We start from the raw sequence: 288,358 nt of genomic DNA on the forward strand, positions 1-288,358 counted from the left end.
GAAAGAACTGCGGTCATTTGTTCCGATAATCAACCTTCTTTTCTGTCAAATGAACGAAAACTGAGTTTTGGAATAATGTTTTATTGGCCTGAACTGATTCAGGTGCTCGTAATTGTCCCCTCAAAGACTGTGTGGAGGCATGGTTAGCCAGAAGTTCAGAAGACACTCTTGGGCTAGCTTGTTCGACACAGATTGGTCCATGTCCGTCCTTTCTGTGTCCGTCACTCAAGCACTGTGGTACAGTGGCGAGTGAAAGCGTGGAAATCACAGAATACGCGGATTTTTATTTCATTTTTTTTTTTTGCAGCCTTGACGTATTCCCACCGAAATCGAGTACTATACATATTCAACGCGTTCATGCGCGACCAATGCGATGCCCTGTCACGATTTCACATTTAACGGCTGTGTCGGCAACAACCTAATTTTTACCGCGCTCTATAAGCTTTTCCCCCCGAAAGTATACATATACTTATCGCAGAAAGGTCCCGCATACAGGTCGCAAAACAGGCCCGTCGCGCGCCGATTGGAATGTTTGAATAAAACCAGCGTTCGCGATGAAAACCTGATCATAAAATCCAAAGCCACGCCGATGCAGGGTCTATTGTTCTAATTCGGTCTGGGTGCTGGCGTGCCGGAGATTGACTCGATTTTTAGATTGGTGGCTCGCTGTTGCCAGTTGCTGAAGGATCAACCTTGCGAAGGCGGGCACTTGCTTCTCCTGAGAAAAAAAAAAAAAATACCACACCAGAGGTCGAGTTCAGAACGTGGAAGCATTCCGCCGACATCACCACATGCAAGCGCACCCGGCGCCCATTGAGTGACCACGGAAACGGAACGAGTGTCCCGCCTCTGGGTTTCCCTGTTGTATTTTGACTGAAGGTTACAATGTAACCCGATAATGGAAAAATAATTGTCCATTGTATCTCCCCCCTTTTCATTTGCATGTGTACCTAAACCGAAAGGAACCCTCCTGTACAGAGTTTGTGTAACTTTGCTATCATGTGGTGACCGCTGTGCTAGTGATTTCCGGATAGTTATAGGTTACCTTGATTTTCCTAGCTTAATGCATATTCTTTCCAAGACGCTTAACGTTTGCTATTTTAAAACAGTTAAACTGCTAGAAATGTTTAGTAAGGAAGTCCAGGATTGGCGGGGCTCGCAACTCCTGTTCGCGGTAATTAGCTGAAGGATGTACTGCTACAACGCTTCCGACCCGTTATTTGGTTGCATTAAATGAAATATTAAAGCCTTTAATAAACACCACAGGAAATTCTATAATTCATCCGAGCGCAGTAATATAATACTCGTTCCTATAGAGAGAGAGAGAGAGAAGGGAAGGAAAGGCAGGGAGGTTCGCCAGTTTGCTACCCTACACGTGGGGAGGGGAATGGGGAGTGAAAGAGAAAGAAAAGGTATCTATACCGCACTTTCACATGCATTAAGTTAGGTGTAGACAAGCTACGGTACCTACGATGCGCATGCGCCGTGACTTCATTATACACCGGCACGCTCCGTTCGTGTGGTCACCTGCGGCATAGCCTCCTAATTATTTTTTTTTTACCCGCCGTGGTTGCTCAGTGGCTATGGTGTTGGGCTGCTGAGCACGAGGTCGCGGGATCGAATCCCGGCCACGGCGGCCGCATTTCGATGGGGGCGAAATGCGAAAACACCCGTGTGCTTAGATTTAGGTGCACGTTAAAGAACCCCAGGTGGTCAAAATTTCCGGAGTCCTCCACTACGGCGTGCCTCATAATCAGAAAGTGGTTTTGGCACGTAAAACCCCAAATATTATTATTATTAATTATTTTTTTGTAATGCTTGCGAAGTCGCTCCGCAATGCACGAGCCAGCGGTGCACTGCAGTGGCCCCACATTCCCAGTCATTTTAACCTTGTTGCTCAGCGTCTCCAGCATGACGTGCGATGAAAGATGGTTGACGTGACCTTAACAGTGCCACCATAAACTGTGACAGAGTATACTTAAAGCCCCTTAAACTTCGTATAGTGACTCTCCTCCTCCGCCTTCACCCCTCCTCGTTTCTCGTCTTTTTCACGCTCTCCTCGACCGTGGCGCCGCCTACACTGCTCGAGCGTAGCAACGGCGCCAACATGCGCTCCTCGCCACTCCGTAGACGCTTCTCGAGCAAAAATGGCGCTGATGCACGCCGCGAGGGTCCATGTAATGCTATTAGGCCAATAGTGACGCGGCGTCAGCCTCGGCCAGAGCGCGAGGAGGAGGCGGCATTCTTCAAAGCGTGGCAGTACTTTACGAAGTTTATGGGGCTTTTAAGTATACTGGGAAAGTGGCGCCCTCTCAGTGAACTCCGGGCTTGGCGTCACTGGACTGGCATTAGAAAAAAAAAAAGGATGCTGTGGCTGTGGCTGCAACACGCGAGCTGTCAAAAGAAACGCGAGCGGCACTCTTGCCGATTTTTTTTTTTTTATGAGCAACACCTTTACAGCTATAGCATTATTGCCACATGAAGTCAGTGAATTTTGCTGTGCGTCTTATGAGTTTACGATGATGTCGTTGACACCAGCTCCGGAATTTCGAAACTAAGTTTAGTTGGAAATTAAGATATATCTGGCGTTTCCAAATCTTCACACTTGCTAAGTGTCATTTTTGTTTTTTCACGTGCGAAAAAGGTGTGGCATAGTTTCTGCAACTCAGAAAACGTGTGTCGGTAGTACTTTAAGGAAATCTTAACTCACTGGAGTCTGGAAGCTTTATAATTTGTTATTTTTTTCCCCAGAATTTTGTTATCACATGTACGGGTGAAGTGACGCAAAAGGTAATAGACTTACCGTAAGCACGTATCGTACGTCGTCGCCGCAGGCCACCCCTGCGAGAAGACACGGATGTACGTAAATGCGAGATAAGGCACGCACACTCGGGAACAAAAGTATACGGACCGCAGGTTTTCCGAAATAAGAAAAAGAGAGAAAAAGAAGCTGCATTTATTCGTAATTGATAAGCACAAAACGAGGGCACGGGAGAGCTCGAAATGTCAGGTTTGGAAGGCAGTCATCAACTTTAAGGTATATAGGGTCATCCATGCCACATTCGCAACTTTTGTGCTCGAGCGCTTGCGATTTATTGTAAAGAAAAATTGGAAGTACTTCAATATAAAACATGAGGTCATTTAACGAAATATTTCTCGCGAAGATTTTTTTCTCCGGCGTAAGCACCACGTGAACTTTGTCGCAAGGCACTAAACCGTAACTCATAAATAGCACTAAAAAAAATTCGGTTTCTTAATCAGAGAGCAAGACAAACTTTTATCGGAAGAATAAAGAGGCGCCTCACACCGACAACTGAATTAGCCAATTATTAGCCATTCTATGCGTTTTTATGCACCTTCAAGTATGGGCAGATTGGTCTAGCTATTTCTGGAATTTCCTTTATACAAAATATGCGCTTACAGCAGAATCTCGAAATTGACACCAGCCAAGCGCTTAGGGCCTGTACTGCACGCAAGAATGGTTTTTCACATATACAGGGTGTCCCAGCTAACTTTAGCCAGAGTTTAAAGATGTGCGAATGCCACGCAGCTGGACAGAACAAACGTAATGCTTTTTGTCGTCGCTTGGAGATACTCAAACTATTTTTTTTATTCCGCCTAATTAGATAATTAGTCTTGATCAATTAAGCAACTTCTCAAATATTATGACTACATGAAGTGTCAACGAGAAAATTGTAGAGCGACATGAAAAACTCCCGTTACAGCTTTCTGTTCCTCAATATGTGCTACATCAAAGTGATTTCCGAGCGTGAAAGAAGCCCGCGAATACACGAAAAGTGCCTCGAGCGGCCAGTTACGCGGCAATTTCGCGAGCCTTTGCGGGCTCCTTTCACGCTCGGAAAAACACTTTTATGTAGCACGTATTGAGCAACACAAAGCTATATCGGAAGTTTTTCACGTCGCTCTACAATTTTCTTATCTTTTCATCCAATTATAATATGTGATAAGTTGGCTAATTAATTAAGACCAATTATCCAATTAGGTGGGAGGAAAAAAATCGACTATCTCCAAGCGACGGCAAACGACGTTACCTTTGTTCAGTCCAGCTGCGTGGCATTCCCATATTTTTTAAACTGGATAAAGTTAGCTGGGACACCCTGTACAAATAGAAATATGCATATACGGACGAACGCCTTTATAACGATGTGTTTGGGGCCTCCGAAATCATCATTCGTTATACGGGTCACTTCGTTGTTACGAGGTCGCGCCCCATAGAACCGGGACTGAATCGTTTCTTCGCTATGCGGGTCATTTTCGCAGCCATTTCGTACCCCCGCACATAAACACAGAGCGACGACATTGCGTTCGTGCGACGCGGGGCCTTACTTTCCACGCCGTTCACCGCAGCTTCGGCGAGGAGATCGGTCTTCATGTTGGCGTCCTCTTCAGTGGCCTCGCTCGCACCACCTCGCTGATCGCTGTCAGACGCGGCGGATTCGCCCAGCAGTGCACTCAGTTCGTCGTCGTCGATCCTGTGGCAGAAGTCGACACGAACGTGTGTCGCATCAACCCGAACGCAAGCAAGTCGACAACGACAAATAAAGAAAAGCGCGTTGTAGAGGTTTCAGCGTTCGCTTGCACCCGACTACAGTAAACCCTCATCATGAAGAAGTCATCGGGACAAGAACTGCTCGTATTTCGTTATAATGAATATTTCGTTAAAAGCGGAGATGCTTAGGGAACCACGGTATAGTTGCACTGGAACAGCGTGGGAGCTCGTCAAACGTTTGCTGAAACATGTACAGTCGTCATAAATATGTAAGGGAGCACCCAATTTTCTTTTTTCGAACGCCCGTAGGGGGCTAAACACCCATTCCCTCCGTAAAACTGTTCAATAAGTCTAAATGCCCAACAGGTAAACCTATTTGTTGTTTATTAAGTTCCTAGATTTCAACCCGTGCATCACGAGTTATCGTCGTTTAAAAAAGAAATCGCTCTTTCCTTTCGTACTGACGATGACTGTGAATCAGCGCTTGATAGTGAACATTTGGCAGCGGCGAGCAATTACGCCATCTCCGGCCGATCCTGGGCACAGAGCAATGAAACTGGCCCGATCACGGCGAGTGATGTGTAATCAAAAGGTGCCAACTTGGTGGGCCGATCCTGACACCAGTGCACGACATGTACAACGTCTTCGCAAGGGTCTTTACTGTGCTTTGTAACGCGAACCGATCCCGGAGGCAGTGCAGTCCCCGTAATGCTGACATTGCAATCGCATTGCAATCGCTCAGGTGTACGCAGTCATGCGGACAGCTTCTTTGCACCTTTCTCCGTTATTTGGCGTCTGTGTCCCGCCAAGGGATACAGACGAGGCGAAGAGGCGAAGCCTCCCCACACCGGCTGTGGCGCGGGTAACTAATTAGGAAAGCGCTGTATATGGTCGCTGGGCTGTGATCGCAGCGGCCGAAGCAACGACACGGATCGAATGCTATCAGAACAATGAACGCTTTATTCTGTGGCGGTTATCTATTTACGGCCACCAAGCCAAACGGAAGAACAAGTGCAATCGCACCACGTGACTGCACAAAGCCACACGCGTGCACTGATAACTCATCGACATTGTAGCAGGAACAAGATATATTTGAACCCGCAATACGTGTATCATTGCATAGCATTTTATTAGTACGTTATACTTGTACTTTGTCCCGCAATTTCTTTTCCTGTTTGCGTTTAAATTTATACACTCGGTACCAATGTGGAAGGAAACAGCGGGTTTGCGTTCAGCGCCTCGAATTTTCGTCGCTCTTTAGCTGACGCCGGAAATGTGTTGTGCGGTAGATTCTTCGTCATAACGAACGCATGTTTCGACTAATTCTTTTAAGCAATCATTCCTTCCACTTGCCACTGATAAGTGGAATAAACTGCTTAATACAAGAATAAAAGAACATAACCCTTCAGGTTTCTGTGAATTATTGTCAAAGCATATATGCAGTCAACCACACAGACGTTCCTTTTACTTGAGGTACTAATTGCTAGACAATTACGATGTGTGATAGTACAGTTATTCTCTCCATTACGCCACTGACATTATTTTTTTTTACTTTTCCATGCACACTGCTACATAGTTTCTTTCTCTTTGGCTATATTTTTTCGGAACTCGCCGTGGTTGCTTATTAGTGGCGATGGTGTTGGGCTGCTCGGCACGAGGTCGCGGGATCTAATCCTGGTCGCGGCCACGGCATTCCGAATGGGGCAAAATGCGAAAACACCCGTGTACTTAGATTTATAGACCTGTGCACGTTCGAGAATCCCAGGTGGTCAAAATTTCTGGAGTCCCCCTCAACGGCGTCTCATAACCGGAACGGGGTCTTGGCAGGTAAAACACCACAATTTAATTTTTAATTACATATATTTTTTTTTTCAGTTTGTATAACGAACACTGTTCAATACTGCTGACTGCTATTTATTGCTGAAGAGCGACACCTACACGCGAGGTAACGGCCCAAGTATTCAGACTGCACTGTATACCTTCGAGATCGACCCACACTTTCATACTCCACATATACCCGCGGGAACAGCCTACGTTTTTGTACTGCACTAACTTCGGGATCGGCTCACGAGAACGGCCAGATAGTCGTTACAGAAAGCTGGGTCGGACTCGCCAATAACGCTTCGCATTAAAGGAAAAAAAAAAAGAAGAGAGCCAAACGGTCCTGCGCGGAATACGCAACTCACGTTTCGTGCAGAAATAGTTCATCCTCGTTCGTAAGCTGTTCACTGCCGCCCAGTCTGTCCAGCATCTCCTCGGCGCTCATCCGAGACACCCGGAGAGGCTTTCTTCCCTGCCAGGCGAGGTCGCAGTGAACGATGTCGCCGCCTTCCTTCCTGGTTCCCACCATGAAGTCCAGCGTCACCGCGTCGCCTTTGCCGAGCGTTTGCCAGAGGTTACCCGAAGCGGGCTCGCCGTTCCTGTAGAAGCAGCGAGCTCCGAACCGCACCGTCCTCGTCGAGCCCGACTGCTCGACGTAGCAGGTCGCCGTGCTCGCCGTGACGCTTGCCACAACGGCCGAGACGTTCTCGTAGATGGAAACAGACGGAGTTTTTTCCTCAATCACGTGGGACGGTAGCGCGGGAAAGTCGTCGTCGTTGACAAGGTACGGCGATCGCCTGCATTCGTCGGCGACGTTTCGTCTGCTGCGGGTATCCGTGACGTCGGTGCGGACGCTTGTGACGTCACAACGATCCTCCTCCTCCTCACTCGAGCCTAGGCGAGATCGTGGTTCCAGGGGCAACTCGTAGAGCTCGTCGGCGTCGACTGTGCCCGATAGTCCGTCCGCGAACAGCCGAGACATTGCGAGCGCCTCGAGGCTGACGGCAGACGACGGCACCGAGAAAACACTCGCGCACGAGCTTGAGTCGTCGAGAAGTTCCACGTACGTCACGTGCCACTTTCCGCGGCCATATTGGAAGCCGTTGGCGTCGGCGTCGAAGCGCACCCTGCTGCCTTCCTCCAGAACATCCCGCAGGTCTTCGATGTCGACTCCGAGGGACTTCTCGACCACACTCGCGTGCATGTAGGCAGTGTTCGAACGATGCGCGCCGTACCTGACCATGGCGTGGTCTGAGGAGACTTCTAGAACGCGACCGCGGCGTCCGACAAGCCTTCCTTCAGCTGAAGTGTTGGGTTTGGAGTCGGGTGGAGTGACCGCACCCCCAGCAGTAGCAGGCGACACGCCATCGACCAAACGCAGTTTCTCGACGATCCACTTGGTCTTCGACCGCTCGTCCGGGTTGCGCATTGCGTCGAAGCGAAGCTTGAGGCCTAGCTCGAGCACGTCCGTCAATGTGACGACGCGCCGCCCCATGTACGCTTCGAGGTCGCTTTTCTGAAAGCTCGCCGTGACACCGCGGAACCTGGGCACCCTCACGTAGGCGTGCGACTCCCTGAGCACGCATATGACGCCTTCTTCGTTACTTAAGTACGAAGGAAGCTTCTCCTCGGCTGTCTGTTGCCGCTGAGGAGCGTAGCCCTCGCGCCGAACGCTCAACGCGCGGTAGCGGTCAGTGCCGGGCCTCTGGGCGAAGTCCACGATGACGCGGTCGCCTGCCTTTAGCCCCGAGGCGAGCAGGTCGGCGTACCGACCGTCTTCAAACGAATCGCGATTAAAGTAGACACGGTCATTTAGAGAAAGATCCACGTCTATGAAGCCGTAGATGCGGAACGTGCTGTAGACACGGCCTTTGACATTCTGATAGTTGTTCGTCGCACCGTTCGCCTTGCTGGTGGCCATCGTGTGTCAATTCTTGCGTCTTTGTTCAGGGAGCTCGGCGTTGACGCTTGTCGCCGTCGGGTCCTGGGGAAGTGAATGAGCGCCCGAGGTTAGCATCATAGTTCTGAAAAGGTGCGGACGAGGCATGCGTCTGGCAATTTTGACCGGTTCCTGGCAGTTAAGGAGAAAGATATTGGCTTAAATGCCCCGAACACTCTTATCGCAGATTTATAACGCTTCAGGAGGATAATAAGAACAAGCGGACGCAGCAAACACGCCTATACAATTGTATAAGGAGCAGCGGAGGAGGGGTCATTAAGCAACCAGGGGCGCTATAACGTAAATTTATTCCAAAATTTTCTATTCCAATTTTGCAATATAAGCCTGTCACGATGGGTCCAAAAATTTTCGAGCCATCCCCCCTGTGCCTGTCTGCCACGCGACGTCACCAAAACAGCATAAACGCCCCATCTGATATGATGCGTGAACACTGATTATGCATGATTAGACCGAAGGAAAGAAAAATAGCGTCGTCCGACCATTTGCTATTGGTTAAAAGTTTTTGGGCTGCGCCCACTTCACCTGTATGTCACGCGACGTCACAAAGCCGCGAAAACTCACAGCGTGAAAGTGTTGTGTACTCATTGAACCTGAAGCGTTAGACGCATTAAATATGCCGAACAAAACTGATTTTTTTTTAAAGCCGGAGACTGCCCCGCCGATCGCTGTGGCACTGGCTACTCGAAGCTGTCGGGGGGCATGCATGGATTTATTTGTGTATAATAAAATATATTGCGAGGTAGTATAGCGTTGCAGACCTTTTGGGCACGTACACGACATCGCTCTTTCAAGTCTCCTTTGCTGTGGATCCGCTTTAGCGGCATTTTCAACCTTTCGTTGCACGCCGCCGCGATTTTTGACCAGCCACGGCAAGCTAAGTAAGGGGAAGCGGACCAATCGCAGACGCCGGCACCACCCTCCTCATCCGGTTATTTACTTTCACTGTGCTATAGCTCGACCCCGTCGAAACTCTCTCCACTTGTGCGTGCGTGCTCCTCTCCTCTTCTCTCCCAATTAGACAAGAAAAACTACTGAATGTAGGCAATGCTATTTGCTTTGAAAGCGAAAGGAAGTGACATCCTATAAACTAGAAGCGCGTTTGATAGGGCTTTTCGAACAACGCTGCGGGTTTACAGCCCGGTGCTTGCGTCGGCGGTTACGTAAATTTGACGTCAGGAGACTGGAATAAAAACAGATTGGAATAGTTAGGCGTTACAGGGCCCCAGAAGTACAATCGAATGAATGACATTCTATAGTAGCAAAAACAGACGGCGAACTTCACCAGTTCATTTCATTTCGACCGAACTTGCACATTGTATTGACACGTGTACTTGTTTATCGGGTGACCACGTTTCACCGCCTAACAAATGTTATCGCACAGCGCAGGACGCGCTTGCATGTATCGGGAGTTTCTCGAGAGTTATCGATGGTTCTATCCGCTGTCTGTTGTCACCGAACCTTGCGTTATCTGGTTTCATCGCGCGACGCGAATGGTGTAAAACTTTCTGGAAGACACGAGGGCACCAGCGATTACTCCGGAACGTTCGATGACTGATATACAAAAGCCAACGCGCTTGACCCGCTGATCAGATTTTCGGCGATTGCTGACTGTGTTCGCCACTACCGTTGTGCTTTGAGTGTAGCCTGTATTTTGAGGGCACAGGTTCGCCCAATAAAACACTAGTTTCGCCATTCAGAGTTTTGCTGCTTTCTTCACCTTCACTACTATACGCGGCAGTATACACATACAGCGGCTGACTAAAACCGACGATCGATGTTCGTCGGCCTCTCGATGATATAGTGAGTGACAAATGTCCGTACATTCTTTTAACGGTAACACGAACGAGCGCCACTACCCTAAAATAAGCTACACCCTTTTAATAGTGAATGCGGGTGTACACTATTTTGCTGCGTACACCAACTTTGCGGCGTCTGTTCTCGCGCCGTCGAATGTATGTACAGTAAACCGCGCCAAGTACAGCAACATAATATACAGTCACGTGCAATGTGACCTGAAACACCGGCACCCGTGGTCAAAGGGGCTCCAAAACTGTGCGCCTGCGCAGACACAGGGTAAGTTCCAGACACAAACACAGCTTCAATTAGTCGTATTTATTAAACTGCTATTTTGCATGTCAGAGCCGCCGCGCAGCCCTGGAGCCCCTTCAACCACGAACAAGGGTGTTGCAAGTCGTATTGCACGTTACTGTACATGTTTACTTCTGGCCGCTCTTACATGGAAAGGCTTGTATTGTTTGTTTTGTTTAGAACATACTGCGGCCAAGTAGACGAAGCAGGTGGGAGGAGGAGGAGATTTCAATGAAGAGAAAGGAGGAGAGGTCGGCCTGGAGAGGGTGTCTCCAGCCTGCTACTCCTCACTGGGGAAAGGGGAAGTGGGAAATACAGGGAAAGGTAGGCGGCGGGTGATTACGTTACGGTACAATGAGATACTCTGTACACGTTGTCCAATATGCGGATGCGCACTGTAGACGCAATACACGTAAGAGTAATCTTGTCCATACAAAAAGTAATCTTGTCACAAAAAGTTTTTGCGCAAACACATTTCGCATTGACTGCACGTCTCACAGCTTCTAGAGGCGATCGTCTAAACCAATCTCACTTAAAAAGTTCAAAAGTGATTTTATGGCACGTTGGGCACAGGTGGGGGTTTACATGAAAAATACGTTGCGACATCGTTCATACGTCAACACAGTGGCAGTACGAATCTAAACACAAGTAACCAGTCATCTACAGGATCAATCAAGATATAGATGCACAACGCTAACAGCGAAAACAATTGACAGGACGAGAAATTGCATGCGCCGGGATTCGATCCCGCGACCTTGTGCCCAGCAGCCTAACACCATAGCCACTGAGCAACCACGGCGCGTATCTCAACCACATAAACACAGATCAAATTACTATATTCTTCTTAGCTCCTGGTGTAAATTTTCTACAGCGGCAATTACGCCGCTGCCGAAAATTTGCACCAGCACCAAAGCAGAATATATAGTAGGTTACTGCAATTTTAGCTTTGCGTTTGTCTAGTTGAGCTCTACGCCACCAGGTGGCTGCACCGCTGCGGCCGCTCACGTTTACGCCCCCTACCATCCGGTAATCCGCCCAAACCACCCCCGTTTGCCGGAATAGCGGACACGCTAAAAGTCTATATTGTAGCGGATCTGGCTTCACAACAGTATACTGTGTGTCCCAACTAAGTTAGCCGAGCTGCTTAAAGGGACTAAAAATGTAGTAAAAACCTCGTACAAGGTGCGATTATACACCCTTTTCGAGGCGATACCGTGAAGGTCGCCACGTTTGATCACGTGGTGACGCGTCCATTGCCTGCGACTCAGCTGCACCGATGGCATTGGCTGCACATGTGCGCGAGCACCGTTAAAAACTCCGCTTACGTGCGTCTGATGCGTCTACACAAGTGTGGCGCTTACGCCTCAGACGCCGATCACACCTGCAGTTCGAGACCGTCAAACTGACGCAACGGATGCACATTATTCGGCCAAAATGGAAACGCCTCCACCACGTCGGCATCTAGGCATTCGTTTCGAGTGTCGCGTTGTGTACCTGCACCATTTCCGAAATTCTCGCGCACCGCCGTGCATGAACTGGCTCAGAGTGGTGCGGGCGAATCGAGGGGGACCTTTCGTCGCTGCCCGACGTCTGCACTGACAATCAGAGCGGTCCAAAATGTTCAGGAACATGGGCCTGAAATTTTCCTGCCCTTCTTGAAAGGAACGGTGTCGCGCAGAGGTGCCACGCTTGCACCGCCGAAACGAACGGTGAAGTGCAGCACTGCCTGTACCTAATTCACAAAGTGCCAGGCCAATCGAACGCACCTTTTTGTTTACTATACGATTCATCTTCCTGTATTGGCCTGAATTCCAGTTTTTTGTAAACACAGAATGCCACGACGCTCGGCGCACATTCATAATCGTTGCCAACTGTTGCATATATAACGCAATATCTCGTTAAAGAAATGATCAGCTTGCGAGGTAAGAAAGCCATTCGAAGCCAGCTGGAAGGACGAAGTTTAAGCAAGTAAATGCATACTGACCATCATTGCCATGCTGGCTGAGCTGCCGTGTGTGCAGCTTCCACAGACACTAGCGACAACGTTCCCGCTAGTAAGTTTTGCAAAAAGCTCTATGCCAGACACCATCCATGCGGTAGTAACAACAGACGACGCGCGAGCGAGATTAGCGAGTACGTCCGCTAAGACTATGCAAACTGAAGGAGTGCGCCAGCCGCTCGCCAGAGTGCTCTGATTGTACCGAACGGCACGCGCTACCATGTTCACCGTCATAAAGCCTGTGACGGGTTCCTATACCACTTTCAAGAACTGATGCTGCGCGACAACTTCAATCACTTGCCCGCCACATCACACTTCTACGATGGAATTCACCGGGTTTCACGAACTTGCGCTTGCACTCTCGACCCTATAGCTTGCGACTTCACCCGCCACCTGGCCTCTCCAGTCGCGAAACAACTCTACTGTGTCGCGTGCGGTTGGGCGTCGCATTTACAAATTCCTATTCATTCCCGACAGCAATGGCCAACAGTGCGGCGTGCAATTGGTGCGGGGGCGACGCGACTCTAGAGCACCTTCTGTGTCACTACCCATCCTTCGACACTCAACGACGTACTTTACAAGCGAAACTCGACCTGCTAGACAATAGAGCGCTCTCACAAGAACAGATCCTTGGACCATGGCCTGCGCGTTCTTGCATGCAAAGGGCCACAGAAGCCCTTCTGCGTTTCTTGAAGGACACTGGATTGTATGAACGCTTGTGACAGTGGATACTCCTCTGCGACTGACTGTGAATGACTGAATAGTATTTTTATTTTCTCTCCTTATCTGTTCTTCCCATTTCCCCCTCCCCAAGTGTAGGACAGCCAACCGGGCACGTCCTTGGTTAACCTCCCTACCTTTCCCTCTTCGTTTCACTCTCTCTGCGACTGTACTTGCTTCGCACAGGCGATCCTTCCCAGGTCGTCTGCTGGCGCTACAGACGTGGTCGATTACTCGCAGTCGTCGTGGAAGACGAAGATGCGCGTAATTAAAAAACTCGGCAACGATGGTAACACCAACACTCGCTTTCGTACAGCAATGTCGTGACGCACATGCTGCTGCAATTGTGTCGCGGTATATTGATAAACTCGGTGGTATTTAATCATGCAATCCACTCGGCGTTGCTCACCTGTTCCGAGTACCCTTTGCCAGCACGCACCAGAAGCCGTCCTCGCTTGTGTGTTCGCAGTTCCAATTGCGACGTACACAGTCGCACATAGCCGAGCAACAGAAGGCGTTTGCGGAAAGCGGCAAGAGTCGACGATCGATATGTGATATCTGTCGGCGCGCCTATGCAGGCGCTCGTTGTTTCTTTTTTCTTGCAAAATGGCTTGTATCGAGCATATATTCTACCTAGCGTATACACTTATCGCCACCTCACTGTGAAGCCGCAAGGGTCAAAGGCTTGCCGGTGCTATGTTCGCCGTGGCCGCAGCGTCCCACGTCTATTCCTACAGCGAGAACGCGCGGCCGGGTTCCGTGCGTGTGCCCGGCGCGGGCAGGGTTGCACCGAAGCAGGCCATAGATGACGTAATCGTTCGAGAAGTCAAAAATAAGATACGCTCTTTTTCTGCCAACGTCTGTACACGAGATAAAACGCTTTTTTTTCGGTTCGCGCGGTGCTCCCAAAGACGGGGACGAAGCGAAGAAAAAGTGCTGGCGTGCGCTGTCTCGCAACTATCTTTTCATCGCACCGGACAGCGCATGTCCTCCGCTTTTCTTCGTCTTGTTCTCGTCTTTGTGAGCATTGCACGAACAGAACGGTGAATTCGTAACAACTTGCTCAGTTTACGACTTTAATGAGATGACGCCTATTAAAGAGCCCTTATGATAACATTTTCTTCGAAACTGAGAATACAGTTGAACAAGTGCGATACCTTTTAACGAATATGGTCCGTTGTAGCGACTATGAACACGTTGCAAAGAAAAAAAAAATAACAGAAACTTCGCACATGCATATGCCATTTTGACAACTGAAGAATCAAAGACAGCGAAGCTGTCTAAGCGAGTTCTCATATCCTCCGGAATCACCTCGCTCGACTGCAGCGCTGTCGTGACCATAGTTCATTCAATCATTCATTCTTTATTTACAACATATTTTACAAAATACGAAAGCATTACTGGACCCATAGCCATTGGCTAGTCCCGGGTCCATAGTGAACTTAGGCTAAAAAACGCAACACGCGAGCACACAAAAGCAGCAGACATAATACATAATACTAATATAAACATAGATAACTCAGACACGAAGGTAAATATAACTCGGTGTTTTTTTATCCTCAACGCGCGTTGAGTTCGCGTAAGGTTGCGTTGCAGCACCACATGCAGCGTCACCTTTCACTACCGCAGCCGTAAAGACTCCTATCTGACCTCCAACGTGAAGCTGCAGGTATAATGCGACGTGTAAAAACGGGGAAGAGAGGGCGAGAAAGAGAGGGGACAGATCACTGGTTAAAAATCGCGTAGGTTGTATCAGAGATGCAGCCGTAGTGGAGTGCATGAACCGTCTTGTGCGTGTCGCTGAGTGCGTGTGGGCACTGGAGTACAGAAATGACGTAACGAAATTACGTTTTTTCCAGGCATTTAGTGAGGGCCTTACGGTCTAATTCGGAAATCACGCTCGCGTCCTATTCTTATAGCGGGCCCGCTTTTGCTTTCACAGTGTGCTTCGGCACTATAGGGTACGGAATCGAGGCCCCTGGTACGTGGCACGCCCGAGACTGCCCTGCGCTAACGCCCCTAAATGATACCCTGCACCCGCCGAACCCACCACACTCGTAGATGGCTTTGGCTCCATGCGCTTGCGCTCCATATGGAGACGGACACGTTCGGCCATGGTCAAAGGTGTCCCTCGGTCTATCATGCCCGAGTGTCTTCACGCCATTTTTGAGACCATATGCGTGTCTAACGCAGGGGGCACCACAGCCGAGCAAGACGTGAAATGTCTGCGACGAGTTGCGCACTTGTCCCTTACAAAAATGTTGTCGGAAATTCATTGATTTTCCATCGATATTTCGTTGTGCCAACAGAATTGTGGAAATTCCATTGGGATTTCATGGAGGATTTGTTGAGAAGTCATGGAAAAGTAGCTAATGTGAATCCATTGTATATCCATTGGAGTATTATTATGTTGTTTTTCCATGGGGTCTTCATTGTATTTTCCCTGCGTTGTTTTTTCATTGGATATTCATTCGATTTTCATTGTATTGCGCTGTATCTTCATAATGTTGTTATCCCATTTAGTCCTCAATGCAATGACTTCATGTAAGATAATGCTTACTGAGGCTGAATATGAGGTGCAGCCAACAGAAACAAGCAAGAAGGCATATGAAAAGGCATGGTCTTCATTTCATTTATCGCGAAAGAAGGATAGGCTGTTCTTGATGTACATTGCCACCCGCCCCTTTCTGTGCGAAACTGAAAGACGTTTCACGTAAAAAAGAACGCACATATAAGTTTAAGTTGTTTTCTGTTCGCTTTACGCAGTCTTAACATACGCAAGGTAACCTTTATTTTATAATCATTTGCCATTATGCGTTTCAAAGGAAATTTCGGGCTCCGACACCTGTTGCGTTGTGTGGCACGTTTTAATCGACCACGGACAATGTCGTCAAGGAGATAGTAATAACAGAGATATGAAGAGCGCGGTGTTTACTTTCCCCCTCACTGCAACTTTTCCTCAGGTAAAGGCAACGCCGACAGCAGTGCCCTTTCTATTGGTCGGTTACCCTACTTTCGCGGCGCAGTTGCGGTGGACCTTCAAAGTTCGCATCTGACAGAGGTGCCCAAGCGGCTACAAAACGGGCGGGGGGACGCGTTAGAGGCCAACTGCAACAAAATTTCACTTTGACTAAAGTGGTAAAAACGAGTGGTGTGCAGTCAAACCTCGTTATAGCGATACGTGCTAACGAGGTTTGACTGTGCTAACGAAATAATGGGTATCACGCAGTGAAATTCACCAGCAAATTCGCACAAAGGTACGTACTAGAGTACGCGCAATAATTGTTATAACGAAGAAACCGATATACTGAAGTAGTTCTGGATCCACTTTCAAATTCGTAATAACGAGGTCTTACTGGTCAAACCTCGTTATAACGAAACTGCAAATAATTAAATAACGGATATTATGAAGCAAGTGTAATGCCCCTTGATATCACCATAGAGATTCATAGTGCAGTACATGCCATAATGGATATAATGCAGTAAAAAAGTATAATTCAAGCTCGCACTACAACTTCGTTATACAGAGGTTTTACTGCATGCCTTACCGAAACAACCTTGGTAAAGCTGCAGGGCTGGTAACAGCAATTTTCTCTTTAACAGTATGGTGACAGCGGTTAAGACTGAACGATTACGAGCAGAGACAAACCCGGCGCCGTGTCCGTCTCCTCGTCATCGTCCTGTCTTTAGCGCTGTAACAATCAAGTTCAGATCTGCAACAACCATCCGAGTTGAACACGTTCTTTAAAGCCTTTTGTTACCGCCTCAGCAATGATTTCGCCTGTGCCTAGTGGTTAGCGGCTGTGCCGTAAGCCCCAGCACGTCGCCTCCGAGACTCCTCAGCACGCCGCGGGAACCTGCAGGTGGTGCCTAATGGTTTCGGAGGTCATGCCTTGGAGCCGCTAGTTTTAAAACATGCGTCACCTTTTTGATGCGTTCTTTTTTTTTTCAGTTTAGGTATCAAAAACAGATATTTCTGCGAGCTTTTCGTGGTGCACCTACTCATGTATTAAACGTAATATTCTGCACGGTAGCTTCTCTATACCTAGGCTGCCCAAAATTAAGTTTTGCGGGGTCCACAATTTTCTTGCAGCTGGCCTTTAAAGGAGCTGTCTACCGTTTTTCAAGGACCTTCTATATAGTAGCGCAATAGAAAGCTTATCTGTCAATCGAAGTGCCTAAACGTGCAGTGGCTTTTCTGGAAAAAGAAATAGCGATTTTTTAAAACGGAATTTTTTTATCTGCGTGCACTCTTCTTAAACGAAAAAAAGGCACCCCACAAGAACACATAATGCAAGAGCGCCGGGCTATTCAGGACAAATGCAAAGATCACACAGAATCTTACACAGATGGTTCTAAAACACAGGACTGCGTGGGTGTCAGAACCATAACGGAAAATTGGGAGATTAGTATTCGGATACATCATTTTGCCCCTGTCTTTACCGCCGAAGTTTTTACCGTCAAAGTTTTTACCACCAAAGCGATATGGACAGCATAGAAAATAAAAAGAAATAAGGAGGTTATCCCCGACAAACAGAAGAAAGCTATCATTTATATAGATTCATTAAGTGCACTCAAAGCTTTAAATTTAAACAGCGAATGTGGACCTCTGCTTGGCGATACCTTAAACATGGTGGTTGATAACAAATACGGAAGAACCATACGATTATGCTATAGGTCCCAAGCCATGTTGGGATACCAGGGAATGAAGCAGCAGATAAATGTGCGTCCATGGCAGCGCACAAAGGTATAACTCGCGCAACACTTCCATACAGAGACAGTATCCCAGCAATTCGTAAAGCACTGGAGTCAAAATGGCAACAAGAATGGGACTCTTGCATAAATAACAAGTTACACGTAACTAAACCCCTGCTTGGCAAGTGGAACTTGTGCTGTCAGTTCCATGAGGTAATCGTATGCCGACTTCGAATTGGGCACACAAACCTGACACACACTTTTTTACTAGTTAACGAAAAGAAAACTCGCCAACTTGCGTGAAGTGCCATGAGCCCTCATTACAGTCATGCACGTTGTTATGACATGTCCACATATTGAAACACAGAGACGGAAACTTTTGAACAAGCTACATAACTTGCACGTATGTACCTTTACACCCAGCCTCAATAACGGGAGATGATTCGCTAGTGCCATTCACTGACTTGTTCAACCTTTTAGATTAAAGCGATTATTTGCATAGGCTATAAAGTAACACAGCTTTTGCTGCCTTCACATTTGATTTTGCAATGTCTCGTGGCTGGCGCAGCATGGCCTTATAACGCTTTTGCGCCACTGAACCCGGATCAACTAACCAGCATGGTACTGGTGTGTCCAATAACTGACTAAACCTTTTTGAAACAGGGAGCGGACGCTTATGATTTTCGTACCGCATCGTGGGCCTTGCTTAGTCAACAGCCCTGAAATCACCGGCGACTGCGTTTTCAGTGCTCGTAATGGGATCGCCGGACGTTTGCGTCATCCGCCGGGGCAGGCTCCTATTGCTTGAGCATCCGGTTAAGGTATGCGCCTAGGAGGTGCCGTTCACATGGAGCGGCGGTGTCTGGTTAACCGGACCGATTCACTCTTGATTTTTAACTCGAGACGAGTTAATTCCATTCATACTTTTCAATTACGTTTGGTTAGCGTGGTGCCTGTCACCGACACCTGACAGCGCTGCGATGGATGGATGGATGCAAAACTTTAATAAGGTCCTGAGGTACGCGACTCAGCGCGCTGCGGGCCGCTCCCACGTTGGGACAGTCAGGCCTTGCCCGACCGCCGCATCGTGGGCCCTCTGGACAGCTCATAGTTGCGCCCCGGCATCGGGGCTCTTGATGGCGGAGAGCCACTTGTCCTCATTGATTTGTTCTGTGCAATGCATAAAAATAATAATGGTATAGCTTTAGTAGCTTTTGTTGGCTATTTCACAAGCTGCTAGCAAGCGCCCCCGACCTTGTGCACCACCATCTGCGGCCGAGACGCGTCAAGTGGCGGCGGGATCACATGGCGGGAATTTGTTCGGAGGAAGTGCGCATTGGATCGTGCGACGGCGAGGCTGTGCGAGTGTGAGCGCGAGAGACCGCGTGCGTGTTCGACGGGCGCTATTGTGCGAGTTCCTGTGCGGCAAACTTGAGTGCTTGCGTTGCTCCCTGTGAGCATTCTTCCTTTCTTTTTTTGTTCCCTTAAATCAAGTTGCATTCAATCAAACCACTGTGACCTGTGGATTGCTACTGTCTTCAACACTTTGCACCTGCAAGCGGCAGCCGCGCCGCGCGAGCATGCTCGAATATGGCACGTGACTTTATGGAAACTGTGCAGCGGAGCCCTAAAACTCCCTCTAGTAATCCAGGGGCGTGCTCCAGAGGCCGACGCGGCCTATAGGCCCAATTGCGCGTGAGGCGAAACTGAAGGCACGCTCAACGCGCGTTTCGAACAACGATCTCCGATCGCGCCTCAGTGTGCCAATAGCAGTAATTACGCAATATTATAATAGTGTACTGCTTGAACAGACCCCGGTCACCTTCCCGCATTCCTACAGGTATTTCAAACATCTTTGCATATGAGTGGATCTTGACAGTGGCTCAAACCGGTCGACGCAAACGTTTATAGAGAAAAAAGAAACACGTCGCGTGCCGCCGGCAACGACTGACTGCGCGAAGCTTTTAGCCGTATAGAACACTCCAAGACAATATCGTCACATGTACAGTCTCCCTGGAAATTCGAGGAAATGGTAAAACATATATTTTCGCGTATTAAAACGTAATAGATCTACGAAATACTTTTGAACGTGTACCGTGTACGTGCCTCGAATCCCGCGTAAATTGTTGTATGCGCCATGCCTTTAGTGTTTGTAATGCTGTCAATCAAATGACAATTGAGCAGAATGACTTTGCGTTAGAACTGCACAATTATTGTCGCAATCGAACAAAACTCTTTGTCAATAATTGTGCATCATACTGCTCAAACTGCATGGCTACGCTTCCGATTGTTTGGTTTCTTATTACTTTTATTGTCTTGTTATTCCTACGAGCTTCCGCAAAACAAGTCAACGCTTCCCCTTACGTAATGCTTTCACCACTCCGTTCCGTCGGGCAGAGCGCGCCATTGCCTGCCTTCCTGCAGACGCGGTTTGGTCACCAAATACCAATAGCAGTGAACATAGATATACTGACCGTCAGTTTGACGCAACGCATGTAGAACGTCTCGCTTTCATTGAGTGACTGAGACGTTATCGAAGTCCAACTCGTATAACGTCTGCTCTAGTCTAACATGCCACAGGACAACAGTTAGTTTTTACGATTTGCACAACTTCGGGCTGAGTGCCACTGTGCACCGTGTTTTGTTCCCGACACGATACGATACGAAACGCACTGCGTGCACTTAATGCCTCCAGCTTTCTTTTCTCCGTGCCTCCGAGATAAAAGGTCACCGAACTGCACTCACCGCACCGGTTGGCTCGCTTACCTCGCGCACGGCCTCGGCGGAGTTGGCGGCGGCAAAGTTTCGTTTCCGCGAGCGGGTTTCCTGCGTGTCCGGTGTAACTACGGTGGACTACTGCAAGACAGCAAACACTTCATTTCTTCGAGCACCAAACGCGACACGGTTCAGCAGCGATCGAACTGCACCAATTGACTACACATCAAACAGCAAGCTCGCGGTGTTCGTTTTATCTGGCGTTGGTGTCATCGAAGCGCCAACGAGCCGTTCTTCGCGCGTGCACTCGCCCGCTCATAGAGGTAAGTACAGTAACTCTATGCACCCGCTGATACGAGGCCTCGTTACCTCCGAGATAGCACTGGTGCAACGAGCCAATCTCGGAGGCCACTTGACGTATTCAGTGTGTTTTCTAATTGTGTGCAGATGGCGCTACGTATAATGGTCGCTAGCGTCGTTTGCCTTGTGGCGCTACGTTTGAATGTAATGTGGCGCAGAACGTAATTATGGCGCGGAACACGCCACGCTTGCTTTCCTGCAGTGCCACCGTTGCGCGTTTATGGGACCCGTTCGTCTTTAAAACAGTAGACTGCGTTTATGCAGTGGTCTTTATAACCGGCGCATTGACGTCGCCAGGAATTTGCTTTCAGGGCACGTACGTGATCGGGAGAAGGCGGTGAGAGCAGACGAGTGCTGTCGCACATCGCGTTTGACGGGTGCCCTGGCATGCAGACATTTCGAAGGTTGGGGCACGGCCGCTCGATGCAAAAGCACAGGGTGCGGCCCGCTGCGTCGCGTCTGAACGGCGTCTCGGCCCTAGTTCTCCGCGCTCCCGCTGCGGCGCCACTGCTCGGGGACGGCTGCTGATGGAGAGCGCCTTCACAGCTGCGTCGGCACGCACGAGCTCCACTCCAATCAAGGCGTAAATAATGCGTTTTACATTTGGAAATTGCAGATAAAATATTTAACTCGTCGTTAGAAGTGCTGATTATGCCACAAACACCAAACAGGTTGTCACAGGGGTGGAAACCTATTCTATATATAATACGCGTGAACGCTATCCGTGACGGTTGCCCGTACGATGCACGACCGGGTAACGCACTTCCATCGAGAGGTTCTGCTTGGAGCAATCTATCAGTAATTTAATTCACTTCTCGTGAACACGTATATACGCAAAGTAAAAAGTTTACATAGGGAAAACCTGTACCGAGTTTCCCAAGTAATGCAAACTAACGTAGATGAAATAAAAACGCTTATCATTGCAAATGATCATTAGTAGATGTTTCCCATCAAGACGAAGCATATTGAGTGATCCTGGAGCTTATCTAAGGAGTGCGCCCCTTTTAACGCCTCCCCCATCCCCATCCTGCTTGGCATCAAAATCGCCTCAGGCCCTGTTAAAAAAAATAAAAAATCTGGCTATATGCCGGGTGTCCACATTTAAGTCATCAATAGAAACAAACAATTCAATACAGGTGAAGTTGTCGGAAGTTTACAAGTGCAGCTGCAGCCAAGAAAAGTGCAAAATATGCTTCAGCCAGCAGCATGATACTTTTATTGCATTGTTACAAGCAAGGAAGAATATATTCACTGGTATTCACAAACGGAGAACCTTCCGGAGAGTTTATGCGACAACCTCAAAAGTCGCTCCACTGTTGAATTAATATTCTCAGCCCAGTTGGCTAAGAGGGGCCGCAGCAACTTCCTCAAGAATATCTTGCAAAGCTTCTCAGTGTGAGCATGGTCCTTCCTCACACACATTAAAATTAACTGCCGATACTGTGTGAAATGGGGAAGAAATGCTGATATAAACAGGTGGCACAGATTGCTGCTCTTTCGAATCTCATCTCTCTTCATGACCCACTGAACAAAAATGCAAGTCAACTGGCAAAGCTTAACAAGTTCCATTTTAGGGTATGTTAAGCCTCCATTGTCCATATTTGCTATTAGCCTGTGGAGTGGCTCGACACTCCTTGGCGAGAGATATTTTTCAGCCACGCTTCTCGACGCTCCAAGTCGCAGGGGAACTCGTGATATTTCACAGTCGGGTCGTTTTTGACATTTGTGTCGCAGAGTGGCGCGCAACAGTTGCGCGGCATCGCGCCACATGAACGAGGCTGGCTAAAGCACACACTCACACCGAAGAGCATTAACAAAGCACAGCAAGCACAGGCAAACTTGGTCACACACACGCACGCAAAAAACCACGAGATGAATGCATATCGCACTAGGCAAACACGTTCTGACGCGAGAAACAACGCCCGCTTAGCCCCTGCACGAAGTCGCGAAAGCATCCCCGAGCAGTGGCGCCCTCACCAAGAAAAGAGGTCGTAACTGTAAACTCGTCCGAGACGCGCCCGCCTATTGTCCGCGGCGCGACGTAGCTGGCCGCACCTTGCTTTGCATCGAGCGGCCATGGTAGGGGTTGGGGTGGAGGTGGGAGGGCTGCACGCGCCCGGTGTGCTGGTGCTCGGCCCAAGCTGCTCTAGAGTCTGCAAGACAGAACTAGCTAGCTCTCGCAGAGTGGCGTGAAAAGGCAAGAAAGATTCGCTTTAAAATTATTTCTTGCTTGCTTCTGTTTTGATGTTGCTCAAATTGGGCTGAGAAAACACGCTTTACGGTCCGGGTCGTTCAGTTTGAACACTTGGCGCTGTTATTTGCCCGCTTTGTAAAAAAAATTGGGCGGCCCGCCATACTTCCGGGGGCTACGGCGAAAGCAACAAAGGTAGCACATTGGGGGACTACACTGGGAAACTATTATGATTCACTCTTGTTTTGTAATGTAGTCTACAATGTGTCTACAGAGATCGGCGTCCTCTTGCCGCTTTGCGCACTGAGCCCTCCTTCGTCTCGCCGATAACACAAGCTGGTGTGGAGTTGAGGGAACACCTCTGGCTCTCATGGCGAAGCTTCCTCGGGGTGGCGTGGACACCCGAAAACGCCTATGGGCAAACGCATTCCGAATTTTCTTCTCGTGGTCCGACCACAGAAACTCTACTGCTGGGGTATGAGCCATTGTTTAGGGGGGTATGACCCATTGCATTCGTCTTACGTTACGTGACGGACGGTCAAATTTCTCGTTGGGTAGGGATAGAACTGCTTACGCATTTAAAACTCATACAACCATCTACGTATTATCACAGGGAAGGGACACATAGGGGGACGGGGTTAAGACAATATCATGATGACATAAATATCTCGCAGCAAAGTTGTGGCGTGCCATTGGCTACGCCGACAGTGATGTCGTTTCTCTCTCGCAGCAGAGTGCGCGAGCAGCAGTGTCTCTCTCCGATTTCGCAATAGGTTCGGAAATGTGTCCCTGTATTTAATTAAATGAAATGTGCGGTCCCGGTGTGTCACTTGGTAACTGCAGTGCATAACCGAGCCATGAGCACCATGATTAACGCATTACGAAACACAAACGCGTAACATAATTGAGAAAGACTTTCATAAAGCCGCTGGATTAACACAATTAACCGCTCATTGCACCCCTCCATGATAATGATCGTGCGAAGCCCAATGTGTGGCATTTCAAATAAACAATGTGATAAACCCAAGCCAAAGAAAGAGTTTAACAAACCGTCGGAATTAACCCAGCGATAAACACTGAGGCCGCACATTTCAGTTTCGCTGGATTACCATGTGTACGGAGTGTATGGGCGGTAATTTTTTGTTTTTCATAGAGCCTGAACTTCCTTGCGTAATTTTTTCAATGAACTCTGTGGAGTCCAGCCGTAGAGGAACCACTGAAGTCGACTTCTTTTTTTTTTTTTCCTCTTCTGAGGATTGCCGTCGCCTATAGCAACACCGCGCGACATTACCACATTAGGATTGAAGTCGCGAGTGTCATTTTGGAGGACAAAGCATGTCATCTCGGCTCGGCTGGCCAGGCGTCACTTATCGACATCAGCGATAGTGCACTCTCGCTGCGTGCGCTGCTTACGAGCGAGTACAGTACTGAAGGGAGCCCCCCCCCCCACACGAGTACTGTACTCGCTCGAGGGGTAGGGGAGGGGAGGCGTAGCCGCCTCGATGGCGTGGCAAACAATTAAGCGAGCGTGTAGCAGCGCTGAAGCGATAACTGTAGCTCAGGGACGAGTGATTGGAAGTAACAAGCTTATCTGTTGTGCAAATGTCATAAAACACCATCGAGTCGCGGGGCTCGGTTATCTCCTTAATGAATAGCGTATACACTTTGTGCGATCTGCGTATTCTGGCGCGGAGATTTGGGGTTTATCGCGATGAGTAACGCTGTAGAAATCACCTTTGTAGATCGATAGCCTTGTCTAGGTACTATTACCTCCTTCTGTAACTAATTAGGACGGAGTGTTGTCAGGGATTCCATATATATATATATATATATATATATATATATATATATATATATATATATATATTTCTGGAAAACTGTGCTAATGTCTCAGAAAATAAAAAGACTCTAGCATGAATATTTAGGACACATCGGGGCAGTAGTCATTAGCGGCTACTAAAATCATAATATACAATTTTTACAAGATTGTCTCCACTAAGCCAGTTCTGAGCTTAGCTGTACACTGGAGGCGCATGAACCCCGGAGGCAGCCTAGAACGCGGAAAAAAACCTACGAGATTTGGATGTTAAAATACCAATTACATGTGCTGTTCAATAATTAACAGCTCCGCATATAATACACTTACTTGCTTTATGTGCTCTTCTGTAATAATCCTAGCTACTGTGTCTTTCTTTCTTTGCTTTTTTTTTCTTAAAGTTAATTGTATTGCGATACGATGTGCATTTGAATGTGTTGTTCGCGTACTCATGCAAGTTTGTTTCCATGTATAAGCGTTTACTGCACACAGACTTAATTATATGTACATTTTTTGTCTCGCATTCCAGGCATTATATGCTGAATATAATCTTTTCAATTAGGATACCTGGCTTTTGTATGCCCTTCAACAAATGTACTGTTTTATCGTACGCGTTTGCCAATGTTCGGGGCAACGTTACTAGAGAGCTAGTCTAGTAACGTTGGTTCGGGGTGCGGACCCTGTCAAGCCTGATTATGTTTTTTTCTTCTTTTCTGCACCCGCCAAGTGTCCCTGGTACTGAAATGGATAATTTATTGGCTGGCTGATTACAAAAAAATACTTGATTACTGGTGTTGAACACATTTAGATGATGCGTCCAAAAGAAGTAGTCGACGATTTAACGGAATACCGTTTGGTCGGGTAAATTCACTAGACAAAGAAGCAACTGACTGACCATAGTCAAAACAAGATGATGTTCCTGGATCCGTACGATTGCTTTGTTCACATCATCAAATATCATGAAAAGAACTGAAATATTCGTTACAAGTTAATTCGCTGCGTATCATTGAGTTGAAGATCTTCCGATGCAAGAAAAAAAAAACACGAAATAAACAGCAATGATAACATGAAAGAGAACATGGAAACATTGACCGCTTTTTCTAGAATGCCGCCGATTTAGAAATCAGAGGAAGAAATTCAAATTTTCATTCCGAACATTGGGTATTTCGTGTTTAGAAAAAGTTTATTTCGACAAGAGACGATACGAACACTGAGTCATAATCACGACACAATTCCACCGGGACGATAACATGTAAGAAACGAAACACAGCACGTTTTCAACGTAAGTAATGTCCGAGTCCTCACGCACTAACATATAAACACATATACCCACGGAAAGGAACAGTTACACATAAGCTAAATGCCACATGTACAAATGATTTTCAATATATACAGTGTACACAATGGTTATGTACAGTGATGATGTGATAGAACACTTTACACAATTTTGATGTGATGTGCACGAGATGTATACATGATCATTTTTGTATATACACGAGAGGACACACACACAGAAATCACACCTACTCAACACGTCCTCTTTCGGCGCTTCTTCATTGAGCTTTAGCCACAGGGACATTTGCGTGGCCATTTGTGACCACCTCTATGACACAAGAAGGCTGCCATGTTAATTCTCGAAGCCAATAATTGATAGCTCATTAGAACGCTCACTGTTCTTTCGAAATTATTCTAATAACGCAACAAAATTGCTGTTCATATGTAATTACAATTATCTTTATTTCTGTATCTGTCAGGTAAATCTATTTCCTAACTATAAGCGTTATACCTCACCCTGATTTACTTTCTCGTTTAAGTTTCTCTCGCTCCCCCTTCTCTTCAACCTTTAACCGCCGGCTTCTTGGCCAATCCTCCGTAGTGGGTAAGCGTCACAAATGAGGAACAAGCAAGCAAGGAGCGTTAAGCTACAAAGAATTGAACATGCTGGTAACGGAAAATTGAAGAACTCGGCTACACAGAATTGAAGAATTTGGCAATACGGTGTGTCGCTCCATTGGTTCAACACTATAATCGCCTTAACGTCGGCATTCATCGGGGGATGGTGTACTGCCGGAATTCTTTCCTTTAAATGAGAACAAAAAAAGAGCGCGACTTCGAAACCCTAGAAAACATACTAACAAGCTCTACAGTGCTCCAAATAATTTATCATAATTCCTTTTCTACAACCTATCTCGGTTTCGTTTCTTAGAAGGCGTCTGCGCCGTGGAGTCCTGACACAGAAGGTGGTCACGCGGGCGCGCAAAAGATCGCCACGTTTTGGCACTCTCTTCTGCTCGCTTATGCCGTCTGCTATGGCGACATCCATTGCGCAACACCATGTGACAGCCTGCTAGACGACCGCTCAAGCCGGAGGCAGGTCAGCGGTCACGGCTAAGAACCGCACCCGCGTCCTCTAGCTCTATCTGAGGCATAATGCCGCCACTGAACCGTCGTGGTGAATGCGTTGAATTTCTGAACGAGGGCGTTTGAAATTGCTTTCAAATAACTTTATTGCCATTCTAAAAGCAGCCTCTTGAGTGACTTCGCCGCGCTTGGCCCTGTGTACAACTGAACTTTTATACAATAATTGCAACAGGGAACTCTGCCACTTTTGTGTACAGGTGAACTGGAGGCGACGCGCGACGAGCAGAAGTGCATCACACCCCTATGGAGATACCAAGGCACGGGTCTTAAGATGAAAAATGTCCTTCACTGGTAGCAGCTACCATTGGCTGTGGCCGAAACTTCGAAGCTGGCATGCAAGGCCTCCGAGATGACCGCCGGCGGCGTCTCGGCAATACGCGCGCAATTTCTCGAGAGCGCGTGGCATGAAGATTCGAAGGTCGTGTGCCTGGTGCTGCCGCGACCTTTGTCCTACTGTCGTTTTTCTACGCTACAAGCGTCGCAGCGTCAACCCGCACCCGCCTCGCTGCGACGACCTCGGACGAAGAGCCCCGTCACTGGACAATGGACGCGGTGGGCATCCCCATGGACGACGTCATGCTCCGTTTCCGGATGCACACCATCGTGTACCTGTCCTTCGGCCTCCGCTTCTTCGGCCTCCTGCTGAGCTTTGCCGCGCCCATTCTGCTCTGGGGCGCCACAGCGAGCACGAACTCTTGCGTAGTAAGCGTTCCGATATTCTTGTCGCATCCGCGTGCGATTGATTTCTAGATTGCCTCCCCCCCCCCCCCCCCCCTAATTCAACTCTCCAAGACCTGTCATCGCTTTGGGTAGCGTAGCCCTATCGACCAGACTTTACTGACATTGATCCATGACGTTCATTGATGAGACATTGATTGATGAGACGTTAGAGGAAACGGTTATGGTCAACGTGGTTGAACATCCCAAACTCTGGGTTGTTGCCGTACGGGGGCGCTCTACGACACCTCTCCCAGACCCTAGCGTTTGGCACCTTGATCCCATATCGCTTAGACATCAACTGATTGATTCACCAATCGCCCGATTGATTGATTGATTGATTGATTGATTGATTGATTGATTGATTGATTGGTTGATTGATTGATTGATTGATTGGCACTGGCTGACTACGATTTTCCGCCGGGAATTTCTCGCGCACTGTGTTGTTTTGGGACGCTCTGACCCAATCGCTCCTCACCGATTTATTTGTCGTGGCATTTCTTTATTGATTCCCAAAGTATGCTTGAACGGGACCCAGCTACATCCACCCTAACGGTCGCGCCCGTTCCCCGGGGCGCAGGTCTACGACCTGCTGCCCTCGGTGGACCTGGTGACGGGCGTGGCGCCGCAGCGCCACGTGTGGAGCCTGGCGCTGCTGCTGGACCTGAACCCGCGGCTCGTGCTCGCCTTCCTGCACTGGCACTACCTGGGCCGGCGCTCCGTGCTAGTGGCGGCCCCGGAGCGCTCGCTCTTCGCGCTGGTGACCCACGCGGGACTGGCGCTGCACGTGGCCGAGACGCTGTCGCTGAGCCTCGTCTCCGGACTGCGCAACTACCAGGAGTACCCAGCGCACGAGCGCATCTACACCCACTTCGTTGTCTCCTCGCTGATGTTCATGCTGAGCGCGTGCCTGTCGCTGCGCATGTGCCAGCATGAGCAGGGGCACAAGGTGAGCACTGATTGGACAGCCATTCAGGTATGTCGTACAGGATAGACAAGAGTAGAATAGAATGGAGTAGAATAGAGTAGAGTAGAATAGAATAGAGTGGAATAGAATAGACTGGAGTAGAATAGAATAGAGTAGAATGGAGTAGAATAGAATGGAATGGAGTATAATAGAATAGAATAGTATAGAATAGACTGGAGTAGAATGAAATGATAGAGTAGTATAGAATAGACTGGAGTAGAATGAAATAGAGTAGAATGGAGTAGAAAAGAATAGAGTGGAGTAGAAAAGAGTAGAGCAGAATAGATTCGAGTAGAATTGAATAGTAGTTTATTCGCGACTGAACCACGGCTGCTCCAAGTTGTATATGTACTAAATTTCACGTACTTTTTGCATAAATGCTTCAAAAAATGATCGCGAATTTAAGTGAAAGCAAGCTCGAAATTCTTAAGCCGCACTAAATGTTGAAAAGGAAGTGTCTTCGATCGAATGAAACGTGACATGGAATGTTCATATTTGCCCAAGCGATATAGAGAAACCTATCGCGCGATTCTGTAGTATGGGAAGGGCGGAAATATTTGGCTGCGTTGGGAAAAAATATTGAGGGCAATATTGCAGTCGGAATTCTACAGGGCTGTGATATAGAAGTATCTTAAGCTGCACGTGCCCGCAGAAAGCAAGGGCTTATATTCACGTAAAATGTCTAAATTTTCATCCGATAAGCTATAGCCTGTAAGGTCAGTCCCCCTTTCCCCCCTCGCCAGTAACGTCACACTTACTCATTCACACTGGCTTCTGGTGACGCTCTTTCCTGTCCTTGTCGTATTTCCTTTTGGTTCGCGTCTCACGTAATAATGAGGCTTAGGTACATCAGTCAGTTCGATCTGTCCATGCGCAACTGGCACGTACAGCACATTTCATGCAGTTCTTCCCAAGTTATCCTGTACTGTGTTTTGAAAGTGCCTTCTCTGGCGTCCTCAAGCACTGCACAGAGTTTTTAAGGCAACAATAACACGCCGGCAATAAGGATATCGACCTTAGCAGACAGAATCGCTTGCCGACAAAATTGTATGCCGACTGAAGCGCGTCTGGCAACCTGCGCAGGCACGTCGGTCGCTACGCCTCAAGCTGTGCCTGGTCACCTTGGCAGGGGCGGTGGCCGCGGCCATGCTCGTGTACGTCAACGAGCACCGTGCCAACTGCTCCGGAAAAAGTGAGCCCGCACTAAAATGGCGTGTCCGTCACGCACGTTTGAAAGCTGAAGTTCTTTCCTTTTCAATGAAAAGATGGTGCCGAGAAAAAGGCCGAGAGAGAGAGAGAGAGAGAGAGAGAAAGAGAGAGATAGAGAAATAATACAGAGAAAGGCAGGGAGGTTAACCAGAGGTAGTTCCGGTTGGCTACCTTGCACGGGGGGAAGGGTTAAGGGGGATAAAAAGAGAAAGAGAGTGGAAGGGCGAGATAGAGAGAAAGAGAGACGAGCACTAACAAAGCGCGTACACTATACAGCGCCGTAGACCACACGAACCTTAATAACGCGAGTAAGGCCTTCAACGCGGATGTTCTTTCGGAGCACTGACCTAAAGCTTTGAGTAGAGAAAGGCTGAAAGCAAAACGTGACTTCTGGACCCTCTGGTCTGGTGATGCCGACAAACGTCTAAAGCTGTATCCGGCAGTCTCGATGTTGATAGCTATCACACTTAAAGGGAACGACAACCAAATTTTTTTAAGGCAGCCATTCTTTTTTTTTCTGAGGTGGCAGGCTTACTGGTCAGTATCCAATTCTGCAGTGGTAACGAGGAAAACGTCGTGTAACATTTTCTGGATCAGAATTTTTTCGATCTGCACTCACGATCGTGTTTACGAAGTCATACACTGGAAACAGGCTGGCAACAACGATAGGTGGGCGCTGTAGCTATTCTACGCCGGCATTGGTGGGAAGCAGGGAAGTGCGGTCCCGTAGCTGTAAGAAATTAATATTTTGTTCATCAAGACGATGTTCACGCGGTGACATTTTATGTCTCACAGAGAGCCCACAGCACTCGAAGCGAAGAACTCGCAAACTCGCGCACTTACGGAAGAACTCATGTGCACCACCACACACTGAGGAGGGATATGTCACGTGGCTCGCCACGTTTATGTAGTTCCATTCGTATACGCTGTCACGAAGACAACTCCGCTTGTTAGCCAGAATGCTTTTCAGATAGTAGTAAGGACAGAATAAAGCGCAAACGCCTATATTATATGAAAGGTACAATTTTAAACAGTACATATGGCGCACTTAATAACATCCGACCTGCGTACAGCATAATCTGCGGTCACGTGGTCAGCATTCAACTATCGAATGCCAAGCTTTCGCCGCAAAGTGGTCTGACGTACCGTTTCTCGCGACTTTCAGTGACGATGGGAAATTACAATTCCTGCTTTTGAAACCGCGAGCAGCGTGCTGTCACGGCAAATCGTGATCTTTTCATTTCCGTCAAAATTTCGTGACACGTTCTGGACGGTTGTCGGTACCTTTAAAATAAGCTCAGTGAAAAAAAAAATTAAATTAAATTACGGAGTTTTACGTGCCAAAACCACTTTCTGATTATGAGGCACGCCGTAGTGGGGGACTCCGGAAATTTCGACCACCTGGGGTTCTTTAACGTGCACCTAAATCTAAGTACACGGGTGTTTTCGCATTTCGCCCCCATCGAAATGCGGCCGCCGTAGCCGGGATTCGATCCCGCGACCTCGTGCTCAGCAGCCTAACACATAGCCACTGAGCAACCACGGCGGGTTAAGCTCAGTGAAGCCAGAAGCGAAAGGAAAAACCTCCGGAACCCATTACGTTGGGCCTTGAGGATATGTACAGTTCGTTAAAAAAATTTGGTGAACGTGTGGCAGTTATGTAATAAATAAATAAAAGAAACGAATATTTCATAGTGCCTTTGGAAAACTGACTTGAAAACTGGCTCCGCTAGCGTTCTATCGTTAGGGGGTGTGTGCGAATATTCGAAACTTTCAAATAACGAATCAAACATACAGAATTCGTAAATGCGCATATTTTTTAATGCTTTTTGAATATTTCGGAACGTCGACTGCACTCTAATTGAGCATAAAGTTGGAGCAAAAGTATGGTAAAATTTCACCCGCGCTGGCATAGTATAGATGTAAAGCACGTACGAGAACTTATGTAGTAGCGCAGGCTACTTCACCTAGGTAGCCATACTTTACAGGCTATACAGCCATAATTCGCGCTGTCTGAAAAGTCTGGTGCTTGGGAAGAAACTACTTGTTTGCTCCTAATGCTCCATTTGTGCTTTTAATAAAAAAACGCTTCGTAATGTGTTATGTAATGAGAGAAACTTGCTAGTTTTAAGAATACTAGGATGTGAACATTGTTTTATATTAATTGTGATAACGGCTGTTCAGTATTCGAGAAAAAAAAAAAACTCCATTCGAGAACTATTCGTATTGGATTCTGTTTCAAAAACCACTATTCGCACGCCCAAAATTGTTCGTACCGAAAACTGATGTCTGTGTTATGTACAGCGAAAAAAATGAAACCGATTACGGTGTGGTGCTTGGTTTTACCTATGAAACTTTAACATAGGGGGCCGATCAGCACTCCTCCCCTGGTGAGTCTGGGTAGCTTTTTACCCATACACACTAGGGGAGGAGTGTTTAAAGGGTGTAAAGGGTGTAAAGCACCAGTGCTGCCGCTTTTCTTATACTGCTTTCCTACACTGTAAACCGATTTGCACCATTTTGGCTCTTCAAGGGTGCAAATCGGCCTATAACTCACACATTTACACCCGTAAAGACAGCAGAGGGACTGCGTATTATGCAAGCCCGTCTGTCATTGCTCGATTGGGGTTTTGGCGCTATGAGGGGTCACTCATTTACGCAGGAGCGGCTGAAAGTCAGAAGTCGATACGAGCCGAATCCTATACCGCCTTCCGGTGATTCTTACGCTGCTTACAATATAATTCAGTATAAATTCCTTTAGCTGCAAGAACAATTTTGTCGACGTATACATCACTCTTTGGAACCCTATAGCCGTATGCTGGACAAGTTTGTTAGTTTGAATGCTTTTATCAGATGGGGTTTGACCCATTTGGGAACGTCGCATTTCTTTAAAAAAATTCATAGTATCCATTTTGATGCACGGTGCCAGTGATGTCCGCCTCTTCAAGTATAATCAAGCTCGAGGATTTCAGATGCGCTCAATGCCACAGGCAATCTTTTTCCGGAAATATCGTTAATTGTAGAACAAAACTTCTGATACGTGTGCAGCGTAACCTCGTCGAAAAAGCCGGTGAAGGGCGGTTGCGTAAGCATGTTATTCACTGGAAAATCGTCTGTTCACTATTAAGAGCACTCACTATTCCAGACGTGAAATGATACTTTAATTGGAATATTACGTTACACTCGTAGTAGTAAAATACCTTTTCTAGAATAGAAGCAAGCGGCCACGCTTACCGTTAGCGGAAAGGGAGGGTGGGAGGGCTTTATAGACTTTAAGTAACGGAAACACGAAATACGGATAGCGCCGCCACCGTGAACTTCTCGCGTCATCTCGTCGCGTGACGTCCCGGATTCTGTTTGTCTACACGCGCCATACGCACGCTGCGGATGCAAGCCTCTGTTTTATCGCACTCATTCGCTGGCCAGGCATATATATATATATATATATATATATATATATATATATATATATATATATATATATATATATATATATATATATATATATATATATCTGTTCTCGTGCAGTAAGCACTCAGTTGTTAGCGCTGTCCCGTCTTTTTCTTTTGTCGTGCATGCGCTTCTGCGCTGCTGTGTAACTAATGCCATAACAACCAACCCACCAGTCTGTCCTTTTGAATTAGTTAATGGTGTGTCGGTAAAACACTGCACACGTTGTAAAATATATTAAAAACTGAACAAAGAAACATAGACTGCAACTAGAAAGTTTCTAGAACCCTTCGTGCTTCAGAACGGCCCAAATACAAAACAAAAAGAAAAGAAAGAAGAAAATTTTGATATTTGTGACGTCAAACCGATCAAATGGCACTGAGGCTACGGGGCTGAATTTAAAAACAAAAATAAGAATATAGGTATGGCTTTGCATTTTTTCCGCAGTAATCGACAATATTCTGTCAAGCCAATAAACATAGGGTTTAGAAAAAAAATTGCTCTTTTGGGAGAGAGAGAGAGAAATAGAGAGATATTTATTATGACAGAAAAGCTAAGAGGTCGGCCTGGATCAAAGTTCTCACCTGCTATATGCTCACAATTGGGGAATAGAAGTAAAACGAGGAGAGGGAAAGAATAGCGTTGGTGATGGTGAAGAATGCCGTGGTGAATAAACTTGAACAGAATTGCGCTTTTAGCGTTTCCTTAAAGTATACTGGCATGACATTTACCACATGACGTATTTTTCTTTTTTTTCGCTAAGTGAAGGTTCAAGCCTTCGAAATTGTAGAAGAAATGCTGGAGAGCTTAGGTTGTTCGTAAAGGTATTGCCATTTGTGGATTATGCGCTCACCTGAGACATGTGCGGAAGTAGCAACGGTGGTCGCGACATTTTGGGATGCTTTGTTCAACCATTACGCGTTGGAAGTGTTATTTTGTTACGTAGGTATATTCGTCGAAAAATAAAAGAAAGCCTCCATGGGGAAGATTAAGTCGCCGCAGACGCTTTACAATAGCAGTTTAATATGGTAATCTCTGAAATAAAGCTACTTTTTGCGTGATTGTACTCCGATTAACAAGATGGCGTCACCGACTTAGCCGCTCATGCTTACGGCTGCGGTAGCCCGGTATTCCGTAAAATGCAATAGGTTTCAGCGTCTCCGGTATTCCGGTATACAAAGTAGCGTTTCTGTTATACGGGGCTACCGGACTCTGACAGCGACATCTTGTGACACTTCGTCTGACCACAATGCCTTATAAGACACGTTTTCGTGTTCCGCGAGTGTTCTTGTCGAAAAAGAACACATTTAAAAAAGGCAGTGCGTTCACGATTAAGTCGCTGCCGAACATTTACACCAGCAGCGAAGTAGAATGCACTTGGTTAGTGCAATAATAAGCTGTCTGTCTGTCTAGTTGCGATCTCTGACACCAGGTGCCGCCACCAAACCCGCCGCTCACGTTCACGCCTCCGGCAACCGGGTGATCCGCAAATGGCTAACTTTCTACTCCATGCTGACAGGCGTCAGAACGCCTTAGATAATTTGATATAATGTTTGTTTCTACGCACCGCTTTCGGTGCTGAGGAGGGAGACTCGTCGTGACGTCATGATGCACTGCCTCGTTCTATTCCTGCGGACGCTGCAGCTGCCCCACCCGAGCGCAGCTAGGAGACACGTACGCAACCCTTTTGTCGAATTTTTTTTTGGAGTAGTGTCTTCAGCCGCACGCTAACTGCTGCTCGACGTCAGCAACTATTGCTCCGTGTCATGACGTCAGGCCACGTTCGGCATTTCAAGACTAAATTTAGGATCATATCAAAATATGTAAAGCGCGCCCAACCTTCATACTTGTTTAATCTTTTGCACCTGAGAAGCGTGTGGTATAGTTTTTACAACTTAGGACATATGTGTCGGTGCTCCTCTAAACGGGGTAGAGGTAGGGAGCGGGGCGCATGGCACTCGCTTTAGCGCTGGTTAACCACGTAAATGACGTCCGTTTCGAAATTTACACACAGCAGCAGAATCGTGGTTCCCGGTGTGCCAGTGGGTGTACGCCATGTGCCACGTGGCCTTCCACTTGACGTTCGTCTACGACATTCCGAACCGAGAGGTCATCGTGGGCACGACCCGGCGGAGGGCACTGCGCAGGGACAGCCGACACGGCTGACGAAACACGCCTCTCTTCGCCCACCGACTTCGCCGTTTACTGTTTATTTACAGACTTTACCAATACATGCTTTCTGTTTGTCTGTTTGTTTACTATCCCGACAGCGATCATGTGGAGACTCTACAGGCGAACTATCGCCGTTGCTGTCGCCGTGATGTTTCGTGTTAGGCGCATGCGCGTAAGAATTATGAAGTGCCCGTGCGCCATGTGCTGCGGCTGCGAGGTAAATCACGTGGGAGTGAGACGAGGAGGATGACGGCTCGATGCGCGCCGTCTTCCCGCACGTCCACTGCTGGAGGTCACGTGATCAAGCGCACGCATAGGTTACGATAACGCACGCGCGTCTCCTCCTCTAGCCCGGCCCGCGCGCCCTATCTTGGAGTTTATCTGCGGCGGGTGCAACTGTTGGGCGAGACGCGAGATGGCTGGTGGCTTCATGCGCGTTGTCTTCGGTGCGCCTAGTGTTTGAGGTTGCGTAATCTAATTTTCGAAGATACGGTGAAGTGAGCGGCTGCACGAAGCGTTTGTCCCTGCTGCCGGCGCTCTTCATCACGGAAGCGTCGTGACAGCTAGCGCTGGCGGTCATTCGGCGAGATCTTTTCGTTTGTGCGCGTGTTACATAGTGCTTGTTATTTTAATTAGTACGCGAATGTTTACTGCAATTTACATCGCCGATGAAACTGAGAACCTTCGCGTAGTTGCCTAACGCTTTGTTATCGCTATTGGCGCCTTTCGGGCGAAACTGAGATTATCTTATTCTTTCTTTCCCTTTTCCTTTCTTTCATTTTTCATTTCTTGATTCACCGCGGTGGTTTAGTCGCTGCAGGTTCCCTGAGCTGCCGAGTACGAGGTCGCAGTTTCGAGCCCTAACCGCGGACGGCTTGCATGCACATTTAGTAACGAAAATATTAACGTGTTGTTAAATGTTCCATATACAACGCTATAGTCCGCACAATGACGCGTTCTTAAATTCGTTATTATTTTCGTTACTAAGTGTTCATGCAAGCCACCCCGAGTTCCTTGTGCCACTGAAGTTGTGTTTGGGAGGTTCACTTTTTGTTTAGTTTATTGGTGCTCAAAAAGCCAACTTCAAGCAGTGTAATATGAAGCTAACTTTCTCTAGAATTAACATTTCAGTGGGTGTTCTGTAAATAAATATATTATTGTGAATGTGTATTTCGGTTCTTTTAGTTAAGTGCTGATTCCAAACACTTAGAATAAATTTGCCCTTTGGAAACGTTTTTTTTTTTTTCAGAAGTAACTCGGCAGGTAAAGGGTTAAGTATATGTGAACTCAAAGCAAATAAGTCTACCTGCAATGAAGAAATAGCGGCCTTGCTTCATTGACAAACTCAGACATTGCAACAATATAATTGATGGTATCGCACCTACTTACCTACAAAAGTTCACAACTTACATGCGTCTTTAGTACACCACAGCACTCACAATGCACAACTAATCGAATGAAAAATAACTGGTAACCGGAAAAACCAAAGGTGAACTTTCACTAATTCACGAGCAGGTATCTTCACGCTCAGGTGCCTCATGAACCAGTAGACTATTCCGAGAGAGAGATAGAGAGAGAGAGAAATAGAAGACTGTGCCAAGAATATTAATCGAACAAGGGAGGTGACCGTCATGTACAGTGCCTCGGAGAAATGCACGCAGCAGTATGACAATACCTGCTTTCCTGTTTTTGTTCGTGCCACGCCAACTGATTAATTGCTTTTGAATCATTATTCGAAAAACTGGGGTGTTAGAATTGCCCAGCACAAGGCACTACTGGTAATAAAATCGCCTCCAGCGCTTGTCGAATTGGTGCTGCAGTGCTACAGTTGACCAGCCGAGGAGGGGAGAGCCCCTCATTAAAAAAATGAAGGCCAGGAGGGACTGCGAATTCCCCCGGGCCCCCCTGTGGCTTTGGCAATGACGATGCCATCGCCCGCTCCACTGTTAACACGGAACTGTTTTATGCGGAGCTCCACCGAAAATATGTCCCATATGCGTACGTCACACAATCATCATCACGCAAATCCGTGACTCGGACCCACTCCCACCAATGGTCGTGGGTCCGAGAGCCTTAACTCCCTTAATTAACTTCGCATTAATTAACACCACTGGTCCTCGGTTTGATTCCCACGAAAGGTCTAGGGTTCGATGGCTTTTTGGCCCATCGGTGGTCACGCCAACGCCGACAACTACGCCGGATTTTGCACCTCATGAGCCTTATAATGCTTTCGCATACGGATACGAAGAACTTTATTAAAACGATCCTGAAAAGCGCCGCCCCTTACGGCGACATCGCGGGCCGCTCCCGCGTGGAGACAGTTAGGCCTAACCTAACGGCCGCATCGCAGGCACTCTGGACAGCCGAAAGCTGACGATGGTATTCCGAGCTCTTGACGGTTGTGTGGAGCGGATAATTAGCCGCACGGCGAACTAGCCCTGGTCGTGATTGCTGTCACATTAAAGAAAAAAACATTAAGATTTATGAAGTGCTGGGCGGAACCGAACCCACGTCCTATCTACTAAGACAATCATTTCTCAATATACACATTCACATACGCGCCATGCGCGGACTTCGTGGCAGCGCCGTTAGATGGCGCAGCGTTTCTAGCAGGAAGCACGAGAGAGGAGCCTGGCACATTGCTTCGATGCTAATCGCATTGATGAGATGCGTTCAGCCTGAATTTTTTATTAATGCGAAAGCAATAATTGGCTCATTAGGCGGAAAATCCGGCGTTGGCGGCGTGACAACACTATGGTACAAGAAGGCTATCAACCCTCGACCTTTGATGGGAGTCGAACACACGACCTTTGGTGTTAATTAAAGGGACGCTAAAGGCAAATACTAAGTCAAGTAAAGTGATAGATTAGCGTTCGAGAACCTCTAAGGCGTCAATATTATCGAGAACAGAGCCTTAATCATCGAGAAATCGAGGTAAATACAGGACATGATTGGAGACTCCCCCGGGGCATTCAAGCACTTGCCCGATGACGAAAGCACTCCTCAGTTAAATTTTGTCACTAGTACTGAACTACGCGTTGCAAAAGCATCCTCGTATTGTATTATAAGATGAAATAAAATGCCACCTGTCCCGTTCCATTCCATGTTTAGAAAAAAAGAACTAATTGAAATTACCGTTGGTAACGACGCGGGCGGTCGAAAGGTTTCATTTTCGCTCAACTTTACGCCACTCACGCTTTCGCGTTTCAGTACTTTCGTGATGGCGTAGCGCTGCACTGGTTTTGCAGGCTCGCTAAAACTGAAACAGAAAATTCAACTTCGATGTGATGTCGCGGGATATACGGATGGTCTGCGCCACCTGACCTAACAGCAGCTGCAGCAGCGAATCCGCCGGTCTGTCTTGGCTCGGTGCCGCCGCCTGTCGGTCGCAGTTTTACTCACCGACGGCAGCAAAGGGTGACGGGCGATGGCGTATGTAACGTCACCACTCCCCCGGTTGTGTGGCGGGAGATTTGAATTTCGAAAACGGTGTTCGGACCCTTGAGATAAAATTTTCTTGTAAACGAAGTCTTTTCTTGGCACGAAACAAGCGTTGCGAGGTTTCTGGAAAGGTATTTGAACAGTCCACGTCAACTTATTTGCCTTTAGTGTCCCTTTAAGGCTACGAACCCTCGAGCTTTGGTGGGAGTCCTGCCCACGACATGTCATGTTAATTAAGATAAAGTTAATTAAGGCACAGTTAATTAAGACCGCATTACGTAAGGCACTGGAGCCCACGACCATTAGAGGGAGTCGAAGCCTCGCCCTTTGGTGGGAGTCGAACCCACTACCGTTGGTGTTAATTAAGTCACAGTTAATTAACGCAAGGTTAATTAATATAGAGTTAAGGCACTCGAACCAACGACCTTTGGTGGGAGTCGAACCCGTAGCTAGAGATGCAAAATTCAAAGAACACTCGGTGCCACCTAGCGCCGCCGCCGCGAAGCCCGCACGTGTCCTCCGAAATGCACGGCGAGCCAGTGCGCGCGAACGCTGAGAGAAGGGTCACGCAGCCAACCCGGAGCTGCTCTCTCGCGCTTCTTTCTGGACACGCTGCGCCACCTAGCCGCACTGCCGAGAAGTCCACACGTGACCTCCGAGAGGAGAAGCGTGGCCCGCCGGTGACCTGCGAACGCTGAGAATTGTTCACTCGTTTGCCGCACACTCAGTGGTGCATGCTCAACAAGCCAAAATTGGCGAGATGTTCATTGAAGAGTGTCAGATACCCGGTGCATTTATGGCGCGGCCCGCTAAAGAGTTGACGCGAAAGGCGCGTTCCTTGAAATGCGGCACATATACCCCGTTCATTTGTGCTGGAGCCTGATAACGCGTCGGGTTGCCGTCGTTGAGGAACCGTTGTGACGTGGGCTCGATTCCGCTCGGCATCGCAGAAAGTTGAGGGAGCTTTCCCGCCATTGTAGAGCCGCACATTCCCGGAGCCACATACACAGCGAACCAGGTTGGCGTCAAAGAGGTTCATTTAAGACTGGCACAGACCGAGCGGCACGTACACAATGTTAGAAGTAAGCGTCACAGAGTTTCCTCGAACAGCGGTAGTTGCCCAGTCCCGCGTCTACAGTGACCCATGTCGGCATGAAATAGGCTCGTTGAAGAGCGCCACGTACGTACACGTTGCCACATACTCGGTTGGTTTCGAGCCCTGTTACCTCAGCGCAGTAGTCCGATACCATGAACCATGAACTGGCCAGTGACCCTGTATAGCGTGAAAATGGTTAGATACAAACATAGATAGGCAAGTACATAGATAGATAACCCCCGGAAAGTGCGTGATATACCTTAAGCGCGTTGACGCATCAAAAGTGGCGTGGCCTGCGGGCGGCTTAGCTTCTTGGTCGCGCTGTGCTCACGCGGCTGCATCCGGAGTTTAAAAAAAATTACGGTTGCACTGGCTCCCTTTGATAATTGGGGAATTTGTAGGTAATTCCGTTTTCTTGGGAGACTTGGCAGCGTTGCACCGTTGATGGAGCGAACTTTTTTTATTTCCGGAAAGACGAACTTGTAAACGTACCTGCCGAAATTTGAACGTAACTTTCTTGTTTTTGAGGTCTTTCGAGAGATCTATAGAGATTGCGGACAGAACTCGCTTGACGGAAGACCCGCGAGTTAACCGAAGAAGTGCACACTTTGAATCGCCAAGAATACCCACATATTGCGCTCCGAACTCCGCCATACTGTAGCCGCCAGTGTCAACGGGAAAAATTACAGAGTCAAAATAGAAAAAAGGCAATTAGTTGTTCCTTCAGCGCGCAAGAAAGCCTGTAGCATGTGCACATATTTCAAACCTAGGGCATTCCCCATATGAGTGCTTGTGTTTACCGCACATTAGTAAAATGGTTCAAATGTTTTTAAGCGCGTATTACTTCCTTGAACTTAGTATTCACTATAGTATTCACATTAAAAAGACAAGAAGATACTACGCAGTTCGGGCATTCTTCTGTTACACATGAAGCCGGTACTTCCAATTTCAGTATCATAGTCATTGGAATGGAGTTACTTCACTATGTCTTTTCAAAAAAGAAAACAATGGAGGAATCTAATTATTACTGAAGAATATATCCTCCAAAGAATCGCACATGTAATTACATAAAATAGAAAATATATACTTTTTTGGAAATAATCGTTATTCCAACTTCGCTTTATACCTTTCTTCATTCGTCAGTTTTCTTTCAGTATATATATATATATATATATATATATATATATATATATATATATATATTGCTAAGAGATTTATTAGCAACGGGCGCGAACGGGTAGCTGTCACAAGCGTTCGGCGAAAGACAGCAACCACGAGCTCATGCCGGTGGCGATGGTGCTGTGGCGCAGGCGGCTACTCTTCTTCGTTACAATCGCCCTCCGCAGAAAAAGGCGCCATCCTGGCGGCTTAAGGCGAAGAGACTACTATTGGGTCGTAGTACGGCTTAATGCGAGAGACGTGGACAAGTTCGCGGCCGCGGTGGCGTAGGTCCGTCGATGGCGTGAGGGGCTCTACGATGTAATTGACGGAGGACGTTTGCTCGAGAACGCGGTAGGGTCCTAGGTACTTTGCGACAAGTTTTGAGGAGAGGCCGGGTGTAGTAGCGGGTACCCGAAGCCATACGAGAGAGCCAGGCAAAAAAGTTGGTGCAGAACGGCCGGCAGGTTGACGGGATTGCTGCTGCCACTGGTCCTCGGTGGAAAAAGAGCGGGCAAGCTGGCGGCATTCCTCGGCATGACGAGCAGCTTCAGATAGCGGAGTACTTTCGGAGGCGTCAGGTGTATATGACAGAATGGTATCGAGAGTAGTAGAAGGTTCTCGTCCGTATAGGAGAAAGTAAGGGGAAAAACCAGTAGTTGCTTGGGTCGCAGTATTGTACGCATACGTCACGAAAGGGAGAACTTGGTCCCAGTTTGAATGATCAGAGGCGACGTACATGGAGAGCATATCGCCAAGAGTACGGTTGAAGCGCTCGGTCATGCCGTTAGTTTGCGGATGGTACGCTGTACTGGTGCGGTGAACGATTCGGCATTCGTCGAGTAGTGCCTTCAAAGCCTCGGAAAGGAAGGCGCGGCCTCTATCGCTCAGAAGTTCGCGAGGGGCACCGTGGCGAAGAACGAAATGTCGTAACAGAAACGATGCAACGTCGCGGGCGGTGGCAGTCGGCAGAGCAGCTGTTTCAGCATAGCGGGTCAAGTGATCCACTGCAACAATAATCCAGCGGTTGCCTGCTGGAGTGGAGGGTAGCGGTCCGTAGATGTCTATACCAACACGATCAAAGGGCCGACGAGGGCAGGGAAGGGGTTGTGACAGGTAGACTTGTCCGGGAGGTAATTTTCGGCGTTGGCACTGAGCACAGGAGCGAATGAACTTTCTGACGTAGTTATACATGCCGCGCCAATAAAATCGGATGCGTAGCCGAGCATAGGTCTTGAAGAGGCCGGCATGTGCGCACTGAGGGTCTGCGTGGAAAGCGTCGCAGATAAGGTCACGGAGATGGCGGGGTATCACGAGAAGCCACTTGCGACCGTCAGAGAGGTAATTACGACGATAAAGAAGGCCGTCACAAATGCAGAAATGGGTAGCCTGGCGGCGAAGAGCGCGAGATGGTGAAGAGGTGGATGGATCAGAAAGGACACTGATGAGAGCACTGATCCAGGGATCCTTGCGCTGCTCCGACGGCATGTTGCGCAGTGCATGAGATGGAACTGTGGGCTCAAGGGCGGATAGGCAAGCGCAGTCAGCGGAGACCGGTGAGCGAGAAAGGGCGTCAGCGTCCGTGTGTTTGCGGCCGGAACGGTAGAGGACGCGGATGTCGTACTCCTGTAGCTTAAGGGCCCAGCGAGCAAGTCGGCCAGATGGGTCTTTAAGGGTAGACAGCCAACAAAGGGCGTGATGGTCAGTGACGACATCGAAAGCGTGGCCATACAAATAAGGACGGAATTTGCCAAGTGCCCAAACAATATATATATATATATATATATATATATATATATATATATATATATATATATATATATATATATATATATATATATATATATATATATATATATATATATATATATATATATATATATATATATATATATATATATATATATATATATATTTGCTTTTGTATAGGCTCTCCCCAATTTGCTTTTTTTCTTTACGATATGCTGGCACTGCTGATGAAGATTTTATAAGTAGAAATGGCGCAAACACAGAGAGGCCGAGACTCGTGCTTTATATACAAGAACAAAAAGATAAATCAAAGTAAATTAAATGAAAGCGCTCCGAGTCCGAATAAATGATGTGATGCGAAGTGATGAATTGTTTCTTCATTGCAAAACGAGCAGAGAGGTGAGGGCGCCGTGCCTTCAAAAGACATCAAGTCGCGCGGCTAACTTCTTCCTCCTCGTCCGGCGTTCATGCCCTTTTAGCCATTTTAGGCCAGAAATTTAGCCAGAGACTTCGCGTTCGATATAAAAACTCAGCGAAAAGACATTTATTTCCTTATATGCTGCGTGAAGGCGACGACACTCGTCAATAAAGAGCCTTTTTTTCTAATTTGTCGGTTTGTGATTCGTACTTTATTAATTTATGAAGAAAAAAAGAAGTATAATCGTCGAGAAGCGGTGTGAGTGAAGCAACTTTGTTATGAATGCTTGCAGAACGGTTAGCCTTCACCTGTTACGGAGGCGTCACCGTGACGCGGCCATGACGTCATCCCGGCGTGTGGCGCCTCTACTCCGGCCGCGGCCGCACTGCTCCGTTTGGTCGACCGCGCCTGCCCCTCTTTTGGGGTGGCAGCCTCCCTCCGGTTTCGCTCGGTCGTTGCCTTTCGAGGGCCGCCGAGATCTGCTGGACGGCCTGGGCTTGGACCTCGTGATCGTAGCACCTCGTTGCGGCCTCGAGCCGCGGCGGGATCGTTGTCATCGTTGCAGCTTCGTGCGGATTCTTAGCACAGTCCCAAAGGATGTGAGCTGCAGTGGCTCTTTCCTTTCGGCACACACAACACATGTCACTTACATAAACACTTGGACACACGTGCCTCATCAGCACCGGGGTGAATAACGACCCCGTTTGAAGTTGTCGATATAAAACCGCTTCCTTACGGGTCAAGCCCGGATGAGGTGGCGGCATAGTCCTTCTCTCTAGTTTGTACCACTTCACAATTTCGTTGTAGGAGGTAATTTTGTCCTTGGTTCCCCACCACCACGACGGGTCGACCGCAGTAGCAGCGGCATGGTTGGTTAGTCCTCGCGCCGCCGCGTTCGCCGTCTCGTTGTGGTTTGCGTTGCCGCGATCCGACACATCACTGCCCACGTGGGCCGGAAGCCACGTTATCACGACACACCGATTTTCACTGCGAGGTTGACCGCACGCAACACACGCGCTGCTTCACCACACACCCTTGCTCTGGCGTAATTCCTCACTGCCGTCCTAGAATCACAGAGCACAGTCGTGCACTCGGGGTCGGCGATGGCCAGGGCAATGGCCACCTCCTCGGCTGGATGCGTCCCTCGAGTCCGCACACTCGCCGCAGTTCTCGTTGCACCGGTCGGTGCCCCGACGACAGCAGCGGCGAATGCCTTTCTGTCATGTGGATACTCTGCCGCGTCCACAAACACGGCACCCCTGGGTTTGGCATGGAGATCGATGAGTGCCTTGGCCCTCGCCGCCGGCCGCTCTTTGTGGAACTCAGGGTTCATGTTTTTTGGCACCGGACATACCCGTAGCCGTCTACTAATTGCGTCTGGTACAGGCACTTCTGTATTTTCGGGTCCCCTTTCCCTTGGCCCCAGGCCTAAGTCACGCAGCACTTGTCTGCCCGTTCTTCTTTCCGGTAGCCGCGCGAGCTGAGCGGTCCTCTCCGCCTCGGCGATTTCCTCCAGGGTGTTATGCACTCCCAGGGCCAGGAACTTGTCGGTGCTTGTGCAGTCGAGAAGGCCGAGTGCTGCCTTGTACGCTTTGCGTATGAGCGCATTGATCTTATTTCGCTCGCACTTCCTCCAGTTGTGGAAAGCAGCAACGTATGTAATGTACACTGGCTTATAGCGAAGGATTCCACTAGCCGGGTGAGGCTTTCTTCCTTCATGCCTGCTGTTCTGTGTGACATCCTCTTTATGAGGCGAATGGCCGTGGTGACTTTGACCGCGAGACGGTTGACCGTCTCCCCGTTCACTCGTTTGCGCTCAATCAGCATCCCCAACACTCGGATCTTCTCGACATCCGGGATCGTGTGACCGCCGCTCGTCTTGATCTTTGTTGTCTCTTGCTCTCTCGCAGGTTCGTTGCATTTCGTCTTCCTTGCTGCTCTTTTCGGAGATATCACCAACAGCTCAGACTTGCTTGGGGAGCAGACGAGCCCAGACCCGTCCAGCTGCTCCTCGATAGCGTCAACCGCCTCTTGCAAAGTACTCTCGATGTGTCCGTCGCTTCCTCATGGGACCCAGAGTGTTATGTCATCGGTATAGATGGTGCGTCGGACCCGCGCGACTCGCAAGAGGCGCTCGGCCACCCCTATTATTACAAGCTTGAAAAGTAATGGCGAGATGACCGAGCCCTGGGGGGTCTCGACACTGCCGAACTTCTTTTGGAGCCGCAGGTCACCGGCGATGATTTCGGTAGTCCACTCCGTCAAGAAATCCTTGATGTACGCATATGCTCTCTTACACATGTTTAACCGTGACACCTGGGCCAGGATCGCAGAGTGTCTCACTTTGTCAAAAGCACACTGCAGGTCAAAACCCAAGATGGCTCGCTTGTCTTTCGTGTTGGTAGTGTCATCGAGGATTTCATTTTTCAGTTGTATCATGGCGTCCTGAGTTCCGAGCTTCGTTTCGGAACCCGATGACGGTGTTTGGGTAAAGCCCCGAATCTTCCAGGTACCTCTGCCACCTGTTCATGAGTACATGCTCCAACGCTTTGCCCACACAGGACTTAAGCGAGATCGGCCGGAGGTTCTCAATGTTGGGTGGCTTGCCCGGCTTGGGAATCAAGATGGTCTTGGCTGCTTTCCGCTGCCGGGGTAGTGACCTGGCTCGCCAGCAAATGTTGAACTATGCCGTGATGTTCTCGATGGCCGCTTCGTTAAGATTTTTTAGCGCTCTGTTCGTAACGCGGTCGGGACCAGCGGCGAACTGTCTGTTGAGATCGTGCAGGGCAACCCTTACTTCCCATACTTCAATGTCTCGATCTAGCAACTCGATCGTTTGCTTCGCCGAGGTAGTCCGGGTGCGTTTCTGTGGGAGTGACCGGCAGGTGCTTGTCGTCGAGGCGTTTCTTCACTTCGTCTTCCCCGTGCTCGGTCAGCGCCCTGTGGGTGATCTTGGCCAGGTTGTAGTGCTGGTGAGACTAGGTCGTGGTCGGATCCAAAAGATGCCTCAGCATACTCCACGTCTTGCCGCTGTGCATCTGCCATAGCCAACATCACTTCCTAGTCACCGTCATTATTTTAGTACCTATATATTCTACGTCGTTTACAGCTACATGTTTTAGGCCCTTTTACAGCCATGTCACATCTACCATGAGGAATTCATTGTGCATGCCATCCATAATACATCGTCAACATTACCATTTGTCATGGCGCTCTTTCGCCATACCTGGCCCTTGCGCCATAAAACACCACACATCATCATCATCATCATCATCATCATCATCATTGCATCTGGCCGTCCGCTGCGTTACAAAACTCATTCCATTGCTGAGTGCATATCGCTCTGCTGTGGAACTCGATCTCGCGGTTGAGTTCGGCGACCATCTTGCGTAGCTTTCTGTTTGTCTGCGGCGTCTTCCACCTCGACAAGATGGACTTCTTGGCTGCGATGAGGTGGCCAGGCGGATGTCGACCCTGTGGACACGCTCGCCCGTCTCTACTTCCTTGGTGGCCTTTTCTACCTTGTTTACAATCTCGGTGGACCACTCCTCAATGTCTGTCATTTCGGTCGGCTCCTCGGGTAACAACCCTCGAAACGCGTCCCAATTAGTAAATCTATGTTTCCGAAAGCGTCTGCCGACTTCGTCGTTACCACCGAGAAGCGGTAGAGACGTTTTTATAACTACCAATCCAATGTCGGCGTCGGACGTCGCTTAGCGTAAAATCATTCCGAACTATAACCACGTAGGGCGTACACGTGGCGCAGGGGCGTTACCGAATTGAATTCCTCAAAGTAAAATACGTCAGAGCAATCGTAACATACGACCCAAACACAACTTACAGGCGTGATAGCGTCGGAGTTTAATTTGAATATACCAGAAAACATAATTCTGTTGCGCAGAAACTCAAACACAAACCTCTTTTCTGAGTGGCGAGGGCCGCTCGGTTCCTTGCAAAAACCCCATCGCGCTCGGCTCCGCGCATCCGCAAGGAAGCAGCGGTCGCCAGGAAGCGTTGCAAGCGGTGAGGGATCTGTTAAATCAATCGCATTCAGAGGAAGCTTTAGCTCGGGTGCTCCTATCTAAATACATGTAAAAGGAGAATTCGTTTGCCTTAATTGGCAACCACTACACCAAATTTGACGAGGTTCTAGTGAATTTTGGTTTGAAATTTTCGATTTATGTCGTCAATGCTTCATTAACAATTGGCAAAAAATGTTTACAGTTCTGTAACTCAGCAAACAAAAATGACATCACAATTCTGTGAATTGCTTCTGATAGTACTGTACATCTAAAGCGGACGAAATTGATATGTTACAAATAAATCCAAAAAGTTCAGTAATATGCAAATACAGCTTTCGCGGAACCCTTGTACACAACGTAACAATTTCACGCAAGATATAATTTGACATATCAAATTTGTCCGCCTTCAATGGTCTTATGGATGCAGTTTATAGAACCGCGATATCTGTTCTTGATGCAGAGCTATTAATTTATAAACTTCGTGCATCTATTTTTTTTCAAACATGCGAATTTTCTCAAATTCTTTCAACAGAATTGTGGCCCTAAATCAAAATCCCGCTTCCAAAAGTCACTAGAAGTTAACTTTCCCTTTCAAATGCAACAAATTTCATTAAAATCGGTCCAGGGGTTATCTGATCGGAATAGCGTTTTTGTGTTCTACATGTATTTGAATAGGCCGCGTCGGAGTTGGGCACGAGCTAAAGCTTCCTCTTAAAGGCGGAAGCTTAAGCATCCTCCAAATCTCTTGTTTTTATTGCACACCAACATGCAATGTCGTCCAGCCCACATCACTTCCAGGCACGCGCCGGTTGTGCTCACCGCTCTCTCTGCATCTTCTGGCGACACACTGGCTACGGTTGCAGATAAGCGTCTCCATCTCCACCGACCATGGAACACGAAACCGTAGATAGATAACACCGAGGAGACGTCGCCAACAGCGCATTTTGGACAAGCGGGCACCGATAAACAAACTTCACGTCTCTCAGAGTCGACTGTGGTGCCTTTGCGGTCCTAGCAGCCGTTGGAGACAACGCGCTCACAACGGTGAACAGTTACGAGCATGCGGATGCCAGTCGCAGTCGGTGAAATTCGGCTCTTGTGGCTGTGCCTCGTCTTTGCGGCGCCGACGTGAGTATTCCGAAATCGTCGTTACGCTTTCTTGTTAAGAAATTTTACTGGAAAGCTAATCTTTCTCTTTTGCTTACCTTCCCGCGGTAGTGTAGGCGTGTCGTGTGTGTCGCCGAGAAACGTCGCGTGACCACGTGGAAGATATAGGGAAAACTAATCCGATCTCGGAGGCCATGTAATCAATTATGGCGCCACGGCCTGCCGATCTTGGAGGCTATGTAATCAATGATGGCGACATTGGGGGCGCGATCCTGCACAGCAGTGTGTACGGCACGCGGCATTGCCAGAGCATTCATCACGCAAAGCTTTCTTTGCAGACGCTCCCGCGTTTACCGACCGCGGTGGCTGCTGCACGTGATCACATCTTGTCGAATCGCTGAGCGAGTCGCATCGCGTGGCAAACTTGAAGGCATGTGCTCGTGGGGCAGTTTTCATTAGCTTGCGGACGCGACAGTGAAACAGACGGAAAATAGTCAACCTTACCACCGTATTTCGCACTGCGCTTCTCCCTGCATGCACTTCGGCCCTTACCGTTCTTCTGTCAATAGAGACTTTTAGCTTGTACGCTATTCCGGTAAACGGGAGCGGTTTGGGCGGATTACCGGATGGTCGGGGCGTAAACGTGAGCGGTGAAGCCGCCTGGTGCTGTAGAGCTCAACCAGACAAACGCATGGCTAAAACTGCAGTAACTCACCATATCCTGCTTCGCCACTCGTGCAAATTTTTGGCAGCGGCGTAATTGTGAACACGATTACGCCACTGTCGAAAATTTACGCCAGCAGCTAAGCAGAATATAGTAATTAGCTCTGTGTTTGTGTGGTTGAGCTTTGCGCCACCAGCTGGCGCCACGAAACTGGCCGCTCACGTTGACGCCCCCGCTAAACCGGAAAACCGCCCGCGCTTGCCCGAATACCGGACACGCTAAAAGTCTCTATTGTCAAAGTGTCCCTTCGTCCTCGTGACATAACTGCACCGACGCCCCACAGTGTGCATTCGCACTAACTGCCGTTGGCATTTCGTCATAGCTTATGGACAGCGAAGTACATAAAGGTAAATATTGCTATACATTGGATATTTGACCGGTGCAGGCCATAAACACGTTGCAATGGGGTGGCAAATGAATACAATTACGAGCATCGCGTTTCATTTTAAAGCGAAGCTTTATTTGTTTGTGCGCATGGACAAGAGCTCCAACGCACACACGCCGCCATGATTCCATCGTCATTTCATCGCCTCCATTCCCTTTTTATCATTAATTTGTCGACACGGAATCGCCATCGTTGCGTCATCATTCCGTCATCGCCATTGCCTCGTTGTCGTCGTGGAGTCACCGTTCGATCCATTGTCACCAACATGGTCAACATGCTTTCGTCATTATCTCATCGTCATGATGTCATCGCGTTGTTGACACGCCATCGTCCTCAACGTTGCCAGCTTTGCGCTGTCACGCCATGGATGCCCCTCTGTCATCGTGCATGCCGTTGTTGTCATGTTCATGCCGTCGTTGTCTTACACCAGCTTCATTCCTTCGCATCATGCGCATAATATCCGGATGTTGTAGAGCCAGAAGTATGCGTTAACCGAGGTGTCTCCCAGTGAAAATGTGTCCAACTCTGTCATGTGATGGTTTGCATTTACGTCATCGTGGCCGCCATTTTGAGCTGTGCAAAAAAAAAAAATGTGGCAGCACGACAGGCACGTCCTGCGCCGAGCGACGACAAATCAATAATCGCGATAATCCTCCGGGAAACGGGACCGTGAAAAAAAAAACTGTGTAACGTGTGCTAATATGGTGCACTGAAGTTATTGTGCCTACCGTGTTCAAGTACCAGCACAGTGAGAACCTGCCTTCGTGGGGTTGCGCGACAACTATAAATACGTTTAATCGTCATTAAACAAGAACATCGTGCATCGCAAGCACCTATGAAAGATTAGCTTGAACCGATTCCAACAAATCGTGGGATCCATATACTTTTTTTGGAAGAGAACATTCTTTGCCTCCTTTCAACACTTGGACTGTTGGTGGGTGCTGCCTGTAATGTTGCACGATGGGCCACAAAGGGTCACGGGTGGATACATCTTTGTTAATCCGTTAGCATTATTGGGGTACTTCACGCACTTTCTGGGGTTGTCTGTGTGCATGTGCGTGTGCGTGCGTGTGTGTGTGTGTGTGTGTGTGCGTGCGTGTGTGTGCGTGTGCGTGTGTGTGTGTGTGTGTGTGTGTGAGAGAGAGAGAGAGAGAGACCAGCTTTCCCGCCTAGCTGGGTCACTACTCACTTTGTCGAATGGGTATCCCATCGGGCTGCTGGGCTGAGGTAACATGCTTTGAAACCAACCATTGGACAAACTTGGGTCACTGCTTATCTGGCAACGTTGTGCATACGTGCCGGTCTTCAACGAACGTGTCTTGCGCGGATACTGGTCACTGTAGATGCGAAACTAGGTAGGTACCACTGTTCGAAGAAATTATTTGACGCCGACTTGGAGTACTGGGTATGTGCCGCTCGGCCTGTGCCCAGTGAAACTCTTTGATGCCAGCTCGGTTCGCTGGGTATGTGCCAGTAGGCGTGTGCCGCTCTTCAATGAACGTTTTTTTTTAGTTCCTGAGTAATAGGGAAGAGGAAACGCTGAAGCAGTTTTTTTTTCGGTATCGCCTTCACCGCGGTAGCAGGCGTTTTGAGATGGCTCTTGGAAGTAAGTATAGAAAGACTAAGTTCTAGACTTGCACATTTACTTGACGCTAACGATTGTGACTGAATTTAAGTAGGTTGTAAGTACGGGTAAATGTACTGTTTAAATGCGAGTGCGGAACCAAACCTGCAATAGCGAAACGTTGTCGCCGTTGGAATTAGGATTACTGTAATCCTGTCCAATTTATACCTCTCGCTGAGTAAGTACTATTCTGAACTCTTTCCAACTTGGCCATTGTCGAATTCGCCACCGTGTCATTTCTGATTGGCTCAGAGCGAGGCTGCGCTTCCCCCGATTGGCTAAAACGTGCCTGCATGACGGAATACAACGCATGTGGAGTTAGACGGAGCCAGAAGTAGCAACCCAGCTGGAGGAACTTCGTTAGCTTTGTGCCCGCTCCACACGTTGGACTGCTGTGGTCAGCAAGGCGTTTAAAGCACGCCAGCTGTGACCAAAATGTCATAGACGGCCGTGAAGGTGATGTTGTGTGGCACCGTTGATAGTGGCAACGAGACATGGTACAAGAACGATGAGTTATGTCCGGCATACACTGGCTCGGATGTAAATAGATATTCTTTTTTTTACAGCCAGAGAAGATTGCACTTACTCTCTCTATCTTTCTGTCAAGACGAGAAAATGGAACAAATTCTAGGTGCTAACAGCCTCGATCTGATTACGAATATAGGAGGACTCCAGATTAATTTTTGACCACCCGGAGTCCTCTAACCTGCATCCAATGTCATGGTGCACGAGCGTTTTTGCTTTCGGCCCCCAACGGAATGCGGCTGTTGGGATGGGGATCGAACCCGTGACCTTGCACTCGGCAGCGCAACGCTATAGCCACTTACCTACCGCGGCGGGTTCTCGTTCAAGTTATGTAAAGTTCATAGATGTCTTTGTGAACATTGTAGAACGTTCATAGACGACGTGAGGACTTAAGATCGTGCACTATCGCTCGAGAAACATACATACATATATAAGTTTTATACATTCATTATGGACTCCAAATATCCTGAAGAAAATAGAGTTGACACCGTGTTTTATTTGTACACTCTTTGAGTACTTCCTGTAGACAAATAAGCTAGTCTATAAAAACTCGACAGATTCTATTTGTAGTCTGTAAGTACAGACTGGCTGAATTACATTTTGAAGCATAAAACAAGGTTATCGCTAAACATAATCACTAACCTCTTGGCAAGCGTGGTTACTACGCAAGGCACACTTCAGAAACACCAGAAACGTGCAATGCCCAAGAATCGAACTCGATGCCGTGGGTTCTGAGAAATTCTGCTAAACTCGAACTACCGAAATTTGCGAACGTACTTTAAGTTAATTGAGGTAATATTAACGCGATACCAAACTAGAAAAAGGAAACCAAGTGGGCCGATTTTTGGTCTTCACAACCTTATAAGACCAACAGATAAAGAAGCCAAGAAATAATAACGTTCTCGCCCGAAATAACAAAAAAAAGGTAATGGCGGGAGGAGGGGTATTGTGCCCTTCACTTTCCATGCCAACAAGTAACCTTTCGCTAGAAAGATGAAAATGAAGTTGTCAAGAATATATTTCACGGGACTGAACTTGAAGCTGCCTTTTAAGTATCCACTAAACAGTTACACTCTAAGAACAGTTTGCACTCTTGGCAGCTTATCTTGTCCTCAAGCAATAATCATCATCTCTCTTGCATGCCTTCCATTTTTTTAATGCTGCGGGCCTAGTACCTCCAGATCATGGACGGCATGCAGGTTATCAGTGGGACAAAGCATTCTTGATAAAAATATAAGTGAAGCGTTTTCGAGAAAGGAAACGCAAAAAAGGCAGGTGACGTTGTTTGGGTACAAGACACGTCCCAAAGGGTGTAAAGTTCTTTAGTGTAGTTGCTGGAGAAAAGCAAAGAAAAAAAAGAACAAAGAACAAAAACAAAATAAAATAAAATATCAAACTCGCAGGCAAAGCTGCATGGTCATAGCTCCCAGAGAAGTAAGACCTGGAGTGGAGGAGACGTTTGTGGTCTTCAACCGGGTGTCATCAGAGGACGTCACCCTAACCCTACGGGATTTCCCGAAGAGACAGCACACGATCTTCCGAGACACCATCAGCATCGGTGAAGGTAAGCCCAATAGCGAAACATGAATTAAAAAATTGTGTGGCAATTTAGCGGTAAATTTCACAATATGCGTTAGAATTACATCGGACATCTTTGAGGTTTCGTATCCCAAAGATTTAAACTGCGTTCACAGTGCACATTGCAAAGTTTTGTTCAGGAGCTCACTCGACACACGCACTGCCTCTTCGAGGAGCGAAGTGTAAATGACGGTGTGCCGGAATATATATATATATATATATATATATATATATATATATATATATATATATATATATATATATATATATATATATATATATATATATATATATATATATATATATACACACAACAAATAATGACCACCTAGAACAACACAGGGGAAATAATCTTCAGTTCCTAATTCAGTTAAAGAAACGATAAATAAATGAAAATGAAAGCGGATGAAGAAACAAATGGTCGCCGGTGGGATATGAACTCATGTCTGCGCATTACGCGTGCGATGTTCTTACCAACTGAGGAACATGTAAAAGCATTGGTAATTGGTAATTTCACCCAGCTTCATGTAGAACCTCGGCACGTACTGTAAGCAAAGCGAAATAAGCAGTACTTTCAATCAACAGAATTTTCGGGTGTGCCGTTTCAAGCCCCTATTATTTCGCGATGGGTGACGAAGAGTTCGATGTTTGCGGAAGCTGGCGACAGGTGGTGTGCCAGTCGATGTAGTTTCGATGGTTTGTTAACGCTAACCTTCCATCTTAGCAGATGGTAACACTTTTAGAAGAAAGGTATTATTAAGAAGCATGCTGGCATCAGCAACGCGTTTCTGTTTTATGAAGGGAGTGTCCATAATATTCATCTGTCCATCCATTCTTCCATCCATTCGTCCGTCCATCATTCTTATTCCTGAAGTTGTAGGCAGTGGTATAGTGCCTTCTAGAACACCATAGCAGTGGGCACACGATTTCAAGCCCATGTTTCGTTTGCTTTCCGGTTGCATGTTCGTTTTATTATTACGTATGTAAATAAACAAACAAGCAACAAACTCAGCAGCTGCTATTGCCGACGCCTCGTTAGGTGGTTCATTCTCTGGGGGTCTGTGTCTCGCCAAATGTACTTTTCTCCCGATAGACAATGTACAAAGCAACGCACGTAAACACTATCCTGTAGGCACCCGAGCATGTCGGGTACGTGAATCGGAGCTTCGGAACTGGCACATGTTTACGTTAACACGTGCTCGTATTTACATTAACACGTGCTCGTATTTACGTTAACACGCGTTCGTATTATGCAGGAGAGCACCGAGTTGTGCGCATTCGGATTGACCCTGACAAGCTGGACGCTGACCAGCTTCGTAGTGGCCTTCGTCATCACGTGTCCTTAATGGTCGAGTGCGGCCAGGTGTACACCAAGGAGGCCCGTCTACCTGTGAGCCACAGGAGCGGATACCTGCTTCTGCAGAGCGACAAGCCTATCTACACTCCTAGGCAGACAGGTGAGCGTATACACCACATTATAGAAACAACAATTATGTGTGTTTGTATGCAAGCAACTGCAAAGCGAGGAAAATTGAAGTTGTTGGTGCGCGATGTGGCGATGTATGTATGTATGTATGTATGTATGTATGTATGTATGTATGTATGTATGTATGTATGTATGTATGTATGTATGTATGTATGTATGTATGTATGTATGTATGTATGTATGTATGTATGTTTTATGTGTGTCTGTTTCCCCTGTTTGCTGACTGTGCATATTTTGTTGTAATTGCATTGGACCGGCCACTGGCCACTTTAGGCCTTCGGTGCAAATAATTTTTCTGTACATTTTTTATTATTCTTGAAAATAACGTTCCATTGATTGATCGATTGATCTGATCATCTGATGTAATGGAGAGGCGTGTGTAATATATCAATTTTGTCCGATTTAGATGTATTATCAGCTGCACCTTACAGAATAGCGGTATCCTTTCTATTGCTGAGCTGCTGAGTACTAAACTTGATAACTTAGTTTTTTGAAAACTTGAGATATCCAGTGATCAAAACGCATTGATATCGACTTCTTACGGTTGCTACATTGTAACATTTGCTTTTAGATGCAGTGAACCTCACCAAAATCGGTGCACTGCTCGCCGAAAAAAAAGAACAATTTCTTCATTCTCATGCATTTAAATTGGAGCTCTCTGGCTAAAGCAATTTCCCGGTAACTCAGCAATAAAATATTATGTAAACTGCCCATAATAATGCGCCTAAATCGTATGCAAATGATATACACCGCTCTAAATAATGCCGCTAATTTATGAGTAGAACTTTTGAAAAACCTTCATAAACACAGTAAACAACGGCACTGCGAAGGTATAACAAACAAACAAACAAATAAATAAATAAATAAATAAATAAATAAATAAATAAATAAATAAATAAATAAATAAATAATCTTAAGTAAGCTGTAAAATAATATATCAAGTTTGTCTGCTTTATATGCTCTCAAAAATTCAGTGTGCAAAACTGCGATATCTACTTTTGTTGCAGAGTTACGAGTGGATAAACTTCATTCCTCATTTATTAATGACTCATGAAAATTCAGAAATCTTTCTAAAACGTTCCACGCCATAAATCGAAATTCCACTTGTCACCGTTACCGGGATTTAATTTTGAATTTAATTGTGGGTTTTTATGCGAGAAAAACCACGATTTGATTATGAGACACGCCGTAGTGGGTGGAGGACTACGGAGCAACTCTGACCACCAGGGGACACTTCACGTACCCCCATCCTTGAGGAAAAACGAAATCAGGAACGAAACAATTTACGATAACTCAAAGGGAAGCTCATTATTTTCGAAGCGAGATCAGGATGCCTTAAAACACGCACCTATAAAGCGAGATATAAGAAGGAAGAAGCATGTGCTTGCGGCAGTAAAGCTAGCGATACGATGGAGCATGTTTTAGTAGAATGTGAAGACATCTGCCCAGCAGTCGATTTAGGCACCACTGGCCTCATCGAAAGCACTGGAAAAGTAAACATGTCTGCAATAGAGATTAGTAAGAGGCGATTGGAGGATTGGTGGAAGAAAAGTAGGAAAACGAAAAAAAAAACGGAGACGTACAAAATCACAGTTCGAAATAGGGGATCAGAAAATTTGGGTGGGGTAGTTTCTAGTGTTTTTTCCCTCTTTTTTATTGTTTAACCTAGTATAATAATGTTGTTAGTGTTTAACCCAGTACAATAGGAAGAGGGTGGTGGCGCAACCCACCGCCCCGTTCCAAAAGGGACGCTCATAACATCCATCCACCCATCCAAGCACGGGACATGGACGTTCCTTCACTTCGCCCCCATCGAAATGCTGTCGCCGCGGCCGGGATTCGATCCCGCAACTTCGTGATCCGCGATCGCGCGATCCCGCAACACCATAGCCGCTAAACCAAATCGGCGGTTGCCACTTAATGTTCTCTCTCGAATGCAACTAATTTCATTCGAATCGGTCTAGGCGTCGTGTCATCAAAACATTTGTGTATTGTACACGTATTAAAAATAGGCGGCATCGTAGTTGTACATCGAGGCAAAGAGGGTCCTCTTAAACTCGTGTCCTTGAGCACGTTGAGCAAAGTGTTTGTAATGATGTTCTAATCTGAAGCAATTTTGAAACTGTCTATTTTTTTCAGCCCATTTCCGAGTGATCGCCGTCGGAGAGGACCTGGTCCCTACTGCAGGAGAACTCAATCTGCAGATCCTGGTAAGGAACTTATTTGGTTTGGTTTAGTTGATGTCGGGAAAAAGTTGGCAGATATCGTCGCTGGTTTCGCGGCAATATTTCATTGTCTTGACTCTAGCGAACATACAGAGGTGAAACGAAGATATAAGCAAACAACATACGCACACGCGTAGGCAGGAGAGAGAGAGAGAGATGAAAGGCAGGGAGGTTAACTAGAGGCGGGTTTCCGGTTTGCTACCCTGCACTGGGGGGGGTTATATGGGTTGTAAAGACAAGCTTCCTGACCCTAAGGGCACGAGGAGCCCTTATTCAGGGTGATTGATTCGATGAACAACATAGCCTATGCGACAAGACATTTGGAACAATTTTCACATAAGTGTTCCGGCGAAGCCAACAAGCAATTAAAAAAAAAGCCATTGAATATACGAGGTGATAATCAGCCACGAATTTAGGGGACACTTGCAAAAAAAAAACACAATGAGCAAGTACATAAAAGTTGTACATGCTCAAAAACTACCCTTATGTGAATAAATGATCTATAGACCAATTGAAAAAACACCGTATGCTCCACATATCCAGTATCTATATCCTATATGGTACTGTAGGATTCCGTTCGAAAACCTATGTTCCCGCGTATGCCTACGTGACCATGCACGACTGTTGTACGGGGGCGTGTGAGTCCACAACCGCAGTAATTTGGACCTGTTGGTTTACCATGGTAAAGGATTTCGAATAACGCAAGCGCGTGAGAAGAACACAAGGTAAGACGGAGCGCTCCGTCTTTTTGCATCTAGCTCATAATACCTCGATGTAGGTCGTCTTTTGGCGTCACAGACACGTTCGGGCGGTGATTCATATGCTTCTCCAGACGAACTCGGGCATGTCGCGCCCAGTGCGTGGGGTTTCTAGACTTGCGTGGAGGGTGCCTTTATTGTGATTGGACGAATTGGCCGGGGCAGCACGCAGGGTCACCAAAACTTATCTCGCGTAAGAGTGTTCCTGCACTGGCCGCCGTTCCAGCACCCGGCCACTCGCGAAAGATGTTCGAGACTGGAAACTCGACAACAGCTGAGGCGGCTTTAGCGAGTACAGACGTAAGTCACTCGAGCGTTAATTTTGAAAGCTGATCGGTGTTTAAGACCAGTTGCATGCGTCGAGTTATGGACAGACAGCAAACGGCAGCGGCGTGCTTCGGAGCCCGGAAGCAGCGCCGCATGCGTGACCTCGCCCTCGATGAGAACGCGCCACCGTCGAATTCGATGCAGTTCGGCGCATCGTAAGTCGACTCGCTCACTCGTTTCTATAAACGCCAACGGTTGGTCTTTCAGAGTGGGTTCGCCTTGTTTCCGCGTACACCTCCCACACGCCTGTATACTCCGACCGCCATTTGTTGCCGTGGGTGGTCGTCAGTCTCTCGGGAGAGCTGACAGGCGCGACACCAGGTGACAAGCACTCGCCAGAAGACGTGGGCGTCATGTCACCTTCGAGGAACGCGCGAAACGTGCGACGACGGCCTTTCGGTGTGCACGAAAACTCGAAAAGGGCGAACTAAAAAAAAAAAAAAAAAAAATACAACGACGCATAAGTACCTGGCGTGTGAGTGCCACTTATCGTTTCAAATTACGTTCAAATTTCAAATCAATTGTGTTCTCTATTCTTCTTCGCGCAATAAAATGTGAACAAAATTTCGAGTCTACTACCGGCGACGGCGCCGCCACAGGTGCGCTTCGGTTTCGTAGCCTTTGCTTCACAGCCAGGCGAAGCTGTCCGCGAGTGTTTAACTTTACCTAAGATGCGAAGGGCTCGCTGAAGCAACTCCGCTGTCTCTGTTGCATCAATTGTAAGATTGGCATGTATTCGTGAAGGACATTTAGGTTCCATTTAAATTAGAATAGAGGATACAACCTGCGAGCACGTGTGACGTTGCGCGTGAAAGACACGGACAGAAGCGAGGAACGAAGATACACACACAGCGCAAGCTGCCAACAGTTTTATTGTAAAACCATCGCGACCTTTTTATACCTTGCTGTACATCTGTACGCATGTCCGGAGAATACTCATTCCGTGTGCGCAGCCACTCAAAAATGCTATACTTCTTTCTCCGCCAATGCAATCAATGCCAGACTGACACACCTGTCTTCCAAATTTGAAGTAGTGTGTGCTTCTATAATCGAACGGGCCAATTCATTTATGTTTTTTTGCAATTGTCGTGAACTCGTCGAGCAAAGGTTTGCATTCGCACTCTTCACGATGAACATTTAACACTCTTATGGGTGCGACAAAGGGTGTTTTCTGCATTTACACCTATGCACATACCCTTTTCACCTAAAACACCCTATCATAAGGGTGAATTACGGCCGATTAAGGTAGAATAGTGAAGGACACGTGACAATTGTATGACCTCACGTATCACGGTCACTTGATAATTGGAAGTGTACATCCATGAAGTCAGCATTCGTAAGTGACTGTCGATTTTTTCCAGGATTCTGATGTTACTGGCTTGAAGGTCACTCCAAAACGTGTCATCCAGAAAAAGTACCCACTTTCACTTACAATTTAAGTGATTATCATTATATTTTGTGCTCACAGTAATATTATAATGCAATTGAACACTTCTACAAACTGCAGTAGCAGAATAAAAACACGCAAGCAACTTGCACAATTCTGCACGAATATTTCGGTAGCCTTGTTGGGCTATTAAGCCGAACCAAAAGTGGCGAAATTAAAGAAGCTTTCTTGATACATTGCTGAACAAACAGGAACGTGCTGTTAGACGAGCCTCTGCTCTACAATGGCATCGACATACACTTTGCTTGGTGAAGCCATAAAGAAGACGTTTAAAGCGGCGAGGTCACGCTGGAAGTTATCAAACTCGAATCTCCACATACCCTGCCTAAGTTTTGCAGAGCTTTACTCAGCTACTGATGTGCTTTCTAAGCGCTTCCTCGGACACAGTTTGTAAGGCTCAACCTATATTAGGGGCTGGTGTCGTCAAAGCTGTAATTGCTTATCCACAGCATAGGCTCTTACAAACGCAGCGTTCAGTCTCCTCACGTATGCTTACGCTACGCCTCCTCACGACCAAGATGTCAGCGTCTTTATCGGGCCGCGATCTCGCTGAAACTTCGCTGTGACCTCGCAAGGTTGCTTCGTTCGGACGCAGCGAGTAATCTAATCGCAACAGCAGAAGAGCGCCGATCGTCTCGCTCATGGTCACGATTTGTGCGCTGTACCCACAGTGATGCGGCAAAGACTGCGCCCCCCCCCCCCCACCCCACACACACAAAAAAAGTGCTCGCCACGAAACGTAGTAGCAGCTAGCTACCAGCTCACCGCTTTAGTTAGAGGCCACAACGAAACAGCCGCAAAAAGGCGGCCGTGCGAGCAAGCAAACTTGTCAGGCCAAACTACTCTAGAATAAACGGGTAGCAGCGGATGCTTTTTTTATCTTTCGACGGAGTTCGGCGCAGCGCAATGTACCAAAGCCACCTAGTACGCGGCCGCTCCCTGCCCAATGAAAAGCGACCGGAAGTGACGCGACGACGCTGCTGCAGAATTGCCGTATACAACTAGGCGTGCGGCAGGACGGGAAGGCGGAAGCTGCTCCATCCTTGCATATGCTTGCACAGGAGGCATTGGCTTGCATCAATTTCTTTCTCTATGTTTGCATTCTCTGCTCTTGCTGCATGAAATGCATTGTATCGTTTTGGCCTGTGTTCGCGTCTCGCGCGCGAAGTAATCTTAAATTAACGTGTCCTCGGATTTGTGGGCGGTGTATAAAAAGATGGGGCCCGTGCTCGTGCCCCACTTCAAAGCAAAGCGTTCGTACGTGCTGGAAGATGGATCCACGGACGACGCTGCAACGAGCATTTGCAACGTGACCGGTGTCAGCGGTCGGTGGTACTGTCATCATGGAAGTTTTCAGGCAAGTGCCCGTTTATTTGTTTGATGGGTTACGTGTTATTGTTGGCTCTAGAATCATCTCATTGTGATCTCGTAGCATAATTCACTAATGTAAGCGCAAGAGCAGCTGTGCAAGTAGTAGGGCAAGTTACCTCCTCGATCGCGCCCCGTGTGACTAATGTTTCTGTCAAACCTACATCGGGCGTGGTGCGCCTGCATAGTTCCGCATTGTTTCTCAGCGCTTGAACGTTCAGAAATGGTTCTCTTGTGAGTTCAGCGCGGTTTGTTGTAATACGGTCGTTAGCACTTAAGTGAAGTGTGGTCGACCACTTTTTGCGTTGCGTAGAAAAAGGACGACTGGTTTCGCCACCTTTCGAAAAAACCGGCGCGGTATTGGTTCTCCCTGGCGTGGTCGCGTGCTGATGTTGCTGCTTGCCGGAGTCCGGACGCTTTCAGCGTGTTTTCGACTTGTGTGTGTGCGCGCGCTCGGTTCGCTTCGTGTGAGTATGCGTGTGTGTGTGCGCGCGCGCGCGTGCGGGCGTGCGCGTACATGCCGGATTGTATATGTCGGCGTGTTTTGCGTGTGTCTAGTGCGTAAGTACGTGTTTTGCGAGCGTGTTTATGTATACGTGCGCGCGCGCATGTTTCTGTGTGGGTCGCTGTGTGTGCGTGCACGTGTTAGCGTGTTTGTGTGCATGTATGTGTGCTTGTTTGTGTTTATCAATGTGCGCGTGCGTGCTTTTGTGTCTGCGCTTTGTGAGTGCGTATATTTATGTTTGCGTGCGAGTGGGTTTTCTGTGCGTGCGCATGTATTTCACAAGGTCGGTAGAGTTTTACTCGCAATAAAACTGTTTCAAATTTGGTGCAGCGAGTGTCCCCGCCGTGAAAGCCGAGTTTGGTTTCGAGCTATTCAGGACAAATGCAGCATGAGGCACTGTTTCTCGGGAGGACCAGTGGGAAGGCGTCAGGTATTACTCCTTTTTCCCTCCTCTGCCCTGATGAATTCCATATCCTCGATTTTTATTGCGAAGTGAACTTTACATCCAGAGCAGAAATAAATGAATAAGAAATCTGGTAGCGTGTTTCGCGATTACACAAATTCTGATCTTAAAGGCGTGGATTTCCCATTACATCACATTTCCGTTCAAGTAGACATCCTAACCCGCCGGGGTGGCTCAGTGGCTGTGGTGTTAGAAGCGTTTCCCCGCAGGCTGGCTGTACCCGGTTTGGAGGCAAACCGGATGTGACGTGTGCCAGTGGCGTACTCCCTGCCCCCAGATAGGTACTTGTACGCCTAGGGAAAGACGCTGCTAGGTGCTGCTGCTAAATCCCTGTGGTTTCTGCCAGCCACATGCGGCCATTGCCGGCTCACATAATTTCGTTCGCGTGGTCTTGTTACGCCTCGCTGGATCGTGTTCAGTCATGCCGTCCTTGCGCGGCGTGATTGTCGGTGAGTCACGTTAAATTCTTAAATAGGTCGCGCCTGCGCCTAATTGAGTCTATAAAAGCCTGCACATTCAGTTTTGCTAGCTACAATGCAGTGCGGCTGGCGTGAGCTGTCTCCACGATGCGCTTCGAGCCTGTCGATTTCGCCGTTCTTTATGCTGGCGTTAACGAACTTGAAAGCAACATGGATCCACAAGAAATGTGCGACAACATCAAGGTAAGTCTACTGAAATCACAAAATTTGAAACAATAAGCGCTAATAGTTGTTTTCTTTTAAATTTTAGGCCTTGATTGTTCAACGAGACGGCCCCCGTCGTGCTGGTTTTCGAGGTGCTCCCTCGCTGCCTAGAAGATGCTGATGCGGAATAGAAAATGCAAAAACGTCGCTTGCTCAACCGCAAATTGACGGCTACGCTGAAGCGCATGCCGTGTCTGCGGAATTTGAACCCCTAGGTATGGACCCCTTTTTCCAGCGGCATGCCGTTACATACCGTCAGGAACACGCTTGGCTTATTTCTGACTCGGTAAAAAACTTTTCACTTTTTCTCGCTTCTCGCTGCGGAAGAAATGCGGACCGTTTGTCGTAGTTGTGTCTCCATTACAGGGTGGCATTACTGCGGTGAATAAAGCAAGTGTTGCCGTACATACTGTGCGCATTTCACCCTTTGTTGGGCGGTCGGAAAATATTGGTCCCACTTTTCAGGGCTACTTCGCTATTATGTAGCGGCGAAGTGTAATTTCTACCATTGAACATTTCTGTGTAGATATGTTTCTGAATCACGTTAAGCACATTTTTTCGTCCATTTCTTTGTAAAACAACGCGATGGAGCGATTGCGCAGATTGTTTACTTCCCTTTCTACAATGTTTAGTTTATTCTATCGCCTTCCTTCGAACCACCACAGCGGCAAATGGACTTTCTTTATCGAAATTCCGCGTTTTCATAATAGCTGAATTTTGGTGCGGTTAGGTGTCTAAATTTCTCGTACCCACAGCTACCAAAACAGTTGATCAAATTATTAGCATCGCGAACAAATCGCATTCCTACATATGCGAGCTGCTACATATGAGCCCTCAAGAATTTTCAAGAAGCATCTTTTTTCTAAGAACCCTTGCGATATTGGAAAGCCCCGATTGAGGATTCTCATACAAAGCATGCTCAGTAAGTATAATGAAAACATGCACAAACAATGTATAATGTACTGGGTACTCTGGCTGCTTCTAATCACATTACAGGTGACCACGAGTAGGTAGAAACGGGCCTTGAGGCTGTATAGTGGGACGTAATATTCCCACTTTTCGCTATTACTGAATCGTAGTCGGCTTTGAGATTTTACGTTATGTAAAAAATGCTTCATAAAAAGCACTTGTAATGTCTCGGACACAAAGCGGCCTGTTCTCTGCTTGCGTCTATGAAAGGGTTAAGATGCACACGCTATTCAAAGGTCGCATTGAGAACTGAGTTACAGGCGCTACTATGCTCCGCAAGCAGCAGGATACTAAAAGGAGAAATGAGCAACACCGTACTGCCTTCATTTTTTCAAACCCTTCAACAAAGCTTGAACAAGAAATGCACGCGAGGGTGTCACTACAGACAGCTGCGGCAACACTGACGCATGCGCGAGAATATAAAATGAGGTGCAGCTGTGCGGTGCACGCTGCCATGAAGTTCGAATTACAGTTTCCCCCTTGCGAAACTACCGGAAAGGACATATTGCATCCATCGGTGTTAATATATTTTCTAGCATATTTTCTTGGTTTCAGCCAACATACACATCCCCGTTAAATCAAATAGATCACTGTAGATGGCGGCCACAAGCATATTACAAGGACTGTGAATTGGAAGCTGTTAGCTACCTGTGGCACAAAGTCATGCAAGGGTACACGTAGTCTTTGTGTGCACATTGACTTCATGTTTTACCAATTTGACTGGCTCCTATTGCACTCCGGCTGAATAGCAATAACACACAGGCCACTTTACGTTCGAGCTACTCGAAAGCTTGCATTAGTGAAAAACATCTAAACTTTTTCTGGTACAGCCGTGCGTTGTTCGAAGTGTCTCAATGCATTGCAGTGATTGAACAGGCACATATTGGCTGTACCACTTGGATTTCAGCGTGCATGCGTTGGCTGGACAAAAAATTCTACCATATTTTACCTCCAAACTTTTGCTCACGATTGGAAAGTGCTGTTTCTGTTGTAAATAGATGTGGCTTGCACACAAGGTATGTGCATGCTAAGTGTCTTGGTAAAGAAAAGTAAAGGTATGCTGCATGAACAGAAGGTGCTGCAGCCACATAACCTGACCTTTGATCTTCATTATGCTCATAGATTGAAGGGATGGAACTAAGTGCGTGTCTTTTAGATGCTTGATTTCAGCCAGTTAAATTTGCCAACATGGGGATTCAAACCACTGGTGTCCATCTGCTGTTGGGCTGAACTCTCAATTTAGTGAGACTACTAACTACTGCGTTCATTGGTGCTGACAGATATCAAGTCCGTTGTAGCTCGGCATTACTGTATTCTGTCACCAAAATGCTAGAGAACCACTTGAGATCCTTCAATGTCAGCATCCTCATAATCAGTGGGCACCCCATAAGAAAAATAGGTCAACTTTGGCTGGTATCCTTGCAAGTGTGAGAAGGCTAGGCCACAGAAACTCGTCTTTCTGATTTGTGTACTATTCAGCCACGTTAAAATGTGGGGAGCCTAGACATCTAAAAGACGAGGAGCAAGCAAATTGAATGCAGCTACCAAGCAAAAAATGTGGAAGCGTAAGCTGTTAATTTTTTACTCTAAAGGCACGTTCACACCAAAGACGGAGCGGCTAAACCGGGCAAAGCTCTTGGCCAGGGGATAAAAGTAGGCATTAAACGAGGCGGCAAGCCCGATTGCTCGCGGACCACTTTTCTCGCCCGCCAGAGCTGTCCGATTTGCCGCGGCCAATCGGAACACCAGACGACGCTGGCGTGTGCTGCGCGATAAGGATGGACGACCGGTGCCACGAGACGGCGACAAGTGCGCCACGAAAATGTTAGATGCTCCGCCTCGGTGGTGCGGGCAGCCAGGCAAGCCGTCCAGTATACAGGGTGTTTCAGCTAACTTGTGCCGAGGCACAAAGAAACAACTAGGCCTGCAGTACTCAAATACAATCAATTCAGTAGACTACCCTGTTGAGCAACTTTAATACTTACGGCTCATTGAGAAACATCTAACTGCTTTATTTTTATGAAGATAGCTGCTGTGGTTATTTTTTCAGGACAAAAGAAAGTGCACAAAATCGAAAAAAGTACCATGCAACTATGCACTTTTTAGCAGTGACGAATAAATGAACAATGCGGCATGCAGACAGGATGTAAAAAATATGCAGATCCGACACACTGTGAAAATTATGCAAGCAGCTTTCTTTGCTGCTCGTGTTCATTGATGGCATTTGGCAGTGATATGTTGAATGTTACCTTGCATCCACCACTTGTGTTCGTAGTACACAGAGCTCATAGGCAGACGTGCGCTCCGATGCTCAAGGTGGTGTTGTGCACCATCCATATCCTGTGAGAGTAGTGGCACTGTCATTCCCTCACACGGCGCATTGCATGGCGGGTGACGTAGAGAAATCCGTTTATTGAATCCTTAGGAGAAATAGTTGCTGCCACGTCCTGTGCCCGACAGAGCAGCGCATGCTGGCCACATAGGCTTCTGTCATGCAGCATGGCCTCCCAGTGTTGTAGTGCAGGGACATTGAAGTTTTGATGCTGGACCACCACTTGCATACTGTCCTTTTGACGCTGTGGTGCTGTATTGCAGCTTTGCATCTGCACATCCTGTCTCAATTGTTGGCATGGACACACTTGCCGTGTTTATTTTTTCAGAAATAGCATAAACATGCCATACCACACCTTGAACTATCATTATAATATTTTTAGTTTGCCACCACAACTGTCACCATGTCTAGATGTAGTAGTTTTCTTTTAAAGAGACTCTATACGAAGGATGCTTTCTGATGGCATTTTTACCTTCTCGTATGATCATTCAGCGAGCACAAAGTGTTGCAGCTTCTGCAATGCTTTTGTCTATTCCTTCCAGGCACACTACTGTCAATGTATCATAAGCGCTGAAATAGAATACCGCCCGTTGCTCAAAGCAGCTTCAATATAGATTCCAATCGGAAGAATAGGCAGACTTGTGGCAGTATACAACTTTCTATAGCCATAAAAGGCAAGCTAGCATAGTGGGGCATCTCAGTGCTTGTAAAAGCATTCAACTGCATGTATCTCCAAATAGCTCAAGTAGACACTGCCAAAATTCGTGCTTCTCATGGTGAGTCGGTGTGGGAACTTGAAGGTGTCGCTTTTCCTTCATTTTTGTGTCTCTTATGGTTTTGCTAAGGCTCTTGCCACAGCAAAATTCCTCTTGTGGAATTTTAGAAGGGTAATTTACTAATCACCTAGGCGATATCATTTCCTTCATTTGGTTGCACTGTGTGCATCAGTGCAATAAATGGATCAAACGGCTTAATACGAAATGTCGCCAGGCCATTTTGGCACGACACTTGTGGATAACATTTTGGTGTGGCTTGGGCGAGACTGAAAGAGAGAAATTGACACATACAAGCACAAAGGCCAGGCACTGTTCCCTTGTGGCCTGCACAACCACTAGAATAGCAGCTAGTCTTATCAATTCATACCGAGTATCACAAAGCGTAACATTGCAAGAACGTAGCTGAAACATGTGGTGTGATCAACATGTACAAGGTTACAATACTCTACACCCTTTTTGTATTTAAGTTTTTAACTTTGCCCACAATCTGATTACAGCTTTCCAGAGTTCCTTGGAAAATCCTCCCATGCACCTGCCATGTACATTGCCCTCCTCCTCGATGTGGCGTGCAAGATGGCAGCAGCAGCTGTGGGAACAGTTGAAGAGGCGAAGAAAGGTCCACTTTATAATAGGTTGTATGTAAATAAAACTGATCGACCTCAACCGATTCGGCTTCCACTTTTGTCAAGACAATTGTCAGCAAAGCAATGGAGCAATTTCAGTAGGGCGATAGTAATAAATAGTGCATAGAAATTCTTGGAAGCCCCGTCAGCTGTCTTGGTGAGGTGAATTGGCAGGGAATGCCAATTCATGAGGGATGGTCATGGCCACCATGTTCAATGTATGTGCAGCATTAATCAGTACTCTAGACCGGGTGCACTAATGTCACATGATACATTTTCAAACCTCGCATGCTTTCTTTGGGGCTGAGAAAATTAATGAAGCATGAAACTCGGCATGTTGCAGTTTTCAATTAACCATCACTGCATTTGTCCATTCTTGAAACAAATTTTATTGTACCAAATGCATACAGAATGAATATGTGGAATATCCAAAGTACATTTTGCTTGTGTTGGTCAAGCAGCTGGCAGAACAAAACCACAAAGTTCCAAAGCAGAAAGGTAACACTTCATTTGAAGTACACAACTGGCGAAACAGTGTTGCTAACACATGAGTGCAAAACTTGCCGCCGATTAAAAAAAAGGGAGCTGCTACACACCACTTCGTTCCTTGACCATTTATTTTTTCTTTTGTGGCTGATTTTTAAAAATCCTTGCTATAGCAAATGCAAGGACATCAGAAAGTCAACGACAACAGATATTGGTGCAATGGTGTAAAGTAATGAAGATATAATTTTGCATGCACATTATTTAGTCTGAAATAGAGGGATACAGCACAAACGTTACTCTTCAATCCCAATAAAAAATATGGAACTCGTGGGCTACACGAGGGCTACGGATAAATCTTGAGGGCCTCGGATTCTGTAATGTGCAGCTATACTTAAGTACACAAGCATTTTTGGATTCTGCCTCTACCTGGGTGCAGCTTTGTGACCTGGAATGAAAAGCCACAGCCATCGAGCTGCTGCAGTGGCGACATCACAGTAAAAGGTAATAGCGAAAAATTAAAACAATAATATGGCCATGCAACTTGCACATCAGATAGGTCACCTGAAGCTTCTATTTCCAATTTTTCTCGTGTTGCATAGGACAAAAATTTTGAAAAGTGATAGTGCACGATTTTCATACATTAACAATTATGCATATCTAGTTTTTTTTTTAACCATGCAGATATTTAGCAAAAAGTTTTGAGCACAGAGAGCCCGTCGTTCTTGCAAAGGAGTTTCTAGGTGAGGAGGACACACTTTGCTGCTAATGCGAGTTTCAGAAAATTAATTTTGAAAAATTCAGTCACTTTTTTATTAGTAACTTGGCGGCAGCCTTCTAAATGGCATATTTGGAGGCAGTCACATGTGAACGCACACCCTTTCTTTTTCGAAATCTCGAAAATTGCACTTATTTTGAAATATTCATTATCGCGCTCAATTGAGTACAATCAAAACTTGGTGCATCCTGCTCCACATCAGGCGGCAGTGCCCTGTCAAGAAGTGTGGGACAAAGCTTAAATGATAGCCTGACACGGCACACTGATGCACATGCTTGTCAGGCAAAGTGTGTCGTATCAGCTGCTACAATGACTGGCCAAGATGTTTCAGACTTTCTCGAGCCTGTTGTCGGGGGTGTTTCCATCTGATGAGGTAGCGGGACCTTCTTTTCTGCGCTCCCAGTACACTCGGTTCCAATATTGCCTCAATTTACCAGTGAAATTCAATGATGAATATCTTGAATTAGGTGCAACTTTCAAGATTTGTAAGAAATGAGAGTGCTATAAAATGTGACTGCCTCCAAATTTGTGGAGTTCCAAAATAGAGGAATTCCTCTGCAAGAATGCCACATTTGCCGCGCTCATAACTTTAAAACAAGAAAATCTTTATGGTAATAAGACACCCTGTACATATACAGTGTGCATTGGAGCATTTCATGCGACCAATATTCAAGCACCTTCTGTCTACAAAGAATTCATAAAGCAAATTTATGCTTGGAATCAGTTACGAGCACTGGAAATGCAAACACTGTGACGAACCCTGGTCACATGCCAGGCATTGTGTTGCTGCTCTCTGCGTAGGGCCTATGAATAAAAACCACCTTCAACATTACACAGTAAGCTACCAATTGCTATGTGTAGGAAGACTTAGTTCTTCAAATGCAATTATGACCTAGACATTCTAAAGCTTTTCTGATAATGTACTTTTAGTGAACAAGTACCCCAAACTTGAACAACTCTGAAGCTATAATGCCGTTATTATCTGAAAGATGCACTACACATTTTTTTAACGCAGTAAGGAAACATTCATAATCGACAATGCCACCATAGACCTGAGAGTCATATAATATTGCACTGCGTGCAGCAAGGATAGCGCAATCTCGCACAAAAGATTAGTCTCTCCCGCAGCCTTTGAGGGCTTCTTTATTATGTCTCACTTATGATGCCGTGACATGGTACGAAACCATGATGACGTAATTTATGATCATGAGTTACTCTTGAATGAAAGCTTATGCACACATGCATATTCCTGCATTGTAACTCTGGAGTGCACTTACAGTAAGGACACTGTGAAAAGAAGAAAAGGCCAACAGCAAGAACCAGGCAGCGCAGTGCTGTTTGCACCTTCTCGGCTGTTGTCGGTTTAAGTCACCTTCACTGCAGCAGAGTCGTGTTATGCGGCGAAGCATATTTAGCATCATGCAGTGAAGCATATCTGAAGATAAAGGGGACACTGTTACGGGGCCCCTGCTGGTGCTTATGGTTACCCGACACTATCAGCTTAAGTACTCGTACTGTGACCTCTTCATGCATTTGGACAACACCAATCGCCATGTGAAAACCTCTGTTCACTACTAATCTTGCTAAGAGCCTAAATTGTTTCCAAACTACAAATTTCACCAAGTGGCAAACTTGGCAATGCTTCTGGAACCTCTTTCTAAAGTACTTTAATACTACCAGGATGCTTCAATGTCAAACTGGATTAAAAACCTGGGATGAGATTGCGCAAGCTTCTAGCTTTCTGACTGTTTGCTTCACCTTCTACATCAGTGAGTAGGCAGTGTTCAATAGGCGCTCCTGCTTCACCAAGCAGACGACCGCTGACGAAAGCACGGTGAAGGCGAATAATGAGAGCACAAGCAAACATTCAGAATGGAAGATCTCGCCCTTGGATTTAGAGAAAGGAAGGATAATTTCAACACCAAGGAACACCAACACTGGGCAACATTCATGCACCAGCTTTGTCAGTTTTTTGATGCTCCCACTAGTGCTGAGGTCGCGAGAAAAGCCCAGAGAGAGTATACAATTCGAGAATCATGTACCTCTTACATTGTGTATGTCCTTGCACTGTGCTAATGCATGAACACCACCACGTCTCAAAATGATCGAATGAGACATATTAAAGGCACAAACACTGTTACCTTATACGTCCTTGGTATGCAGAACCCCAGCACCTCCACCACTTCTAAGGAACCGCTTTATTCTTGCCGAGCTAGAGCTATGGCGAGGAAGAAGCGACACACACTACGTAGGGATGAGGAAGATGAAGGAAAGTCACATTGCGCTCACAATATCACTAACGTGGTAGTTTCCCAAAGGAAGCGGTCACACCACTGCGTATAAAGTGTATGCACAGGGATTCTCATATGTCTTCCCTGTCCAAGGGACTAGTGGCAAGCACCACAAAGCAGCACTGGTCAGGTGCATTCCAATTAAATTCTTAAGAATTGAGAAAAGGCCGATTCAACACAAAGCAACGACCTGACACCCTTGCCAACAAACCTGTTGAACTGGCATTAAGTTTCAGACATTTGCGGCCACACATGTAAACCAATGGGCAAGGTTCTGACTGGTGTTGTAGAAGTCGCGGGGCGCCTTTTTCGTTGCGACGGTAGATCGGATTCATTTACAAGTAGTGCTCCAGGAGGGCACATGTAACCGGCAAACAGAGGCCTCAGGAGATCATTAGATTATAATCAAGGAGGCGGCAGGGTACCCAAGGGGCAGCGGAGCGATCAAAACTGGAAGCAGGGGGGTCCCAAACTGGAAGCAGGTTATGTTGCCCCAACTCACGGACCACCCTGACTCCAGCCTTGTCCGCGAAAGCGGACAGCTGATCTTAAAATGCGTCAGAAAATTCGGAAAGTACGACTTACACACAGCCTACAGACATCAAGATATACAACCCATGGACCAGTCCGCGTTCTAGCTCTGGTGTCCCCGTTACCGATTTGGTGTCCTGGAGACGCCGCCAATAATATGAAATAATGACACGTTGTTACTAGTAAAAAAACGATTTTAGCCGCTAACGCTACGTTCAGCACTGCCGCGCCCAACAACTTCTACAACGCCTGTGAGAACTTCACCAAGCAATGGTTGTTCTTGGCAATACTAAGAACTTGTGAATTTTGTGTACCGCTCATGCTTAACTTTGTAGTGCACTGTGGCTTAGTGAAGCACTACGATTGCGTGTAGCATACGTACACATCTTACCTGATAGACGGTGAACGGGGTCTTGTACAAATATCCGCTGAAGAAGAAAAGACTACACCTTCACATGTGTTAAAACACATGCCAAACTTGAAAAAACAGACGTACAATGAACCTCCACACGTTAAAATAGCAAAAGCATCACTTAATAGTCGAAAACTATTGAAAACTTTGCAAGCGCCATGGCAAGCGCAAATCCGCCATTGCTGCTGATATTGATGTTGATCAGGCTGTCCCCTTGCGATCGAGTCGGCCAGCGCGTGAAAGCGCGTTTCTTTATTCTATGGAAGCGCAATTGGCGCAATGTAGCCAAAATAAACAAATAAAACTGTGAATCAACTCCAAATACACACACGCAAAAGAAAAATCGTCGGGATTCTCTATAACGACGTTTCCAACCCCTTGACCGAAAGCTCGTTGCATTAATTAAAATACCTGCAGTGCATTGTTTTCACAACGCGCAAAAAAAAATTCTGCACTTAAGCTTACCCGCACAAACACGCGGCGCAAATTCTTAGAACGCCACCAGTGCAGCCCCCCACCCGCCAAGAAAATATATGACTAGTCAATAATAATAGCATATAATTATAACGTGAGCGTCGGCGCAATCAATGGAGAATTCAATTTTATTTGTTATAGAAAATCAAATGCAATGCAGTAAACAATGGATAGAATTAGGCATATAGCTTCCTGGAGTCTAAAAAAAATCTGCCTTGAAACTTGACGTGGTGACACGGCAAATTGTGGGTATACGATTGAAAATAATTGCTACAGTGTGTTCGTGTATGAGTAAGCTTCTCAAAAGGAGTTTCAAGTGTTTCCATGGTATGGCAAGCTTATATCTTGATTCATCAAGTTTTTTTTATTCATGTTCAATTATGTTTAAAAAGCGAATTGTAAATCCCAATGGTTTTGTTTTTTACCGGGGGAACACAGAGTTGAGCCACTGTTTTGAAACAAACTTTTATTTAAAGGTAGTTACAAGTAACACCGACACCCTCGCTCATGAAAATCCTAATGGTTGTGTTTTTTACCGGGGGAAACACAGAGTTGAGCCACTGTTTTGAAACAAACCTTTATTTAAAGGTAGTTACAAGTAACACCGACACCCTCGCTCATGACAAAACAACTTTCACTCGCTGTGTCCAGACACTTGGCTCAAGGTGCATGTAATGCTTCATCTCCAAGCTTTGCGTGGTTTCTTAAAGGCATTGTGAAATCTACACGGTGTTTTTATTTTACACCTCCTCATCTCATAGCACAAGATCTGAAATGCGTGAACAAGAAGAATCAGGCCAGCACATATTCACAGAAATGAACTCTTCACAGTGCAGTTGACAAGTGCAAAAATTACAGCAGAAACTGCCAGTCACATGATATGAGCACAACATAACTGTTCTTTTTGCGGGAAAGCCTCAGTCCCATGCCGACATTAACCTATATGGTGGTCATCACTGGTAATGTTTGAAAGATTTTCATAAAATAGAGACTGAATGTCTGGAGGATTTATCATAAGGGAAGTAGAAACTCGCACATCTTCTAAACAGCCCTTTGCAGTGCTAAATGTATGCTGGCTATTGATAGTAATAAATAGTATGACTGTTACAACTGTTAAACAAGACAAAAGCTCACAGGAATATGAAGGCTTGAAGTGATAAACAGTGTTTGGAGGGGGAATGTAGCTGGAGTGAACCTTTTGACAAAGATTTGTTTTCATCAGTGCCGCAATTAAGTTCGGCACAGCAATTTTTATGCACGCTTAGCTCACTTTCCCACACCCTCAATGTAGGATGAAGAGGAGAATAAGAAAGTGCGTAGAATGAAGTTGAAGTGTAGAAAAGAAATGGGGAGACAGTGAAAGAGAAGGTAGGAGCACTGTTGTAGATTATTCTTCGAAGGCTACTCTTCCAAAAGAAAAAAAGAAAAATATTAAATGTGTAAGGAAGCATTGCCAATTGTTACTATGCCTACTCAAGTAAGAGATGCACCATAAGGGATGCAATATAAAACTGATCTGATATGTAGAGTGGCCTAAAGCTTTCTGCATAGTCTTTACAATCGTTATGACACTGTCTGCTGCAGCCAAATATGCAGAAGTTTTAATTGAGTGCTCATGACCAGAGCAACTTATCCAGACTGCACACAATACCACTGCATATGCCCTCTATTTTGGTAATCTGAAAAATAAAAGTTTATTCAAATGGGCAATAAGAACATCACATGGAACACAAAATCCAGATCGAATTATGAGGCATGCCACAGTGCGGGACTCAGTAATATTTTTGACCACCTTGGGTTTTATGATGTGCACTTAAATTCAACTACACACTTTTTTTTTTCATTTCACCACCACTGAAATGCAGCCACCTTTGCTGGGATTGAACCCGCAAGCTCGTGCTCAGCAGTGCAATATCATAACTACTGAGCTACTGAGTGTTTACACAAATTTATAAGTAGCAAAACACATTGGAGGCTTTCGCACACTGAAACACTACACACCATCCAATGCACTTCCTTACATCTATGTACAGACATACTTACCAGCGGCTCATATGACAAGCATGGAGGCGTGCTCTAACACACTACCATCCAACAGCTGCCACATACCAGAGATGACCACTGGGTCTGTACCTATCTTCACAGAACACTTACCAGCAGCTCATACAACAAGCATGGAGGCATCTCTCGTGCTCTAACACACATACCATCCAGCTGTGACATATGGCTGCACACCACAGACAAAAACAGACGGGCTAATTATCAGAGACCACATGTCATGATTTGTTAACAAGCGAGCCCTCAACCTGCTTCAATAAGGCATGACAGCACACCACTACTGCACCACTTCTCTCTTCCTAACTGCACTGGAGGCTTGTTACCAGTAATCGTGCCCTGCTGACATGGTTATCTCTTGTTTCTATGTTGCTGTCCCTAAGCTGTTATTTAAGGACTTCCTTTTGAGCTTCAGTGGGCCTTGAAAGGCTAGATGATGGCTGCGACAATCTAGGGTTTTTTGTAGAGTGAAATCTTAACAGCTGCACAACTTTTTTGTTGGCTGGTTCATTTGAATGGTCTGGCATCTTTCTTTTTGGGTCACTTTCACTTTCAACAAGCATGAAAACTGGCTCAAACAAATTGTTTGCCTTCTCAGCCACACCCTCAGAGACTTCACCATCTGATATTGCCTGTCTGACCGAGTCCATTTTTGCTCTTAAGAGTGCTGAGCTTTACACTGCTTTGGCTGCTTCCAGCTTTGTTATACTCTGTACAATGTGCAATGCCCGACTTGCCTCACATGCTTCTTCGGGTGAGCTCTCATGGGCCTTGTTGCTGCTAGTTGGATTAGCAATGACCACACAGTGAATGTGCTTGCACACTGTAAAGTGTATAAGATGGTCATAGCAAGTGCACATGTAAGTATGCACACACACTGCACATTTCTTACACCTCAAAGGACAGCAAGCACCATCTCCCACTTTTGACACTTTATATGAGAGCCCTTTAAAAGACTGAGATGGCACAGTCTATATGCCATCTTCATTTAATTTGGCACAGCCATCTTCATTTAATTTGGCACAAGCTGCCATTTCACTGCCAGACCTGTGGTTCTTCTGAATTCTGCTCAGCTTCTTACCCTTTGCCCCTTTCATCATCTGGATAGCCCTTTTCATTAAAAAATGATTTGTCAAGTCCATGAGGGCAGAAATAAGTTTGTCACCATGCTTATTCTGTTTTCTCTCCAGCATAGTATGCTTTAACGTCCTGCGCTTGCTCTCAAGGTGCATGTTAGTGTTGACAGCTGCTCTAGTCCTAAAGCAATAGGCCCACTCTTGCGGCCTAACTGCATAGTGGTCATTGAAGTACTTCAGGAAGTCCCTCAGTTTTTCTTCCTCACTAGAAAGGAATTGCTTAAAATAATCTTCAAATGCCTTTTCCACGAGGAACTCTAAGAGTAGCCACACACTACGGTAAACATGTGGCCTTAGCTGTTTCTCTACACACTCGAGTATCTTCTTACGCCAATTCTTATCCACATGCCAGGCACTGAGAAGTTTCTGTTTTGCGGCACCCATGACCATGGACCATGCTTTGTAGAATTGCGACGCATCATCAGATATCAATGTCTTAGCAGCCACTTTTTTGGCCATGGCCGACTCCAGATATTTGAAGAATGCTGTCAAAGTTTGCTCGTTCATCCGGTTGCAGATGAAATAAGCTATAGCTACACCTGATCCTATTTTATCTAGCACCAGAAGAGTGGTCAGCTCAAACTGGTACTCTGTAGTTCCATGTGTGGAGTCAAGACATACAGTACCTGCAGGGCCCAATTTTTCTAGTAGCTCCTTCTGAGGCTCTGTCATCAGAACAAGAGCAAAGTCTGCTGAAGGAAATGTACCACTTGGGTCCACTGCACCTTGTGCCTTGTACAGGCAGACAAGTGTTTCACCTTTTTCTTTCATCACAAACACCCACATGTCTACACTGATAGCGTCATTAGTGTGACAATGTTGAGGAGCAGCAATGTTAAACTGCTGTTTGATGTTATGCAGGGTTGAGCACTCTGCCAAGTGCACGGGCCTCAGCTTGGATGCCACAGATGTTCTTACTCGCTTTAGAATGGTTTTCATGAGCGCACCCCTTTCTAGGTTCTCTGCTACACTGGCCTTTTCCTCGTCACTCATTCTCAAGTGTTGAATTTCTGGTTTATGACCGTAATGGTTTCTTTGATACCTGACTTTTATGGTGGTGCCTTCAGATGTCGGACAACAATTGTGACAGTAATAAATGAAAGACATATCTTACCAGACCTACAGCTCCCCTGACTTTTCTCCCGACGGTCACTATGACCTTCCTTTTTCCTTGCCTCGCCTGATCTATTACAGTAATAGTGGATCCTTGTTTCTCCACTGGCCAGCTTTTTGGGGTCCCTGGGCAAAATGAACCAGCAGTTCTGGCTACCCTCTTCTTCTGCTTTCCATTCATGAAATTCTGTAATAAAAGCACAAAATAGCATTAGATAGTGACAAGTACTATTGGGAGAGAGATGCAAACAAAAATAATCACTCTGAAGGCTTTGGACACGGGCTAATGTAGCATTTATTTTACTCCCTCACCTTCAACTCGACTGTGTCATGAGGTCACCCTTGATATTGCTCAAATTTATGTTAAAATTGAATTTCAAATGTAATGCGCCATAACTTCAAAAAATTTATCATATTAGTTTTGTTTTAATAAGAAACAAATATGAAACTTAAGCATGATCTATGCTCACTCCTTCCTCAATATTGAATCAGACTGTACATTCATAGCAATGCTGTACGTTACGATAAGACAAAGACGAACTGAGAGCACATGTTGCAAGCTACGCCCGAGAACAGTGTGAATCCCTTCTCTCAGTTTCTTCTTGAAAAGCTCCTTTTTTTCAAGAAGAGCTTGATTTTTTACTGCAGATAGGGGCTTGGCGAGGGAGCGTTCCATCGTCACGCGGTTATGATCTGGCTTGGGCATGCGCCTGGTTCGAAGAGGCAGCATTATGTGTGATTTCAATAAACCAGTTGCTAGTCTGCGTTCGTCCTGTCTTCTTCTACGTTGGTGTCTTTTCTCAAGCGCAGTTTAAGTTCACAAAAAGATGTCTTACCAAGTAGCCTCCTAACACACTCTTCTTAAAGAAAAAAGGATTGCGCGTGCGTCAAATTTCGCTCTACTTTATGAAATCTACAACCAGAGTCCTTCTATTGAGGGACTGTGGTACTACTAAAGAATGTTCCCAAAGTACGCCGGGAGACCAAGCCGCTGACAGCCGCAATTGCAAGTGTGGTCGTGGACCTACGTTGGCCTGCATTCGGACCTACTGCGGCCTGCACTGAGGCGAAGACTACACCACGCACGCAAGTAGCGCAGAGCAACGTCAGAACGCAGAGCAGATCCCTCCTCTCGTTTAAGTAAAAAAAAGGGGGGGGGGGTTGCGCGAGCGTCACATTTCGCTCTATTCTATGACATGTACTGCTAAAGAGTTTGCCCACAATACGCTGTGAAACCATCCCGGCGACATCCGCAAATTCATGTATGGTACCGGTTCTGCGTCTCTGCCGCATTGCAACGTGCACTGAGGCGAAGACTAGGCCACGCACGTATGTGGCACAGAGCAACGTCAGAACGCAGAACAGCTTACTCCTGTCGCTTAAAAAAATAAGATGTACAAACGTCAAATTTCACTCCACTTGCTGTGCAGGAAAGCAGACAATGCCAAACGTATGTCATGTAGCGCATCGCTGGGAGCGCGCACACATGACTATACTATATATGGATAAACAAACAAATTATATTTAACGAGGATACAAACTTCAAAATACCCCAAGGAAATAAATTAGGCCCCTGCGCAAAAGCTGCTCTTTGCGAAACAGATAGAGAAAGAGAAAACAAAGGCCCGCAAAGCATAAACAACTGCCTTTTTGGAGGCACACTGCGCAACAAGAAATTAAAAAAAGTCCAAGATATAATATTGCGTTTAAACATCATTTGCTCACGATGACTGAGAATAAACTTAATAAAACTGTTCCTCACCCTTATTGTTCCGGAACACCAGCAGGTGCACGTAATCAGCCTTGAAGTTGTGCGCAGCGATCTGGTGCATCGAATACTTCTCCATTGTAGGCAGGGAAGTGCCACATACGTCGCATTTCATCAATTTCTTGACATCCACGGCCATTTTGTGAACGTTCCTGATGTGTTGCAGCATGTTCTTCCTCTGTATGAAGAGTTTGCTGCAAAATTCGCAGCGACGATCGTCATCGCCTCACAGACGTGCGCCATTCCGACATTGCACGCACTAGGGTTGTCGTATAATCCGGCAGCAATACAGGGAAGAAACCTCCCCAATCACGTGACACACTAGGTATTCAGTGGCCCCATAGAGACAGTTGGAAACCAACTTAGGGAACCAACATCCGGGAACGCAGGGTCACGTGGATGCTGCCTTCTATTGTTCACCGGCCTCAGCCGGCCTGCAGGGAAACGCATGTGTGGTGTTGGGCTGTTGAGCACGAGGTTGCCGGATTGAATCCCGGCCACGGCGGCCGCATTTCGATGGGGGCGAAATGCGAAAACACCCGTGTACTTAGATTTAGGTGCACGTAAACCGCAGGTGGTCGAAATTTCCAGAGTCCTCCACTACGGCATGCCTCATAATCACAAAGTGGTCTTGGCACGTTAAACCCCATAATTTTTTAAAGTAGTCAACTGCATAAATTGTGAATGGTAGGTTATTCAAGACGTTCTGCATATATATCAGTTGGCTTCAGGAGCTTTAATGAATTTTCAGATTTTAAGTGCTGTGCTTTAGAGGTATCATATACAAGCTTTAGGTCTCTCTGGGTAGTTTGCATGCCCTTCGAGAGTTGTCACCTATAGCCTTATTGGAATACTTAACTATATTTAGGAGCACTGTGGAAGCTGGAAAGCATGTCCTGGCTCTCGAGAAAGCGTTTAAGCTGGAAGTGTAGGTTGCGAAGTCTGCGGTTGGTCACACAAAGGCTTTTTTATGCTATAGCAGTAGGAGTGTCAAAGTATAAAAAAACGTGCATGCGTGATAAGCGTGGGAAGCTGGTCATGTGGTAGAGGCACGCGCGCGCGCGTGCGTTTGTGTGTGTGTGTGTGTGTGTGTGTGTGTGTGTGTGTGTGTGTGTGTGTGTGTGTGTGTGTGTGTGTGTGTGTGTGTGTGAATTCGCTCCTTGAAAGGGAGTACGTGTGTAAGTGAGCTGGCTTCGTTGCTGGTGCTGTTTGCCAAGAATTGGCAAGAAAACACAATAATCAGTTAAACTTCAAATAATAAATTATGCAAAGCATGCTGGCACAGTGATGACAGCATGTAAGCACACAAACATGTAGCTGTGTGACAATTTCAATGCATGACTGCAACATCAGGATGGAGACTTGCTTCTTTTTCAGTAAGCAGCAAAAGTCCATATTTTTGGCTTTTCTTGTGCAAACCAAAACGAGGCTCATTGCCATTGACCTTGTCTTTTGTTCTAATAGCGTATGTTTATCTTGCTTATGTTATGTTTATGTTTATGTTATGATTATCTTGCTTGCTGTATGTTTGTTGTTCCTTGCAGGTCATGCGGATGATAGCAGCAGCTTCACAATGCCCAGCCTTGGTGCCCTCCATCAAGAGCAAGCCACTTCCGTTCACCTTCAGACAGATGGCTAATGTCTTGTTCGATGCAGGTGTGAAGACAACATTAGTAGATATAGGGATGTAGTTTAATATAATGAGTCAAATCTTAATTTAAAACTCTGAGGCTCCTCGGTGGACTAAGCTTGATATCGTGTGCAGTTGTGTGTGGTTTTAAATATTGCAGATGGTATTGTGCACAGTGCAGGTATGACTGCTGATCCGAAGTATACACTTGCAGTTTCTTGATGGCCTTTCATAATGAGGATTTTCCTTTGTGCAAGAATATTCACAGACTGGGGCATTGCATCATCATATTCGGTATTGTGCGTTCAGTGCTAATTTCATATGACCTTCCCGCTACCAATTTATTTGCAGGAAAGGAATATTTGTTTACTCTCTGCAATGAACTTTTTATTTGCTCATTGCAGTAAACTCCTCAACCTATAATTTATTTCCATATAATTCTCACAACCTTAAAATTTGAGCTGGTTTTATTTTGAGTAGAGTATCAAATTGCGCCGGATTGCAATCTAGACTGCAAGGGAATTCAAGAAATTACAAAAAACCAGGACCTCTCGTTGGCGTTAAAACACCGTTTCAACAGGCAATGTGCCTATTTCTTGTACTGAGCTAGCTGCTTATGAAAATTGCAAGTATATTTCATTTCACAGTTTTGCAGCCAATAGCAGGCCTACCATTGTCTCTAAGCACAACCTTTCCTCGTTTGCATTGTGAAAATCTGTCGTGCTTAATTTGGGACAAGTCTTAAACGAATGTTTCATAATTTTGAAACTATACAAAGGATTGGTTGGGGCTAGACAGTTTTTGGGCAACTTGACTGTGTTGAACCTAGCCATTGCAAGACGAGAAAAAAAAAAAAAACGTGCACAGAGCACTCATTGAGTCAAATGCAATGCTTGTAATCATTTTCCGTGTGGCAAAATGTACTTTTAAGTGATAGAGGACGGGTAGCCAATTTACAACTATTGTGACTCATGCGATTAATCGCAACACAGGATGAGAAATGGTTGTGGCTCTGCGATGCATCGAATATGTGAATACTTATATACAACCCTCCCCCCCTTAAATGAGGGGGAAACGTGCAATATGTGTTGGGCGGTAAAGATTATTGTTTTAGGAGGCAAGAAATTTCAGGCTCTAGCTGAGAGGCTACAGCAAGGACCATGTATGTAATCGATGATGAGCATAAACTGGGTAGGAGGGACATTACTGTTTAGAGCATAAAGTAGCAATTTAGAGCATGAGGACGGATCATAAGTTTAATTAAGGAACTACTACTTGTCACTGTATTGCCAAGCTAACCGATCGGGAGGAGGAGGTCCTGCTCGAAGGAAAATAGTTAAGACATGCGAAATTTTCCAGAAAAGTGTGCCAAAATGCAAATTCTTACTAAATTAGTAAATAAATGCACAATAATAAATTTTAGGATACAGAAAGTGCCTGATATCTGCATTGGAGAGCTGGAGATCATGTGCCTGGATGCATGTATTGCAGGGCAGGTGAGAATGCCAATGGGGGCTTCCTCATTAACAGTTGGTGTGCATTCTCTTTGTAAAACAGTACTCTTTGTCTCCTAGTGTAATATAGTTGTGTTTTTTCATGTCTTATGCATCTCAGTATTGATGTGCCATGTCCCGTAAGGCTGTCAGCTGCAGTGCTTATGAAGTTTAATGCACAGATATAGGAGATTTCATAATGTCAGTTTTATAGTAAGGTCACACACACGCTCCTGGATAAATGTCTGCTGTTCAGAGATGTCATTGGTAGTGTGTCTAAATTTTATTCACTCTTACTTTCTATGGTGAAAAGGCTACTGTAAATTGATTTGATTTTGCTGCTGTATGTGCCATTTTGTATTCACAATGACATAGTGGTTTGTGTTCACGGTAACATGCAATTCCTAAATTTACAAAGTAGAAATTTCTCCTGCCTTTCATTTGTCTTGCCCAGTTACCTAAGCTGTGCATTGTGCCCCGTCATATTAATTAGGATAGTTGTTTTCAGGGGCTTGTTGCCTTATCAAATTTTCTGCAGTGTACATGTGTAATTGCACAGACGGAACTCTCATGATTCTGTTCTTATTTTGCTAATACAGGATTGCAAGATTCCAGTATAGCCATGCGCTGCATTTATTGGTCAAGATGCTCAGAGAATGGAGAGTCCCTGTACCTTGCCGTAAACTTTGAACAGGATTTTCTTTTCTTTTTGAAAGCTAAATGCCATTTGTTGCTCAAATGCGTACCATATTTTTTTCTAATCTTGAATCAATTAGTATACACTGTTCATTATATTTATACTGTTTGATGCAACCATTTCTTACTGGCAAATGTCAAGTGTGATACTGAACTTGAACTTATGCATGACTGCCTGTGCCTATGTTCTTTTAGTAACCAGAGCATCGCTGACTTAATAAACCATATTTGCTCATTTCCATACTCACATGCTACAGCAAGCCCTAAGCTTGGATTACCGCATCTTAAGTGCAAGTACAGTAGACTCTCGTTAATTCAAACTCGAAGGGGCCCCAGGATTTTGTTTGAATTATCAGGAAGTTTGAATTATAGGAACTTCTCGCGTATATGACTGAGCAAGATTACAGTGCACATTACAATTAATTATCCACTTAAATCATATTTTAAACATTTCACTCTTTAATTACACCGTAAAAACAGAGCAGAGGTGAAGAATCCAGAACAAGTTTAATGGAAATCTATGGCTGACTAGACCGTTTGAAGAAATCATGAATTGTTGATTGTTTTTTCTTTACATGTGCATTAAGAACAACGATCTCTATTCCATTAAGAGCAGCCAGTTGTTCTTGAGAATTTTCTTCTACAGTCAGAAATTTGCGGACCTCGGCAATGTAGTGGAAGGCCTGTGCTGCTGTCACAGAGGATTGCTCTTCTGTTTCCTCTTCACTTTCGCTGCTGTACTGTGCTGGCAGCACCTCATCCACCAAGTCGTCCAGGGTGTCTTCCCTGCACACGCAGAGGTTATCATCGGCTGCCTTCTCAAGCTCCGGATGCGCCGCCTCCCTAAGCCTTTTTCTGTCGGGAGCGAAATGGCCTGCGTTGTTTCGCAGCTTGTCTTTCGCTTTCACAATCGTTGTCAGCATACTTTTTGTGATTCCATACTTCAATGCCACAGAAGTCTTCTTCGCTCCAGCCTCAACTTCTATGGCTGCCAATTTTTCTTTCACAGAAAGGGTTCGGTACTTCCCCCGCGGAGACATGATGCTACCAACGCGGGCGACTGACCAGGGAAAGAAAAGCGCGAGCAGTCACGTAATTCGGAATCGGCCGATGCTACTCGCGTCACTTTCGCACCTTTTTTTTTTCCTTTTCTCGTGCTCTTTGTTTTTACGTCAGGTTTTTACGTCAGTTTTGAGCGTTTTGACAAACGCAGGTGGACAGTCGTCATTTCCACAAGTTTTGAGAGTTATGTGTTTTAATTTCGAACTTCCTGCTTTGAACTGGCTAGCAAGCATGCTAGCAAGCCACGGAAAGTTGAGCAACAATGTGCCCTTCGGGAGGCTTTTGTTTCAAATGTTTGTTTGTTAGGCTCTTGTTCGCTTTCTTTTATTTTTTTAGGCCATAGTGCGCCTATTTTAACATTTTCCGCTGTTGTGGTGATATAAGAAGTCAGATTTTTCACCAGTGGTGGCAACGATAGCCGATAATTTTCCGGTATGGACAAGCAAAAAGTACGAATTAACCGAATTGTGTTGTTTGAATTAAGCGGCCTTAAAATACATTGAAAACATGGCAAACCAACCAAAAATTTGATTTTTGTTTGAATTAACCGAAAGTACAAATTATCAGAGTTTGAATTACCGCGAGTCTACTGTAATTTAGGAGTTTACCATGTATTTTGAAACACTTCACCTTTTGTGCTCAGCAAAATACTTTAATCAACAGTGGTTTGTTTCTATAAGGCCTTCACTGATAGTGCACTTTGCACCCAAACAGTAGTAAATGGGGAATATTCAGTCTTTTGTTTTATAGTAAGAAAAGTGCCCATTTTCAAGCTACTTATTGTTTAGTTGACCAGTGCCTTTGGGTTAGGAAACAAAAATTTAAATAAACTGGAATTGTAATTAGAGAATCTTCTACACAGCACTTACAGCCCCGAGAACTCTCGTTTCACGAAAGAAAAAAAATAAGATTTAGGCATTAAAAAAATCCACATGATTTTCGTGCTCAAGTAATATAATTGAAAAAGGAAAACTTGGAATAATGCTTCTGGCTTAAACCTTATTTAAGGCATGTTTATGGCTTGGAAAATATTTTCTAAAAAATATTGGCCAGGTATGCCTTACATCAACTTTCCAAACTTTTCGTAATGCTTTGTCATGAAATTGGTGTACAAAACAACAGGTGTGTTTCTTGTGTGTTCTGCATTTCATTTACTTCCTTAATTGACCTTTGCGATATCCCATTTCTTTTCAAGGCATCAAAACTTCAATTTTCGTTAATTGGAACTTAATACTGAAAATTTATTCCTTTAGTGGCCCAAAACACTGCGAGGTCCACCCAGGCTCTTTCAGTGCCGCTATACGTAGTTTCTCCTCTAATAAGGGCAGACTTGATCAATTCATATATTTTTAAATATGCTTGTGGGAAATGTACATGTTCTTGTACTTACCAATTTGTTTAGTGATTATGCATGTTAAGATTTCATGTGGTTTACGTATATATTGTACTCTGTATTGCAGCATGCAATATATATATTGATATTTTTGTTGAAGATGCAGCGTATGTCTTGCCAGTGTGCGTTGCATGTTATACGGATCTGAAAATCGAGATAACCGTTGCTGTTGATGTACATGCTCAAATGTGTCCAATCTGCTAGGGTGTATTTGTGCAGCGAAGACAGGTTTTATACACCCTGAGTTACTAATATTTAATGTGATACGCACAAATAGGTATTGTGTATGCCCACATCGAAGTTTCAAGGCCGACTATTGGACGGTGGGTTTTGTAGCCGAGGTTGAACCTTCTGGCACACACGGTACATATGCTTGGATCGCTGTACATAGTAATAATTGAAAGCATGCACTGCCGAACCTGGATTCCATGCACACCAGAGATAAAAGTGTGTACACCCTTCCAACAGCCACGTAAATGTGTGTTAATGCAGACTTGCTCTCTTACACCCTAAATTTATTTTGCTGGACACACTTCTTCTGGGGTGCTATAATTGCACTGCAACCGTAGGGTGTAGGCAACAGCGCCGTTTGGGTGTCCATCTGGTGATACTCATTTACACCCTTAAGGGGGGTAAAACTTTTAGTGTGTATATATTTGCAATGAATGCCTAACCATCCACCTGTCTTGTTTTTAACATGAAAGTTTTATGCTGGGGTCCACCATCAACTTTCTGTAACAAATGTGACTTCAGCGTGAACGCACAAAACATGCTCTCTTGACAGGGTGGCGCCACCATCTAGGAGCGGTGAAGTACTGCATCATGACACTAAGGAGCGTCGACAGTGAGCGCCTCTGTAGTCTTAGCGCAGTGGAGGCTTCAACGCGGTGTAGTCTGGTGTAGCAGTGTAGGCCTTCTGCAGAAGTGACAATGCAGTTTCTGCACACATGGTTTGTCTTTCGCGTCTGGTTAGCCTGTAACACCTCGTTGACTGCGGAGTGCAGCTTCAACGTGCATCAGCAGTGCTTACATGCCGCCTACTGCGATGGCACCGACTAAGAAAACTGCTGCGCTTAGTGGCGCAAGAAGGCAACGTCGTTGACGGCAAATCTCACTTCGGCCCCACGAGAGTCATGTCAGCGTGAAGCACAACGCCTTCGCGGCGCACGCAGCGTACTGTGCCACTCGCATTCCTGAAGCTCAGTGCGTCGCAACTCAACAGCCTGCCCAAGACACTACGAAGCCCAAACAAAATGCTCGTACCTTCGCCGAACCGACTTAGCAGCAGCTGGACGCCGCTCACCTAGGATACCTGCAACACGGTTGCCGACCCGCAAGTGGTGCACCTTTCGCTGCAGCGGACCATGAGTTCATGAAGCAAACATGCAACGGTTTCTGCGAAGACATGTTTCACTTTCTTGTTCTACCGATTCCTATGAGAGGGATCAACCACATCTTTTTTACATTAATATTATGGTCGCGCGGCCTGTCGTTCATGCAACTACCCGACTGTCCCACGTAGAAATGGTTACATGTCAGAGGTATATATGCGTGTGCATTTGTGTGCCTTAATGAGGGCTTCGTTGTCATGTTTGCAGTTCTAATGATCTGCGTGTGAACATTGTGATGGCATGTCGTCCACGGGATTGGCAGGTGACAGTGTGACAAGCCTTCCTTTTAAATGAAAAGCGAAGCTTTTATTTGTGAACCTCGCTGGATTTTCGTGACCATGAATGCTGTGTGGCTGTTCTTCTGCTGAATAGGCCAACCAATCACAGCGGAGGAGGCGCGCGACGTCACCACAGCTGGGTTGCTTGCACCACCATCTCGTGCCTGCGCATCCGCATCCACGGCGGCGGCCGTCGTGCGAAAAAAAAAAGAGATCCCGGAAAACAAACTCGTGTTTCGACTCTCTATGTACCAACACAAACCTTCGCTGTATGTAGAATCCAAATCATAAGATTTGCTGCTTTATTTTCGTTTTCATTCTTGATTTACTAACACAACCTATGTATTTCTGCTACGCTGCCATTCGTATGACTTGAATATGTATAGGATGGCTGCGTGGTGAATGCTACAGCTTTGCACAATGCTTTGCAGAACCCGCAAGGAGTGGTGACGTACGAGACGTCGCTGAGTGGCAGAAACAACACCACAGCGACAGGCATGTTTAGTCACTCCTACCCTTTCCCCGCCTCACCGATGCTTGGTATGTGGACAGCCGTCGTCGCTTACGGATTCCATGTAAGCTTTTTTCTTCAGTTATCGGCGTACTCTGTTTTACATTTTTCTTTTGCTCAAGGACATTTATCTGTCAAATGTTTTGTTTGGTGCTTGGACCCATTATTTAGACGAAAAAACAGATAAATAGCTAGGATGTTATTTTGCCACGCCTGAACAATGGTAATGCGGTAGAATTGCAGTATTGCGACCCGCTAATCATTTGACGATTATTCATCGACGTCTACATCAACCTCGTTCTCAGCCCACCATCTTTCGCAGATTTACGACGTTATAATCTGCTGATGCTGCCTCTCAGCCACTTATAGGCGTTATCAACTAACGCTGCCGAGATACTCCTCGCAAGATTATTATCCACTGAGTCACCCCCGATTTTTTGTGTCTGCCATTGTATCTGTTAGGTGTTGCCTGCTTTGAGTAGTCTAACAGTGACACAATCGTACAACAACGGACGCTTGTCAAGCAAATCGTGTGAATAAGCACTACACTTCTATCATTTTTAATCAGTGTATCGTGGTAGAATGACAATAAGCCCAATTGCGCCTTTAGTTACAACTTCGTTGGCCGCCGTGGTGGGTCGTTGTACTGCTCGTGACCACCGCAAAATTCTTTCGTTTCACCGACCGTCCGCAATATTTCCTTCCTAACATTTTACTTTTTTTTTTGCAGCTCAGCCAAAAGACCAACATCACTTTTGAGCTTCAAGAGTATGGTGCGTTTTCTTTCAGTGTTTCATTAGCTGCCACTGTGACATTTGCAAAGGCATTGGCCTGAATCATAAAAAAAAGTTTGCTCTCATCCAAATGAACTGACAGCTCGAGACATTCGCACTAGGAATTTTCAAAGTGCACTCAGACAAATATGTTGACTGTAGTCAACGTACATATGTGCCGCTTCTGTAGCATGTTCGTCAGCATGACCACTTCTAGCTTTTTAAGGTGAAAGCCTTAAGTGGCTTGTTGCAAATTCCCGAAAAAAAAATCAGCCCTTCCACTCGCAGAAGGACAAGCAGCAAAGCTGTTGTGTGTTTTACCTCAATCGGTGCAATTATGTATATATAGCTATTATTATTGAAGGACCCAGACAGCGAACACATCTTTTGACTGTGGAGTGATTTATTCTTATGCTATTATGTAGTTGTGACATGCACAAGTACCACCGCATGGCAGACAGGAATTCCACAGTATTTACAACTTCAGTGTGAACTACGCAATTATGAAAATTAGATGAAACTCGGCGAAGCCTTAGTGTCGTCGTAGTGGCTAATTTTTTTTTATAATTTGTTTCTGGATAGTTTCGATAAAACGAGTGTTACAGGCGTTTTTTGTAACCATAGTACCTCCGTGGACGGCCATGTATTGATAGCGGACGGGAATTATGTAACGTTTACAACTTTGCTGCGAACTAACTAAATATAACAAGTAAATGAAACTTGGCGTAAGAGAGTCGTCTTATCGGCCAATTTCAGTATAATTTTTTCCCCAGGATACCTACATTAGCTTGAAGAGCTACAGAGCATTCGTGAGAAACTGGAGACGAAAATTTTTTTCGTGTCAATGCGACGTGCAGACGGATGGACATCGATCACCGCCAGAGGGTATCTATATACAACTTCGCTGTAAAAAGCGGCATCTAGCCCATTGATGTAAAAAAATATTGACACGTGTACTTGTCTTTATCAGGCGATGCGTTTCACCGCCTGACAACTCTTGTTGCACAGCGCAGGACGCGCCTGCATGTATCGGAAGTTTCTGGAATGTTATCGATGGTTCCATCCGCTGTCTGTGTAATCTGATTGCATGTGTGCGCAATGCGAATAATGTAGAACTTTGTGGAAGGCACGCAGGTCCCAGCGATTTCTCTGGAACATTCGACGACTGATGTATAAGAGCCTGCGCGCTTGACCCGCTGATCAGATTTTCGACGATCGCCGAGTGTATTCGCCACTGTCATTCTTTGATTGTAGCCTGCTTTTGAGGGCACAAGTTCGCCCAATAAAACGCTAGTTTCGTTAATCACAGTTTTGCTGCCTTCACCGTCACTACCACGTGACAGTATCGTCAGGAATGGCTGATACACCCATAAGCAAGCAAATGTGCAATGGCTAAATATGAATGAAGAAACGAAAGAAAGAACAAAAGAAAGAAAACAAAAGAACCTTTTCGTAGTGCCTTAGGTGCTTGCGTGTACCGTTGAGGAAGTCGACCTACAGTGTCGTACGTTTACTTCAGAATGCGGCTCGTTACGTATCGCAAGAAGTCTGATCCTGTTCGATCGTATGACTTACTGCATTACCGCGTGCGCAGCAGGCTTTCACCTTCACCTGTTACAGGAGCTTAGCATGTTCCTGAATTTCCGGCTCCTTAAAAGGACACCGAGGAGAAACAATAGATCATCTGAGGCCTATAGTTTATTCTTTCAAAAGTCAGTTTTTCTTAATTTCTTGTTAAGAATCTGATTGCGAGATGAAGGCCAAGCCTTCATTTTCCCAAAGCTGCGGAGGCTTCGAATCGATCCTTCGACCTCCTTGTCTGCACCAGAACGCCATATCCTTTGAGCCCATAGTAGCGGGTCACTTAAGCGATCCGTCTGAAGAGTCGTGCGTCAGTTGAAGATTGTATCTTCAAGTCTTTGTTCGGGTCATTAATGGTCCGGTCGTAGGTGTTGCTTAGGTTCTATGTATATTCTAGTAACCGTTCGCATAGTCTTATGTAAGGTGTTTATCTATTCTTTCATTAGTCCTGCCAACATTCTCAGCACGGATATCAGCACCCAGCGTCATTCTACCGCACTCGCATTCTCCGACAGTCACAGTTGAAGCCAAGTAAGCTGAGCAGTGCATGTATTCACAGCTATATTTTTTTACAGAGCATTCATTCATTCATTCATTCATTCATTCATTCATTCATTCATTCATTTGTGCACAATGGCCATGAACAGGTGGAGGCCTTGGTGATGGCATACTTCAAAATGTAGACACGTAATAGTACACAGACAGCACTGAACAAGCAAACTAACAAAAAAAAAAAACAAGAAAACTGTGTACAATTACGCTTGTTGTGTTGTCTTATTGTGTCATTGTTCAAGCCACAGTGATCATCATCATGATATAGACTTGCCAAAGATTAAAAAGAAATGAAAGGAACAAAACGTGCCTCGTATGTTCGATTCCAAAAAACTGATGCTCCAACCACAATCGGCTAAAATTTTTTTTCATTGTATATTAGGACAGCATATAGTAAGATAACATGAACACGTAAGCAAGCTGCTGAGTTGTGCCTACCAGCAAGACCGCAAAAGAAGAAGTGAAAAGAGGAAAGGTCATATACAACGTGCACAATCAGATTAACTGCTCAGCACTTTAGAAATTGTGATTATCATTAATACATGCTGTACTTACAAGGGCAAGCGCCTCAAGAAGAGTGACTACCATGTCAGGTGAACGTCACATCGATGATGCGCGTCCTCCAGGTGGAGGAACAGTTTACTAAAAACGTGTTGACGAAATGCGACTGCGAGATGAAGCGTTGCACCACGAGGTAGTTGTTGCCGCGAGGTAAGGCCGCACGATACGTATTCACTATATGTATATATATATATATATATATATATATATATATATATATATATATATATATATATATATATATATATATATATATAGTGAGCATGGGATAGGTATTAGGAATAATTATGGTTAATAAATGACCGATAGGATTAACTACAATGACATTATTTAGGTCTAAGTAAGGGTCCTTGAGACTAATGAATGGTAAGAAAGCCTAATGGTGAATAATTAACGAATGCATTAAACATATAAATAATTGCACATCATTTAAGGATAATTCATTAAGCGTAATCAATAATAATTGAAGTGGCCCTGAAACACTTTGTATCAAAGCGAATAAAGGCACTTGAAGTGAAAATAGGCTATTTCATAAATAGCTTGCCGCAAAAAGTACTTCAATGCATTTCGCAGAAGCGGAGTTATTGACATCAAACACGGCATCCGCTGTGCTCCCATTCCTTCTTCAATGCCTTGCACTGCGAAGGCTACGGTGCTACACCTTCTGAATGTCGCTGTGGTGTGCAGTTCAAATTTCATTTTGGATGTTAACGTAGATGCCACGACTGCCGCCTTTGGTGCCTACGACTCGCTAAACATGAGCCAAACGTGGTATAGTCCTCAGCGACCCGCAGTGAGCTTAGCCAGTGGACTCGTGGCGGCACCCCGTGGTGGCCACTGTATCTACGCCATGTAGCCGACCGCAGCGTGACGTCAGCTATCGGCCAATAGCAGCCGTCTAAGGCAATGACGAAGTAAAGCGTTCTATGACAAAATAAAGCGTTCAGGAGAGAGTGAGGACTGGGCCTTCTGTGGAAGGGAGAGCGTTTGAGAGAAAGGTGACTTCACAACCAGCTTGTGAGCTCCACGCGCCGCGTACAACAGGAAAACATCGCTGAGATGTTCACAGCAGCGTGCTACCTGCGGGCTACGGGAGTTCACCAAGCCCGAGGGGTGGTTCAAGGCTCCTTTAGGAAGACTTACTTTTAACCTTCCTGATTGACCAACTATAAATTGAATATGGCCAATCAGAATTAAGTATAACTAACATCACCTATGTCTAATCAAAATATTCACGATTAAGTTACTTCAGCCCAATAAATGTTAATAAGGGTGATGAAAATTGATTCATAATGCTTCCTTAAGCGCAGTTCAAGTTACAAGTGCACTACGATTGCAATTACAATTACGATTACATTAAGTTTGCCCAGTAAGATTAATTACAAATAATGACTTTCACCAATTAGGTCATTGCAGTCGGGCATTGCAATACTTGCATCGCATTGCGTCATCCTTGAATCACTGAGCCGCAGGGTGCGTAACATGGCGTCTCAGTCCATCGTTCGTTGCATGAGTGCAAGAGCAGCACCTGAAAATAATGCTTACCCATTATCTGAGAAGTTCCACTAGGGAGTTTCTGCAGTCACCTTTCTGGCTCTATTCTGTTTTCTGTAGGTACCCCTACGGAAAGCCAGTGCAGGGTTCGGTGACCTGTCGATTTAAAATCAGAGATCGAACCACCAGGGCAGAACGAGAACTTGGAACAGCATCAACAATGGAGGTAAGACCTTGTTACCATTTCCTCGTTATGAAACGACTTGTATTTCTCTGCTTGGTGCAATTAACATTTTAGTCGGTACTGCTGATAGCTATGGTAATGCCCACTTAGGTCACACCTACATGAACTAAAAAAATAATCGACTAAATAATTGCAGACTTTGTTATTGCACACTTCGCGCGCAGTCACTTTGTCCTCCCCCTGAATGCTGCTGCTGCCTGCTTTGGCTTCGCGCTTCACGCCGTAAAGGCAACAAAGGCAGCTTGGTGTTCGCGGTGTGACGAACGCCAGTACCGATGCTTCGCCCCCTTTCACGTGACGGCCGACTCAGGCATTGGTCCATGGCCTCCGAGATCGCCCCCACGCGTGATGGTGATGTCGGAGGCCATGGTTGGCCTCCGACATCACTTGAATATTATGAGTAACACCTGGGACAGCTGGTGTCGTGGCGCTCGGGCGCGTATACTCATGCGGCTGTTTCTTTATTTCGCACGTTTTCTTCTTAACGCAGAAAAAAATAATTACGCAAGGCAGCACATTGACAGCAACTGATCGAATCAATTTTAAAACACAATTACTACTTTTCTATCAAAATTTGCATCATAAATTTAGTAGTTAAGAAGTTCAGTTATCTTGTCTAATTAAATATAGTTCAATTATGGAACAAAATCGTGGTGGTGCGATGCGTCACTGCTAACAAAATACCACTAGTTGCATCCTTGATGTTCTATACTTTATTTTTAAGAGTTTGGCTAACGTTAGCTGGGATACCCTGTATACCTGGTGCTCCTAGGAAGACGTTAAGCCATATTTAAAGATAGCCATGTTCAAAGGAAGGAACGGTTCCTTTGGAGAGATGCCGTGACAGGTGGCGACCATCATGTGACACGTGATACGTAGTAATAAGTCACTAATTAACTTTTAAACATTTTTTATCAGTGGGGTCATCGTAAATGAAAATAGAAGTGAGCTCTCTGTACAAGCCGTATAAGCTTTTAGATCTGGAAAAATGTGATTACCCGCGGATCTGTGGATCGACGAATTTTGGCTATGAGAGCGCCCGAACCGAAACTGGGAGGCTGCAGCGAGCGCAAAAACCACGCCCCTCGATACGACGTTCTGCTTACGTCACGCAGTCGACGTGCTGTGGCTCTGCGCTCCTCGCCATCGCAGCGCGCAAGCTGCCCGCTGCTGGGGAACGCTGCTGGGTTACTCGACGTACTTCTGTCGTGTTCAGAAAAGAAAGTCACAGTTTCGCCCAAAAGGCGCAGCATCGATTACGATAGCAAATTAATAGACAGCTATGCGAAGTTAGGATAGTATATTTATCGGCTGCATAAACTTTTAAACATTCGCTTACTAACTAAATTAACAAGCGCGGTGTCAGGCGCACACAAGTCGACATGAACACATTTCACTCAATGCCCGCAGAAACTCGCCGCCAAAACGCTGGAGTTAAGAAGTGCATCAATTCAGTGCGCGAATTGACCTTCGTGCTGCGTCTCACTTCACCGCTAACTAAGCGTCTAAAGCACAGCGCATATGAAACTACCAGCAGTCGGTACACATCGTACACATGGCAGGTCGGGTTGGAGATGATGCCTGCGCGACCGCACACTTTGTCCACATCACAGATCGCTTTCAAGATATCGAGATTCCCACATCGCAGATCGCTTTCTAGGCGCCGTACGCAGCAGCCGCCAGCAGAGTAGAAGGCCGCACCACCTCACCCCCCCCCCCCCCCCCCCCCCCGGCCTTGCCATCCACCCGGTGCCTCGTGCGCGATGGAAGACGGCGCGCTTCCTCCCCGCTTTCATCTTATGCCCATGCGAGATTGAGCCACGATCATTGGCTGACACTCGCTAGTTTTAACTCGCACATACATACTTTCGTCGCGCTGGACCAACAATGGCAGCCGGAGTGCACTGGAAAGAAAAAAATATACAAAAGCGCGGTGCCTGCTTCCACGTGACACAGATTGGCCAATGGGGGAGTGGAGGAGACTGGGGTGACAGTAGCCGTGGAGGAGGAGACATTGGGGAGAGCGGGGTGGCGGAAAAACCTAAGAATGGCGCTACTTTAGGAAAATTGAGGGGTTTTATAGGAATTTAGGTGCCGTTTCACTGCTACAGGCGCCGACTTTTTCGTTCAGTGCGCCATTTGACGCTTTCGCATCGAAGCGCCCGTGTGCCGTGCATTGAGTGCACATTCAAGAACCCCACGCGGCCAAAAAATTAATCCGGAGCCCACCACTACGCCGTCCCCCATTACCCACCGTGCAGTTTTGCAGCGTCAAATCCTACAGTTCAATATACCGTGTGTCCCAGCTAACGTTAACCAAGCTGTTCTACGAAAAGAAAAATCATGATGCAAGATACGATCTTGCAACCTACGGTGTTCGATTATCATACTCCTCATGACTAAATACCGCAGCTCCTAATATCGTACCTTGTAACGTCTTCTTTCTTTATCAACATCTTTTCGTTCTTTGAACAGCTTGCCTAACGTTAGCTGGGACACCCTATAAATATATTTCTCTCTTGCTCGTGCTCATCGTTGTCTGCTCTTTAAATAAAGTTGATTCCTCCTCCATCCTGTGTTACAACGCAGCTTGTGCAAGGCGAGGTGACCTTCGCAGTGCCGAACTACCAACTGTGGGGCTGGAGCCCATATCCCTTATTTCACGGTTCCAGGCTCGTAGTGGAAGCCGAAGTGCTTGACAAGGCGACTAGCGAGCTCGTGACAGCCGTGGATGACTCGGCCGTGTACGCGACGTCGCCTTACCGCATCAGCTTTCACCACACTGACCTGCACTTCAAGCCTGGCGGTCCAAAAACTGTCATGGTAAGGTAATCCGCGCGTATATACCAGCATTGATTTTTTTTAGAGGGAAGCTGTATAACACTACTAATCCACGCGTATATACCAGCATTGATTTTTTTTTAGAGGGAAGCTGTATACCTCTACCTCCGAATGCATTTTTCGCGTCCTTGGACAAAAGCTCAGCCAATCATAGCGAGAGGTGCGCTCTGCATGCGCCGCTGGGTTCCTTGCAGCAGCACCAGATGGCGCTCGCCTCCGTGCCTCTGCCTTCGCGGAACCGGAGGAAATAAGCGCAAGTAGACAAGACATTTTTTTTTGCTTCAACATACACATGCCTCAACTAGTTGCGAATATTTGCTCCGGTCGTTCGGATGCGTGGAAGCGAGCGCCATCTGGTGGCTCTGCAAGGAACCCAGCGGCGCATGCAAAGCGCGCTTCTCGCTGTGATTGGTTGAGTTTTTGTCCATGGACGCGACAAATGCATTCGGGGATAAAGGTGCGCAGCTTGGCTGTAAAATCCGGTGACCAATCAGCACATCCTAATAGAATACTAAGGGGTTTACCCTGTGAGACCCGTACGTAATGTACACCTTCTAGGAGCCCTCGAAGTTAAAGTGGACGGAGGCATCAACTGGTGAGCAGTTGAGATATGCAATAGACATTTTGAGTATTGGTAAAGAAAGTGCAGGGTAGAGACCGATACGACATGATCCGTTACAAGCATAGGTAGTGATACAAGGCAGCTAGGAAAGTTTTGACAAAGAAAAAAGGTTAGGGATGTATGCAAAAGTGTTAGAACGAAAAGCAAGTATAGCATACCTGAGTAACTCAAGCAGGCTAGGTCTATATTTGTCACCGTCCCATTTCAATAGGGTTACCAATAAATCATCATCACTGCAGCAGCGGCGGTGCCGGCCGTGGGAGGTCAATAATAGCAAAGAACGCGGAAGCCTAGGAACCCGCCTAGGAACTGATTTCAGTTGTGTTCTGATAGCGTTATGGAAAGGCCATGCATAGTTAAGACTACAGACGACCTGTGCGAATACGATGAGCGACAAAAGGAACAGCAGCATCAGTATGCACAATGGCATCGTGCTCAGGCTCGGCAGGACTCAATTGGAGGCTACGTCACATTGGTCTATCTGATCAGGTCACAGCACAGCTTCACTGGCCTATTACCTTAACAGCGTGGATGGGAGCCCATTCTTTTGTTGCGATAACAATTGTATGGGCACTCCAGGCGCATTTCTGCTGCCGGCATCGGCGTCGTTGTCGGTTCCGTATAAAATCCAAGGATGATAAAATCGTCGCTCGCCATATGCAGTATGTGCGAGTGAAAGCGTGCGAGCGCAAGCCGGCGATCAGGGCTCAATATTGCGCACGCAGTGGAGGAAAGCGGTGAAGAAGTGCGCCGACTTCCGTCGCGTGAAAGGCTCTGGGGGGTAGGGCAGGGAAGGGGGCGCGCATTCTACTCCGGGCGGCTGTGTCGTGAAAGCAATCTGCGACAGATGGCTTTCAATGCCTCCATACGGCACACATTTCAGTGAATTGAGTGATTTCACTTGGACTAAGCGATGCTTGCACGGGGCAATAAGGGCTCAAAGCAGCTTCAGCGGTGCCCACAAGAAGGGAGAATTAGTCGCAGAGTAAGTAAAATTAACGGTACGGCTGTAATTCGCACCGAGCCGAAAATTAACCACATTACGCTATATCCCTGTAAGGAGTGTACCGCCGTAGTTCAAGCTGCATTGAGGCAAAGCCACCGTACGGTATCTTTAGATGTGTGCTTTTCTTGCGATATCAATTACATGGACACCCCAAGCGAATTTCTGCCGTTGCTGTGAGGTTCTGTATAAAGTCGAAGGGGGATAATATCATTGCCGCGAGCCGTATGCTGTGCTGTATGTGGGACATAAAGCGCACGAGAGCGAACCGGGAAAGGTAGGAAGCGGGGGGGGGGGGGGGGGGGGGGGCTTTCTACTTTGGGGTTGCCCGGGCCGCTGTTTCTTGAAAGCCATCTGCGACATGGATATAGCCCGTCGTGCGCTGGCTTAGTTTGTGTTGCTTGAGAGGCAGCACGAAAGTCAATTTGCTCGCTGCTGCTAGCACACTTTCTTACTCCAGCGTTTTGATGGCGAGGTTTCACGGTCATCGAGTGAGATATGTTCATGCTTGCTTGTGCGTGCATGATGCCTTGCTTGTTAATTTAGTTGGTATGCCTATGTTTACAAGTTTATATGGGCGATAAAACTACCATCCTTATTTTGTATAGCTTTTTGCTAATTTGCTATCGATCGCAATTGCTGCTTCGCCTGTCGGGCGAGCTTCGCCTTTAGGGCGAAACCGCGACTTTTTTTCTAAAACAAACACCACATCATGTTGCGTTAGTCGCGCTGATGATGGTTAAAGTCCCACCGGATGGCGCCTTTAGCAAGCTGTTTAAATGGTATCAAAATTTGACTTTATCGGTGGTTATACAAATGAATACTATACATTTCAGTCAGTCAAGTCAGTCAAAACAATCCAGTCCAGTCCAATCTAGTCTAGTCTAGTCTATTCAGGACGGAGGGAGAAGAAAAAAAAAGATATTCGGCTTAGGTATTCTCGTGATTAGCATTATTCCATGCGGGTTCAATGTGCATATTTCACGAGAGTTTGTGGGTCAGATGTTTTTGAGGGGTCTATACAAACTCATAGGGTTGATAATAAATTTCGCATTTTAGACGACCAATTTCTTAGTAGAAACACAAGAAAAACAAAGGCACAATTATGTCACTCTTTGCTCATCGTCTAAGCGTTCATCGTCCCCGAAACCTGACGTATGATGCACTAACCGGTCCAGGTTCCTACTTCATTGAAGTCATTGTAAAGTGTCAAATGTAAAGGCTAAGCTTACACTCGTATCATTCAGATGCTTTACACTCGTAATCTTGCATTTCGTAGCGTGTATATTCACTAGCCATTTACGACACCAGCCGTACATTGTCATGCGAACATTCATAAAAAAAATTCCGGAGACCCTTTCTTCAGTAAATTATCACTGTTATCAATTATCACAGGCGCAAGAAGCACCACACCCATCCTAGTTTCTATAATGTTGTCGCCGATTCTATGGTGAACGTGTCTTGTCAAAATAGGTAGTGCGCTACACGAATACTTTTGTACATTCTTGTATGTAGGCAAGCACGAATGATTACTTTGAAATCTTCTCAGATATACGTATGTGTATGCAGCAGATGGATTTGACGAATCAGTTTTTTTATTAGATGACCAATGACTTTGCTGTCTGCGGTCATTGTTATGAGTGTCGTTTTTTTTGTCTGGGCACAATTTCACCGCCTATGGCATTGTGTGTCTGAGCACGTGGTTTTGTGTATGAGTCAACGCCGCCGCGGCTGCATTCGATGGCTTACGTAACAATATAATGTTCATGTCTGCCTTGCTGTGGGAATTTGTTTAGGAAACCAAGAAATTAAGAATTAACTGTGTCATTTCCACATACTGTTCTACATCAACGAAAATTAGGACTCGTTCACCTTTTGTTTCTTGTGATGTGGAGTGCATTTGGGCACTAACAATGAGATGTCAGTTACTTGAGCAAAAGCCTTATTGTTATAGTAATTATGTAGTAATTGGCTTACTAAACTATCCACAACTGAAACCTCACTCCGGAGCAACAATAACACTACTCCAGGCTATGCTGTGAATTTTACCTTGCGCAAACCAAAATTTCGTGATATGAACCTTAGCATAAATGATAAGTTGGGTATCACAGGGTCAACCCGGAGTCCTTCACTACGCCGTCCCTCGCAATTCACTGCGCAGCTTTTGAAGGTTAAATCGCATGACATGAAAAATAATATGTCGCAGTTATGCCTGAAAGGCGATGTATGGATTGCAATAGCAAATTATTAGCTCTACTAAAACAGTATGGTTGCTTTATCGGCTGTGTAAACTTGTAGACGCTCGCTCACTACCGAAAATAAAAAAAGCATGAGGTAAAAATTAATATTGATCACCACGCATATCTGAGTTATGGGTGATGCATAAATGTAGCTTAAAACTTCGTTCCTTTGGCTATGGATGGCTTTTTGACTTTAAACAGAGATGATTTCCGACAAAATATGTCGTTATACACGTAGTAATTCTGAATGATAATGTCAGTGGTCTCAAATCATCTTCATTGGCTTTGAAAATCACCATTTATGCAGGAGCGCAAATGGTAATAAATCACGTCATAACAAGGCCTGAAGCTTCAAGCACGAAGAATCGACAAATACATGTACTACTGATTATTGTCGCAACAGGTGAACAGTGGCAGTTCTCTCTAGGCGTTTGTGTGAGAAGCTCTGCGGTTATGGTAGGGTGGAATGGTGCGTCAAGACGCTTTATCGTCGTTGCCTCTCGGTTTCTCGCAGGCGGATATCAAGCACGCCAATGGCCGGCCAGCTGCGCTGGTTCCTTGCGCCATCATAGCCGAGAACGACGAGGGATTGAACATACCCGTTGATCGCGATGTGGCCGTCACGGACACCCGAGGACGTATTGCATTCAGTGTGCTCACAGAGCGTACACACAACCACATTGTGGTACAGGTAAGAAATATTCTGCACCGTGGCCTATGTACAACATCAAAAAACAAAAACAAATGCAGTTGTATTACAATCCGAGAAACTCGTACATCAAAGACAGCAGCTGTGTAAGGCGGTTCCCGCAACCTTTGGATGTCCTCCTATTCTGCTACTGCCAGAAACCAACCCAAAACATTCCAAATGATCCATTACATCCGGTGCAAATCATTTCGCTATATCTCAACCTTTCGCACGACCACCAATGACCCAGCGCACACCGGTGGCCAAAAAACAAAGAAAAATTGCCAGCCACTATGCGTGCCGATTATCGCGTTTCATTCGCTCAGCGTTGTACTTTGTTTACTTCTACGCTCTTAATTACATCAGACGACGGAGTGTACGTGATGCATGTTTCCGCATTCTGTGCCGACTTTAGCGGTGCCGGCATCTGGCGCGCGTTCCAACGGCCTCCTATATATGAGGTCGTGGACAACCTAACAATCATAGACGAGCTCCACCCACACAAACGCAATGCACCTTGCCTTCACCTCTGAAAGAGTGCCGAGTCAGCTGGGCCATTGCCTCCTTTACTAGATGCCTGCCACACGAGCGGAAAACCAGCTGCCCAGCTGACCTTTCCCCCCTTTTCCAGTCTCAAATAGTGGAGAGCTTTAGATCAGCGGACGCAAGCGGCTTGCGTACGCATGAACTGAGGGTCACAGTGTTTCGCATGCCCAGACGCCTACGTCTGGTTCGGCACATGTGCAGTACCGTTGCTCCTCGTTCTTGCGTACGCAAGCCTCTTGCATCTCCTAACCAAAACTCTTCATTCAAAACACTTCGCGTGGCTTCCGAAATCGCCATCACGCGTGCACGCTGATCTCGAACGACATTAACCTCGATCATAGGTCAGCATACGTTTGCAGGCATCACGGGCGACAGCTATTTCTAGAGCCAGAAGACCAAGCTTTAAAAGGCGCATATAAACGATCGTGCCGATCATGTCTCCACTTGCAGGAGCGCAATCTCGACAACAAACCACAAGGTCTCCGATGCATCAGAAAAGGCCTCCAACCGCTGTTCACTCGCTTTTTTAATAATGGGAAGCTTTATTTCCATCAACGTGATGGGGGAAGTAGAGGAAAAAGAAAAGCTGAACAGACAGTTTGACTAGTTCCCTCCCCGCCCAAAGAAAAATGCACATATACATTCCATGAAGGCAGACAGTTAAGCGAGCAACAAGAAGTGAAAACATATTTTATTGAAGAGTTTTCAAACTAGACAAGAACCTATGCCTACCAATGTAATGGGAAATTCCTGGCAAGAGGCAAAAAATGCTTCGCCAGGGTATTACCTACTTGAATAATGATAAGGACATTTTGATTTTTTGCACACTAACCGAGCAATAGATAACATATATAATTTGCACTATAGCTATGGATGTGTTATCATAATGGCGGAGTTTATTAGGCTTTTGCGGCAATGGAATCCATCAGTCAATCATGATCAACTAAATATAAAGTGTATCAGTCATTAGCACACCCTTGCTCTAGATTTACGCTGCCATGCTGTCGCAGGTGCGAACTTTGCTGCCAACCGAAACCCATCTGCAAGCCATAGGACATATTCACATAAGGGCCTTCAGATCTGAAATCAACGCGCTCATATTCCTGGAATCTGTGGACCCAGGTAGACCTGCAAAGGTACGTCATATAGGACAATGCTTCACGCCTGCGCCGTAACTTTGATATCTGCATTCTTGCATACCAGAAAATGCGAAGATCCTATAAGCCGCTGGTTAAAGGCGATTGGATTGATTGAATGCGAAATCTGTGATTGTTTCACTACCCACGTCGCACGGAGTTGCTTGCTTCAATTTGCTTTTACATTAATTGTTTTTTTCCTTGCTGTGTTACGCCTTCTCGCTAGTCTTCCTAATTAAAAAAAGGGGGCATTATTCTGCTGGGCAACTATTCCACCTATCTTTTAGTGAAATTTGTTGCTTCAAGGGCAGAGGTCAGGGCATGTTGGCCATTTATCGCTGAGGAGACGGGGAGAAAAAAAAACGAAAGAAATAGGACGCATATGGTACTAGGTTTGTGTTCTTCATGGGGGCCGTTCTCTCTTTGTTCCCCGTTTCTTGAGCAGTGCTTGTTTTGTTACTTAGAAAGAAAGTGTGCTCCTACAGGCCTTTAAAAGCAGAATTATAATTTGGAAATCCTGGAGTGTTTTACTCGGATACACTGAAAAGCTCCGTCAAAGGAAACAAAAATGAAACAGGAACAAAGTGCGATGATTCCCTGCGGTCATTTGAAGCATTTACTGCGATAGGAAGTAAGCGCGAAATTCATATTTCGCAGCTCCCTCCTGTATTTATTGTACCAATGTTGTTTGTATAATAATAATAATAATAATAATAATAATAATAATAATATTATTATTATAACAATGAATATGATAAAATTATAATTATCATACCGAGCTGAATACATTTCTATATAGCTTCAATTTTGTCTCTTCCGCTTTTCAGAGCAAGTGCATATTAAGCTACCTTACTTTCAACTTCTCGCCTCTGGGTGGCTAGTGGCATTTCAAGAAATATGCTGAATTTAGAGGGGCAGTATGCATTGATAGTTTACAGAACAGCAGTCGAAGAGAGCTTCACAAGCAGTTGCCCAAAACGTCGTGCTCACTCCTGCTCTGTCAACCTTGTTTTACAGTGGAGCTGTTAGACGCTCGCCGAGTTTCTCTTGAGGTGCGCAGCGTCACCGAGCTGGGGGAGAGAAAGCTGAGAGACAGTGAAAACAGTATAAAAATAGCATAACGACACGGCGAGGGCAGGTGGAGCCTAGCAGGGGTGTAGGAACTGCGAGCATGTGAGCGAGGAACGCAGCCCAGATGTGTGCCCTCTCCTGTGGCGCGTCAGGCGGCGGGGTCAGGCGAGGGACGAGGGGCATTCTTCTTCGGCAGCAGCTGGGGTGCCTCGATGTCCTCCTCGCCCGCTGCTCTGTACAGTGGAGACAACTGCGGCGTCTGCTACAGCATTGGCCACGCGAATCACGGACGCCATTGTAGACGCCTTGGCGGACGCCGTAGGGACGCATTGCCGGCATTCGTGTGTCTTGTGTGCGGTTTGGCACTACTCTACTGGCCTTCCTCCAGTTCCACTGGTCTCTGGTGCTTGCAATAGCAGAGCCAAGCATAATTTTTTTTTTCTGCTCACGTCGTCGGCTTCGTCACTTTGCAGCTTCCGAGATCAGCTAACACGTTGTGTGCGCCCTGCCTTATGGTGGAGGCCGTGTTTGAGACAGTAATCTCAGAGGCTGTTTCAGTATTTCGGTCACTGTAGAATCACGGGTGGTACATGGACTTCGATACACAATGCAAAACGCAAAGACGGATCCTTCACAGTAACAAAACTAATTTCGAAACCTATGCTTTGGCTCATCGGTAGCGCAGGTAGCAACTGCAGGCGCTGGAAGTATGTAATGGGCGCCATGTTTTCGCCACTATACCTCTCTTATTTTTGAGTGGCAGAATACTGAAACTTCTTGGACTGTTTTATATATTACAACTTCCCTTTGTGCTAAGCTCATTACTTTTCTTTGGAGCTGTACATTTTTTCTCGTTTTCAACAAATTTTGTTTATGACATTAAATTTGAGCGCATATGTAAATTACGTTCTTTTCCAGTATACCTATCACTAAGAATAGCCTTGTGTGTGGTAAGCAACGGTCAGCACGCACCTAGTTAGTCTTTTTGATAGTCATAGATAACAAACATAATTAAAAACCATAACTTACATGGGAAGTAAGACTATGTACATTCATGAAAGAAATTTGCGCTTAAAAGGGAGCTTTGTGGATTTGAATACACGCTGTCCTGCTAAAGTACAAGGAAAGAGTGTAGTCAAATCGATATTGGGGCGATCATTCGTGTTCTGGCTTTTCTGAAAAGCCAAGTGGTAGCGCTGTCTGTCGCTAACGAGGGAGTTTTCTCTATCCTTTATGCCTCGCACCATCTTGTGAGACGTGGCATTGACTTCACCTACTTTTTGAGCTTCTTTGCATTTCCTGAAGTTGAGTTTGGGCTCTCATCTTCGAACTCGCTCTCTGCGTACAAAGTCTCCCCTTGCTTGATTTGGGTGATCCTCGGTGGCGACATGTTACCTACCGGTGCATTGCATACAGTACACGCTTTCCTACTGGTCTTTTACGGCATTATGCCTGTAGCAATTTTAACCGCTTTTGTCCTGTTAAGGTGACTATACATGATTCTGCCCATATGAATCGCGAATCCATCTTACCAGTTCTTTTTGCTGCTTGCAGGTTGGAGGCGACATTTTAATGCGCGTCGGGATCTACCCACCAACATCTTCACCTGCCTATTACCTTGTGAGTCCTGCTTGAAAAACAAAAAAAAGTTGATAAGAGTCGAACGCTGGTAAAACGAACCGACTCATTCGCTAATAATAGTCCGTCATATCAAGTAATTTGACGGGCTCAAACTTGCCTATAACGAAATTCAACTAACTTTTTTAAGGCAGTCGTGATTTTTTTATTTATTTACAAATACTGCAATCCCGTTATGGGATTTTTGCAGGATGGGGATACATCATTATGACATGATTAGCAGGGCAAACAAAAGAAAAATTACACGGACTAGTAAAAAGACAATACAGATATCATAAAATAAAAGATACGCTTCGAGTACAACTGAATCAATGCATCTACTCCAAGTGCAAATGTAACAGAGCGAAAATAAGAAAATTACACAATATGGGACATAAACAAATTCAGGGATGGCTGCAACACCACATCGTTGGACAGCTGATTCCATTCAGTTACGACCCTAGGAAAAAATGAGTATATAAAGCAGTTTTTGCAAAAAATGAAGGGGGTAATCGTTAGTGCATGCCGTTGCCTTGTAGTATAACCTGTTGAAAAGGAAATAATCTCAGAAATATCTGTGCTGTAGTATCCTTTAATGAGCTGAAACAAAAATTTTAATCTGAGAACACGATTCCTTTGGGTTAGAGTTGGCAGATTGGCTCTGCTTAGCAATGCTGTCATCAACGTGCGCCCAAAGCTGTTATATATATATAACGAACGGCCCGCTTTTGAATACCTTCTACTTTATTAATATCTTTTTTAGTGAAAGGATACCATATTATGGATCCGTAATCTAAAAGTGGCAGCACAATTCCGTTAAATGCAAGAAGGCGAACTTCTGGTGTTGTCAGTCTCAAGGCCCTCCTGAGAAATAAAAGCCTTTGATTGGCGGAATTGCGTACAGTGTTGATATGTTTGTTCCATCTAAGATCTTTAGAAATCCAAATACCAAGATATTTTATGTGCTCAACCTCAGATAGCAAGACATTACACGCCGAGTACTGGAAGTGCAGATTTCCAAGTTTGTGCGAAATTTTCATAAATACCGTTTTGTCAAAATTGATAGCCATTTGCCAGTCACTACACCATTTTACAACTTTTTCAAAGGCTTCATTTAGTCGTAGTTGGTCACTGACGCTATCTATTTCTGAATACATTACACAATCATCCGCATATAATCTAATTTTACGGGAATGTCATGAACGATATCATTAATGAAAACTAGAAACAATAGTGGTCCGAGCACCGAACCCTGTGGAACACCAGACTCAACGGGAAGCCTCTGAGAGGCATGGTTTTTGAATGAAACATATTGATATCGCTTTGAAAGATATGCAGAAAGCCAAGTAGCAATTTTGGCATTACCCAGAGTAACATCAAGTTTGTGGAGTAGCTTTTTGTGGGAAACCTTGTCAAAGGCTTTCGCAAAGTCCATGAAGATTGCATCGACCTGCTTACCTGAATTTCTTGCCTTAGCGAAATCGTGTACCGTAGTTACTAATTGTGTGCATGTAGAGAAACCCTTTCTGAAGCCATGCTGATGGCATGATAATATTTTATTCTTTGAAAGGAACTCAGTAAGATGTTTATGTATTATATGCTTCAGAAGTTTGCATGATGTTGAAATCAAAGAAATAGGACGATAGTTCAAGACGTGCTGCTTATTACCATTGTTGAAGATAGGTTTCACTGCTGCCGTTCTCCAGTTGATTGGAATCTCGCCTTCATGTAGTGATTTAGAAAAGAGCACACTCAGATATTTAGAGACCCATAGCGCATAAAGCTTTAAGAATTCATTTGGCAAACCATCAGGACCAGGGGATTTCTTAATGTGAAGGTTAAGGAGCATGTTAAGTATTCCATTCTCATTAATAGTAACGTCAGACATAGGGGGGGTATGAAGCATGAAAGTATGGCAGTGAACCATTGTCTTGTGTAAACACAGATCTAAAATGTGATCTGTGATAGACGGATATGTTCTCCTCATATGTATGTAAGATGCAAGCAAGGAACCCATTTCTTGAAAAGGAAATTACGCGCAGTAGGCAGTAGCTTCGCATGTACCTTGAACTGTTTCTCACTGTTAATACAGAGGCCTTCTCGATGCGCAAAATTATGAAGACCTGCCTTTTCACTTCCCTTGATAACATCACAGCATACCGGTTCGGCACATTCACTACCAAAAATACTTCCACCGCAGAAAATGGACCCCACTTAATTGTTTTTTTGCAGCATGCGAATGGCCTTCTCGTGCTGGCAGCGAAGACCCATGTTTGACATAGCCAATGTCTATTTCGTTGTGAGGGAGTTCTTTTACATTTGTATCGGTCAGTATGCTTAATGTGTTCGACAGAGAGAATAATTTTCAATATCCAGGTTCCCTATATTTTGCTTGAATACTATACAGTCAATTTTCATTACAACAAAGTCGTCGTGAGAGAATCCTTACGACCGTTATAAGGGGTATTTTGTTAAACATGGATATGCTCTAAAAGAGTCACAGCAGTCCGAGACGTGTATTCAAGCAGCATGGAAGCACGTAAAACTAAACTGGAACTGGAACCCCTCCCCCGCCCAACAGTGGGGTAGTGGGGACATGTGAGGGGGAGCAATTCTGCTGACACCGGTAAGCAGCTGTTTTATCCGTCCGCTGTCGTCACGCGATATAGTTACACTGCCGCCACTCACAGCATTATTTGCCTCCGCAAGCTAATAGAGGGTAACACAAATGGCCACCGCGTATGCTGCACAGTTCAGTTTCCGCTTCGCACTTTGTACTAAGCGGAGTCCGGTGCCATGGGACTTCGAATTATCCGGTACACAATGTGCGATTTCAAGAACTGTGGTTGGAACCTTAAAAATCTTTGAATAAAGGGTAATTTCGGATAAAGGAATTCCTTTATAACGAAGGTTTACTGTATATGACCAAGAAGAATGTTTATAAGGAAGGGAAACGAAACCGACAGTATGAGGCACCTCATTTTGTGTGGATGTGTGTACTTTACATTCATGCGGTCTTTTCCTTGCTGTACTGTTTTACTCCGAGCTCCTATCTTTAGCCAGATTGTGTGTGTAAACTGTAGCCCAAACCACTAGACTGTTAAAAGCTTAGTATTCCCAGCAGTTTACGTTTCGCATGTTTCCATTGCCCACGTTTGTTTTGCAGCATACGTAGGGCATTTTGGCTAAATACAGCGGTGTCAATTATATATATAGTGTACTCATCATCATCCGCACCATAATGCCTCTCCCAGCGATTTCCTCTGTCTTGCGCCTCAACTGACTATCCTATGCCTGTGAAATTCCTGATTTGTTTACACCATCTGATTACCGGCCGCCCTCGATCACTTGGCATTGATTTTGTTACCTTCACAAGCACGTAGTGTGGACACGTATTTGCGCACTGTTTGTCTGTATTACAACAATGCATGTCCTGCTCAACTCGAGTTCTCCATCTGGAATAGTGACTGGCTTCAGTGACGCAAAGGGATGGAAATGTCAGCGGGAATAGTTTGCTTGAGGCACTCGGGTCACGTGCGCGCACCAAAAGCCACCGCTTCACGCAGCACAGTTTTCCAGCTAATACTTTCTTTTTTTTCCGCAGTTGGCATGCGGGTCTTTCGACATGTGCCGTAGAACCAATTATTTATAGTGGTTATTTCTACACAGTGTGTCTGCCTCTTGTGACTCCAAGGTCCATAGCAATTCAGCGTAGTAAAATCGTGTGAAGTTGTTCTTAACGCTTTAATGCACAAACACAGTTTCAAACCAAGAAAATTAGACGAATTCACTCACATTTGCTCCTAGCCTTGAAGAGTCATTTGAAAAAAAAAAAGAAAAGATGAAAAGGAAGAAAATATGAAGTGGTAATTTAGTTAGATTAATAATAATAATAATAATAATAATAATATAAAATTTGTAAGTAATTCATCAGTTTTCTGAACGGTCCTCAGCAGAAAATTCACTCCGGCATAACAGAAACGCTAGTACACGTTATGCGTAATCTTTCCCGTGCCTAAATCACAGTTTTGAGATATCAAACTCACCGTAGCTTAAGTAATACAGTAGGAGTGACAGGGTAAAAGAAATTGTGTAGAATTCTCATTGGCCACTCTACGTGTATTCAAGCGTCGAGTTTCCTGCAGCAGCAAAATGGCTCCATGGTGTAAGCATTATGTTTTGTTTCTATTTGTTTCATGAGAGGGTCTTATAATACAATAATTAATGGAGCTTTATGGCGCAAAGGCTACAACGGTCAAAGAGCACCAATGAGGTGCATCTTGCGGCACACGTATCTTTTGAATTTGTCTCAGCTGAACACATCTTACGGAACTGTGACGATTGCCGCACGATCCTGTCTCCGGCGTGCTCCTTTTCCACCCTCACCACTGATGTCACGAAAGGCAACATTCTCCGAAGGACTTTCTCCGGGCTAGCTGGGTCAGTTTCAGTTTCGACCTCTTTAAAATTGATCCTGTGGTTATATAGAAGTCGAAGTACCTTGGGCATGACGTTAGGTGCAGAGAAGTACATTACAACTTTCCTGACGTGAAATAAGAAAGAAGATTCATAGTGTCCCTTAGAAAGGTGCGGGCAAAGCTGGGGGCAGCTGATTTTTAGATCAACGAGGTTAATGACATGCCGTCTGCTTTGCTTTTCTTTTGCAGGTCACACACAACGGCCAGGTGAAACGTACGGGCGTGCTACGGCAAGCTGACCAGCCTCCTTCGTTATATCGTTTTGCGCGCTTCGCAGTGACTTCGGACATGTCCCCGTCTGTGCGCGTGCTCGCATACATGTTCCACGAGGGACACCTGCTCGCCGACTCGATCGTCATCGAGGTTGAGAAAGCCTGTTCGCACCCGGCAGCCGTGAGCACACTCTGTCGCTTCCTCTTCGATTTGCGGGCCCTATAGCGTGTAAATGTTACCGTCGAATCACTAGGCGTTACGGGTCTCCTTTTCAGTTAACGAGGTGGCCCTGAAACGTATTATCGCGACAGCGTTAAGGCCCCCCTCCCCCCTTTGTGTCACAAAATGTCCGGCTTCAGCGCGCGGCAACGTACGTTGTCCGCGTGAGAAAAAGTCATCCCCAACCATGCAGACCCTCCGAGTGGCTCAGAGGCATTATTGAACTAACTGGATTCTTGAAAGTAAAATGTGTCGAAAAATGAGTAAAATTACGACTTGCACACGACTTCCAGATATGGTAGTGTCGGACTGTAATGTCAATATACAGAAAAACGTAATTCTGTTACATCGAAACAAACACAAACCCCTTTTCCAGCTGCCGTTTTAGTCTTTTATGAGGAGCGGCACATCCTAGAAAGCTCGCCTTCGCGCCTAGCATTCGCCGCCACCGTTTTCGGGAAAGCATTGCAGTTACATATGAACTGCAGTTGCTACTAAGCATGAAAAGCAGTCGGTGATCTTTGAATGCTATCGCGTCCCACTCTTAATGGCGAAGCTTAAGCGTTCTCCAAAGTTTTTTTTTTCCGGACGTGCTTAATTGCTAGGGAATGTAATCACCATGGTGGCCGCTGTCTCGCCCATAGAGCGCCTGCAATATTTTTCGCCATCTCCCAAGCCCCCTCTGCTTTCTCGTGCTTATTGTTAGGCACTGATAAAATGCGATGGCTGTTCGTAATATTTCTGAACACGTGCAGATTATGCAGTAACTCCTTGGGTGTCAAAACAACAGCAACAAAAAGTACTTTCGATTATACTGATAAGGCGGTGGCCCCAATAAATGACCCAGTGTTCAGGTTCCGTGGCCTCCGATAGGATAGGATAGGGATAACTTTAATAAAGTGCCGGCAAACGAGGGTTTAACGCGTCGTGACGCTGGCCAAGCGTTGACCCGGGGTTATATCCTACTCTGCACTAGCCCAGTTGGGCCCGTTTGTAGTGGGTCATGAGGCTTGTGCTTTTCGAGCGCACCCTGGGCCTGCTGGATGGCCCATAGTTGTGAGTCCTTGTCTGCAGACTGCAGTGCACCTTGAAGTTCGGGCGGGTAAGTCCTGGAGGTAGCTGCCGTTGAGAACCTGGCACATTCCCACATGATGTGCCATTGGTCAGCCGGACCCGCTGCACAAGTACCGCACAGCCCACTTGGATAGAGCTCTGGGTGAAGCACGGGCAGCATTATGTGGCGGTATACGATGAACACACCTCGGAGGCCATGTTGAAACCAAAAGCTCAGTCGCAGTGACGGGCGGAGCGCGAGGCTGACATTTTGGCACAGCGGCATAGCTTCCAGCGCTGTGTGAAGGGCAAAACGGAAAGGTAGGGCCATGGCGGCGGGGCAGGGGTAGCGGAGTGGCATAGGGGAATTTCGTGAAAAAATTTCTAAAAAGAAATTTTTTTCACGAAGATCTTGAAAACATTATGCGCGTTAACCCACAAAAATTCTGGAATCTGGTCACCCCGTACAAACGCCGTACTCAAAACATTTCTTTGGTTAACCATGATGGCTTACATGTCCCTGATATTGAGCGCGCAGATGTCATGAATTCATATTTTTCCTCCGTGTTCACCCACAAACCTGCACTTCGTATTCTCCCAATACCTGCCACTAGTTTTTCCCAAATGCCACCAGTTTTTATAACTCATGAAGGTATCACTAAACTCATCGACAACCCTAAGTTGTCAAGCGCTCCTGGGCCAGACAACATAACTGCCAAAATATTGAAGGGCACCGTGAGCATTTCTAGCCGTATTTTGCAAATTATTTTTCAGCAGTCTGTTTCAAACGGCGAAATACCAAATGATTGGAAAACTAGTAAAGTAACCCCAGTATTTAAGGCAGGCAATCGATCCGATCCTTCTAATTACCGCCCAATTTCATTAACATCTATTCCATGCAAGCTACTGGAGCACATTTTATATTCGCAGATCGCATCACACCTCGACAATAACGCTTTCTTTTATGAGAAACAGCACAGTTTTAGATCAGGCCATTCTTGCGAGTCGCAGCTTTTCGAATTCACCACAGACCTTCACTTAAACTTAGATTCTTCTTTTCAAACTGACGTCATTTACCTAGACTTCTCCAAAGCCTTCGATCGCGTTCCACATCGGCGTTTAATGGCAAAACTGTCCTGCCTCCACATTAGCCCTTTAATCTTGTCATGGATTGACTGCTTTCTCCGCGAACGCTCACAATATACAGTAATAGGGAACCACAGATCGCAAAATACTACAGTCATCTCTGGTGTCCCCCAGGGATTGGTGCTGGGACCACTCCTTTTTCTGATATTTATAAATGATCTTCCTAATGCCATATCCCAAGTAACCACGGATATCCGGGCGACGTCCGACGGACGTCCTTTCTGGATATTCGGGATGTCCGTGGGATATCCATGAATGTCCGACGTACGTCCGAGGGACGTCCCTGGGAAATCCAAAGGTAATCGCTTTGGCATCCGTAGTACGTCCGACGCGGACATCCAGCATGGACATTCAGGGGACGTTCAGGATATATATATGTGTGTGTGTGTCTTCCCGGGGATATTCCAAATATACACATGCCTTGAAGCAACAATAGTGGCCGGGACACATTCAAGCACCCGACCATTATATATATTACATTGGTCTAATGCTTGAATGCATTCTTGTTTTAAATAAACAAGAAATGAACCTACACCAACTTCTAAATACAATTAAACTTTTATTGTCACCTTATACATATACATAAAAAGACCAATAAGCACATATATGTATACTGTTCAAATAACAAATAAATACACTGATAAAAAAGAAGACTTGCAATTCCAATAGCACAACAGAATGTAGAGAACAGCAGAACAAAAATTCTTATTGCCCACCCTGCTTTGACATTTGAGTTTGCAGCATGGAATAAAAAAAAGAGAGCAACAAGACATCAATTAGCATTATTAAGCTGCGAAAGCGACAGAAATGACTTGAAGGAATTAATCTTGACTACATCACTTCACTAGCACTCTGCCACACGGGCACAAAAAATGACTAACTGGCTAATGTCTTAAACTTTAACGTCATTCGCGGGGTGCCACACGGACATGCTTAATGATATTGCAGCTTAAATGCCATTCGCGACGTAGTAGGTTCTCGTAAGTCACTTTGCCGTCAAATGCGTACTCTCGTTCCCAATGTCTCCACATTCTGACGTGACTAAACGAACTATTAGTGAAGAACAATTAATATATTCTTTACTTTCTTTAAAAAATAGCTCTTTCTCGTGGCGTAGTGCGTTCTTACAATTATTAAAACTCACTTGGCCATCGAATGCATACTCTCGTTTACAATGTCTCCGCCGTGGCCATAGTGACCATATTCTCACGATATTGAAGAAACTTGTAGATAAAAACAACTAATATATTCTTCACTTTTTTAAAAGGAGCTTTTTATTTTCGTAGAGATCAGCAGGCGATCTTGCCGCTACTCAAGGCTACAGCTCTAATCATGAGCGCATTAGCCAGGAGAAGCTGTTTGATTGCATGGCGGCGGCTCCTTGCGTTGTTGGCCTTCGAATTTCTCGACGATGCTTGGCTCGAAGAAGCACATATGCCAGAACAAACTGTAGCACATGGTCAAATTCTTCAGGATCGCTGCTTGGGAGCTTTGAAGCTGTGAGCGCTATTTTTACAATTTCAATGCTTTGGCTACGCTATGGATTGGCCGTCGAGCTAGCATTGACTTCAAACAGTTTACGGCTGGGTGCAACAATGACATTCCTGAAATAAACTACACACAATACGCCGATAAATGTTTCTCATGCCATTTCTCAAACATCTGCTCCCTAGATGACTGTTTCTTTATTGTATTACGATTGGCAAACAAACTTGACCGTTTCACTGCATCTATCGTCATCGCAACACTTAATGTCATTAAGTATGCATGTGTAGGAGCTATCGAAATATAATGGCATTAAGAAACTTTAAGGTCTTAAACTGTTAATGCCATTAACCTCGCCCGTGTGGAACACCTGCGATTGAGACATATGCAGCAATGGAACTGTAACAAATTTCCCATACCAGGGTAACCTGACAAGCTTGCGCACATTCCTTAATGGTCAACATTTAGCATCAGAAAGGTGTGAAACCACATAAACATCAATGGTACAAGAAGAAAATGGCTTATCATAGAAGTTTTCCTTCACCATGAATTCGCGACCAATGATGCAGGGTGCTTGTGTAGCTCTAAAGTGTGCAAAACTATCTATAATCACGACAGAGCCTGCTATTATGCAGCAGTTATCAGGAACATCTACAATGAGGATGAAGCTAGCAAGCATGGCCTGTTTGTACTGGGGTGGTGCACAGGTACCTAAGAGAGGCCCATCTGAATGTTATTTTGTTAATTTAATCGTGTTCAGTGATGGAAAGGTTGCCACTACCTTTCCCTCTCACTCCTTTAAGCGATTGTACAGCTGGGCAAATGGAGTCCTGTGACTTTTAGAAGCCGCTTGAGGAACTGCATATTATTTTCGGAAGGTAATGCACTGAACAGGTCCAGTGGTCCATGCCTGCGTACATAATTTGCAAGATGTAATACACAGTGAACATTGTCGGAAACCTGGTTATTTCTATACAATTTTGCAAAAGCTTTAACAAAGTATGAAGAAGAGACTTGGCATAATCAGTATGCTGCCGGCACAGACTAGGACTTGCCAGAATGTAGACTGCACAGTGCAGCAAGAGAAAGTTCATGTGAAGATCTGGAGGCAGAACGGGCATGAGTACTACAGGTCCAGTGTAGAGAAGAAGTAATCTGAATTCTGTTGCCTTCCAACGCTCCGCCTCTGCTACACTTCTAGGTTTGTGGGAAAATTCTTTAGGAACATACGAAGCTAAAGAAAGAAGTCAGGCAACCGCCCACGCTCTGTAGGTCCGAGACGGACCTGTAAACAACCACCTAACCAAGCACTAAGCAACTTTTTTATAATGCCCAGTCATAAAAGGTGCATGTAGTCAAGGAGTGCAGAGGCAATGCAGTCTATGGGAAGCAGCGTCAAGACTGAGGTGCCTAGGTGATGGTCAGGGTCAATCTGATGCCTGAATGAATCATCAGTGCGCAAAGTGTAGGATCTTGTTGGAAAGCAGAGTCCGCTGCTGCTGTATGTGCCCTCTACTGTGCATTTGGACACGCAGAATACCCAGTGTGTCCTTTAGTTCGAAAGACAAACGACTGTGCTGGTGCATGTAAAACAAACCATGCTGACGAAACCTCAATTACTCACTGCTCAAAAACCATTCCATGCGAAAGAAGCTGTTGTAGCTCACTGACAAGAGGGCTCAGAAAATCATTTGCTGAAACGGGCTTTGATGGGCCAGCAAAAATGCTGACTACAAGGGGGGAACTCTGCCATGCGCACCATAACTGCATGGTAGAACTCTTTGAAACTGGCAGTCCGTTAATGTTAAATAACGAAGAAACATGGCTGCCCTTAAAACATGCTTCCGACAAGGCATTTTCTAGTTAGTACTGCAAGCAAAAGTGTTTTTTGCTCATGAGCCATTGCAGTTAAAGCAGGTGCACATTGTGTACCCCTTGGCATGGAGAGCAAAGTGCGAGCGTCACTTGGGAGAGACGAGGGGTCAAAGTTACTTGTCTTGAGCATCTTTAGCAGATATGTGACCGCTGTACGCCCAACATTTTCCTTAATGGCCCAAATGCACAGTTTTTCTGCAAAATCAAAGGGCGCCGATGAAGAGTCCGCGGTAGCTAAAGCAAATGTAGACTCCGGGGTCCTGCTTACCAGAGAACCCGCATTGACTTGTGCGTACACCTCTCCTAAGGGATCCTGTTCCGTTCTCACAGCGAAGTGAACCATCCGAAGAGTCACGTAGAGTCTATCCATCAGGGAAGCAAGGCACATTGTCCTTAGTGCGCGTAGTGTCACAACCACCGTCCTGAACTTCCGATGTCGCCTCGGTGCATCGACCAGCATCACAAGGCGTACAAATGTTTGCAGGGACAGCCCGACCACACATGTTAATGCATGTGTGCGGCGTATACACGCCACTGCACAGTTCTAGACTTGCGAATTCTCGAGCTGTTGACTGCTGACTGCCGGTGCGAGATCCGAAGTCCTCGAATATCGTCTTTGTTTCCAGCGACGCTCTCTTTCGCGTGTGCGGCTTCTCCCGCAGTCTAGGCATCCTGGTACCTGTGAAGAAAACACATTTCAATACCCAAACGAATTAAAAAAGAAATCGATGTAGCTGTCATACCTTGGTAGCTGAGTAGGAGACTTCGGCAGGCACGGAAGGTGACAAACGCTGCTCCGCTGCCCTTAAAACGATGGCAAAATGAAAAACGGTGTGGCGACGATGGCTAGGGCTTGAATTGGATTGGATCGCTGCAGCATTCTGCTTTGCATCTACGCAAACATCTAGACAAACATAAATAGGTTTTTTAAATATTGTATTATTACACAGTGAAATATTTACTTATTCTGGGAGTATTCGGTATCTGATTTTCGAGTTTTTAGTTTCTGCTAATGCTGTCGGCGCCAGAAAAACATAGCCTTTGAGATTACTCTCAATGCATGGCGGCTCTGACGCATTATAGCTTTCGTAATCGCTTTCAACGCACGCAGCCACTAAAAGCGTAGCCTTCGAGATTTGTTTTTGTTACCTATAATGATATAATTGTATGCACAATTGAACACTGTAGACTACTTCCTGTTTTAAGAAACCAGCCAAAAACAGGCGCACACAGGAAACATACGAGAAGACAGGAAAGAGGCTGGAAGAGGCCTGTCTTGTGTATGTTTCCTGTGTCCATCTTTTTTTTTTTGCTTGTTTTTTCTTAATACAATGCACCAACTAGCCCAACAACGTGTTTTACTTCCTGTTTCAATGATAAACCTGAACCTACATAGCTTAAGTCCCAGTTACATGTTCGGAGGTCAGGACCAAAACTCTATGATCAGGAACTTTTCATAATGAGGGATAACTTGAGTGCTTGGCTCTAGGTCGAATAAGTGGCTTCAAATGGGCGCTTATATGTTCTGCTAGTCATCCACAAGCATTCTTTTTAAAGCAAGCTACAAATTGTTTGTATGACCCACCGATAGAAAAAAAAATCGTATTTTAATACTACGATCGATGTTAAAGTGGGCAGAATTTATATCAAGTTGAAAATATATTTATTTTGCTTTGAAAAAAGAATGGACTGAGTCCGATAGAGAACAAAAATAAACAAATATAATATGAACGGACTAAAATTTCTGGCAATATATTTATGCTAGTTTATAAATAACTCACTACTGTATATCCTGGACATGCCTATTTATGGACAGCCAGCGGACGTTCAAAACGGGATGTCCCATGGATATCCCGGTGGGATGTCCTTCGGACATCCAAACAGGATATGGACTTCTCCTGTACGTCCCACGGACGTCCGTGTTGGATATCCGGATGGATGGACGTTGGGGCTTATGGTGGACGTCCCACGGATATCCGTGGTTACTTGTGATCATGTATCCGCCTCTTCACAAACGATTGTGTCCTTTACCGCCGCATATCTACTCCAGATGATCAGACTCTGCTTCAACGCGACTTAAATCTCATAGAAACCTGGTGTACGTCATGGCTTATGCAACTGAACATTTCCAAATGTAAGTTCATGCATGTATCAAGAAAGCAAATTAACCTCAGCTATCCGTATTCATTATATTCTACACCACTCTCTGAAACAGAATCGTACAGGTATCTTGGAATCATCATGAACAACAAACTAGCATGGTCTGAGCACATTGCAAAACTTTGTACAAATGCTTCCAAGTTGCTTGGGTTTATAGACGATCCCTCGCTTTTTCACCCCGTTCTGTCCGTCAACTCCTATGTAACATTGATCCGTTTGAAACTCGAATATGCCTCGGCGATCTGGAATCCCCATCAGAACTATCTAACCGGTCAGCTTGAAGCCATCCAAAATCGCGCGGCCCATTTTATAACATCGCAGTATGACAAACGAAACAGTATAACTCTTATCAAGGCATCCCTTTATCTTCAACCCCTGGCACTTCGGCGTAAAATTTCACAGCTTTGCCTATTTCACAAATTGTACTATACCTTCCCACAGCTAAGAAATTCTGTATTACACCCGCCGCTTCGCACCTCCCGCCGTCTTTTCAACGCTTTAAGTTTGCAGCGCATACATGGCTCCACAAACTCATTTAATAAATCTTTTTTACCTAGCTCCATTACATTGTGGAATGACTTACCCGATTCCGTAGTTACTGAAATAGAACCTAATAAATTCAGGCACTTATTAACAACACATTTCAAGGGCTGAGTTATTTTGCAGTGTTTTTGAATATGTATGCGTGTTTTGTTTTGTTTCCAAGTTGTTCTTGAGCCGCTGTGTCTATCTTAGTGTTGATGCTTCTGATGATGTTAATGTTGAACATGAACCCTGCACTTTGTATTGCTTTTTTGTTGTTACCGACCATTGTATACGTAACGACTGCGCCCCCCTTTATGTAATGCCCTAAGCCAAGGGCCTTTAAGGGTAAATAAATGATGATGATGATGATGTGACTGCTGTCAACTCTGCCTACACAAGGCACATTAACAAATTTTAAGGAGATTAGCCAAGGAGATGCCCATTTAATCCAGACACGTTCCACAACTATTGTAGAAAAGTGTTGCACTGCCTTTTTAATGCAAGAGTGTCATGCAAATTAGTATAATGATTGCTTTGATAACCTTTCTTATTGATTCGTGCTGATAACATGGTTTCCTTGAATGCATGCAGGTAACAGTCCAGCCTGATTTCCAGAGCAACAGACCTGGGAGCAACGGTTCCTTGAAAATTTTGGGAAGTTCCGGTACGCGTGTGGGCATTTTGGGCGTTGACAAGCAAGTTTACTCGCTGACTGGCAAGGAAGGTCTACTTACCTCAGATAAGGTATCGGGATCGACATCTAACTTCAAGCTGTTTATTATTAAAAAAAAAAAAACTTGAGAGTTTGCATTTGGTAAGCGCTCTCCAATTACACCTCTCCTGCTTCAACCCAACTCATTTTACACTTGCGGATCCTGTATTTTTGGGAATGTGCAAATATCGGAAATTGCTAACATGAATTGAATGGGTCTTGGCTATTATGTTTGTATTCAATTAGTAAAGAAAAACGGCTATTCGAAGTTGTTGAATATTTATTCTGTTCGACTACTGTAGGGTACAAAAACGATTGTGGCAGTCTGCAGGGAGAAGGTGGTACCAAAAGGGGACCCTTTGTGGTAACACTGTGCCATGAGACCCGCGGCTCTTGCATAGACGATTCAGTAACTGAAACGCATGGCAGAGTTCGCTCACACACAGTAGCTACCAGCCGTCGCCTAAGCATGCGTATTATGAATAGGCTGTTTCAATTTAGACGAAGTAATTTATTATTTGGCTATTTTAGGCACATTTGGAATCGTTTGAAACTGTGTGCAGTGCTTTAGCATTGTCAGGCCTTTCAACTGCAGCACTATGTGCATCTGTTGATGTGCCGTAGGTGTCATTATTGTTACGGTGGCCCAGGTAGGATCACTTTTTGTTTCTCATTACAAGCTTCTCATTTACCTTACATCCAGTTGCCGGTATTAGATGTATCCAATAGTATAAATAGGCGTTTTATTGCCAAACAAGCTGCGCAGAATCTCTGAGGAAAATTTTCAGTACGTGACTTCATATTGAATGGTAGTCTTCCTGAAATATTTGTCCGTGTTGACGACGATGTGCGACATTTTTGTTTGGCGCAGAGGTAACAATATGCGACTCGAGCGGAGAATTTCTCTACTCAAACAGCCCTAAAATTTTCACTACTCCGTGTAATCAACCACTGTTCTCGGCAAGCTTCACTTTGCTTCCACTGATGCCGATTCTCTAACTGTCGTAAACCAATGAGCTATTAGTTCTGCGCAATGTCACCTTCACGAATACATCTCTTTCAGTATCTAAACTAGTGTGCTAGTGTGCTATAATCTACTGTCATTGGCTCCATTACTTCTGCTGAAGTATTTCCAGCTCTTAAAAAGGCACTAAATAGAAAAAATATTCTTGGCAATATCAGTCAAACTTCTGCAACACACAAACCAAAAAGAAGCAACTCGTACTGCGAGTTACGGCTTGGCAAGCCAGAAACTCTACTAAGGTGGCAGACAGATGGCGCCTCCTCCTATTATATAGCTGCACAGTGAAGTCATGCACTGTCAAGGCGTGTGGTCGGGCCTAGTTAGTTGTTTATAGCTTAACATGGCGTATGTTGTATTCTAAAGGAGCTAAAGGTTTATTCAACTTAGCAAGTTTCGAGAACATTTCCTGAGTCACCATAAGCCTAGCATGAAAAAAAAAAACACATTGAAAATGCTAACGTGTCACTGACGTACGGGCACTCGGGTTCTGGCGCCAAATTAAAGAAGAAAAAATGCAAACAAACAAAACTTCACCTTAAAACTTTCATCTGATAATGAACATATTACCGTAAAATCTCCTAAAATAGAATTTGGGAAGAATGTCTAATTCGTCGAAACTGATTTTTTTTTCTCTTTAGCGTCCGTTTAATGTAGCCATAGTAATCTGCTGCTTCGTTGTTTGGTCAGCAGTGATTAGCTCCCTTACATGTTTGTCCACGACAATCGTTCTTATAGCGCCATTTTTCTGCTTCCGGGGCGATAATTTTACTAACTCGTCGCGGTGGCTGAGGGGCTATGACGACATGCCGCTAAGCGCGAGGTCGCAGGTGCGACACTTGGCCACGGTGGCCACACTTGGATGCGGGCCAAATGCAAAAAACGTTCACGCAAGACGTGATACGGGAACATGAGAGGTATCTGTAAGTGGCCAAATTATCCCGTCGCTTTCGTACTGTGTGGCATTCCCCACAACCCACTGTGAAAATGGTGGGATCTCAAAAACGACAGTTTGAGTTTTGTGGTTTTTCAATACTTCGTACTGTTTGCTTGTGTTTAGGTGAGCATCTTTTTGTTTTTTCTTCCCAACAGCTGTTTGCGATGTTGAAGTCTCACGACATGGGCCATGGCCCTGGGGGTGGTCACACGACTGCGGATGTATTGTCCAACTTCGGTGCTGTCATCATCAGCAAGGATTCGCCTGATGTTGTTCACGTAAATGGTATGAACCTTATTTTCATTCGAAAGGAAGGAGATAACACAGAACATAGTATCTGAAGCTTTGACCTGCACCGGATAGGAAGCCTTCAAATAGCTTTCGAGGGCTTCTCTTATTTTATTTGTGTAAACTGCCTCATACTTAAGCAAACACAATCAATACTCTTGAATGAATTAACGAATGCATTTGCAATTTATTGCGCACGTTAGAAAGCGTTGCCCTTAGCTGGTGTATGTCTATCAAGTTTCTCAGTATGTTGGTGAGATGTTTCCTTTTATCATTGGTGAAGCCAATATAGGCGATGCCATTGGAGGATCGTGATGTTATACTATACGTTCTTAACGAAATAAAAAAAGATATATTTAACGTGTTAGCACCAAATGCGGATAGATAAAAACTTAAAACAGTTCAAAGACATTCACGTCATGTACCGGTCCATGCACAGCAGCTGTACCATGGGACATTAGAGATTTTTAGCTTGTCCGGTATGCTGGTATACTCAATGGCGATTGCTTGATACTGGATTAAACTGGACGCTGGTAGCGACATATTGTGACGCTTCGTCTAACCACAGTGCCTTATAAACATATTTTTTTTGCTCCACGAGCCTTGTCGTAAAAAAAAAAAATGCATCTTAAAAGGCCACTTGTTCCCTAACACACCGCCACTGCAAATATACACTGGCAGCAAAGTAGAACACGATTGGTCACTGCAGTAATAGCTTTGTGCTTGTCTGGTTGAACCTGCCATGGTTTCTTAGTGGCTTTAATGTTTCGCTGCTATGCACGGGGTCGCGGGATCGAATCCAGGCTACGGCGGCCGCATCTTTATGGGGGCGAAATGCCAAAACACCCGTGTACATACCTTTGGGTGCACTTTAAAGAAACACAAGGGGTCAAAATGAATCCCAAATCCTCCACTACGACGTGCCTCATAATCGGATCGTGGTTTCGGCACATGAAAACCCCGTAACCTAATTGAAAAATTTGTCTGGTTGAGCTCTACGCCACCAGGTGGCAACACTAACGCAGCCGCTAGCGTTTACTCATCCAGTAACCCGGCGATCAACAAACGCCGTTACGCATACCGTAGTACCCAGTGCGCTAAAACTCTCTATTTTAATCAACTACACCTGGCACGAGTAGGCGTGGAAGAGCGCTGACTCATGTTGGCCCGTGCACTTCGCTGCCGTGTCTTTGACACATGTAGCATTGGTGAGGATTGTTTGACGTCGCTCTCTTCGAAGGGATTTAGGTGATGTGTGTTGCGCCCCGCTTTTGCTTGTGTAGAGAGCGTGGAAGTGGCGCAGCAAGAAAGAAAAGAAATGCAGTGCACGTGTAATATCACTTAGAAACTTGCAACTGAGGATGCTTTCATCTAGTGTCTTTGCATGACAGTGGACGCGTAATGTTGTATACATGTGCGCATGCGTCCACCGGTTCGGCCGACACAAGCCGTTCAAGAAAAGTTTGAAGGCAAGCGTAGTTATAGATTAATTTGGCCCCCTGGAATGCCAAAGCGAATGTGAAAATGCATTGAAGGATCATGCACGTAGTAATGCTAACGAATTCACGGGTGTTTTATTTATTTTTTTACTGGTGTTTCACACTTTCAGAAACTAGCCGCCGACGCCGGTCCCGCCATCGGAGGAGTCTTGAGCTAGTGGAGCACAGTATACGTAAGTCATTGAAAGTTAACACATTCGTGATCGTTTCAAAAAGTTATTCGGAAGTATGCGGAGTGCTTGCCGATGCTTTTCTCTGAAATTTGTCGATACCTAAGGAGGCACAAGGCGGTATACTTACTTTTTACCGACAAAAGTCCCCTTCAAACGTCCTGTTCGAAGGTCTTTCTATAGACTGCGTGAATTAATTTTTATGTAAAGGGTCGCACGAAGTTCAAGATTGACAGACACATCTAAGCGAGGCATGCCACAAGAATGCTTCAGTACTTGTGTCCTGTTCGAAGTTCGTGCTTAAAATGGCAGAACGGACACAGCTTTGAATTTTGTTCTTTAAGTGGAAAAGAAAAGTGAGTGTTAAAGGGTGTTAAACGCCGCGCATACAATGTGGTGTAATTATCACGTCTGCTAAGTATTACATCGCAGTGCGCCTCAGAAAGAGCTCAAATTTCAAACCAAACGCTATATGCCCTTCTCCACATGGGCGCCGCGTTCCCAGCCGGAGAGTCTATGTATATCCCACAAGTGCGCCTACTACATCGCACTGTTGTGACATCGGTCGTAGTGACACGTGACTTCGAGAATTATTGAAGGCAACATGTGTTAGGTTGTGTAATCTGTTGCTTTAACAGGCGAATTGAAGCTTAGAGAAGTAATAAAACACACAAACTGAATATCTGCTTGTTCTTGTTTTACTTCGCACTGCAGCAAGAGAGATGACCTTCCGTTTTGTCTGCTCGTTCTCATGTCATGCAGTTGCGCGCGCTAACAACGAAAGTTTGTCATCATTTTCTACCGTTTCCTAGTGCGCAATCACGCTCTATGAACCACATATGTCTGCCTCAGTATTCGCGTAGCGCTGACTTATACCGCTAGTCAGATACTCTCGTTCACTTCGCATAAAATCGTGTGCTGCATGAAACAAGACAAACGCAACAGCTCGCGTGCGACGCCGTCAGTGAAAGTGCGTCGCGCAGCAAAAAAGTGAGGAAGAAAAAAAAGAAATGAAGGCGGGGCCTTTGAGGAATGCGTCACGCGATCTTCGAGCTCCGGTATGGGAGACCGCAGGGAAGGAATTTCGCTTACGGAGGCTAGACGGAGAGAGTGGAGAGCGTGTCTCTCTTTGCAGTGGCCCTCACCTCTTGTAATCATGGGTTCGCGGCACTGAAATATTTCTATCTCGGCTATTAATGAACCATTTGGAAAAATTCTTGTGGCAGAACGCTCCCTAGAGGGCACGTAACAAGTTCCAGCGTATAACCGAAATTTGCTATATCGCGAGGTAAGGGGCCCTTTAAGAAGTAATAGGTCTTGCGCGGATAATCATTTGGTTTTCGAAGTGTTACTCCCAGTTCATGGAAAGGGGCCGAGACAGGGGAAGTGATCGTGATGAAAAGAAAAAAAAAAAGGAAATGGCAGACCTCCCACCATCGTTATCTCAATTCTTCAGTCCATCCAAAGGATGTATGTTGGGGCAATCAGTCGCAGTGCAAAGTGCTTTACGTCATGCCAAGCGAAAGTATTCCTGAAAATGACCAATCCGGAGCTCTTGATAGGGACGCCAAGGCTAAAATGTTAATTAGGTACATAATCTTGCAGAAGTATCTCGACATTTTTTTCTGGTTTAAACTGTTGCATATTAACCGGGGTAATGTTGAACATCTTGAATTCCTCCCTCAAACTACGGACAGTGTCATAATTCTGACGTCACGAAGTAAGCGCTTCGGCAATAGTTTCTGCTTATTTTCTCGTATTTAACCTAAATGGAGTAAGCTCACTTCGCATATAGATTGAACGCAGTTCATCAAGTTCTCGGAGCCATCAAAAGCATGGTTAACTATAGAACGAGCACTTACGTAAGATGGAGAAGCTTTCAGTTCTCCTTTTTTTGCAGCTGCAGCTGCTTCATTATCTTATATTTTACTCCATTGTCGAGCATTCATGCTCTCCCTGTTTAAAATATACGTTCACCTAATCGCTGACATATTTAGCGGATGCAAAATATTTTCTCCCTAGATGCGAAGCCAGCTCAGCAAACTAATCGCGTTTCTTGACGGCTCTTTTAGCCGACTGGCAAAATTTAACTTTACAAACTTTAAGAGCCCACTTTTGGTGCTAGTAGTAGTAGCAAGCTTCATTAAAGGCCTAATGGGTAAGATCTCTTATCTCCCGAAGAATAGTGACCTTGATTCTTCCCCCTCTGGTGAGTATACTTCTCAGTCCAGATGTCCTGCAGCAGACTCCAGTTAGGTGCCAGCGATATCACATCCATGTCAACAAAGTAACTGCCTCCTCATCTTTCTTGTGGTAAAATCAATTTTTACTTGATTAAACGCAGAAATGAGGATGCAACATGTCATGGTGGGTTGCCTTGTTGATGCTACATCCTAGAATTTCATGTGAACGCGGGGAACTCTAAACACGTACTTCACGCAACGTTTTTGTAGGCTGCAACGACGCAATGGTCCACGTAAAATATGTTGTACATATTCTCGAAAGCTGACGGCTAGAACAAGAATAAACCACGTCCGTACAGTTCGCTATGCACTGGACGCCATCTCGGGGTGGATATTGAATGTAACTGCTTACGAGTTTGTTGGATTGCGAGTTCAGAAGTTTCAGGTGAGAAGGTTGCGTGTTCGAATCATGATTGCGTCACTACTTCGGGGAAGCGAGGGTCGCAGTGGAATGCCAGCACAAGAGGACCAGCGTAGCAGGCTTCTAGAACCGAACTGCCCGTGTCGTGCCTGCGCATCGAGCACGCGCTGCCCATCTTTATTTTCCTCAACTGTCGCAGCCGGCACCAAGGTGTCGGCTGAGAGTGCCGACTTTTGGGGTCTGGGCGTTGCTGCGTCGCTGGGTGCTCCAAGGTACATAAAAAAAAGGGCAATGGGTAATGTAACATAGCAGGAGTATTAGAAGTATATCTGAAGTGAAATACAAGATGGGACGGTTCTTCTGCGGGAGGACTCGGCAGCAGTTCGTTAGGTTTCTTAGGGTGCCTGTTGCTTCACAAGCAAAGTTGAAATGAATAATTGTGGGTGAACAAGGGAAGCCTCAGGTAGAACCAACGTTTTGACAAATTGACTTTTCTTGTCAGGCTCCTTACCCCGCCTCGGTATGTGTCTTTTGAGAAATGAGCTTGTCATTGTCAGGGTCTTTCTTCATCAGGATCTGCGATGCTCGCATGCGTAATGCGAAGACGCGTGATCGTTCCCTGCCTGTGGCAAGTTATTTTTTCATCCACTTTCATTGCCATTAATTTATAATTTCTTCAATTCAGTCAGTAAGTACAGTTAGTTTCCCCTAAGTTATCCTTGGCGTCCTTGTTTATTGGCTTTTCATGATATGTCTCCACCTGGGTTATTTGACAAGATTTGTCTTCGTCCTGACGGAGTCAAATCCCTCTTGGCGAAACGTCGGCGCCAGGCTGAGGCATCCCTTGTTCAACCACTGTCCCTCGCTTCAACCATGTTTCCTGTAAACTCTTTATCTTCGCAGTGTCGAAGTATGCAGTAGACCCATTCCTGAAAGAGTGCTGCTCGCTGGGAACAAAGCGAGACCAGGCCAGACGGAGCTGCCCTATGAAATCTTCAATCGTGCGGCGCTACATCAGTGGACAGAAGGGCGAGCAGTGTGCAGACGCCTTCGAGGAATGCTGCTCATACAGGTTCCCCTCTTTCGTCATAGCGGCAAAGTACGACCGTGAGTATGTCTGTGGTGAAGTGTGGCTTTGTCATTACCACCACTGTGAGACCAAGTTGCATGGTGTAAACAAGTGGACACTGCACCTGCCAAGTGCACGATGACTACGTTGACACATCTCTTCTTCGCTGGTTGCTGATTCAAACAATTATTATTACCAAACAAAGTGCTTTAAATTTGGATGGGGCTATTATTCTTGCAGGTCAGAACGTTAAGGCCAGTAGAGTTGGTGAGCTTTTTTGGGGGAGCCTGTGGTGAATGTGACGGCAGCGCCTCCGCACCTTTGTGACGCTATGCTCTTCAGTCTGTTCATAAAAGAAGCGGTAAAGCCTAACGTCATGAAGAGAGAAAAAAAAAGCGCAGCGTCATGATCTCACAATGACTTCACACCGCATCTTCCTGTGTCGCTTCTGTTCATGACGTCAGGCTTTGCAACTTCTCTATGAACACGCTGCACTGAGTGACTTGTCTAAGATTCTGCGGCGCTGCCATCACAGTCACTACTGGAAAAAGAAGACGGTGGTGCAAGTTTACTTTTAGCAAGACAATGTTAAAGGGACACAATAGAGGAATGCAAAGTGATTGGTTAGAATATGTAGACCTTGCAAGAATATTTGCATCTATTTGGGCAAGAGAGGTTGGTTTTTAGCGGAGCAAAGGAAAGGCGAAGTTTTCTTTTGAAATGACCATGACCGAGCCGCAGCGTGGATGCGTTAGTATGATGTCATGAAGGTACTGTATCTTGAAACTGTAAGAGCGTACAAAGACGAGAATGAGGAGAGTGGACAGGACGAGGTGCTTACTCGCAACGGAAATATTTTTATTAAACCGAAACGAATATATGCACAAAAAAACAAACTACGACGACTGCGCATGCGTGTCAAGGATCACGGGTTAAAATTTTAAAGAAAGTCTAACAATCAAGGAACTTGAATTCCTTCTCGTGTAGCAAGATCGAGGGGCGGCTGACACAGTTATGTCCTTTTTTCTTTATGTGGAAGGCCTCTGCCATTATAGGAGTTAGCTTGTTAGTGCTCTTGAAGGTAACCCGAGTATCATTGAGAACAGGATAACAGCCGCAATCCCTTCAGTGGGCATCTAGATGTGTCGTACCTGATGGTTACTACGCTGCCAGATGCTCTCTTAGCTGCACATTGACGCAACCTCCAGACTGGCCTACGTAAACCTTACCGCACTTAAACGGCATCATACATGTATATACTATACCCATTGCATGATCTACAAGTTTTTCGGTTTGCTTAATATTGTATTGCGATGGCTTCCTGCGAATGCGCGAACAAAATTTCCGAAGTTGTTCACTGAAAAAAGAACCGCAACCTTATACCTAGTGTCTATATGTTGTAATTCGTGCGATGTTCTATGTAGGTACGGAGCGACATCTATTTTATTATTTTTACGACGATCTTCCCCGGTGGTCTGACTGTAATCTTTGTTTTTATTTCTTTTGAAGTGTTAGTGCGCGCTGATTTAATGGCATTCTGAGGATAACCTGCGGGTTCAAGCTTGTCGATCTGGTTGTAAAAGCTTGTTTTCAACGTGTTGACATGATTTTTTCAATGCGGTACCTATGCTGGTCTTTATTATTTCTTCTTTACAATTTATGAATGGTCCGACCAGTAGTTAAGGGTAGGTTTAATAGACCTGGGTCGGTAATGAAAATGAGCTTTTGAAAGACTTGTCTTAGATCAAGGAATTGTAATTGGTTATCCTGTGGTGATTCAAATGAAAAATTTATTTCATGCAGTTTTCCTTGAAAACATATAAAATGTTTACAACATCCCGTGTTAATATAATGGAACACATTAAGACCAGAAAATCGTCTACATATCCAAACACATTTGTCACTAGTCCTGAAAGATCACGCTGTAGCCCTCTATCAAGCTTTCTTTAAAAGATGTCACTTAAGACTGGAGCAACTTGTGATCCTATGCAAATCCATGAATGCTGAACGTAAGGTTTTCCCTTCCCCCAAGACACGTACGTACAATTTTGGTAAAAGCTCAGCAACTCGAGAGAGCTTGCAACCGAGGTTGCACTTTTTAGACTAAAAGAATGTTCATCATTATCGACCGTGATACATTCTTTCACCCCAGTCATTAGATCATCATGAGGTATTGCGTAATACAGATCTTTGATATCGACACTAAATGCACTGCATCTACTGGGATTATCTGTTTTAAAAAGTTTAGCACTGCTTCGGAATTGATTACGCAATAGGAATCAAGGATAGTTAAACACTCCAGGTTTTTTTGGAGATACTTAGAGATTACGTTTTGCCAAGTGCCTCTTTCGGGAATGATGAAGGGCATATCGAGCTTATGGGTTTTTTATAGATAGATATTGTTTTGATAGACAATCTTTGTGTGCTTTTATGGTTTCAAGGTGCAAGTAAATCAGCTAGCCCAGTTGTCCATACTGTTACAGAGGTCCCGTACATTAGGGCGGCTTTTGCTCAGGGACAGGGGCCAAAGTCACAACCCTTTTAGTTCCGAAGTGCTGCTTTCTATTGGTAGACCGCCTTTGTTAAGAATTTGTGCAATGGAGGGTCTCTATAATGCAAAGTTGTTTTAATGCGTTCCTGTTTAATTACCACTATTAGCACTTTGTGATTGGTAAAAGAAAATATTTTTTCTTTCCTTGCTCACTTTGCCTCTCTGTCATGCGACTTCATGAAAACCGCGAAAAAGCCCACTACCTTAAGGTGACGTGTTTGCATTAAGCATGCATTGTTGTGCCTAATAGAAGTGCATTTCTTGAAATTTATTTGAATGATGTCTAATATTAGGTTGCTGCGCTGGCCTTCAGATATAGTGCTCAGAAAAGGAGCAAAATAACTATTTTATGATTAGAATTTTGCTTTTATGGACAAGTTTCTGTGGCTATACCAACAAAAATAATTTTGCTATGCGACACCTAAAAGGAGACAACAGCCAGTGCATGAACTGAAAGTGACGACGTGGTGGTAGCTGGACTGGTGGTGGCAAACATGTGTGTTCACAGTTCCCATTATTATGCAGTTTTTTTTTTGCTTGCTCACGGTCATTAGAGAGTTTTAGAATAGGAGCCTGAAGCATTTGGAACTCCAAAGAAGTAGCTTCAAAGCCACTGCGCATGCGCGAGGAGCAAACTGCATTTGGGTTTTCCGTCGGGCACGTATTTCCCTGATTTTGTGGGAGCCCCAAAAGCGTTGTGCCAACAAACATGGCGACACCCATCGAAGTGACGGCTCTAACCTAGCACCAAACTGGGTTCGATTCGGGAAAACGCATGAAGTTCGCGAGCCAGGAGAAGTGACTGGTTATCGCTTTCTCTCAACTAACATGTTTTATGAAGATTGATTCATTAGACGCCACTGATTCTGAATTTCATTGTCAATATCATGGATTGTAGGTGTAACATGGCTTAGCTTGGCTGATGAAGGCACGTAAAGTTCTTTACTCAAAACTAAGTGCAACAAATTGCTTGCTGCTAATAGAAGAACCTCTAAATTGTAATGTAACCTCTAATGTTCAATTGTAATGTAACGTGGAAACTGGAATGTCAAAAGTACTCTTCTCATCATAAAATGGTATATTTTACTTAATTATTTGAGATAGCTTTTCTTTGACGCCTTAGTGATGCTGCAAGCGCAAGATGCAATCTGCAAGTGCAAAGCCCTATTCTAAAACTCTTTACTCCTACGTGCCCAGACGCTAATAACAATGTCTCACATAACCTCATTATAAGCAATCTTGCATCCTCCCGATGCGGAGAACGTATCTATGATTATGTCCGAGACTTTTTATCTGACCACATGGCCACCATCGGCCTAGGTGAATTTAGGCAATATATCATAAAACTTTCTGGCAGAGGGACTCCCCAGGGTTCGGTCGTTTCACCCACTCTGTTCAACGTGGCGATGGCAAAGTTACCACCTCTCCTCAACAAACTTTAGAACGTGCAGCGCACCTTGTACACTGATGATGTAACAATCTGGGTGAGCACAGGGTCAGACGGCACTATTCAATATGTACTACAGGCACCAGTAAATACAGTACAAGAGTATGCAACAGCCGGATGACTCACCTGTGCATCTGAAGAGCCGGCACATCTGCTTGTATTAAAAAAACGCAATACGGCCGGTATTCCACCAACCATCACATTGCATCATAATGGCAACCTTATTCCAAGACTAGACAGACTACGTGTACTAGGCCACATACTCTACACATACTCCACGAACAAATCACCCAAGTAACGCACATAATAAAGCGAATATATATATGTATATATATGTAGTAGGCAAAGAGGGATTCTTCAGGCTACCTTTCAAACGTAAAGAACTTGAGTGGTGCTACAAGGTAAACAGAACAAGTATTTAATTTCGACAGTTTGGATCGGTGGAACGATCTTCATCAGGGTTTACAAAAAAATGGCAGTTGGGCCCTGGTAGTGAAGACACCAGACCGGGCACCCGGTCGTTCTTAGATACATCAAACCGAGAGGAACAGTTGTGACAGTGATTGATTTTCGGTGCTTTGGCAGATTTACAGCTGCCTTTGGCAGCTATGGAGGGCAAGAGGAAGGCAGAGTCACATGTATGTAGAGCAAGGAGGTCAGTGAGGAAAGAAAAAAAAAAGGAAAGAAAAAGAAAAAAGCACACAGGAGGAGGGAGACGCAAGTCGGAGGGTGAGGGGGGCGGGAAGTAGCGGCAGCTAGATTCCCGTGCACCCGAGGCAAGGAGGGAGAAAACGGTCGCTCCGCAGCACCAGTGCGTGGGCTGCCGTTGTAGCGGGAGAGAGGGCAAGTTGAATCGGGTGGCGGGGGGCACAATAGAGAAGGGGCCCAGAAGGAAGACAGAAGAGCGGCAACTTGTGGAAAGAAACACAGTGTCACAGTAAACATATACAAGGCATGGCCCGTTCCGGCAACTCTGTGGTCCAGCTACGGTGCGAAAAAAAATATATATAGTTCCAAAAAGAATATATGCGTGGCATTCGCAAAGCAAGTGCGCCCCTGGGCTTAGATTTAGGGAGCCGAGTTAAATAGCCTCCTTGTGGTCCAGTTTTTGAACGTTTAACAGACAACTGACATCAAGTCAGCTCGTGCGTATTTCAAGAAGGGCAATAGGTCACTCAGAATGACCACTTCAGTGGCAGGGTCCAGGAAACTGAATTTATTGGTTTTCCGCTCGCCCCCTTGAGGCGCATGTGGAGGGATGAGCAAGCAGTGAATAGCCAGCGTCTCAATTTTAGAGTACAGAACATGTATTCGCGTTTCCCATGCACTTTCACGGCATATCTTGGAGGCACGTCAGCCGCCCCGGACTCTCATTAATTCCTTTAGTGTACGTTCCAAATTTATGGATGAAAAAAGATTCTCTCTGCTCGTGTGCACAGGTGTGTTAGAAACCAGATTGCAAGAGCACAACGCTCACGCGTTCAAAGGAGTGATCTGGCAGCCGAACATGCCTGGAGAATGTTAAATTCAGAAGACTGTTCACATGCGCGCGGTGATTGTTGAACCACAGGCGGAAAGGGGTCTCTGTTTGTCCGATATATTCCTGCTTACACACCTGGCATCAAATTTTGTACACGACGTTACTGGAATCACAGTCAAGGTTTTCGTTAATTTTATATACGAAGAGCGAGTTCAATGCTTCAGCCGTGTCTGTTGTTGTCATGTGACGGCATACCTTGCAACGAGGTTTCCCACACGGTCGACAGCCCTTGGGCATGTTTGGCTTCTGTGTCCTCGCCCTGACTAACAAATCCCTTAAATTTTTGTTTCTTCTATACACAACCCGAGGCGGCTGCTTGAAGATAGTAGCGAGTGAGATGCTCTGTTTCATAATATTGAAATGGCGGGTGAGAATGGCATTGACCCGCGGAGCACCGGTGGTGTATGTGAGGACCAAGTTCGGATCTGATTGTGTATTGGTATTGCTAACCCTTTCTCCCATTATCTGTGCTCAATCTAAGCTGCGGGCACGTTCAATGGCATCGTCTACTATTTTTGGAGGATATTTTTGGCGTATGAGAGCAGATTTCAGTTCCTCCGTGTGGAACATGTGACTCCGCCTTCCTCTTGCCCTGCATAGCTGCCAAAGGCAGCTGTAAATCTGCCAAAGCGCCGAAAATCAATCACTGTCACAACTGTTCCCTTTGGTTTGATGTACCTGAGAACGACTGGGCACCCGGTCTGGTGTCTTCACTACCAGGGCCGAACTGCCATTTTTTTGTAAACCCTGATGAAGATCGGTCCACCGATCGAAACTGTCGAAATTAAATACTTGTTCTGTTTGCCTTGTAGCACCGCTCAAGTTCTTTACGTTTGAAAGGTAGCCTGAAGAATCCCTCTTTGCCTACTATATATATATATATATATATATATATATATATATATATATGCTTTAATATGTGCGTTACTTGGGTGATTTGTTCGTGGAGTATGTTCGTGTACGACGGTGCGAGCGGTCGCATGTTTCCTCGGCTCCTGCATTTTTTTTGTTTTTGTGCCTACCCGATCACTTCGAGAGCCTGATTTCCTGCCTGGACCTATGTGAGTGTTATCGGCACTTCTTGACAGTTCTTTTAGCAACTCCGACGTCCCTTACGTGAGCCACACCCCTTTTTAGGGCTCTCGGTTGACCGTCTCGCTGCTGGGCCTAGCTCCGCCTAGCATGAGTGCAGGAACGGAGCGCGATGGCGCGCGCACCTGGCGCGAGATCCACGATAACCTCTCAAGACAGCGTCAGCATCCTTCGCCACCAGCATACCCCACAGTGGCTCATAGGACTCAATCAAGAGCAGAACCGAAGCCTCCGCCGCTGCCGCGCAGCGATTATAAAATCATCCTAAGAGTTCGCGGGGGCCTCAACTGCGCTGGAATCCATGCATGCATTCTCAGACAAGTCATCCTCAAGGCTGTGGGTCTCCCCATCACCGACCGCACCAGTTCTGACCAAATTCGTGTCAACACCATCAACAATACCGTTCTAATACACCAGACATGGGACGTGCAGATCTCTACCACAACATCCAGAGTCTGCAATTCAATGGTAACCCTTACGAAGTCGCCACCCATGTGGCTGATCCCATCGATACCTGCAGAGGATGCATTCACTCCGCAGATGCAACCTAACATTGATTATTGGGGGTGCATGACGCCTGGGCAATACTGAAACCATCATTGTCATATTCCAAGGCAAAATCATCCCTTTCTACGTCAACTAGGACGGCTGTTCACTTCGATGCCGCCCCTTCAGGCAGAAGGTAGAAACCTGCACCCGATGCCGCGGGATTGGTCATCGCCAAGACGTCTGCACTAATGCCAACGACACACTCTGCCCCAAGTGTGGAATGAAAGACGCACCCATGGACCACGAATGTGACCCGATATGTGTTGTGTGCAACGGAAACCATCAAACCGGCTCCTCACTGTGCAAACAAAGGTTCAAACCTCGCCTTACACGTCCCAGGCATAAACAAGACACTTCACCCACCAACCGAACTCCCAGTCTCGACCGCACCCGCTACTCAAGCCGGCGAAGAAGTCGCAGCAGAAGCAAGGACCGCGGGCCTGGCTATGCAACCCAAGACGTCGCCTGGCCAGCTCTATCATCAAGCCCTACTCTCGCCAACTCCTCGCGCAACCCACCCCAGGTAAGCTGGGCTAAGGTAGCCTCTTCCAGATGCTCCTCAAAGCAGATTGCTAATAATGAATCCCTCCTTCAAGAAAATACAGTTCTAAAAGCCGAAATTCAAAGACTTAAACTGGAGCTCCAATCTCGTCACCCCTCTATTTCAACCTCTGAAGCCCCTCTCTCTAACATGACCCTTTCGACTCATCATCCCTCAGCTCTACCTGAAACCTCTTCACACCGCCCCATGGACACTAGCCCCTCCACTGAACGGGAACCGCTTCACCCTCCCCCCAGCAAACGCAAAACTCCGAGCACTCCGCGATCAGAAGACACCCTGGACGAGACAATCTTAAATTATAACGACAGGCTAACCGCTTTGGAGACTAAATTCCATAATATACTCACTGCAATTGAAAAAATCAATACAGCTTACACAGCCAGGAATGAAAAGCTCGATAAATTTATTGAATTCGTACAAGCACACATCCAACAAACTACAAGTTGGATAGCTGGAGTCACCGCGAATCATCCTAACATAGTTGCACCTGCTTGATCCGCCTCCCCACCAGCTCTGCTTAACAATGGCCGACAACCCGACACGCTCCGAGTTTGAAGTGTGGCAGTGGAACTGTAGGGGGTTTAGAAAAAAGAAAGCACACCTCCAGCAGTTTCTAGCCTCCTCTTCTAATCTCCCGGCTGTCATTGCGCTTCAGGAAATTCACAGACTAATCAGCTTCCCAGGTTATTATGTCTATCAGAACAATAAGGTGTCCCGGCCCGATACGGCAATTCTTATGCAAAAAAACCTCACTGCCAATCACTCCCAATTCGACAGCGTCGATATAGAGCACGATTTTCTTGAAATTATTCCTCGCAAAAATAATGCATCTGGCCTTTACATTCTCAATATCTATAGTCGTCCACAAGGCAAACATCACCGCTTTGACTCCATTTTCGCTCAAGCTATTGCCGCTGCCACCCACCACCCCCTCCTAATTCTTGGAGATTTCAACACACCCAACCATTTGTGGGGTCACTCTGTTTCTACTACTACGGGCAGAGCCCTATGAATCCACATACAAGAACACAGACTCACATTACATAACGACATCGATGCACCAACCAGGCTAGGCAATAGCGTAGCTAAGGATACCTCCCCCGATCTAACGCTTACATACAGAATCCAACACGTCACATGGCACAACTCACAAGTTAACCTCGGTAGCGACCATTACATCATTACCATCACACTACAATTCAAACACAAACCATTTGCACCCAAACGCATTAGCCTTACCAAGTGGGACAATTTTCGAGAGGCTCGCCAAAAATCAGCTCCCACGAACATTCAAGACATTTCAGAATGGGTTCAGCAACTACACTCAGATGCCCAGACGCACACTACCACTCTGCCCCCCGAAACCGCTCTCACTAGAGTTGATTCCAAGCTTCTACACATGTGGGAAGCCAAACAGTCTCTTCTCAATCGGTGGAAGAGGCAGCGGTTCAACCGAAAACTAAGACTCAGAATTGCCAAATTAGACCTCCAGATCCAGGAGTATGCCACACAACTGGCCTGCCAGCAGTGGGGCCAGGCATGCGAAAGCATGCATGACAACCTCGATAACAAGCGGACATGGCAATTCTTGAGACACTTATTAGACCCTACCACATCGCGCACACACCACAACCATAGCATAAACAAACTGCTACATGCACACAAAAACAATCTCAACGGATTCTTCGACGACCTCCACCATAGATATCTGCCTCCCGCTCAGAAGTATGACATGCCAAAATATACTGGCGAACCCAACGAGCTACTTAGCGCCGCTAACACGGAAGCAGAGGTTCGCCATGCCCTCGCCACCCTGCGCACAATGTCAGAACCAGGCCCCGACCTTATTAACAATAAAATACTCCGCAATCTAGACGACAACTCTGTCACAGCCATCGCGGCGTATTTCAATCACTGTTTTGACACTGGCACCCTCCCTAGTTCGTGGAAAGATGCCAGGGTAATTTTTATCCCAAAGCCAAACAAACCACTCAACACTTCTAATCTCAGGCCTATATCACTAACCTATTGTCTAGGTAAAACACTTGAACACGTCATCCTCAACCGACTCAGTAAATACATGGAGGACAACAATCTTTATCCATCAGAAATGGTAGGTTTTCGAAAATCTCTCTCATGCCAAGATATCGTGCTTCGAATGAAGCATGATATCATTACACCCAATAGCAGTCTAGATACGCAAGCAATTCTCAGTCTGGACCTCCACGGAGCCTTCAATAACGTTTCACATTCCGCCATCCTCCGAGAGCTTAATCTCATTGGGGTTGGCGGAAAGACATATGACTACATATGTACCTTCTTATCCAACCGTACCGCAACGATACACATAGGCACAGAGCAATCCCTTTCATACGCTTTAGGTAGCTACGGCACGCCCCAAGGCTCAGTGCTGTCCCCTTTTCTTTTTAATCTTTCTATGATGCTGATGGCGCAAGCATTGCGGTCTATTCCCGATCTGAAGTTTTCACTATACGCCGATGACATCACTCTTTGGACGACTGGCGGCTCCGATGGAGAGATTCAAGACACTCTACAGGCCGCAGCAGACGCCGTCGTGGCTCATGCAGGGTCTATGAATCTCACATGCTCCCCTCAAAAATCCGAGCTACTACTTCTGCCATCCCACCGGGGGGCCGTAAAACACAGGTCTAGTATACAGGTCATCCTAAACCACATCCCCGTTACTAGAGTGGACAGGCTCCGGGTGCTCGGTTTACACATTCAAAGCAACCGGCTCAACACATACCCTACATACACTCCACACCACTGTCGATCACACCCTGCGCCTTCTAGGGCGAGTCTCCAATAAACTTGGCGGACTAAAGGAGGCCGAACTTCGCTTGATTCAGGCCTTCGTTATCAGTAAGATTACATTCGCAACACCATATCTACATTTCCTTAAATCAGAATCAGATAAGATCGGCACTCTTTTACGCAAAATATATAAATTCGCTCTGGGGGTCCCCATAGGTACCTCCACTCAAAGGCTAATGCTTACTGGAACTTTCAACACACTTACTGAACTCACAGAAGCCCACCTCACATCCCAATATAGCAGACTTTCTAACACCGCAACAGGTCGACACATTCTACAAACTCTTTCTATCACTCCGGCACCCATCATCAAGACTAAATACACCATTCCATATCACATACACGAAAACCTCTGCATCCCCCCACTTCCTAAAAACTTGCACCCTGTGTATCACAAACAGCGCAGGAGGCAGCGAGCAAAGGCTCTCCAAAAACAATTCTCCACCTCTAAAGACGTGCTTTATGTTGATGCCGCCGAATATTGGAACAGAAATCATTACGCAATATCAGTCATTAACTCTCACAGCCATGTCGCTGCGGCCGCCTCCATTCCTGGCTCTTCCTCGGAGGAGGCAGAGGAAGCGGCCATAGCCCTGGCTCTCACAATCCCAAATTCATCAGTTATAGTTAGCAACTCCAAAGCAGCCATACATAACTTCGGAGCGGGTAGGGTCTCTAGGCCAGCCCCTTCTCTCCTCTTGGCCCATCCTTTCCATCACACTGTGGCATTAATCTGGACTCCCGCGCATGCGGGCCTTGCTGGAAACGAGGCGGCTCATGCCAGTGCCCGAGGATTTACAGTCCGGGCTCGGGCATCAGATGTGTCAGACCTCGCCACGGAGGAGGTGCCGTTTACAGCGCGGGATCGACTGATTACTAACCACGACATCTGAACACACTACCGATTAGACCGCTTAACCTTTCCTCCACTCATGGGCAAATCCCCGCGTAGGTGTGAAATTCTGTGGCCACAGCTGCAGACTCGCACCTTTCCATCCCCTTACCTCCTCCACCGCATTCATCCCGCCGTTTACCTTTCTCCCTCTTGGAAATTCTGTATCTCTCCCAAAGCAGACTTAAACCACATCATGTGGGGGTGCCCTAAGCACCCCCTTCCCCCTTTCCTCAAGCAATTAATATCTAGTGAGGAGCAGTGGGAGGCTGCCTTGCGCAGCTCCAGGCCTGATCTTCAGGAGGCCATCCTGGACTGGGCTGAGAGGATAAAGGAGGCCTACTTCAAGTAGTTCCTCCCCCCACCCTCTATTCCATTGCTCCTTTCCCTTTAAAGAGGGATAAGTAAAATTTTTCATCATCTGAGAACGACCGGGCACCCGGTCTGGTGTCTTCACTACCAAGGCCGAACTGCCATTTTTTTGTAAACCCTGATGAAGATCAGTCCACCGATCGAAACTGTCGAAATTAAATACTTGTTCTGTTTACCTTGTAGCACCACTCAAGTTCATTATATATATATATATATATATATATATATATATATATATATATACACATACATACACATTGCAACGGGGGTGTTTGCCTAGCAGATGGGTCACTAGTTTAGGTTGTAGCGTTAGGCTTAAACAGGTCGGCGCTATATCGTAACGAGGAAGCCAGCACTTCTCGTCGTCGTCTTTTGCACCAGCACACCAGCACTATGCCCACTGCCCGATGCCTTCAGTACAATCACTCCCCACCAAAAGAGTTGCCATCCTGGCGATCTAAGGACAGGAGAACACAGGGGGGGTCATGGCACTGCTTGAGCCGGAAGACGTGGACAATTTCCTGGCCCCGATGACGCTTGTCGGAAGGCGTTTCGATTGGCTCGATGAGGTAGTTGACCGCGGATGTTTGTTTCAGTACCTGATAAGGACCGTGGTACTTGGGGAGCAGCTTGGAGGAAAGGCCTGGAGGAGTAGAGGGCACCCACAACCAGACCAGCGAGCCAGGCGCAAACCACGTAGCCTTAGTGGATGAATCTTGGCGAAGCTTTTGGCACTACTGGTCCTGGGATGTGAACGAACGAGCGAGCTGGCGATATTCTTCGGTGTAAGCAGCCGCTCTAGAAACAGTCGTCCACTCCGAAGCATCTGGCCGGTAAGGTAGAATCGTGTCCATAGTGCATGAAGGTTCGTGTCCGTAAAGGAGAAAGAAAGGGGAGAACCCAGTGGTGCTTTGTGTGGCGGTATTGTAAGCGTAGGTGACGACAGGTAGAATGCGATCCCAATTCGAGTGGTCAGATGAAGCATACATGGCCATCATGTCACCAAGGGTGCGGTGAAACGTTCTGTCATCCCATTAGTTTGAGGATGATATGCCGTGGTAGTGCGGTGAATGGTGCAACACTCCTTTAGTACTACTGAAATGACATCTGAGAGGAAAACGCGACCGCGGTTGTTCAGTAGTTCTCGAGGTGCTCCATGGCGTAAAATCAGCTTTTGAAGGATAAAACTGGCGACCTCTTTTGCTGTGGCAGATGCTGGGGCTGAAGTTTCAGCGTACCTCGTGAAGTGGTCGATAGCAACAATAACCCAGCGGTTGATGCTTGTAGTGTTGGGAAGCGGACCGTACAGGTCAATGCCGACGCGGTCGAACGCACGCGCGGGGCATGTTAAAGGTTGCAACGGGCCGGTGGCATGTTGAGGTGGCGTCTTGCGTCGTTCGCATATGTGGCATGACCAGACGTACTGGCGAACGAAATGGTACATACCGCGCCAGTAGAACCGAAGCTGGAGGCGAGAGTATGTCTTTAATACACCAGGGTGGCCGCATTGTGGGTCGTGGAACGTGGCGCAGATGTCGGAGCGGAGGTGTCGGGGTATAACAAGCAGCCACTTGCGGCCGCACGAATTGTAGTTGTGGCGGAACTGCAGGTTATCCTGAATGATGAAGTGCGTTGGCGACGAAGCGTCCGAGAGATCGATGCTGGCGACTGGCTAGACAGGAAGTCAATAAGCGAAGAGATCCATGGGTCTTTGCGCTGCTCTGATGGCATGTCGGAAATGTTGAGGGCGAAGGCACCGCAGGTGGAAATAGACGAGTGGACAGGACCAGAGGGCAGGGGTGACCGGGATAGAGCGTCTGCGTCTGAATGCTTTCGGCCTGAGCGATAAACAATGTGGATGTCGTACTCTTGTAGGTGCAATGCCCAACGGGCAAGCGGACCAGTTGGATCTTTTAGTGAAGATAACCAGCAGAGGGCATGATGGTCGGTCACGATGTCAAATGGGTGCCCGTACACACAAGGACGCAACTTGCTGATAGCCCAAATGATGGCCAGACATTCCTTCTCAGTAACTGAGTAGTTCGCCTCGGCTTTGGTAAGGATGCGGTTGGCATACGCGACGACGTACTCTTCGAAGCCATCCTTGCGTTGCGCAAGAACAGCGCCGAGCTCGACACCACTAGCGTCCGTATGAATCTCAGTTGGAGCAGAGGGATCGAAGTGTCGCAGTACTGGAGGCGAGGTGAGAACGCGTCGCAGTTCTTAGAATGCGTCGTCACACGCCAGGGACCAGGCTGATAGGTCAGAACTGCCGGTGAGAAGCTGCGTCAAGGGGCCAATGATGGAGGCAAAGTTACGGACGAAGCGTCGGAAATTTGAGCACAGGCCGATGAAGCTGCGAAGCTCTTTCATGGTAGTTGGTTTAGGGAACTCGGATACGGTGCTAAGTTTTGTTGGGTCCGGGAGGATACCGTCTTTTGAAACTACATGGCCGAGAATAGTAAGCGTACGAGTGCCGAAGTGGCATTTCTTCAAATTAATTGCAGTCCTGCAGTGGAGAGGCACGCAAGTACTTGCTCGAGGCGGATGAGGTGCGACACAAAGTCGGTTGAAAAAAACCATGTCATCTAAATAACAGAGACACGTTTTGCACTTCAGCCCTCGAAGAATGGTGTCCATCTTTCACTCGAAAGTGGCAGGCACGTTGCAGAGGCCCAACGGCATGACAGTAAATTCATATAGCCCATCAGGCGTTATGAAGGCTGTCTTTTGATGATCGGCCTCTGCCATTGGCACTTGCCAGTACCCGGAGTGCATATCCAGCGAGGAAAAGAATTCCGCTCCCTGCAGACAGTCCAAGGCATCGTCGATGCGCGGCAGAGGATAGACATCTTTGCGTGTTATTCGGTTAAGGCGGTGATAGTCGACGCAGAACTGAATGGAGCCATTTTTTTTTAAAGAGGACAACCGGAGATGCCCTGGCACTGTTAGAGGGCTGGATGATGCCACGCTCCTGCATGTTGTCAACATGCTGGTCGATACGGCGTTCAGCAGCCGACACATGATACGGACACTGGCGCAATGGTGTTTGTTGACCGGTGTCGATACGGTGAACAACTGCGCACACTAGGCACGAGGATGGTTGGTCAATGTCAAATGAACGAAAACATTGGAGGAGCTTGACGATTTCTGTGTGCGGCGCAGGCGTGAGTTCTGCGTTGACGGCACGAGCGAAGATGTCTACGGTGGCATCAGCCGCGGTGGGAGTAGTGACGGAACAAATCGGAAGTCATGCCGTATCACCAAACATGGTCGCTGGGAGAACGCTATCGAAAGCTTCAGTGGTACCCGGGCACTTACCGCGGAGTGGGATGATGGGCAGGCGAACAGATTGCACACGTAAAGGGCAGCAGAACCGTCGCAAAAAGTGACGACAGCAAACGGAAGCAGAAAGTTCTGGCGGCGCGCACAAGTGGCCGATGGTGTAAACAGAACAGATGAGTTCGCAGCAGAGTTGCATGACACAGGAACCAGAGTGGCGGAGAAAGGTGCGATATCGATGTCGGAGGCTGCAACAACTTTTGGAGAAGAATGGTCGTCAGGGTCGAAGCACGGCACTGATATCGTAAGTTCGGCACGAGCGCAGTCGATAAGAGCTTGATTGACAGATCCATCCAAGAATAACGTCTAAGAATTCCATCCAAGAATAAAGTCGTGAGGAACGAGATAGGACGACAAATTCTATAACATAAATAACGCCTTGAATGACAACCCGGGCTGTGCACGACGCTGAAGGCTGAATGCGATGCGAGTTTGCCGTACGCAGAGAAAGAGAGGTAAGGGGAATGGTTACTTTGTTCAAATCGCGGCAAAGCTTCTCACTAATAATAGAAACTGCGGCTCCGGTGTCGAAAAGTCCGTGTAAGGTGACGCTATCTACGGACAGTTTAATTTCGTTCGCCGGGGCAGAATGAGGCCTTGAAATGTTCGACGTAAACGCAGTTCTTGCCTCTGGAACTGTGACTGTTAGTTTTCCTCTCGGGCCGGGCTGGGTCGGCGAACCATCGGGGAAATGGATCGGCGACGTGGGGAAGGTGACCGGCGTGCATCAAAAGGGAGGCGACTGTAAGATGAGTCTGGAAGAAGGCTAGATGGGTCCTGACGCGGAAGTCGAGCAGGCCTGTAGCTTGAGGCGCCCCCACTGTCAGGTAAATGGTGGTTGCGACGGCAGCAGAATCGTGCTACGTGGCCCGGAAAATGGCAGAAATAGCATATTGGCTGATTGTCAGATGTACGCCACGGGTTGACGACAGGGGCTCCAGCGGCCGAGTAAGGGACGACAATCGGGTGTGAAGGTGGCGGCGGCACATGGAAGGTGCCAGTGGCCCGGTAGGCATCAGGAGCCGGAGGAGCGTAAGGCCGGGCGACAACGTCAGTGTACGTTCGCGGTCAGGCTGCAGGCTGCGGAGGAGGGGCAGATGGAAGCGCCGCGGCTACTTGCGTCTGAATGACGTGGCGAAGCGAAGGAGCCAAGGTTGTCGACGGCTTGGATCAAGAGAACATCGTTGTCCAATAAAAGTGGCTGAAGCATGCTTAGGTGAGGTTTCTTTGCAGACTTATAACAATAATAGGCTACATTAACTTTTAAACAGGATGGCTCGCTTGTCCATAAGCCTTCACAATATTTGCGGTGGTAGCGCTGCAATGTAGTATAGTAACTTTTTCGTAAAGGCAGATACCCGGTTGGATGGATAGATGCAGTGGATGGATGGAGTGCCTGCAAGAACTACTGGCATAAGTGTTGGGATAAAGCTTGTGAAATAAAGCCGGGCTGGGATACGAGCCTGTATTCAATAATCTGAGGGTCAATGCCTGCCCTCTAACTTCTTGTGCGGAAGGGGTAAGTCTCTCCTGCTGAGATAAAAGTGCTGTGTAATTTCATTGTATGTGGTCGGTTGATCTCTGTTCTCCACCACTGTGGGCTGGCAGGGTAGTGTCCATGGTCGCGGAAAGCGAGACCTCGTGCCTTGGAGGGGGCCAGCTCATTGAGGTTTGTGGGGCCTTCCATGATGGATCCCATGTCAGCGAGAAACCACATGAGAGTGTGGATGGCGATGCTTTTGCCGTTGAGGATGCGACAGGCTTCTTTACACACAGCGCCAACACTGAAGGCACGGATGGCGGCCTTGGAGTCGCTGAATATATTAGAATGTTTGTCGTCCAGGAGGGCCAAGGCAATGGCCACTTGCTCGGCCGCATGCTATGTGCTTTGTACCGAAGCAGCGTTAAATGGTCGAACCCCTGTGGTTGATCGACACTACCGTGAAATTGTTGCTGTTGCCATACTGGGCCGCGTCAACGAAGCATCTGCCGCCAGGGAGTTTTGTTGCGCGGCATAGGAGAGCCACCGCCCTGGCCTTCCTTCTTTCTACGTTGCGCTGGGGATGCATATTGCGCGGGGCGGGGGCTATGAAGATGTTGTCTTTGTGCTCTTTCGGAAGGCCCTGGTAGGCGTCTTCGACCGCGCCCGGGCGGAGGCCCATCTCTGTTAGGAGTCGTCTGCCCGCCCTGGTGCCGGAGAGTCTTGAAAATCTGTGCGCTTTCTTGTGCTTCTGCACTTTCTTCCAAGGTATTATAAATACCCAACTGCAGGAGTCGGTCGGTGCGTGTGTAGTTGGGTAGTCCTAGTGCGCTCTTGATCCCCCTCCTTATCATGGCATTTAGCTTGTTTCGCTCAGCCCTCTTCTAGACGTGCATGGCCGCTATGTACGTAAAATGACATAACAAAAAAGCATCTCATATATATATATATATATATATATATATATATATATATATATATATATATATATATATATATATATATATGCTCGCATTGAAGTTGAGATAGTAGAAAACCAACTTGAAGAAATATTGACAACTGATGGTATATTTTGATGTTAATGTTGTTTTTCTATGCACTTATGTAGATTGTACTAATGAATTGTAGTGAAAAAGGACCTTGAAACAAACAACTGATCGTTCTAACGCTGTCCTATGTCACTTTACTGGACATCAATTTTCTTGCGAGAAATTAGCTGGTGCATATAGTCCCTGTAAAACGTTACTTTCCTGCTGCAAACCTACCCTTTTGCAGCTGCAAACTGCTCTGATTGTAATTTACCTGCAATATAAACGCACATGCCCTCCTTCCCTTTCGTTTGCTTACACGCACGCACACGAACAAACAAACAAGTACACAGACACATAGACATACACAGACATGCGCATACACAACGCATGCATGATCGGGAAAGCTGAACTGGTTTATGTGCTCATGCAGGAGAGGACGACTCTGCGCTTCTTAACCCGGGCATCGAAAGTCGCATCAAGCCGACGCCTTCCTTTGACGAGGTAGATGAAGATGACGATGTGCTGCCTCTGGCTTCTCCAATCCGCAAGGATTTCCGGGAAACGTGGCTTTTCGATGAACAAATCATTGGGTAGGTCCACGGTCGGCATCAGTTTTGTTAATTTATCGCTCATTTTGTTAATCGTGACAATCTTGCAGGGTCGTGGTCATGCCTTGTCTTTTATGGTCATGCCTTGGCGACGTGAGCATTTGCCCTAGCGTCTCCTTAACGAGATAATGTTTTACATCATGGTGTCAGGAGCAGGTGCTCCTGACACCCCATTATGAGGCCTTTGACACGGTCATCGTCCTTCTTTGACAGTGTATGTGAAAGATGAGCATTGGAGCATTGCAGAGGAGCGTAGCACTTTAAAACTAGAATGCCATAAGACATCCATTACACTGACATGTCATAGAGAAAGAAGGATCTTCAGGCCCTCAAGCGATTCACTATTCTCGAGATCGGGAGTGAGAACACCTAGCCTGCACTAGAGCTAACGCTTAAACTAATGCTTAAACATTCGCGTAAACACTTGCAGCAGTCTTGCAACTTTTTTTCTGTTTTGTAAGTCTGTGTAAAATAGTCTGGCTTTACCTTCAGCATTAATTCGCTCCCTCTAGCGCAGCCCTGAATTCTCTCTTTCGGCTACTCTTGTACGCTCTACTCTCGGTGCAGTCCGAAGGGCGTGGCAGACATCGTGGTGAGCCTTCCTCACAGCATCACCACGTGGTCGGTGCAGGCAGTGAGCGTGTCGCCCTCTGGCGGTGTGTGCGTTCCCGAACCAAGGGAGGTGGGCGTCTTCCAGCCGGTCTTCCTGCAGGTGGCGTTGCCTTACAAAGTGGTGCGCAATGAGCAAATCGAAGTGCTCGCGACTGTCTACAACTACGGCAACGAAACAATCCGAGTGAGTTCTATGTCGTCGCCGAATTGAATTAGTGTGACTTAGCTCTTCAAAGCAGCACACGGGCTGTTGGATGTATCGTAAGCAAGTGAGGCGAGTGTGGGCTGATAGAGAGGGGGCTATCTGCAATGATTTCGACTGCCAAGGAAATTTATTGCATTTATCCCCACGAGTGCGGCCGCTGTGGCCAAGAATCGAAGTTGCATTCTCTTGTCTAGCAGCAGGAATGATTGAATGAATGAATGAATGAATGAATGAATGAATGAATGAATGAATGAATGAATGAATGAGGGAAATTTATTCCCAATTTTGTAGGAACGGCACAACTACCCATTCATTGCGAATTGTTCGCCGTGACTGGGTATAGTTTGTCTGTTTGATTAAATTATTTAAGCAAGTGGTATGTTCAAGTAATCGGGCATGGCGGCATCGGCTACCGCTTAGGTTCCCAAAAAAGTTCAGAATAACTTTTTATCAGGTAACAGAACAATTTTTACCTAGTGCCTCTCCCCAAGTAAATTTTGCCTACGAAACTGAACAAAGAAAGTTATGTTTTCCTTAATTTTATTCCATGCAGCCATCAAGTGTTAGTCACATTGTACCTAAGAGCGGGGATTTAATTGACGTACTTGAACATAAAAATATATATCATCGCACTCTGTCAGTGTCAGGACACTGGCCAAAAACTTGTGTGGCAGCAAATAAGCTTGAGAGAAAAGTGATGGTAAGGTGAACACAGGCATGTGACATTAGGACTCGGAAAGGTATCTGCGGGGTTTAGAGTCGAGAGCGTACAGCTGGTATTCTAGCAGATTAAGTTGACGAGAAGGAATCGTCTAAAGCTTGAGTCAGATAACGGTAGTCTTGTAGAGCTACAGAATCGCTACCGAACGAAGAGACGCGTAGTAGAGGATGACAGAGAATCACGGGTTGTCATGAGATTAGGATTTTTTTTATTTATAACATACTGCAGACCACACATTGGTCCTTTGCAGGAAGAGTACTCAAGCGTACAAGGCAAACTGGAAACAAGGCAAGCAAAAAAAGAAAATGCAAATATAGAAATATAAATACTATACAATAAACACAAATAAATATGCATAACAGAGGACATATGAGTTATCACTTCACTAGGAAGGTTTTAATACATCACCGGTCGGGAGTTCCACTCGAACACTGTTCTGGGGAAGAAAGAAAATTTGTATATATTTGTGCTGGCGAAATGAGGCGTTAATGCATATGTGCGATCATGACGTGTACGCCTTGTGGAGAAAGGGGTCACGTATACCGAAGGTTCTAAGGATAATTCACGATTAATTACTTGCTGTAGGAAGTTCAAGCGAAGCACCTGCCTCCGTGTTTTGAGGAAGGGAATGTCGTTTGCCACCATTGAATGTGTAAGGGAAGCGGTGTGCTTAAACTTAGAATAAATAAAACGAACAGCAATTTTTTAAATTCTCTCCATGATTTTGATGTTATGTATAGTGTATGGCAGGCATGCGATAGAATTGTCTGAACAAAGACAGCGCTGCCTCGGGATCGCTTGGAAAGAACCAAGGGCCGGATTCTGAAATGCTCCTAACCTGAGACGATTTCCCTACTTTCCGCAAGGAGTCCTCCATGCTACCTAAACGTTAGGCGCCCTCGGAAGGCCACTGCGAATTCTAAAAGCTTCCTTTCGCCTTCTCTGCGGAAGGAGCACCTCACCAAAGGAAGTGTAACGTTAGAGGCGTCTGGTTTCGGGATTACTCACAAAACATGCAAAATATTTGTAATGAATTGCCAAGGTAAAGAGCCAGGACTGTTAAAATTGCATTTGTACTACTATACCGGTGCATAAATTTCATTTCTTTGGTTATTAACGTAAGAATAGTTCAAATATGATGCATATTTCAGGAAAGCAAACTCGCTCTAGCAGCTATGGCAGCATCTGAGTTTGGTTGGTCGGGTGTCGCTTTTCTTTTTCTGCGTGCGCTTTGTTTTGCGTGTGTGTGTATTTGCCATGCCAGGCAAAGCTTATTTCACGAAGGAAGAAAATGACTTGTTCACGGAACTTCTACACAGGTACAGCAATGTGATTGAAAGCCAGAAAACAGATGCTGTGTCGCTGAAAACGAAGGCGAAAGCGTGGGAACTGCTGTGCCCAAAATATAACAGCTTGCCGCACGTGCGCCGACGCGAAGTGAAACAACTAAAAAAACTGTGAGACAACCTGAAACAAAAACAAAATCGTCTTTGGACAAATATGGCAAGGCCATCATTCTCGCCACGCGCTTTTCACAAAATTACAGTAAAAAGATATGGCACAAAACGCGGTCCGCTGAACCAAACTGGGCGTCAATACACGGTGGCCAGCTACCGTGGCCTTGACTGCGCACAGCACCTATCCTAGCCGGGCGTGCCGCATGCAAAGTCGTGCGGAGAAGCATGCGTCCAGGTAGAGGAGCACGGTTAGGAAGCATGAAGGTAGCATGCCGGCTCCTTAAGCGCGGGGAAGCACCAAGGAGGCTCTTAGTGCCCCTTAGTAAGGTACGTTCCAGAATTGACACCAAGGTGCCTTACAGCGTGTGAGACATCTTTAGTAAGGAAACGAGTGTTTCAGAATCCGGGCCTAAAATGTGTTGATGGTGACAATTATAACGATGACTCGGCAAGTAAGTGTCTGGGCGCTTGCCCTCGCTGCTTGGTACCTTCTCTTCAGCTGTCCTGCTTTTAAGGGCTCAGCTTTTAGGCGGCCGTTTCTTGCGCCGAGTGTCTGTGTAACCAAGCGAATGAGCTCTGCGAAGAATGAAAGGGCGAATGCAGAGCGCAGCGCGGGAAGACACGAGGAGGAAAGCGGAGAAGGAGAATACGATAAAAGCGCGAGAAAAAAAAAGCGTAGTGCGGCGACTATGGCTACGAGATGGCGCCAGAGTAGCGCGCATCTTCTGCAGCGGCTGCTGTGAATCACGCCCAGCGCGTCACTCGCGCGCTGGCTCTCGCGATTTCCCAATTAGCGAGGCAGTCGCGCCACACTTCGTTCCGTTTGCAAGGTGTCGAACGAGGCAGATTGTCCACGCCGGCCAATGTATCGCAGATAGAAAACACGTGTAGAGCTGCGCTTAAATTTCGTGTTAGGGAGTATCGTAATAGTCAACGAATTTTTCACTGCAGTACACTTATAATTAAAAGAACAATGTTGGCACCAGCAGGTGGTGCCAGGTGCTGCTATGCTTTTGTGATCTGATAAAGCATGTAATATGCCCCGAAAAGTATTTCAGACTAGCTTCTTATAGTCATAAAACTGCAATGGGACCCATGATCAAGGTTGCAGTGGTAAATTTATATGAATAAGGCAGCACCAGTATTAAAAGATAATTACCATGAAAACACTTGTTCAGATACAAATATATCTCTGCCAAATACGTGAACACAAAAGAAGGAAAAGTACAGAACACAAGGGTACACATATCGAGATTATGTATTAAGAAGAAATGCCTTGGGAAACCATTTGAGGAGAAACAGCGATATTAACGACATTATATGCCTTGGTAGGTAACTACAAAGAAGAAGGGATTACACTAAATCGCAGAGTTTTCATGCCATGATGCTCAAGCCAAGTTTATCAAAAGTTGCACATTATTGCAAACGTAAGAGCGTAACCATTAGTCTGATAAATGCTGCAAGTGCAAAATATCTGATTACAGAATCAAAACAAGAAAACTGTTTGCAGGAAGATGGAGATTTGAAGTGATTAAAAGTGATCGAACAAGAAATGTTACTGGCGCCAACGTATTGACAAGGGCAAGTACACTTCACCTTCACTAAGATGAGATGAGACCTGTTGCAGAAAATTCTTTCCAACCACAATCCTCGTTCGACCGCTGTTAATCGCAATAGACAGATATAGCTTGAAATGTCCCAATATACGTACAGACAGCTTCACAAGAGCCATGAACTGATACATATCACTGCTCCAGAACAAAATTCGTAGATATGTTGATCTAAAGTGCCAGAACTACGAAAGGAATTTACTGCAAACCCAATGTTCGAACCAGCTATGTCTTCAGGGGTCATATGGTGAGAGCTGTAGTGGTGCTCATATGTGTTTCAATTTGCTGGTTTCAACTGTATGGATCTCTGCCAAATGTTTACCTTGGATGCGCATGTACACCTTTGCTATATTTTAACAATATCGCACAGCGTCGACTGCTCGGGGAGTCAGTGGCCTTTTAACAGTGAGGGGCATTCTTGAAGCGAACAGCACAGCAGGATACATTCGAACTAGAATTCGCCTTGCAGGACCGCACATAAACTTACCAATCCCGCCATCCCTCGTCGCTACAAGGCCACTGACACGCTGTACGGTCGACACTCGCGTGACACTGTTAAACAATTGGAAGGGTGTACACACATTTGCTTGTGTACAATGCAATTTTCACTGGTTGAAGACATGCATGCACTTATTTTTCATCGACAGGGCAATGTTTACGTGTACGGTGTGGAAGGAATATGCGCGGGTGCTCAGGAAGGTGAGCGATCCGAAAGGCGAACCGTGTCAGTTGACGCCAACTCTGCGGCGAGCATCGCCTTTCCTGTGGTACCACTCAGAGAAGGTCGCTTCGTCATCAAGGTCCACGTGCACAGTCCTCAGGGCGAAGATGTCGTCGAGAAAGAACTCAACGTAGTGGTAAGCGCTGCATGCTATTTCAAAGTGATGTGGAGCTGGAATTCCACTCCAGTGCTGCATCACATCCGTTCATTCAGGATGGCATTAATGGGCCACATGTCCGAAGCATTCTAAGCAAATTTTCCGCCCCTTGGGACACATCTTGTCCCCAAACAGTAATCGTCACCTATATTTCATATGCCTTTCTTTAAAGAACCGCTTATCATGCCCGATTGCACAATTCAATATTTGCGATGGAAGTTCTTACAACGCCGTCTAGGTCAGTTTTAACGAAATAATTTTTCAAATCTGCTCATTATTGGAGGAAGTAAAAGAAATGGAATCGCCCTAATGCCATACCACCAGGAGGCAAGTACGGGAACGAGTGCGAAGCACGCGATGCTAGAAATCATACAAGACAACGTGAAAACAATACTATTACGTTTGGTAAAACGAGTCGTCATCGGGAAGACGTCGCAGTGCTTTTGCATTCAACCACGTAGGCATGCCTTACTGCCCTTGACTATTTTTTTTCTTTCATAGAAGCATTTGTGGGTGCAATCCTGACTCTCTGGCTGGGATGGGTCTCCCTCGAGAGTGAAGGCGCACAATGTTTCGTTCAAAATTCCTGTTACCCGCCGTACTGTCAGGTCAGAAACGGAATTTTTATGACGCGGGTATTACGGTGGGAATATTTATGACCTGGGTTCAACTCCGCCCACCGCTGGAGAAATTCTAATGATTTATTTTTTGTAATTGAAGAGCGGCGCATACGCGTGAAGCAATCCCAGTGACTGAAGTTTGCTTCAGTGAGGTTCATTGAAGAGCGGTGCATGCCGAGTTACAAATAGCTAGTGAGACAAATTGGCGTAAAAGATGTTCAATGAAGAGTGTAACATACCCAATTACACATACCCAGTGTCCCGAGTTGACGTGAAACAGGTTTATCGGTGTAGTGTGGCACATACCTGGTTTTCACATACCCAGTGATCTAAATTGGGGTGAACGAGGTTCATTGAAAAGCGGCATATGTGTCCTGGCACATACCCAGCAACACAGGTTGGCGGGCAGGGGCTTAACAGACTGACGACACATATGCAACGTCACATACCCGTGACCCAAGTTGCCTCCACGACTGGTTTCGAGCCCGGTTCCCTCGTTACTCAAGCCTGATGCTGTAGCCACTAGCTCATGGACTACCCAGTGCTTCAAGTTGGCAGAGCAACGGTTAAAGACATCAGCAGACCAACCCCCCCCCCTTCCCCGGAAACTGAGGGAAGTACCCTAATAATGTCAATCGCATTAAGCCGTAGCGCAGACCCCCGAGCACTGTTTTACTCAGAAATGGAGTAAAAGTCAGGGATGACGTATGCATCGTCATGCCACCTCACTTGTGGCGGGTGATTTGAAATGCATTAGGGGAATGCGACCTCTTCTGTCGCAGTCTTCTCTGGTAATAAATCTTTGATATACACGAAGGAAGCTCTGTGAGTTTTTAGGAATTGTAGTTTACTAGTACACATACGCTGGCGTAATATTTGCCCGTAATGTTACTTTAGGGAATGAATAGAGACCAAGGAAGATAACGTTTGTGTAATGGTACACCAAGTTTGGCGATCATTATTTCAACCCTCTGGAACCTTCCAGAACATTACAAACAAACGTATTTGTTTACAACGAACAAAAATTACTATCCGTTGTCAACATACATTTTCGTTACACGTATTCAGTATGGAAATTGAAAATATCACAATAAAAAATATAGGGTTATATATGAATGCTTTAAAGCTAACCATCTGAAACTCTAGTGCCTTCAACTACTTTAGAGATGCCTTGTGAGGCTATAGTAGGTGACATAGCTGAACGAAAAGAAAAACTTAAAGATAAGCTGCATTCAGCTTTCTGAACGAATAAATGTCAAGTTCTACGTACTACCAACGATTCGCAATGTGGTTGAACAATAGCGGCTCCACTTTTTAATGTACTGTCAGTACGAAACTTTACAAACCAAACAGGACCCCTGAGATTGAGTGATAGACTTGCGGGCGAGCTGTTCTTCGAGGACATGGGCCAAAGCGCTGGTGGTAGTATGGTTATCCAAAAGCCTGTGCCACAGCGCAGCTGTGGTCGGTGATGCTGTGCTTAACAGAATCTTATCTGTTTCAACAGCCCGAAGGAGTGCCAGTTGAGACGGTCTTCTCCGTTCCTATCGACCCGGCCAATGCTCGCAAAAGGACAGTGCCGGGGGCGTTGGAAGAGACGTACTATGGTGAGTGAGATTTAGTAGCAGCTTGCAAGAAGGTAGTGTTACATTCGACTGGTTCCTACCGCGCTCCGACTCAGTTTGCAGTGATGAAGAGCCCTCTTGAAATTGGACGAAATTGGAGCCAGGGAAATCCTGGCCCAGGCCAAGGTGCCAGCTGCTCCTGGAGCATTCAGAGTAGCCACGTGATGAGTTTCTTCGGGATCTTGGTCGTGGTCTCTCAGGTTTCGTGGGAGCCTCTCTTAGTGCTCTGAACTGGAGTGCAGCCTTCTGAATGAAGCTGCCGAATGTGTTAGCGGTGCTCTATTTGTCTCGTTATGCCACTCTGCTTAATTCCTTGTACCAATACTCGAAGGTCTATGAGTAGAAAGCCTAGAAAGCTAGCGCGCTTGCTAGCGATCCCGTTTCCAAGCACTAGACAGATTGACCTATCAGGTAATGGTCAAAGGCTCCCTTTGGCGACGTAATTATGTACAAACCATCCTGCTCCATTCCCTCATGGTCTGCCAGTGATATGGGCGTCGTCCAAATTGTAATATATCATCTGCACCGATTTAAAACCTCAGGTCATTAACCTCAGCGAGGCGGTGTGGCAGACTGGCCATGGCGGGGCTGAAGAAAACGGCCGCACTGCTGGCTTTTCTTGCAGCATAATCAGGTGGTCGTTTCAAAGCGCTTTAGCGGCTCTAGAAAAATGTCTACTAAAGGGCAGCGCAGCATTAATTCTAGCTTCAGCTTGCGTCGCTCATGATAACGCGGCAATATCATCACCTTAATTCCTGGTTATTTTCGTAATACACTTTTAAAGCAGCTTTATTTTTTTCAACACCTTCATAGCACGGCAAGGAATATTCTCAAATGACTTCTCGAATATGCCCCTCGTGATAGCTCATCGTCGACGCTGGCGTCGAGACTCGCATTCTCGCCGATCCCCCGGCCTTACGGCCGTCTCGGAGCTTCAGTGTAGGCTAAGTTACTGCGTGTTCTTTGATTGACATTTGATACCAATCACGCCTATGAATGATGCTGTTTTATTCACCGTGGCTGCATGAGAACCGATGCGAAAGACTTCGTGTGTGGAAAAATTAAAATATATTCGCTGTTTTAACCTCACTTATGAAGCTGCACCACAATCGGGCTGGTTGGCGTTTCAGCCCTGTGATGGGAGCGCAGGCGGCCTTGAGGGGAAGGCCTTTGTGGAGGGCCGCGGTTTAATTTCGAGCGCCTCCAGTTTTTCAATGAGCACACGCAAAGGACGGCCCACTAGTGGTTTTCCCGTTCTGCCATCGTCAGAACCTGACTGTTGCACTCGCAAACCGAAGCGGTCAGAAATTGACCACCTTGTGCTTCTTAAAGGAGTACTAAAGACAAATGGGTCAAGCTGGTTGAAAAGTTAAGCTTCTGCTGTAGCGAATTTCGTCATTCAATTGTAGTGAAAACAGAGTTTTTGTGAGCGAGAAAATGAAGAACTGAAAGAAATCGGAGTGGAACGCTCCCATACCTGGACATACGCTCTCTCTCTGTCTCTTGTAATGTAAGCACTGGCTGATTCACAAAGAGTGGCCAAGAAATAGGTCACGTGCAGATCAGGCCAACTGGTACGCTTTGGTGCGGGCGATTCAAACTTTGGAGTGGCACAGGTGCCTTGGGTTTGAATTTCCTACACATCGAAATCATATGTTGGCAACCAGAAAGCAATGCGAGACTTCTAGATGAATAATCTATCGATCTAACTTGGCCTGATATTTTTCTTTAGTCTCCTTTGACAGGGTGCAATTGATTCACCATCCTGCAGCTGCGTCTATGTCCTTCTAGCGAGGAAGCTTATTGGCGTTTTTGAGATTATTAAGATGCTACCTGAGTCATCTCAGAGTTTTCCCGCCATGCAACCTTTAGGCTTGCCCTCAACGTCATGTCTAGGGATAATAGAAGCAGTAGCTTCATAACGTCTGTTCACAGTCATTGAGTGAAAGAAATGAAATAGTATCTAGAGACCGGCGCCGTTTTTGTTAACAAACATGCAGAGACAGATCTACAGCTGCATCCTTGGAAAAAGTTATGCATTGTTCATAAAAGGCTTGTATAGGAATGATCATCATCATCGCTACCATCAGCATAAGACAGGTAAAATGCGCAACAATAACCACTACCGGTATTTCCATATCGTGCTCAATGTGAATGAATGATTGGGTTTCAAGTAGTAGCTTGTAGCCTTGTGCTACATTTCGGCTGGATGTCAATTTTACCCTTCCGTCTAATTTCCTCCACTGTGCAGGCTTCCATAGAAGTGATTCGCCATTTCCAATACTAGATTTAACAGGCCATGACCTGCTGCTTCATCTATTCTACAGATTTCGTAGATTCGGAAACCAACCAGCAAACCATCTCCGTTGATGTTGTTTCGCCTCCGGACGCTGTGCCAGGCACAATGCGCTGTTCGCTTTCCCTGATGGGTAAGTGGCTTCGTTGTATTGTCTTGTTTCACCCAAACAAGACTGATGACAGTAGAAGTTGCTGCCTATGTGGGGTACAGATTGCAAGGGGTGCTCAATAAAGACTGAGACCGATGCTTTGAAATTTTTTTTATGCGAAGCATATTACGAGAGCTCAACCCAGCTCCTCAGGCGCGGCGGTCTCGCCTTCAATACCACGTGACACCGTGACGTCACGACAGAGGAGAAACGGGTCTCCAACTCGCGCCGCCGCTCGCGGCGTTGCGGCGGTATATAAGCAGCTGCGCTTGCCTCTGCTAGACACTCACGAGGTAAGATGCCTCCTGGAGACAGAGCTGCTCGTTGGAATGAGAAGCGAAGGTTGCGGCGTGCTACAGAGACTGATTTTCTAGGTGGCTTTGGCTCAACTCTTGCAAGATGGGCTGGGTGGGAATCGAACCAGGGTCTCCGGAGTGTGAGACGGAGGCGCTACCACTGAGCCGCGAGTACGATGCTTCAAAGCGGTACAAAAGCGCCTCCAGTGAATGCGGTGTTGCCTTAGAAACGAGCTGGTTCTAAGGCTCAGGCGTGCGTCGCTTGCTCAGGCGCACATTTCGTTGCCGCGCCGAACGCTACGTTGCTCGACGCTCACCGCGTCCAATGCGGGGCGCGTAGTCGCTGCGCCGTAGCCCATTGTCTTGCACCCCTTGGCCGGTCGACGGGAACGCTGTCGCGTTCCACTCTTGAAGGCGAAGCAGAGTAACGCATGAGTTCTTTCTTCGTCTAGCCGAACCAAATATAGTCAAGCAACAGCAGTTCACCAGGCTAAACAGTGGTTCAATAATTAAAATAAAGGCTAGTATGCTTCGCATCCTGGGCTTAACCTTAGCTAAGCCACAGCCATTTTTTTAATGGACATTATTTATTGCCGCCTGTATCGCTTTTTGTAGTCTCTGCAGTAACTGAAATGCACTCGTCTGTCTGTTCCCACCAAGTCCGGATAACATGATGGAAGCCACCTTTTTTTAGCCCTTTTCAAACATTTCCTCCAATGCACTATAACTACGCCTTGTTCCATGTCAAAGCAATGCCTTCTTCAACCCTCAGGTACGTAAAGAAGTCGGGAATGCCCGATCTGGACTGTACAAAACGCATCAGGGGACCATTGTAATGCTTCGGAGAACGGTAAAAATGCAAGTTGATTTGTCATGTAATTGGACATGGAACGTGTTGTAATTCCTGGACATTGGAGACGATTTTTAATATGGTGGCAAAAAGATTGCTTTGCTCACGTTATGTAGGCTCGATAGAAATGACGGGACGCGTGCATCTTACTTGTTGGAGAGCATATAGAAATGAATAAATCTGCTGTTGAATAATTTTCAGAAATAAAGATTTCGGAGCGTCAACCTGAGTGTTTATTGGACAACTCCCTTGTAAAAATATTTATTTTCAATATTGGTCTCTTCGTGTGATGTCTCGTTGACACACGCACCAACGCAAGCACGGGCTGGAACCCTTGACCTTTCTTGAACAGCCCATTCAGACGCGCTTTTCGTTTACAGAAGTCCATGTTGTTTATTTTTGTTTAACAACAAAAGGCCCTGCAGTGGCCTAACTTTCGAAGGAGTGGTTAAAATAAGAACGACTGCAGGCTATACTAAAACAAATTTGTTTCGCAATATTTCAGTGCAGATACGGTTGGCACGCACGTTAAACTCGCGTAGCTTCGCATATAATCCATGTTGTGGAGAGCATGCAAAATGACAGCCAGTAGTTGTAAGAAATCATTGTGTGGAATTCTCATATGGGTAACATGCATCAAATATTTTTATTAGTTTTTGACTCAGGTATGTATTGAAACGCACATTCCTCGGCAACACATACACATGCGCTTTTTTAACTCGTCAATACTTCTTTCTAGGCTAGTTATAGTCTATACACATTAGCGCAGTAAGAAAAAGAACACGCATGGAAGAAAACGGAACGGGCATTATTTGTTGTTATTAGGATAGCAATTACGTGGACATTCAAGGCGCATTTCTGACGTAGGCGTCGTTGTACCCGTGATGTTCTGTGTAAAGTTTAAGAGTGATAACATAGTCACCGCGCGCTGTGTGCTGTATGTGTGAGTGAAAGTGTGTGAGGGTGAGCCGACGATGGCAGCTCAGTCTCCCGTACACGAGGAAGGAAAGCAGGGAAGGAGCCCGCCGTTTTCCGTCGGCACAAATCACTTGGGGAGGAGGAGGGAAGGGGGCGGGGGCTTTCTATTGTGGTGGCTACTGCGTACGGCGAGGCCATGCTGCCCATATCTTGAAAAATTGGAGGACGCTTAAGCTTCGCCTTCAAGAGTGGAACACGATAGCGTTATCGCACCCCGTTCGCACCGCCTACTCAAACGTGCTACGCCAGCCAAACGTCGCGATCGGCACAGATAGCCGGGCCCCGACGCGCCATGAAGGCGGACGCGATCATGGGGCGAGTAGCGCGCCACGTGTCGGGGCAGCGCCGTACGTTGCGAGGAGGGGGTCTTCTGTGTTTGCCGCTAGATGGCTCTGCGTGTGCGCAGAGTGCAGAAGAAATGTAGCGGAAACCTACTTCGCTACTCGTGAAACGGCGACTTCTGTAAGTTACATGGTCATAATTACCGATATACACCGCAGTATAACTTTCTACGGCACGTTTCTAAGGCAACACCGCATTCACTAGAGGCGATTTCATGCCGTTTTGAAGGAACGAACTCATGGCTGAGTGCTAGCGTCTCTGTCTCGCACTCCGGAAACCCTGGTTCGATTCCCACCAGCCCACCTTGCAAGATGTTTTTTTATTTATGAAGTGCCTTCTGGGATTTATTGCTCACGGACAACGCCGCTGACGCCAACGCCGACGACACCGGCTTTTCTGCGACCGGAGCTCATTAACGCTGTCGCGTTAAAATGGTCTGCGATGAATACAGAGTCTAGATGCGCCGAGGGCTCATAGCTTCGTGTGTAGTTCGCGTTGAAGTGAGAGGCAGCACGAAGGTAAATTCACTCGCTGCTGCGGCCGCGCCTTCTCACTCCAGCGTTTGTTTGGCAACGAGTGTGCACGGTCATCGAGTGAGACGTGTTCTTGTGCGCTTGTGTGAGAGTGGCACCAGGCTTGTTATTTTAGTTAGTAAGCGAATGCTTACTCATACACGGCCGATAAAGCTACTATCCTTACTTCGTACAGACTGCTTTTTCACGGGCGCCACCATATTGCTACGCCGTGGCGCCATCTATGGGCAGTCGGCATGCTTGCTTGCGCGACCGCTCCATTTTGCATGGCAAGTATATGCTCGGTGGCAGTTTCTGGCATTTGTTTGCGCGCTCGTGCGGTCTATTTAGGATGACGCGGCGTTTTCTACGTGGTGGAAAACGGTTCTGTGAGACGTACTGAAGTGGTTTAAGTCGGTATGGCCGGACTTTCTGCTGGCATTGAGGCGGACGGAGTACGCAGCGCAATGTGTGCTCGCATGTTTGAGCCTACAATCAACCTACAATCGGACATCAATTGTGTATTTCTGAAAGTTCCAGTCATTAATGCAACCTTATTGCAGTATTATCCTCTAGTTCTAAGCTGCGGTTTAAGAGCAACGGAACATACGCGACGATCGCAACAGCGTGGGTACCGTTCTGCTACAATATCCTGAGCTGTGCTGTTACACTTTGACAAGCATTGAAACTGTTAGCTACAGATTACATTTCGTGTCTGCTTGGTTCTGTGTATGTTTCCACCCATGAATAAAATAGTTTTGGTTGGTAATAGCATACCTTACGGTGCGAACTATACTTGTCCAGCGAAGCGACCGTTTATGAACTGTGCGAGCATCCTAAGCTGTGGTAGATGCTGGATTACAGATATCTTTGTTCTATATAGCGCATGGTCCAAGCATGCGGTATCAGTGTTTATAAATCTGTAAACGTTGTGCGGTGTGACTATGTGAGGTCGTACTGCGGTGTTAGCCCATTTTCTCTATTCTTTTTTTCTTCGAAAAAGAAGATGACAACAGAATCTTTTTCTTCGGTTTTGTTCGTCCCATTCTCTACGACGCACCTACACGTATTAAGGAAATTTTGTCCTAAAAAATAGCCATTGCAATCTTTTTATGTGATCCATCTCGGATATGGCTTTACAGGGCAAAGAGGCAATGCCGAAGCACACAGCTTATATATGTATCATGCTGGTTCACCAACCACAGTGATAGCTGTGTTGCGCAGTGCCATTGGCCTCACGCAGAAAGGCTAGCACAGACATATAGTGATTTTAAGCCTACTAGACTTGAAATGTGTCAGAAGGATGCCGGTGTATCACAATTTGATAGCGCCTGCCGCTTAGATGTTTCGTGCTTTCCTTAGGTTGGCCGTACACGAGCATGCGCTCTTATGTTGTAGTCCCTACGCCATGCGATCAGATAGTGATCAGATTTACCATTTCATGCTGGTAATACAGAGACGCCTGTTGTCTTCATTGAATTAAAACCGATATACGCAAAATAGTTCACAACACATACACACCGCGGCTGATAATGCGCCTCGCGTGTTTGCGCCTGAAAGAGATATTACATGTACTGTAGTTACCGATACACCGAAAGCCTTCCCTGACGACCTTATATGAACGGACATTGCGTAAATTTCACAAAGTACGATCTAAAACATATCGAAATTGTTTCGCAGCACACGACAGCAATACTTTCAAGCAGCGCCGCGCCTGATCACACAAGCCAGAGAAGAGGAAAGGCTTGCTGTGCACCCTTTCCTCTTCGCCCGATGAAAAGGTTTATAGCTGTCGGCTAATTTGCTATCACAGTCGATGATTCGACTTTCAGGTGAAACTGTGGCTTTTTTCCCAACTTAAGGTTTGGACTGAATAAGAAAAGCACCTATTCAACCTATTTCTAGGTGTGTTGTCTGCTATTTTTCACGGCAGTCTTTTTCATGGCACCGTAAGATAGAGCAACAAGGGGCAGGACAGACGTGTGTCTTTTCGAGGCACAACACTCTCTTCTGTCCCTGATTGTGTTCTTTCTACACTTTGTATGGGCTGAAACACTGGGGCAAAAGAATCGTCAACATCAAGAGCATGCAGAAAATTGGCATTGAGTGCAGGGAGGAGGCCTGCTTGAGCTGTATACGGCATTAATAGTTTGTATTATTATAACATATGATACTTCTGTCGCCTGTGAAATGAATGTGAGTACTCGCAGAAGCGGGCGTCTTCTAGTTGAAGAAGAAAGCTTCTATGGACACAGCTTGTTGCGTACGTCTGCCACCCGGGTAGTTGTCTAGAGTCATGTCAGAGCAGACGATAAGTTTAGGACAAAAAATTCGCACTTCTGCCTGAAAGGCGAAGCACCGATTGCGATAGCAAATTAGTAGATAGCTGTGCGAAGTAACTATAGTAGTTTTATCAGCCCTATAAACTTGCGAACATTCGCTTACTAACTAAATTAACTATGATAGAACATGTAAGCGCGACTTAACGAGGATGTAGAAAGAAACAGGCACACAGAGACTGCGCTTTCTTTGTGTGTATACTTCTTTCTATGCCCTTGTTCAGTTACGTTTACACATTCTATCATGGATTCAAACCAACTAGCCCGCCAATGTGTTTTAACTAAATTAACCAGCACGGTATCACGCGCGCACACAGGTAAACATGAACATATCTCGCTCGATGAGCGCGGAAACTCGCTGTCAAAATTCTGGAGTGAGGAATCGCGGCAGCAGCAAGCGAATCGACCTTCATGCATCTCTCGCTTCCATGCGAACCAAATGCCAAAAATACAGCGCATACGAAACTACCAGCGCTACGCTTATCTTGCAAACATCGCTGACCACTTTGAAGATAAGGTCAGCGTGGGCGCGCATTTTGGCTCATGGTGTAAGAATATTATAACCGTGCTTTGGCCACGTCGCAGATTGCTTTCAAGGCACACGAGCGCCGGTAAGGCGTCCCTGCGGCATCCGCCAAAGGCGTCTACTATGGCATCCACATTTCACGTGACCAATGCCATAGTAGAGGCCGCGGTTGTCTCCACTATGTACGGAGCGGCGGGCGAGGAGGACATCGAGGCACCCTAGCAGCCGCCGGAGAAGAACGTCCCTCCTGCCTTGCCCGATCCCTCTGCCTCGTGCCAACAGGAGACGGCACGCATCCAGGCCGCATTCCTCGCTCGTGCACAGGAGATTTAACTGCTTTTGCCGGCTCACCTTCACACGCTTTCACTCATATGAAACCTCACGGCATCGCCGACGGCAAAAATGCACCTGGAGTGTCGATGTAATTGCTATCGCAATAATAAAATGTGTTTGAGCGCGGGCACAGAATTGCAGGGGATAACTCTTCCAATACAATATCTGTGTGTCATGTCTCGTGCATATGTCTGGTCAGCACCGTGTGCGTTTCAGGAGGAAATTGACTTAAAGTGGGACTAGCTCCAGGACAACAGTTTTTGTAGCCCGGGGTTGTACTCTGCCTAGACACTATGGCTTACCCTTCGGATTCTTTCGAGCTGTATTTACAGTTGATATTTGGTGGCAATGTTCAATGACAGAAAGTAGCATTGAGGCTTTTTGTAAACACCTTAGTGCTGGCCTCTGCATTAATTTTGACTACACGGGTCTCATGGGTCTCTTTAAAGCACTCGGGCACAGACCACGACGGTGTTTGCCTTCCATTTACATTGAAATTGGGCCGCTTCAATCGGGAATTGAACCTGCAACATAGCTCTCAGCAGCAAGATATCATAGCCACTTAGCGCGTTTACGCAATCTTGAGCATTGAGAGTGCCATTCTTAGTACACTGAGAACCATTTCAAGGCACAGGCAAACATTAGTGCCCTTAGCAAGCGTAGCCTTGGCGTAAAAAAATAGGTTTTTTCTTCTTTTCTTTCTCAGCAGATAACTCTACATGTAGTGAACACATCCCGGAAGTTCTACGTTTGTTATGGGATATTTTGGGTAAATAGAACTACCCGATATATCGAACAAATTTTTTTTCTGCACTAACCTCGTTGTTTTATAACCAGATTCGAATGCACTTCCGAAAGTTATTGCCCCAGAACACCACTCTTTATTTCGGGTGTAATGATGACTTTCCCAAATCATCTCGTCGCCTAGGAAACCAGGTAGGCTCGTTGGCTGAAGAGACGCTGGAGAAGATCGGGGTCCTCATGAAGATGCCCAGCGGAAGCGGCGAGGAGAACGCTGTGCTCATGGCAAAAACGCTGTATGTTCTCGAATACCTCAAAAGGAGGAATGTTACTGACCGTGCACTTGAAGAGAGAGGGCGTCGGTACCTTGGGGAAGGTCAGTTTATATCTTTCTTTATTTATTTACTCTTATTTCAAGACACTATAGGTAATTTGACCCCACCAGCAGGGACATGTTTCTAGTACATTGGCTAAAGAAGCGTTCCAAGATTTACATAACATTGCAAGCGGGCTTGTGATAACGTATACGTTAAACGATGGAGTATGCAGAGAAAGTACAGACTGTCATGCATTGTCAAATCAGCAGGGGAAAAAAATGAGGGGAGCAGGAACAACCAAACACTATGAGGTAATGCGCGGATAAAATAAATCATGAGCACATCTAAAGTATAGATCTAGTGATCGAATATTCCTGCAATTCATTCTCTTAATTGCTTCCTTGACTGACCGGATCTGGAGGAGTGTTCTGTTTTTCAGTCATAATCATCGTCTGATGTCTGAAAAACAGAACACTCCTCCAGTTTTCACTTCTGTTTTTCAGTAACAGGAGGAAAAAAGTATGTTGAAGTTATAACGCCTTGTCTGTGCGCCGAAGGAAAGCCTGATGAGAAGTCCTTGCCTTTGTTTCCCCCCGTAGGATATCAACGGCAGCTGTCTTTTCGGAACGAGACCGGCTTTTTCTCGAAATTTGGGAACACAGTGACCGGTAGCCTGTGGTAAGCTCCACAGTCTCTGCCTATTCACTGTTTTTAAGCGGGTCACTTTAATCATATCAGCTATAATACTCTGCATCAGACTTCAAGTATAGTAGGGTACGCAAGGGTGGCTTAAAGGGGCATGTTGGTAATGTTGCATCTTTGATTAGCAGCAGCACGAGGACCTACATGAGAAGTAAGCGCCTTGCTTTCCTGTCACTTGTCTTACTTCCCATGTAGATCGTCGTGCTGGAAACCAAATATGCTAGTGTACAATATTGTGACGGGGGGGAGGGTATTTTACTGACGTGCCACAAGCTAGTGGCAAGGTGAAGCTCATTAGGCTTTGAATCCGAGCTAGTTGGTATGGAAACGTCTTCGAATGAATCAACGCTAAAGACGAAAACACGGCGTATGGCAAACGAACGCGCATGTCGGTCTGTGGCTTCCGTTGTCACTCACTGCATGCTGTCCTAATGCTTTTTCGTTCAAAGATGAAGCTTGTCGTCACCAGTCGGCTGATGACATGAGCTTGCGATTGGAAATGGCTAACTAAAAAAGGCAGATTCGTCCGAAAGGCAGAGCATTGATGGTGGTAGCAAATTATTATAGACAGCTATACGGAGTAAGGTTAGCCGTTTTAGCAGTTGCATAAAGTGCTGTAGACGCTCACTTATTAGCTAAATGAACAAGCATGTTGTCACACATTCACCGGCAAATATGAACACATCTCACTGCATGGTCGCGGGCATTCACTGTCAAAATTCTGGCATGATGAAGAGAGGTAGCAACACCAGTCTTCGTCACGGTGCAGCAGGCTTTGTACAAAAATTATCCAGCTGTGTCTACGAAAGCAATTGTCACCAATAACTTTTGTTTCTACAGGAAGTATATCTACCATAATAAGAAAAGAACGACTGGTTTTTCACGCACTTTCGAGGTTGTCACTGTGGCTCGCACTCTTACGCGCCGGCGCAACGGCGCCGATACAAAAGGCGCATGCTCTTGCGAAACTGGAGTTCCGGGGTGCGTAACGCCAAATATTATATAGCTCTTTGAGAGGCACGTGCTCTCATGTGAGAGCTTGACGTGGTTCATATGTGCTTTGTACGAGACCTATACGAGGCTTATACCTGGTTTAGACGTGGTTATGGAGTGCTCAGGAAAAACAGTTGGGCCGCCAACTTCTCCCCCTCAGACGGCTGCGGGAGAGGGCTCTATCGTCTGGAGAAGAGGACGACAGTCGCCTTTTACGCCGGCGCTCACTATGTTGCTGGAGGGGACAGGGATGTGACGAATCGGCTTATATATGGACCTCTAATTACTGCTGCAGATGTACAGGTGAACGGCTTTGTTCTCTGTGAAATTAGGCAAAGAAAGAACAAGCGCTTTCTCAATTTTTTCACTGTAGCAAATATATGCCTTCAAGCTCATCATTCCTTTATTGAAGCGAACATCTTTCTTGAAGCGTTTGGACATTCGCTTATATTAACGGTCATCTTTGAATGTTTCTACAGAAGGTATGTTTTCTGAAGTATTTCACTTGGGTGCATTTGTATGCGTCCAGTACAAGAGCCCACACAAGAAATATGCACAGGGCTGCGTTTGATAGCGTTTGTTCAATGTGTGCTATTTTTTTTTTCTCGTTTGATTTTTTTTTGCTTCGATAGGTTGACAGCATTCGTCACGCGCACGTTGTGCAAAGCGAGGCAGTACACTAGCATCGATGACTCGGTCATTTTATCCGGCCTGTGGTGGCTACTGAGGCAGAAGAATTCGATGGGAGGTTTCTGGAAAGAGTGGCCTTACGCGGAGGACAGCATTCTGGTAAGTTAGCAAGTTGACAGACCTTGACTGGTTGGCTGCCCGATCTTGCTTAATATACGCGACGCTGTAAAGGGACTATGAAAGATGCCGCAGTGGAGCGTTCCAGATTAGCTTTGGCAACGTAGGTGCGTTTGCTTCGCACTCAAAGCTGTTTGAGTGGGCGTTTCTTTTGCATTCCTCGCCCATCGAAAAAGCTCGGCATCGGGCTCAGCGACAGACCATCATTGCCACTGAACAACCTGCTATAAAGAAGCGCTCGCACAAACTGAAGTGTAGTACTGAAGTCTGTACCTGGTACAAGAAAACGAACTGGGCCTTGCTTGCTTAGTGATATGTGTTGTGGCGCAGAGTTGTAAGGTGAGGGATAGCTTTAGATTGAAAGATAAAAGTTAAACTCCACTAGCGAGTTCAGGAAATTATGAATACGAAGGAAGCCGTATTGATTCTTTTTAAATTGAAGCACATGTAGAACAAATGCTTTTAACAACAACTTATCAATTTAACTTATTGTTGTGAAAGAGATAGAGATAGGTTATTTGAGCTCAACCTGATATTTACCTTCAATAGCCCCTTCAGTCCCAAATTACGTTCAACTGTCGATAAATGTGTGAAATTTGCATAATTTTATGCCACGGTGCTGGAGACTCCATAGAAAGCAAGTTAAGCGGAGATGAGAATAACTGCATTTTATAGACAGCCACCATAATTACATAGCGATTTATTATTTTATTGTAGTTAGTCATGGTACGTCTCTTCAATAAAAATAATGAATCACCCGCTCTAAATACAAGCACATGTTAATTATTGAGTGGAAGCATTTGCAACGAGTGAAAAAAATATTTCGCGATTACTATCAAAACAGCCCACTTCCAATGTCCGGTCAAACACGCTAGTGCCTTCACCAAAGCGGTCGTCTGAAGCAATAAAATTCACTCGGAAGTGAAATGGGTCTACTTTTGGGAAGCAGAATGTTCACTTTCACAGAATGTTCACTCGAAGCTTAATGTTCATTGTCTATTCTTTGCAACCACTGCAAAGTAATGGGAAATGTAAGTTGCTTCCACAAACGTGTACACCATGACTGAAGGGGATAGGATCATCCTCCTTAACATGCCTTGCGCCCACAATCTATTGACTGCTCTATTCCTACTTCTGCGAAGGCTTGGAAAATTGTTCCTTAGAAACCAAATGCCAAACGGGCTACGAGAATGATGTGGGAATTCGTCGATAAGCTCTTAGCAGACAACTCTCTAATGTTTTGATAGTGCCATAATTTTCTTGGGGCGAATGCCGTATAATGACTTCAGAAATGGTTGAGACATGACTTGGAATGCAGGCCCTCCGCCGACTTGTTTGTATATGAAGAACTGAATCTCTGTCTGAGTTACTGTAGCTGCAAAAATGAGTGACAGGCACAATTCCAATGTTGGCACAATGAAACAGTGTTTTGTTATTCTTGTTTCTGAATCTTACAGGGAACGGAAGACAGGTTTACGGCCATGACAGCCTTCGTATTCATCACCTTGGTGGAATGTAATCCGTTCATCAAAGAAAAGGTACGCCTGGTCAAGAAGGTGACTCATTTCACCTAGCGGCACGGGTTCAGTTCGTACATGACTGAAACATTCTCATGGCACAAGTTCTCTTGACCACAAGCACTTTTGGAAGAGAAATCCTACAAAAATTTTAAAGTATTTTATCAGTCAAGCTATCCAAACAAGTACTCGGGAGTGCACTAGATGCTTCCGCTAATGACCCGTACAATACACCCTCGGATTTCAAGCTCACTTGCGCAGCCAAGAGAAAAATTACCTTTATTGATACTGCTGCGGCTCAAAAAAATTTCGGACAGATAAAATGCACAACACAACTGCGAAACGCAGGGATGTGCGATAACTTCTCACTCGCTTTATGTTTACGTGGCGCTTGGTTGCGCAAGCACTATCGTCGGTGCTATTACGTGATGGTAAATAATGTGAAGAAGCTTTGCCTGTTGATAACTTCCGGTCTTGCCTATTTTAGTAATATTTTCCCCAAAAATATGGCTACATTTTCTGTTCGAACCCATCGTGGTGTCACAGTAGGTGGGGCGCTGTGCTCGCCGACTTCGTTCTCGGCAGCATTCCGCGGGAGCGGAGGAGGAGGATGAAAAGGAAGGCAGGAAAGGTAGGGAAGTCAACCAGATGCACGTCCGGTTTGCTACCCTACACAGGGGAAGGGGTATAAAGGAAGCAGGAGCTGAATGCAACAACGGTCATGCACCGTGTTTCGGGTACACCTTAAATAATCCCTGGCGGTAAAGATTGCTCTGAAACACTTGTCTACAGCGGGAGTGATAGCCCATCGTGCAGTACTCCAAATCTCGCAGAATAATTTAATATTTAACTTTATATTTAAATGCAATTGTTTGCGGGATCATTATTCAAAAGACTAGCCACTGGACAGCTTACGATCTGAGTTGGGGATGCGGTGGTGGATAAGTGCACCTTTGCATCATGTAATGGTTGGTGATGTCATCTCTTGGGCCACAGCGAAAGAAACTTTTTGTTTCCGGAAATGGTCCACAATATTTGTGGTTTAACACACTCCGAAGACCGTATTGTTCGACGTTAATAACGATCCCACAATAACACAGCACGCGTACGATTGAATCTTCACAGTTGCATGAGTCACAGATGGTTTTGTGTCACGTTGCATATTTTGCAGTCTGCACTGCATCCCATGCGAGAGACTGCAACGTATCTCAGCGAGACAGATTTCGGAAATGAAAACGCCCACGCAACGGCTCTTGCAGCGTACGCAATGATGCGAGGAAACGTCATGGGAAAAGACAACGCACTGTTGGCCCTCATGCAAAAGCTCACCCACGAACCTTGTAAGTCATTTATGTGCTTCCTTCCTTATAGCACTGCATGTTTACAAAAAAAAAAAAACGAACAAATGAGAGCAATAGTAATATTAGTGGGTGGATGAGAACCTAATTGCAAATTTCTCAATAAGACGAGCAAAAAGTAAAAATGCGATGTTACTAGATGTTACTATGTTGTTAACTTCGTCGGTATTGACTGCTGTTTTTTCATCTTAGTTTTACGACCATAGTATCCTAGCATAGGGAGAGGCACAAGGCAGTTATATGCCAGCACGTCCTGGTGATACGGAGGTGTAGCAGTCAGTGCTTTCTATCTCCGAAGCAACTTTTCCCTTAAATTGTAACAAGAAATTCTCAAGATTTCCGCAGAACTCTGTAAGATAAATTTATTCAGTCTGTCTGTGTGAATTTTGTAAATATATACTTCTATGTTATAACAGGTATATAGAAAATTGATAGTTCGAGTTTATTTCGAAGCTTGTTTTGTAAATTTTAACAATGAAATCGCGGCACTCGAAGTGAAATGATGTCGAAGTGCAAGCCACGCTAACCAGATTTCTTCGTGCTAGGAATACAGTCTCCTGCATGAAACTACATTCAGAGAACGAGATGTCAGTGCTTTTATACTTGCTCCACGTGCAAACTAAACTTGAACAAAAGCAAAATGCCCAGGTTGACACGGAACCCTAGTCGAATTGTGAGGAAGCGGGCACAGGACTACGCCGGATTGCAGATAAAGTAGCCATATCAAAACTGTGTGTCCCTTCACAACACCAATATGAAGTATGTGCTCTAAAATTTTCCGAGATGCTGTGATGTACCGACGTTCCAGCACCACGTTTGCTCGCTTACAAGTTATCCGCAGCGAAGCGTGCAGATATGCGGCCAATAATTTTTCTTTCCCCTACGCCAAAACACGCCCAAGCACATGACTACTGGGACTCTACAATGCGATTGTGATGCTCTCTGCCTATGGATGGCTAATTTCAGTGCATAGTCGGCTACGCAGTGCCGACTACCTTGTCACGCTCGGCGCTAGGTATAAGTGTCCGCTAACACCGAGATTTGCAGGTGCTGCTCTGGCTGGCATTGCGGCATACGTTCATTTTGTCGGTTACAGATTATACTTGATTTAAAGGAGGACATCCAGTTGATGAGAGGCATTCACTGCACTGCAGCAGGACAACAAGTCGTACTTCGCAGGCTAATGCGAAACTAATTTGGGCTGAGTGAAAGGAAAACAGTTCGTCACATCAGCAGTTCCTCGTAGCGATCATTTCGGTGTCGTGGCAGTGGTTTCTCATGTCCTTGAGTCTTTTTTTTTTTCTCCACGTCGTAGCGCCAATTTTTACTAGATTCGAAAGATTCTCCGCTTCGCTTGGGAAGCGAAGCGGAGAACCTCTGGATCTAGGGAAGTTTTGCTCGTGTTAGCAGTACTGGTAGCAGTGCACTAACAGTACTAAAATTATCTAGCCCTATCCGTACTGCCATTACATATGTGTCGGTGGCCGACTCTGTTCTTTATGGAATCATGAGGCATAACAGGCGGTGTCTAAATTGCAGTGCTCAAATACCTTAAATACCCTCACTGCGACAATACTCCTTTAAAACCATGATTCTTTTATTAAAGAGAGAAATTCAATGCCCTCTTCCCGGGCCTTGGCGCGTCGGTCCAGTCAGTTTCTTGCCGGGTAAAGTGGTCTGATCCTGGAGGTAGTGTAATCGACGGCCGCGTTTGTCTTGCGGTAGAGGTCTCCGCGTCCTGTAGTTCTACCTGGCGGGCAAGCTGTCGCTACGCTGCAAAAAGCTGTGGCAGAAGATGAACAGTTGCACACCATTTGAATAAGTGATTTGCGAAAGCTTTGCTTCGTACATAAATGCCATTGAATGGGTCGGATTGGCATAATTTTTTTTTACAAGTGTTGGTTGAAAACACTTTGTAGAACAAAGATAAACAGGCAATTATCTCGAGCAATGAATTGCTTTTGAGGTGCAAAGGAGGTTTCACAGAAGGCGACAAACTATTCCACACTTGCTCTCGGACTGAGACTTTTTTGTATGTTATGCTATACACTCCACTTATGTCGCAGTGCTGAACACACGAAGTACGGGTGGCAATGCGACTCCCTACGTTGTCGAAGGCACAAGTTACGCGCTTCTTGCCTTGCTAGCCAGCGACAATAGCGACGCCAATGTGATCCAGACCGTTGTGAACTGGCTCAACACTCATCGCCCTCTGTCCGGAAGTTCCTCTTCAACACACGTGAGTTTAAATCTTTGTGTAGAAGAAAAAGAAACGTACTTTTTTTTGTACGTATAGATTTCAGAACCCCTATACTGTGCAACGGAGATAAACTTCTATGAGTCCCCATGTGCATTAGATAATGTAGCTTAGTCGGTTAATGCGATGGCGAAAAAAAAAAAAAAGGCAAATGACCTTAGAATTGTAGGGGATGCGAGATAAGTATTCAAAGCACGAAGAAAAGGTGGGTTTCTGTCCATGACAAAAGGCGAGCTATATCAACTTTAATTGCGCAGAACAAATATCTGGGATTTAAAAAAAGAAAGAATATGCAACCCTATTTGGTTTCGTGGGTAAACTTTGGGCCACATTGCCGTTACAGCTCACCGTAGAGGAAAGTTATACAATCACGTGATTTGTTGCGCGTTGGGGTTCTGCTTACATTTTGTAATCACTGAGATCAACTTTGCCATCATCGCTGAACAGGTGGGAGAAAAGTGGCGTCAAATTGGTAAATTCGCAGCGGCCAGCAGAAAACAGTGTCTGCGAGAATAATGCAATATAGCCAACTGTTTCTCAAAAAAGAAAGAGAAAGAAAGTCAATACAAGGATAACAGAATCCGTGCAAGTTTTGTAAGGGAATTGCGAATTCTTTTTTTCAGAGCACCCGTTAGTGCCCTTATTTTGTGTTTTCCTGCAAAGTCACTGTTGGCTTTGTTCACTCTTTTGTCAAGTACATGGTAACGTGTGATCTTATTCAGTTATTGGGTCTGCTAGCTTTCTTCATTTTAGTACTTAGGCATTCGTACGTTAAAGTATCCTTTTACCATGTTTAGACGTGCCTCCACCTTCATACTTGTATTGAGTGAGCATACATCTGCGCACACCTGACCAGTGAAAATGCTGCCACGCATGCATGCAAATCCTCATACTCCTCAGGTGAATTAGGAACTCGTGTTTGCACGCGGGAACTGAACTTCGGCTCGAGGTAAACACTTTATTGAAGAAATAACTCCCTGTCTCCAAAGTTTCCTTGCGGTCATTGCACTAACTCGCTGAGATATCAGATGAAAATAAAGTCCTCCCCCCCCCCCCCGTCCCCTTAATGATACACAACGTTTTTGAATATGTTGCTCAGACTCTATTTCAATTCCTTTGGGAGTATTGTTCAATGCGCAGTCGCTTTCCTTTGCAAACATTGTCCAATTCACAGTTGCTCGCCACCGGCAAGTTACTGCGTATTATTGTTAATAACTTCCTTTCAATTGTGTCGTCAGTCTCGGCCCACTGCATTTCTGTTCTGCAAAATTCAAGACTGCCTTCCGAGCTGTCGCACTTTGGGGAGAAAGAAGTCAATTCGCGCTGGTGCTTCGTTTATCAAGTTCGCATACAAGACAAACGATTTGGGTTCCCTGCACCATTACAGACATTTGTGGCAAATGATAGCTGCTTCAAAAGTACAGTTACATTCATTATGAGCTCAACACGGTGCCCACAGTCGAATTCTGACTGAACTCCAATAACACCGTCGCCAGTGAAAGCCCGTGAGGGGCGCCGACTATCGTAGCTCAGTCTGGCGCGTGCGAGGGAGGAAAGCGCAGAGCAAACGCACATTTTTCTGTCGCCGAAAGGCTGTGGGGGTGTGGGAAGGAGGGAGAGGGACGACGTTGTGCTCTGGCAGCAACTGCCTATTTTGCGACCGGGTGCAAGGGGACCTGACGATCGCGGCTTAGCTAAAGCGGCTCACGTTGCGCGTGCAAGGAAGGAAAGCAAGGAGGCAGTGCAGGAGGGAGGGAGGGGGTGGCTTTTGCTCTGCCAGCAACTGCGTACTTTGCACGGCCGTGCCCGGTTGCACGCGTCGTAAGTTTAAAGCGATCTCCGGGCGGCTCATACCTTTGTGCGTGCTTTGTTCTGGCTGCTCAGTTTGCGTTGAAGCGACAAAAGTCGCTTCGCTCGCTGCTGCTGCTGCTGCGCTTGCTCACTCCAGCGTTTTGACAGCGAGTGTCCGCGGTCATCGAGTGCGATGCATACATGTTTGCCAGTGCGCGTTGCCAGTGCGCATTGCCAGTGCGTGTTGCCATGCTTGTTAATTCATTAATCAGCGAATGTTTCCATGTTTATACGGCCGATTCCTTATTTCGTATAGCTGTCTACTAATTTGCTATCGCTATCGACACTTCACCTTTCAGGTGAAACTGCGACTTTTTTCACATGTTGGCGCCACCGTGCACACTGAGAGCCTCTTTGACCTTAGCACCGTGTTGCAGCTCATACAGAAGGCGATTGCACGTAAGGGGACACGCTCATGCTTAAGGTCATGGCTACAGTTGCAGTAGAACCGAAGGTGTCGAGTTCTCAACGGGGACTCATAGAGGGTGTCCATGCATGCAAGAAATCTTAATTTCAGGATGGCGCAGTAGCCCTCCAGGCGCTTATGGAGTTTGACGTGAAGTCTTCGGAACCCGACATGGACCTCATGTGTGACGTCACTATGAGTGGACAGCAGTACTTCCACAAGAGCATTCGGATAAGGCCCGACAATGCAGCAGTGCCCCAGGAGGTGGATGTGAGTATACTCATGAAAGATTACTTTAACTTGTGAAATAAACAGTACAATTAAGGAGTCATAGTTCTCTTGGCATGCAATGAAGCTGACGGAATACCACACCAGCAGAGATATGGGCTAGTGTCTGCATCTTTTGGTCTTTTGTTCAAACAAAAAGGGTCCGAAGCAATCCTAATGAAATTAGCATTCTTTGCCTGCTTCACGCATTTTGAGTCTGTGTCGTATCTATGTACTCTATGTATGTATGTATGTATGTATGTATGTATGTATGTATGTATGTATGTATGTATGTATGTATGTATGTATGTGCGTGCTCTTACACCAACCCATTGACCCAAGTTGTTGGCCAGCTGACGCCACTAGGTCGTGGTCGTTGCATTGTCATCACTCCAGCTTTGTGATACAAATCTCGTCAAGCCGTCGTCTCACTGTTGTCGTCATACAGTGGTCATGCATGACATTAGCAGTCATGCTGTTGTCGTGAGGTCATTGTGGTCCCTTGAGCTTTGTCAATCGACTCTCGTCATCACGCCATCATTGCCGGGCAGTATTCGATATACAGTCGTCACGCCATCGTCCTTATGGACTCGTCATCCCATTGTCCCCATACCGTTGTCATGCTGTAGTCATAATACAATCATCATCATCATGAATTCTGTCGCACTGTTGTCGCGTTGACGTCGTGATCATTCCACCTTCGTTGTGTTGAATTCATCAGCATTTCATCATTCTGTCATCACTCAATCGTTGCCACACAGTCGTCATGCAATTGCCCTAATACCGTTCTCGTAACGTCATAGTTTTTTGGGTGTCTACCAACCGGGAAAACCAGGAATTTTCAGGGATTTTGAGTAGTTTTGAAAAACTCGGGGAAAACTCAGGGAATTTATGCCTCTACAGGGAAAAGCTGTAATTTTATTGGAAGGGTTGAAAGTCACGGTAATGCTGACTCGAGTAAAAGACAGGAATCACAATGAATCATCTTTGATGCCCTGTTGTCGGCTGGAGGAGTTGCCAGTGTACAGTCAACGACCGACTTTCCAGAATCCCAATAATTTGGACGGCTTTGCGGCACCACCACGTACCCCATAGAGTCAGTGTATCAGAACGTCTGAAATTTCGGACGCAAGAACTCTTCGCCGTCCGGTTTTCCGGAAGTCTTGCCGTGACCGCAGGTCTGAAACGGCATTAATGAAAGCCATCACCGCTGCCATTTTGATTACCTTGTTGCCTCGAACTGGCGCTCTCGCACGCAGATCCGCTGGCAGCTGGCATCACGGTGGCAAGGCTAGGCCTAGCTGCTTCGACGTTCGCTATCAAGCTTCTTGCCGTTGGGTGCCACGTTTTTTATTGAAAGAATTTTCTGCTGTCAGCAATGGCACAGACTCTGCCTTTGTGGTCCTCGCGATTGGCTTAGAAGCTTGGAAAGCACGGTGTGTTGCCTAATGCCGGTTCCCGAAAGTCAGCTTCGCCTCTGTACAGAAATGTTACTTAGTGAAACATAGGCAAAAGTATTGCAGTGAAACATAACAAGCATGGGAAAGGGCTATTGCTGCAAGAAACAGTATGTTTTCCTTAATTATGCACTCATGCATGCAGTGTTTTCTGTCACAGTACGAGTACCAATATGGTTAATACGTGTACCGACAGGCCTGCAGAGCGTTTTCAAATGTGCCTGTGGCAGATTGAACCCTTAGGGAAGTAAATGACATGCATTTATTTTTTCCAACTGGCCGATTTTTCAGGCGTTTTCGAGGCCCCTAGGGAGTTTGAAAAATCGGACGTAGACTGTGAAACTAACCAAGAACATGCTTAAAATGGTCCGTGGGGCGAACGAGTGGTGGAAGGAGGACAAGAACAGAAAGACTTACGCATTGGGGAATGAATGAGAAAGGGAGCGTGCTGCCGCCATTTTGAGCTCAATCGGTCTTGGCTGATGCCGAGAGGCAGGTGCCCCTTATCCAAACCAAAGTAAACTCTTTAAAGCAATGAAACACAACACAGAGGCGTCGTGCGCGGGCTGAGAGTATGTCAGGACAGTTGAGGTTGACATACGAGCTGTTGAGAGAGAATCTCAATTGAGACAAAGTTTGGGCCTCATACCACTGAGCTTGCTAGCAGTTGATTTGAAAATATTTTCTTCTGTATGCATCCCCTTTTTATTTATATTTGAGAATGTCCAATTCGATTTGCAATTTTTTTTCGAAGACATTTTATTTTCTGTGCAATTACTAACCCCTCCCTTTTATTCTTTTTCTGAATAACATAAGCACTACTTTTTAGTATTCAAATTGGATTAAGTCATCTAAAAATTTTTTTTCATAGGCTTGCTAGAGTGTGACAGCATCGGGCGATATGCTTTCAGCCCGTCTTGACATCATATATAGTTCTGCATCACCCAAGGAATTTCGTAAAGGCACTCAGGGAAAACCTGGAAAACACGGAGGTTTTAGAATTGTAAACTTGGTAGACACCCTGAACTGTTTTACAATTGTCACTTTAGAAAGGCCATTACATTGTCGTCACGCCGTCATCGTCATATGCTGGCATCGTCATACCGCCTTCGTTGGTCCAATGACGTCATTCCTTGTTCGTAATTCTATCGCAATCACGCTGTCATCGTCATTCAGTCGTGATTATGCCGCTGTGTTCACGTCATTGGCATCATTGTGTCTTGATCACAGTCGCTGCCATGCATCCATTGTCATACTGTACGTTGTAGCCATGCTGTCACGCTCGTGCCATTTTTGTCTTTCTAGCTTCGTAATCCAGTTGTCCCATCCATTGTTTTCGTCACGCTACCATCGTCATACACTCAGAATCAGCCCACTGTCATGCCGTCGTCGTCATGCTTTTTGTTGTTTTACTATCATAATTTCACAATCGTTATCTCCTTGGCATCACACCACCTTTGTAGTTCCATCGACATCATTCCTTTTTCGTCACTGTGTCGCAGTCATACATTCGTCGTCATGCCATCATGCTCATGGTGGTCTTGGCGACCACTACTCGTTTTAAGTAGACATAATTTGAGCAGTATGATGCATCGCTACATTTCTTGAATGCTAATTGCATTATCGTCGAGAGTCATCGTGAGGTACTTATACGTAATTTTTTTTGTTGCATGTTATCGTTAAGTGCAAACTGAAAATAAGATCTATTATCAATTTGTAATTCTTCATGTTGCCGATGCCTTTACACCAATAACGTATCAGCAAACTTTCTGTGCACTGGTTTAACTAAATGTCACCAGATGGCGCCACGATTGCTTCTGATCACTTCAACGTCCGCGGTGTTGAGGCCTTAGATATAAATGGCGACACGTTTAAGGACAAGCTAGAGTTTTCTATTTGCGAAATGATGAATTATGGTGATGATGGTGATGATGACAACGATAATGATGATTTATTGTTATCCCCTATATATGCTACATATACTATAGCTGAACAACAATGGTGGCGCCATCTGGTGAATTTGTGCTAAATCAGCGCGTATGAAACCGTTACATCAATGAAAGGCAAATGCGCTGCTCAGGAGCTCATGTAGAGACATTGCCACCATCACAGTTATGAAACTATGCCGGCTTGAAAAAATATTTGACAAGAACAGTAAAAAAAAAAAACAGAAACTTCCCTCACCATTTTTGTGGCTGGTCCAACGCCCCGAGATGTCGCCACTAGCGCACCTGCTGAAGTCCGGACAGCTAGTATAATGCAAAGTGTTAAACATTCTAGATGAGTCACTTCAGTGGTGAAGCTAATTACATCCGTGCGAGAACGATTGAATTCCTGTTGCCACTTTACTATGCTGCAGATTCGCGACATGTCTGGCAAGTTGCGTGTGACAGCTAATGGAACCGGAAGTGGTTTGCTTTCCGTTAGAATGAAGTACAACATTCTTTTTCCAGCAGAAGTGCGGTGCAAGGTAAGTTTCCTTCTTTAGTTTATTATGCAAGGCAGTCCAATGTTAAACTGTCACTGAACCCAGTTCTTATCGCAAACACATCTTGCATCAGTAGTACCTACACTAAAGTCTACTTACTGCCTGCGTTCATCTGTATACTACTGGATGAAGGAGTGCTTTCACAAAGTGGTTCTTTTGTTAGAACACAAAATCTTGAGGCCAGGAAAGCTACAGCAATGGCAGCAGATGCGCCATTGTAGTTACTTGTCGGCCAATATTCCAAGCTGCGCACACTCCACTAACAACAGCTTTACACAGGAAACTCGCTGACCTTTTATTTTGGTGTCGATGCAGATTAAAGAGCGCTGATCCCCAAGACTGGGTCACAAAGGCGCTTGGGGGGAGGGGTGATATACTTATACTGGGGCTTGCTATGTACCGTCAGAAGTGTTTTAATTCAGGCTTTAACAAATTGTGTCATTTAGGGCCTGTTATTTTGGAATAAGTAGTGCAGGATGAAAAACGACACAAGGAGAACAAATGACAACAGAAGGTGCTTTCAACAGAATTGATTTCCACAGGTGTACTTAGATATGTAGGCTGAATCAATACTACACAACATTCGCGACAATGATTTCTTCCTGAAAACATTCATACACAGCATCACTAGAAGTTACTTGCTCCGTAACTGTTTATGCCGCCTGCGCAGAAACCACTAATATCCCATAGTATATTTAATCGAAGCAGCCCTCACATCACTCTTTCTGTCCCCTTTGAAATTCCAGTAAGAGCTTATTCCTCCGATATTTGAAAGAAACGTAATCTGACGCTTTGAAATAAATAGTTCTCGAATGGAATACAAATTACGCAACGGCAACTTCTCTATTTGGATTTTAAATTTCAAATAACCAGAGGTCCCTAGTCTTGATGTCATTTGTAACATGGGCCGATACCGGACACATTGTATTCCACCTGTATTCGAGTCACTCCTGATAATGTTACCGCATTACAGTTGCTAATGAGTGGCACGAGGAGTTTGCTTCTTACCTTAAACTGCTTTATGTGTTTGTCATCTCAAACCGTTGACAGGTGCATCCCTTTAAGTATCAGCTGCTCAATGTTAATCCAGTGATTTGAAACATTTGTTCCGTATATATTTCCACCTTATTACGTGTTTTCGCTTAGCGCAGAGCTTTATTTTCTGTACTGTGATTGTTTACTATTTCTGGCAGAAGTCCTTTAGGTCTGTGGTATGCGTGAAGTCATGAACAAGAGTAAATGATTATGCTGCACAATGTTTGACCTTTCATCCGCAGTTTAATGTAACTGTACGAGCTGGCATCCATGCATCCAAAGCGAAGAGTGCTGCCTTGGATGATTTCCCGGAAGACCTTTTGAACGAGCTTCTTGGATTCGACCGAGGTAAAATTATTTGCACAAGGGACTTTCGTGCAGAAAATGACTGACGAATTCCGATTCACTTTCGCATGTTTTTTTTTTTTTTTTGCTTCAGAACGTCGATCTGTGGATTTTGGATCTTCACTGCATGGTGAGTTACATTAATTTTACAGATAATGTTGCTGTTGTATTTTACTAATGGTCTATTCACAAATTACTGGTATTGGTGAGAGCTGTGATTATGTGTCGTCTACAGTTTAGGTGTCTTAGCATAAGTTCGCAAAATACTTGATAATAATTCTTATTTCGGAGTAGCTAATTGATAGATGTCCAGCTGTAGTTTATCTTTTAAGCTTTAAATATACCAGTAAAAGAGAGAGGAGACGGATGTAAAGGATGAGAAGCAGGAAGTTTAAACAGACAGGCATCAGGCTTGCTACTCTACCCTGGGAGGCTGGGATATAAGGTAAAGGGAGATTAGACAGATGAATAGGAAGGAGAGCACCTAGTGCATGCAGAAGGATACAGATGAATACTACGGAATCACCACACAGGCATAAAAGTGGCTTCGAGTAGTTATCGCAGATCATCCTTGTCTTTTGAAAGCAAAAAAACGAAAAATCCATTTGTATTACTCCAGCTGTTCCCTGGGAAACGTACACGGGCGTTTGTGTGCTTTATAAAATTAGGAGATTATCCGTAGCCGTGCTCAAGGCCTGTCAACCAACATAACTGGACTGCTGATCTTCCGCACGTTGTATTGTTGAGCTCGTAAACACAAAAGGTGAGCGCCCTTTGTTGAAAATGAGTAAAAAGAGGCATGTACACGACATATGACATTCATAGTTCCTCCCATACCACTTCCTCTTCCCCCTACCCACAACGCTGTTCGGTCGAGCGCGACTTGTTTGGGTTCAGTGGGTTAAACAATCTACTGGAGAGAGACAGAGAGAAATGATGCATAGAAAGGCAGGGAGGTTAACCAGAGGTAGTTATGGTTGGCTACACTGCACGGGGGGAAGGTTTAAGGGGGATAAAGAGACTGCGAGTGGAAGAGGAGAGAGAGACGAGCAAAAACAGCATACACTGTGGAGTGGTAGGGGGCGGCGTTTTAAAGTCTAAGCAATTGAAAGACCAATGGATTGAATATGGTGAAAAGGGAAATGTGCCACGGTCTATTCAAAATATGGAATCTTAGGGATGGGAGTGGCAGCCTTTTAGATACTGGTAACTTTCTTAATGCATTTGTTCGCCTAATTGGTTTTTCTGAGCTCTAAAACGATGCCTACTCAAGGCATATAGGAAGACACGAAGACGATAATAACGTGCTTGAGACCTTCTTGGTGCGTCCTTATTTTTGTCCCGGTTGCTGTGGCACCGTTCTTAAGTCAAATTAATTTTTAATTTGTTTACCTTTCTGAGCTACTATTGATATATACAGGCAGTATTGTCCAGCGCTTGTTCTTGATTTTAGGTGCAGTTAGGCCATAACCTGAAAGACACTGCAGAATATAGCATTAGAAGCATGGGCAGGCCTATTGTGGTTGTGCATTAGAATAGTCCAAAAGGCCAAACGACGAGCGATGTTTTTAGACCGTTACAGTACTGCATGCGCAAATGTACACGCAGGCATAACGCCTCTAAATCTGTTGTACAAATCAAAATAGGGATACCTAAATTAATTCGCATGCATATCAGGACAGTTCTGAATGAAACCATGCTCGGAATATTTAGATGTGCCAAACGTGGTAGAAAAGTGCTTTGCAAGATTGGCAGATATGTTTCGTTACTGCGCCTATAGACACCGATCAGTGCGCCCGAAGGCGTTTTTTCCGAGCTATTAAATATTTCCGATGGAATTCTACTAGCAACGTCATTGTGCCATCTGAAAGGATGGTGGGACTTGAAGTCAGATATGACCATTTTGGCTTATTGGGGAGTCCGGAAAAACATAGCTTTGACGAGATATATTGTCAAAGCTAGCCTGCAGTGTTCTTAGCATTTCCTCAATAAAACAACACAAAATTTGCACTTTGGTCGACTGGGGCAACGTAATTTTAAATGACAGCAGTAGAGAAGACAGTAGCTTCTCTGTTTCTCTAATTTTCCGATAGACAGTAGCTTCTAAATGCAAAGCATTTCTTGGCGAACATATGCCACTTTGACAGTATCTGTCTGTCTGTGTCTCGGTGCACTTACAGTAGTTTGATAACTTGGTATGTACCAAAACTTGCGTCGTATGACAAGGGTGTATGACGAACATAAACGATCAGTCACGATGTGTGTCATGTAGGTCACGAAACAGCCGCCTATGTCTTGGTGCTCTTATGGTGGTTTCGTTAACTTGGTAGGCTCCCCGCAGACTGCTTCGCATAACATCGGTTCCCCCAGGGCGTGGGATCTGCCGGGGTTTTTTTAAATGGCTCAAATAATGGTAGGTGCTCAAATGTGCAACTTTATTTTTCCCACCGCGGGTTGCTTTTACCCGATAGCGTTTCGGCAGCCTAAGTACCAATTATCACGCACAATCTCTCCCGGCATGTGGGGTTTTCCCTCGCACAAGAATACGCATTTGATTTCACACTGACCTTCGCCCAAAGCTTGACTAGCAGTCTAATCTCCTGCATTTTCAATGCCACCTGTGCAAGTTCCGTTATTCATTTCTGTACAGTATTTTGTGACGCTCTAGATAACTGCACATCACTGTGCAGGAACTGAAGAAAACATGTGCAGGCTGTAGCGCCAGTTAAACGCCCACTAGGCGACCTTGCTTGCGCGGGACAAACTGGTTGAACGCAACAATAAGATATGAGGAGGCATCCGCATGCTCTCTCACTTGACAAACATTGCTTTGTGAGCCTAAAGATTGCAGTAAAACAAAAATGAAAGATGTGCCTACTGCAAAATAAAAACAAATGCTCCCTGCACAATATGAACTTACCTGTTTCAACATTTGTATATCTACTGGTTTCCTGCACAGTATGAGCATAACTATGGTTAGTATTGACGCCAAGAAATATTCGTAATAATTTGTTCCTCGATCTGATTTACAAAAACTTGAAATTAGGAGCCAAGTGCATATTTTGGATTTGGTTACTCTGAGTAATTATACCAAAAATAGCGAATTATTACTTTCATTTTGTATTCCTTGAGGTGTTTCTTTGAAGTCTCATATTAGCTTTCTGCAAAACTGTCTTATCAGACATTACTGTTTTACATCCATTCGAACCAACAGTGACCGGGCTATAATTTTATGTATTGTGGTATACGTTGCCTCTACTACGTCTTGAAACAGAGCGTTAAAATGTAAAAGCACCATAAATAAGCACATTTATAACGGTAAGGAAAAGATATGCGTGCTAGCTGTGACAATCGTATGTCAGCATGCGGTGGTTTGGCTATGCTTTTTTGTTAGTTTTGATGCAAAGGATTTGCCACTGGCACAATGTCTGACGTGGCACACCATTTCTTTTAAAGAACACGCTTGAAATACGTATTTTTGTATCGCAACTTAAGTATTTTTATGGCTTAAGGCTTGGAGTCTTCATTTTTTGGATGTAATAAGACTCACAGAAACTTCAGCATTATTCATTTGCTCTTCTGCAGCGTTTTTAGTGATGATGAAAATGCAATAAACCTGTCATAGGTCAACATCTAAGATATAAAATTATCCGAAGCCTAGCATAGACAACGGATATTGATTTAATTCTTGTTTAAAATGACCTAGTTCACGTTTCCTTTCAGTGATGAGTCCGTACGGCACCGTTATATCACCTAACGAACCGCAGGGGAGCAAGCTTGTTTACGACATTGAAGTTTGCTCACAGTAAGTTAAATTGTTGTGTTGATAATAATACATTTTGATGACCCAGGGCTTGTAAAGCTCCTTGAAACTATTGAAAAAAAAACCTTGAGGGTGAAACGGCTATTTTCATTGCTTTAAAAGCACTTAACTTTTACGATGTGCTCCAAAATCGTTGTATTAGGCTTGCCGTTAAGGTTGGTCGACTCTATTTGTGCATCTGACCACGAGGTTTGTGCAAGCTAAGAGTGAAGCCATTCTGATCCAATTAACATATTTATGGTAAGGAGCCATCTTATTTGCAACAGTTTCTGAAGGTTTCTGCGAAAAAGTGGCTCGGCAGAAGGTTTGTCTCTTTTTCGTGCGAAATGAAAAAAAAATTTTGCCGGTGTATCCATTCGTTAGAAATGAATGACGACATTTAAAGCGTTTAGCACTCTAGCTTATGAGTGGGGCGTAATTACTAATTATATGTCTTATATAATCATTATTACGAGAAGTGGAACATGGCTAGTGACCAGTACACTTGACATTAGTTGACGTCAAAGAGGTTGATTGAAAAGCGTCACATACCGAGTGGCATATAAACAGTGGCCCGTGGTGGGGTCAAATGGTTTCACTGAAGAATAGCACGTACCCATAGTAAATATTGAGGGATCCAAGTTGGTGAGATGGTTTGTTTGGAACCCAGTTCCCTCAGCACAGCAGCTCAATGTACTAGCCATTAGATCATGGACTACCCAGTTTCCAAAGTTAGTGGGAAAACGGTTACAGACCCATTGACCGACCGGCCCCGGTAAGTGCGTGAAATAGGGGAAGTAAGTGTGTGTCTAATGCTAAACGCTTTCAAAGCTTGCTCGTTGTTCAACGCCGTGTTTTGTTTTCGAATTATCAGTTAATATGTTGCTTTAATTCTTGAAAATGCGTTTGTCAGGGCCCCGAAAGTTCTCGAACACCCTCAAATATTCCTTATAGAAAAAAAAAGACGTTTGCTATATATCCAATAATTTCGTAGGAATGGATGACAGTCCTGAATAAAAACTCGTATGTTTCTATATACCTTACAGGAATCACGATATGATATATGGGAGTGCATGAGTTTTTATATGGGACACCCTTATATTCATAGGGAACTCTTAGACATAAGGATGAATTGGTTTTGATCGGCGAACTGTGAATAGAGGCTGTAATTCAGTGTTTAAGGCAGCTACGTATGATTATTGTGGAGATTTGACGTTGCCTCAAAAAAGTTTTGAAATAATTGCATCTTGCTTTAGGTATGTCGGCGAGTCAGACTCCAACGCTGCTGTCATCGAAGTTGGACTACTCAGCGGTTTCGATCCGGTGGTCGAAGACTTGACCGCTGTAAGAATGCTTTCCAGCACTCTTCTGTCGATAGATGTATTTGGTAGGTCTGTGTGGAAATTTGCCGACCCCTTCATCAAGAGCAGCGTTACAGCATATACAAACATAGGAAAAACCAAGGGACGAGACTCAGTGGTGACCAGTACAACTCATAACTTGCTCAGTGTTTTTAGGAAGTGGTACCTCAACCAGCGTGTGGTCCTCAATTTTCATCTTTCCTGGGACGCCTGTACGCTGTGTGGCCAGTCGCTTCCAGAGGAGATTGAGCAAGTCGATTTTTGGTCGGCACTTTGTCCGGTACCTTCTTGGTTTTTTAGAGCACAGTTCTTACTCGCCCGTTCCTAAAGCGAGCGTTGGTGTCGGTGCTGTCTTTCGTAACCGAGTGAACTAGCACGGCGAAGAATGAAAGGGAACGCCGAGCGCAATGGGAGACGAAAGACGGCGATAGAGAAGAAAGCGCGAGGAGGAAAGCTGATGAGGAGGGTATGGCGAAAGTGTGAGAATGAAAGCGTAGTGCCGCGCAAGTCTGACTCTGCAGCGACGATGACTGCGAGATGGCTGTGAGATGGCACCAGAGTAGAGCTTGTCGTCGGTGTGGAAACAAAGCGCTGCATAAGTGGAGGTCTGTCTGTGGCGGCTACCGTGAATTGCGGCCGCGCTTCACCCACGCGCTGGCTCTCGTGATCTGCTTAGCGAGGCAGTCGCGCCAAACTTCGGTCCGTTTGCAACGTGCCGCACGAGACAGATTGTCTGCGTCAGCCAATATATTGTGAAATGAAAACACGTATAAGCTGCACTCAAATTTTGCATTACTGAGTATCGTAATTGCTGGTGAATTTTTTTCCCTACGTTTACGTGTACTTTGACACTGCTACGAAGAATGCATAACTAGCTAACCCGCTGTCAAACATTATTGCTTCATTCACTTGCGTTTGGTCGAGAAGTGTGTCGATATCCGGGGTTCACATTAGCCTCATTGGCTAAGGCATTGTGCTACTGAGAACGAGTACCTTGGTTCGACTCCCGGCCTCTGTGGCTGCAGTTAAATTGAAGCGAAATTAAAAAAGTTCGCGTACTTGGCTAAAGTTGCACGTTGAACAATCACATGGGGTCGGAAGTTAATTCGCGATGCAGTCGGTTACGGTGTCTTTCGTAGCCTCAGTGTTGCCAAATCATTCAGCCAGATGTGTAGATTGTTTTCAGCATTAACATTCATGGCATTTCAACTGGCACCACTCGGCTTTTTCATAGCAAGCAGGACCTTAGTAGTTCATTCTCAATACTAGTTGATAAAGCCAAGTTAATGCCTCCTGCTTCTGTGGCTATTGCACATCATCGGAGTTCAAGGGAACATCAAATATGCGTGAGCTCGCTAGTTACAACAAGGTGACAGTTTTTAATTAATATTGAGCTCTAGAATAATCAGATACTGCAAAGTACACATTTATTGCACATGTTTTACGGGAGGAGCAACAAAAATGAGTGGTAATAAAAGCAAAGATGGCGCGTTTGGAATTGAGGCCATTTGGAGAGTGCAGTGGACTGCAAGCACAGAAAAGGAGAAAATCCAGAGGCAGACAACATAAACAAAGTCACAGTCACCTTCCTGTTACTTTGTCTATGCCTGCCTCTCGATTTCTTCCTTTATCAAGTTTGCTGGTATTATCTTATAAAAATCTGTTTTTTACGTGAGCTGTAAGCAGGCGTGTTTTGAAGTAATCTGCTAACAAATCCTGAAATTGCCATGAAGGTCAAGTATAGCTTGATAGGTGCCGAAATGCCTGACCTGAGAGAAACGTAGCTTTAGTATATTTCTTTTTGTTTTACAGGCAATAACAGGCAATCCGCATCTGGCCAAGTACGTCTTAACCGAGAGAAAAGTGATCCTCTATTTCAAACAGGTGAGGATGCGTTCCTCCACATTCTCATATTCGTGAATCCATCTTGCTCGTTGAGCATACGATTATTGGTGCACTGTGTCCTCGGTTTGAAGTGTCGCACAACTTGCACGTACCAACACGCAAGAAATAAAACAAAGCCCTTGGCTATCTTCCTTGTGTACCACTTTCTGGTATGTCTTTCTTACATGTTACATTTCTTTTGTGATACATGGGTGATATTTATTCTGAAGGGTTCCATGTCTCAATAATGAATTGTTTAAATTATTCATGAGTGCTTTCTTCAGTAATTCAATAATCGGCGTTTCCTCGTGTAGTGTGCAGTATAATCTAAAGCTTGACGATATAGGTTGAAGATTAAATTTCTGTCCCCAGATTGTAACAGGTATGTTCAATTGTGGACCATGCGCCAGCATATTCTAGCTAAATGCTTTCATGACAGCACATATTGTGATATGACTTGATGAAAGGCCGCTGCACCAAATTCCGAATTAGCGATTCCTTGCCCAGCAAATGCCGACGAAATTGCAAATCAGTAGATGTCCAGGCTCTGTGTCGCGTATTTAAATTTATAATCTCGTCCTTAGCCTCAAAGGCCGAGCTGTCCTGCCAATTTTAACAGATATAGGTGGTGTCTAAAATATGACTGTCATGACGTCTTTCCGGCTCCGTGATCACTTCCGGTGTGCACAGTCCGGAAAATCATCGCCTTAGAGATATGTTTCTGTAAGCACCTGTAACCTTTAACCACTGACGAGTCCCACTCGTTCACGGTGCATTTTGCTTTATCTCTGTCTGAGGGAACCAGTCGTGAGTATCCGCTGGTAGAGGCTGTGTTTGGGAACGGATGCGCGTAGCTTTATACTTAACATACATATTGATGTGATGAGTTCTAACAATAATATTAAAGAATTTTACCCACGTGAAATTTTTTGTCTGGACGCGTAACTCAATGCTTATATTGAATACAGGAAATAAACTAATGCTGTTTTGTTAAGTACATTTAGCATGAGAAATTCTCTAAGAATTATGAGAAATTTGATGTTCTTTTTCATGAAAAGCCGTGAGCATTAAAGAGTCGAAGTAAAGGCCATGGTTAAGAGGGACTGGCAACCAATTTTTATGGTCAACTTTTTTTAATTCTATGGAAAGAGTACCGGTCGCAGTGTCAATTCATGAAGTGGTAACGTGGAAAATGCCGTGGAACATGTTTATCAAAATTTTTCGATCTGCTGTGATGATGTAGTCATTCACTGGAAGCATGCTCAAAACTGTGATAAGTGAGGGCGATAGCAATAATAGGCCGGCATTAATGGGATTCAGACGACGAGTACGGCCGTGTGAGAAATTATTGTTTTGCTTATCAAGTCGATGTTCCCGCGATTTATGTTTTCCGATGTGGTAAATAATTTCTGCAATAGTAACTATGTATTTTCGTGGATTCCTGTCCCACTACCTTGAAAGACGAAATGAATCATATCGAAAACGAAGTGACCCTTTCACGCGTGGTACACAGTTCAGCGTGATGCCATAGCCATGCGTGCGCTTTTGATTTACGAAACATAAAGTGCAATTGTCGAATAATATAACTGCAAGTTTAAGCAATACTTATCTTGTACTTAATAACAGCCGACCTACGTACAGTAATCTCATAGCCTACCCCGAAATTCCAAGATTTCACCACGAAGCCACGCGACTTACTGTTTCTTAGACTTGATTGAGAATCTAAAATTAAAATTCCTTCTTAAATCATGAACAGCATGGATTTTATCACTAGAAAGTGTGGTCATTTCATTTTCATCAACATCTCGCAACACATTCTGGCCCGTTGTCAGTCCCTTTAAGTCAAAACCACAATGCAAATGTTCAGGGGAGCTGTCGTTCTTTTTTGGCTGGCGCACAATGCGTTCTTTGCAGTGGCCCTCATGAAAGTTTTTGTCGGTGCCCAGATACCGTGGCAAGCACCTACTTGCGTGAAATTCAAGACTGAACGCAAGCACGTCGTCCATAACGTCCAGGCTGCAGCAGTCAAGGTGTACGACCACAGCGACCCCTGTGAGTTTCGTCGTTTCCGCAGCGTTGCAGGCACATGACACATCACGGTTAAAGCAAAAGCATATAGCAGCTACAAAATAGAAGTTACATTATATCTCGCATATATTTAGATACGTTTTTTAAGTGTGTAAACCTGTCTATGCCTACCCAATGAGGGAACCCGTACATCCATCCGTGACACAAGATGGTCGCTTTCGAGAGCACTTGCAGCCGCGAGCCAATTCACCTTCGGGCTGGCTGCCTCTCGCGTAAACGTGAACTAAGCGGTGAGAACACAGCACACACACGAAGCTATCAGCACTCGGCACACTCCGTCCCCACCGCAGATCGTCTTCAAGATAAGGCATGCGTGGCTGTGCCATACGCAGTCGCCACTGGAGTAGAACGCACTCCCCGCCTTGCGCGGGATGGAAGACAGCGCGCTACCTCCGTGCTTTCCCGCCTTGCACGCACGAGGTTGACCCACCGTCGTCGGCTCGCCCCTGCCCGCTTTCACTCGCACGTACAGCCAAGTGTGTGCGGCAACGATGTTATTGCACTTAGACTTTATATGGAACATCACGGCAATGACAATAGCGGAAATGTGCCTGGAGTGTCCGTATAACTGATAGTGCAATAAAACTATCGGCATAACCATAGCCTCCTGTATGCATTAATGTCAGCCCAGCGATGCCAAAGACCGGGGGACTCTAAAAGGGCGCCACTTTCCCAGTAGTTGGTCACAGCCTATGGGGGCAATGTTATTGTTTTGTCAGCTGTGTCCCATCGCAGGAGATCGGACGCTATGCAGGAGTCAAAAAGCGGGTATGGAGCGTGGCAGCAGTGCCAAGCTAAAGTTCATACCCTTGCAACGGCAGGAATATATTGATTGGGATTAGCCGACGTGCTTGCTTAGTAGTTATGGTGTTCGGCTGCTAAGCATGCGGTTGCTGGATCGAATCCCTGCCACGGCGGCCACATTTCGATGGGGCCGAAATGAGAATGCCCGTGTGCTTAGATTTAGGCGCATATTAAAGAATCCCAGGTGATCCAAATTTCCGGAGTCTCCCACTACACCATGCTTCGAAATCATATCATGGTGCTGGCAGATAAAACCCAATAATTTTAGGACAAGAAACTGAGCTAGTTGGTTAGGATTCATAATGTAAAAAAGGGGCAAGGCGTGTAGACACGGACACAAGGCAAGAGAAGTGGAGTTTGTGTTGTCCATTTCTCTTCCGTTTTGCCCGTATCTGTGCGGCTTGCCTCTTTTTTGAATTAGGAACCCAACAATTAAATTTGTTTATTGATTGGAATTGTGATTTTGCAGAAATGGAGCAGTGGCTCCCATGTGTTGGATAGTGACTGGGCAGACATTGAAAAAGTATAGGAAGCCGTGACTTGGCACGTGTTCGTGTCGTGGTAGGTTTTAGTGTTTGCCGCCGCCGCCCCTCGATCAGCGCGCGCTCTTCCAGTAACACAATGGCTGCGACCCGCAACGCATGGCTACCACACCGGCACTTGACAACTAGAGAAGATAATTGTATACGTTATAAGAAGCGACTTAAGTTGCGCACGCGATACTGTGAGAAAAATTTGTGCCGAGCGCTCGCATTTGGCAAAGCATGGAAATGTGTACGCATCGCCTGAAGAACCGGCCGGGAACCACACACTGGGCCGGAGCCCCGAGCAAGCACAGCGGGGACTCGTGGGTCACGTGTCGGCCCGACATATGGAGAAATGGCAGAGAGAGAGAGAGAGAATACAATACACGGAGAATACACGGAGAATTGACTTGCGGAGGCTGGCTAGGGGAACGCTATGCTCCGTGCAAGTTTTATTTCTTTCCTCCGCACTGTCACTGTGTCTTGGTCATCTTATATCCCAACCAAGACTGACAGTGCGCATAAATGAAAGAAATAATAAAGTAAGCAGAGTCGGTTGGAAGGGAGATTTAAACTTCGCGAAAAGACGAAGACAAGCGAAAGAAACACACAGCACACCACGACCGCAGTGGTGTGTTGTATGTATATGTAAAAGTATGGACGAACTAGCCTTCAAGAACGTCCTACAGAGTCGGTTACCCATTAAATGCGAAAAAAATGTGCACCTTAGTGAACGTTAGCGTGTTCAGAGTGCACTGCATCGTCTTGCTGCCGCATTTTTTTTTTTTTTTTTTAAATTATGGGGTTTTACGTGCCAAAACCACTTTCTGATTATGAGGCACGCCGTAGTGGAGGGCTCCGGAAATTTCGACCACCTGGGGTTCTTTAACGTGCACCTAAATCTAAGTACACGGGTGTTTTCGCATTTCGCCCCCATCGAAATGCGGCCGCCGTGGCCGGGATTCGATCCCGCGACCTCGTGCTCAGCAGCCCAACACCATAGCCACTGAGCAACCACGGCAGGTTGCCGCATTGTGTCTGCCAGTTGAATAAAGCATTTTCTTGGCTAAATTAACGTTCCAAGTTACAGTGGGGATGGCTAGGAAGGTTTGGTGTACCGGTGAACGCTGTCACGCTGAATGCACGTGTTTTACTTTGTCTCTCGACAGCACGTTCTTGCACGCAGTTTTACGGAATCGGATCGACGGACCCTCACCTTAAGCTGGCCTGCGAAGGACGCAAGTGCCTGTGCATAGAAGGTAATGACTCCACTCAGTGCAGAGCTGTCAGCTCGGTCTCTTCTTTCCTACCTCTTCTCGGTGAACCAGTAAATCTCTTTCTCTCTCTCTCTCTCTCTCTCTCTATATATATATATATATATATATATATATATATATATATATATATATATATATATATATATATCATAAGAAGCCAACAGAAACTGACACCAAGGATAACATAGGGTAGATTACTTGTGCTTAGTAAATGAAATAAAGCAACGATAAATTAATGGAAATTAAAGTGGATGAAAAAACAACTTGCCGCAGGTGTAGAATGGTCCCACACCTTCGTGGTATCGTTCCTTACCTGCGGGAAGTTGTTTTTTTATCCTTATGCAAAAAAGGTGAGGCGTGCAGACGGGACACAAAAGAGAAGTGGACAAAATGTGTTCTCTTGTGTCCTGTCTGCACGTGTTGTCCACTTCTGTTGTGTCCTGTCTGCATGCCTCACCTTTTTTGCATAATGAAGCCTTACCAACTAGCTCAGCTTTCTGTCGTTTTTTCATCCACTTTCATTTCCAATATTTTATCGTTTTTTAATTCATTTATGAGGCACAAGTAATTTCTCCTATGTTGTCCTCGGTGTCAGTGTTTGCTGCCTTCTTATGATATGACTAATAAATATCAGGGCCCTCTGTTAACCCCCTTTCTTCGCGCGCGCGCACACACACACACACACACACACACACACACACACACACACAGAAGTGTTTCCCAAAAGTCCATGATTGTCTAGAATGAAAGCGTGGCACGCAACCTTGACGTGACCTTTTTTTTTTTTTGCTTTACAGCTGAGTGTCCTAGGCGAGAGCCCTTTCTGAACGTTGAAAGAGTGATACCAGTGCAAATAAAGCGGCAGATGCTCCTAGAGATGGCCTGCGAGGAGCATGACTTTGGTAAAAGAGTATTCAGGTTTTCTTTCTTTTTTTGCATTGTTTACTCTAAAAAAAAAAATGTAACAGAAAGGACAATTTCGTTGCATTACGACTTTCCGTATAGATTGAATCATTCATATTGTTTTGAATTTTACTGAAGTAAACCTAATTTTTTTAGCATTGTTGTTATTGTACCAATTGATCCAGAAGTATACGCTTCAGCTGTGTCTAACCAGTTATCAAAAAAAATAAAAAATGTTTTACTGAAGTAAATTTTTTTTTTATAACTGATTGGACATTGCCGAAGCCTATAATTGTGGGTCAAATGGTACAATAACAACCATGCAAGTACTCTATGTACATCATGGTTAGCGCGCAACACAGCATATAGAACAGATAAATATCAGACATGAATACATATATCATTTACACATTTCTATACTATGTTGCCAAGCTTATAAAGCAGAGAAACTATAAAAGTTAACGTATGGCACATTTTAAATTACTGGTAAACGCTTATTTAGTTGGTAAAAGGAATGCAGGCACTACAGTGCAGTCTGCTTATAACGATATCGAGAAAGACGAAAAATTTGATCGTTATAACCGATGATCGCTATATCTGGACTGCAGTTATCAAAAAAAAAAAAAAAATTTTTTTTTAGCGCGTTTGCGCTCTGAACTTTGCAGCTCTGAACTCGAATTCGCTACTTGCTCTAAAGAATAGATGATGTATACAGTAGGCCGTGAAAAACAAACTTTATTTCTAGCGCCAATGACCGTGTCAAGGATTAGGCGCGCCGAAATAGTCCGAAATCTGCACTTGCTTTTGCGGCAGCTTCAGCTTCACAACCGCGGTGTGCATGGATTCCAGCTGCTGCGCGAACACTGGCGGCAATCCTTTAGCATGCATAAAATCAATTAAGGAGTCGATCGACGACAGTGCACTTTGCGTGGACATCGTGGTCGGGGTCAAGGAGCCACTGTCGATCTCGTTGTCACTGTCGCTGATGCCGTCGCCACCGTCGCACAACTTTGCGTCTGTCGAGACCACATCATCGGCGATCGCCTCGTCGGTGACCTCATCGCAGAACGAGGCAGCACTGTCTGCAGTCAAAAACTCCTTCGACACACCACCTGTGTCACCAGTAGGAATGAGCTCCCAGAGCTCGGTTATGTCAGCGACTTCCACCGGGTTGGTCTCAGTGGGTTGGGGAAGTTCGTCCTTACGCACAAAGCCCGCCTTCTTGAAGCAATTGGTGATGAACCACTGGTAAAGCGCCTCTTCAACATCGGCGTACAAAGGGTCTCTAACCCCTTTTCCGCTGATCGGAATGGCCGCTGATAGCTCCTGCCTTCACAATCGCGGTGCTCCCGGTTTTCAAGATGGTTGATATCGTTAACTGGACGAGCTCATACTTCTTCACGAGGGCGCTCACCTTGAAGCCGCATCGAGAGTCCTGCAAAATATCCATCTTCGTGTCAAGCGACACAGCTTTGCGCTTTGTCGGCGCCATCTTCGAAGCTGGGTTCAGGGTGTCTACCAACCGGGAAAACCGGGAATTCTCAGGGATGTTGAGTAGTCTGGAAAAAGTCAGGGAAAACTCAGGGAATTTGGGCTTCTATCAGAGAAAATTAGCGGCAATTTTATTGAAAAGATCGAAAGTCGCGGTAATGCTGGCTCGAGTAACAGACAGGAATCGTAATGAATCGTCTTTGACGCCCTGTCGTCGACTGGAGGAGTTGCGAGTGTACAGTCAACGACCGACTTTCCGGATTCCCGATAATTTGGACGGCTTCGCGGCACCGCCATGTACCCCATAGAGTCAACGTATCAGAACGTGTGACATTTCCGACGCAAGAACTCTTCGCCGTCCGATTTTCCGGACGTTTTGCCGTGACCGCAGGTCCGAAACGGCAATAATCAAAGGCACCACTGCTGCCGTATTGATTACTTCGGCACCTCGAACCGGCACTCTCGCACGCAGATCCGCTGGCAGCCGTTGCTGCCATTGCGGCAACGCTAGGCCTAGCTGCTTCGACGTTCGCTATGAAGCCTCTTGCCGTTGGATGCCGAGTTTTTTATTGAAAGAATTAGCTGCTGTCAGCAATGGCACAGACTCCGCCTTTGTGGTCCTCGCGATTGGCTTAGCAACTTGGAAGACACGGTGCGTTGCATAACGCCGGTTCCTGAAAGTCAGCTTCGCCTCTGTACTGAAATGTTACTTGGTGAAGCATACGCAAAAGTATTGCAGTGAAGCATAACAAGCGTGGGAAGGGGCTATTGCCACGGAACACAGTATGTATTCTTTAATTATACACGCATGCACCCGGTATTTCCTGTCACAGTACGAGCACCGATATGCCTAATATGTGTACCGACAGGCTTTCAGAGCGTTTTCGAACGTGCCTGTATGGTTTGAGCCCCTAAAGGCACTAAATTACACGCATTTTTTTTTTCACCTGGCCGATTTTTCGTACGTTTTCGCGGCACCTAGGGAGTTCTAAAAATCGGTTGTAGACTGTGCAACTGACCAAGATGCTTCAAATGGTCCTTGGGGTGAACGAGTGGCGGAAGGAGGACAAGAACAGAAATGACCTACGCATTGAGGAATAAACGGGAAAGGAAGCTTGCTGCCGCCGTTTTGAAGGAGCTTGAGCTCAAAAAATAATGTTTTGGCTAATGGCGAGATGCATGTGTCCCTCATCAAAACCAAAATAAACTCTTTAAAGCAGTGAAACACAACACTCAGGAGTCGTGCGCGTGCTGAGAGTATGTCAGCACAGTTGAGGTTGACTTACGAGCTGTTGAGAGAGAATCTCGATTGTGACAGAGTTAGGGCCTCATACCACTGAGCTTGCTATGAGTTGATAGAAATAGCTCATATTAGAAAATATTTGCGTCTATATGCATCTCCTTTTTATTTGTATTTGAGAATGTCCGACTCCATTTGCAATTTTTTTCGAGGACACTTTATTTGCTGTGTATTTTACTAACCCCCCCGGCCTTCTATTCTCTTTTTGAATAACACAAACGCTACTCCTTAGTATTCAAATTGGATTAAGGCGCTTCTTTATTTTTTCATGTGATTACTAGAGAGTGACAGCATCAGGCGATATGGTTTCAGCCCGTCTTGACATAAAACATAGTTCTGCATCACTCAGGGAAATTTGCAATGGCACTCGGGGAAAACCTGGAAAACTCAGGGAATTTGGAAATGTCAACTTGGTAGACACCCTGTGGGTTGAACCGTTGGTTGCACGCTGCTTCGGTGGTGTCAGCCTGCTATCGCGAGAGAGACGCGGGACGGGCGCCACCGCGCCGCTTTGCTTGTCGCTTCTGTTTTTCTTTCTCTCTCTTTCGGAGCGACTGTGGCCGACGCGCATGAAGCAGCTAGCGCCATCTTGTGGCGCGCTGCGCCAACGTTGGCTGCGCCTACTCGTGCGCGGGCGGGGCGAGACGCGCTGCGCGGTAATGGCGGCAGATACGAACTTACGGAGGTAAACATTGCCTCGTCTCGACATCGTTCGTTTCAGGGAACTAAGCAACGCAAACGTTACGATTATTTGGCACGGAAAACGCCGTCCAGACTGCAAAATTTTGATCGTTATATCCGATATGCGGTGAATAACCTATCGTTATAAATGGTTTTTTTTTTCCCATAGACCTAATGCATAAAATGACACTCTCATGTCGACCCATCGTTATAACCGATATATCGTTATATGTGGTATCGTTATAAGTGGACTGCACTGTAACAGTATAAAAAAGAGAGAAATGCAAAATTTCGATTTAAGCATTCAAAGGTGTTCAAAAAAGTATCGTGAGTAAGTTGGGCGCGACAACAATGGACAGAGTATGTTTTGAAAATTTTCATAACTATAAGAAATGGTGGTTACTTTACCGATAACATTTGAGACCTTTGCTTGTCTCATTAAAATAACTTAGAGGACAGAAGAAGTGCACCTTATTGCTCTGTTGACAGCGATGTTTATTTGCGGTAAGTGAAGTGTTCAGCTACAAAAATGTTTGCCAGATTTCCGGGTATTGCAGTGGGTGATTGTGCACGCAATTCAACCTCAGGACTTGAATAAAGTCATTGGAACTGTCACCACATCGCAACTACTTGATGGAAAGAAAGCTTTCTCTTGTTCTACTGTACATTCACAATTAAATTAATAAAAGCTCAGCTAGTTGGTCATTACCACCGTATAACGTATTTACCAGCACCAAGTCTGGCTAGTATAAAACCTATTTGATTGTTAAAATATGTTGGTTAGCCTTCTGATAACAGCTGTAGGGTGCTTCCCGTGACACCATATAGTATGTAAGAAGCATGGCCGCATTTGCTAATTTTCGTATGGTTTTACGTGCAGTATGGATCGCATATGTGTCTGGGAACAGCGTCGTCAACGGCTTCCGTCACATACGTCTACGCGTCACTACTGTGCTCAAAGAAGGTAATGGAAGTGACTTGATACTCGCATGGTATCGATTACGTAGTTTTTTAAGCTTAACGCCCTACAGAATGATTTAGGAGATGATCCCGGGTCAATGAGGCGAAAGCTTTCGGTGAGCGCATAATAAAATATCACAGGTGAGCGTGCTACTCGTTGCTTACAGGACCACGATAGGCTCGAGTGGCATGCAGAATAGCCTGTCATTCGCACAGAAAAAGAAAGAAACGCCATTGGTGCGGTCGTGATCGATCAATCAAGCAATCAATTTTAATGAGAATGACCAAGTCATTCTAAACTGGTAAATTACATTTTTAAAACTATCTGTGGAATTTTTCTGATGCAGTTGATTCTTTATTCGAGGTGACAATGAATATCAAAGTTGCCGTATCGAGTTCCATGCACAGAGTGCGTCAGCAGTAACATCAGCATGACGTTACAGATTTCGCAGTATTTATTGTATTTGGTGCGCTTTCATGGCTAGTAGGGGTGCGTGAAAGATACCAGGATCAGACTTGGTTTACTTTTGATTTCGGTGTAATAGTTTTCTATCATTAAACAACAAACTAGCGCTGCGTGGTCGCTACTACAGATCTATCACGTCACGGGCAGTTGGTAAGAAATATACGGCGTGGCGTCACCGTCCACCTTTCACTTGTGCCTGTCCTGGCTCAGCACGCGCCGGTCATTGTAAGGCTGACCTATTCGTGATTACAGATTTGCATAATCCGTAAACCTAGCTTAACCAAATGCGTGTTTGTTTGTAATGCCCCTATCGACTCTTTCGGGCGTCTGCCCAACGCAAAGGGTGTAATACATACGTGAGTTGGACATTCCAAGTGATCTACTTTATTTATTTGTTTAGCGCACTACTCGTTCCTTACAGGACCGCGATCAGCTCGAGGGGCATGCGTAATAGCACATCATCCACACAGAAAATGATAAATAACGCCACTCGTACGGTTGGGATTAATCAATTGATCACTAATTCAATTGATCAATCAATCGATTGATCAATCAATCAACCAATCAATCAATCAATTGTTTGGTCAGTCAGTCAGTCTTTCAGTCAGTCATTCGGTTGGTCGTTTGGTCGGTCGCTCTTTCTGCCGTTCGTTCAGTCAGTCCTTCAGTCAGTCATTCAGTTTAGCCATTAAATCGTTCAGTCGTCATTCAGCCACTCGTTCATTCGTTCAGTCAGTCATTCATTGTTCAGTCATTCAATCAGTCATTCGGTCGGTTGTTTAGTCGTTTGGTCCGTCATTCGTTCAGTCAGTTGTTCAGTCAGTCAACAGTTCAGTCATTCAGTCAGTCGGTCATTCAGTCGTCCTTCCTTTCATTAAGTCGTTCAATGAGTCGTCCAGCCAGTTATTCAGTCATTCAGTCACTTGTTTAGTCAGTTATTTAGTCAGTCGTTCAGTCATTGAGTCGGGTGTTCAACCATTCAGTCAGTTGTTTGGTTGTCATGTCAGCTGTCTTGTCAGTCCTGTCAGTCGTTCATTGAGTCATTTAGTCAGTCATTCAGTCAGTTCTGTCGTTCAGTCAGTTAATTGTTCATTTGTTCATTCAGTTTAGTCATTCATTTGTTCAGTCAGTAAGTCATTCAGTTCTTCGGTCATTCAGTCGTTCAATCAGTCATTCGGTCAGTCGTTCAGTCAGTCGTGCAATCGTTCAATCAATCGTTTGGTTGTTCAATAAAACTTTCACTCAATCAGTCGTTCAATTGTCCGGTTGTTCAGTCATTCAATCAGTTGTTCAGTCGGTCGTTCAATCAATCGGTTGCTCCATCGTTCGGTCATTCAATCGGTCAGTCAGTGAGTCGTTCAATCAATTGTTCAGTCGGTCGTTCAATCGTTTAATCAATCCGTCGTTCAACAAATAAATAAAACACTTGTTCAGTTAGTTGAGTCGGACTGGGTCGGATCAGGTCCGGTCCTGTAGGTGGGTTGCAATGAAACACTCAGTCCTTCAATCGCTCAATCAGGAATCAATAAATCAGCCAATCAGCCTAAAGGCAGTGTTAATCGATCCTGCCATTCTTTTAACAATAAAGATTAAATTCTATTCCTATCTTAAAGTGGGCGGATAGCCATAAATGTCGGAAATTAGACTTTCTCAATTCGTCCTATCAACCCGAACATTTCAGGTGCAGAGAACAGCGTATCGGTCTTGATGGGTGAAAAGTTGTTCCTGGCTCCTCATCACTGTACCACGGCCGACTTGAGTGAAGGCGGACGCTACTTTGTCTTCGGACGAGATGGCGAGCTCGTTGCGAGAGACGGATCTCATGGGTAAGTTTCTGAATAAATTTGCCTTCGCTTTGGCCCTGTCGTTTAACTTCCTAACTTGCCGCTGGCAGGAGCCGAATCCACGACCTCCGAAATTTGTGGATTCGGCTTCCAGCGGTGTCAAGTTACCTTTTTGTCCACTTTCAGTTCCCTTTTTTGAATTATATACTACATTCCGATTTCAACAGCAGCTAATCTCCTTGATGCTTTTTTTGGCTTCACTACCTTTTGGCTTTATAAACACACACACACACACCCACACATATACATTGATTGTACTGAAGCAGTGGGCATGGTGCTAGTGAAAGAGGAGAAGACGACGAGAAGTGCTGGTTTCCCCATTTTGATATAGCGCCGACCTGTTTAAGCCTACCGCTACCACCTAGAACTAGTGCTGCTAGGCGAACACCCCAGTTGTATTTGGTGGAGGTGCTGGGTTTCTCTTCGACATCCTGGAGCTCCGCAGTCGGACGCTTTCACCAGCTATTGCAATGAATGAACCGGGACCATCCCAGGCTGCTGCTCCTGTGCCCCGCATCATCCGGCAGCGCGATCTGGCTATATTTAGCGGCACAGACGACCACGACTTGGAAGACTGGCTCGCCAAATATGACCGTGTAAGTTCCTATAATAAGTGGGATGACTGCACCAAGCTCACAAATGCCATCTTTTACTTGACTGACGTGGCAAACCTATGGTTCTGCAGTCATGAAGCCGATTTTACCACCTGGTCGGCTTTCACGACAACTTCGACTGAGGTCTTCGGCTGTCCCGCCGTTCGCCGGTTTCACACTGAGCAGCGCTTGCGTGGTCGAGTTCAACGCCAGGATGAGACCTTCACCAGTTATACTGAAGACGTGCTCTCGCTCTGCAAGAGCGTCAACTCCTCTATGGACGAAGGTGACAAGATCAAGCATTTCATGAAAGGCATCGATCACCATGCCTTCCAAATGCGCGTCGCGAAGAGTCCCCGGACTATTGCCGAGGTCATACATCTTTGTCAGCAGTATGACGAGCTGTGTAAGCAGCATGCATCAACATGCGCTGCTCAGCAGGACACCGCGGATCTATTTTCATCGGATTTCGGCCGCTACGCTGCCGACGTCTCTGTTTTAGTGCCGGAGATAAAGCAGTTTATCCGTCAGGAAGGGGCCCGCCAACTCTCTCTGGCGAATAGCACACCCGAGCCGTCGACAACCTCTGCTCCTTCGCTTCGTCACAATACAACGGGGATGTTCGCCTAGCAGCACTAGTTCTAGCTTCTAACGGTAAGCTTAAACAGGTTGGCGCTATATAAAAACGGGGAAACCAGCACTTCTCGTCGTCTTCTTCTCTTTCACTAGCACCGTGCCCACTGCCCACTGCTTTCAGTACAATCATTCCCCACCGAAAGAGTAGCCATCCTGGCGACCTAAGGACAGGAGAACACAGGGGGGTCATGGCAATGCTTAAGTCGGGAGATGTGGACAATTTCCCGGCCCCTACGACGCTGGTCAGAAGGAGATTCTATTGGCTTGATGAGGTAGTTGACCACGGATATTTGCTTCACTACCCGATAAGGACTTGGTACTTGGAAAGCAACTTGGAGGAAACGCCTGGAGCAGTAGAGGGCACCCGCAAGCAGACTAGCGAGCCAGGAGCAAAGCACGTAGCCGTAGTGGATGAATCGTGGCGATGCTTTTGGCGCCACTGGTCCTGGGATGTGAACGAACGAGCGAGCTGGCGACATTCTGCGGCGTAAGCAGCCGCTCTGGAAACAGTCGCCCACTCCGAAGCATCTGGCCGGTAAGGTAGAATCATGTCCATAGTGCATGAAGGTTTGTGCCTGTAAAGTAGAAAGATAGGGGAGAACCCAGTCGTGCTTCGCGTGGCAATATTGTAAGCGTAGGTGACAAATGCAGAATGCGATCCAATTTTGAATGGTCAGATGAAGTATACATGGCCAACATGTCGACAAGGGTGCGATTGAAGCGTTTTGTTGTCCCATTAGTTTGAGGATGATATGCCGTGGTAGTGCGGTGAATGATGCGACACTCCTTTAGTAATAATGCTGAAATAACATCTGAGAGGAAAACGCGACCCTGGTTGCTCAGTAGTTCTCGAGGTGCTCCATGGCGTAAAATCAGGTTTTGAAGGATAAACCAGGCAACGTCTTTTGCTGTGGCAGATGCTAGGGCTGAAGTTTCAGCGTACCTCGTGAAGTGGTCGATAGCAACAATAACCCAGCGGTTGCTGCTTGTAGTGTTGGGAAGTAGGCCGCATACGTCAATGCCGACGTGGTCGAATGCGCGCGCGGGGCATGTTAAAGGTGGCAAGGGGCCAGTGGTATGTTGAGGTGGCGTCTTGCGTCGTTGGCATATGTGGCATGACCGGACATACTGGCGAACGAAACGGTACATACCGCGCCAGTAGTACCGAAGCTGGAGGCGAGAGTATGTCTTTAGTACACCAGGGTGGCCGCATTGTGGGTCGTGGAACGTGGCGCAGATGTCGGAGCGGAGGTGTCGGGGTATAACAAGCAACCACTGGCGGCCATTCGAGTTGTAGTTGCAGCGGTGCAGCAGGTTATCCCAAATGATGAAGTGCGCTGCTTGACGACGAAGTGTCCGAGAGATCGGCGCTGTCGACTGGCTAGACAGGAAGTCAAAAAGCGAAGAAATCCATGGGTCTTTGCGCTGCTCTGATGGCATGCCGGAAATGTTGAGGGGGAAGGCTCCGCAGGTGGATATAGACGAGGGGACAGGACCCAGAGGGCAGGGGTGACCGGGATAGAGCGTCTGCATCTGAATGCTTTCGGCCTGAGCGATAAACAATGCGGATGTTGTACTCTTGTAGGAGCAATGCCCAACGGGCGAGCCGACCAGTTGGATCCTTTAGTGAAGATAACCAGCATAGGACATGATGGTCGGTCACGATGTAAAATGGACGCCTGTACACGCAAGGACGAAATTTTCCGATAGCCCAAATGATGGCCAGACATTCCTTCTCTGTAACCGAGTAGTTCGCGTTGGCTTTGGTAAGGGTGCGGCTGGCATTCACGAGGACTTACTCTTCGACGCCATTCTTGCATTGTGCAAGAACAGCACCGAGCCCGACTCCACTGGCGTCCGTATGGATCTCAGTTGGAGCAGATGGATCGAAGTGTCGCAGTACGGGAGGAGAGGTGAGAACGCGTTGCAGTTCTTGGAATGCGTCGTCGCACGCCGGGGATCAGGCTGATAGGTCAGAACTGCTGGTGAGAAGCTGCGTCAAGGGGGCCATGATAGAGGCACAGTTACGGATGAAGCGTCGGAAATATGAGCACAAGCCGATGAAACTGCGAAGCTCTTTCATGGTGGTAGGTTCAGGGAACTCGCATACGGCGCTATGTTTCGTGTGAACCGGGAGGATACCGTCTTTTTAAACTACATGGCCGAGAATAGTAAGCGTGCGAGCGCCGAAGTGGCATTTCTTCAAATTTAGTTGCAATCCTGCAGTGGAGAGGCACGCAAGGACTTGCTCGGGGTGGCTGAGGTGCGACGCATTCGGTGGAAAAACCACAATGTCATCTAAATAACATAGGCACGTTTCCCACTTCAGCCCTCGAAGAATGGTGTCCATCATTCGCTCGAAAGTGGCAGGCGGGTTGCACAGGCTGAACGGCATGGCGGCAAATTCATATAGACCATCAGGAGTTACAAAGGCTGTCTCTTGGGGATTGGTCTCTGCCATTGGCACTTGCGAGTACCCGGAGCGCTGATCCAGCGAGGAAAGGAATTCCGCTCCCTGCAGACTGTCCAAGGCATCGTCGATGCGCGGCAGAGGATAAACATCTTTGAACTTTATTCCGTTGAGGCGGCGATAGCTGACGCAGAACCGAATGGAGCCATCTTTCTTTTTAACGAGGACAACTGGAGATTCCCAGGGACTGTTAGAGGGCTGGATGATGCCACGCTCCGGTATGTCGTCAACGTGCTGGTCGATGATACGGCGTTCAGCGGCCGACACATGATACGGATGCTGGCGCATTGGTGTTTGTTGACTGGTGTCGATATGGTGAACGACTGCGGACGCTTGGCCCAAGGATGGTTGGTCAATGTCAAATGAGAAACGAAAACGTCAGAGGAGCTTGACGAGTTCTGCGTGCGGCGCAGGTGTGAGTTCTGTGTTGACGGCACGAGTGAAGACGTCTGCAGGGGCATTGGTCGCAGCGGGAGGAGTGACGGCAGAATATATACATATATATGTGTCTGTGTGTGTGTGTTGACACGTGTACTTGTTTATCTGTACCGGGTGACTACGTTTCACCTCCTAACAAGTGTTACCACACAGTGCAGGACGCGCCTGCATGTATCAGATGTTTCTCGAAAGTTATTGACGGTTCTATCTGCTGTGTGCTGTCACCGAACCTTGTGTAATCTGATTTCCTTGCGCGATGTGAATGGTTTAGAACTTTCTGGAAGACGCGGAGGTCGATTACCCTGGAATCTTCTATGACTTTCAAGAAATTTCCAATACATGCAGTCCGTGAAATGCGGTCACCCGATAAGTACACGTTTCAATACAAGTTCACGTGTCTATACACACACACACACACACACAAGTGCACACACACGCACACATACACATACGCATACACACACATGCACACACACGCACACGCATGCACACACACCCACAGATATAGTGTACTTGCAGCACAACCCGGACTTGAAGCGGTGGCACATTCTCGGCCCGTGGCAAAACGCAGCCGGTGCTTTACCCGAAAGTGATGCAGGCGTTTCCGAGGTTTTCAGGCCTCAAGGAAAGTTTGGGAATATTTTCATTCTCTATGTTTGCGTCTGTAACATTATGCAATGTTTCTATGTGTACGTCACCCACTGTGCCCAGCAAATGGAGTCTGGCTATCCAGGCGATTGGCCTGGGTAACTTCTCCAGCATATCGTTCACGTGTGTATCTATTTTTCTATCTCTTGGCAGCCGTATGCGTATTTGAGTAAGTCAATGCACTTTGAAAAAAAAAAAAACAAATTATTACAATGTTAGGGCTTGTGACCGGCCGGAACGTCCCAATAAGTTTGTTATGCTTGCCAACGTGAAGCTGCTCATACGCATTATGTAAATAGGTCGGCCAGAGAAGACCTTTCTCAAGACTGAAATCAAAAAGTACCCTGTGCATTTCGTTTTCAGTCTCGAGAAAGGTGGAAACGTCGACACAAGAAACAGTTCTTTTTTAAGAAGTGCACCAACTTTTCAATCATAAGCTTGCGGCAACCATGGATACCTGCAGCTTGATGTTATATACAGGGTGTCCCAGCTAACTTTAGCCAGAGTTTAAAGATATGCGAATGCCACTTAGCTGGACAGAACCAAGGTAATGTTGTTTGCTGTTGCTTGGAGATACTCAGATTATTTTCTTTTATTTTGCCTCATTAGACATTTAGTGTTAATTAATCAACTTTCCAAATATTATTAGATGAACAGTGCAAATGAGAAAATTGTAGAGTGACATGAAAACTGTCCATACAGCTTTCTGTTGCTCAATACGTGCTACATAAAAGTGTTCTTTCGAGCGTCAAAGAAGCCCGCAAATGCACGCAAAATTGCCCCGCGATTGCCCGCTCGAGGCCGCCGGTTGAACCAGAAAACATTACAGCGTCACATCACGCACATGCCCCCTCTCCCCGCTCCCTTACAGCGTTTACCCATATATGTCTAGGCACATTTGTCATAAAGTCTACCTTGAATCGATTTCTTGACTTTGAGCACCCTCCTCCGATTTTTTTTCGGCTAAATTTTTTTCATCACTTTCTCTTTGCAGCATAAGATACAGCATGGACAAGCACGTGCGCCTCTTCAACACACAAAATAAGTCTCGAAGGGCCGCAAGGCTTTACTCAGTTCTTCAATGGCTGGCATCGCATCTCCAGAGGCACGGAGGCTGCCCGGAGCACTCGAGAGTCGTGCGGTCAGTGTCAGTTCGCGGCGCTTAGCAAAAGTGCAGGCAGGTTTTCTCCTTTGCTTGTAAAGGGCTTTCTGATGGAAGCAATACTCTCAGGGGGCGTTATCTTTCCACGGTTGCCACGGGCAACTGCATCCGACTCTGCCTAAGGCAGGTATTAACATGGATTCTGAAGTGCAACACAGCGCAGCGAGATGAACACTGATAGCGAGAAGACAACACAAGCGCTGACTAATAACAGGGGCTTTATTGCAACAAGACAATATATAGCGGGTGCAGCCCGACGCATGCGTTCAATCGCCTTCTCGTCGAATAATAAAGAGTAACAGCAGTATAGTGTAATACTGAAAGATAGTGACAAACTTTCGATAAGAGGTTTGCGTGCGTACTACTGTGACACGTGTGATAAGGAAAAGGTCGCTCAGGATTGAAAACGCATTATAAAGAAACGTCGCGCATGCCCATCACCGGACCAACCGTCGAGCAGTGGGAGGCCCAGCTGACAAGCTCGAGCCCTGAAGACCGGCATCGCCTGGTGAGCAGGGCCGAGCTATCGGCTCAGGCCCACGGCATCGTGCACTAGGGACGCCGCCCACCTCGGACGATTTTACCGTCGGCTCATTGCTACTAATAAAGTTTATTCCTCCTCCTCGCGCATGTGTGCAAATTCGAGCAAAGCGTACATCACAACCTGGATTTTATATATATATATATATATATATATATATATATACCAAACATAAGCGCGAAGTTGCGCTTATCGTCTTTCTAAATACCCTTGGCCCATTGAAAAATGCAGTCACTATATATATAAATTTTAAGAAGTGCAGGCGCCCTCAAAACACAACAACAAACATTTAATTTTGATGTTTGGCCGGGGTCGCCCTTAATCAGGAGTGTGAATGTAAGCGCTTGTACGCGAGCACGCACGCATACACAGGCACGCACACGCACGCACACACACATACATCGTAGTAAAAAACACTACGGAAGGCCTAGGGGCCTGTATCCCATTAAACTGTGTCCATTCTCTGTGCGAGCATATGTACCAACTTAAATATTTAACGCAAACACACACAGTCATTAAAAAATATTTTCCTCCCGTCTGTAATAACCCTACAGTCCTTGTCCACATTCAATATTTAGGCACCATCCATCGTGTAGACGTCAACTGTTGTCCTCTTGCTATCGCACCTTTGTTTTCATTTGCTGATGGCAATTATTGACTCTATCGCCGACTCATCCACTACGCGTATTCGATGTGGAAACTTGTATCTTATGACGCCCATTGTATAAACATTGAATTCTATGCGGTCTGTCATCTAGGAATTCCTGCTTTCCTGGAATTGTAATGGAAATTGTACTTCAAATTTATCTGGTCTTCAGTTTGTGGGGTGCAGGTTGTCTTTTCGGCTCCTGGAAAATTGAATGGTATTTGTCCGGCAGTCGAAAGGCAAGAAAGGGGAGCAGAACGTAATCCTAACGTAAGGTGTAAAGTGAAACATGTTAACAAGTATGTAGGCTGCACTACCAATGCGATATACTCTTTCCCGCTCAAGTGTGGGCGCGTGTACATAGGGCATACCGGCCGGGGCATAAATGTAAGACTTGAGGAATATGAATTGTCCCTGGACAAAAATGATTATGCGCATGTCTCTACCCATTGCCTGCAATGCAAGTGTAAGCCTCTGCTGAAAGAGAAACTTTTTTTAAAGCATACTGATGCATCCACCAGATTAGTTGTGGAAACAGCCCACATTCAGCGGAAGGGCACGTGGTGCATTAGCCAGCCTTCGATCGCGCTTTAGCAGCAAGAATTAACGTACCTTCCAATTCCAATAAAGTAGGTGTAGTATTCTGTGTACTTGCCGTCATCAGCGTACACATGTGGGCCTGCAAAAGTTGCGGCAGCAACTGGTTAATACGGAAGCTCCAGCTACAGCACAACAGGAACATCATTACAAATTCTTTGCAGCACGACATCTTCCGTGCCGCAATGTTGCGGGAGTGTTCTGAGGGACGGGCATTCATGGTATTTATAAATTTCGGTGGTTTCTGGAGCTACGCTTCACAATTTAGTAATCGTCTAATACCGCAAAGAAAGGGGTATTTAAGGTATTAAACGGGACCAAGCGAAAACATTAAAAGGTCCCCTCGTTAGATTTGCACATTGGGAATACACAGATAGGCGCAGCGCGTACTTCACGTGGTGACAATCCTTCCTGCAAAATAAGTGGATGGTACTCTGCGAGACAGCGGAAACTTCAAATGAAAGTTGCCGCACAATTCCTCTCAAGGGTGGCCCGCTTCTAGCCAGAGATTCAAGTTCACATGCGTAAGTGCATTAACGTAAGAATCACTGTCTGCAAAGTAAAAGTTTAGGCCAAGTGACTTCGGTAAATCGTCGAATGTGGAACGGGGTATGCCGCCAGTGGGAGAGCGCTGCGGAGCAAAAAGAAGAAAAAGAAAGTGTCAAGCAATTCTCGACAGTAAAGAAGACAAGGTCGACGAACATGGGGCTTAGGAGCTTTAATGATTCTACGGATAAGTGTTGATTACATCTCTTTATCCTGTACTTTTCTGCCTCGTCGCCATGTTCATTATTGACTCGTTTTGTATCGTATTAGTATTGTCTTACATGCGCAATTACGTCGACCCTGTCTTCGGAACTTGATTCACCATTTTCTTGATCAAGATGCCTGGTGGGCCGATCCCGGAGACGGTGCGGTCTATGGTTTGGAGCATTGTGGTTAATTTTCGTTTATTTGAGCTACTTACGCTCGTAACAATAAGTTTGGCGGCTTTGCGTGTAATTATCACTTCTTGTGGGCAAGGCCGAAGCTGACTTCCGGCCACCATTGCCTCGCGTGAGCGCTGCTTAGTCCAAGCAAACTCAATCCATTTCCCAGAAGCGTGCCGTGCACTGGCTTTGCCTCAACATGTCTATATCTCAGGCGGTGCATCCTTTACAGGGGTAAAGGCACATTGTGGTTAATTTTGGACAAGATTGGCGCCAATTACACCCGAATCGTTAATTTTACTTAGTTTGGATTGATTATCCCTTGTGGAAACTGTCGAAGCCGCCTTTCGGACACCATAGTCTCGCTGGATTTCTGCTTATTCTCGGCAATCTTTCTCCATCAGCCAAAAGGGAGCCGTACGAGATCTTTGAGTCAACAGGTCTTTACAGTGGTGCACACAGTGCGTGGGTCTATTGCAATGCCGTTAATTTTTTACCATATTGGTACTAATTACTTCCCGTTTCATACTCGTGTAGGTCTTCACTTTTAATTATGAGGGTGTTTTTTACTTACAGTGTTATTGGGTTCCAGGCAGGAGGGCACAAATTGTCCTGTTCCCTGTATGTCTCATTGCATCGCAGTGCGACATGTCTTTAAAATGCTTTGAATGAACAACATCAGCGCTCTCTCTGGATTTGGGATGTGATCTTGTACGCGTTCCAAATGGAACGGAGGTGGTCCGTTCTTTACGTCACGAAATAGCCGGTCCGTTGCGTTCGTCCGATAGCAGACACAGAATTGTTGACAGCAGCAATCACGTGACAATTGACGTCATGGCGTTTGTCACGGTTCAAATTGAACAATCGTGTGCGGCTCGGTGGAACGGACCGCCTCCGTTCTATTTTGGAACGCGTACAAGATCGCACCCTTGCTGTCTACGTAATAGCAGATATTTCTTTTTGTAAACTGCATGAAACATTTTTAGCACTGCAGGACTCCCTCACGAATTTGTACACTTATTGATATTTTATCTGCATTGGCTGTATGGTTTGCCCGGCCCACACCAACCACAAGCCTCGCTGCATTAGAGCGTGCATCTCGGCAATAAAATGCAGACCCCAACACCGCTTCTCTGTCATCATTGTTGTAGACGAAGCCAGCTTTGCCATCTACATTCCCGGCCGGCAAGCTTGTGTGCACATCATAGAAAATCCAGTGCTGATAGAATTTCAAAAAAATATTTTTTCGCATTTAAAAATAATGCCTTCTTTTTTTAACTTCACACATGCATAGCAGACTTGTAGAGCTATCTAATAATGTATCGCCTTTTTTGACCAACTACAAAAGCTGTTTTTACCTTGAACATGAAACTTCTTGCAAAAGATTAGAATTTTACATTTTCTTCACAGGTGATCAGCTGACCCTTCAGAGCTTCAAATCTTTTTCTTCTATACTATGTTGTCTGTGCTAGCATTCTGTATTTAATTTCTGCCTTCTGAATTTTTTTGTTAATGCATTTCAATTTTACTCACTTTTGCTGGTGCCAAAGCATTCGAAGTATTCAAATATTTAAAAATTGGCTATTTTGGCAGTCGCATCTCTTCACCGTATTTTTATGCACACCATTTGAAGGCCTCGATCAATACAATGTGCGTTTGAAAAAGAATGTTGATTGATATCCTCTAGCTGAGCAGAAAAACTAAACTGTTGCCAAAATGCTAAAATTTTTTTTGGAAAAAATAAAGAAATGTGATAGAGGAATTTCGAACTCAACTAAACATGTGGCAGCGTTTTCAGCCATATCTGTAGTGTCAAAAAAAAAAAAAAAACGCTGGTCGATTTGACATAGAATGACATATGTAAGTGCGTCTATGCCATATTCAGAGTTGTTTAGTAAAAACTGCATTTTACATAACTTCGTAAAAATGGTTTATTTTGCTATCTAAAATACATCAGCAAGAATTATTAGGTATAAGTTGGCTTCAATGTAAAATGCAACAAAAACTCACCGGTATTGGCAATGATGTGCCCTTTTGTTTGCATGAAACCAGATTTTTGGGGGAATTATTTTTTTTGTGCCAGTGAACAAAATTGACATGGAACTCACACAAGGAATAATTTCGTAGTATTCCAGCAGGTCACTAATAGCAGTTTTTTTTCATATAGATATTTGAAGCAATCAATATAATAAGTCGCTTGATATGGAATTACCGGCGCAGGAACGTTATCATGGCTCAAAACACAACTGGATCATGCAACAGCAATGCAGCATAGTAAACTGCTCCCATAGCATCACTTATTGCGATTGCCATGTTTCAAAATTAGATAAAGTTACTGAATTTGGCACACACCATTCAACCAACAAAAAAAAAAGGATTGTACAGAGTGATCCTTTTCCGTTTTACAGATTTTTTAAGTTGCCTTTGCCAGGTAGCACAATTCTTGTTCTTGAGCTGGATTATTCAGAGGTGGACATTACTAGCACAAGAAATGGAAACTCTCACAAATTTACTATTTCACTAACATTATGGCACATATTGCAGTTTACAAATTGTAGCCAGTGAGTTTGAAAGACGTATTCATTTGACATTTATTTCCAGTATGACACCAGTTTCGAGATTTTTCCGTAGATGTGAGACGAAACACATAGGCATTCCAGTTTTGTGCTTCAATGCATAACAGTGCGTTTTGCTAAAAAAAAGTAAGTGGAAGAACAGTGAATTTTTACAGCCAGTTTGATGGCATGTGTGTTGTTACTGGTTTCATTTTGAAAATTCATTCTAAGTGCATACACCTTGTAAAATTACCGGCTACAATTCGTAAAAAATTATTAGGAAGTGAGTTTTTAATAATTATTAATTAGCTGAATATGTGTCTTGATTTCTCATGCAAATAATATTTGGCACTCTTTATCCAGAATTATGTTAGCTGCAACAGCCTGTCTTTAATAAATTCCATGCAACTTAAAGATAAGCACCCTGCATATCAGTGTCTCAGTGAGTGCTGTGGGCTCAAGCGAATAGTGCCATGGTTATAGTACCACTGGCTACTAATAGAGAAAGCAAGTACCTTTCTTGAGTGTTCTTATTTACAGTCATAGTCTGCTTGTGCAATTTACTGATTTAGGTATATATTTTAGATTTATTTCTTTTAGGAAATGTGTTTTACTTGAGGGCCAGACAGACATATGTCTGTATTCGATTTTGTTATGGTGTCAAGCTGCAGGAAGTTCCTACTTTGCAATAGATTTACTAAGTTTCCGATGTTCTGAAACTACAAATGGCTGTAAATTTACACAGATGTTTGGTTACAAATAAACACTTCACCTAGAAAAGTGGTTTTTGTCTGCATCAGTTGAGCACTCTTCATTTTGTGAAGGACAATTCACAGTGACAATTGAAAAAGTGGTATAACAGTACTGCTAGCAGCTTTACAATATGGTTTATTACAGGTAACCTAGGAGCATGCTTGTGAGCTCAGGGTGACCGACGCCTGCAATACAATAGCACCTGTATTTAAATTTTACCCCTATCCTCACAGCAAACATATCAACGTGACATCAAAGCTAATTATATGCAACACAATATAGCTCAGCAGTATTTTAAGTGCAGTTTTAAACACTGCTAAATTAACACTGGGGCATAAAGGGATTTCAACATAATTTGAGTGTTGACGTTCAACACAGCTGCAACAATGTTTCAAAGGACTTTCAATCTTGAGACTCAACAGGTCTGCGACAATGCTTCAGTGGGCTTTCAACATTGAAATACATCATAGTTTCAACAATACACTTGTGATCTTTCAAACTGAAAGGCCCCAATGGTGTTTCGACAAAATGTCACAGTCCAATGATCAACACTTGGCATCAATTTCCGCAATATACAACAATTGCCCAATGCTCTTTCAATGTCATTTGTTGACGTTGAACAAAGGCATTTCTATAATCTTTCAATAATTTTTGTAAGGGATGTCTCTGAAAATAAAATGACTAGTATGAATATACAGGCCACATCAGGGCAGTGGTCATTAATGGCTACGAAAATCATAATATACAATTTTTACAAAATTTTGTGCACTAAGCCTGTTCTGTGGTTAGCTGTACACTGGAAGCGCATAAACTCCGAAGGCTGCCTGAAATGTGAAAAAAAAAACTACGAAATTTGGATGTTAAAATAATTACATGTGCTGCTCAATAATTAAGAGCTCCGTATATAATACACTTACTTGCTCTACGTGCTCTTCTGTAATAATCCTAGCTACTGTGTCTTTGCTTTTTCTTTTTTTTCTTAAAGATAATTGTATTGCGAAACGATGTGCATTTGAATGTGTTGTTTGCGTACTCATGCACGTTAGTTTCCATGTACAAGCGTTTACTGCGCACGGACTTAATTTGATGTTCTTTTTTTGTCTGGCGTTTCGGGCATTATTAACTGAATTAAAAACCTTTTCAATTAGGATACCAAACTTCTGTACGCTCTTCAACAAATTTACTGTTCTACCGCACGCGTTTGTCATTGTTCGAGGTGCAGACCCTGTCAAGCCTGATTATGTTTTTTTTTCTTATCTGCACCCACAAAGTTTCCCTGGTACTGAAATAAATGATTGATTGGCTAATTACAAAAATACTTGATTACTGGTGCTGAAAACTTCTTGATGATGTGTTGAAAAGAAGTAGTCGAGAATTTAACGGAATCCCGTCTGGTCAGGTAAATTCACTAGACCAAGAAGCAACTCGCTGATCATAGGCAAAACGATGATGTTCCTGGATCCGTACGGTTGCTTTGTTCACAATCTTCAATACTCGTACAAAGAACGTTACAAGTTAATTCGCTGCATATCATTGAGTTAACTTGAACACACATTCAACATACAAAATAAACAGCAATGATAGCATGAAAGAGAACATGAAAACATTGACCACATTTTCTAGAATGCCGCCGATTTAGAAATCGTAAGAAATTTTTCATTCCGAACATTGGGTATTTTTTACCTACTCAAAACATCTTCGGGGCTTCTTCATTGGGCTTTAGCCACAGGAACATTTGCGTGGCCATTTGCGTGGCCATTTGTGACACAAGAAGAATGCCATGTTAATTCTCGAAATCAATAATTGATAGCTCATTAAATCGCTCATTTTTAATTCAAATGTATTCTAATACCGTAAAAAATTGCTGTTTATATGTAAGCACAATAATTTTTATTTCTGTATCTGTCAGCTAAATCTATTTCCTATTATCATAAGCATTATACCTCAGCCTGATTTGCTTTCTCGTTTAGGTTTTTCTCGCTCCCCCTTTTTTTTTCAACCTTTAACCGCCGGCTTGGCCAATCCTCCGTAGTGGGTAAGCGCCACAAATGAGGAACAAGCAAGGAGCGTTAAGCTACAAATTGAACATGCTGGTAACGGAGAATTGAAGAAGTCGGCTACACAGATTTGAAGAATTTGGCAATATGGTGCGTCGCTCCATTGGTTGAACACTATAATAGCCTTAACGTCGGCATTCATCGCGGCATGGTATACTACCGCAATTCTTTCCTCTAAATGAAAAACAAAAGTGCTCGACTTCAAAACCTTAGAAAACCTACTGAGAAGCTTTACAGCGCTCCAAATAATTTATCATAGTACCTTATCTACAACCTATCTTGGTTTCCTTTCTTAGAAGGCTTTTCTGCGTTGTGAAGTCGACACAGAAAGCGGTCACGTGGGCGCACAGAACATCGCCACGTTTTGGCACTCTTCTGCTTGCTTATGCCGTCTGCTATGGCGATATCGATTGCTCAACCCCATGTAGCAGCGTACTAGACGACCGATCAAGCCGAAGGCAGGGCAGCGGCCACGGCTAGTAATCGCACCCGCGACCTCTACCTCTATCAGAGGCACAATGCCATGACAGACATCGCGCTGGATGCGCAGAATTTCTGAACAAGGACGTTCGAAATTGCTTTCGAGTCCATTCGAAAGCGATTATTAATATTATTTATTCTAAAATTATTAATAAAGTTATTATTACTTACCATTCTAAAAGCATTACCATTTATTACCATTCTAAACGCAGGGAAAACGTGGGGAATGTGGGAGATGAAAATTCAAGACGATGAGCAAAACGAGAACAAGGTGAAAGCAGGAGCCAACATTTCGACAAGTAGACTTGTCTTCAAGGCGACATTCTTTCCTCGCCACAGTATGTATAGGTGGGCTTCTCCTTAAGGGCGGAGATCATAAGGTGGGTGGGTGCGGCGAGGGTGTCGAATTGAGAATAAAGGAGTAGTGCTGTGCACAAGGCCAGGGACATGGCCGTCTGTCGGTCACGTGTCAGCGCCTGTGTGTCAGCCGGTTTGTCAACGGCGTGCACAGCAGCCCTCTTGTTTTGCTGGTGGTTGGGGGGTATCGTGTTTCTGAAAGAGATGATAGAAGGAGCAACAGAAACCGGTTTTCGTGAAAGAAATAATAAAAGGAAAGTAAATACTGAAATGGAATAAATGAGTAAATAACAGGGAAAAAAACGGAAACAAGAAAAAGAAAGCGCTAAGAAATCGAACTAAGTGTTGTTGCTAAGCCTATAGCTTGAAATTTAGCACAGCGAATACATTCTAACGCTCTCTTTGAAATATTTATGCCTATTGGTTGCAATGTCTTTAACTTATGGATAAGGTATGATTCTCTGTATTTTCTTTCTTGTTCAGAACGGAAATTTACTGTAAGATGTAGAGTTTAAGTTCGTCAAAGTTATGACCTGGTTGGTCGAAATTCTTGGTGACGGCTTTGGGAAGCTCTTTAGTGGACACCGCTAACACTTAGTTTCGTTTCTTAGCGTTCTTTTTTCTTTTTTTTTTTCATTGGTCTTTCCGGTTCTTTTTTCCTTTAATTTCTTTATTTCTTTATTCCATTTCAGTATTTTTTTACTGTTTTCTTACGAGCACCGGTTTCTGCCGCTTCTTCTATTATCTCCTTCAGAGGCACGATAGCCCACGAGCACCAGCAAATAGAGGTCTACTGTGCACGCCATTGACACACGAGCGTCGACATGTGATTGACAGACGGCCGTGTCTGCAGCTGCAACTGCAGCTGCAACTACAGGTCTTCGACCTGCAGTTCCTGCGCTTCGGAGAATGCAGGCAAGACCGACGGAACAGCGCTACGGGAAAGCATTGCTTTTAAGGCACTCCACACGACTTCAGTAAGTCGGCGTTGAACTCGTAATCCTCTGGACGAAAGTGCAGCGAGCACACTACGCGATTTTTCGGCTCTTTGCCAGTGCGCTGTGGCAGAGGTACGGCACTTAACCACTTCGAACGGAGAGGTTCACTCGTTGGCACACAGTGATAACGTTGGGTTCGCCGCTGCAACTGCCCTTGGCCAAGCTCCGTGGACCGTTCGCGCATCCCTCGACATCACATGGACGTTGCATTCTCGCTGCTTGTTCCAAATGCAAGTTTCGCGAGCCAGCAGAACCAGCGCAGCACGACGCGATAATGAAACAACTGAAACTCCAAAGCGCAGAGTTGAGCGCGCAGAGTCGAGCGCGCAGAGTCGAGCGAAAACGAAACCTTTCGACCCTACTGAAGGGTAACGTCAAAATGTTATTTTTTCTTAGAATCGAACAAAAGTAGACAAGTAGCATTTTCTTCAGTCTTATAACTTAATGAATTGGTCTTTTTAATACGAGTAGTTGAGTACTAGTGACATAAATTATGATGAGGAATGCCTTCGTCATCGGGCTAGTACCTGAATGTCGCTGGGGGGGGGGGTCTCAAATCGTGTCATGCATTTACCTCAATTTGTCGGTTACTAAAGCTCTGTTCACAATTATATTGCCGCCTTAGACGTTCTAGAGCATTGCATTATCACTTAAATTGACTTCATACTAACATTTAGTGTCCCTTAAGAGCATTCACCATTCTATAGACATGAAATGGCACTTAAATTAGTATATTACGTTGCACTAGTAGTAGTAAAATACCTTTTCCGGAATAGAAGCGAAACGGCCACCCTTACCGTTAGGGGGAAAGGGGCGATGGCTTTATAGACCTTAAATAATGAAAAGACAAAAAACAATATACTGATAGTGCCGCCACAGTAAGGTCGCGTCATCTCGCCGCATGGCTTCTCGGATTCTGTGTGTCTACTCGGGCCTAGCGTGCAGTAGCGCATGCTGCAGATCCAAGCCTCTGTTTTATCGCACTCATTCACTGCTGACCAGCTCATCAGAGAAACAGTAGAAACTGCAGAGATTGGGAACAGGGAGTGTGTTAGTTGCGTCTCAGTCTCAACGGAGAAAAAATATGTTTTTTTTTTTTTGCGTTAGCTGCCTGTGTCAAATGACTTTGCTGGGTTTATTTGTTTGTGTCTTCCTTCTCCCTTCATTTTACGCGGTGATATATGTAGATATATATATCTGCTCTCGTGCAATGAGCAATAAGTTGTCTTTTTCTTTTGCCGTCCATGTGCTCCTGCGCTGCTGTGTAAATAATGCCATACCACCTATCCCACCAGTCTGTCCTTTTGAACTAGTTAATGGTGTTTTGGTAAAACACTGCACACGTAAAATATATGAAGAAAGTGAAAAAAAAAACAGACTGCAGCCAGAAAGTTCCGAGAACCCTTCGTGCTTCAGAATGGCCCAAACACATAAACACAAGGAAATTTTGACATTTGCATTGTCAGACTGATCAAACAGCACTGAGGCTATGGGGCTGAATTTAAAAAACAAAAATAAAAATATAAGTATGGCTTTGCATTTTCTTCTTAGTAATCGACATTATTCTGTTAAGCCAATAAATATAGGGTTTAGAAAAAAATGCTGTTTTCAGATAGAGAGATATAAATAAATAGAGATAGATTTATTAAGACAGAAAAGCTACGAGGTCAGCCTGGATCACAGTTCTGACCTGCTATATGCTCGCAATTTGGGAAGGGATGTAAAACGAGGAGAGAGGAAAGTATTGGTGATGGTGCAGAATAACGTGGTGAATAAACTTGAACATAGAGTAGTTTGCTGGGCCAGTTGATGCATGGTGAACGTATAATGGTTCCCTGGTGAACGTATAATGGTTTCCAGCAAGTACGGACGCGAGCACAAGAAGTAGAAACAGACAGGACAACGCTGAACTTGAACAGAATTGTGCTTTTAGTGTTTCTTTAATGTATACTGGCATGCCATTTACCACGAGGTTTACTTCCTTTTTTTTTGTTAAGAGAAGTTCCAAGGCCTCGAAATCATAAAAGAAATGCTGGAGAGCTTAGGTTGTTCGTAAAGGTATTGCCAGTTGTGAATTATTGGCCAAGGTGTCTACCAACCGGGAAAACCGGGAATCCTCAGGGATGTTGAGTAGTCTGGAAAAACTCAGGGAAAACTCAGGGAATTAGTGCTGTCTGGGAAAATTAGCTGTAATTTTATTGAAAGGGTCGAAAGTCCAGGTAATGCTGGCTCGAGTAACAGACAGGAATCGTAATGAATCGTCTTTGCCGCCCTGTCGTCGGCTGGAGGAGTTGCCAGTGTACAGAGGACGACCGACTATTTGGATTCCCGATCATTTGGACGGCTTCGCGGCACCACCACGTACCCCATAGAGTCAATGTATCAGAACGCCTGAAATTTCAAACGTAAGAACTCTTCGCCGTCCGATTTTCCTGAAGTTTTGCCGTGACCGCAGGTCTGAAACGGCATTAATCAAAGCCACCACCGCTGCCATTTTGATTACCTTGTTGCCTCGAACTGGCGCTCTCGCACGCAGATCCGCTGACAGCCGTAGGCATCACGTCGGCAAGGTTAGGCTTCGACGTTCGCTATGAAGCTTCTTGCCGTTGGATGCCGTGTTTTTTATTGAAAGAATTCGCTGCTGTCAGCAATGGCACGGACTCCGCCTTTGTGGCCCTCGCGATTTGATTAGAAGCTTGGAAAGCACAATGCGTTGCATAATGCCGGTTCCGGAAAGTGAGCTTTGCTTCCATACGCAAGTGTTACTTGGTGAAGCATACGCAAAAGTGTTGTGGTAAAGCATAAGTGTGGGAAGGGGCTATTGCTACGATACACAGTATGTATTCCTTAATTATACACGCGTGCAACCGGTATCTCCTGTCACAGTACGAGCATCGATATGCCTAATAAATGTACCGGCGGGTCTTCAGAACATTTTCGAATGTGCCTGTGGCGGTTTGAGCCCTTAAGGGCTATAAATGACATGCATTTATTTTTTCCAACTGGCCGATTTTTATGACGTTTTCGCGGCCCCTAGGGAGTTCAAAAAATCGGACGTGGACTGTGCAACTGACCAAGAAGATGCTTAAAGTGGTCTGTGGGGCGAAAGAGTGGCGGAAGGAGGACAAGAACAGAAAAGACCTACACATTGAGGAATGAACGGGAAAGGAAGCGTGCTGCCGCTGTTTTGAAGGAGCTTGAGCTCAAAAATCAAAGTGCTGGCTGTTGCAGAGATGCAGGTGTCCCTCATCCAAACCAAAATAAACTCTTTAAAGCTCTGAAACACAACACTGAGGCGTCGTGCGTGGGCTGAGAGTATGTCAGAACAGTTGAGGTTGACTTACGAGCTGTTGAGAAAGAACCTCAATTGTGACAACGTTCGGGCCTCATACCACTGAGCTTGCTATTAGTTGATAGTGTCACGTGGTCGTGACGTCAAAGAACACAGTAGCAATACTGTGAAAGGCAAAACTAGCTTTTATTGAGCGAACCTGTGCCCACAAAACAGGTTACACTTATAGCACAACGAGAGTGGCGAACACAGTCGGCGATCGTCGAAAATCTGATCAACGGGTCAAGCGCGTCGGCTTTTATACATCAATCGTCGAATGTTCCACACTAATCGCTGGGACCCACGTGTCTTCCAGAAAGTTCTACATTATTCGCGTCGCGCACACATGCAATCAGTTTACACAAGGTTCGGTCACAGACAGCGGATGGAACCATCGATAACATTCCACAAACTTCCGATACATGCAGGCGCGTCCTGCGCTGTGCGATAACATTTGTTAGGCGGTGAAACGTGTCGCCCGAATAAGACAAGTACACGTGTCAATAGAAATAGCTCATATTCGAAAATATTTGCTTCTGTATGCATCTCCTTTTTATTCGTATTTGAATATGTCCGACTCGATTTGCATTTTTTTCGAAGCATTTTATTTGGTGGGCATGTTACTAATCCCTCCCTTCTATTCTCTTCTTAAATAACATAAACACTACTCCTTAGTATTCATATTGGACTAGTCGTTCTTCTTTATTTTTTCGTATGCTTTCTAGAGAGTGACAGCGTCGGGCGATATGGTTTCAGCCCGTCTTGACATTAAACATATTTCTGCATCACTCGGGGAATTTCGCAAAGGCACTCGGGGAAAACCTGGAAAACTCAGGGAATTTGGAATTGTCAACTTGGTAGACACCTTGTTGGCTCACCTGAGACATGTGCAGAAGTAGCAACGGTGGTTGCGACACTTTGGGACGCTTTGTTCAACCGCAACGTGTTGGATGTGTTATTTTGTTACGTAGGTATATTCGTCGAAAAACATAGCCTCCATGGGGAAGATTAAGTAGACGACGACGCTTTACAACAGCAGTTTAATATGGTAATCTCTCGAATAAAGCTGGGTTTTGTGTGATTGTACTCGGATTAGAACAAATGCATCACCAACTTAGCCACTCACGCTTACGGCTGTGGCAGCGCAATATTCTGTAAAATGCAATACGTTTCAGCGTCTCCAGTATCGCGGTATAGAAAGCGGCATTACTGTAATACCGGCCTGCCGGGCTCTGGCATCGCCATTTTGTGACACTTCGTCTGACCACAATGCCTTATAAGACACGTTATCGTGTTCCCCGAGTGTTCTTGTCAAAAAACAACACATTAATTGAAGGTTGCGCGTTCATGATTAAGTCGCTGTTGAACATTTCCACCAGCAGCGAAGTAGAATACACTTGGTTAGTGCAATAATAGCTGTCTGTCTGGTTGAGCTCTGTGCCACCAGGTGCCATCACCAACGCAGCTGCTCACGTTCACGCCTCCGGTAACCGAGTGATCCCCAAATGGCTAACTTTCTGCTCTATGTTACAGCTGTCAGAGCGCCTTACATAATTTGATACAATGCTTGTTTCTACATATCGCTGTCGGTGCTGAGGAGGGAGACTCGTCGTGACGTCATGATGCACTGCCTCGTTGTATTCCTGCGGACGCTGCAGCTGCCCCACGCGAGCGCAGCTAGGAGACACGTACGGAGCCCTTTTGTCTAAAATTTTTAAGTAGCGTCTTCACCCCCAGGCTAACTGCTGCTCGGCGTCAACGACTATCGCTCCGTGTCATGAGGTCACGCCAGGTCCGGCATTTCAAGAATAACTTTAGTATTATATAAACATATATAAAGTGTTCCCAACCTTCATAATTGTTCAAGTCTCGTTATTTTGCGCGTGAGAAGAATGGGGTGTAGTTTTTACAACTTATGTGTCATTGCTTTTTACAATATGTGTCATTGCACCTATAAACGGGGTAGGTGGTGTATGCCACTCGCTTTAGCGGTTAACCTCGCAAATGACGGCCGTTTCGGAATACACCGTAGGAGAATCGTGGTCCCCGATGTGTCTGGGACCACCGCGCAATGCTTAGACATTATGCCACAATGCAAGGTCGTGGGTTCGAGTGCCTTAATAAACTCTACCTTAACTCACTGTCTTTTAATTATCTTCGTCTTAACACCAGATGTCGTAGGTTCGACTCCCACCAATCGTCGTGGGTCCGAGTACCTTAATTAACTTCGCCTTAATTAACATCACTGGTCCTGGGTTCGATTCCTACCAAAGGTCGAGGGTTCGATGGCTTTTTGGCCCATCGGTGGTCACGCCAACGCCGACAACTACGCCGGATTTTGCGCCTTATGAGCCTTATAATGCTTTCGCATAGGGATGCGAAGAACTTTATTAAAACGATCCTGAGAAGCGCCGCCCCTTAGGGCGACACCGCAGGCCGCTCTCACGTGGAGACAGTTTGGCCTAACCTAACCGCAACATCGCAGGCTTTCTGGACAGCCCAAAGCTGGCTATGGCATTCCGAGCTCTTTACGGTTGTGTGGAGCACAGTATTAGCCGCACGGGGAACTAGCCCTGGTTGTGATTGCTTTCGCATTGAAGAAAAACATGTAAGACTTATGAAGTGCAGGGCGGAACAAAACCCGTATCCTAGAAGGGAATCATGTCTGAATATACACATTCACACGCACGCCACGCGTGGACTTCATGGCGGCGCCATTAGATGGCGTTGCGTTTCTAGTGGGAGGCGCGAGAGAGGAGCCCAGCACTGGTGTGTGGCTACATTGCTTCAGTGCTAATTGCATTGACTAGATGCGTTCAGCCTGAATTTTTTGTATTAATGCGAAAGCATTAAATGGTTCATTACGTGGAAAATCCGGCGTTGGCGGGGTGACCACACGATGGTACAAGAAGGCTATGAACCCTCGGCTTTTGGTGGCAGTCGAACGCATGGCCTTTGGTGTTAATTAAAGGGACATTAAAGGCAAATACTGAGTCAAGCTAAAGTGATAGATTAGTGCTCGAGAATCTCTAAGGCGTCAATATTATCGCGAACAGAGACTTAATAATCGAGAATAGGAGGTAAATGCAGAACATGATTAGAGACTCCCCCGGGGCATTCGAGCACTTGGCCGATGACGAAAGCACCCTGCAGTTAATTCATGTGACTAGTACTCAACTACTGATTGCAAAAAACATCCTCGTATTGTATATAAGATGACATAAAATGCTTCTTGTCCCGTTCCATTTCATGTTTCGGAAAAAAAAAAAGAACTCATTGAAATTACCGTTGAAAACGGCGCGGGTGGCCGAAAGGTTTCATTTTCGCTCAACATTGCACCGCCCATGCTTTCGGCTTTCAGTACTTTCCTGATCGCATAGTGCTGCGCTGGTTTTGCTAGCTCGCGAAAACTGCAAGTAGCAGAGAAATCAGCTTCCTTGTGATGTCGCGGGATGCCCGAATGGTCTATGCCATCTGATCAAAAAGCAGCTGCAGCCATAGAATAAAGAACAAACTATGCAACGTCACCACTCCCCCGGTTGTGGGGCGGGAGACTTCAATTTTGAAAAAGGTATTCGGACAATTCCGATACAATTTTCTGGTATACTAGGTCTTTTCTTGGCTCGAAACAAGCGTTGCGAGGTTTCTGGAAAGGTATTTAAACAGTCCACGTCGACTCAGTATTTGCCTTTAGTGTCCCTTTAAGGCTACGAACCCTCGACCTTTGGTGGGAGTCGTGCCCACGACCTGTGGTGTTAATTAAGGCATTGTTAAGATCGAGTTAAGCAAGGCACTGAAGCCCACGACTGTTAGTGGGAGTCGAAGGTACACTACTTCTGGTGTTAAGGCACAAATAATTAACCCAAAGTTAATTAAAGATCAGTTAAGACTCTCGAACCAACGTCCTTTGGCGGGAGTCGAACCCACAACTAGAGATGCAAAATTCGAAGAACACTCAGCGCCACCTAGCGTCGCCGTCGCGAAGCCCGCAATTGTCCTCCGAAATGCACGGCGAGCCAGTGCGCGCGAACGCTGAGAGAAGCGTCACGCAGCCAACCGGGAGCAGCGCTTCTTTCCGGACACGCTGCGCCATCTAGCCGCACTGCCGAGAAGTCCACACGTAACCTCCGCGAGGAGAAGCGGGGCTCGCCAGTGACCTGCGAACGGTGAGAATTGCTCACTCGCTTGCCGCATGCTCAGTGGCACATACTCAGTGATGCAAGTTGGCGAGCGGTTCATTGCAGAGGGCCACATACCCAGTGCATACGTGGTGCAGCTCGCTAAAGCGTTGACGCGAAAGGCGCGTTCTTTGCAAAGCGGCACGTACCCCGTGCATTTGTGTCGGAGCGTGATAACGCATCGGGCTGCTGTCATTGAGCAACCCTTATGATGTGGGCTCGATTCCGCTCGGCATCACAGACATTTAAGGGAGCTTTTCCACCGTTGTAGAGCCGCACATTCCCGGAGCCACAAACACAGCGAACCAGGTTGGCATCAAAGAGGTTCATTGAAGGCCGGCACCGACCGAGCGTGTTACAAGTGGGCGTCAAATAGTTTCTTTGAACAGCGGTACTTGCCCAGTCCGGCGCCTACAGTGACCCATGTCGGCGTGGAATAGGCTCGCTGAAGAGCGGCAGTTATGTACACATTGCCGCATACTCGGTTGGTTTCGAGCCCTGTTATCTCAGCGCAGCATCCCGATGTCCTACTCGTACGACCACGAACTGCCCAGTGACCCAGTATAGCGTGAAAACGGTTAGATACGAACATACATCGGCAAATAGATAACCCCCCGGAAAGTGCGTGATATGCCTTAAGTGCGTTAACGCAATAAAAGTATCATGGCCTCCTGCTGGCTTAGCTTCTTGATCGCGTAGGGCTCACGCGGCTGCATCCGAAGTTTTGAAAAATATCACAATCGTACTGGCTCCTTTTCTTGATGGGGAATTCGTAAGTGCTTCCAATTTTTGGGAGACTTGATAGCGTTGCACCTTCGATGGAGTCAACTTTTTTTTGTTTCTGGAATGACGAACTTGTAAACATATCCGCCGAAATTTTGAACGTTAATTTCTTGTTTTTGAGGTGTTTCGAAAGACGGCAGACCCGCGGGTTAACTGACAAAGTGCACACTTTGAATAGCCAAGAATAACCGCATATTGCGCTCCGAACTTCGCCATACTTTATCTGCCAGTGTCAATGAGAAAAAACTACAGCGTAAAATAACAGAAGAAAGGCAATTCGTTCCTTCAGCGTGCAAGAAAGGCTGTAGCATGTGAACATATTTTAAACAGTGGGCATTCCCCATATGAGATCTTTCTTCTGTTACACATGAAGCCGCTCCTGGCAGTTTCAGTTTCATAGAAATTGGGATGAGGTTGCTTCGCTATATCTTTTCAAAAAAAGATAATGGAGGAACTTAATTACTTAAATATATATCCTCCACTGAGTCGCACATGTAATCACATAAAATAGAAAGAAATATACTTTTTTGAATATAATTGGGATTTCAACTTGGCTTCATAGTTCATTCATTCGTCAGTTTTCTTTCAGTATTCTTTTTTTTGCTTTTGCATAGGTTCTCCCCAATTTGCTTTTTTTTCTTGACGATATGCTGGCACTGCTGATGAAGATTTCTTAAATGGAAATGCACAAAAACACTGAGAAGGCCGAGCCTCGTGCGTTATTTACAAGAACAAAAGGACAAATAAATGAATGCGGTCCGAATTTGAATAAATGAAGGCGAAATGCAGTAGCCAGCCTTGAAAAAATAAAGATAAAGTAAAAAAAATCACAACAAAGGAAAACAAATAAAATAGACACATTTTATTGATGGGAAAGGCAGAGAGGTCGTCCAGAGCTAGTGCGCTCTAGTCCGCTACTCCGCACTGGGGAAGAGGGAAGGGGGAGTGAAAAAAACTGGGTCAGATGATGATAAGAGAAGTGGTGAATACTTGTGTACATTAGGCGGTGGCCCTACTACAGCCGCTCGTCTAGTTTTGTGTCGTGCACAAACTTGAACAGCGCTTTCGTCGCCCGCATTGAAGGTGCAGTGTCAGGCCATGGGCCGAGAATAGCCTTCTCCGACTTTGGTTGCCTGCCAACGTTGGCTAGGAAATTATGTAACGTCCTTCGCTTCAGCATATATGCTGGAAAATCGCACCAAATGATTTCCAGTGTTTCAGGCGTCTGACGTTGTTTGCAATCGGGGCAACAAATAAAAAAAATGAGTTAAAATGTTAAGGGAAAGCATGCCAATGTGTTCAAAGTCATCACAGGTTATGAATTCAGCCTTTTAACGATGCACATGTAAATACCCCCCAAAATATTTACCTTTTAACTGAACGTGCAAAACATGGAAAATAAGCGTGTTCAAGGAAAAGGAAAAGAAATATGTTGCGTAAGCTTTTTCAGCAATAGGGGGGAAGGGGGACGCAGGGCAGAAAACTGAAAATGGCCTTTCCTGCAAGCCGCTTATGGCTTCGTTTGGAATTTGTACAGGTAGCTCTCGTCATATGTGAACCATAGGAGAAGATTTTATTTCTTTTATGCCAAATGTGTGACAGAACTGCAACCGGAGATCCTGGACCGGTCCTTCTCTCCCGGCCGTGCTTTTGTTGTTGATTCGTACAGAGCGTATGGGCTTCTAACCAGTATGGGGGTATTGGCCGAGAAATGGGGGGGGGGGAGGGGGTATTATTCCAATGTGTTACGAAGAATATATTTCAGCATTTCCATGGACTTAGCAATGTAGAACGTGAAATTATCCGTTCAAATTAAAAATCGTGAACAGCAGATATAATGAATAAACATTCCTTTAAGACGCACAAATAAATAAAAGAAAAGATACAATTTTAACACACCATTCGGTTGGATTATATAAGAAATTCTTGGATAGCGGAGCAAACGTCCCCGTAGCTGAATTCTAAAGTGGGGGACCTAAATAAAAGGATGCGATTTTCTGTTGAGCCCAGGTCAAGTCCTCGAATAGTTAGTTCCAGTATTTTTTCTTGCCGCGGTGAAGCGGCGACAAGATACAAGGAAGCGATGAATTGTTCTTCACTACAAAACGAGCAGAGAAGTGAGGGCACAGCGCCTTAAAAAAGTCATGAAGTCGCAAAGCTAACTTCCTCCTCCTCGTCCGGTGTTCCTTCCCATTTAGATATTTGAGGCTAGACATTTAGCCAGAGACTTCGTGCTCGATACAAAAAAGTCAGCAAAAAGATATTTCTTTCCTGGTTTGGTGCATGCAGGCGACACTGGTCAATAAAGAGCTTTTTTCTAATTGGTCATTTCGCGATTCGCAGCAGATTATTTGATGAAAAAGAAAGCATTATTGTCGTGATGTGGTAGAGAGTTTTTTAGAACATCATATCCAATGTCGGCGTCGGATGTTGCTTGGCGTAAAATCATTCCAAACCACAAACACGCAGGCCCTACGCGTGGCGCAGGGGGCGTTACCGAAATAATTGAATTCCTCAAAGTAAGATACATCAGAAAAATCGTAACATAGCACCTAAACACGACCTACAGACATGATAGCGTCTGAGTTTAATATCAATATACCAGAAAACATAATTCTGTGGCGGTGAAACTAAAGCACGCTCGATTCCTTGCAACAACCCCATCGCGCCCGGCTTCGCGCATTTGCAATAAAACTTCGGTTGCCGGGAAGCATTACAAGCAGTCACGGAATTTTAAATCTATTGCATTCAGGGGAAGCTTTAGCGCGGGTGCTCCTATCTAAATACATGTAAAAGGACAAATAATCGTTTTCCTCGGCAACCACTGCACCAAATTTGACGAGGTTTCTCACATTTAAAAGACAAGCTTAAAATATAGTGACTTTTGGTTTCAAATGTTAAATTTAGGTCGCCAATTTTTTTATTAACAATTGGCAAAAAATGTTTACAACTCTGTAACTTAGCAAAAAAAAAAGGCCGCCGTTCCTGCGACCCGGTCGACGGAGTGGAAAGGGGGGGGGGGGTAAGCGTTATAGTGCCCTGGTCGTTCGAACGCTTAGGGCCCGAAAGCGTTAGGTTCACCCAAATAGACGCTAAATAATGGTTTGGCTTGGCTCCGTATATTATTTTTAAATAGGTGGCGCTAAAGCGATGAACGCGACGAGAGCCTTGAATCGGTGCTTCCGTTCTGCCCGTGCGGTATGGTGCGGTCTTCGCTTGTGTCCGTGGCTGTGGAGAAGTGATTTTAGCTGTTTGATGTCGTTAAATGTGAGAGCTTGTGGCGAAGTCATTGAGTATGGCCGTAGTAGTTCTGCCCATGTAGTGTTTTGCGTACTTCACCTGTGCCTGTGACTGATCGTGTTGCCCAATAGCTTTGTGGAAAGCGACGTGGTTTGTGTGGATGTCATCGCAGCGTTTGCCAGCTCCTGGGTGGCCCCTGTGCCAGTTGTTGATGGCGTTGCGCAGTAGCTTTGTGGAAGTTGATGTACCTTGTGTGGATTTCGTTGGCGCTTATGACTGCCTTAATTATAGGTGGTCACGCTGCCTTTTGAAGCGCGTCCGAGCGCGAGAAACTTCACCGAATTTTTTGTAAACAACGTGGACGTCTCGAAATGTTAGCTAGAAATCAACCAGCAGCAACCAAGTCTGTATTTTGTGGTTTTTCGAGCTTATGCTCATGCGAGCAGCAGAAGGACAAAAGATCCGTTACATAATGTCAGTTCCATAAAATCAGCTTTGCCGCAATACAGTCATGTTATGCGGTGAAGCATACGTAATGTATTGCGGTAAAGTGTATGAAAAAGTAGGCAGGGACCACTGCGTTACTGGGGCGATTTTCTTGTAGTATGATCATGGCCGTGCGCAAACAAGGAAGAATCACAGTCGAAGCGCATGGCACAAACCTTGCCAATGCTTCAACTGGAAAAAAAAAGAGAAAACGAATTGGAGTGGGTGATGCCAAAAACAAAGCCTTCACCTTTGTATTATCAAAGCAGTTCCGAGAATAGTCAATCATATTCCAAGCTCCTGCATTATTTATGATTGTTTAAAGTATATGCACATATTGTGCACCAGCCTTAGCACCAATTCTAATGTACTTTAATGATGTAAGTTTAATAACACGTGGCAAATATATAATTTGTGCTGTATGGTGTTGTGCTGTTTATAAGCTGCTGCTTTCATGTGGTAATGTGTACATTGGCTGGAAGAGTTGATGCATCCTCCTTATAGAACTCATTGAAAGGTGAACCACCTGTCAAGCCATCATTGTTCTTGCGGTTGTACACCAGATTTCACAAACATGGGGATAGTTATATAGAAAGAGTAGCTGAGGCTTAACATATCCACATGCATGCACAGGAGTGCGGGAGTCGACCATCTATCTCTCTAACTAAGGTTGAATGTGCATACTTGAGTAACATGTAACACTTCTTGGGTGTCAGGTTTCTTTTATTGTTAGCCTAGTTTGTTTTTTCTCCCATTTGTAGGTTTTAGTGTGTGTTGCTGTATATGTATATAATTGCTTCCAGAGTGGCTTTCTTGTTGCTAATAAATTTAGAGAAGGCAGCGTTCTTCATTTTGTGCATCAGACAGCAAGTGAGCATGTTTCAAAGGATGTTGGATTTTGTTGCCATAAGCAACAAAAAGGCATAAGCATATAGACTGCTTGCTAGAGGTACTCTTTATAGCATTAAGGATATTATCATGCTGATAACTCTGTGCACAATAACTAGAAAGATCACATCATGTCTGACATGTCTTCTTGCCACCATGAAATCTTGTCAGATGCATAACACGGGACATAGACCACAGATCTTGGCCAGCCATTCTCATTTGTGGTCTCGACCTCCTACCACTGAGCAGACTGGTCCAAGAGACAAAACATGCAACTTTTATCTGATTAAATGTAGTGCATGTTGCACAAAATTAGATGTCAGGTGTTATTGTTGACACAGATACATATCTGTGAGCCTCATAAACTAATGTCAAAAGAAAGAGAGTAATACCCATGAAATGCACTCTTGGTAGGATGACAGGACCATTCTCTTGCAGAGGTAAATAACCATGCAGCAGTATCATGATATCAAGCTGAACAATAATTCACTCCAAGAATAGGTTTCTTCATGCAACATTGCACTGATAGTCTTGGAATACAATACCCATTGCTAACAGAAGGCCTTCCAAATTATGCATGACAGGAGGGCATATTTTAGGAAGCAAGAATGAAAACGGAGCCAGTTAACTATGAAAGTTGTGAATGCAACTCTGCAGAAGTTAGAAAAATGAACCAAATGGAATAGTTTAAAAGTAAGTGGTTTAGAGATAAAAGGCCGTTTTATTCCATGCCAGAAAAGCAAGCATAGGTTGAAATGCTTTCCACATACATACCTTCAAGGTGCATGTACAGGGTCTGTCCTGAGAGTAGTGTCAGTAAGGCGATTAAAAATCATTTATTGAATTTGTTGTTACAAAAAGTTAAAAAATCTTCAAAATACTCTCCTTTTGCGTCAATACATCGGCTCCAGCGAGACTTGCAGCTCTCGAATGCGTTGCGGTAGTCCTCCTCCAGAATGGCCTTTAATGCTGTGGAGCTAGCTGCTTTGATCACGTCCGCTGTCCCAAAATGATTGCCTTTCAGGGGTGTTTTGAGGCATGGAAACAGAAAAAAGTCGGGGGGGGGGGGAGCCAAGCCCGGGCTGTACGGGAGCTGGGGGATCGTTGGCACCCCTGCTTTAACCAGGTAGTCGGTGACGATGAAGGCACTGTGGGCCAGCACATTATCGTGGTGCAACTTCCAGTTGTGTGCAATGTCCGGCCGGATGTGTTGAACCCTGCGTTTCAGTCTTTCAAGGACATCCACATAAAATTTGGAGTTCACAGTGGTTCCAGGTTCTTCAAACTCATGATGAACCAGTCCGTGGATGCAAAAAAAAACGATGAGCATGATCTTGATCTTAGATTTGCTCATCCTGGCTTTCTTCTGGGGAGGGGACGAGTGTGTGTGCCACTCAGATGATTGCCTTTTAGTCTCCAGGTCATATTCAAATACCCAAGTCTCGTCTTCTGTAATGACGTCCAAAAATTTTCGCTCACATTTGCACATGTTGAGATTTTCTTGGCACATTTCAACACGGCGTGACTTTTCATTTTCAGTTAGCACTTTTGGAACCATTTTTGTGCACGCCTTCTGCATGCCAATATCGTTTGTAACAATTTCATGAACTTGAGTTTTCGGAACGTTTGACATGTCGGCCATTAAACGAACACTTAATCGTTGGTCTGAGTTCAACAATTCCCTCGCTCGTGTCACATTGTCAGCCGTAGTGCTCGTGGATGGCCATCCAGCGCAGTCCTTGTCGTCGCCCTCTTCCCGGCCTTCCAAAAGGCCCTGTGCCACCGAAACACTTGCCGATCTGACAGGGCATGTTCTTTATAAGCAGTCTTGAGCATAGTAACAGTTTCCGCAGCGGTATTGCCAAGTTTCACACAAAACTTGATCGCAAATCTTTGTTCTAATGAGCGCTGCATTTTCACTTGCACAAGAATAAAAAACAGCTCTCACGGACAGGCCCGTCCAACACTCTCCGATGTTCGGACCGCTGTGTGATGTGTGGTGCGCGACATGGTGCTTAGATGGATTCTGTCACTACTAGTTTCAACCAGTTACACCGCTCTGACATACAGTCACATCACAATAAATTTACTGACATTACTTTCAGGACAGACCCTGTATGTGGTGATAGACAAGCTTTTTAGATATAAATGTTGGGAACCTGGATGGAGGTGAGGGACATGTACAGTAAAAACAAGATGTACTATAAGGTCAAAAATTAATTCTCTTAGTCAGAAATCGGTCAGTGGTGTCTGGCTTCTCTTGTTCCCTGGCCCTGGATGGTGAATACAAAGTATATATATATATATATATATATATATATATATAATTGTGTACAATCAAGCATAGAATCATTGCCTTCTACCTGTGCTAACGTATGGGGCAGAAACTTGGAGGTTTCTTGGAGACAAAAAAGGGCATTGTGTTGTCATGTTGGAAAGCACTTTTCAAGAGGAGGGTGTGTCAGCCACTGACATAAATTTTAATGAAATTTATACCAATATAGCTGACAAAATGTTGAGCTGTCACAAAGTTGAATCAGTTTAGTTTGACAACGGTCTCAAATGAAGTTAAGGTAGAAAAAGGTCTTCTTTTATGATCCTTCTTCAGTGCAAAACACACAAGCTTAGGGAATCCGTTTCAGAACCATTTTGTCGGAATATAAATCATGGCTTCATGTTTCAGAATTTCTGCAGACACACCTTGACAGGCTGGGAATCAACGACCAATTTCTTGCTGCCAGCTCTCAGACTGTTGTACACTTCCTGCAGGAGCATAATCTGGGAAAATGGACAGGCTTTAGTATAGATGCAGAAGATCTATACAATTCTTTGCCGCAGGTGCGTCTCTTGCAGTTTGTTAAGGACTGCATACACAATCAAACAGGTTAGCTGGAATTTGCTGGAAGGTGTAAAATTCTTGTTGCAAACTTTCTGGAGCTTCTTGATTTCTATTTAAGGTCAATTTTGGTCTGGTGGGAAGGTAAAATATGTGTCCAGAATGCTGGCATCTGCATAGGTTCCGGTGTTGCACCAGTGCTCAGTAATATTTTAAGTTATGTTGACCAGAAAATAATCAAAACCTGAGTGGGCTTACTCTTAAAATTTTCCAATACGTGGATGATTATTTGTTTTTCATGAGCAAATGATAACTTTCGCAGAGCTGTCATCGAAGTACTGAAGCTATTTAGAGAACAATAGCAAAGTTTCAACTTCACTTTAGAAGTTCCAGAAAAAAAATGTGCTGCAACTTCTTATATCAGGCTTACTTTTATGTGGGATCACGTATGCTGGGGATATCAGTCGAGAACTTCTAAGCCCCTTCTTGATTATAGGTCTAGCCATTCAAAACTTATTAAGTACAGTATTGCCACTCACACAATTAGAGATGCCCCAACCAAGAGCTATCCTCACCTTATCCTTGAAAGTGTAAGGAATCTGGTGACAAGGCTTAATGAGGCAGGTTATTCAGTTTCAGTGGTTTTTTTATCTTGAAACACGTTAATTAAGGAACTTAAGGTGCAACCAGGGTGGAAGAAGCTTAAGGAGCAAGAGAGGATCAAAGTTGCCATTATCCCCTCTATTAATTGTCGCACAGGCAGAAAAAGGTGGCTTCCAAGTTCCAGGAGAGGATTGGCTTTTCATTTAAAGATAAGCTGAAGGGAATATGTGAAGCAATAAACAAGCACATTCTTCACAACGGGTGTCTGAGCAGGGAGGACTGCAAAGTGAAATATAGCATACAGTTTGTCTCTTGCACACGAAATGTTGTTTATTCGATTCCTTTTTCTTGAAGCCTACAAAATATATATCAATCAGACTGGAAGGTGCTTAAACATTCAACTAAGGAAGTACCATAGTTTTTTTAAGGGTTTTTGTGCATCCACACCTTTCTGTGCATTGTTGCAGCATTGGGCATCATACAGTTTTTGAAAGTACTATTCTGCTGTTCACACACTGTGAAAAGCTCTCACATGATATAATGGAGGCTTATCACATTAGAAAGAAAGGCTCACTATGTGTTAGCCAGCCATCCATCTCGCTGCAAGATAGCGAGGTTGCCGTGTTAGATCTTAAGTAAAGCCACTGAGTTGCATTGTGCCTTAGTAATTGTTTTTTTACGTTGATTAATCAGCCGTGACATGTGTGTTGTCGTCAAAACATGTGCATTCGGTGATGTGAAGGTTGTTTTGGTATGTTTCTGCATATGCTAGGGGGCCGGGTGTTGGTCACGTGATGTGTGTTATATATTGGTTGTTTTCTTTCAATAAACTTCATTTGATAGTGCTGTATCCTGTCCCGTTCTATTACTTTTGTCGGCATCTGTCACGCAGTAGCTGCCATGAAGCTTCAACAACTTGCCCAATTTTCTATCGTATGGAGCATTAGAGTTACGGAATGGATGCCATGGTGTGTGTGTGTGTGTGCGTGTGTGTGTGTGTGTGTGTGTGTGTAAAGGTAAAATGGTGGTAAGGTAAAATGGTGGTAAGGTGGGGTGGTAAAAGTAAAATGAAGAGATTTTCACATCATGACTAGTCATTTTAACACATTTACCTACAAAATTAAACACCCTGCTCTTATTAAGCACCTTGTACATAGGTATTCATATTACTAATAATCTTTCAATGCAAATGCATATCAACTTTTTGAGTAATGCTAATAACTAAACACATGGCTTTTTGTGCTGCAAGTTTTCTTGGACTCCTGCTTCCCTTAAACTTGTACTGTATAATATGCTTGTAAGATCAAAACTGGAGTATGCTTCATCAATCCGGGATATACCTACAAAAAATACAACTCTCATATTTAGTTGAAGCCATACAAAACCAACCTGTACATTTTATTGTAGCTGCTTATTCCCATACCGCAAGCATATCAACAATTAAAAGTTGCCTTGATTGGCTAGGCAACAAGAAAACTTACCTGTTTATTTCACAAATTCTAAATTGAAACATGTTTTTATTACCTCCTTGTAGCTCATTGATATATACGTGTGTGCGTGTGTGTGTTCTGAGGCTGCCTTTTACAGGAATAGTAAAGATTGGTTTGGCAAGTTGGCACCTGTACCTTGAGGTTGTAGTTCATTCTCAATGAGATACAAGGAGGTAATAACATATGTTTCAATTGAGAATTTGTGAAATAAATGGGTAAGTTTTTTTGTTGACAAGCCTGGCCAATCAAGGCAAGCTTTAATTGTTGATATGCTTGCGGTATGGAAATAAGCAGCTACAATAAAATTTACAGGTTGGTTTTGTATGGCTTCAACTAAATATGAGAGTTGTGTTTTTTGTCGGTGTATCCCAGATTGATGAAGCATACTCCAGTTTTGATCTTGCAAGCATATTATACAGTATAAGTTTAAGGGAAGCAGGAGTCCAAGAAAACTTGCAGCACAAAAAGCCATGTGTTCAGTTCTTAGCATTAGTCAAAAAGTTGATATGCATTTACACTGAAAGATCGCTAGCAAAAAATCTGATAGGGCAACCTAATAAAAATTATATCAGTTTTTTTCTATTGCATTATGAAACGATACAACTGATACACTGATAAAATTACTTTTAGTTCTATTCTGGACGTATTTGTGCTATTCTGCTTGTACCAGTCTACTAGCTGTATTCTTTTTATTAGTGTAATAATGTATTCATATTAGTTTGCCAGATCTATAGTCTATCAGTATCCATATGTGTTGTATAGGTGTAATGTGCTTCAAGGAGAAGCAAGCTTCCTCATTTGCCTAAAAAATGAGTCAGAAATAATGCATTTATATTATCACAAAAGACAATACATACAAATCAAATATGAAGCCCAGGATTCAGAAAGGAAAGATTGTTGGAACAACTATACACCATACAACAGCTTAAAAAGAATAAAAATGTGATCACATTTAAAAGAGAAGATGTTTACATTGGTTCACAACAAAGTTTAGCCTCTTTAAACAGGAGGTTATTGGCAGTCAAGCCACTGAATTGATTCACACGTACACCACGAAGATTATCAGACTTCACAATCTGGAAAGCTAGTGAATGGAAGTGGTGGGTTCTTCATTATTCATTACCATGCCTTCATGGCTTCCTGCCGGATAAGTATGTCAGACATTCCAGTTTGCTTGTGGAGGGTGTCTATATACTTCTACTGGACACTGTCACTTCAGATGACCATAATGAGATCATCTGATCTTCTCTCGGAGTTTGTTGTGAGAGCACAGTCTTTGTATGGATTGGGTGCAATGACATACAATCTACACCAAATCCTGCATCTTCTTAAAAGTGCGGCTAAACTAGGACCTCATTGGTCGCATTCTTCATTTGTATTTGAAGGCGGAAATGAACTTCTTGTGAAATTGGTACGCGGAGCTAATGATGTTCCTTTACAAATATTGGAATGTTATGTACTTGCTCGAAAGTTACAGGCAGCTAAAGCTAGTTTAAATCTTTCACCAGAAGCAGTGAGTTTTTTTGGTGTACAGGAGAGGAGAGCTGGTCAGCAGACAGTTTTGTTAGGCACTGGAAAGCTGTTCTTGAACATGGATGAAAGTGAAAAACAGGCTGTAGTCCACAACCGTGGCGGTGACTCAACAAGTGTCACTGAATATTACCGAATGGTCATCAACCAACAAACATTCCACTCTCTCCAGTACACTTGAACTATAAAGACTAAAAACAGTGCATTTGTCAGCTTCTCAGGTGCGTTTTCTCTCATTTGTAGAATTCTTACTGGAGCGAATTCTTGTATAATTCTGAAATGCAAGAAACTATTTCCTGTTGAAATTCTCCATGCAAAGCACCTTTCAGTCTGCGTCAGAAGAGAGGAGTCACTAGTTTACGTAACACCCAGCGAAGTTATGCGCCTTTATGTGTTTATAGAAATAGACAACAATATTTTTGCATGAAAAATATGAAACCATTATGAAAGAGACTAATTCCCGTGCTCAAGACATGGCAACGATGAACAGTATGTCTTCAGCCATGGTACATGAATGTCTGGTAATAACAGGTTATAGCTTTAAAAAACAACAGTTGGTAACAGTGCACCACGTTTTATGGCGTTCTGTAATAATCAGCTTTTTGATGTTTGAATATATTACACAAGCCAGAGCCATCAAAATTCTAGAGTGTTTATTTTTTCTTGCGATAGCTTCTTGTTTTCCTAATGAACCAGCTAGCCCAATTTGCCACTCTTCATTATTGTACTCTTGTTGATTAAGTGCTTGGGGAATTGCATGGTCTGCATGTTGGCAGTAGTGATGCAGCTGCTGATGAACAGTTGCAGTAGCCAAAACATGACAATATTTTACAGGACTTATGCACAGTTTCGGGTCGGTGTCCTTACATGTAGCGAAGGGCCCTACTTAACCACGTGACTGCCTTGAGTGGGTGATCACAGTGAACAAACAGTGATTCACTAGCAGATGGTGAAGAGGTAAAGCTTCTCAGTCTGTATGCAGAGGCATAGAAAGCAGCTGAATGTTAAGTGAGCAGTTATGCTACTTGATACAACAGCAACATTTTCACACCATGCATCTGTCTTCCTCACTTTTTTTCTCCTTTGACTCAATGTAGCTGGTGCAAGTTAATCCGTTAACTGTGGCGGCATGACTAAGACACTATCTTTTTTCTGAAGAAACAAGCAAACTCTGAAATTTTATTTTAACAGTGTATTACGGTTTGAATCAAAGACTCTAAACACTATATATGAAGCCTGTTCTGATAGTCTTCTTTGCTGTCGCGTGCTGAAAGCTACACAGGTTAAACTACTTTTACACATTTCGACGTGCGGTGGTTGAACTAGCACCCAGTGAAGAATTGTGTCTTCTGATTTTGCAATATGTGCACTGATGTTTAGCTGTTTTTGTTCATGAATATGTGGTTTTAAAAATGGTAAATCCATGTTCTTACTTGAATAAATTCTCAGATCTGTACTCACTTTTGCTTAAATAATATTGCTGTATTGTCATGTTCTAATATATTGCTGTAGATCTTGTACCAATAGCGATGCTTGTCCTGTTTCCTTGCTTCCTGTCAGTGTGCCATGCCAGTTTGTTCTTTTTGCACAAGCTCACTTGTGTTCTGTCACATATCACAACACTTTTGGGATGAATGCAAAAGTGCATAGTCTAAAGAAAATAGCTTCATATGAAGTTGTAATATGATAAAAGCATGTGCCAATTAGACCTGACGTTCTATACATCATCCGCGAGCACAAATGGGCATGGTGAAGTTGGTACTTCAGTCTGTGTTCTTCCTCTTATGTGCTTGTTTAAATGTGGCTAAAGTTGCTTGCTTATTCTTTAGATAATGGAGTGTAAAATAAACCCTAGTCATGTTTGTAGTCATGTTGCTTGTGTCTTGTCCTTGTTCCTTTGTGGATGGATGCATTAGCATTGTCATATTTTCAAATCAAGTATGCACCAACTAGCCCAGAAAGTAGCTTTAATGAAATCACGTTGGTAGTGTCTAATTTATGGCATTCACAAACTCAGCCTGACATGTTAGAGCTACAGTTAGTATTCACAGTCTTGAAAGTGCTTTGTTTTGCTTTTGTAAATAAACTTTATTACAACAGTAGAAAGATACCTATGAAGAAAGGAGTCAGACAAGTAGACACAATCTCTGCAATGCTATTCACTGCGTGCTTGGAAGAAGTATTCAAGCTATTAAACTGGGAAGGTTTAGGAGTAGGGATCGACGGCGAACACCTCAGCAACATTCGGTTTGCCGATGACATTGTTCTATTCAGCAACACTGCGGACGAGTTACAACAAATGATTGAGGACCTTAACAGGGGGAGTGTAAGAGTGGGGCTGAAGATTAATATGCAGAAGACAAAGATAAGGATAAATAACCGGGCAAAGGAACAAGAGTTCCAGATCGCTAGTCAGCCTCTAGAGTCTGCGAAGGTGTACGTCTGCCCAGGTCAACTAAGCACAGGAAACCCTGACCATGAGAAGGAAATTCACAGAAGAATAAAAATGGGCTGGATCGCATACGGCAGACATTGTGAGCTCCTGACTGGGAGCTTACCATTATCATTGAAAAGGAAAGTATACAATCAGTGCATTTTACGGGTGCTGACATATGGCGCAGAGATTTGGAGACTGACAAAGAAGCTTGAGAACAAGTTAAGGACCATGCAAAGAGTGATGGAATGAAGAATGCTAAGTATAACTTTAAGAGACAGAAAGAGAGCAGTTTGGACAAGAGAGCAAACGGGTATAGATGATATTCTAATAGACATTAAGAGAAAAAAATGGCGCTGGGCAGGTCATGTAATGCGCAGATTAGATAACAGTTGGACCATTAGGGTGACAGAATGGGTACCAAGAGAAGGGAAGTGCAGTAGAGGATGGCAGAAGTCTAGATGGTGCGCCAAAATTAGGAAATTTGCGGGTGCTAGTTGGAATCGGTTAGCGCAGGACAGAGGTAATTAGAGATCGAAGGGAGAGGCTTTCGTCCTGCAGTGGACATAAACATGATGATGATGATGATGACAGTAATCCTGTTTTGGATATGCATTAAATGTTGCACATCCGTCTCGCAAAATTTGTAAATGTAATTTTGTATAAAAGAACTGGAGCACACCTGCTACAAAGATGGACTGATACTTTTCTCATGCAACTTCCCCAATGTTGTTTCACAGGCTAAGTAACGCTGCTGTGCTTTGAAAACGTGTGCTTTAATTTATGTTGAAACATGTTTAGGATAATATATGTGCATACAAGCTGTAAAAAGTTTTGATAATTGCACAGTTTACACGCTTCATTTTTATTTGATACTCTAATATCCCAACTGTGTTTGTTAATCTGTTCACGTGGCAGGCAATGCATTCAGGGTTGTATATTCAGTTCATTTTAAAAACGTCTCTTCAGGCGTGTGGGCACCGACATGTGTGCTATTTCTAACATGCTTTATCAGTGCCTCAATCAGATTCCTGTATGTCATATGATGATCTCTACCTGGGTTTAAAAGACTGATACATCATGCTATTTGGTCTTGTAGGCAGCACAGTGAGATCTATCTGCTGCCTGCCAGTCTGGTAAAGAGTTCTATGGGTCAGGTAGGAATATATATCACTCTTAGAAGGACCCATACAACCTATACATATTCCTAAGAGACTTGTAGAAATTTCTATCAGTTTTTTTTGCTAGGGTACTGATATTAGGTTTTAAACTAGTGATGGCATTCCGAAGAGACATTAGTGGAGACATGCCCCACTGGGCACGTGCAGCAGCTAATCCCAGTGGGGGGGGGGGGGGATATGGACTGGGCGCCGGCTTGCGAGAGCAAGGATGACGTGGCATTGCGGCGGCGCCCTCTCCCCTCACGCAACACCTGGCACACTAGAGTGATGGCAGATGTACCCTTTCACCCGCTCTGCTCTGTAGAGGCACGCTCGCAATGTGGTCACAACCAATGGGATTTGAGGTTCCATTTCGCTGAGACGACAGACGCTGGCTTTTTTACTCAGTGGGCCATTTGTTTAGTCTGTTTGAACAGAAACGGACCTGCCAGAGTTTGGTTGTTTCACGACAAAACACACAGTCATCAACAGAAAGTTTAGTTTTCTACGTTAAGTTCCTTGCGAGATCTAAAATGAGAAAAATCAAGGGCCTAAACACTCAGCATTGTGGCATGCCAGAAGTGACAAAAGACAGATTTGTGAATTGGAGTTGTTAACATACAAATTGTGTTTAGTCATGAAGAAAGCATTCAGTGAATTTTAGTAATTGCATGTGGATCAATATTAAGTTAGCTTATTCAGGAGAAGGAGGCAGTGGCACAAAGTAGCAGAATTTAAAACGCTAGAAGCATCCATTCAACGCAAGAACTAAGTTCAATGGAGGAGATCAAGTTAGTGAACATGACAATATAGTTGTGTTTTTCATGCGAGACAAGGTCTTATGGCAACCATGTTGACATTTGTTGTAGAAGTTTTGTGACACAATTTAGGATTATTATGGAGATTGAAATAAATGATGTTAGGGAGGCTTGGCGATTGAGGCCAGCAATTGTTCCGCCCAAGTGTCTCTCATAATATTACTGCGGCAGATCACCACGTGCATTCTGTTCTAGAAGCTGAAAAGGTAATGCTAATCTGTGTAATGCATCTGTCGAATGCCGACAACAGTATGATGCTGATGCGGTGACAACGATGGCATGATCGACGATGGGATGACAATTCTAGAGTCATCATGATTGAGGCATAACGACTTTGGGATGATGAGTGCATGCATGGCAATGACTGCGTATCTACTACACAGCGTGAAGGCGGCAGCATCCAACGGCGTGATATTACAACTAATTTGAAATGACAATGCAATGATGACGACAGATTGAAGACTGTGAATGGTGAACAATGATGCGTCCACTTGGCAACTAAAGAAAAACATATGAGGACAGCTAAGCATGTCTTATCTGAGTTGTGATTGCGAAAGCATTAATGCCCAATTGAATGCCACTGAGCAGTCCTTCGAGTTTTACGCTGCAAGTGATGCACCCTAGAGCTACATTGGGCCCGAGATAGCAAGCAGCAGCAGCCTGCGGTGCCAACACCGCATGCCACCGACGTGCTGCATGACCAGAGACCAGGAAACAGCAGTGGCCACCAAGGCCGGCAGGCACGCGCAGCAGCTAAGCCCAGTGGAGGGGGGAGATACGGACCGGGCGGCGGCTTGCGAGAGCAAGGATGACGTGGCATCGCGGCGATGCCCTCTCCCTTCACGCAACACCTGGTGCACTATAGCGACAGCAGGTGTACCCTTTCACCCGCTCTGTTTCGTCGAGGCGCGCTCGTGACGTGGTCGCAGCCAATGGGATTTGAGGCGCTGTTTCGCTGAGACGACAGACGCCGGCTTTCTTGCTCAATGGCCCATTTGACGCTTTCGCATAAATAATCGCTACAGAATAATGACGACGTGGTTATGTTGAGCTCGCGTTCACGCTTCATCTGCACGGACCGCCCTACCTGTGTACTTTTGGTACTGGGGCCAATTCTGTACCATGCAATACACTCAGCCATGGAGCACCCGCAACGATGATGCGATAGGCAAAAAACGCTGTGCTTTAAACATGCACCCATAGAGTGCCCCAATATTGCAACCAGCCGATCCGCGCATAGTGAAGCGTCCGCATGGCCGCGTTTGCCACGTGGTCGTGCTTGTGAGTGTGTGGCTGATATATTAATTGAGTAATCGAAAGACTGGTTACGAATGCATTTACTAACCAATTTGAGTCCACGGCACTTTTATGTGCTGCTTTGAATAACTGCGTGTGGTACCGCGGTTCCCGCAGTTGCCCAATGCATGTGGCACATACTTTAGCAGCAGCGCTCGGCGTGTTTCGACTAAAGCAATTTCATTTCAATTCTGCTCGCCACTCATGGCGGCTGTAGCTGCTTATGGTTATACAGTACTTTGGTTATAAAGTACAGTAAGTCTAGTTAATAAATGTTATTGGGATGTGAGGTTTTATTATGTTAAATCGAGAACTTTTTCAAATTGAAACCACTTGATTAGATCACGCAACATGCCATAAAATTGATGCAAGGGCCAAAAATGTCGTTTTTGCCTACATTCACACTTATTGTAGCAGTTGAGCATGTACTCTGCCTTAACGGAAGAAACGATTAAACATTCTTAAAAGCTATATGTCAGTGATACTGAAATCCCCAGAACTCAATTAGACCTACTATACCCACATTTTTCTTTTTAATTATGACAAATCAGGCAAGATATTAGTTGATTCTAGGTTTTCAGAGCTCATGAATGTGACAGTGAAAGTATTGAATGTCATGTAGTGTAATGCAACGAAAACAAGGACAGAAGAAAAAGGAAAACACAGACATAATTAGGCGCTTGTGTCTGTGTTTCATTTCTTCTTGTGTTCTTGTTTTTGTTACGCTACACTACATGCCGTTCCATGATGATCAACGAACAAGCCCACATTGCCACCCCCGTGTAGAGAACAGGAAATTTCTTTATACACTTAAACCTTGATATAACAAAGTAGGTAAAATCGGCAATTCGCTTCGTTATATAGAAATTTCCTTGTATTGAAATTCGATCTGTTATGCAAATGTCAGTACAGTCGCCGATCGTTTTTGTTGCACGGAAAGGGGCCATGCAATTTTCCGAATTATTGGGCAATAAAAAAAAGCAAGTTTGAATGAGAAAACATTTTATTTTGACGAATATAGGAGTCAGCGATGAATGATACGGTTTCATGCCACGTTGATATATTTACATCAGCGGTACGAATTGAGTGACGCCATGCTTTCGCGTGCACTCCGCCCCCAAAGCGTCGCCCGGTCGCACTGCGACGACGCTATCATGAAAAGCGCCGGCAGCTGGGAGCGAATGCTTCGTCTGCTTCTCGTTCCAACGGGTCATCAAAACTCGAGATTGCGCAACCTTCAATATTAAACGTGCGGGAAAACAGCTTACATGGTGCCACGCCGTCTTGACATGCCCGCTCTTTCCACACGCAGCATATTACCTCTAGTGCGGCTGGTACCTCTAGTGCGGGTGCGCGGCTGCGTATGTGCTCAGCCGCGCTTACAGCGACCCGCAGTCATGGCCAAGACGCGCGCCAACTTACCCCCCCACTCCACACCCCTCGCGCTCGCTTGATCGCGTTACCGTGAGCTCGCTTTCCTTCCCCACTTTGCCATTGCTCGCGTGGGAAGGCGCCACTTATGAAGCCACCATCTTTCTTGTCTCACCCTCGCACACTTTCACTCGCACCTAAAGCACAAGTGCGCGGGGCGCGGTAGGATCTGATCGCACTTGGACTTAATTCATACGGAACATGATGCGGCTCCAAGCTGTTGTTCTTGTCGCGCTGCACGCAGTTTGAGAGGTGCGTTTGCAAGGAGCCGCTTGTAATTCAGTCATTTGACTATCTGCGTCCGCGGAAGTTACCATTGATTGTCTCAATTGGCACTCCTCTGCGGCAGAAGCGAAATTTCGTTATATTGAAATTGCACACAAACACACTTCTTTATATTGAGGCTCTAAATGCATGGTGATCTATGGAGAAGAGGTTATGAAAAGTTAAATTCTTCGTTATATCGAGAATTTCGTTATACTGAGGTTTAACTGTATAGAGATTTGAATTTATATACCTTGTTGTGCAGCTCCTTGGGTCATGGTTTCTATGACTATGACTCATATGACTCTGTATCTGTTGCGTAGGAAACCTCTCTCACCCCGTTTCCCTACGGTTCTCCTTTTGGAGGAGGCCCCCTTTTGATGCTATCCTTGTTCCACTCTTGGCCCACATCATTTCATAATCGAGGCATCTAAGGCCACAGTTCCTTATGCTATGCAGCTCTGACATCATGCGTACCATACAGAATTGTACTTGAGCCTGAGCCCATGCATAACCATTCTTCTGATCAAATGTTAATTTTTAGACTGACGTCCTTTCCTCTTGCATGACAGTTATCTCTGCTGTATTGTTGCTGCTCTCTCATGTACGTATACCAATAAATTATTTTAGTCAATTTCTTCTTGAACATTGAGTCCAATCTTTGCCAACTTAAGTGTGTGTTGAATGTTAATTTTTGAAGACCTGTCTTCACAATCTGCCTCCACCTCATCCATTTTAGCATCCTCAATTCAGTCACTTCTCCATCCTGACTTCTAGGTGACTTTATTAAAATTGTTTAGGTTCCATACAGTATTGCTGGTCATGTATTGTCTTATAAGTTTATTAGACAGTGAAAATCTTCAACTTGACTGGAACCTGTGTAACATAAATATCATAATGCATCTTTTCAGTTTTTCCAAACTATGCCAATTCTGCTGATTCTGTGGGCTGTCCAAATTTTCCATGTTGGTGTTTTCAGTTATCATTGAACCAAGGTATCCATCTTCTCTATGGTTTACCCTCAAGGCTTCCCTTTCATCTACTCTGAGAAATTGGCATGCGGCTACCAGATGTGGGCAGCTTGCCTCACAACACATGCACATGCTCAGCTACTTTCGCCAACCTTTGTGCTAGATGTCAATCAGCATGAGCGAAGCAGTGAGAATGGGGAATTATGAAATTAAGGCAGAGAGAGGTTCGAGCATTAAGGGAAGTCATACTTATGAGGTGAGTACATGTGAAGAAAAGTATTCAGAAATGTTGGGAATTTGCAGTTTCCTGTTTATTGGTCTATTAAACTCTCCCTAGCTATTTCAGTTATTTCATCATGTGTTGCAATTTTTAGTTGCAATATGTTTTTCTTAAGTGCTGCCACACTTACTACTAGAAGTTTGAGAACCTATGTTTCTTATTCACTTGGTTCATTCATACCTACAAGCAGCAGTCTTTTCACTTTACATCAGCTATTGAATGCAATGCCCAGATATGTTCTCAGTCTACTTCAGTGGGAGTCACTAACACAATGAATGATCATGAAGCATGTGTGTTCTTAGAAAGTGCCTTCGCGTGATGCAGCTGTAAGTTAAGGTAGGGGATGCTTTGGAAAGCATGTTATGTGGCTTACATGATAATTATTTTATGCCAGAAAGCACACAAACATTCGTGTTTATTTCTGGTGTTCTTCTTCCTTAATTACCTTCTTGATTCAGCGCATATATATGAAGCAAGAGATCCTGGCTTGTTCTTTCTTTACATTAGCAAATTACATTAATCATATAATAGCACACTTTACATAATTGAGCACACTAAAAGTCACTTGGCGAGCAAAACATGTACTTGTCTTTTTGAATATCCCAGCTTAATGTTTTAGTGTGTGCAGTTTGGACGTGATTCTTCAGAAGCACTACATCTGCTTCAAGTATATGAGGTATAATTACTTTTGCTTAAAAATAATCCTAATCTTCCTTGATAGCTGTCCTTTTTTTACTAGACAACATAAGCATGGTGCTTAATTCCAAGATAAATATGCCTGCTGTAACTGTATGCATCAGTGTTTGACTATTCGTTACCTACTATTCCTATTAGAAAAATGTATTTGCCAACCTCCAATTATTTGCATTGAAGTAGCGAAGAGTTTGATGGCAGCCTGTCTGGTTTGGTCAAAAGAGGCACGGTAAGTAGTTTAAAATTAGATGCCAACCATAAAAATGAAAAATAAGAACTGGTTCAACTGGAGCTTTGTTCACAATCTTTGTGAACAAGGCTTTCAAGTGGGAGCCGAAACATCTATCTTGTATGCCCAATCTTCATTTGCTTATTATTATTATTTGAATTCATCTAGCCCTAAAGAGGTGGCAATTTATTTCGAATACTACTCTTTGCATTTTGTTTCCATTGCCGAGTTGTTGTTTTTTAAAGTAACTTCATGCACCACACAAGTACAACTCAAACATTTTCATTCTTTCAAGGACGTCACAACTAGTGGAAGGTATTCTGCACTAACATAATTATTTTGAGATTTCCAGTAAATATGTAGTCCTCATAAAAAGTATCTAAATAATTTTGGCCTAAGCGGTTATACATTAACTATGTAGGCTTCATCAACTTCTGATATCACTTGGTCTTGGCAAACTTGTGAGCTGACAAGTTTGAGCATGCAGTCACTTCCCTCCATATTTGTTTCGATGAAGGCTTGCCCTTTGGTGCTACTCTGGATCCACCCCCGTTTCCTGTGATTACCACTACGGGCTTCAAGGCACACACCCTCAGGAAAACTTTTCATGCACAAACCTGGCTCTTTCACACTTTTACTAAGACAGACATTGAAAGCAAGGATGGCATAGCAGGCATGTTGGTTACAGAAGTACTTTATTAAATAGCTTTGTAAGTATTCATCTAGTGGACATGTCCATATCCTCTTCTGCTGAAGTGCAAAGTAGCTGGGGGAGCATGTCTCCTTCTCATGCATACGCCAGCCCAGCCAATCAGAACTTCAGGAGCGGATGAAATGGACATTTCCACTAGGTGGACACAGAATACATCCCCTGTTCTCTGTCCTATCTTTCCACCCTTCTCCATGTATTTTACTCAGTAAACTACTGGTTCAGCATGTTGGTCACCTTAATCAATCTTCCAGTAGCTCAGCACTTAAAAGGTATACAATACAAATAAGGCACTGTAAACCCAAGCAGTTAGGCTGGCGATTGCTGCTGTTATGCACCATACAGGCTGAAGCAATGGCTTCACCGTAGCTTTCTAAGTTAACTTTACTGAACTTTGAATTTAGAGAAAACAGAATATAAAAACAGACTAGCATTTTTTTTATGTGCTTCACCACTCTGCTTTTTTGTGTTACTAAAATAAGTATATTGAACTTAAATGAAGTAAAAAGACAAGGAAATTGTGTTACTAATTTCATTTCACTGTCTTTTTAAAAGTATAGCAAGATTTTTTAATTGCATTACGAGTTGTTATGTTTCGATCTTAATGTTCATTTCTCATGCTCCAAATAGGGCTACAACTGTTCCCTCATCCACAGCTATCAAGGCCTTATGGCAACTTTGGAAGCTCTATGAACTGAGTAAATGCTATGCATTGCATAATTTCTTAATACATTTCCATGGCTGCCTTTAACCTCTATAGTTCCTCATTAAAGCCAGCATCTCTCTTGCGGCCACCTTTAAAGACCTTGTAGTAATGTGTGCCTAACAAGAAAGATGGGTGCTTTGTAGTTCTAGTATGCTCTAAGTAAATCGTTTTATGCAAAAATTGCTGACATAATTGTCTGACAAATACTGCATCATGTTTGCTATTTTGCCTTCTGTTTCAATTTCACTGCATCTATACATTTTACCAGTGCATGAGTAGGGTTCAAGGCTGTTCTTTAAAATGCTCATGAGCACTTATCATGATCAGTTCCCCATATAAGTGGTTTTGCTGAAGAGAATACAGGAGTATGAGCAAAATTGACATGGAACCAACATATAGATAACGTCTGCATAACTGCCTATCAAAAGTTATATTTTCTTAGAAAAAAAAATTGGAACGTGCATCGCGTAATGTAAAACTTATTGCATACACCGCCTTCATTAAGATGATACTAGAATATTCAGCGTTGTTTGGAGTCCCCATCAAGTGACGCTTAAGAGGAAGTTGGAAAGAGTCTGGCGGCGCGTTTTATTTGTTCGACATACCGAAGGAAGGAATCGGTCACGCTTATGTTACAGCGTTGCAACTTCGATCTTCTTAAGGTACGTAGGAAAAAATATAGGCTGAAGGTGCTTTATCAAATAATGCAGGATCAACTTAAGATTGATAAGCTCAAATATCTACATGCTCCAGGCAAAAGATACCCGCGAACTAACCACGACTACGTCATAAAGCCGGACCATACCAACAGTGATACATATCGGTACTCATTTTTCCTGGATGCGATAGAAATGTGGAACCAATTGCCAAACGCTATTGTTAGCCTAAAAGATGTCACCGACTTTGAAAATGCTGCTGAGGCATATTTATGGGAGTTTTCGATTTAGTTTTGAAGTGCCAAGTGATATGTGCGACTTGATATTCATTGTACGTATCTTGATAAATGTCAGAAGTGTGCTGAACAGCATTCAAGTGAACATCTTATTAACTGTGAATTGACAAGTGTTAAGCAACTTTACGTACATTGACATTGTCCATATTTGATTTATGTAATTGTATTGTCCTCTCTGTTATGACCCTCTATGAGAGTTGACAGTATTAATAAATAAATAAATAGACGAGGAATGTGGGTAAGAACACTTTATTTTCAGCACACATGTTTTTTTAATGAACTGCTGTTATACTGCTAAAATCTGCACATTTAATAAAAGTACACTGCTCTGCTTCATCACTCCATGCTAAGTGCAAGTATCCTGTACCAGGAAGTCAAACCAAGACGTGGGATGTTCAGTCTGTGAAAATAAAAACAAGTTTGAAACATTAACGTGCAAAAACTAAAGCACACTCAAGAAAATAAACACAGCACAGGAACATATCCAATGAATCAGAATTACCTTTGAGAGCAAACATATAGTTTCTATGGCACAGTGAAGAAACCTTATTCCTCCGGCTTTTTTTGTGCGCGAGAAAATATGAAAGTGCATGCGTTCTCCCCATATTGTGTATCTGTCACCTTTTCACACACAACAAAGATGTTGTCTCAATGTGCCCAATTGTCTTTGCATATCCATTTCTCTGCTCTCATACCATGATACCTACAGTTAAAGGCTGTAGCAATGCTTAGCTTGAATGAACCAACACAAGCTACATGCACTGTGCTGTTGAACATGGCATTGTAAGTTAGGTTCATGCACAGCACATTCATGTGCCATAAACATTTGATTGTGATTGTAGGCAAGATAAATAAAAAGAAGGCATGTAAATAAGAATATTCCCTAATAAGCTGTGCAGAAGTGCTCTCCCGTTTGGACAGAAGCCGAGCACAGCTGCAGTGAACAAGAAGCCAACTTATACAGCATTTAAAATCTAGGTTCTAAATGTGCTACAGATTTTTCTGAATTCATGGTCGAAAATCTAGGTGTTAAAGGTGACAAACATTTAAACAAGTCTCTATTCGGACTGGTAATGCTATGTGTCCCCTAGTTTGATAAAATATGCCATATCACTGGTCTCCCAAGCTTCGGCTGCTGTCCAGTTGCAAGTGCAAATCACTCAATTATGTCTAGGGCACGTTTGAGCAAAAGGCAGCCAAGATTACTGTGCCATTGAGATCTATTTCCTGACAAGTATCTGATTTCTTCTCAGAAAGCTACCTGTCAAAAAAAACCTTCACAACAACATAACCCAAACCTTTCTTGAGTAAAGCCATCACACTGGTCCTTGAACACTAATTACACAGTGGCTCTTTGTGATGTAATGTTATGTACGTCAGCACCTAACGAAGTACAGGAAAATTTAATAATGGCAGCGTGACAGGTACACAATAAAGTAAAGGGATAAAACATCACACAGGCTGCCATCAGTGTTCATATCTCCATTTCAATGTGGATGTTTTTAGCAGTGAATACATGTTCTCATTAAAGTGAGTCATATTATTACAAAAGTGAAGGGCAAGGGTCTTTACATTCTAAACTGACAAATGTGCTTTATTACGATTCACCGCAATACTGGAGGTGTTTTGCAGTGAACCATCACATAAGGTTTTGGCTAACTACGGCGGGCGTGTCCGGCAGCGGGGCCTCTTGTGTATTGCGGTAAAGCGTATTATTGTGACAAGAGCTAACCTGGCACGTATGGCTTTAGCCAACAAAAGTTCTCAAGACATCATGCATCCTGCCACGAAAATCTGCTTTGATGAGAGTAGAACATTAGGTTAGTCGCTGACAGAAACCATACATTCCAGATTCACGTAAATCTTTCCCAATATCGGCATGCTTCACCGCAACACACAAATATGTTGCGGTGATAACGGTGGTCGAACAGGCTGGTGCAAATGTTTCACAGGGGAGCGTGCCTTCATCAGGGCAACTGCTTTCCTTGGCAGTTTTCATATACGTGAGTCCCCCCAACTCCCAACAGGGGAGATTTACCTGGACCTTTGCCAAGAGACGTACCGACAAGCGTTTGGTAGTGGCTGGTAGAGATGCAGGAGTCTAAAAAGCGTTGCGAAATTCGGTTCCGTAAGGTTAGCTTCACCGCAATACAAATATGTTAAGCGGTTAGACATACAAAATATGTTGCGGTGAATCATAGCAAGGGTACCTGGCCTTTGATGCAAAGCAACTTCCCAAGAGGCACGGTAATCCCGTGGCTAGTTATGCAGTTCCCCGCATGCGAGTGAGTTCCCTGCGTTCGGCGGTTTCCCAGTGACATACAAAATTACATTGATTGACTGTGTTGTAAATGGGCGACGGCCCTATATGCTGATGCAAAAGCGTCGTTCCGCTTTCGAAAACTGCGCTCGGCTAAAGAGAACAACCTTGACTCGCATATGACCAAAGCAGTTGAACAGGAAACTACGAAATTACGTAGCTATTATGGAAGAAATCAACAGCTCAGAAAAAAATGGCCGTGTAAACATTAACTGGCTTACGAGGTCGACAAACCAACGGTTCAAAGCATCACAGCCACGTCCGAAATAGCGCTGAAGGCCGGCCAGTACACTTAGGCGCCTCAGCGCGCGTAATGTAACAGGAGACGGCAGGTGCACGCGTACATCAGGTCTATTCGATTCAGCCAAGTTTCTCTGCACCTTCTGCACCTATTCACGGTGCACTGCACCTAGACCCTCGAGTCCCCAAGGTGCAGCAGTGCACCCTGCACCCCCGTGCTCGATTGAACGGGGTGCAATGCAAGGTGCCGCCGCGGTGCACTGCACCCTTGAACCTTGCAGCGGGTGGGTGCAGCCCGGCACCCCCTGCACTTTTTCGTTTGAGGTGCCGTGCACCTTTTTCTGAATCGAACAAACCTAACATTAAGGAACACATATTATTTATGTCGGTGAAAGCGGTCACTCTTCAGTTCTGACATGCTTCAGCGCGTAACACTAGTATACTGCGGCGAAGCTGACTTCAGGACGCCGACTTCTTCAACTCATCTAGCGATCAGGCAGGTCCGTTTATCACGCTTGGCAACGTTGGACATTTTCTGCCTTAATTTCGTTTGTTCTTTTTAATTTTCTTATCACAGTGACCCTGTATCACGCAGTAGCAGAGCTAGTTCCGCGTCTTAACTGCGTTAGGAAAGGCAAGCGTGTATGCAGCAGGCACGGCAGCATTGGCTTTTGTTTGGAAACTTCAAGAGACGCTCTTCCGCGCAGCGATGTCATTTGTATTATTACAAGAATGCAGGTGATGATTAAATGAGCCGCAGCAAAGGTGTAAAAAAGCAGTAGTAATGCTGTTCTAAGATCCTCTCGCTCGAGCGAGATGGTCTTAAAAGAAACCCCGATGTAACGCGATCTGACGGAACAGCTCGTCATGCGAGTGTTTTCTTACGTCCTCGTTCTTTCGCGCATCCTCCCCTGAACCAGACTACTGAATGGTTCTGTGCACGCACTGACGATCCTGACGGAGGCAATACCACTCACATGAGCAGCTCCATATAAGATGCCACGGCCCATTCCACATGCCGGCTGCAATTTGACGCGGCCAGGAGGCAAAATATGCGCACAAGGTACCTAATGGTAACGCATCAAACTGCTCACAGCCCCAATCCTTTATTACACGCATATAGCGTGGAAAGATGAATTACTCACGCTCTAAGTGGGCACGGAATACGGACCGTTTCGCAGCGCAGCCGGCTCCGTACGGCGGCCGCCATGGAAATGAGCGGATGTGACATCATGGGTTATAGCGGACGTGACGTCATGGGTGAACGTAGACATTTCGGGCACCTTTCGTCTGCTGTGCCCCGGGCACAGCAGACACGGCCAAAAAAAAATAATATCACAATTCTGTGAATTGCTTATTATAGTACATATAAAGCGGACAAAATGAATATGTTACAAATAAATCTGAAAAAAATCAGTAATATATAAATACAGCTTTCGCAGAACCCTTGTAGACGGCGTAACAATCTCACGTAAGATATAAATTGGCACATCAAATTTGTCCACCTTGAATGATCTAATAATGGATGCCGTTTACATAACCGCGATATCAATTCTTGATGCAGAGCAATTCTTCGCGCATCTATTTTTTTCAACCTTGCGAACTCTTTAGACTTCTTTCAACAAAATTGAAGCCCTAGATCAATATTCCGCTTCCAGCAGTCACTAGAAGTTAAATTTCTTTTGCAAATGCAACAAATTTACTTAAATTCGGTCCAGGGGTTATCTCATAAAAGCGTTCGTGCGTTTTACATGTATTTGAATAGGCCGCGTGGTATTTGGGCCCGAGCTGAAGCATCCTCTTAGAGGCAATCCAAAGGCGGAACTTAAAAACTTAAACGCGGAATAACTTAAAGGCGGAAGCTTAGGCATCCTCCAAATCTCTTGTTTCTAATGCATGCCAACATGCACTATCGTCCAGCCCACATCACTTCCTGGATCGCGCCGGTTGTGCTCGCCACTTGTTCAGCATCTTTTGGCGACACACTGGCTACGGTTGCAGATAAGCGTCTGCATCTCCACCGACCGCGAAACACGAAACCGTAGATAATGCCACCAAGACGTCGCTAACAGCACGTTTTGCACGAGCGGGCACCGATATATAACCAACATTCCCGTCTCTCAGAGTCGTCTGTGGTGCCTTTGCGGTCCTGGCAGCTGCTGGCGAGTTCACTGTCGTAACGGTGAACAGTTACGAGCATGCTGATGCCAGTCGCACTCGGTGAAATTTGGCTCTTCTGGCTGTGCCTCGTCTTTGCGGCGCCGACGTGAGTATTCCGGAATCGTCGTTACCCTTTCTTGTTAAGAAATTTTACTTTAAAGCTAATCTTTCTCTTTTGCATACCTCCCCGCAGTAGTCTAGGCGTGCCGTGTGTGTCGCCGAGAAACGTGGCTTGACCCCGTGGAAGGTATAGTGAGAACTAGGCCGATCTTGGATGCCATGTAATCAATTATGGCGGCACGGCCGGCCGATCTTGGAGGCTATGTAATCAATGGTGGTGACATGGGGGGCCGATCCTGCCCAGCAGGGTGTACGACACGCGACATTGCCAGAGCTTTCACGCAAAGCTTTCTTTGCAGACGCTCCCGCGTTTGCCGACCGCGGTGGCTGCTGCTCGTTATCATATCTTGTCAAATCGCTGAGCGAGTCGCATCGCGTGGCAAGCTTGAAGGCATGTGCTCGCGGCGCAGTTTTCATTAGTTTGTGGACACGACAATGAAACAGACGAAAAATAGTCAACCTTACCACCGTATTTCGCACTGATCTTCTCCCTGCATGCATTTCGCCTCAGCATTCTTGCGTCAATGCCAAAATTTCCCTGCGTCCTCGTGACATAACTGCACCGACGCCCCACAGTGTGCATTCAGACTAACTGCTCTTGGCATTTTATCATAGCTTATAGACAGCGAAGTGCATAAAGGTAAACATTGCTTTACATTGGATGTTTGACCGGTGCGGGCCATAAACAAGTTGCAATGGGGTGGAAAATAAAGACAATTACAAGCATCGCGTTTCATTTTAAAGCGAAGCTTTATTTGTTTGTAGGCACAGACGTGAGCTCCAACGCAAACACGCTGCCATGATTCCATTGTAATTTCATCGCCTCCATTACCTTTATATCATTAATTTGTCGACGCGTCATCGTTGCATCATCATCATTCCGTGATCACCATTGAATCGTCATCGTGAAGTCACTCTTTGATCCATCGTCGCCAACATGGTGAACATGCTTTTGTCATTATCTCATCAACATGATGTCATCGCGTCGTTGATGACACGCCATTGTTCTCAGCGTTGCTATCTTGGCGCTGTCACGCTATGGATTTCCCTCTGTCATCATGCATGCCGTTGTTGTATGTTCAATACGTCGTCCTCATTACACCAGCTTCATTCCTTCGCATCATGCGCGTGATATCCGGATGTTGTTGAGCTAGAAGTATACGTTAAACGAGGTGTCTCTCGGTGAAAATGTGTCTAACTCTGTCATGTGATGGTTTGCATTGACGTCATTGCGGCCGCCATCTTGAGCTGTGCAAAAAAAAAAAAGAATGTGGCAACACGACGCGCACGTACTGCACCGAGCCACGTCAAATCAATAACCGCGACAATCCGCTGGAAAATGGGACCGTGAAAAAACAAACAAACAAAAAGTGTAACGTGTGTTACTATGGTGCACGGATGTTATTGTGGCCACCATGTTCGAGTACTAGCACAGTGAGAAGCTGTCTTCTTGGGGTCACGTGACAACTATATATACTTTTAACGGTCATTAAACAAGAACAGCGTGCATCGCAAGCGCCATTGAATGATTAGCTTAAACCGATTCCCACAAATCGTGGGATCCATATACTTTGTCTAAAGCGAACATTCTTTGGATCTTTCCAACACTTGGACTGTTGGTGGGTGCTGCCTGTAATGTTGCACAATGGGCCACAAAGGGTCAAGGGTCGATATACCTTTGCTAAACCATTAGTATTATTAGGGGGATTCACACACTTTCTGGGCTTATGTATGTATGTGTGTGTGTGTGTCTGTGTGTGTGCGTGTGTGCGTGCGTCTCTGTAATCAGTTTTCCCGCCTACCTGGATCACTACGCAGTTTGTCGAATGGGTATCAATCGGGCTGCTGGGCTGAGGTAACAGTGTTCGAAACCAACCATTGGACAAACTTGGGTCACTGAGTATGTGGCAACTTGTACATACTTGCCGGTGTTAACGAATTTCTTTCGCAAGAACACTAGTCATTGTAGATGCGAAACTCGGTTGGTACTGCTGTTCAAAGAAATTATTTGACGCCGATTTGGAATACTGGGTATATGCCACTCGGCCTGTGTCCAATGAACCTCTTTGATGCCAGTTCGGTTTGCTGGGTATATGCCAGTAGGCATGTGCTGCTCTTCTGTGAACGTCTCTTTGAGTTCCTCAAAAATTGGGAAGAGGAAAGGCTTAAGTAATTATTTTTTCAATATCGCCTTCACCGTAGTAGCAGACATACGTTTTCAGATGGTTCGAGGAGGTACATATAGAGTAACCGTAAGTTCTAGACCAGCGCATTTACTAGATTCTAACGATTGTAACGAAATTTAAGTACGTTGTAAGTACGTGTAAATGTGCTGCTAAATGAAACTGCGGAACAAAACCAGCAATAGTGAAACGTTGTCGCCGTTAAAACTAAAATTTCTGTAATCCAATCCAATGCAATATATACCCGTCGCTGCGTAAGTACTACTCTGAACACTTTCGAACTCGGCCACGTTGTCGAATTCGCCAATGTGTCATTTCTGAATGGCTCAGGGCGAGGCTGCGGTTTCCCCGATTGGCTCTGACGCCCCTGCTTTACGGAATACGACAACGCATGTGGAGTTAGATGGGGCCTGAAGTTGCACCGCAGCTGTAGGAGCTTCGTTAGCTTTGTGCCCTCTCCGCACGTTCGACTGCTATGGTCTGCAATGCGTTTAAGGCATGCCACCTGTGACCAAAATGTCATAGACGGCCGTGAAGATGATGTTCTGTGGCACTGTTGATAGCGGTAACGAGACATGCGACAAGAATGATGAGGTATGCCCGGCATAGACTGGCTCGGATGAAAAAAAGATATTCCTTTTTTACAACCAGAGATGATTGCACTTAATTTTTCTATCGTTCTGTCAGCAGGAGAAAATGAACAAAATCTAGGTGCTAACAGCTTCGATCTGATTATGAATATCGGGGGACTCCAGATTAATTTTTGACCACCCGGAGATCTCTAACCTGCATCCAATGTCATGGTACGCGAGTATTTTTGCTTTCGGCCTCCAACAGCATGCGGCTATTGGGATGGGGATCGAACCCGCAACCTTGCACTCGGCAGCGCAACTTACCTATCGCGGTGGGTTCTCGCTCAATTTATGTAAAGTTCATAGATGTCTCTGTGAACGTTGTAGAATGTTCAAAGACGACCTGATGACCTAAGGTCGTATACTATTGCTCGAGAAACATACACACGTTTATACACGTTTATACAAGTTTTATACACTCGTTATGGACTCCAAATATTCTGAAGAAAATAGAGTTGACACCGCGTTTTATTTGTACACTAATAAGGTAGTCTATGATAATAAGGTAGCCTATAGAAATGCAACATATTCTATTGGTGTTCTGTAAGTACAGACTGGCTGAATTATGTTTTGAAGCATAGAACAGTTATTGCTAAAAATAATCACTAACCTCTTGTTGAGAGTGGTTACTGCGCAAGACACACTTCAGAAACACCAGAAACATGCACTGCCCAAGCATTAAATTCGATGCCGTGGGTTCTGAGAAATCTTTCTGTAGTCAGATGACCGAAATTTGCGAGCGTACTTTAGGTTAACTGATGTAATATTGACGCGATACCAAACAAGAAAAAGGAAACCGAGGGGCCCTATTTTTTTGTCACAAACCTATAAAACCAACATATAATAAAGCCAAGAAATAATAACGTTCTCGCCCATAATAACAAAAACAAGTTAATGGTGGGAGGAGGGGTATTGTGCCCTTCACTTTCCATGCCAACAAGCAATCTTTCGTTAGAAAGATGAAAATGGAGTTTTCAAGAATATATTTCACGAAACTGAACTTGGAGCTGCTTTCTAAGTACCCACTAAACAGTTACACTCTAAGAACAGTTTGCACTCTTGGCAGCTTATTTTGTCCTCAAGCAATAATCATCATCTCTTGCATGCCTTCCATTTATTTAATGCTACGCACTTAGTACCTCCAGGTCATGGATGGCATGCAGGTTATCAGCGGGACAAAGCATTCTTGGCAAAAATATGAGGGAAAAATTATCGAGAAACGAAACGCAAAAAAGGCAGGTGACATTGTTTGGGTAAAAGATACGTCCCAAAGGCTGTAAAGTTCTTTAGTGTAGTTGCTGCAGGAAAGCAAAAAAAAAACAACAAAAAATAAAAATAATATAATAAACTCGCAGGCAAAGCTGCATGGTCATAGCTCCCAGGGAAGTAAGACCTGGAGTGGAGGAGACGTTTGTGGTCTTCAACCGGGAGTCATCAGAGGACGTCACCTTAACCCTACAGGATTTGCCGAAGAGACAGCACACAATCTTCCGAGACACCATCAGCATCGGTGAAGGTAAGCGCAATAGCGAAAAATGAATAACAAATTGCGCTGCAATTATGCGGTAAATTTGACAGAAATGCGTTAGAATTACGTTGGACCTTTTTGAGATATCCCAATGACTTAAACCACATTGCAAAGTGCTGTTCATGACCTCACTCGACAAACGTACTGCCTCTTCGAGGAGCGAAGTGCAAATGACGGTGTGCCGGAATATATATATATATATTAATTTATATGTACACAACAAATAAAGACACCTAGGACAACATAGCGGATATAATCTTCAGTTCGTAATTGAATTAAACAAACGATAAATAAATGAAAATGAAAGCGAATGAAGAAACCACTGGGCGCCGGTTGGATATGAACTCATGTCCGCATTACGCGTGCGATGCTTTTACGAATTGAGCAACATGTAAAAGCATTGGCAATTGGTAATTTCTTTCGGCTTCATGTACGACCTGGGCATGTACAATCGCTGACCAAATACTTCGATCGAACAACGCCAGGACATGTGAGAGAGATCCGCATTAATGCTAGGAAGATCATTCTGACGGTGGTCTAGAGTTCTCAGGCAGTATTGGATGCTTTGAAAGCCATTCAAGTGGTTGGCAACATCCCAGTTCGCTCATTCCTAGCGTACAGCAACGACACCTGCACTGGTGTTGTATCAGATGTGGATATTGACATCAAGGATGAAAACCTGCGATCTCTTCTATCGTCGACAGTGTGAATCCTCGACATCCACTGATACGGCCGCTCCCGATGCATCAAGTTGGTCTTCGAATCAGACGTTTTGCCAGCATCGATCAAAGTAGGTTAGGTGAGGCAGTCAGTGTGTCCATATGTGCCACGACCGTTACAGTGTCGCAAGTGTATTAAACTGGGCCACGTGAGTGCTGTGTGTAAGAACCCTACGTCGTGCCGAAGATGTGGTGATGCTCATCACGTAGACTCCTGCGAGACTGACGCCATGAAATGTGCAAATTGCTCCGGAACCCATGAAGCGACATCCAAGGACTGCCCAAAAATGGAAGAGAAGAGACCAATTCTGTGAAAAATGCTGAGAGAGAACTCCACGCACAAGGAGGCTGCCGATTCTGTCCGCAAGAAAAGGCACGGGATGCGGCAAAGCGTGGCCGCTCCCAGAGTAAGTCCCGGGTGAAAGAGGCGCTTCCTTTGAGTACTTGGATGCAAAGCGTCTCACAGAGAGAGCAAGGCCGGCACACACAAGATGCGCCTCCCCCATTACCTCCGCGCCCGTGGAGGAATGAAGCGTCATCGAACGTGCATCCACCCTCTTCGGCTGCAGAGTGGCCTTCGCTTCCACAAAGGGCTTCAGGTGGAGATACTCCTTCGGCGCTCCAAATGAGCCGGTAGGGTAATGAAAGGTTTGCAAATAAAAAAGTTGATAGACGTGCTTAAACAGCTAGTAAACACTATGCGTATATTGCTCTCTGGATTGGCAACGCCAACAACACTATCTGTCGTGAAGGCGTTTGAACGGGCTTTGGTGAAGGCGGGTGAACGGGTTTTGAAATAGCGCTTCCCATTGATCGTGATATGCGAGCCACATCTCACGTCGGAATTTCGCCTTTCCGGATACGTTAAGCTCTGTTCACGTGGAGATTCACAGAAGAGCAAAGCTTTAATGTATATACGCAGTGACATGACGTTTGTTCGGCACACGATCACTCCACATGACAGCAGTGAATACGTGTGTGTGACACTAAAACATAAACTACATGTGTTTTCGATCATCGGTGCCTACATACCTCCTAGACAAAGACTTGACCTCTCCTACATATCCAGTGTTTCACAAGGCACCCCAGGCCCTGATGTTATTGGAGACTTCAATGCTTATCATTCTGACTGGGGAAGTGCGCAATGAACTGTCGGGGTAGGAACTTGATGGACTTCATAGACACTGAAGGTATGAGTGTCATCAACGATGGGTCTCCAACTTACTTCCGCGGCACTACCTACGGAAGTTGCCTAGACCTCACTATCGTATCTCACTATCGTATCTCACTATCGTATCCCACCTCCTGCCCTCAGTCAGCTGGTGCTTGGACATCGGAACATATGGGAGCGATCATATACCAACATAAGTGCAGATGAAGGGGTTTGTGAAATCAACGGCATCTGCTGTGAGCTGCAATGATTGGTTCACATTCTCTATGTGCCGAAGAGTATTGCGGAGACATCACTTCACCATCTCACATAAAATACATTATTGTATCATTAGTGCAGAAGACAACTAAGTTTATCAGTGCACTTACATTCAGAACGGCGATTGATATTGAATATTAACGGCTCCGCGCGATCTGTCGTAGAGCGGAAAGGAAGGTTAGGCGAACTCAATCGTTATTAGACATTGCCTTATGTCGACGAGCTCAACGAAAAATATGGCGTCACGTTCCAAAAATGGGAAAACAACGGTGCAGGACCTTCTGTTCGTCTCTGGATCCTCGAAAGCCACTTTCTAGGATCTGGCAGATAGCACGAAGCCTTCGTGCCCCTCCTCAGCAAAGACATCCTTTCCGTGCTTTAGCCCTTCACCAATCTCTGACGGAAGTGCAGGTTGCCGAAGGCTTCTGTAAGAGAGCCACCCGTACCGATATTTCAACATGTCCTACATTGGATCGACTCGTGCCACCTCCTAAAAATGCTCGCCTTGACCTTCCTTTCACGATGCCGGAATTGGAAGCTGCACTTGCTGCTTTGAGACGATCTTCTGCACCTGGACGTGACGTTATTTCATATACTGCTCTGTGCCACCTTGGTGTGGCAGGTCGGAAAGTCCTGCTGTTGTACTATAACGCCACGTGGTCATCCAGTGCAGTCCCGAAACAGTGGAAAACCGGCCGTTTGGTGGCCCTCCTAAAGCCAGGAAAATCGCCTTACGAAATGCCTTCTTACCGGCCAGTAGCTTTAGCAAGCTGTGTCGGTAAGGTGATGGGACGGATGGTGCTCACTAGATTAGAATGGTTCATGGAAAAGAATGAGCTTTATCCTGAAATGATGACAGGATTTAGACGTGGATTGTCTGCAATAAATGGGACATTGATCTCGTGTCCACGATCGAACACGAAAAAAGGCGACACCGACTTGCAGGAGCAGTTTTCTTAGACATAAAAGGAGACTATGACAATATACTGCACGAAGCCATTCTTGATGCCCTCAGTAATTTGGGCATCGGCGGCCGTCTCTACATGTCGATTGAAAATTACCTAGATAGTTGCACAGTCTTCATGTCCACGAATGATGGCGAAACGAGAAGACGCGTTGTGGTCCGTGGAGTGCCTCAAGGAGGAGTGCTGAGCCCGACTCTTCTCAATGTGGCCCTTATTGGCCTTGAAAAATTAATTCCTGATACAGCACGCATCAGTACCTACGCAGACGACATATGCATATGGGCGTCCGCAGTCCAGGGACCACAAATTCGGGCAAGATTGCAGCGAGCAGTTTCTTTAACGTCTCAGTAGCTGCAGTGCCAAGGATTGCAACTGGCCCCAGATAAGTGTGCTTCGATAGCATTCGCACTGAAGCTTATGCGTTGGTATGCAATTATGATCAATGGCAATGTCATCCCATATGTGACCCACCACAGGTACCTCGGTGTTATCATTGACCGCGGTGTTTCATGGTCGAAGCATGTGGCAATGCTAAAGAAAGAATTATTTGGGTTGCTCAAGTTTTTTGTTTTCTGGCCTCTATGAAGTGGGGTCCATCTGAGCATTCGCTACTCCGGCTGTACCAGGCTCTCTACCTTGGCTACATTCGGTATACCCTGCCAGTTTTATCGAGTATGAGCAAGTCATGTTTGCGTACGCTGGAAAGTGCCCAGGCACAGATGCTGAAAACGTGTCTCAACCTACGGAAAAATTGAGGCTCGCGTCACCCCTTTACCTGTCTACTTATGATGCGAACCTTTTCGAGTATTCCTGCGACTGCTGTGCCGTCATGGACGCCATCTCTTATCGACACTTCCCGACGTACGGCTGCAATCCACTTTTTCAAGAGCCATTAAATGCCGAGAATCTGCCATGCCATCATACCTTGCCCCTGCTAACCTTATGCCCCCATGGGTTATGTCCAAATTACGGGTACGTCTATCTATTCCCGGAATTATTAAAATCGTGAATACCTACCGGCGGCCTCAGACAAATAACACTTGAACATATCTCGAAAAAATATGACTCCTCGGTGAATGTGTATACAGACGGATCGGTTTCATCGTATGCGTCTGGTGCGGCTTTCGTCGTGCCTGCGCATGAAGTCATTTGACGGTTTTGTAAGTGTAACAAAACGACTACAACATCTGCAGAACTAGTGGCAATCAGAGAGGCCGTTCAATATATTTCGCGACAGCCTCCTCAAGTATGGACACTCTTCAGCGACGCAAAATCGGCTCTACAACTACTCAGAGGGGTGTTGAAAGAAAGCGCTTACAGAGTGTTGGCTCTTCAAACTGCCGAGCTCTACACTTTAGCGCAAGAAAACGCCCACGACATCACATTTCAGTAGATTCCCAGTCACTGTGGTATACACGGCAATGAACTGGCTGATGCCGAAGCGAAGAAAGTACTCGAAGAACCAGGGTCACTGCTTTCAATTCCTTTTTTAAGGGCGGATGCCAACTGCCTCCTCTCCAGTGTCATCTAAAAATCGAACACTGGGGCAATCCGGATAATCTCCACAGACGACTGCAGAGATTAGACCCTACCATGAAATGTAGGCTACCACCGAAAATTCAACGCAGCTGTGCCAGTCTTCTACACAGTATAAGACTGGGGGTAGCGGATACGTGCACCTCATGCGACGCACGGAGTCTCCAGACTGAGTTGTGCAAGGCTAATGAGACTATAGATCATGTACTTTGTGACTGCCCTAAGCACGTGGAAGAGCGTCAAAGGTTGAACAATGACCTTACGCGTCTGGACAGCCAACCGTTGTCAGAGGACGTTATTTTAGGCCCGTGGCCAGACGCTCAATCGTGTTTCAAGGCCATTCAGTCGTTACTGATATTTTTTTAAAAGTACGGGACTGGACTGTAGACTGTGAGTATGCCAAATTGCTTGCCATGTGTTTTACATCTTCGTTCTCACGTCATCGTCACCCATCATGCACCTATTTTTTCTTTCTTTCCTTTCTTTCCAACGCAGAGTAGCTGGCTAGAGGAATATACCTCAGGCCGACCTCTCACCATTTCGTCTCATTAAACTCCTCTCTCTCTACTGTAAGCAAAGTGAAATAAGCAGTGGGCACATGATTTCAAGCCCATGTTTCGTTTGCTTTCCGGTTGCACGTTCGTTTTATTATTACGTATGCAAATAAAGAAACAAGCAACAAACTCAGCAGCTGCTATTGCCGACGCCTCGTTAGGTCGTTCATTCTCCCGGGGTCTGTGCATCGTCAAATGTACTTTTCTCCCAATAGGCCATGTACAAACCAACGCACGTAAACACAATTCTGTAGGCACCCGAGCATGTCGGGAACGTGAATCGGAGTTTCGGAACGGGCACGACTGAAGCATTTGTCATTACCTTAACAGGTGCTCGTATCTACATTAACACGGGCTCGCATTTACATTAACAGGTGCTCGTATTTATGTTAACAATGCTCATATTATGCAGGGGAGCTCCGAGTGGTGCGCATTTGGATTGACCCTGACAAACTGGAGGCTGACCAGCCTCGTAGTGGCCTGCGTCGTCACGTCTCCTTAATGGTCGAGTGCGGCCAGGTGTACACCAAGGAGGCCCGTCTACCTGTGAGTCACAGGAGCGGATACCTGCTTCTGCAGAGCGACAAGCCTATCTACACTCCTAGGCAGACAGGTGAGCGTATACACCGCATTATAGAAACAACAATAATGTATGTTTTGTTTGTATGCAAACGTAAATGCCGTAGAAAATATCTAGAGGTTCCACAGCCACCTTAATTCTACACAAGAAAAGTAGGAGGATATCTATAAAGAAAGGGGTCAGACAAGGAGACACAATCTCTCCTATGCTATTCACTGCTTGCTCAGAAGAAGTATTCTAGCTATTAAACTGGGAAGGCTTAGGAGTAAAGATCTACGGCGAATACCTCAACAACCTTCGGTTTGCCGATGACATTATTCTATTCAGCAACAATGCAGACGAGTTACAACAAATGATTGAGGAGCTTAACAGAGAGAGTGTAAGAGTGGGACTGAAGGTTAATATGCAGAAGACAAAGTTAATGATAAATAACCCGGCAGGGGAACGAGAGTTCAAGATCGCAAGTCAGCCTATAGAGTCTGTGGAGGAGTACGTTTACCTAGGTCAACTAATCACAGGGAACGCGGACCATGAGAAGGAAATTCACAGAAGAATAAAAATGGGTTGGATCGCGTACGGCAGACATTGGGAGCTCCTGAATGGGAGCCTACTGTTATAACTGAAAGGGAAAGTATACAATCAGTGCATTTTACCGGTGCTGACATACGGCGGAGAGACTTGGAGACTGACAAAGAAAATTGAGAACAAGTTAAGGACCGCGCAAAGAGCAATGGAACGAAGAATGGTAGGCATAACTTTAAGAGACAGAGAGAGAGCAGTTTGGACCAGAGAGTAAACGGGCATGGAGGATATTCTAGTAGACATTAAGAGAAAAAATAGGCGCTGGGCAGGTCATGTAATGCGCAGACTAGATAACCTTTGGACCATTAGGGTAACAGAATGGGTGCCAAGAGAAGGGAAGCGCATGAGAGGACGGCAGAAGAATAGATGGAGTGACGAAATGAGGAAATTTGCGGGTGCTGTTTGGAATCGGTTGTCGCAGCACAGGGGAAACACACACACGCACACACACACGCACACACACACACACACACACGCACACACACACACACACATTGAGACAGATGAACCCGGCTATATTGAACTCGCAAAAACACGCCTATCAGTTCAATATACAGCATAATTCGATATAAGCCTGCTAAATAATTGGATGTGATAAAAGTGCATACCATTTGTAAAATCACTTTATTGATGAACCTAGCTTAGTCTCGCATGAAAGAGTCCTGTATTTTCTTCTGCTTGAGCAATTTCACTGCCTGCGACGCACGCACTTCTCCACATTGTTTATGGTGTCGGTCGGAGCAGCTGAAGCCGCAACCTTCCGCATTCCCGCAGAAGCACCGGACTAGTGCGAGCGCATCAATCACTTCGGAAGATGTGGGCAAAGGACCGTCGTTGCTTTCCTCATTGTGCCCAGTTTCACTTGTGCTCGGTATGATGTCGGCAATGTAGCCTTCGTTTTCGGGCTCTCCCGTGGTCACGACACCATCATTTGCACTCACAAACTCATCCACAGTTGATTCGTCAACAGCTTCCGGAAATTCTGACAGCTCATTCCAAACTTCGGCAACACCGAGAACGGGTTCGTCGCATTCATCAGAATTTACAGTCATCACCGAGCACGCGGAAGCCGGCACGACTGAAGCAATTTCGAATGAAGCACTCGTACATGGTCGTGCGTACGCGTCGGGTGACACGGGCATCGGGTCGCGAGTTTGGCCGCTTTAACCCCCGTCTCCCCCTCCTTATTCTTCAAGATCGTGCTGAGAGTGCCCCTCGGAATTTGCACGCTGCGGGGACATCCGACTTCTTACCGTGTTTGACCCGATGTATCATTTCGAGCTTCACGACGAAAGGCGAATTCTGCTGCTTCGTCACCGCACCACTGCGGCAGAAGGCCCACAAGGTGCGCACACAATGAGCCAGAAAAGCGGCGAGACTACTCGCACTTCCGCCATCTTGCACGACGAGGGCAGAAGAGCCTCTGATTGGCTGTCTGAGCAAGTGCTGCGGGTGGGCCAGGATCGTTTTTTGCAGAGGGGTGTCGACGGCTTGTTCCAGGCAGCGCGTTTTTGGTAGGGAGAGCGGTTGGATGGAGTCGCACCGCCGGGTATGCCCGCAACCGCGAGGTAAAGCCAACTTCTGGGGGCGCTTTTCCGCCGCTTGACGTTCGATAAGCGGAAGTTGCTGCTGTTTTTGTTCGATGTAAGCGTAATTTTTGCTATATATACTCATTGTAACTATACCGTGCCCAGAAATTGTTCGCTATATAGAATAATTCGACGTAAACGAGTTCGATGTAGTCGGGTTTCGACTGCATATATATATATATATATATCCGACTTCTTATATATACGTATATATACATATACTTCTTACATATATATATGTATATATATACCCGCCGTGGTTGCTCAGTGGCTTTGGTGTTGGGCTGCTGAGCACGAGGTCGCGGCGGCCGTATTTCGATGGGGGCGAAATGCGAAAACACCCGTGTGCTTCGATTTAGGTGCTCGTTAAAGAACCCCAGGTGGTCGAAATTTCCGGAGTCCTCCACTACGGCGTGCCTCGTAATCAGAAAGTGGTTTTGGCACGTAAAACCTCATAATTTATATATATATATATATATATATATATATATATATATATATCTGAAGACCCGCCGTGGTTGCTTAGTGGCTTTGGTATTGAGCTGCTGAGCACGAGGTCGCGGGATCGAATTCCGGCTACGGCGACGGCATTTCGATGGGCGCAAAATGCGAAAACACCCGTGTACTTAGACTTAGGTGCATGTTAATGAACCCCAGGTGGTCGAAATTTCCGGAGTTGTCCGCTACGGCGTGCCTCAGAATCAGAAAGTGGTTTTGGCTCGTAAAACCCCATATTATATATTTGAAGAACTCCGCGTTAGAAAAATATAACCGGTTTTTTTTTCAATACCGACGAACGAAACACATTTGTGATGTTTTTCACCTTGGATATCTTCAACTTACTAGGCAGTTGCCAGAGACTCTTATCATTCAACTGTATGTACAGGGTGTCCCAACTGTCATGCACCAATATTTAAAAATAAGGAAATACCGCATAGCTGGACAGAACCCAGGTAATGTTGCTTGTTTTCGCTCGGAGATACTCACATTATTTTTTGCATTCCACCTAAATACATAATTTGTCTTGATCAATTTATAAACTTCTCAAATATTGTAATTTGATTAAAAGTGTGACTGAGAACACATTAGAGCAGCGTGAAAAATACCCTGCTGCAGCTTTCTGTTGCTCAATATGTGCTACATAAAAGTATTTTTGCCAGTGTGAAAGGAATCTGCGAACACGCTCGAAGTGCCTCGAGCGGCCAGTCGCGCGGCAATTCGGGATGATTGGACCAGCAGGGTGAGGACAAAAACTCTAAAATGGAAGAGACAGATGAACTTTCTTGTGCGAGCGGCTCGTTTTGCGAGTCACCTTCATTGCAGCACGTTTTCGTGTAGTGCTTTGAGTTCGGTGCTGTGGTCGATGATGTTGATGATTATGGTAATGGTGAGGATGAGGATGATGATGGTGAATAAAATATATTTATTGCTGGTTAATGCATAATAAGGTAGAGTAGTAACGGAGGCCGGGGTATACTCAGAGCTGTGCAAAAAACCCACCAGCAGAAAAGTGATTCGCTGTCGAAATACCCAATGCAGCTTTCATCTGTATAGTGCAGCCGTAAAGCAATTGATAGTACGGGCATCATGACGCCGGCAGACAAGCTGCGCATGCATGGATAAATGTTTTGAGTTTATGTGATGTATGTATGTATGTATGTATGTATGTATGTATGTATGTATGTATGTATGTATGTATGTATGTATGTATGTTTGTTTGTATGTATGTATGTATGTATGTATGTATGTATGTATGTATGTATGTATGTATGTATGTTTTTGTGTGCGTGTTTTCTTGTCTTAGCTGACCTGTGCATATTCTGTTGTATATTGTATTGGACCGGTCACTGGCCATTTTAAGCTATCGGTGCAAATTATTTTTTGTGTACATTTTGTATTATTTTTGAAAACAAAGTTCCATTGATTCATTGACTGATTGATCTGATCATGTGATGTAACTGAGAGCCGTGTGTAATATATCAATTTTGTCCGATTTAGATGTATTATCACGCGCACCTTACGGAATAGTTGTGTCATTTCTATTGCTGAGCTACTGAGTTCTAAATTTGATACCTTAGTTTTCCGAAAATTCGAGATATTCAAGTATCAAAACGCAATTGAATCGACTTCTTACAATTGCTACATTGTAACTTTTGCTTTTAGATGCAGTGAACCTCACCGAAATTGATGCACTGCTCGCCGAAAAATAAGATTTCTTCATTCCCATGCATTTAATAGGAGCCCTCCGACTAAAGCTATCTCACGGTAACTCAGCAATAAAATATTACGTAAGCTGCCCATAATACTGCGCCTAAATCATATACAAATTATATATTATACAGCGCTCTGAATAGTGCCACTAATTTGACAGCAGGACTTTCGAAAAACGCTGATAAACATAGTAAACTGCTGCACCGCGAAGGTATAATAAATAAAATAAATAAATAAACAAGCTCACGTAAGCTGTAAAATAATGTACCCAGTTTGTCTGCTTTAGATACTACACAACTGCCATATCTACTTTTGTTGCAGATTTACGGGTGGATAAACTTCACGCCTCATTTATTAAGGACATATGAAAATTCAGAAATCTTTCTAAAAAAATTCCACGCTCGAAATCGAAATTCTCTTTGTCACGGTCACTGGGATTTAATCTTGAATTTAATTGTGGGGATTTACGTGAGAAAGACCACGATTTGATTATGAGGCACGCCTTAGTGGGTGGGGGACTCCAGAGTCACTTAGGCCACCAGGGGACACTCAACATGCCCCCAAAGCACGGGATGGGTGTTTGTGCATTTCGCTCCCAAGGAAATGCGGCCGCCGCGGCCGGGATTCGATCCGGCGACTTCGTGATTCCTGATCCCGCAACACCATAGCCGCTAACCCAAAGTGGCTGTTTCCATTTAATCTTCTCTCTCAAATGCAACTGATTTCATTCAAATCGGTCTAGGCATTATGTCATCAAAACGTTTCTGTGTTTTACATGTATTAAAAATAGCCGGCGGCGTAGTTGTACTCGAGGCAAAGAGGGCCCTCTTAAACTCGGATCCTTGAGCATGTTGAGCAAAGTGTTTGTGATGATGCTCTAATTTGAAGCAGTTTTGAAACTATCTTTCTTTTTTCAGCCCATTTCCGAGTGATCGCCGTAGGAGAGGACCTGGTCCCTACTGCAGGAGAACTCAATCTGCAGATCCTGGTAAGAAACTTACTTGGTTTGGATTAGTTGACGTCGGGAAAAAGTTGGCAGATATCGTCCCTTGTTTCGCGGCAATATTTTATTGTCTATACTCTAGCGAACATACAGAGGTGAAACGAAGATATAAGCAAACAACAACATACACACACGCGTAGGCACGAGAGAGAAATAGAGAGAGAGGAAAGACAGGAAGGTTAACCAGAGGCGAGTTTCCGGTTTTCTGCCCTGGGCTGGGGTGTGGGATATATATATGGGTTGTAAAAACAAGCTTCCTGACCCTAAGGGCACAACGAGGAGCCCTTATTCAGGGAGATTGATTCGAAGAACAATATAGCCTTTGCGACAAGACATTTGGAGCAATTTGCATATAAGTGTTCTGGAGAAGCGAACAAGCAATTAAAAAAAGAGCTATTGAATATACTAGGTAATAATCAGTCACAAATTTAGTGGACACTTGCACAATAACTACGGAACGAGCGAGTACATAAAAGGTGTGCATGCTCGAAAACTACATGTATGTGTGTAAATGATCTATAGACCGATTTAAAAAACACCGCATCGTCCTAAGTCCAGCATCTATAATCCTATATGGTACTGTCGGATTCTGTTTGAAAACCTATGTTCCCGTGTATGCCTACGTGACCATGTATGATTGTTGTACGGGGGCGTGTGAGTCCACAACCGCAGCAATTTGTACCTCTTGGTTTACCATAGTAAAGGATTTCAAATAGCACAAGCACGTGAAAAGAACACAAAGAAAGACGGAGCGCTCCGTCTTTTGCATCTAGCTCATAATACTTCGATATAAGTGTCTTTTGGCGTCACAGAGACGGTTGGATGGTGATTCATATGCTTCTCCGGGTGAGCTCGGGTTTGTCGCGCCCAATGCGGGTTTCTAGACTTGCGTGGAGCTTATCTCACGTAAGAACATTCCTGCACTGGCCGCCGTTTGAGCACCCTGCCACTCGCGAAAGATGTTCGAGACTGGAAATTCGACAACAGCTGAGGCGGATTTAGTGAATGCAGACGTATACGTAGTTAACTCGGGCATTAATTTTGTAAGCTAATCGGTGTTTAAGACCAGTTGCATGTATCGAGTTATGGACCGCCAGCAAAGGGCATAGATAGATAAATAGAAAGATAAAGTTTATTGAAAGAGTAATAAGAATCGGTAATGGTCGGGGCCCCTAGTCCAGGGCTCCGCTGGCTCTTGCCATCTTCTCAGCTCTCTATATCAGCTTGAGCTGGTCGTCGAGGGCCGAGCTGGACAGCAGTGCCTCCCATTGCTCCCTCGTGGTGTTCTATGTTGTGTAGTGTGCACTCCCACGTAATGTGGTATAGGGTTGGTGTGGCCCCGCACCACAGGTATTCATCCCTGTAGGCTGTGGGGTGTATGCGATGTAATATGTGTAGGTTCGTGTAATTCTGTCTGTAGCCTACGCCAGGCCGCGACATCTGCTGTCTTTAGATCTCCATAGGGTGGTGGATATCGCAAGCGACTCCTGTGGTAGATCACGATGGCTGAATACTCGAGGTCGACAGGGTCTGGGTCTTCTGCAGCCGGCGTGATAAGTGCTTGGTTATGTACGAACCCTCGAGCTGCTCTGTCGGTATGCAGGTTGCCCATGATGCCAGTGTGGCCCGGTATACAGATGATGGTTCGCGTGGTGAAGTCCTCAGGGTGCTCTTTGAGTATTTGGGCTAGAACTTGTGCAGCACGTCTTCCGATTCTTCCCTGTAGGAAGTTGCGACCGGCCTGCTGGGAGTCTGTGAGGATCGTCAGTGGTTTGTTTGTGTGTTGACCTTTGCGGATGGCTAACGCGATGGCCAGCTCTTCGGCTTCCGTAATCGTGCAGGGGTGGGTCAATGCATCGGAGGTAACGTGGCCTCGGTGGTCGCATACCACTGCCACTGCACCCTTGTTGCTCGTATCATGCATGGCGGCGTCCGTAAGACTGGCCGTGGTATTGAACCTGAATGCTTTCTCTATGTACTGGTCCCTTGCTCTCCTCCTGCCGGAGTGTAGGTTAGGGTCCATGTTGCGTGGTATCGGGGCAACGTGATAACTGTCCTGGATGCGACAAGGTATCGAGCAGGTTTCGTGGGCTTGTGTTGTTATAGGTGGGAACCCCGAGGTTTGCAGGACCTGCCGGCCTGTGCGAGTCCGACACGTCTCGGTCGTTGCGAGACGTAAAGCGCTTCTGTCAGTTCACTGAGGGTGTTGTGCAACCCTAGCGCCAACAATTTTTCAGTAGCGGCGTGCTTCGGAGCCCCGAAGTAGCCGCATGACCTCGCCTTCGATGAGAACGCGCCACCGACGAATTTAATGCAGTTCGGCGCATCGTAAGTCGGCTCGCTCACTCGTTTCTATAAACGCCGACGGTTGTGCTTTCAGGATGGGTTCGGCTTGTTTCCGCGTACACCTTGCACACGCCTGTGTACTCCGACCGCCATTTGTTGCCTTAGCTAGTCGTCAGTCTCTCGGGAGAGCTGACAGGCACGACGCCAGGTGACAAGCACTCGGTAGAAGACGTGGACGCATGTCACCTTCAAGCAACGACGGCTATGACGACGGCTTTCGGTGTGCGCGAAAACTCGAAAGGGCGAAAAAAGAAACAAGACAACACAAAAGTAGCTGGTGGGTGAGTGCTACTTATCGTTTGAAATTACGCGCCGTGGAAAAGGGATTGTGTTCTCTATTCTTTTTCGCGCAAGTAAATGTGAACGAAATTGCGGCTCTGCTTCCAGCGGTGGCGGCACCGCACGTGCGCTTCGGTTTCGTAGCCTTTGCTTCACAGCTTCACTGCCAGGAAAGGCTGTCCGCGAGTGTATAACTTTACCTAAGATGCGAAGGGCTCGCTGATACAACTTCGCTGTCTTTGATGTATCAATTGTCAGGTTGGCATGTAGCCGTGAAGGACTTTTAGGTTCCATTTAAATTCAAATATATAGATTAAACAGGATACAACCTGCGAATACGGTTAACGTTTTGCGCAAACGACACGGACAGAAGCAAGGAACGAAGATACACACACAGCGCAAGCTGCCAACAATTTTATTGCGAAACCATCACGACCTTTTTATACATTGCCATACATCTGTGCGCATGTCCCGACAAAACTCATTCCATGTGTGCAGCTATTCAGAAATGCTACTTCTTTCGCTGACAATGCAGTCAATGCCAGACTGATACACCTGTCTTCCAAATTTGTAGTAGTGTGCATGTGCTTCTGTAATCGAACGTGTCAATTCATTTATGTATTCTTGCAATTATCGTGCACTCGTCGAGTGATGGCTTGCGTCGGCACTCTTATATTTGCAATGAATGCCTAACCATCCACCTGTCTTGTTTTTAACATGAAGGTTTTATGCCGGGCTCCACCATCAACTTTCTGTAACAGATGTGATGTCAGCGCGAACGCATAAAATATGCTCTCTTGACAGGGATGGCGCCGCCATCTAGGAGCAGCGAAGCGAAGTACTGCATCATGACACTGACGAGCATCGACAGTGAGCGCCTCTGTAGTCTCAGCACAGCGGAGGCTTCAACGCACTGTAGTCCGGTGTAGGCGGTGTAGGCCTTCTGCTGAGATGACGACGCAGTTTCTGCACATGGTTTGTCTTTCGCGCCTGATTAGCCTGTGACATCTCGTCGACTTCAAAGTGCAGCTTGAACATGCATCAGCAGTGCCTACTGTTTTGCGTCCGATGGCACCGACTAAAAAAAAAAAAAAGAACTGCTGCACTCAGTGGCGCAGGAAGGCAACGTTGTCTACGGGCAAATCTTGGTTTAGCCCCGCGAGAGATGTGCCAGCGTGAAGCACAACGCCTTCGCGGGGCACGCTGCGAATTGTGACACTCGCATTCCTGAAGTTGAGCGCATCGCAACGCAACAGCTTGCCCAAGACACTACGAAGCCGGAACAAAATGCTCGTACCTTCGCCGAAGGGACTCGGCAGCAGCTGGGCGCCGCTCGCCTAGCAAACCTGCAACACGGTCGCCGACCCGCAAGTGGTGCACCTTTCGCTGCAGCGGACCATGAGTTCACGAAGCAAACATGCAATGGTTTCGGCGAAGGCATGTTTCACTTTCGTGTTCTAGCGATTCCTATGAGTGAGGGATCAACCACATCTTCTTAAAATTAATATTATGGTCGCGCGGCCGGTCTTTCATGCAACTACCTGACTGGCCCACGTAGGAATGGTTGCATGTCAGAGGTATATATGCATCTGTATTTGTGTGCCTTAATTAGTGCTTTGTTGTCATGTTTGCTGTTCTTAGGATCTGTGTGTGAACATTGTCATGGCATGTCGCCCACGGGATTGGCAGGTGACAGTGCGACAAGCCTATCTTTAAAATTAAAAGCGAAGCTTTTATTCGCCAACCTCGCCAGGTTTTCGTGACCATGGGTGCTATATGGCTGTTTTTCTGCCGAATAGGCCAACCAATCACAGCGGAGGTCGCTCGTGACGTCACCCTAGCTGGGTTCCTTGTACCACCATCTCGCCCACGCCCATCCGCATCCACGGCGTCGGCAGTCGGGTGAAAAAGAAAAAAAAACCTGGAAAATACGAACTACTGTTTCGACCCTCTATGTACTAACACAAAGCTTCGCTGTATGTAGAAACCAACTCATAGGATTTGCTGCTTTATTTTTGTTTTCATTTTCGATTTACTAATACAACCTATGTATTTCTGCTACACAGCCATTCGTACGACTTGAATATGTATAGGGCAGCTGCGTGGTGAATGCTATAGCTTTGTGCAACGCTTTGCAGAACCCGCAAGGAGTGGTGACGTATGAGACGGCGCTGAGTGGCAGGGACAACACCACAGCGACAGGCATGTTTAGTCATTCCTACTCTTTCCCTGCCTCACCGATGCTTGGTATGTGGACAGCCGTCGTCGCTTACGGATTTCGTGTAAGCCTTTTTCTTCAGCTATCAGCGTGCTTTAACGTTTTACATTTAATTTCTTTTTGCTCATGTACATTTATATTTCTGTCAGATGTTTTGGTTTGTGCTTGGACCCATAGTTTAGGCTAGAAAACAGATAAAGAGCTAGGATGTTATTTTGCCACATGTGGGTGACGGTAATGCGGTAGAATTGTAGTATTACGACGAAGTCACTGACGTCTACACAACATCTACACGCCTACATCAACCTCATTCTCAGCCCAACATCTTTCGCAGATTTACGACATTACAATCTGCTGATGCCGCCTCTCAACCACTTACAGGCTTTATCAACTAACGCGGCCGAGATACTACTCCCCTCGCAAGATTATTATCTACTGAGTCACCCCCAATTTTCGTGTCTCTGCCATTGTACGAGGTGCAGCGGTGGCGTAGAGGTAGAACACCCGCCACGCGTGCAAGAGGTCCGTGGTTCGAATTCCGGTGCCAGCAATTTTCCACCCGATTAAAAAAAGTCCGCGTGTTGATAAAATTGCATAAACAGGCCTGGAGTACGGCCTGATCCCGGTGACCAGAACCGGTAACGCACACCCTCACCAGAGCAGGATTGGCCACCCTGGTGCAGTACTTGGCCACAACCTCCTATATGAACCCAACAATCAAACCCTGGCCCTCTGTCCCCAGCAGCTGCGAAGCAACTGACCACGGCGGTGGTCAGACCTGCGACGCAGCAGAGGGTGCTAAGAATCCCTGGCTCCAGACAGGCCGCCATTGGAATATGAACCTGGCAACGTTTAACGCTAGAACGTTATCTAGTGAGGCGACTCTAGCAGTGCTATTGGAGGAATTAGAGGGCAGTAAATGGGATATAATATTGCTCAGTGAAGTTAGGAGGCCAAAAGAAGCATATACAGTGCTAAAAAGCGGGCACGTCCTGTGCTACCGGGGCTTAGAGGAGAGACGAGAACTAGGAGTCGGATTCCTGATTAATAACATAGCTGGTAACATACAGGAATTCTATAGCATTAACGAGAGGGTGGCAGGTCTTGTTGTGAAACTTAATAAGAGGTACAAAATGAAGGTTGTACAGGTCTACGCCCCTGCATCCAGTCATGATGACCAGGAAGTCGAAAGCTTCTATGAAGACGTGGAATCGGCGATGAGTAGAGTGAAAACGAAATACACTATACTAATGGGCGACTTTAATGCCAAGGTAGGCAAGAAGCAGGCTGCAGACAAGGCAGTGGGGGAATATGGCATAGGCACTAGGAATAGCAGGGGAGAATTATTAGTAGAGTTGGTGGAACAGAATAATATCCGGTTAATGAATACCTTCCGCAAGCGGGATCGCCGAAAGTGGACGTGGAGGAGCCCGGATGGCGAGACTAGAAAAGAAATAGACCTCATACTCTGCGCTAACCCTGGCATCATACAAGATGTGCACGTGCTCAGCAAGGTGCGCTGCAGTGACCATAGGATGGTAAGAACTCGAATTAGCCTAGACCTGAGGAGGGAACGGAAGAAACTGGTACATAAGAAGCAGATCAATGAGATCGCGATAAGAGGGAAAATAGAGGAATTCCAGATCATGCTACAGAACAGGTATTCGGCTTTAACTCAGGAAGAGAACCTTAGTGTTGAAGCACTGAACGACAATCTTGTGGGCATCATTAAGGAGTGTGCAATGGAAGTCGGTGGTAACTCCGTTAGGCTGGATACTAGTAAACTATCGCAGTAGACGAAAGATCTGATCAAGAAACGCCAATGTATGAAAGCATCTAACCCTACAGCTAAATAGAACTGGCAGAACTTTCGAAATTAATCAGGAAGCGTAAGACAGCTGACATAAGGAAGTATAATATGGATAGAATTGAACATGCTCTCAGGAACGGAGGGAGCCTAAAAGCAGTGAAGAAGAAACTAGGAATTGGCAAGAATCAGATGTATGCGTTAAGAGACAAAGCCGGCAATATCATTACTGATATGGATGAGATAATTCAAGTGGCTGAGGAGTTCTATAGAGATATGTACAGTACCAGTGGCACCCACGACGATAATGGAAGAGAAAATAGTCTAGAGGAATTCGAATTCCCACAAGTAACGCCGGAAGAAGTAAAGAAAGCCTTGGGAGATATGCAGAGGGGGAAGGCAGCTGGGGAGGATCAGGTAACAGCAGATTTGTTGAAGGATGGTGGGCAGATTGTTCTAGAGAAACTGGCCACCCTGTATACGCAATGCCTCATGACCTCGAGCGTACGGGAATCTTGGAAGAACGCTAACATAATCCTAATCCATAAGAAAGGGGACGCAAAGACTTGAAAAATTATACACCGATCAGCTTACTGGCAGTTGCCTACAAACTATTTACTAAGGTAATCGCAAATAGAATCAGGAACACCTTAGACTTCTGTCAAGCAAAGGACCAGGCAGGATTCCGTAAAGGCTACTGCACAATAGACCATATTCACACTATCAATCAGGTGATAGAGAAATGTGCGGAATATAACCAGCGCTTATATATAGCTTTCATTGATTACGAGAAAGCGTTTAATTGTGTCGAAACCTCAGCAGTCATGGAGGCATTACGAAATCAGGGTGTAGACGAGCCGTATGTAAAAATACTGAAAGATATATATAGCGGCTCCACAGCCACCGTAGTCCTCCATAAGGAAAGCAACAAAATCCCAATAAAGAGAAGCGTCAGACAGGGAGATGCGGTCTCTCCAATGCTAATCACAGCGTGTTTACAGGAGGTATTCAGAGACCTGGATTGGGAAGAATTGGAGATAAAAGTTAATGGAGAATACCTTAGTAACTTGCGATTCGCTGGTGATATTGCCTTGCTTAGTAACTCAGGGGACCAATTGCAAGGCATGCTCACTGACCTGGAGAGGCAAAGCAGAAGGGTGAGTCTAAAAATTAATCTGCAGAAAACTAAAATAATGTTTAACAGTCTTGGAAGAGAACAGCAATTTACAATAGGTAGCGAGGCACTGGAAGTGGTAAGGGAATACATCTACTTGGGGCAGGTAGTGACGGCGGATCCGGATCATGAGACGGAAATAATCAGAAGAATAAGAATGGGCTGGGGTGCGTTTGGCAGGCATTCTCAGATCATGAACAGCAGGTTGCCATTATCCCTCAAGAGAAAAGTGTATAATAGCTGTGTCTTACCAGTACTCACCTATGGGGCAGAAACCTGGAGGCTTACGAAAAGGGTTCTACTCAGATTGAGGACGACGCAACGAGCTATGGAAAGAAGAATGATGGGTGTAATGTTAAGGGATAAGAAAAGAGCAGATTGGGTGAGGGAACAAACACGAGTTAATGACATCTTAGTTGAAATCAAGAAAAAGAAATGGGCATGGGCAGGACATGTAATGAGGAGGGAAGATAACCGATGGTCATTAAGGGTTACGGACTGGATTCCAAGGGAAGGGAAGCGTAGCCGGGTGCGGCAGAAAGTTAGGTGGGCCGATGAAATTAAGAAGTTTGCAGGGACGACATGGTCACAATTAGTACATGACCGGGGTGGTTGGAGAAGTATGGGAGAGGCCTTTGCCCTGCAGTGGGTGTAAACAGGCTGATGATGATGATAATGATGATGCCATTGTACCTGTTACGCGTTGCATGCTTTGAGTAGTTTAGCAGTTACACAATCGTAGAACAATGGACGCTTGACCAGCAAAGCTTGCGAATAAACACTACACTTCTATCATTTTTATTCAGTGTATCATGTTAGTATCACAAGAGGCCCAGTTGCGCCTTTCGTTACAACCTTTTTGGCCGCCGTGCTGGGTCTTTGTACTGCTCGCGACCACCGCAAAATTATTTTGTTTCACCGACCCTCTGCGATGTTTCCTTTCTAACGTTTAAAATTTTATTTTTGCAGCCCAGCCAAAAGACGAACATCACTTTTGAGCTCCAAGAGTATGGTGCGTTTTCTTTCAGTGTTTCGTTAGCCGCCATTATGGGATTTACAAAGGCATTGCCCTGAATACACGCTAGGAATTTTCAGAGTGCACTTAGACGAAAATGTTGACTGAAGTCAACGTGCATATGTGCCGTTTCTGTAGAATGTATGTCAGCATGACCAATTCTAGCTTGTTAAGGCGAAAGCCTTAAGTGGATCGTTACAAGGGTTCATACCTGAAAAAAATTCATCAGCCCTTCCACTTGCAGAAGGATGAGCAGCGAAGCTGCGGAGTGTTTTACCTCAATCTGCGCATCTATGTACATATAGGTATTATTATTATTGAAGGACCCAGACGAAGAATACATCTTTTGACTGTGGAGTGATTTATTCGTTTTCTTTTATGTGGTAGTGACGTGTGCAAGTACCGCCGCATGGCAGACAGGAAATCCACAGTATTTACAACTTCACTGTGAACTACCTAATTACGAAAAGCAAATGAAACTCGGCGTAATGATCGTTATCTTATCGGCCAGTTTCGGTATAATTTTTTTCCAGGATACCTACATTAGATTGAAGATCTACAGAGCATTCTTGAGAAAGTGGAGACGAAAACATTTTTTTCGTGTCAATGCGACGTGCAAACGGATGGTACCTATCCGTCTAGTTGTATATAGATACCCACCGCCAGAGGGTATCTATATACAACTGCGCTGTAAAAAGCGGCGTCTAGCCCAGTGATGCAAAAAGATGTCGTCAGGAATGGCTAATACTCCCGTAAGCAAGCAAATGTGCAATGTCTGAATATGAACGAAGAAACGAAAGAAAAAAAGGAAAGAACGAAAGAAAGAGAAAATGAAAGAACCTTTTGGTAGTGCTTTAGATGCTTGCATGTGTCGTTGAGGAAGCTGACGTACTGCGCCGTATGTTTACTTCATAATGCGGCTCATTATGTCTCGCAAGAAGTCTGACCCCGTCCGATCGTATAGCTTAATGCATTACCACGTGTGCAGCAGGCTTTCTTTCACCTTCACCTGTTACAGGAGCTCAGCATGTTTCCGAATTTTCGGCTGCTTAAACGGACACCGAGGAGAAACAATAAATCAGCTGAGGCCGATAATGTATTCTCTCGAAAGTCAATTTTTCTTAATTTCTTGCTAAGAAGCTGATCGCGAGATGAAGGCGAAGCCTTCATTTTCTCAAAGCCGCCGCAGCTCCGAATCGATCCTTCAACTTCCTTGTCTGCAGCAGAACGCCATATCCACTGAGCCCACAGTAGCGGGTCACTTAAGCGATCCATCTGAAGAGTCGTGCATCAGTTGATCGTATTTTCAAGTCTTTTTTCGGGCCAATAATTGTCCGGTCATAGGTGTTGCTTAGGTTCTATGTGTATTCTAGTAACCGTTCGCATAGTCTTATGTAAGGTGTTTATCTATTCTTTCATTAGTCCTGCCGACATTCTCAGCACGGATATCAGCACCCAGCGTCATTCTACCGGACTCGCATTCTCCGACAGTCACAGTTGAAGCCATGTAAGCATGAGCAGTGCATGTATTCACCGCGATATTTCATTCATTCATTCATTCATTCATTCATTCATTCATTCATTTGTACACAATTCCCATGAACTGCTGGAGGCCTTTTTGATAGCATACTTCAAAATGTAAACGCGAAATAGTACATAGACACGAGGGTTGCAATGTGGGCTTGTTGGTAATGCATCTTCAAGGGGAGTACGGTAGTGCGATTAAAAGACGGGAAAGAAGACGCATAGGGACACACATAGCGCTAGCTACCAACAATATTTATTATCGAAAACCAGGTCGTACTTATAAAATCAGCCAACATGAGTCACAGCCACGTGATCAGCTCAGCCACGTGAACAGCTCCGATTGTTAATCTGTTCACGTGGCTGTGACTCATGTTGGCTGATTTTATAAGTACGACCTGGTTTTCGATAATAAATATTGTTGGTAGCTAGCGCAGTGTGTGTCCCTATGTGTCTTCTTTTGTCCCGTCTTTTAATCGCGCTACCGTACTCCCCTTGAAGTACATAGAGAGCACTGAACAAACAAACGAAGAACAAGGAAACTCTATATACAACTACGCTTGTTACGTTGTCTTATGGTGTCATTGTTCCAGCCACAGTGTGATCATCATCATCACGATATAGTCTTGCCAAGGATTTAAAAAAAATGACAGGAAGAAAACATATCAGGTATGTTCGACTCCAAAAAACTGGCGCTCAAATCGCGATCAGCTCAAATTTCTTTCCATAGTATATTAGGGCAGCATATAAGCAGACAATATCAACTCGTAAGCAAGCTGCTGAGTTGGGCCTACTACTGAGACCACAAAAAAAAGGTCGTAAGAGGAAAGGTCATACATAACGTGCACAATCAAATGGAACTGCTCAGGACTTAGGAAACCCCGATTATCAAAAATACATGCCGTACTTACAAGGGTAAGCACCTCAAGAAGAGTGACTACCATGTCTAGTGAAAGTCACTTTGATCATGCGCGTCCTCGAGGATGAAGAACAGTTTACGGAAATTGTGTCGACGAAATGTGACTGCGAGATGATTCATTGCGCCACGAGGTAGTTGTTGCCGCACGGTACGGCTGCGCGATAAATACGCACTATATATATATAATATATATGCAGTGAGCACGGGATAGGTATGAGGAATAATTATGGTTAATAAGTGACCGATAAGATTAACTACAATGAAATTTTTTAGGTCTAAGTAAGAATCCTTAAGACTAATGAATGGTAAGGTAGCCAATGACGAAACAATTAACTAATGTATTAACATATAGTTAGTTGCTCATTATTTAAGGACAATTCATTAAACGTAATCAATAATAAAAAGTGGCCCTGAACAACTTTTTATCAAAGTGGAGAAAGGCATTTGAAGTTAAAATAGGCTATTTCAGAAATACTTTGCCGCAAAAAGTACTTAGATGCGTTTAGCAGAAGCGGAGTTATTGGCATCAATCACGGCATCCGCTGTGCTCCCATTCCTTCTTCAATGCCTTTCACTGCGAAGGCTACGGCGTAGTTGGGCGTGCCCACAACTCTACGCCTTATGAATGTCGCCGTGGTGCGCAGTTCAAGTTTCATTTTGGATGTTGACGTAGATGCCACGGCTGCCGCCTTTGGTGCATACGACGCGCTAAAACATGAGCCAGACGCGGTAGTCCTCAGCGATCTGCAGTGAGCTTAGCCAGTGGACTCGTGGCGGCACCCCGTGGTGGCCACTGTATCTACGCCATGTAGCCGACCGCAGCGTGATGTCAGCTATGGGCCAATGGCAGCCGCCTGAGGCAATGTCGAAATAAAGCGTCCAGCAGAGAGTGAGGACGGGACTTTTTGTGGAAGAGAGAGAGTTTAAGAGAGAAGGTGACTTCGCAACCCGCTTGCGAGGTCCACGCGTCGCGTACGGCAGCAAAAATTGGCTGAGGTGTTCACAGCAGCATATGCTACCCGCGGGTTGCGTTATTTAACCAAGCCCGAGGAGTGGTTCAGGGCTCCTTTAGGAAGACTTAAGAATAACATTCCTGATTGACCAGCTATAAATTGATTACGGCTAATGAGAATGTATATGTACAACTACATCACCTATGTGTAATCAAAATAACCACGATTAAGTTATTTAAGCCCAATCAGTGTTAATAAAGGTGATGAAAATTGATTCACAATGCTTCCTTAAGCGCAATTCAAGTTGCGACTACACTACGATTACAATTACATTACAATCACGTTTACAAAGTTTGCCCAGTAAGATTAATTACAAATAATTAGGTTCCCCAATTAGGTCATTGCAGCAGGGCATTGCAATACTTGCATCGCATTGCGCCATCCTTGAATCACTGAGCCGCCAGTTGTGTGACATGGCCTCTCAGTCAATCGTTCGTTGCATGAGTGCAAGAGCAGCACCTGAAAATAATGCCTAGGCATTATCTGAGAAGTTCCACTAGGGAGTTTCTGCAGTCACCTTTCTGTTCTTCTATTCTGTTCTCTGCAGGTATCCCTACGGAAAGCCAGTGCAGGGCTCGGTGACCTGTCGATTTAAAATCAGAGATCGAAGCACCAAGGCAGAACGAGCACTTGGAACGGCATCAACAAAGGAGGTAAGACCTTGTTACCATTTCCTCGTTATGAAGCGACTAGTATTTCTCTGCTCAGTGCAATTAACATTTTACCCTGTACATTTGATAGCCACGGTAATTCCCGCTTAGGTCACACCTATATGAATTAAAAAAAATAATTGAGTAAATAATTGCACACTTTATTATTGCACACTTCGCGTGCAGTCACTTGGTCCTCCCCTGAATGCTGCTGCTGCCTGCGTTGGCTTTGCGCTTCACGCCGTAAAGGCAGCGAAGGCAGCTTGGTGTTCACGTTGTGACCAACGCCAGTACCGATGCCTCGCCCCTTTCACGTGATGACTGACTCAGGCATTGGTCGATGGCCTCCGAGATCACCCCGCACGTTCGCGCGGGGGGAGGGGGTGATCTAGGAGGCCATGATTGATCAGAGTTGATTATTCCGAGTAACACGTGGGACCACTGGCGTCGCGGCGAGCGGACGCGCATACTCATGGGGCTGTTTCCTTGCTTCGCGCGTTTTCTTTATAATGCGAAAAAAAATTAATTACGTGAGTCATAGCACATCGACAGCAATTTAATCTATTTTAAAACACAATTATTACCTTTGTATCAAAATTTGCATCATAAATTTAGTAGTTAAGAAGTTTGTTAAGTTATGTTGTCTAATTAAATATAGTTAAATTATGCAACAATATCATTGTGGTGCGATACGTCACTGCTAACAGAATAGCACTGGTTGCGTCCTCGTATATTCTACGGTTTATCCTTAAGAGCTTGGCTAATGTTAGTTGTGGACACCCTGTATACCGGCTGTTTCTAAGAAGATGTTAAGCGATATTTAAAAATAGCCATGTTCAAAAAAAAAAAAGGAATGGTTCCTATGGAGAGATGCCATCAAGGGCGGCGACCATGGTGCGGTGGATGATACGTAGAAATAATTGACTAATTATCTTTTAAACATTTTCTGTCAGTGGGGGTTATCGTAAATGAAAATAGAAGGGAGCTCTCTGTACATGCCGAGTAAGCTTTTAGATCTGGAAAAATGCGACTACCCTTGCATATATGGATCGATGAATTTCGGCTATCAGAGCGTCCGAAACCGAAACTGGGAGGCTGCAGCGAGCGCCAAAACCACGCCCCTCGATACGACGTTCTGCTTACGTCACCCAGGCAACGTGCCGCGGCTCCGTGCTCCTCGCCGTCGCAGGGCGCTGGCTGCCCGCTGCTGGGGAACGCTGCTCGGTGACTCGACCCATTTCTGTCGTGTTCAGAAAAGAAAGTCGCAGTTTCGCCCAGAAGGCGAAGCATCGATTGCGATAGCAAATTAGTAGACAGCTATACGAAGTAAGGATAGTAGATTTATCGGCTGCATGTACTTGTAAACATTGGCTTGCTAACTTAATTAACAAGCACGGTGTCGGGCGCGCACAGGTAGACACATTTCACTCAATGCCCGCGGAAACTCGTCAAAATGCTGGAGTGAAGAAGCGCGTCAAGAGCAACGAGCGAATTGACCTTCGTGCTGCGTCTCGCTTCAACGCTAACTAAGCGTCTAAAGCACAGCGCATACAGAACTACCAGCACTCGGCGCACTTCGTGCACATGGCAGATCGTGTTGAAGGTGAGGCCCACACGACCACGCACTTTGTCCACATCACAGATCGCTTTCGAGATATCGGATTTCAAGATGCGGCGCTGCGCTGTACACATCAGCCGCTCAGCAGCCGTCTTGTGCGCAACGCAAGACGGCTCGCTTCCTCCCGGCTTTGATTTTATGCGCATGCGAGATTGAGCCGTGATCGTCGGCTGACACTCGCAAGCTTTCACTCGCACATGCAGCATAAGGCGCGTGGCGATTGTGTTATCGCCGTTGTATTTTATACGGTACACCACGGCGACGGCTACACCAACGGCAACATGTGCCTGGAGTGTCCATATATTTGCTATAGCAGTAAAACGCCCTGTTTGAGATCATTTATATGTAAACACATGAAGTTTCAGTAAATGTTGCTCGCTAGTGCACCCCCATGTGTACTTTTGAGTGCGTTGCTCAGTCCTCAGTTACGCACAACCTCTACTGTCGATTGCAGTGTTTTTTAGCGCGAGTTTGGTCCCGGCCACATTCTGATAGGAGCAGAATGAAAAAAAAAACCCCAGAGGACCTGCACTTAAGCACTTCTCATGAGTTGTGAATGTGAAATCATTTAATGTCCAATTGAGCGCCGCTGAACAGTACTTTGAGTTAGGAACGCGCGGGCAAGCGAGCGCGTCGAGACACTTGGCGCGTTTTGATTTGGCCTTACCGAGGCGCAGTTAGAACGCAGGCAAGAGCATGAGCGGACAAGGATCGCGGGGATAACACAGCCTTCCGAGACCGAGAGCGAGGTTCATTTGGCGTCGCAACCAACCAATGGGCTAGGGCCTCGTTAGTCGCGGCGATGCCCTCTCCCCTCACGTAGTACTATGGCAGCAGCAGGTGTCCTCTGTTGCCTGCTCTGAGCTCCTTCGAGGCGCGCTCGTGCCGTGGTGTCGCAGGCAATGAGAATTTAGGTGCCGTTGCGCTGCTACAGACACCGACATTTTGGTTGAATGAGCCATTTGACGCTTTCGCATCGAACCGCCCGTGTACCATGCATTCAGTGCACAGTAAAGAACCCCACGTGGCCAAAATATTAATCCAGAGTCCACCACTACGGCGTCCCCCATTACCCACTGTGCTGTTGTGCAGCGTCAAATCCTGCAGTTTAATATACCATGTGACCCAGCTAACATTAGCCAAGCTGTTCAACGACAAAAAAGAAGAAAAGATAAAAAACGCGGTGCAAGATGCGATCTTACGACCTACGGGGTCCGATAATCATACTTCTGATGACTAAATACCGCAGGTCTTAAGATCGTATCTTGCACCGTGTTCTTTCTTTATCAATATCTTCTTGCTCTTTGAACAGCTTGGCTAACGTCGGTTGGGACGCCCTATAAATATATCTTTTCTTGCCTGTGTTCATCGTTATCTGCTGTTTAAATAAAGTTGATTCCTCCTCCTGCCCGTATTACAACGCAGCTTGTGCAAGGGGAGGTGACCTTCGCAGTGCCGAACTTCGAACTGCTGGGCTGGAGCCCGTATTTCTCGTTTGGCGGTTCTAGGCTCGTAGTAGAAGTTGACGTGCTTGACAAGGCGACAAGCGAGCTCGTGACAGCGATGGATGACTCGGCCGTGTACGCGACGTCGCCCTACAGCGTCAGCTTCCACAACACTGACCTGCACTTCAAGCCTGGTGGTTTAAAAACGGTCATGGTATGGTTATTTGTGCCTTTACAAGCATCAAGCTTTTTTTTTACGGGGAAGCTGTACACCTCTACCCCGAAAGGATTTGCCACGTCCATGCACAAAAATTCAACAAATGACAGCGGGAGGCATGGCCGCTGGGTTCCTTGCAGCCCCACCAGATGGTGTTCACTTCTGCGCATCCGTGCAACCGGAGAAAATATTCGCAACTAGATGAGACATTTTTGCTGCAACATACACATGCCTCAACTAGTTTCGAATATTTGCTTCCATTGCACGATGGATGGATAGATGGAAGGTAGGAGCGTCCCCTTTGAAACAGGGTGATGGCAGTTGCCACCATGCTCAGCTTTTTATTTTTGTTTCAAGATGTTTCAAGAATGCACGGAAGCGAGCGCCATGTGGTCGCGCTGCAAAGAACGCAGCGGCGCACGAAAAGCGCGCCTCCTGCTGTGATTGGCTGAGTTTTTGTCTATGGACACGACAAATGCATTCTGGGGTAGAGGTATGCAGCTTCGCTGTGAAATCGGGACACTAGTCAGCGAATCCTAATTAAATACGAAAGGGTTCATCCTGTGAGACCCGTAGGTAACGTACACGTTCTAGGAGCGCTTGAACTTAAAGGGGCCCTCACCAGGCCCCATAGAAAATTTTGGTTATACACTGGAGGTTGTTACGTGTCCTCTAGGCTGCGCTCTGCCGCAAACATTTTTAAAATAGGCTCATTACAAGCTGCGATAGAAATATTTCAGTACCGCTAACCCATGATTTCAGCAGGCGGGCTCCACTGCCAAGCAAGACGCTCTCTCCACTCGTCTCATCTAGTCTCTGCAAGCGAAATTCTTTCCCTGCATTCGACTTCTTGCTCTCCTTATCGCGAAGTCTAACGGCGCCGGCGTGGTCGGGACTTTATGCCGACACGACTGCATTACCCTAGTGATCCGAAAATTCTGCAGCATGGAAATCGTCGTGGATGGGGAAACCATCACCGATAAAGAACAGAACGACGGCAGTTGGACCGCTCTCGACACGCAGCGGCGATATGCCCGACGTAAGACAGAGGCCGAGACGCAGCCAGCCGCCGAAGGGATCAAAGGGACGCCAAGTGAAACGCCAAGCAGCGCACCGAGATATCGTGCTCTCCCGCAGTCATTACCGAAGCGAAGATTCCTACCGAAGCACCCGGCCGAAGATCACAAGATCATCATTCGCCCACAGTGCGCGATCAACCTGCTATCTTACGGCCCAGCCAAGATTCTCCGTACAGTGTGTGCCACCACCCCAGCTAACCTGGATGAGGCAGTGCAAGAAGGTAAAGTCAGAGTACACCCTACCAGCAACACTGCCCTGATCAGCGCCCCATCCAGGGTAAGAGCTGAAGCTTACTATAACATCAGGTGCCTTAAGTTTGAGCAATAGGAATGTGCCATTTTTACATACGCAACGGCCCCAGGAAGTTCAATGAAAGCCTTTATCTATTACGCTTACTCGGACGAGATTGACGCCGACATATTCAATAAAATATGCACCAGAAATACAGGTTTGGAAATCGCTGGAGCAAGAAGGATATGATCCTCTCGCCATATTGTGGTGACCTTTGCCGGACAAACATTACCCAAGCACGTCCGCTTTTCGGCCTCACTCTTTATTGTGCATCCATTCCGCGAACGGATTGAAGCCTGCTTTAACTGTCGCCGGATTGGCCATCACTCCGATGTCGGTCCGGACCCAAGACGACAACGATGCCGCTATTGCGGTGATGACGAACATGAGATGCCGCCACGGGAAACTGAGGCAGCGTGCAAAGCGCGTTGCATCATCTGCCGCGGTGGTCACCCTACCGATGCTCCCAGTTGCCGCTATCGCTTCTATGCACCTGCGCAGCGGAGAAAACCAGCCGGAGAGGGAAAACAAGGAAGCGTGACCACGTCGACGACAGCAGAGCCACCGGCGAGTGGCGCACAAAATGCATCTGGCGCCGGCACAGAGATCGGAACGACTAACTAGTTGCCGTGCGGCACAGCCGCCTTTCCGTGCACTCCGATCAGCGTGAAGCTTCAAATAGCAGGAGTGGCAGCAGGCAGCACAGCCGGAGTAGCAGCCAGCCTCGCAACCACTCCAACTCCAAACAACACAGTGATCAGGCGGTATCGCGGAAGGCCGCCTGGTCAGCCAATCATGAGCCCAAGCCCACGCCCACACGATCTCAACAGGACGCAAACTAGGTGAGGGAGCTGGCTGAAGAGATTAGAGCACTGAGACAACAGCTAGAGGCAGCCAATGCCAAAATCAGGGCCCTAGAAAGTAGGCAGCCAATAGGAGGCGCCTCTATGACGTCGGCTGCGCGCGAAATAGTAGCCTGTGCTCAGAAAGATGAGCTTGAATCGACGGAGGCAGAGCTGACATACAAACGCAAAGCGTTAGTGCGGGACACACCCATGGAGTCCGAAGCATCAAACCTTATAGACAGAGTAGATAAGTTAGAAGGAGCAATTGATCAACTAGCTGAGACAGTCTCCAATCACATAAAATCCACCGCAGAATTTCAGCAGATGCTACCCCACGAGCTTACCAGGTTAGGCACCGTGTATAGAGCCAAATGTACCCAGGGCCTTGCACAAACCCCGGAACACGTACAACTTGCCACCACAGCCACCAAAGTGCTCAGCACTAAGGGCTTCAAAATATTGTCGGTACGGACTGAACCGTATACCCCTAAAGATGGCCAAACCATTAAGATTATACAATGGAATTGCAGATCGTTTAAGCAAAAGCGTGCAGCACTGCAATTCCAACTCGCTAGCTTTGATACCATGGTAGATGTAGCCTTACAGGAAAGAGGCACGCAAGTCAAAATTACTGGGTATACCACGTTGAATGAATTAACTGAAGCCGACAATAGACTTTCCATGGCAGTTGCGATACAACGCAACCTTACGGCAACGCAAATTGATCTGGAGGAAGACAACATTCCTTACACGTTTGTACAGCTGCTGCCTAGAAAAAAGGAACACAGATGTGTATTCATCCTTAACTTGTACAGCTCCCCGAAAGATAAAAGCAACAGAGTTATTGCCCTTCTGAAAAAAGCATGTAAAGCCGCAGAGAAGGAAAAACTCGTTGTAGGAGATTTTAACGCTCCGCACACCAGTCTGGGGATACCAACACTGCACTTAGGAAAGGCAATGCGCTATATTCAGTAACAAGTGACTTAGAACTTACACTCATTACTGACCCAGATAGGCCCACACATGTCGGCAGCAGTGTAAGCAGGAATACCACACCCGACTTATGCTTCGTCATAAATGCCAATGGGGTTCTTTGGGATAACACCGAATCTAGTCTTGGGAGCGATCACTATGTCGTTGTTATCACTATCCCTTCCAAAGGGCATTATATGAAAATGAAGCTAACTCCATATACCAAATTGTACACAGTTTCCCGGGAACAGACTCTGATCTCGTCAACCTCTTGATCGGGCAATATCTTATTACGGAAGGGGAGCCGGGTGCATATATATAGTACAGAAAAGACGAAAACACAACATTAGACGAAAACATCACCGATGCCGAAGTACGCGCCGCTCTCAACTGCCTACGCACGACATCAGTCGGTAAAGATAAGATCACCAACAAAATGCTCAGAAATCTAGATGACCCTACCATAAAAATGATCACCCAGCTTTTTAATCAGCACTGGCAAAACGGTACACTCCCGCAAGAGTGGAAGCACGCTAGCGATGTCATCATTCCTAAACCAGGCAAGTCACTCAGTCTAGAGAGCCTCAGGCCCATATCCCTTACCTCGCGTCTTGGTGAGGCTATGGAGCATGTGGTTCTCAATAGGCTGGTTGACTATGCTGAAACTAACCACCCCTTCCCAGAGATAATGATCACCTTTCGACCCAACCTGTGCACCCAGGACATACTGTGGCAGATACAAAGTGACATCCTTAACCCAGCGCCTATACGCGCAACTCGAACAGTGTTAGCATCAGACATACACACAGCGTTTGACAATGTCTCACATCGAGCCATTCTAGAAAACGTGTCCAACACGAACTTGGGTAAGAGAACATATACATATATTACCACATTCCTCAAGGGGCATACTGCCACCGTAAACACAGGAGATATTGAAAGCAAAACCATAGAGCTTGGCACTAGAGGTAAACCACAGGGTGTACTTTCTCCTTTCCTCTTTAATACCACCATGAGTGGCTTATCCCAACAGCTCAGAGATTCTTCATGTCAGGCATGCCATCTACGCTGATGACGTAACGATCTGGACGTGCACCGGGTCGGATGGAGAAATTTCAGAATCACTGCAGGCAGTGCAGTGCAGAAACTGACCCAGTGCAAAAACACGCTCGCAACAATGGCCTCAGCTGTTCGCCGAAAAAATCACAACTGGGTATAGTCCGGAACAAAAATCCCGCACATCCGGCTGCCAATATGCCCGCACAAATTCAGGTGCAGGTAGCGTGACAACCGGTCCTACCCGTTCCTAAAATCAGAGTGTTAGGATTGTGGATCCAGCAAAACACGCACATCCAAGAAGCCGCAGCACGACTCCAAACTACAGCTGGGCAATTACAGAACCTTCTTAGGAGGGTCTCCAACCGACGGCACGGAGTTAAGGAGAAAGATGCCTGCAGATTAATCCACGCTTTATTTTCTGAGCCGAGTGGCATATGTCGGCCCTTACTTGCATCTCAGGAAGAGGGAATTGGAACGGAATAACAGTCTAATCCGAACGTTATTCAAACAGGCTCTTGAGCTACCAAAATGGACTAATACGAAGGCACTCTTGAGTCTAGGGGTGCATAACAACGTTGAGGAAATCATAGATGCCCACAAACGGGCTCTAACAGTTCGATCATCCGGTACACACGCGGGTCAGCGGATCCTGGACACCTTGGGGTATCGCCCAGCCCTAGACATCCCGCAACGACACCGAATACCTAACACTATCCAGACCAAGATCATTATCCCCCCGCTTCCGAAAAACATGAGCACTGAAAACAGCGGTATACCCAAAGCTAGGGCGTCGGCACTCTGGCAATGCTACAAAAACCAACCCGCCATATACGTGGATGCTGCTCGCACCAGTGATGGTCGACACACCATAGCCCGTCACTACTGGCGACGGACACACCATCAGCTGTGCGACGGTAAACACATCTTCCATTTTGGAGGCGGAAGAGGCCACCATCGCCATGAGAACCTCCATCCCGGGCACCAAGATTATTATATCCGACTCAAAAACAACGATTCATAACTACACCTCAAGTTAATTTCCCCTCCAGCATTCAGAATCATCAACAAAGAACTCAATCAATTGAAGTTCGTGTGGGTACCCACTCATGCGGGCAACCCTGGTAATGAGGCCGCCCACCTAGCCGCCCGAGCAGCAAGTAACCGGGAGGTGGGCTTGCCCGACGGGGTTGACCGACATGAAGGTATCCACACCTTTAACGAAATGACCGCTTATTACTGCAGATCGAGGCGAATATATCCATCCCCCCACAAGACTGCAGGCCACTAACCTCAGGAGAATACAGACTAGGTCGGTACTTAGTCCAAAAAGACTAGCTGCAATGACCGGTGGTGAATATCCACCGAACTGCAAGAATTGTAACTGCCCCCTGGCAGACCAAGATCACATATTGTGGGGATGCCAAAAGAACCCTCCCCCGAGCGAACTCTTTAGGCGAGCTGCTTCACACGTAGCGTGGGAGATGAAGCCGAAAACTTACAACCGGGTAGACCAGATATGGTTGGCGGTATGGGCTGATAGCGTCGCGGCGAAGCAGACACCACGCTAGCCCACACCGCTGGGAAAGAAAACTCCATTCAGCTTTGATAATGAATGTTTTTTCTCTCTCTCTCTCTCTCTTTCCCTGCATTCTCCCATACTAAACCTCGAGGATAGCATGAAGCATACGTCACAGGCCCTGCCTTCATTTTTCTCTCCTCGCTTATATTTTTGGCGCTGCGCACTTCCGCCGATGCCATCGCGCTCAAGGTGTTGTCTCGTTCGCGCAGCGCCCGATTTTGCGCGCTGTGCACAAGGAAACATAACTAGCGGTGTTATTCAGTACTACACGAATACTGAGGCAGAACAAGCGGATCGCAGAGCGTGATCACGCACTGGAACACGGTAGAAAATGGTATAGTTTCAGTATCTGCGCACATGACCACACGACCGTGGCAACAAGCAGACGAAGCGGAAGTACCATCTCTTTTGCTTCGGTGCGAAGTAAAACAAAAAAACGCAGACATTCTCTTCGTGTGTTTTTTATTTCTCTAAACTTCAGTTCGTAAATTCGAGCAACAGATTGCACAGATAACCGATGTTTTGAATAACTCTCGAAGTCACCTGTCCCCACGAGCGACGTCACACCGCGGACCCGAGTCCGTAGGCGCAGGGACACGAGCGCTCCAAGCCGTCCGGCTTGGAGCGCGGTGGCCGCGAGGATATGGAAAAACGGCGTGTGGTCTGAAATTTCACATCTTTCCCCGGTGCGTAGCGATGTAATTAATACTTCGCAGAGACGATTGTTATCACGCAGTGTATGATCTCCGCTTGTCAGCCTAAAGTGGCGACACCTGGTGAGGGACCCTTTAAAGTGGATGTAGGCATCAACCGGTCAGCAGACGAGATAAGCAAGAGACGTTTAGAGTATAGGTGGAAAAAATGCAGGGAAGAGATTGATACGACGGGATCTGTTACAAACATAGGTAGCAATACAAGGCAGATAGGAAGTTTTGACGATGAGAAAAAAAGATTAGCGATGTATACAAGAGTGCTAGAACGAAAAGCAAGTACAGCATACCTGAAAATCCAAAATCAAGAAAGGTGCTGACAGATGGAATAGTACGCTGTGTTATAAAGGTGATAAACAGGGATAAGGTGCCTCAGAAAGGCTGGCCAACGTTTAGATAGGAGGACCTATCTTTGTCAAAGGTGGCCTGGAAATGTTAGTTTTAAAGGGTTAGTAGAGTGACGTCACGTGCGGTGGTTGTCGGTGGTGGCCGGTTGTAAAGGGAGAGACTTCAAAGAGAATGAGCGCTGTCACGTGACGTCTGGAAGCGTGGTTCTTAAGATGAGGGGACAAGAGCGGGAGAGTGGAAGGGCGCGGAGATAAGAAAAGAAAGAAAAGAAGACAAAAAAGAAAGACGCCAAGAGGGAAAGAAGAGCAAGAAAGGAACAAAAAAGGGCATGGGAGAGTGTGTGGGAAGCGAGAGGTTAGGGAGCATTCATGGGTGTCCTTGGCGGCATGTTTTGTGTCTTTGTAAGAGCCGGTCAGGCGGTTATTGCGCGAGTAACAAAACTACCTTCACAGTGTGCATTGTGGAGCCCATCCTTTTATTGCGGTAACAATTGGATGGGCACTCCAGGCGCATTTCTGCCGTCGGCGTCGCCGTCGCTGTCGGTTCCGTGTAAAATCCAGGGACGATAAAATTGTCGTTGCTCGCCGTTCATTATTGGTACTTGCTCACTGAAAGCCAGACAATACACTTTGTCGTCACTGCCTCGCTGTTTCTCGCAGGCGGATATCAAGCACGCCAATGGCCTACCAGCTGCCCTGGTACGTTGCGCCATCACAGCTGAGAGCGATGAGGGGTTGAATGTTCCCGTTGATCGTGACGTAGCTGTCGCGGACTCCAGAGGACGTATCGCATTCAGTGTGCTCACCGGGCGACAACACAACCATATTGTGGTAAAGGTAAATATTCTGCACTGTGGTGTATGTACAAAGTAAAATGCAGTCGTATTCCAATCCTAGAAACTCGTACGTCAAAGAAAGCAGCTGCGTAAGACCTTTCTCGCAACCTTCGCATGTCCTCCTATCCTGCTACTCCCAGAAACCCACCCAGAACTTTCCAAACGATGCATTACATCCGGTGCAATTAATTTCGCTGTACTTCAGCCTTTCGCATTACGTACCAGCGATGAACCAGCGCACACCAGTGATGAAAAAAGAAAGAAATCGCCGTCCACCATTCGGGCCAATTATCGCGTTTCAATAACTCAGCGCTGTACTTTGTATACTTCTACACTCTCGATTACATCAGACCACGGAGTGCGCATGATGCATGTTTCCGCATTCTGTGACGACTCTAGTGGTGCCGGCGTCTGGTGCTCGTTCCAACGGCCTCCTATGCGGTCGAGGACAACCTAACAATTACAGATGAGCTCCACCCACACCAACGCAGTGCACCTTGCCTTCACCTCTGAAAGAGTGCCGAGTCAGCTGGGCCATTGCCTACTTTACTAGATGCCTGCCGCACGAACGGAAAACCAGCTGACCTTTTCCCCCCTTTCCACTCTCCATTAGTATAGAGCTTTAGATTAGCGGGCGCAAGCGGCTTGCGTACGCATGAACTAAGGGCCACGGTACTGCGCATGCGCAGACCCCTACGTCTGGGTCTGCGCATGCGCAGTACCGTCACCCTTCGTTCTTGCGTTCGCAAGCCGCTTGCGTCCCCTAACCTAAAATTATCCAGTGCCAGTCGCGAGCACC

General features: G+C 45.5%; 4 protein-coding genes and 3 long non-coding RNA genes across 13 annotated transcripts; 3 read left to right on the forward strand and 4 right to left on the reverse strand.

Annotated features, from left to right (window-relative positions):
• Positions 1 to 264: 264 nt before the first annotated feature.
• On the reverse strand, positions 265 to 20,825 carry LOC126527372 (uncharacterized). Of its 3 annotated transcripts, none has more exons than XM_055068697.2 (5): positions 20,560 to 20,825; positions 6,697 to 8,315; positions 4,348 to 4,493; positions 2,804 to 2,841; positions 265 to 718 (listed from the first exon to the last, which is right to left on the reverse strand). In XM_055068697.2, exons 2-5 carry the CDS (start codon positions 8,250 to 8,252, stop codon positions 599 to 601), a joined length of 1,860 nt encoding a protein of 619 aa, XP_054924672.1. In that variant the 5' UTR covers positions 8,253 to 8,315; positions 20,560 to 20,825; the 3' UTR covers positions 265 to 598. The 3 variants fall into 3 exon arrangements, with proteins under 3 accessions (XP_054924672.1, XP_054924671.1, XP_050031143.1); XM_055068696.2 differs by having other exon boundaries at positions 20,539 to 20,825; XM_050175186.3 differs by lacking the exon at positions 20,560 to 20,825 and adding an exon at positions 13,508 to 13,831.
• Positions 20,826 to 27,500: 6,675 nt separating this feature from the next.
• LOC126527376 (post-GPI attachment to proteins factor 2-like) lies at positions 27,501 to 35,887 on the forward strand. Of its 2 annotated transcripts, none has more exons than XM_055068700.1 (4): positions 27,501 to 27,998; positions 28,594 to 28,962; positions 30,064 to 30,172; positions 35,654 to 35,887. In XM_055068700.1, the coding sequence occupies exons 1-4, from the start codon at positions 27,840 to 27,842 to the stop codon at positions 35,803 to 35,805; spliced, it is 789 nt and encodes a 262-aa protein (XP_054924675.1). In that variant the 5' UTR covers positions 27,501 to 27,839; the 3' UTR covers positions 35,806 to 35,887. The 2 variants fall into 2 exon arrangements, with proteins under 2 accessions (XP_054924675.1, XP_050031146.1); XM_050175189.2 differs by having other exon boundaries at positions 35,657 to 35,887.
• Positions 35,888 to 48,621: 12,734 nt separating this feature from the next.
• LOC126527514 (complement C3-like) lies at positions 48,622 to 202,669 on the forward strand. Of its 2 annotated transcripts, XM_055068701.2 has the most exons (41): positions 48,622 to 48,823; positions 53,464 to 53,624; positions 54,895 to 55,095; positions 57,264 to 57,334; positions 87,016 to 87,159; positions 87,826 to 87,868; positions 89,896 to 89,980; positions 92,177 to 92,282; positions 94,890 to 95,123; positions 99,521 to 99,697; positions 101,251 to 101,376; positions 104,002 to 104,067; positions 108,732 to 108,935; positions 117,810 to 117,962; positions 120,044 to 120,173; positions 121,786 to 121,848; positions 125,353 to 125,556; positions 143,642 to 143,801; positions 144,387 to 144,615; positions 149,072 to 149,281; positions 151,430 to 151,529; positions 153,875 to 153,976; positions 161,099 to 161,287; positions 161,828 to 161,906; positions 163,556 to 163,712; positions 165,188 to 165,268; positions 166,419 to 166,587; positions 168,672 to 168,844; positions 171,231 to 171,389; positions 175,203 to 175,313; positions 176,609 to 176,714; positions 176,806 to 176,841; positions 180,435 to 180,516; positions 181,770 to 181,857; positions 183,687 to 183,758; positions 185,705 to 185,810; positions 188,344 to 188,433; positions 189,249 to 189,353; positions 193,707 to 193,790; positions 195,934 to 196,078; positions 201,876 to 202,669. In XM_055068701.2, the coding sequence occupies exons 1-41, from the start codon at positions 48,756 to 48,758 to the stop codon at positions 202,045 to 202,047; spliced, it is 5,241 nt and encodes a 1,746-aa protein (XP_054924676.1). In that variant the 5' UTR covers positions 48,622 to 48,755; the 3' UTR covers positions 202,048 to 202,669. The 2 variants fall into 2 exon arrangements, with proteins under 2 accessions (XP_054924676.1, XP_054924677.1); XM_055068702.2 differs by lacking the exons at positions 48,622 to 48,823; positions 53,464 to 53,624; positions 54,895 to 55,095; positions 57,264 to 57,334 and adding exons at positions 60,687 to 62,184; positions 80,186 to 80,297.
• On the forward strand, positions 62,652 to 67,640 carry LOC129383812 (uncharacterized). Of its 3 annotated transcripts, none has more exons than XR_008611692.1 (3): positions 62,652 to 62,666; positions 62,738 to 63,115; positions 67,475 to 67,640. It is a non-coding gene; the product is annotated as an uncharacterized lncRNA (long non-coding RNA). The 3 variants fall into 3 exon arrangements; XR_008611691.1 differs by lacking the exon at positions 62,652 to 62,666 and having other exon boundaries at positions 62,673 to 62,879; positions 62,947 to 63,115; XR_008611690.1 differs by lacking the exon at positions 62,652 to 62,666 and having other exon boundaries at positions 62,673 to 63,115.
• Positions 68,033 to 72,315, reverse strand: LOC129383811 (uncharacterized). Its single transcript, XR_008611689.2, has 3 exons — positions 72,075 to 72,315; positions 71,003 to 71,079; positions 68,033 to 68,531 (listed from the first exon to the last, which is right to left on the reverse strand). It is a non-coding gene; the product is annotated as an uncharacterized lncRNA (long non-coding RNA).
• On the reverse strand, positions 73,128 to 76,768 carry LOC129383809 (uncharacterized). Its single transcript, XM_072284468.1, has 2 exons — positions 75,362 to 76,768; positions 73,128 to 73,338 (listed from the first exon to the last, which is right to left on the reverse strand). The coding sequence occupies exon 1, from the start codon at positions 76,751 to 76,753 to the stop codon at positions 75,596 to 75,598; it is 1,158 nt and encodes a 385-aa protein (XP_072140569.1). The 5' UTR covers positions 76,754 to 76,768; the 3' UTR covers positions 73,128 to 73,338; positions 75,362 to 75,595.
• A 40,828-nt stretch (positions 202,670 to 243,497) lies between the features above and the next one.
• LOC129383810 (uncharacterized) lies at positions 243,498 to 247,156 on the reverse strand. Its single transcript, XR_008611688.2, has 2 exons — positions 246,970 to 247,156; positions 243,498 to 243,664 (listed from the first exon to the last, which is right to left on the reverse strand). It is a non-coding gene; the product is annotated as an uncharacterized lncRNA (long non-coding RNA).
• Between the last annotated feature and the right edge of the window lie 41,202 nt (positions 247,157 to 288,358).

The sequence above is a fragment of the Dermacentor andersoni genome, chromosome 9 (genome assembly GCF_023375885.2).
Source record: "Dermacentor andersoni chromosome 9, qqDerAnde1_hic_scaffold, whole genome shotgun sequence".
NCBI classification, from domain to species: Eukaryota; Metazoa; Arthropoda; class Arachnida; order Ixodida; family Ixodidae; genus Dermacentor; species Dermacentor andersoni.

Excerpts from the sequence above, each read along its gene's own strand:
- LOC126527372 (XM_055068697.2), bottom strand. The coding sequence starts at position 8,252 with ATGGCCACCAGCAAGGCGAACGGTGCGACGAACAACTATCAGAATGTC. Across the intron at positions 4,494-6,696 it reads GAACTATTTCTGCACGAAAC|GATCGACGACGACGAACTGA; the intron begins GTGAGTTGCGTA and ends CTTCTGCCACAG. Across the intron at positions 719-2,803 it reads ACGTACGATACGTGCTTACG|GAGAAGCAAGTGCCCGCCTT; the intron begins GTAAGTCTATTA and ends TTTTTTTCTCAG.
- LOC129383809 (XM_072284468.1), bottom strand. The coding sequence starts at position 76,753 with ATGAGTGACGAGGAAAAGGCCAGTGTAGCAGAGAACCTAGAAAGGGGT.
- LOC126527376 (XM_055068700.1), top strand. The coding sequence starts at position 27,840 with ATGGACGCGGTGGGCATCCCCATGGACGACGTCATGCTCCGTTTCCGG. Across the intron at positions 27,999-28,593 it reads CGAGCACGAACTCTTGCGTA|GTCTACGACCTGCTGCCCTC; the intron begins GTAAGCGTTCCG and ends CCCGGGGCGCAG. Across the intron at positions 30,173-35,653 it reads TGCCAACTGCTCCGGAAAAA|CAGCAGAATCGTGGTTCCCG; the intron begins GTGAGCCCGCAC and ends ATTTACACACAG.
- LOC126527514 (XM_055068701.2), top strand. The coding sequence starts at position 48,756 with ATGCGGATGCCAGTCGCAGTCGGTGAAATTCGGCTCTTGTGGCTGTGC. Across the intron at positions 48,824-53,463 it reads CTCGTCTTTGCGGCGCCGAC|GCAAAGCTGCATGGTCATAG; the intron begins GTGAGTATTCCG and ends TCAAACTCGCAG. Across the intron at positions 165,269-166,418 it reads ATCCGTTCATCAAAGAAAAG|TCTGCACTGCATCCCATGCG; the intron begins GTACGCCTGGTC and ends CATATTTTGCAG.